We start from the raw sequence: 286137 nt of genomic DNA, 5'->3' as shown, positions 1-286137 counted from the left end.
CCGAGGTCTGCTATTTCTCAATAGCAGACTGTTGCTATGAAGAACAGACAGTTGCTAGGGATGTGGCTCTAATCACACAATCCGGAAGACTAACTGTAATAATATCAGTCCGCCGGAAGAAGTCCGGTAAATTTGACGTCGGCCTGTTTACAGAGGGAAAACTAGAAAAGAGACGAAACAATGGAGAGAAAGCATTAAAGCTGTATGTACAAAACTGAAGACGGCACATGAAAGCAAACAGAACACGGTGTTTAAAGACGGTGGTTGGAAAAGAAAAAGTCAACAGACTCCGACAGTGACGAGACAGAAAACCTGGATCAGGTGCTGCTCTGACTCCTGCACAGCTACACTGTAAAAACATTTGATTTTAAGTAACAGACGTGGCTTTTTTTCAAACTCAACAGCTTTTAGTGGAAATCAACATTCTGAACATTTCACAAGCATGCACATATCCAAAATAATCTTTTAAATTTTGCATTTGGAAATACAGATTACAAAATAGAAACAATAGCAAAGACAATATACAACAGGATTGAAACACCATGCATGTCCACAGCAACAAGCTGCGGTGTTGAAAAATGACATCGGACAGTTTTTTTTCTTTTAAATCAGCGTATTCTGCAAATCAAGACTATGTGCAGAGAAAAATCTGTCTTCCACATTCAATTTAATCGACAATTTTCTTTCATCTTATAAACAAATGGTCACATAAGGAGAATCACATGGCAACAAATAAATAGCTACAGATCTTTTACTACGACTTACAGGACAACAGTGATATAATGCTATTCTCACTATAAGCTAGTGGAACTTAAACTGTTTTTCCAGAGAGAGCTGAAGAGTCGTTTAGAAAACCCCGTGTTATTAAAGGGAGATTTTATTCAGACCTAAAACACTCTGGGAACAAGCAGTAAAGACCGAGCAGCGACTCTTTGCTTTCATCCCGGGACCGAGGATAAAGTTTTAAACACACGACTCCTGTTTGAGCTTCACTCGTCTGCTTGTTAAGTTTAAGACGACATTTAGCCTCATTCTTTTTAGCACACCGGCAACACAGGTTGTGCTAAAAAGTAAAGCGCGAAAATGGTGTCTCAGACTTAAAAAAAAGCAAGCGAGTCAAGACAGAGTAGTTTACAAGATGTAGAAAATATGTTTTGAGGTGATTTGTTCGTCTTCTCTGTTTGTAAATTTGACTTTCAGCTTTTGTTTTCCATATTTCAGTGTCTACGTTCAGCAATTTTGGGTGAAATTAGCGTGGTCTCAAAATGCAAATACACATGTTAGAGATTCTACACGAAATACTGATTTAACTCTACTAGAGAGTTGTTGCTTTTTACCCAAATAACTGCATTTCAAAATAATAATATTAAATAATAATTTCAGATTTTTTGTCTTTGATGCTTCGGCAAAATTGTGCCTGAAATTTTCATGGCAATAAACTTTCGTGGCCCTGAACCTCCTGTGTAAAGGTGTATTAGCTGCCTGAATTGGAACTCAAATCTTAACCTATTTAGTGTCGCTGTTCGCTAACCTGGGACAACTAGATGTTGTCACTTTTCATTTAATTTCTTCAACATATCTAACATCTCTTCTGCAGTACATCACGCTACATCCACCATGTTTTTTGTACTAATTTGGATTTTAAGCAGCCAGAAACTGGAGTAGATAAAACACGGCGCACTGGACGAGTTTGCCATGATTTCATTTAAACGGAATAAACATTTTAAAAACGTGTAATCTGCATTTCAGAGTTCCAGCTAACTTCATGGGGAGAGGACAGTGTTGCAACACGACATAACTCCTGCAGCAGCAGTATTTTGAGTCAAGGTTACGATGCAGACTGCTTCACAGGAGTACTATCGACGCTGCAAATAACTAAGGCCAAACTAGCATCACTGCAAGAACTGTGATTGTGTTTTCATGAGGGGGATAAATAACAAAAAACAAATACATTCGGAGTGCCGTTCCTTTCCAACACGAGAGCGCAAGCTGCACTGGAGTAAGCCCTTTCTGGTTTTGCATCCCCTAAAATCTTCACAGATAAAAAACAAGACAAGCCAAAATATAGTTTACAAAGGAAAATAGAGAATTCATCTTTTTCTTTGACATGAAAATATCTCCGGAGTATACATCTGGAGTGAAACAGTCAGCATTCACATCGGGCAGAACAGTCCCTGCTCAAAAGCCAGGAAGTCACAAATAAAGTGCGAAGCAACTAGTGGACTAAACATTGCACCAAAACAGAAAGAAACAAACAAAAGAGCAGAATTACACGTTACCCAGCCCAAAACCTGACATGATAGGCAACAACAACATAAAACAATCATATCTGATGTCACTTCAGCATAGCTAGATCAAACTCCTGTACATAGCATGGGATAAGAATCAGCTCGATGTGTCTATCATGTCATGCAGTCGACTGCGTAATGCAGAAGTTTCAGAAGATTCAAGTCCACATATGCAAACAATCAGTGCACGTGCTGATCCGCAATCCTCGCGAGACAGAACCTGATTCCATTATCCTCAGAAAGCCAAGAGGTCGTGCTGACGGAGAGGAGGGGGGCGGGTTTCTTTTCCGTACGAAAACCGACTGTGTACACTCGTACGCGGTGAGATGCTACAGTAGAAAGAGAGAAAGAGAGAGAGAGAGAGAGAGAGAGCGGAACAAGCAACAGTCCTCAGAGGAGAAAGAACTGAAGAGCAGAGAGAGGAGAGTCCGGTCCGACTGTGGCGGGACCGAGAGCTCTAAAACAGGTCGTTTTGGCAACAGCGTAAAACTAGGACACTGCTGCAGGAAATACATTCTCTTATCATTTGTGAAGTAGCATTATACAGAGATGGAGGTAACAGAGTCACTTGACAGGAAACTGAGTTAACTGTTGCACAGGAAAAACCCATACATGCATCCCTTTAGACTTTGTGGTAGCGTTATGTTACACAAATCAAACCTGCGCAGCTATAGAAGGCCTTCATTTAGAGGTTTTGACTGTCAGTTTAGTCATGCATTTTGTTTCAGCTATAGCGTATGTACAAGTTCAGTGTGAAGGACTAGTATTCAGCAGGATGACAGGAAGGAAGTGACAGGAAAGCACAAAAATCACCGGCAATGCAACAGTGAATTTTGGCTTCAACACAAGGCTTAGTTATTTTCTCTTTTAGGAATGAAACCTTTGGAGACATGTATGTACAGAATGAGTTCTATACATTTGTTGCAGCGACTTAAAGGAAAAATCCAACCTAAGATGCTTTTCTGGGCCTTTTTTTTTTTTTTTTATTGGTTCGTTTCTTTTTCCTGTGAGTAAATAGCCCGTGACAATCAGCCAGATATTTCCAGCAACTTGGGTAGAATAATTCATTGGCTTCAGTTTTGGCATCAGTTCCTTAAGGATTGGAGACAACAGTCAGTCAAGAGGAGATGTGTGAAGGTGGAGAGGAGGGGGAGAAGACACAGCAGGGTGAGAGGTACAAAAACCTTGTTTAGAAGAAAAGCTGGATTTATGCTTCTGCGTTGATAAAGTTCAGCGTACGATTTCACTCGTTGATTGTCATAGCACCACTCCTGCACTCATCATATACTCAAACTAGACAGTTTATTTTCTAACACAGAGCTTCCCCCTTAAATGACAAACATATTCACCTTATTGGACTTTAGAGGTTTTGCAATAGAGGGCAATAATACGGGCTGTTATGCGGACTGTAAATGGCAATATAAATGTGGCTAGTGTTATTAAGACGGAGAATATTGAGCCTTGGCTGCTTTCTTTTAGCCTCTCCCGTTTCAGAAGATTAAATCCAGCTTGACTTCTGGTACACGATTAAACATCAGAGGTGGATTTTTCCTTTAAGGGTCGTTTTTTTGTTGGTTTGCATAGGAATCACAAATATGTCGAAGCCAAACACAACCTTAGATGGAGGATTACAGCGGACAATAAACACTTCATATAGCTAACTGTAGAGGTGTGCAGTAAACCAAAACGTGATTCCTTTTCAGGGGGTGGGGTGGGGTGGGGGGGTCTTTCCAACAGCGCTTTAGGTGAGTAAATGATTAGCACGTCTGTACATGAACATCACAATATACCAAACATGATCCCACAGACCTACACACAGCTCTCAGGGAAACTCTGACAAAAGGCCAACGCAGAAATCTGAAATTTGACACGATTTGTTCCACACGTTTTTGGCAAAGAGAGATGCAGTAAGAGCTGATATCAATATGTACATTTTCAGATGAAACTCGTGTAAACATTTGTCAGTTAAAAAGTTTGCGTAAACAGTTTTTAGACTCGACTACATCCCTGATTGTTTTTGTGAGCGTTTTTGTTTGTTTGTAACACTGAATGGAACGGGCCGATCTCTGTGCTGTGTGCATACAATACTGAATATATATAAATACACTCTTTCTCTCTGTAGCATGAAGCCTTTAAGTACCTTATCCAGTGTGTTACACAGAGTAAACAGACGTTCTACTATAAGAAATATCCTTATATTCATGAACTCTGATGTGCAAGTTTGTTTCTTAAGAAAACAACCACCTGGAGGCTTCAGACTGTTAGATATCGACCTTCACGTCCTTATACTTTGTATGGTACTTTTGTTATTAGAGACCTGTGTGGCACTGGTCATTGGCGTTTTTGTGAGAGCTTCCCCGTCACGGAGCAAAAAGCCTCCCCATAATTGCACTCCTTCTGGAAATCCTCAAACCAAATCCTTTGATTTGCTTTTTTTAGTTTTTTTTTAGCCCCACTTTAAAAAACATCAACAATTTGGCTATAAACTGTACCGATACAAAATACAGTACATTGATTTGTCAAACCTTACACAACATAACCACAAATATCACCGACCAAAAGTTAAGTTCCTCTCAAATACAAGAAAATGTTACAATAAGTTACGAAAATACGTTTGTCACGCGAGACACTTAAGTAGAACAGTAGAGTACTCATGTAAGGCAAAATCAGGTGATTTCACAGTGACGACTTAAAAAGATTTAAGATTTTAGTGTTTAAAAACAACAGACGACTTCCTTCGCTGAAAAGAAGTTCAGTCTGGAGAGATACTGGCTTTTCATTGGCAGAAAACTAATTTGGACGCGTTTTTCTTGCTTTCTAGTTAAATAGAAATACCTGATGATTTTCTCAGAAAAAGTTAATTCATGTGGCGTAAAAACCAACCCACTTCTGGAGCACGCGTTGTTATCGAGAGCGGCGCTTTAAACTAGGAGATTTTGATTTGACCGTTGGGCTGCAGCATGGCAACGTCTACCACGTCTTACATCAGAGAATGGCACATCTAACACCAAAGAGCAACTATGGGGAGGTTTTGCACTCCTTCATTAACCAAGTAGCTTAACAAACACATATATAAATATGATAGTAATTAATAAATAGACACAAATTACATCAGTGCAATTTTACACTATGCCTACAGAGAGCATTTTGGCATCAAATTTAAATTATGAAATGAAATATAAAATCTGTAACCAAATAAATAAATAAAACGTATAAATACTTAAAGCATCAAAACATACAGTACATGATGAAAATAACATTTGGTTGTCAAAAAATAAAGCTTTGAGTGTGAAATAGAAAGCCGTTACGGCATGATGGGAAACCGATTCATTTGATTGCAGGGTACAAGCAAACCGGCTGATTCCTCTTTTTGTTTGTTTTTTATCAGCCGTTATAAACGGTTTAGCCCAATGTCCTAGCAGCTTCCTGCTACGAGTAAATATCAACAAATATTAAAGTGGATATGAAAAGGAAAAAAAAAAAAAAAAAGAGTCAAATGTGCGTTTTTGGAATATATGTGGCATGTAATGATACACTGTAAACACAGCAGGCTAGCGAAAGCGCTGAGCGACCAATCTCATTCAAAACGACAGCGAGGCCATTCCCTGGCAAGCCACCGGATGTCTTTTTCCCTGTTGTCTTTTGGTGGCGCATCGTTTCAAAGGGCTTCACGGAGTCGAGGGCGAGGTCGGGCAGCTGAACGGCCATGCAACGAGGGAGAGGGTTCATCCTGCCCTGTGTTCGTCTCCATTCACAAGTTAGTGAATGTTTTTTTTTCCTTCTTGTTCTCGGCCACAGTCAGCTTCTCACGTTACAGCCTGTCCATCCTGAACGTGTCCTCTGTGGCCGGGTCGGCGAGCACCATGTCGGGGTCATTGAGCATGTGCAGTCCGTCCAGGGTGAGCGGGTCGATCTTCAGCTCGTCCAGGGGAAACTGAGAGTCTGCGTCAAAGCTGACATCACCGACACCCGCCAGAGAGTTGGTCAGCTCTTTGGAGAGGCTCGGCGGAGACTCGCCTGTGACTGAGAGACGTCAGAGAGACAAGTGAGAGAAGTGACGCCGACATCTGAGAGTCAGCCAGTGCCATGTCATTTTTAAACAGGTTCAAACTACATGTAAAGAATTATTATTACATTTACACAACATTATGAATGAATATTATCATTACTTTCATACTGTGATTGAATTAATACCAAGAAAAAACTCAACAGGAACGCACTATTACAAGCCAGAATGACTCCCCCGTCATTCTCAGTGTCTAAACTTGCAGCATCAAACTTGAAAGAAAACTACAATTCATCACATCTTTTGTAACATCCTGCTACTTTTCCATCAGGTATGATAAATTTGAACTTACCAAAGTAATAGTTGAGATCTTGCAACAGCTTAAAATCACTTAAAATAGATCCCAGAGGGCAATGTGCCTGCCATGACTTTTTAATGCCGTAACTTATCACAGGAAACCTATTTTCCGGTTATGTTTTGTTGTGCGAAAATGCGGCAGGTTAGAGTTTTTCTTTAACCTGCTCAGAAAAGTTTAATAGAAAACAGTTTTTAATGTATTTCTCCTGTTTGTCTTCCAAATAAAACTGACTTACCTGGCATTTTTTTCCATCCTGTGTGATTGTCTGACCACTCGTATCTGGTCGACATATTCTGTAGCCTGCAGATTAATAAACTATCGCTATAGCGGGTACAACGTTATTGTTTGTTATGTTATAAGTTTTTGAGCATGAAAACAACAAGAGAATTTTTGTTTGTTTTGCTTGTGCTTTTTAGTAGAGGCTGAATGCTAACTTCAGACTGAGACACTTGTTAAAATCAAGCGGCAACCTCCGGTGTTAAAAAATGAAGCCAATGCGGAAGTTTAAAAAACTGCAGTTCCTCAAGTGGCCACTAGAGGCTGGCTCCAGAAACCAAGAAATAACATTACAGCAGAAGGGAAAATGTCCATTGTTACAGCGGAAAATAAACATGTTTACAGCCTGGTAAAAAACATTTTTGTTATAAATAGTTTATTTTATTGTTCAAGATAACTGTACGGGGTTATAGCACCCCCATTTTAATTATATTAAGCCTTAAATCATAGGGGCCGGGTCACTTGTGTGACAGGTGGATCCTGCTGGCTGTCTGCTAGACGTCAACACACACACACAGTCACTGAAGTTAACTTCACATGTTTGTGTTGTTGGAGCCTTTTGGGGATTTTTTCATTCAAACTTTGGACACATAACCTGTCTCTGTGTGTGTTGAAGGAACTTTCTGGCCATGCAAGAAGTCTGAGCTCCAGCTTTTTGGTGAGTTAAATGCTATTGTATTAATATATTTTTAGCACTAAATAGCAGGTATACTGTGCTCGTTTTAGCTGGCTTGTTAGCCTGTTCAGTGTTTATCAAACATTTATTTAATCTTCGGCCAGTAAATAGGAGTCAGGAGTCTTTTCCCCGGAGAGATTACAGCGGGCCGTAGTGATGAGAAGATCGGTTATTTTAAGGGCCTTCTTTAGTCTGATAAATGAACACCTGCTGTCAGTCACCACCACAAACAGAATCTCCTAAAGTTAAATTAGCTATAACTTTGCGTTTTTCAACCACTCACTTTTCTGCAGCACCACCCTCATCCAGATTTGGTCACTTCAGGCTCCAGTAAACCAACATGGCGGCGGCCATATTTCGGCTTCATTTATGCAGTCAAGAAACGAATACAGTCTAAGGCCAAAATCAATACTTTATGCCGCTGTTTACTGATTAAATACATCGAACCTGCAAGGTGTAGGATTGGTCAACGTTTATCGGATGGACTCGGGGTGCTCCTACCTGTAAGGATGATGTTGGGGATGTTGCTGTGGCTGCTGTAGCCGAGTTGCTGCGAGTCCTGTAGGGAGCTCCCAGTGAGGCCCATCATGGCCGCCTGTGTGTAGTTGAGGGTGGAGCACTGGTTGTAAAGGCTGGTGGAGCTGATGGGGTTCTCGATCATGTTGAACTGCTCCAGCTGAAAAAGGATGGAACAGTAACCCAGCGTAAAGTCAGGGAGTATTTAAAGGCAACATTTCTGAAACCGCTTTTTGTTCGTGCGTTTTGTGTCACCTGGTGAGAAAGGGCGTTGGTCTGCCTCAATGCCAACTGCTGATCATAGAAGGAGTCGCCAAATATGCTGCCCACCACGGGAATGTGCTGGAAGAAGAGAAGAAAGCCCAGATATCAGGATAAAATATGAAGAAAGCAGCTGCAGTTAAAACACAGAAGCAGAAGGTAAGTTATCTGTCGCCCACAAGCAGACAATTCAGCGATGGAACAACAGATAACACGAGCAAGAACACAAAAACACACAAGTGTCGGACTGAGCGGTGACCAAAGCAAATGGTGTTCATGACGAGGGCTGTGGCGGTTCAGGGTCAAAAAGAGGAAGCGGTGTGGAAAAAATGATGTTCTTGATTTGTTAATAATTAAGATTTAACATAAAGCTAATCTTTTAGCATGATGTAAAAAACAAAACTAAGATTTGGAATGGAGGTATGAACATGACGTGGTGGTTTTTCCATCCCTGTGGAAAAGACACAACAACCGCAGCAGCCCTGTTCACTGTGATACAAATAGATTCACATCTGTTTAAAGGGAAAGTTTGGTATTTCTCAACCTGGGACCTTCTTGAGTTTTTGTTACACTGAACTCATCACCTCTGGGTAGAGATTTAAGAAACATGGTATCTGGAACATGAACTTTTCTTTGAAGGTGGTAGAGCCGTTATGGGTAGGTCAACATGCACGCTAACCTCACTACCTGCTGTATTTGATCTACTCTGTTATTTCACTCTACAAAAGGAATTTCAGTGTTTCCTCGTCCCTTTACAACAGAGGTGGTGAGTAAACTCTCATTTTATAGGTAGTCACAAGAGACGTGGTATGAAAACACGGCTCAGGTTGACAAATACTGGAACTCCCCTGGAAAATTTGCTTGCTATGAGAAAAGTACAAACACTGTGTGACTGGCATTTTAGTGGTGGAGTCCGACGCACCAGAGGCGACTTAATCAGTGCACGACAGCCCAAAATGTTGATATTTATAGTAAAGATGCGTCTTTAAAAGTCTTTCTCACTTTATTATTTCGCTCTAATACATCATCTAATGCAGTCCTCGCTTTAAAGGTTCCCTAGGGTTTTTTTAACATCTAGTATAGCTATGAAGCATAGACTGTATAAAAAGATGGACGACATGACAGCTCAAAAGTGCTGACTGGCTGCAGTATAGGTCATAAAGCCGCCTCCTCCATGTTAACAGACGGGACATGGGTCAAACTATAAAATCAAAATACACTTCAAATACATTTTTCTCAAACATGGTTTCTGTCATTATAGTTAGTTATTATCAAGTGTTTTTCTGACAAGTTTATTAACAATTAGTTTTTTGATTGACAGATCTGACAAATCTGGCTCCTGCAGCCGATCTGTTCTGGATTAGCAGAGTAGAGGAGGAACGGCGAACAATCTCTACAGTCATTGAAGTGTGAACGTCTGCTTCAGACCAACACAGAGAAGCTGCTCTGCTCTTAAATAAGCCGACATGCGGGATCTTTGCTGTTTGTTTTTGGTAACTTAAGTGTGTGTTTTGGTTAGTGGAAGTGGCTATGGCGGCTCGACCTGCCGATCTCTACTGCGCAGCTCTGGCTCCAAATGATGTCACCATCTCAAGATGGCAGCGCCTGTCACGGTGGTGATCTTGGCTTTAATTTTGTTCAATGAGAGCAGATAGAGACGCGTCGTCCATCTATATATACAGTCATTGCTATGAAGTTGTATCTACCACCTGCAGACATGCAGAGGTATGCAGAAACGTGCCCACAAAGACGGTGAAGAAAAAGACTACAAGCTATATGATGTAAAACGTGTGTGTTTAAAAAACTTGAAATTGGCTCTTAACTTTTATGGAGTCAAATCTATTAAACACACTTTAGTTTGTTAACTATTGTTTGTTTACAAGCAAACACCACAGTGTGCCTTTAAGTACATTTTTTGTTTCAATGATAACCTTTTTATTTTAGCTTTTGACGGAGTAACAGCTCAACTAGAGGTGGCCTTTTACCATGATGAGGCCTTGAACCTTGAAAAACACTCAACAGATGAAGTGTATTATTAAAACACATGCAGCCGACTCTGCTGTTCTGCCAAATACTTTCCTGAAGATGGGATGAAGCCCTGATGACTTCATCCCGGTGGAGAGAGGGATATGTTGTGTTTGTGAATGTGAACAGCAGATGTAAACTGAGGCAGAGTTTAGCTCATGACTCACAAAAGGCAGACGGCTTGAAAGTCTGACTGACGATAATGAAGTCACACACAATCCCAAAATACCCGCAGGAATTATTCTGAAATCTGTCAGTTTATGGACCAGAGCATATTACAAATGTGATATAAAACACCAGGATGCTTCATGTTTTAAAGTGCCAGATTCTAATGAATTACACTATGAATATTATCATCTCTTCAATAACAGGAATAAACATCATTATCGGTCTTATCCTACTCCATTAGAGAAAATAATCTAAAACATTTTAAGACTCCATCAACAAACTCTGGCCTTGTTGTCATGCACACAGTGAACAGTGGTGATGAAGACATGAGTTATGCAGCTGTTGACACCATGAGTGATTAACTGCTGATACAGAGAATGCAAAAAAGCCTAATTCATCTACAATTAGCTTTCCCCCAGGCGCAAAGCCCTTCCCCAAACAGCCGCTAGCTCGGTGGGTGGGCCCTTACTTGAGGCGAGCCGCCGGGGGAGAAGCCTTGATTGGAGACTGGGGAGGTTGGAGACTGAGTGGCTGGTGAGCCAGTCTGATTGCGGTACTGTTGGAGGGAAGAGGGTTAGCTAGCACTGGGCTTCATGCCTGTCACACACAAATGTCAGAGGACGGGGTGCGAGAGGCCGTCAAACTTGAATCTTCTGATTATTTTCTAAGCGTATAGGTGGGAAATACTGCCAATCACCACCAGATAAATTGTGGGGCAACTCTGAGGCTAACCAGTTTGTCTAAACGTCTTATTGATTCTGATTCAAGTGAAACAGTAAAATTAAAGTGGTTGATTTTTTACAGAAAATGGTCAATTGCGTATGTTTCTTATAAGCACATTTAGTTGTTTTTAATTATGTAAAGTGACTTTGAGTACCATGAAAAGCGCTATACAAATAAAATGTTTTATTATTATTATTATGTCAACCAATATCCTTCTTTTACATCACAACCAACTACACCTGAAAATGCTTTAACCCACACAAAAACTGACAAATTGCTAAAAACATGCCAAGAGCCAACTGGCGAGAAGCGTATAAGGCCCTGCCAGCATCCTCCTTAGCAGAAATATGAACCCAACAAGTAATAAAATGTTCTGTTTTTAAGGTAAGTGGAGGAAACGAGCATTATCAGAATTACAGGTAAGAGTACAGAAAAGTAAGATATGTCTCTCTTAAAAAGGTGAGTAACTTTACAAAAAGGACAAATCAGAGTCAGAGCGAAGTAGCATAACGATCTAGAAGTACGAAGGGTAACTGAGGAACTCTCTGAGCAAAATGAAAATTGCAAAAGCTAAATAAGAAGCAATATGGTCTCAGTCATTTCATAAAATGAATTGTTATCTCTCGGCTCGACTTCCCGCGTTTCTTACCGAGCTGACGCTGATGCTGGCGGTGGTCTGGCTGTCGGGGGAGGGGCTGCTGGCTGTTCCAGGCGAGGCCAGCATTGGCAAAGTGATGAGCTGGATGCCCTGCGACAGGACCTGCTGCTGCTTCTGCAGGTCACTGAGCAGCTGAGCCTGGGCCTGAGCTGTCAGCTGGTTAAACAGAGGATACTGGGCGAGCTGCTGCTCCAGGGTCAGCGAGTCTGTTGGCACGGCCTGCAGATGGACACATCGACTCTGATCAGGCTAGTCCCCTCAAGATGTGACATAAGCTGAATCTACTGGACTGTTATTTGAATGGATTTTACTGTTTGACTGTTATAAAAACCACTCAAACTTTGTATGACCCTAACCTATATTGTGGAACAGACTAAAGAACTCTCTTTAGTAAGTTGTACCTCAATAACAGTGTTTAAACCAAACCAGAGTACAGCAAACAAAACCAATGCAACGCTTTAGGCTGCTCAGACAGAGGTTGTGTCAACAGAATATTTTCTGTCACTTATGGATTATTCTTTAAACAAAAAATCTGAAAGCTGTCAGAGGGAAATCTAGCAAAGTTATTCACACACAAGACTATCACTAACAAAGCGTAGACCCCCTGTCCTGATGTGGCACCTGCGCATACTAATTAGCTGTTTACTTATCTTGTCTTTGATCTCACTTTCACTGTCTCACATGACAGGCCTTGATGTCGAGCTTCATTTAACCAAGGTATCACAACATGTAAATGCAGCTGCGTGCCTGAAGTGTACTGAAAACAACAATAATTTTGATTTTGACAAACAACTTTAAAAAAGAGAGTAATTGATGTGTTGAAGGATGAAAGATCAAGTGGCAACAATGATTTAAATAAGAGAGTTAAAAAGGTCTCGTGGAGTTCACGTGGCCGAAGGGGCCAGGTGGTGAAATGTTTTGCAAAATCAGCACTGAATGATTTTAAAGTATCAATAAGAGCATAAAAGCTTTAAAGGGCCAGTTCGCCGATTTTTAACCTCAGTCCAATCATGCTATTATGGGGAGCTAATGCCATTATGGTTGGAAAAAAATGCAATTTCGCTCTGTGCCTTAGGAGGACGTTATCTGCTTCTCCAATGGGCCTCGGAAAACCCAGGAAGCTTGCTAAACTACACTTCCGCAATCTAGGACGCCCGCCTCCGATGTCACATCTCATTCAAAATCATCAGGTTTGAAATGTAGCCTGCAGACCTGAAGATTTTTTGGACGATCCACCGGTATGTTCTCGTTTTATTTCAGATTCTGTACCGCTCTGAGCCATTGTCTGCAGCGATCAATGTCCTTGAATAGAAAACAGTAGTATTTCACTCCAGCGTCTCTCGCTGGGGCGTTCCTTTCAGAGGGAGGAATGCAATGCATGCTGGGTGTTGTAGGAACGTAGAATGGCCGAAACCACGAGCTGTTTGTAAAACTTTCTCCACAGCTATGGCGCCAATTTCAAATATTCTGTCGATTACAGAGAACAGCTTTGACTGACGGTGGCTTTATCCAGGGGCTAATTTCTCCTTTAAGTTTGATTGGTCAGTGCCTTTAAAGCACTCATCTGCATTGTGTAGCGCGACATAAAAAGTTATCGCAGTCTGTGTGCTTTTTATTGAAAGAACTAAGTTTGTTATTCTGTTACTGTTACGTTTTTTTGAATGGTAATTGCTTGTAAACAGTCTCATTATTAGTAATACATTAAAATGAACATAACTGTTGATAATAGAGCGTGATAGAATATTTACATCCCTGTCCATTAAAATGATTGACTAGAGACTCTAACCCAACAGCAGCATAGCCTTACCTGTGTGATGTTAATGGGTGAGGAGAGGGTGGGTGAAAGCTGCTGCGGTGACTGCTGGAGGTGGAGGTCAGAGGTGAGGGTTAGCGGCACCACGGGTGGTTGGCGACGCTGTGCCGTCACAGTCATGGTGGGCTGAGCGGAGGTGGTGATCCCTGGCAAGGAAAAACACACATGTATCCCATCAACTCAAGCAAATAGGAGCCACGTTACTCTACTCTGTGGCTTTTTTAATAAGGAACATGTGTTATATCAATCAAAACAAACTATAGTCACATTAAACTGACTTTAAACGACAGTTTTTTGTTGTGTTTTCTATTACCATGGCTGGCAGCACTGATGCCCAGGTGGGTGAGGTTGGTGGTCAGGCTGCCCGTGCTGTTGGACGAGCTGAGGGAGGGGAAGGCCACGTTGTCGTCGGGGTCCAGCGGGGTGGACAGTGGAGGAGGAAACTGGATGTTGGTCAGATCGGGCAGCGAACCACCAGTGTTGTGTGCAGCTGGCAGCAGGGAGGGGTTCAACTCCTGGTCTGGTGACGGGAATATACTAAACAGACACAAGCTTCGATCAGACAGTGAAAAAATACATCAACGTACGACCTCTTTGAATTCTTGGTTTTAGCCGATCAAACCAAGTAAGAACACTGATGCTTTGTGGCAGTATCAATGACAAAGTAGAGAATAAAAGCATTTTGTGTGTTTATGCAATCAAAACTAAAAGTGTGCCTTTGTTTACACATTTTACTGAAACCTTTCACAGCACCAGAGAACATCTAAAAGCTGTAGTTTAGTACCAGTCCTTGAATCTTTAAACTCATTCAACAGAATTAATTGTATCATCTGAAGTAGGCAATGATTTGTAAGTTAAACTGAATAACAGATGGTGGGAACATACAGTATATTCAATCCACATTTTTAATGTTGCTTCAAAGAAGAATCTTAGATGGTGGCTTTCTTTGTTATGATTTTCGCCCAAATAAACAGACATAAAAAACATATTTCATGTCTTGCTGCCTATTTGGCTGTTTCTGTGGGTGTGAAAAATCACATGTGAACTACATTTGGAAAATATTGATGATCTTGAGTATCACAATATTAGCTTTTGTGAAACTGTATCAGTTCTTTAAGACAGTATCAATTTTATTTTTATCAATACAGCAGTGCTTTTCTGATGGCTCTAACAGGGACTGTGATAAAAACAAATGCAGAACTTACTGTTCTGATTGCATGCTTGATTTATATTTTAAAGCCCCCCTCCAGTGAAAATAAAGTGTTTAACCTTGTAAACATCTCCATGTGGTGTTTCTCATGTGCTACAAGACATATCAGGGACAACATCAGCAGTCATCTCCATGGCTGGGCCTGTCTGCTTTTAAACTGCAGTGTACCAAGGACAGGCTGAACAACATGTTTTCACATTGGCAGGTTTGAGACGTCACAAACCTAAGGAGCCAATCCCGTTAATGGACGGGGTGACGCTATGCATATCATTATGTGCAACCCATGGCAACCACTTCAGCGATGTCATAATTTTTGCAAACTCACTACTGACTACTAACGTTAACGTTACTACTACTAATTACTACATTTCAAGCTAGCTAAGTTTCAACAAGTTGCCACTAAATGATGGCAGAGACGTGTTTTGTTTTCACGACGGAGTTGGTGGTTCGAAATGTGCACAGTGGGCGGGGCCTATGCAGATTCAGGATTTTTAATGAAGGAGAAGGAGGAGATGCCTTGGGAGGATTTTTACAAGGTAATTAAAAGTATTTTGCAGAAAAAAACATGTCAGACACAATTTATTATATCAAGCAGAGCATTTTAAATGTCTTAAAACATGACTGGAGCTGCTCTTTAAAAACGGTGCGCAATGTATCACAATAAATAAAGCTGTGAAACTTTAACAGTATAAAAAACGTATCACCAGATTCTTGCCATAACACTGCCCTGCTACATTAACAATATCTGACATCAACCTGATATTACTGGGCTCAAGTAGCCAACACTTTATGTGGCAAGACATAAATAATTCACTTCCCACAGAAGTTTTTATCTGCACGTATACATTTGTAGTTTTTGTTGTTAAGACATCATGAATAAGTCTGGAACCTTAATAACTTAACAGTCTTACCCTGATCAGCCCCCTGTGGCTGTTATATTGGGGTGCTTATTAATTGCAATATTACAACCATGTTGATAAATTACTTTTGCACTAGAGGGTAGTGTTAGGTATAGGTCAACATGTTTAAATGCCTTTCCAGCACGGTTTAAGTGGACCGAGATCTGCTGTCTTGTATTGATGGCCTTATAATGTAACGTATGGCTGTGTGACTGACAGGCTGCTTTAATCCAGTGGTGCTTTACTGTAAAGAATTGAACAATATACTTAGACCACTCACTTGATTCCTGGGACATCACATGTGTTTGATGAATCATCCTAATGAGAAAACATAAAAATGAGCAGCAAATCTGAAGCGGTTTCAATGTATCATAACAAGTGTACACCTCGCAGCTCTTCCCTTTTTCCCCATCAGTACCTTCTTGTCATCCCACAGCTGTTTCTGCCCGTCCTTGTCTGCGTTTGACTCAGAGTCGTCCGTCCCAGGCACTGTTAGCAGCAGTACTAATTAGTGAAACAGTAAGACAGAGTTGCTTGCAATAACAAAATAAATAACAATTCAAATCAGTGCAAGAAATGAGTCATCAATATCCGAGCCAGTCAGGCAGGATATAGTGCTGTGCGGTCTAAAAATAGCAAGGTGACCAGCAGACAGACTGAGTGGATGCCAGCCAATCTGGGATTCATTGTATCAGAGCGTCACACATAAAAAGACATAATCCATGGATAATCAGTGAATTATTGATCCTGGTCTCTAGATCGCCCTGACTCAGAGCTCCTTCTCTACAGCTGGAGGAGAAGTGTACGCAGCACTTCTTTGCCAGGGATCAGTACCCATTTGCTCTATAAATATTTCATTAAGAGTCTCGATCTACTTCTTTGTGACATCAACCCTTTTATGTCATTTAAGGTTTGCTGGCCTGCATTAGTACACCGTGCATTAATAAATTAAAGCGGCTCTGTGTCTTTGTAACTGGATCTTCCAGTACCTCGTTTGGGCTGCAGCTCCTGTGATCCCCCTGCAAACACCTCCTGGGGCTTCGGATTCATGGCGCTCTGGTGTAAGGCAGAATCCGAGTTTGTCCTGTGTGTGTGAGAAAGATGAGAAGTCAGCAAAATTGCTGCCAAATCCCCGATACAGGCAGAGAGCCAATTCTACAGCAACACACCCAAGGATCACATTCTGTCACAGACCTTAAAGCCGTCCCAAACAGTGGTTTGATTCTTTGTGTTGCATGAGTTTGGGGATTTTGTACCAACACTGATGCACAGATTCATGTTACTTAATTGAGCTATGTCTGGTTGGTTTCACTGGTTATCATCTTGGCAAAAAGACAAGGGGAGGTATCTTACCTTCTCCAGCTTGTGTCTGGTGGTGGGGAGAGGTAAACTGAGCTGTAAGGACAGCTGTCAATGTGAACTTAGTTAAGGCAAATAAGGGAGAGGGGATGACCAAGAGCAGCTCAGCTACTCCATAGTTTCATGCCTGGTAGATGCATAATAAATTACCACACACACACACACACACACACACACGCACACACACACACATTATCTAATTACTTTGAAAAAGGCTTCAGTCAGTGTCTTGTTATTGAATGATTAAATATATTTCTAAGAATAATACACTGTGTTGTATTGTTGCACAATGAAGAGTTGTCTTCTAGCTCTATCACCACAGCTGGTGTGCCTCGCTACGTGTTAGGGCTAAATATAATGTTCAGATATCACTGTTTACTAATCAGGGACATTTACACTGCTTTACTAGAGGCTCTCAGTTGTTAATTGTTTTGAATAAATTCTCTAAAACAGATAAACGAATGTGACTTCTTGTTTTTATGAGTGTATTTAGTGTACTAGTTTGTTTTTACTACAGACTATTGATGAAAGATGACGTGTCTCCTGAAGAGCTTTGGCAGTTGTTGCTAAATGATTAGCCCCACCTACCACCATATGGTACATATGCATCTTTGTAGGGCTAACTTTAATGACAAGCCAGAGCTGGAGGGGCCTCTCATTCAATTACAATTTTGGGGTTCCCAATTAAATATAACAACATTGAAGAAGTTAATGATGTAAACTTTGTCGCTCAAACATGCTGACTTATAATTACAAAAACAGACCAAGGTGTAAGTCTGCAAAACACCTGCAACACCACATGCTTCTACAACAGAGAAAGGATATCTGGCGTCCGTGTTTGTCGACTGACAGCGGCCGGCGGTGAGGGGACGTGATACGGTTCCGGTCGCGGTAAACACGCTCCACCAGCCCGTGGTGCCTGGTGGTCCGACTGGTATCCAGCACTGAGTTCTAGAGTGAACACAGCAGGCGAGTGAGGCCAGCAAAACAGCTTTCTTACAACAACAGAACTATGTCTTAGGATAATGTCTTAGGACTAATGGTGCAAATGTGTTCATCTCAAAATGAGTCAAGCCATGGGCCACCCATACTGATGCTTGAGTTGGCAAATGTATTTAAAGATGGAAAGCCATGACAAGCAATGATATAGTTTAAAATTTAGGAACCAAATTACACTGCAGGGAAGAACCTTGTGTTAACCACTTCTGGCTTCACTCCTGAACCATCATAAAAGCCTTACAGTTCTCACCTTTACTGTCATCAAAGCCTGGGCTAAACCTGCAGATTTTCTTTAATCACTTAAAGTACAAGTCTCTGTTTTGATCTTTCACCAATTATACAGATAACTGGAAACCTGTGTATGTCACCAACAGCTAGCAAAGGTGCACTGGTCGAGAACAAACCATAGATTAACCATCTGAGAGAGGCTAAGGGCTCACCTGAAAAGGCAGGTCAATGTTGCCATTTCCAATCTGATTGACATTGGGCAGTGAGCCTCCATAGTACTGTCCACGATTCTGCCCTAGTTGCAAATACTGGGTCTTCTGTAACTGCAACTGTGCAAAGTAAAATTGCATGAAAGCATGAGTGAATGACTGATCTGATTCAGAAAGGAAGTGATTGTAATAATGATGACAGAATGGTGCCTGCCAGTCAGCAGTGGTGAAATGAAAGATGAATGAATGTGTGAATTGACAGATGAAACATGATGATACAGGCAGATCGAAGCACATATCACTCATAGCAAAAGAAAACAACACGTCAGCTGATGTGCATGACACCTGACTGACAGCTGGTGTAATTACAGTCTTTCAGTTCAACACAACTGGTGATAACCACGTGACTCACTGCAGAATCAGTCACAGAAGTAATGTATGTTTTTACAAACTGTGATGGAAGTCCTCTTTTACCAATGATGAGCTGCAGTAAGACTGATGATGGTCTGAACAAATGTAATGTACTGATGTTTGGATGGTAACACAAAGAAATCTGGCAGAGACTGAAAACAGACTACATATTTGTTGTCCTTGAAGTACAGCTCAGGTTTACAGTATAACGCCTGTGGTAAGTGAGTAGGCATCATTTCCAGCTAAAGGACAATTATCTGATTTTTTCCCGGCAACTATATATCCCTAAGTTTCTGGTTAATAAAAGGTCCAGAAATTTGTCGATGAACAGACAACAATTTCAATAATTTACAGTAAATTTTCAAGTTAAATATCCAAACAATGATTATTTCTATTAAAGTTTAATCTTCTGCTTATTTGTCCAATTAATCAACTGTTTAATCTAAGCCAGGATATGCTTACAGTAATGTCATCAAATATATGACATTCATTCATCATTTTACAATCATGTAAATCATATGTAACCAGACAAGACTAAAGAATTAATTGGGATAATAGAAGTAATTTAGATAATACAAATAAATATATCAGTTGCAACTAGGGCAGGGCAATATGACAATATATATCATTAAAACAATCTGAAAATGTCTATCTTATGTGTTTTTCTATATCGTCTCTATTGTGATGTCACAAAGCCAGCAGCTGAACTGCTTTAATTTTTACATCATTTTGACAACGCTTTACGTTCTAATCCTTGCACGTGGAAGTGAACCTGGAGAGAACCATAGAGTAAACATGGACATTAACGTGCAGAAAAGGACTCAGGCTCAGCCCGAGCGAAAGTGGTAACTCCATACTTTGTATTTGTCAAGAATTCAATTCACACAGGATTATCCAAAAATTTGCTTTGCCATGTGGTTAGTTCATATAGACTAATTATTTGTTAAATTACCAGAAAACATGATATATCGTGATGTATATTGTTATCAAGATATGAAAAATCTTATATACATATCTATATATCCAATATTGCCCAGCCTTGGTTACAATGTTGGTGTTTAAAGCAAGAATTCAACGCTGATGCAAGAAAGTTGCCAAAGTTTACTTAACATTAACAAAATTAAACTGCTACAGATTACTAAATCGATGCAAACAGAGGCATGTGGGTTTTATTATAGCTGTTTATATTTTACATAGGTCTGATGTTGCTTGTTATGAAAAATCAACCAGCTGATTTATAAACAAGCTCATGTACTGGATAAAATCAAGCTAATAGAGGATGGCAAACTGAGGGGGGGTCACAGCTGGAAAATCTCGTTCACATCCGATTGGCTGAGTAATGCTAACTAAGCGCATACATAGGTATTTAACCAATTTGGTTGCTTGACGCCGACTTTGTAGCATGTTGTTATTCTGACATTTACATGTCAGACTGTTTGTTTGCTAATGAAATGACAGCAGTGACTGCTCAGACCTGCCACAGACAGGGCACAGGTGCACATTATTCACCAGCAGCCTGGCTAAGCTAGTTAACGCTGCTCACCAGCAGGTTAGCTTGTTGTATCAGAGTAACGGTAGCATGATTTGATCAGGCAGGGCGAAAACATAAATCGGCGGTGTTAAAGTGATGCTGCTCAGGACGTTAAATATTAACTTTAGCTACTTAGCATCCAGACGTCCAGATTTATCTCCGCAGCGTTCGTTACATGCCAAACAGCGATGCAACATAATGTAAACAGGCGGAGTGTGCAGGTCTTACCCGTGCAGCTCTGGTGATGTTTAAGTCTTTCATCACTTCTTCAAACGCAGCGGTTTCCTCCGCCTGTTTCTGATTATGCAAAGCGATTTTTTCGCTAAATTTGCGAGGATTGTTAGAGGACGCCATCTTTCCCTCTTCTTCTCAATGGAATGTTACGTTACACACGACGCTAGGGCCTTCAGGTGTCGTCATCACGCATGGTCAGCGGCAATAAAGTCGTGTGTGTTGCTTATTTATTTTTTGTACCAATCTTATTCTTATTTGTATGTGGCACTATATTTACCTGAAAGTTTTGTACTTATTTGTCATTTTTAATAATAATTAAAAAAGTCGTTTGTGTTGAGTTTGCCTTTTGCTTCGGCTGTTGACAGTAATATGGGGTAGACTATAATATATGATAAAACATCATCCATAAAAATGCTTTATATATAACAGTCTGTTATCTGGTAATTAGTGTTAGGCATGAAAACTGTAAGATGAATTACCTTATGTGCTCTGTTGCTTGACCCTAGAAAATCACCTTAATAAAATACACATAACCCCTATTTAAGAGTTCTTCAGCTATAATTTAAATTTGGGACAGCTAGTTAGCAGTGTAATTCTTTTAAACAACAGCAGGTTATCTTGCTGTTGCAAAAAGTATATAAGACTGCTCGGGAAAATAATGATATAAAAAATGTCACACACCAATAAATGATAAATATTTTCTTTCAGAAAACATATTATAGTAACTGGATGCAATGATGACGACATACTTTATTTAAAGGAGTTAGTGTTATGACACACTGTATAACCTCAAATTAACCCTGTGCTTATTGTTCAGACATGTCTCAGCAACCTACATGTTCCATTATCTTTGCTTTAATATAAACATGTGGATTATGTGGTTATTTTAAATTACTGTACTAACTTGGTTTAATTAAAAAAAATCTTATTTCCTGCAATAAATGTTCATTGTAAAATCCTCTTTGTTAATTGCTCTTTTTTTTGTAGTGAAAATGGCAACCATTAAGTGGTCTTAGGTTTTCAGTTTTGAAGGTTTGATAATTTTCTTTGTAAATTAAAAATATTTTAGTTTATGTTATGTATGTATATTTAAGATATGAATTCTGCTTTTGGGGTTATAAGGGGCTATTACTACTTTCAGGCATTTTTAGGGAGAAGAAAAATCTCAATTATAAGACAGTATTTTCATTATGTGTGTGTGGGAGTGTGTGGATACAAACAGTTAAACCTTACATGGTGAAAAACAGTGCTTCAGTTGGCTTGTTGTGGAAATCGTCACCCTATCAAAATAAAACCATATAAAGCACATGAAGGCTATTTTTAAAATATGACACACCTTTAATAAAGGATGCACATAAAGCTACACAAACGTCTACATTCCCCTTTGACGACAGTATGTCTATTATATTGCACTTCAACAAGTTATCATGTGCTTTTATTGGTACAGATAAAACAATACAAACACACACTAAGGCAAACAGGAGACAGTTTGAAAACGGACACTTCTCACCGTCACATAGATGGTCACTTTTAGCTTGAAGCTTGTATTTTCCGTGCACACACATTAAGTACATCGATTAATTCAGCAGTAGAACACCGCTTTGAAAGTGCAGCAATGCAGTCAAAAAATTAAAACACCAGTTGATATCATACAGGGTGGTGAATTTTTTTTTTTTCTAGGGAAATTAAAATACTACCTACAGTATATTCCCATTGTGTTGGGACAAAAGCATGTGTGGTACACAAGATGTAGCACTTCGAGCAGCACACACTGGCAATCCACCTGACACACACTTAATGATTTATGTAGCTGCCGTAAGAGGTCCGCACTGGTTTGTTATGTTGACTGAGACAACAATTAGTGTGTCAGTGTAATACTCAGCTCAGGAAACACACAGACAGTAGTCATTTAAAAAATAACCCACACACAACTGGCTCTAAGTTAAAACACAACAATATACACTTGTGTTCATTTGTGCAATCATTACTGTGCATTGATATGTGGTTTGGTGATTGGTACATTTTAGGAGCAACACACACAAATAATTAAAATACAATGAACAAATGTAACAACATAAGAATAAGCAAACCAAAATAAAACATTCCCAGCTGTACAATCAAAATGTCTTACATTATAAAATGAGTTTGTTAATACCTTTCCAAACACACACTTTAACTTTCATTCAAAAAGGACATTTCAGAGAAGAATTGTGCTGTTTGTAACTTAAGCCCTTGATTGTTTAAATCATAACACTTTGACAGACTGAATTATGATTATTTTAAAAACAAAAATGTGCCGAAAATGCTTATATTATTACACTTCATTAAAGATATTATCCCAATGAAGGGTTGCCTGTTAATTTAATACATCCTGCCCAAAACAAAGAAGGATAGAATGTTATAGTGCTTCATTACTTTCCAGGTCACTCCTTAAATGAATGAACACACACACACGAACACACACAGATGCACACACACATGCACACAGTAGCTTACATAATGTTCACACCTTGTGTTGACTCTGTGGTGGGCAGAAAGAGCACATGGAATAAAATCTTCACAGTCACAGGTCGGACATTTAGCGTTGCGTGGTGTTTTATGGAATTATGATTGGCGTACAAGCAATGCCAGCAAAGGATTCTGGGAAGTGCAAATCCCTCTCCCACTCATCTGTCTCTGTGTTGTACACCTGCACGATGCTTGTGACATTGTTCAGGTGCCAGTTGTAGCCACCGACGATGTAGATCTTGCTGTCCAGTAAGCAGCAGCCGGCCTCAGACTGCCCGGCTCTCATGGGGCTGACGGTGGTCCACTGGTCGTTTTCGGGAACGTAATACTCGACCGCAAGCACGTCAAAACATCGGTCCACATGGTCCATGCGGCCGCCCAGAGCATACACCCGATTCCTGGTGCTGATCATGGCATGCAACACTCTGGGTTCATTCATGGGAGCTCTGAAGTCCCACTGGTCTGAAACTGGATCGTAACTGTGGAGAGTTTTTTTGTCATCCAGCGAGACCCCATAACCCCCCGAGATATAAAGTTTTTCACCACACGGGGTCCCAGCATGACCCCAAATCCTGCGTTTTAAGGGTTCCACATAAGTCCACTCATTTTTCTTTGGGCAGTAACACTCTACAGATGACAGGCTGCCAGATCGATTGCGCCCCCCGGTGGCATACAGCTGTCCATGCAGCATGTTGAGCTGAAACTGGATCCGAGCCTCCTGCAGGGGTTGGATGCGCAGCCACTGGCTGAGATGTGGGTCGTAGCGATAACAGCTGTCCACTGCCCCCTCACCACTGCGGTACTGCAGGTGCTGTCCCCCAACTACGTACACAAAGTTATCAAGCACAGCGACACAAGCGTGGCTGCAGCCGGCCTCCATCTCTGTCAGCTCCTTGAACTGGCGGGAGGCGATGTCAGGGAGATGATACACTTTGGTGCTCACTGTGCGGTCGTTATCTGTGTAGGGCGTCCCGCCAAAGGTGATGAGAGACATGACGTCAGAGCGTATGAGAGTCCTAGAAGATTGCATCTCATGCTGTCGGAAGGGAAGAATTTGGTAATTGAAGGCCTCAAGGAGATACTGGCGGCACAGCACGTCCTCCACCATGATGTCCACCGTCTGAACACTGTCCACAAGTTCTGAGGAACGCATGAGGGGGAAGCGCACGTGGCAGAGGACGCTGCTTGCTTGAGCCCGACGAGACGCGTCATACCGGAGCCACCTGATGGCAGCGTGGAAGAGGTCGATCTCGCTACAGTTCTTCAGTTTGTTGCTCTGCAGGAAGAAGACGAGGCGCTCCATAGGAATGTGCAAAAAGTCCTCCTCCTCTGCGATTTGGAGGAAATGTCGGAAAGTGAAGGCATCCACCGATTCTTTGAGGGAAGACAGGCTGAATGTGGTGGCCATCTGGCCGATGTGCAGGCAGGTCTCCACGCTCATCGCTGACTTGAGGAACTCCTCGCAGAGCTCCACGACCGGGACCATCTGGAGAAACACAGCTGCCCCAAGGACGTCCTGAATACAGTCCAGGTCTAAAGTGACTTCAGAACTGTAGGCAAAGTCAATAATATGTTTCAGCCCTCGGGCGGACAAACCCTTCAGCTCAATGGTATTTTGATTTGACTCCCTCATGCCTCCGGTAAACATTGCTCTGCAACACAAGAACGAGTCTGTGAATTACATGACTATCTTTTTTGTAACCTATATTTTTTATATTTCTTAATGTAATAATAATAACAAGCACATGTGAGTGCAATGTTTTGCATTTAGTTTTGATTTCATAATTCTCCTTCCTTCACCTTCCTCCTCTCCCCACTTAGTCCCCACTTTAACGCACTCTAGCAGAGCACTCAGCGAAAATGACTGTGGAAAAGAGTATTGGATAAGTGCTTCCAATTTAAAATGTAAATGTGCAGTGAGAAGACTTTTAAATCAGACTAACCTGAAGTAATCACTACAGGAGGCCAGCACAGCTTTGTGGACCTGGAAGCGCTCCTCGTTGACGGCCAGCACCACGTCAAGGAGTTGGCCCTGAGACCGCAAGACGGACAAGCCCTGGAGGAGGGTGGCACTGTGGCTTGGGGCCGAGAATGTACAGCGCAGGGTGCTGTTCTTGTTAGCCATACTGGAAGACAAAATGGCATGGTCACAATTACAGAATCAAGGCATCCTTATTTTCCTTCACACAGACCTCCATTTCTAAAATTCTCAACTCAAATTTTGTTTATTTTGTAATGTATCATCTACTTAAAGAAACTGGAATATTCTAGCGAGTAAACGTGTCTGCAGCAATGCTCTACAATTTACAAGTGCAATTATAATATACATTTTGGTTATGTTGAAAATCAATTATTATAATTAATTTATTTATAAAAATAATATTTTTAAAAAGTCAGTGGGGTGGTCAAATCTGTAGTGTACAGTAGGGGTGGGAATCGCATGGTAACTCACAATACATTATATGTATAATGAAAATATCACAATACAGCGATACTGTGATAATTGATACATTGCAAGACAATGATATAATGATACATCACGATATCTGATTAACTTCTTCACCACATTAATTTCAGTTCTCGTTACCCTCATTCATGTCATAAGCACCACCGCGAGGAGTCATTAAGTAGTTTCTAAATTAAAATATCGATATCAATAATTGTATTGCATGAGTCAGGACAATGATATATTGCCATATTGACATTTTGTCCCACCCCTAGTGTACAGTTTCTTTGCATGCAAACTGGATAAAAGACAACAACTTTGCTTCAACATGAAGTGCTCAGCTCTGTTGAGGCTTTTCATGGCTTCATGTAGAAAATAGAAAGCAAAAGAAATCTGCCAGTAAGAAGCTTGATTATGGTATCAGGTTTAACTATGTCCCTCTATAATTCAAGTGTCCCAGTAAACAAGTTCTAGTGGAATTGAGCTTATTTTAATTTTATCATTCACTCCTGTGAATCCAATTCTGTGCCATGTGGAAAAAAACCCCCAGTAAAAAACAAATAGGATACGCTAGATATTTACACTCTCAAATATCGATATCAGTATCAGCCTATAAAAACGCTATGGTCGGTTGGGCTCTAACATTAGTAAGGACTGACAGGTGAGAGCTGTTATAGCATAAAAACTAACTGCACCAGCATTTCACTTCATCTTGTGTGGTCACAACTTTATTTGAAAAAAATATGAGGAGCATAATTGTTAACGGTAACGTTATAATTAACTTTTAATGAGTTTTATTAGTTTACTGTTACAGTAAAGGTAAGCCTACTGTGACAGGTGCACTGAGAAGAGCTGAGTTATTCTATCAACCACTACCAGACAGCATTTAAAGCAATGGCAAAGTGCTTACTAAATCTTCAACAAAACCTGTTAACGTCCACGTGCTACAACAGCGGACTAAGTTATTCATGTTAACTCCTTCAAATGGACACCGTTACTTTTTTTCCATTGCAGGTTGTCGATACAAAGCACAGGCAAAGATGATGCCCGGAGGCCCTGACAGCTCCACGGTGTTTCCTGAAGTCAAGCAGCGACATCGGGACGCTTCGACCGGGTCCCCCAGCGCTGAAGGCCCGGAGACGTGGAAGCTTCATACAAGTAAACACTGAAGGACGTGCCAGACACCGTGGGCACAACACATCCTCCTCCCGTCTCACTCACCTGTTCTGTGGATACTGCGAAGTAAAATCCCCGCCATCCGACTCCGCCATCTTCTAGCACAAAGCAACGCGCATTGGGCATTTTCAGAAATATAACCATCAGGTCAACGATACGATGGCCTGTTCATGTTGTTTTAAAAGTCTGTGAACGGCCTGTTGTTCAGGCACGGGCGGAGAAAAAGCCGTCTGTCTCGCGTCCTGATGTGGGAACTGTGGTGGTGACCTCTCCCTCTCCAAGCTCCACGTCCTTTCGCTGTGCTGACAGTTTGTGACCGCTGGGAGGCACCATTGTTATATCTGCAGGTGTACTGGTTCCTGTGGATTTGAGACGTTCACCAGTGGATCCAAAACATTGACAACCACTGGTGAAAGAGATATTTAGGCTCAAATTAGCATTCAACCAACTATTGAAGTAAGAAAGTAGGCGAAGTAGGTAAAAGCACTTGCAATTTTTTTTTATTACTGAATCTGAAATGTAGGCCTATAGTTAAAAGTTTGCAGATGAATGTCTTGCTTACCTTCACAGAAATACACAAATTATAGTTGAAAAGTTCATTTCACCTTGGTTAATTTCTTTATTGGCCACAAGAGGAAATTCCAGCAGGTCTTCACCACAGCAGACATGCGGATAGGTTTGACCTTTCTAACTGGAACACTTTTGATGAGAAACAAGCCTGCAGTCTGAATAAAGGCTAAGATGGACAAACTGGGTATGTGCCAGCAGAGATACAAACAGCCTCTCCTCAGACCATCATCAGTCTGGTCCTTCAACATCTACAGGACATTGTGGCTGCAGAGATCCACAGTTTCTGTAGAACAACCTGCTGAGGATCCTTACCTGTGTGTAGGTTATAACTCAAAAATCCCCACAGAGCTGATGACGACAACCAGAAAGAAAGAAGAGAGAGTCATCAAACTCCTTCTTCCAGTCTTGTTAAACCCTCATTGACTGATGTGGAGATAAGGAGGTTCTTTGACGTCATACCTAACTACGTAGAATTAATAAATCTTCTAGCTGATGGTCTCATTTGCTTCGCCCCACAGAGACAACAGTAATGTAGTCTATTTCAAACCAGTTAACACCAACAACTTAAAATAGGCCCTGCACATTATGTCACAGCCTGTAGGGCTCTGTCCTTAAACTTTTCTACTCCGACAAAAGCCAGTGGTGCTGCTTTCAGAGTAGTTCCTTAAAGGACAGCAGGAGATACTGTATTGATGTTGTCAGCCTACATCGCTGTAAATGTGCCTAAAACGTGGCTGAATAAGGAATGTCTCCACAGCAGACATCTTGATGGCCTTTTGGTCAACCTGGTGTCTTTTCCTCACAGTTTTTCTAGAAGAATCACACTAAAGAACATCAAAGAGTCCAGCCTTTCCCATCATGGAAAGGCTGGACTTATGAAAGATTTGAGGAAATTTCAGCACCACTGAAAGGTAAGACGTAAAGATGGAAATGAGACTGACAGTTTCATTATGAGCTGTCATGAACACACCTCCATCTGCTTTAACCCCCTTGTTAGTAGGTAGCCCTGTCAACAACAGTTGCAGAGACTTCACACATTTCCTGTCTGCTTTGTGACGGTTAGTTCATGGAAATGACTATACACAGTCACATTATAAGCCAGGTGATGATCAGTAGTATGATGAACTTTTTGTCATTTCAAAGAACAGACTATGTTTAAGGTAGTTTAAAGGATTAAAAATGGTCAGATTAATCACTTTATAGTAACAGTGAAGGAACAGCCACTCTCCAGCACCCCACTTGTACATGTAACACTACCTACGAGGTCACCGTTACCAACTGAAAATGAAATTGGATTTGGGAGGAAACTGTAAATGGGAAATGGTGAAAACAATGAGGATGTAAGATGAGGAGGAGTTGCGGGTCAGCAAAAGTCTCCAAGACCACAACACAAGCTAGAAGGAGAAGGATATGTGGCTGTTCGATATGACAGTTTAAACAGTTTCAACCTCCTCCAACACGTTCCTCAAAGTGCTTTCCCCCCCAAACATACAGTGTGTCTACAATCGATCATTTCGGCATAGATCATATGCTGTCTGAAGCTTGGTGTGCTTAATCCTGTCTGTTTAAAGGGGGGGTAATATGCTAATTTCAAGCTTCATATTTCACTCTGTGATACCTGTGGATTAGCTTAGCATAATTTACAGTTTAAAAAAACTCACACTGGTGCTCTGTGCAGGCCCTCAAACAGCCTCATACCCCTTTTCCACCAAGGCAGTTTGGCTGAAACGAATCAGTCGGCTCTGTCCCTTTAAGAAACCCCGCTACTACAAGGCCAGCTCTCCGAAGCCTGAGTGCAACGTGTAGAAGAAAACTGTGTGAAACCTTGCGTTCCTCGCAGCCTGCGGACTGAGCTGAGAAGCCTGGGGATTACTCCAACGCACTTTTACCTACAGATTTGAAACTTCACCCACGTCTATATAAGCCAGCATTGTAGCATTATATATTTGTCTTAAAATGTGAAAAACACAGATTTACTGGTGCACATCTCTCAGTTTTGGTTTGAATACTTTTTCAGTAATGGTTCATCATAACTTAGATTTTTAGGATTTTCCCTGGCTTTGCATCTTTTTTTTTAGGTTAGACAAAGGCTTTAGGAAACTGGAGTTTAAGTAGTTAAACAGAAGTTTTCAGTGAATAAATGAACCTTGAACTGTATCAGAAACTAGCATCATTCAGATATATTTTTGATGTCATCAATGCACATAATCAACTAGCAGTTAGTTAGGTTATAGCTTTTCATAAGCTTAAGCTACCTGTCCAACACAAATGTTACGAGAAAATGTTGAATTAAAAGGATAAAATTGGCAGTATTTTGCGTTTTTATTGTCACAGAATCCCATGAAAGGACCAAATGTCCTTTTAAAGAACTTTGTAATGAAGCCTCATATCTTATCACCACAGAGCTCCCTTGTTGTCAAAAACTATTAAAATAAATTAGGGAAATCAGGACGTTGAAAGACAAACTAACCCTTCAAATCATTGGCTGGTGAGGCAAGTCAAACAGGACACAAGCTAAGACAAGGTGTAAAGTGAGAGACACAAAAAGAGCAGACATCAAAAATGTGCAGAGGTTTGAAACTGTCCTTACTGATTCATAAAATTGCTGAAATCTGTACTGTACGTTTTTATTCCCTGCAGCTCAGTGTGTGGGGGACACAGAAAATAGCACACTGACGTAGTTGTTGTAAAAAAAAAAAAAAAAATAGAGAGAGAGAGACATCAGAGAGCCGTCACTTTCAGGATGGCTGTCATGTCTGACTGTCAAAGTGTTGCGAGCAGCCTCCCCCTGCCTCGACACTTGTGGTTTGACGAGGCCTCTCTAACCTGAGTGATATGAAACTTTTGTGACATTTCTGAGAAAGACAGCTGAGTTACATGAAGGCAGGTTGAATACATGGACGCTCACACGCTGAAGAGTGGTCCTTCGACACTTTCCACCTTACCCCATGGAAACTATGAAACGGGTGCTCTCACTACACGGACAAATTGTTGTGTTTATGGTCCTTACATCGATCAGCAAAGGTAAATTCATATAAAAACCGTTCATCTTCTTCTGTTTACTTATCGTATCACCTTATGATATCTTCGACTCTATCTTATCATATCAAAACACTAGGCAGATTATAATCAAGTGAAAGTGACGCCGTAACAGTAAAAGTAAAACACCCGCCACATTATATCGGTTTGCTAATCAGTATCGTGTGGTTTCCACTAACAGAAGACATCCGCTCCGCATTGCTCTGTGAATCCTTGTTAAAGTGGCAGCCTTTATATACGAGACAAACATAATATTTAAATGTTGGCGGGTTCTTTTTATTTAAAAAAATATGATGTTTGTTTCCTCGGTTTTGAGCTTGAGTTTGCTCGTCACAATAAGATGGAGAGCTTTTACGGACTGACTTAACCTCTAACTTTGCCAGACGAAATGTGAAGTGTATTACAAAGTAGAGCTGTTATAAAATGAGAAAATGAGAGGATTATAATCAAGAGGAAACTTAAAAAGTGGACAAATATGAACTAGAATTACAGCCTGGTTTTACACCTCTGCGAGCTTACATCCGTCCCTGTTCCCCACAGATGACAGTGTAACTGATGCCGAGACTGCAGGTATATTTAAATATTAAACATCTTTTAAAAGGAAACATTCCTCAAAAAACAAAAGAAATGTCATTAGTAGGCGTACATTAAACATGAGATCATCTCTCTATCTATGTCTCTGCAGAGCCTGATTGTCATAACACCTTACTACAATGAACAGACACACAAATGGAGATTGTTTACTGCTAGAAGATGTGTCATTCTCCTGCACACATAAAAACAAAAAAATACATATATGTTCTGTTCTCCAGCATCGCAGAGATAAAGCATTCAAGGAAATTGGACGGTAATAATGACAATAAAAGGGTTTCCATGATAAAACGGTGTCATAGTGAAGTTGACCTTTGACATTTCTGATAAAATTGTCACTTCATCACTTTATTGAGACTTATTGTGTCATAACTAGTGTATGATTTCTTGAGTAAAAAGCGCTGTTTGTTGCGCAGCTTTTGCTTTTGCAATGCCGGAACCTAATGTAAAAACACACTTGGGCGGCTTTACGCTGGCGTTGCTTGGTTCAGTGTTAAATGGCAAAGGTGCTGCAACAGCGGAGCTTCGTTACGGTGCTGTGGTGGAATTGCAATGTAAAAAGGGCGACAGTGAGGCTGACCTTTGACTAACATTTTCTGATCCCATGTTTGTGAGAGATGAAACAAAGCTTCCTCATGGTGTTTTTGAAATATCGCGTTTAAGAATGGGAGGGACATGAGGTCACAGTGACCTTGACCTTTGACGACCCAAATGAAATCAGTTCCTAGTTGTGTCCAAGTGAACGAATGCATAAACAAGTTAAATAAAATAACAAATGACACTGCAAACTTTCAGCATTACACAATGAATAATCACCTTGAAATGTGTTTTCCCCAAGGGTTGACATGTGAAGCTCCCTCCAGTCCTGAGTGCTTCCGAAGAGACGCCAATAAGTCCATGTACGAGTGTCAGTGGAGCATGAATACGACGGAGAGCGACGTGACCTTTGACTTTTACTTTGAGTGAGTATTGTTTGGAGTTTAAACTGTAATATTTCAAAATGGTGACTTTATTTTATAAATTTGTGAATGTGTATTGCTGTAACAAACACGAGACACATCGTAGACGGTGTGCACATGAATGAGTAAAGGAGTGTTTGATATGAACCTGTGTCGTTAGGTCATTTAAGACGCACGCTGTCTGTCCAAACTTTATTAAAACTTATAGAGGTGATCGCCATGGCATATCAGGACGCCTTTTACTACATCATGAGTTTTGAAAAAGATCATTCAGTAAAAAAGTTTTACGTGAGAGTAGTTGGGGAATTAAATTGATTTAAAGAGAAAGTCTGACTTGTTATAGTAGCTTTAATGCTTTTGAGCTTAGAGTTGGATTAGTGTATCGATACCTCTTAGCCTGTACTGTTAATATTCTAAATAGTTAGCACTGCTTGGCATAAAAACTTGAATCAAGAGGAAACATCTAGCTTGTTTTATCTGAATGTAACATGAGCAACAAAAAAAAGATTGCACAGATGAGATAAGTGTTATTTGGTCATTCTTTGGACACAGCCAGGCTGGCTGTTTCCTCCAGCAGTATTAAAGCGACTCCAGGGATGACTCAGAGATGTGAGATGTTCCCAGTTTCTGTCCCTTTCAATGCACTCAAAGCTCAATGTGTTTTTTCATAGTGAAGAATACGTTGGTAGCTATAAGCAGACCTCAGCTCTGCTCCATGAGGAACGGCTGTATACTCGTGTTCCTGTGAACATTTGGGTGGAAGCACACGTAGGAAACTCCAGCTGCACGTCAACCAGGAGCTTGGTCGTACTTGGGGACATAGGTAGGAGATAAAAACCTTTTAAAGCACCTTTACAGAGATTATAAATAAGGCATAAGAGTAGATACATTTTCAAAAGAACATCAGATATGAAATATTTTGCTTCTCCTGCACAGTTAAGTATGAAACTCCACCGAACATTACCATGTTCTGGGTAAAAAACGTCCTCAATTTAAGTTGGAAAGCAGCAGAGAGCCATCCGGCTTTAGCTGAGGTCCGGTTTCGTCAACACGAACACCCCACTGAATCATGGGAGAACGTAAGACAACATTTTTAAACCAAATGTTGTAAATCTTAATCAGTGTTTCTACATTAAATTATATATCTTACCTTTTATCTGTTCTGCTTTACAGAGATTAAAAACAACAAACACCACAGATGAGATTTCCATGTGTGAGTAGACTTATATATTCCATATTTGTAGTTCATGCAGCCGTGTTTTATGTTGGGTATATTTGTTTTTTGCCTCTTGGAGATACACAGAATTATTTCTCATACCAGTGGTTTTGTACTTTTTAGCTCCCCAAAGAATGTAATTGGTTTCCTACTTAATTATTAAATTTGAGGTTGTAGGAATTCAGAGAACTATCCTACATCAACCTGTGATCACAGCAGCATCAGATCTTTAATGGGTAATTGTTGCAGCGTTGTCCTACAGTGGGATTTTCTCTGGTAGGGTTCAGCGATCTACGGTGACAGGGGCACTCCAGCGGGGTAGCGTAGGTAGGGACTGGTAGGGATGGTTAGCTGGCCTTAAGGCATCCACTGCTGTGGATCAGTACAAGCCATATCAGTCAGTATCACACAGAAGTGGGTAGATAATTTTTTTACACTGGAAATATTTGTTAATACAATATTAAAGACGGAGGTCAGTCTACCATTGCCTTAATCTTTATAGACAACTTTAAATGTCAAATATTTGAATTTGTATGTAAAGATTTTCTTGTTATCTGTTCAGACCAGCTCAGCCTGTCGAGGAATTCAGCTTACAAGGTTCAAATCAGACAAAAGTCCACTCAGGCCGTTAAGCCGCTGTGGAGCGACTGGAGTCCAGTCTTGGACGTTCCTGCAGGTTAGGTCAAAGATTTTTGGTTTGCACTTTAGACTTAACATCCATTGTTCTGATTGAAATTGAGTCTAATGATTAAATTAATTCAGGCTGGTTGTAAATGTTTAATCATTTCAAAACTGCACGATGCCTTATGCAAAAGTCTGGTTCCACCCTCTCTAAACTGTGGTTTCAGGCATGACTACTGCCCTGAAAGCATCTGTGCACACTGTAAAGAGAAAAATCCAAACTTAAATATTCTGCATTAAGTTAACAGGTGCCTCTTTTGGAGTTTGTAAACCATTAACATATAAAGCTGTACTGTAAAATATCAGCATGATTCCAATCTTTAACAGTTTTCTCTTGTTGTGAAAGTGACCAAAGCTCAAACCCAGTATAAAATGACTCGACATAAACCTAATGTTTCGTTTCTTCCTCAGAACTTACGGAAAAACCTGACGTCTCAATGACAATAAAGCCTGTAAATGGAACTAGAGAGGTGATACTAAATTGGAAGGTAAGCCAGTGAGAGGAAACGACAACCATTCACACTTTTTGGTTTCTGGTTTCCCTGTCGCCCCCCGGCCCCCAGGCGTGGTCTTACCACTTAAAGTTTCAGTTTGCTGTTGTCTGAGGTGATCTCTCTTCTCCCCTTCAGCCGATGCCTCATGCAGCAGCGATCACAGGAGTGACGTACAGCCTAAATAACTCACAGTCTTCTCGTGGATGTCCCTGTGCAAAAAGAGTACATCACATCAATACCAATAAACACACTTTTTATGTCTCCTACTCTGCTGTCAATATCTCTGTCGTTGCCAAAAACGCAGCAGGGTTTTCTCCTCCGGCAGTCCTTCAGTTACCGGGTGAACCTGCTGCAGATTTAAAAGGTAGGATAAAGTGCGAGCTTGACATCATGTGTGTTTGTACTTAAGTAGACCTTAAAGGGAGCTATTTCTTTTTCTCGTGGCAGAATGTGACAAAACGTTGGAGCTGGATAAAAAATTGTATGACGTGACCTGCCTTGAATGGTACGAGCTTCAAGATGGAGATTTGAGGCCAGAAAGTGTCATCACTATACCGGCGAGGAAGAAGGAAAAAGAAAGGAAACAAATAAGAGAGAGTAAGTTTAAAAAGTGACTTTAACCGCACAACTTAATAACCTCTGCTTTCATGCTGACAAAAAACGTGAAAATCTTATGTTAGAATTACAGCCCAGTTTGATTCTCTTCCTGTTTCTGTTACAGACCTGAAGGACTTTGTTCGTTACGTTTACGCTGAACACAAATGTGTTGACAAGAAAAAACCACAGACGGTCAAAATGTGTCTCTTTTATAGTAAAGAACACGGTAAGTGTCTGAATAGTACAGGTTAGTACAAAGAAGGTGCCACCTTTTCTCTTTCCTGGTATCAGCTCTGAACATTAAATCCATGCGTTCTATAAGGAGATCCTCTTTTTAGCCATGCTAGCTACGTAGCTCTATGGATAGCAACTTCCGTCAATCCGTCCCTTTGGTCAGGGAGAAAAATCTCAGCAACTATCGTATAAATAGCCATGGATTGGTCACATACATTCATGGTTATAATATACGTTAATTTGGTGAAAATCTGACTTTTCTGCTTGCTCCACCAAGTAAAATGTCTCTACAACTGTTGTGAAACATTGAACGCACATTCATGTCTCCTCCAAGATGAAGTGAACTAGCTTTGGTGATCTCTTAACTTTCCATGTAGCCCTATCATCAGCTCAAAATATTTATTTTACACTACTCTGATGTCTGAACAAATTCTCTGCCGGCAGAAACACTAATATGCAAAATATGCTTTATAACATGCTCAACTAGGATAAGAACATGACAAACTTCGGTAACGCTTTACAATACAGCCCGCAACTTACCGTGTAAGCATCCGCGACCTATAGTGTAATATCTTCTTGTATCAGTACTTAAATGTAGGTATGGTGGAACAAGGGAGTAACACATAGGAACTTTAGAGACAAGGAGAAAAACGTCACAATGCAAGTATAAGTCTTAATTGGGTACCTACAGTGTAATTTGAAGACATGATTTATACTCATTCTATAAGAGATACTCACAGGTTACATTGGAGTACACTTCCCAATTTAACCAGACATCTACAGTTGGCTCCCTTTGTCATGGTTATAACTCTTGATTTTCCTCGCTATCGGTCGCTTTCCTTTTAAGACTGTTTGCCTTCATCTGAGCGTGAAATGTTCACTTATTTTTGAAGTTGTATCTGTAGTCATCGATCTTTTCTTTGTTTGTTCAGCCATAGTAGATTACTGTTTACTCGCAACACTCACATAGACCGGAAAAGCAGCCGCTTAGCTCCGCCTACTCTCTCTGGCAGACCAACCACTGCTGGGTGATGGAAAACGCGTCACTAACTGGGCGCCGCTTGTGATTTTTTCCGTGAAAGTCTACAAACGCAAAGGCTTTCATCAGAGGGCCATTGGCTCGGTCACCATTGTGTTCATTCAGAGATAGATAGTAACTGAACAGACGTGTTTGCAAGCAATCAAATTAAAAACAACCAAAACCAGGAAGGAACAATGATATATATTTTAAAGGTGTGAGAACTAAGGACAACATAAAAATCAAGTATTTTCTTTTTCTTTCCTCCAGCTCCTCTCACAGCACCTCAGGATTTCAATGCTTTTGGTGAGACACTCACCTCTACAAACCTGTCTTGGAAAGCGATTCCCACTGGGGACCAGCGGGGTTTCCTCAAACACTACAGCCTCTGCAGCGTGAAGATCAGCTCACAGGATGAGTCCGGAGGTGCGAGGTCACTTTTACTCATCTGTAGTTTTGCCAGAAAGACAACGTGTTCTCTTTAATGTGTGGCTCTTTTTTTTTATTGCAAATCCGCAGCCTTTCCCCACCTTTTCAATGACTAATATTATAAACACCTACAGTATGTGAGAGAATGAAACAATAACGCAGCAGCATGTGTTTGACTGTGACGGCGACTTTCTTTAAGCTTCCCAACCTCTCACTTCACCTGAGTGCCAAAACATCTCAGCCTCACTGACGACATACCGTGTAGAAAACTTGTCACCTGCCACGAAATACATCATCAGCCTGGCCGGAGTGACACGAGGGGGGGAAGGACCTAACGCCACATTCACAATCAGCACACTGCCGGAGAAGCCTTTGAATGGTATCAGAGTAAAACACTTGAGATGTTAAAGTTGAATTCAGGTCGGAGGAGTAGTTTTTCCGACTGTGGGTGCTAACGTGTTTTCCCCTTCGTCCTGTTTTCCTGACATCAGTGTGGTGGAGTCTCAGCCTGCTGATTATGTTCTTTTTACTCTCAACGATGTGCACCTTTATTTTAAAGAGGTACGTTACCACCCGGTTGTTAATATTATAGATACTAAATACAGTTTGCATGAGGACTAAAACTTTTCCCCAACATATTCTTACTTTCTTTAAAGCCACTTTTTAGGTTTAAGTTTGTTCGCAGTAGAATGAAACAGTCTCAGTCTGGATGTTGCCTTTAATCACTCTCAACAAATCCTATCAAGCTTTATGGGGTTTGATTGTGCTATTTAATCTGCAATCTTTGAATCAGCTGTATACTGAGATGGATGTTTTTAATGGGGTCTTCTCTATTCTGACAATTAGAATCAAAACCAAGCTCTTCCCTCCTGTGCCGACACCTGTTATTGATTTCACCTCTTACCCAACAGAGAATCAGGTAAGAACATTTAACAGGGATTTGCAGCTGTTAAACACCAACAGTAAAATGGTAAATGGACTGTACGTATATAGCGCTTTTCTAGTCTTCCAACCACTCAAAGCTGCAATCTCCAATCAGATCTATGCCCATTCATACCCGATGGCTCTGCCACCGTGAGCAATTTGGCACTTCGACATGCGACTGTAGCAGTCAGGGATCGAACCCCCAACCCTTAACTTCCTATTGAAACGACACTGTAGGACTTTTGGTTGTTTAAACACTGGGGAAGTTCACTGTAACGTCCCTGTAACATGCTCTTTCCAGACTAAACTACAGTACAAAAGGGAACACATACTCAAGCAAAAAGTACATGTACTCAAGCACCTTAAAAATTAGCAAGAGTCATAGCTTAGCATCGGCATAGGAACTCCGTCACGCTTCTCCAAACAGGGGCCTTGCTGACTGTTATCTACAGTACATAGTAAACTCACTATTTACATAATGCAACTATCCTCAAATCTAAGGTTTAACTTCAAGCTGCCGATACAAATATTTTAGCGCAAAAGTGACTCAAATGTTAAACCTGTTAAATCAGTGTGTGAAAATGCAGACAAGATTTTTACCGCCCTCTGCTAATGTGACATGAAACAGGAGATGCTGGAGAGAAAGGAGGAGGTGCACGAACTGACGCTGCACAAGCTGCTTACAGAGGTCAAGTCCGTCCCCGAGGACTTCGAGGAGACGACCGTCCTGGGAGTAAAGTGGGACGATGGCTCCGACGAGGACGTGGAGACTGAGAGGGGAGATTCAAGTATGTCAGGAGAAATCAGCGACGAAGCTCCCGGTTTGACAGATGAGGCGCTGAGGAGCTCAAAAGACAGAGGAACGACAGATCTGGAGCAGCTGGAAAGCGAGTTCGCCATGTTGATATACAGGAACGGTTTGGTCTTTGATGTGAAGACGGACTCGCCTTAGAATGGACATAACAGAAGGTTTTAACGCCTCACAGCAGAAAATTGCACAAACATATGAGGGCTGACGTATTTGTGGAGTTGTACTAAAGACTGGGAAAGAGTTACAATGTTATAATTTCATGTGTTTTCTAAAGCGAGGTTTTATTTATGTGAAAATATACCGTCTTTTTGTAAGGCTGGATGAAAGAATCATCTTGTTTTGATTTAAATATTTGTTTAAAGGGATAGGGCTGTCTGACTATGATACATAGCTACATGATATAAAACTGTAATGTTTTTGTGTGTGTAGAAATGTATGTAGGACTCTTTTAAGTGGCTAAGTACATGGTGCTCATGACACCATATGCAGCGGTGCTTAGCTTAGCCTCCGTGTAGGAGCTCAGGCCAGCTTCTCCTAACAGGGACTGTGATGACTGTTATGTACTGTACCTAGTTCACTGACTATTAGGGACTTTAAGCAGCGACGGCTGAGGGACGGCTACAGCACCTGTGAAACATTTGAACGGGTTGCCTTGGTGGTAGAAATCTAATGTCACTAAGCAATGATTTGTTCCTGACTGCTAACGGCAACAGACGACATGTCCATAGCAAACAGGAAAAACGGTCAAATTACCGGGCCTCTTTAACAAATACTAATAATCGATACAACTACTAAAGGTAGAATCAGATATATAAAAAATGACAGTGTCAAATATGATAAAAAACCTGCAATTACCTGCTTACACTCTGACATTGTACCGACTATGGTAAACCAGTCTATCTCCCGTAGTCGACAGCTGGGCTACAACGACAGGAAGAGCGCAGGCTTTTTATTTTCCAATGCCGTAGCCGTCCCTTCAACCGTCGCTGCTTAAAGTCCCTATTGATAAGTATCTTTTACAACCCCACTTCAAAAGAACGAACTATCCCTTTAATGTGCTCGTTAACTTAACTTTTTTTTTTTACATTTGTTTTTAAATAAGGTCGGGCGCCTGCAAAGGAAAGCAGGCGGGTTAACTTCTCATCTGCTACTACTTTTCTGTAAACTGTTAATAGCAAATCATCATTCAGACTTTTGCCAGTTCCCAGTATTACAGACAATCTGGTCTGTTGCTGAAGTCTCTCAGCAACTGTTTAATGGTTTGTCATATAATGTTCATACAGACACTCATGGTCCTCAGAGGTTGAATTCTTATGACTTTGGTTAGTCTCTAACTTTTCCTCTTCCACCACCACTTGGTTTACATTTTTGTTCTGGATTAAATGTTTCAACTATTGGACGGATGCAATTAAATTTGCTACGATCATGTTTCCTCAATACTTTTGTTTATGACCTTCAAACATGGCGACCTCCTGCCTTAGCTGCCATTCCCATTTCATGCTGCTTTGCATGTTAGCGAATGTTAGCTTAGGGATGTCAATTCTAATACGCCATTCAGAGAGTTAGTGCTTTAAATCAGTTAAAGCACTGAACACAAGATATTTCTTCAACTGAAAGTAGAACAGAGAGAGAGATAAAGCATTAGAATATGGAAATATACAGTATATTATAATGATATATTAAGTCAGTTTGATACTTTGAAGGCACTGCCAATTGCTGGCCATTAATTCTGTTAGAAAATTCAACGATCAAGTTATGTCATGACACTTAATATATAGAGAGACTGTACTCTTTGTTATATTATTTACAGAGCCCCAACATCAGCCGATCAATGAGAAAGCACTTGGTAACAGTGGAAGAGAAAAACTTCCTTTAATCAGGCAGAAACCTGAAGCAGAACCGGACCCATTGGTGGACAGCCATCAGCCGCAACCAGCTGAGAAAGTGGGACAGAGAGACAGACAGGCAGATACAGGCAGGCAGCAAATAGCATAGCAGTTTAGATTTTCATTTGTGTATAACTTTTTTAAGTATTCAGCTAAGTGTTTATTTCTGCATCAGCTCTGTGCAAATAAAATATAATTTCTTCTCCAAAGGGGCTGGCCCCTAGTAGGCCAGGGTAGAGAGGAAACCCAAGACTGCATACTCAGAACCGGCTGCGAAGAGAACATGTGACAGGAAGTGGTCTCAAAAAACAACGACCTTAAAAAAGGTAGCACATGCAGGGTATAAAGGTAGATTACTCATAACCAAAGATGTTGTGGTGTTTCAAACTAGAACATGTTGCTTTGTAAAATTGATGACAGACTTACAGTGTTTTCCACGACACTGCAGTTTCCAGCAGAAAAAAATCTGCAAGAATGTCACTGTGTTTTTTGTTTTGTTTTTGTTTTACATGTGACAGTTTTAGCTCACCACATCCAGGTATAAATCATCTGTCCTGACCACAGACACAGGCATGCAACATCCGATTAACATGATGAGAAGCAAAGAAAATACTACATACTGATACTGCAGCTTTTTGTCTGGTGTACATTAAATACAGGATATACGGACATGCTGTCTGTTACAAGGCTTGAGACGTACATTTGCTAAAGATGCATCTCAATATAAAACTGTTTGAGAGAATAGTTGTACATTTTGTGAAATTTCTTATTCTCTTAATCACGTATAGTTAGATGAGGAGACACCAGAGATGGTTTTAATAAATAATAATAAATGACAAAACAATTTATAATGTAGGCCTACTGTAAATGAACAAATCCCTAAAGCCTCTCAAATGCAGAGTATTGGTAAGCTAATAAGCCAGTAACATAAACGTTATGTCGTCAGCAATAAACCTGTAACCTAAACTTGCCTTCGGCTGACATTAATAATTAAGTGGCATTTATCTCGATTTAACAACGTTAGCCAGCAGATGGTGGCAGCGAAACGTGGATGAATTTTATAGTCATAGCAAAGCCATTCCAGCACTGGCAAGCTAACACACGTCTTTTTAAGAATATATAAATCAGCCAACGCCAATCTAGACGTTAACCTCCCTCAAAGTAACGTTAGTAGTAAGCCAAAGTTAGCTGATACAGCTGAGCTAAAAAAATCTTTGCTAACTTGACTGACCTATCTGGGTAGGGCGACCATACGTCCCTCAAGCACCGTGTCCCGAGTCCCGACAAATATCTGTAAAACACTAATATGTCTCGGTTTTGAACAGGCCCTGTCCCAGTTTTGACGAATTGAAATAGTAACGAGGCACCATGCTTACTGATTTGTCTGTATATATGTCAATCAATGTCGTTGCCAAGGCTGTTGGTGTTTTAACCAATAGAAAACTTCACTAATGCACCACCAGCCAAAGTTCAATAGTCATTTGTTTGTACATTTGTCAATCAATCGGTGTGCGGCTGTTGCTTCGCTTTTCCATCTTATCATACTGAGAGGACCTGCTGCATAACATCAGGTAGGCTAACTGTCATGCCAATTTTATGTTTTTATATATCTGTTTAAGTTACATTGGCCTCAAGGTATTTTCGGGCCTACCTTGTTTTTGTTAAAAGGACTTCCAGTCAAGACTTCCTTTTCCACGTGCTGCATTGTTTCAGGAAAAAAACGCTTTTCCTGTGATTTACTTTAATTAACAGGTCTTACCTTTACCGAAATTTCAACATCATGAAGTAAAAAGTAAAAATGAAGCTTTGTCAGGTCTGTCCTCAGGAGGAGACGAAAACTACTTGTAAAATGCTCGTTTGTTGAACGGAGGTCGGAGCGATCATCTGATGATGCATTCAAGGAGGTCGGGAAATCTGGCTGATTGGCTTTCGTGACACTGCGTCAACGGAATTTATCTCAAGTTGAATTTTAGATCTAGTACGGATTGTTGAACTTACATACAGACATCTGTTTATAGAGATTAATAAAAAGGTAAATCGTTGTCAGTTGACTCTGATGGAATCTGCTTGCTTTTGCTCTCCACACAGACTGTTTTCCTGCATATGTTGCAGCCTGCTGATATGTGATTGGTCAAAATTACTCAGACTACAAGCGTACTACAAACGGAAACCAGAACACTTGCCATCCCGAAAATCCACATCCCTTTCTACAGATTCTATATTTCTAGAATCTGTAAATAGAAATTACCGATCTGGTAATAAATAAATTCAGATGTTTTGTGTTTACTGGTGTTATATAATTACACTTTTCAAATAGGCCTAAAGTTTCGGTTGATCTTGGGAGAGGTGCCTGATAAAGTTTGATGTGATCGATCCAGCAGCCTTTATCTTCATACCGCAGATTTTGCATTCAGGAATTCGTTTGTTTAGAATTTGACAGTGGCACTGTAGCAGCTGCAAGTGATGTGCTCGCCATGGTGTCATCTGTGGAGTCATCTGTGGCCACTCGCACACCAGATGTGGAAGGTTACACATGCTGGAAGAGAGTGACATTCAGCTTGTAATGTTAATGCACCAAAAATACAAAATAAAAAGATTATGCACAAGATCCAAATCTTGAGTCCGAGTCAAGTCTCAAGTCTCTGAGGGGCAAGTCCAAGTCAAGTCTCAGGTCACATTTGTGTGCGACTCAAGTCGAAGTCTGAAACTCTGAAACTCTAGCCCCCATTTTTAATTGACACCACTCCTGTGTCTGTAGGGTAAATGTGAAGCTACCACAGGCAGCTAGTTAGCTTAGCTTAACAGTTAGCCATGCTAACTTAACTCTGATACCAATACACCCAAGCTAGCTGTTTCCATTCTGTATGCTAACTAAGCTAACTGTCTTCTCATGGTAGGTTAATATTTACTGTGCAGATGGGACAGTACCATAAATGTTCACATTTAACTTTTTATGTCCAAAACTTTTCCTTGAAAATGTATTCAGTATATTTTGTGTCATCGAAACACAGTGTTCAACCTCTGCCCTCTTTTTTGTTCTTCAAACAATCACTAATAATTTCTCTCCCCCTATTTTTGTCAAACAATCGTGAATGTTGCTTTGAGCTCTAATGTACTTTCTACTGTAATACCTCAATGGTTCCCTCTGTCACATGTTGTACCTCAGCTTGTCCAGCAGATGGTGTGATAGATTTTTTCTTTCTTTTTGGTGTCTCGGGCAGAATATTCTGAAAATGGTTTTGGCATAGCAAGCTGAATCATAATAAACAAGACACATATTATTTTGGGTTGTAAATCAAGGTTTTTGATTAAAAATTGTATTGTATTTATTAACGTTGATTTAGATATTTTCTTTCAAAACACTCAAAGGTGTACTCCTTTATTCTCTTTAATAAATGCACTGTTCTCACACTGTCTTTGTATTTATGTTTTGGCTAACACATTCTTAACTGTATAATTCATATCTCTTCAAACCCTGTTGATAAATATGTACTCATTTCTCATTATCATTAAATGCATTAAATACATGGTTTCGCACCTGTGACTCGTGGCCACCAGAGGGCAGCGTCAACTTCATTTTAGGCCAACCAGGGAAGCATGACCGTAAAATGTATTTTATTGCAGGTAGGGGCTACAAGTAATTCAGGAGAGATATGTGTAGAGGAAAAATGTCTGTCTGTAGATATTTCAAATAACATGATTTTAAGTTTAAATCAGCAACAGTAAATTATCAGTCCAGCTGAGTCTATGCAACCAATATATCACAGTCTAAGAGTTTATACACAGAACAAATGTTTTAATGCATTAATTCACTATGAATGCTGCAGGGAACTACAGGGAGTTTTAAGTGCTTGAGGAAAGGGTCGTTTTGGAAAAGATCAAAGTAGAGAACATTTTCTGCCATAAACATGTTTTTCTGGCTTTAAAAAAAAACAGGGTTGTAAAAGGTTTAGATGTGTGAAACCAGACGACCAAGTTGTTAACTCCCCTGCAATATGTAAATATGAAAGGAAAATGTACAATGTGTAAGCCATGACTCATTTTTTGATAACTGCCCAGATAAACACTATAACTATATAACTATTTTTCTGCTGATGTCGGATGGAAAATCAGATCCGTGTCAACCTCACAGCTACATGTTGTCAGCGCTGCAGTGTGTGATCGTTAACACACAATCTGTGTTATTTCCTCAATCATGCTAGTTTCAGCACAAACAGCTTTGAGGGCTTTGAAAAAAAACTAATAATTTTGTTTTGGCTCAGCACGTCTGACATAGAAGTACAAATACCTAGAACATATAGGGAGGGAACAAAAGTTTTATCTGACTGCAAGTTAAATAAAGCTATGTAGGAATCTTGGTTATAAAACCTACACAGCTGTATACATCTTGTCTATTTCCTATTCTAGATGATGGTACAGAGCTATGTGCTGTTTTATGGGTTTGCGTCAGTTTATGGTGACATTGGCTGGGAACCATGTGAGGTGCGGCATAGCCGTGACATGCTGCGACTGTGGAATAGATTAATCAACATGCCGGATAACTGACTAACTAAGCACATCTTCTTCTGTTATCTCTCAAATAACTATCTTTGTGTAAGGGAGCTTTCAAAAACACTTGACAAAGCAGGTCTCCAAGAGATATACAGAAAGAAGTAATCATGTAGTGTCGGTCAAATTGAAACAATACTATTTGATAATTATAAACAGAAATGGTCTGAAGAGGTTTTAACCAAACAGCAAAACCATCCAGAGCTCTAGGTCACCCCGGACCTAATCTTTGTTTAGGAACGTGGATTTTAGGCATGGCAAGTGTTCTGGTTTCTGTTTGTACTGCACTTGCAGTTCGAGTAATATTGACCAATCACGTATCAGCCGGCTGCGGCGTATGCAGGAGAAGGAGTACCAATGCATGCATTCACAGGGAGACACGCAGACTCCACACAGAAAGGCCCACTACATCCGAACTGGGGTTCAAACTAGGAACCTTTCAAGCTGTGAGGCCACAGTGCTAACCACTGCACCACTGTGCAGCCAGCCAGTGACATTTATAGCCTACAAAATGCAGAGTTAGTGGTTAAATAGCCACACAGAACTGCGACTACACTTCATATGGTTTTGCAAATTGAATAAATTATCATTGTTATGTTAAAAATAATGAGTAAAAAACATTTTGAAGGTAATTTCTTTAGCAATAATAGACACAGATTCTGTCAAATGATTGCCATTCTTTATCTCATGAGGCTATTACCTGTTATCTGAAAAAGGTGGATGCTTTTAGAGACTCTGGAATCAAAAGAGATTAAAGTTGCATTTTAAATCACAGTGTATTTTAATAATAGTTCATAACAAAAGGTTGATTTGTTTCTTCACTTCAGGCCTCTGCACATTCTTCTGAAGACACCATGTGAAAAGGACTTAACACCATTGTCCCACTCTGCACTCATTTAAATTTTGCTGATAGAAGATGCAACCGCTCATAACACTAATGAGAAAGTGATGTTTGTTTACGAGAAGCCTCCGTATACAGTAGAGGTGGGTGTTATGTGGTTCAGAGTGCAGACATTTTATTTTCTTGTGACTTATGCAGCAGCAAACCTGCAGATGAGCATGAAAGCCAGCTTCACCTCAGAAGTGTGCAGAAGATCACTTGATTGAGTTGCTGTGTACTTCAGGACAGCAGATATTTTTCTGCACATTGGATAATGTGAGAGAGGTAGGTACTGACCACTGCAGACCGGGAACAGCCCACAGGAGCAGCAGTTTTGAAGATGTTCTGACGCAGTCGCCTATAGCCATCACAATTTGGCCCTTGTCAAAGTCGCTCACATCCTTATACTTGCCCATGTTTCCTGCTTCCAACACATCAACTTTAAGGACAAAAGGTTCACCTGCTGCCCAACATAACCCACCCACTGACAGGTGCCACTGAAGCGAGATGATGTTCACCTGTCAGGGGTCATAATGTTATGGCTGATCGGTGTAAGTGCAGACCAGTCGCACAACAATGGCAGAGAAAAGTAGTTGGTCAGTGATGACAACAGGTTGGTTCCAATCATCTGCATTAGAGGGACAGGCTTCTGCTTTTTCTCATTTGACTATAAAAATGTGGTTTATCTCCAAAGTTACCTACCTCAGTTTTTACTTTTTAAAATTTTCTAAAGATTTTTGTGTGTGGCCTTTTTGGGATAGGACAGTGAAGTATGAAAAGAGAGTGGGGATGACATGCACCAAAGGGCGCCCTCATCTTTTAATTTCTTTACAACTACGACACACTGAAGCATGCACAATGACCTTTCATCTCATTTAAACGCTGCCTTGCACATACACTACGGCCATCAAAACAAACGTATATATGTTATTTAACTCAGATCCAACATTAATAAGCAAATGACATCATTCTCATTTACATTTATAGCTTTATTTTGACAATCATACATTCATGCATTTCAAGTAGGAACAGTTCTTTGTAACTTTGTGGTTTTCAAAATCTACTTTTGCGATTTCACAAACAAGGTTTTCAAAGCAGAGAACAAACTTGCCACTGAGGCCACGTAATTAAAAAAACATTCATTAGTTTGCTGGTTAACTTCCTGCCTGAGTAACGACCAACATCAGGCTGAATGTAACCAGCTTGTCTGGCACTGGTGCAAAGACATGATGGGTGAGTTTAATTCTTTATAATACATGGAAAACCCACATCAACGATATCAATATGTGGCACTGAGAACGTTATTCAAAAATCAAGTCAAAATAAGTAAGCACCTGCTCTGAAGAGAACTTGTGAGTCCATGCGGTGGAAATTGGCAAAGCGATAGTGTGAGACAGTTGTTGTGTGTAGAGATTGTGTAACCGTGTTAAACTGTCACTTTACATCGGAGGGAAAATCACACTTGTAGCTGTGAATGTACAGTACTCGCTTGCTCTACAAACAACATGCCACAATTTCTGAAGACTTTCATTTCTCTAATGGTCATTAGTTTCATTTAAACAGAAAAAAGGAAATGTGAAACTCAAAGAGAGCTTGTAAAGATATCACGCCTTTGTCACTGAAAATAAAAATATTAAGAAACAATAGATTTTACTTTTTGTCTGTTATCACTCCACATCACGAGAAATGTATTTATACATTTAGAGACAGTGTTAGCTACAAGTGCTCAACTGTGCCCTTAGTATTATTCTGATGAAAAGACCAAAAAGTGTCCATCTGTTAATATTTTCTTCTTTCCCATTTTAAGAAAATACATTAAAAGGCTCAATAAACTTCTTAAACAACCGGGGCACAGCGGTCTTTAATATTTGAAACTGAAGGGATAAACTGTGCTTTTTAGGGGACGGGGTTGTAAATGTAACCCCGTAGGTTTTAGTCTTTCTGGGTTATTTGTTTAAGTGGTAATCTTGAAGATCTCAGTTTCGTTCTCTTTGGCGCCACATGTGGTGATAAACGGTAATTGTGGGAGCACACTTCCCAGATATCCCAACAGTGTTGCATGGGTGACTTCCGTGGTTGGCTCTGGTGGTAACACTTGATTATCCTTGCTGACTGTTTGCCTTCATCTGAGCGTCTAATTAGTTTCTTTTTCTTTGGATTTTCACTTATTTCTCTTTTCTTGCAATACTTGCAGAGACCATTAAACAACTGCTTTAAACACTAGTGTGTTTGTTGCGTGAGCTCCGCCTACGCTCTCTGGCGGACCAACCACTGCTGGGTGATGGAAAACGCGTCATTAACTGGGTGCCACTTGTTATTTTTTCCCGTGAAAATCGCCATAGACACACAGTCCATAATACTGCAAATGCAAAGGCTTTCATTTTAACAGAAATGTATTTAAATAAAATCTTCAAGATTATCACATTAAAATTAACAAAATACAGAATCTGGCCTGACTTCCTCTTTAAGCATTTTGTGGTCACATGACCCGGGGACATGTAACGACGTGCACCTGTCTGCACGTCAAGCTCAAGACCACCAATAAGAAAGTGACACATCAGAGAACCTATGTGGATCAGCCGGTCTTCCTCTCTTTTGCTTGTAAATTATTCCAATGAGTAAAAAGGCCAAGAGGATTCATTATTGTTTAAGAAGTATTTCTCAAACTTACTACAAATATATCTTTATGTTTAATCCAAACGTCATCTTGCATACCTTTACTCAAACCAAGAGAGACACACTGGTTTAAATTCAGCTGTGCGTCACACTCATGGAAGATATCTGACAGCAGCGTAATCTGTATCATTTGAATTCATCTCCAAAACCGTTGACGTTCTCTTGGGAAAGTCCAGCACGCTGTAAACCAGTGAGGGTGCAGGCACATGGGTGGATGCCTCAATTGTTTCCTGCAGAGACGATCAATGTCAAGCTGATGGATTTCTGCAGATGTTTTAGATATTTACTTTGACTTTTATATGATTGAGGGTGAGGAAAAGATGAGTGTGTTTCTTACTTGTATAGTTGGATTGGAGGTTTGATATGGTGGTGCTTCTTGTTTGTCTGTATAAGAGGCGAAAAAAGGTGACATTTTGAGTCAGTAAGCTTGATCAAAAAGGCTTGGACTTGGTTGAAGTTCTTGAAGACGTTTCACCTCTCATCTGAAAGTCTTCTTCAGTTCTAACTTGGACAGAGCTAGAAATATAGGCCTCTGTAGGTCAGTATGCTAATAGATGCGTAATACGGGGATGAGTCGTTAGCCTGAGCTGTGAACCCAGCATCACTGGGAGTCATTAGTACCCACTGGTGTTGATGGGTCGTGTCTTATGCAACCACCCTCCCTTAACAGAGGTGTTGGCCTAAGACACCAACTATAACCCACTTACAATGCTGTGATGAATTCTCTGCCCAAACAGCTCAGATCACACTCAGGATCATCTGAGCTTAATGACCCATCAACACCAGAGGATACTAATGACTCAGCTCACTCTAAGCTAGTGGTTTAAGAAAAACATAATCTTTTCTGATCTGGCTATTCAAATTAGCTAGATGCAGGGCATACAGCCACCATCAGCTCCTCTCTCGCTTTATTGCACTATTAACAGCCCTGTTTGAGCAGTGCCAGCAGTCAGCGGTTGAAATCAGATTAGCATGGCATGAAAGAGGACTACACAGTCAGCAAAAGCATTTGTATACAAATACGGGAAATGATCAGCTGTGGTTTTTGAGGTCACAGGGGCTGTCAATACTTCTAAGAGGCATTTTGACTTTGCTAAGTAGGCCAGAGGGGTTTGAAGTGAAAGCAGAACTGGTAAAAGTGAACAAATAATGCAAGCGATTTAATTTCTCTTCCCTCTTTGATAGTAGGCACATTTACATTCTGCATGCACTGAAGGAGGACTTCCTTTCAAAATGCGTGAATCATCACATACATCAAAAGGAAGCGAAACTGCAATCTGGTTTGCATTTTTGAGCATTTAACCACGCAATTGCTATTTTCTTCCACAGAATAACAACTTTACTTGTCACCTTCACTTTGTTTGCTTGAAAAATTAAGAAAGAACTGCTGACGATAGCACTAAACATAACATGTGTCTGGTTTTAATTAAATACCAGCAACAACTTACACTTAATACCGGATTCAAGTTTCCTCTTCTATCAGGGCAGCATTTTATTTTACATTTTTATTTTCAGCTGGCACTTTTTTTGCAGAATCAGATCAGCATTGAAGTATATAATATCACACCCCTATTTTAGCAACATACAAGCAACCGATCGTCAGTGTACAAGTGTAATATACCTTTGGTTCTCGAGAGACACCAGATCAAGCAACAAAGTGCAACAGCTAGCAGCACCACAGGTGAAACTATGAGGACAGCAGTGATGGTGTGAGTGGAGCTGGAGTTTCCACTGTGATCAGGTGTCGGGATGTCAACCGGCATTGGAGATGCTGTAGGAGTTAAACAGGAAATGATAACTCATCTGCTTATTATTTTTTCCATGCCAAATATCTATAAAAAAGGTGTCATAGTGATAATTGTTAAAAACAAATGGAAAACACTGAATCGCAATGGAGATTGTTAGCTGACTATGTTTTTCCTATGTCAATTAGACCGTATCATCATTTATTAAATACAAATTAAACAGCCAATTTAAAAACACAACCACTCTTTTGACTAACCGCTTTAGCTGCTGGCATATGAGCCTTATACCAGAACAGACCCTGAAACACTGTGGAATGCCAAATAGCATCATGGATAAAAGCCCAAGAGAAGGCTTTCACTTCTTTTTGTAAAAGCTAGACAAGCTAGACAAAAGCTAGCGTTGCTGGTGTCCCTCTGTAACTACAATCTGATTTCATTAGCTTACTATTATAACTGCTATGAAATGCTTACAATAATATTGAGCATAACATCTTATTAAATGTAGCATCATGGCTCTGTATATGGAATTATTTATCTACGGAAATATCTTACAAAATAACAAATGTATTCACATGAAATTTGGCACAGATATCTGTTGTGCTAAGAGGATGACTCATACAGACTTTAGTTATTCAAGACATTTTCCTTTAGGGCGACCACAAGGTTGACACTTATTGTTTGACTGAAATGTCTATAACTACTGCATGCAGTGCCATGATATTTGGTTCAGATATTCATGCCCCCCCCCCCCCCCCCCCCCCCCCCAGGATAAATTGTTAAACTTTGGTGACCACATGACTTTTCACCTAGAGTCATTGGGTCAAATTTTAAATTTGTTACATACGTTTGTTTATGACCGAATACCTGCAAAAGTAATATTGCTATGAGCATAAGCAGTACTTGGTGTTTAGTGATAAGTAGCAAGAACGCTAACATGTCGATTAATACGGTGAACCTCCCACCTGCTTTACATCAGCACATTAGCTTAGTCATTAGCCCTTTTTACACTGCACTTCTGCCCCAGCGCCGCAACGAAACCACCGTCATGCAGCTTTTGCCATTTTACATTGAACCAAGCAACACTGGCGTAAAGCTGCCAAATGTGCTGTGTAAGCAGACAGCGCGTGCTTCAAATACACACGGCACTGTTCCGCCCTAGCCTCTGTTACTTCCTCCGATGCCGGCTCAGAGGCGGAAAGACTTTGCCCTGCCATTCGGCCTCCGTGTGTTTTACATAGAAGACGGAACATAACAGAGGCGTAATAATCCCGTCTTGAACTGGCAGTGTATAAGGGGCTATTGTGAGCATGTTAGCATTAGCATTTAAGTAAGCATGTCCAGCATAGCTGTGGACTCTGACTCTTGTTGCAAGTCATATAGGAGTCAACGGTGCCTTTCAAAGACTATTTCAAGCAACTTTAATTTTGTGTCAATTTTGGCCGCCCCTTGGACAATGTGGTACAGCTTATCTCTTTGCTGATATTACCCTGCACTTGCGTGAGTAGTAAACTCTGCCTCGTTTTAACTGACTAATGTACTACATAGAGGTCATAGAGAGGCATCGCTATTAAATCGCGTTTCAAAATCACTTCAAAACTCACAGTACTTTTAAGCTCACGTATAAAAAGCTTTGTTTTTTCATGACCCTACCTGTGCTTCTGTTCTCCTCTCGTACGATCAGCTGCACCCTCTCACTATTGGGGGGTATTTGTCCTGATGGCACGAACAAAGTGGCCCAATAATGTCCACTGTCGTTATAGCTGAGGTTTGATATGTTGCAAAATGCAGAAGCAAATTTAGGGAAGCAAGCGTCAAAAACAACTTCAGTATACGATTCGCCGTTTTTGTACTCCGCAATCTTTCTGTAGTTTTCTGGGCCTAAATAAACTGCAAAATGACTGTTCTCATTGAGGCTGATGTTAAATTTGAACTGAAGAGTGACTTTTGTCCCGAGGATCCCAGTGACCTCCACTCCGCTGCACTCTGTGTGAGACAAAACAAAGGATTAATAAGAGGAGGCAATGACCACTCCGTACTATAAAAGCAAAACGCAGTAACTACAGAACAAAGTTAAAACCCAGCTAGAGAGTTGCCAATGTTGGGTAATTACTGCTCAGTTTGCTGTTACTGCAACACGTTTTTTAATCCGTGGACCCTAAATGCCTTCATCACACAACCAGCCTCTGATTCTGTTACGTCAGGTGAAAGTTAGCTAACGATAGCCACTGCTAACTTAAGCTAAAACGTAAAATGTTCTATGTTGTAAGAAACTTGAATTATTATCTTGGTAATTCACTCTGTTATCTTACATTACCAAATGAAGAAGTAGCTAAATAATGGCCAGTAAAAACCTAGCTAAACTTCTGGTAAAGCTAACATAACTAACGTTAGCTTAGCAGTGTCAGTTACTGCTACTGCATGCTTGAATTTAGAAGAATTAAGGCAATTTTTGTGTCATTAAACTACCTTAAACAAAATTTCAAATGAAAGAAATAATAAATAAATACAACTAATATGTAATATGTATAACAGAAGACACTCAATATAAATCATAGCCTCAACGTAGCCTTCCTAGCCTACTTTAACAAAACTTAAACACTCAGAAATATTAATAATATATAATATAATAATAATACTATGAAATATTTAACTGGTGATAATAAAAATACACTTAATTTTCTTTAACAAAATAGTTTAAAGTGTAAAGAAAGCTGTCAGAATGTTTTAGTCTATGTATTTTTCACTGTATGCAAGAACATGTCATGGATGTGACACATGCGACTCTGACGCCGAATAAAACATTGAGGATATTTTGTGTAACTGTTGCTTAAACTGTGTCTAAGTACTACCCATGTGTCATTGTAACGCACATATGTGCCAGAACTTATTTTACTTAAAAAGGAAGGATTAGGGATATAATGTCAACTCGTGGTCTTTTTTGCACAGGATTTCTAACAAAAAGGTCTATTTATTGTATGTAAATCCACAAGTTACACATTTTCTTTAAGGCAATGCTCAAACGCAGGCATCCAATAGTAATATTAAAAAGATGTAAGCCTTAAAGTAAGAGTGCTCTACATTAATAAAAGAAAGTGTCATAACTAGGCCAAAATGGCTCAACAACATAGCTGTGTGGAACTCCTCAGTACTGCCCAACACATGTAATTCATCAATTTCAGTAGAGAAATTGAGGCATCATTAGTGTGTAACAACCTATGTTAAAAAGGTAAACAGAACAGAAAAAACTTACAAGAAATAAGTTCATGAAATCAATAAAATGAATCTCCAGCAGGTGAACCTCTGATGTCAGAGTGTAGAACATGAACCACTACAAAAAGACAGCTTACCAATGAAGACCATGAGAGCTGTGACGATCAGAAAAAACCCCAGAGGCTTAGCGATGGTGTTGTCAACCATGATAGAAGAACTATGTTGATTGGAGACCTTGTGAGCAGGCCCTTCAGTCCGTGATCTTACTGATTTTCATGAGCTGCCTTTGTGTGTTCAATCCTCTGGTTTGATATTTCTACTGAGGCAGCCTGGGAGGAGGAAACTGTAGGCAGGAACTCAATGAAAAAATGATTTATCTACCTACAGCTTCAGTAGCGCCTCCTGTAACGGAAGGCGTCAAAGTGGTTCGTGGACATGTGGTGCTGACTGTGAGGAACCCAGCTAAAGAGGCAGAGTCACACGATGAGTGTAAATTCAGGAAGGGGTAACAGTTTCCGTCATGTTTGAGGAGAAATCTTGCGAAAGTGTTACTCATAGAAAACAGCCTCAAAGCTTAGCATACAGTGGACTTTGAATTGATTTTTTGCTCGTTTGTTTATGAATTTGTAAATAGCGTGCTTAAAATAGAGTGTTTTTTTTTACCATTGGACAACAGTTTACTCATAATATTATTTTCCCTTAAGGTTTGTTTCACCTGAATTACGAAGAAAAACCCCATGTTTTCCACCTATATATATGTCATGACTTGTAATAGTTTCAGTTTTGGCTGCAAAGGTTTTGAAGTACCAGTTTCAAAGATCTTTGGTGACACACTTGTGCAAAGTGCAAACAGCATTTCCCCCCCTTTTTTGTGTTTACAGCTACTTCAAGTCAGGTTTAACTTTAGCTGACTATTTTCTGCGGCCTGTATTGTTTCATTGATCTTCATTGACTGGCTCAAGTACAGATATTGTGAAATCAGCAAAAAAACAGAACTTTTGGTCTTTATCATTATTTAAGCAAAAAGGAGGCCTTTGCAAATATGAGCATCCGCATTGTCAGTGGGTTAGCGTATGTCCTCTAGGAAAAGCACACACAAAGACTATTTCCTACTTAAGCCCTTAGCGGACATGCATCCATACATTTTATTTACTCCGTTTTCCCGAGTTATTCCTGGTTGTTTTCTCGAGATCTTGACTTATTTTTCTGGTTACCTCGGGAAAACAAAGCTGGTTTTCCCATTACAACGGATTAATTTGGTCCATTATCGCAAGATAACAAAGCTCATGTTCTCGTGATAACGGGATGATTTTCTGGCAGTCTAGAAAACAACAATAGGCTGGTAACTGTGATTTTACAGACCAGGACATGCCATGCTGCCATCGACCACACTAATGAGGTAAGTTACGCCTGTTTGTTTTGTGCATTTACAACTCTGGGGATACAAGTTATGATCATCTGATGTTATGGTGGTGCCGCGTCATTATCTCGTGATAACGTAAAAGTAAGTCAAGGTATCGAGAAAATGAGCAGAAATAACTTATCATGGGAAAATGTATTCATACATGTCTGTTCTGACTAAAAGTATTTTATTGATTGTAATATGTGTGTCATATTTAAGAATTGTTTGTTACCTGTTCCCCCTCTGCCTCACTTAAACACAGGAACTGCTAACCTGATTTGAAGCCTGCCATTGGCGTATAAGGGGGTGTTCCAAGTGGAAGGCGCCAAGTGTGTGGAGGGGTGTTTTAAGGTGCTAAAAAATGCTATTTAAATTGCATTTATTTATCTGTATTTATGCGTTTTGATATATTTTTATAATGCAAATGCATATGTTTGGACTCTTTGTAGACCACATGTTTGTTTCCTGATGATTAATTGAGTACTAATTAATTATTGTCGCTTGGCATCACCCAGCTGCTATATAAGAGGAGGCTGGAGGTCCTGGAGATGTTGGAGTTGAGCCTAAACTTTGAGGGGGCTTGTGTAGAGCTATCGTGTCTTTGTTTTCACCGTTTGGATTTTTATTCATTTATTTTGGCTCGTGTTTTTTTCTCTTCAGTTATTTTCCTTTGTCAGGCCTGCACTGTATATTGCTGCGTGGGGTATTATTTACACTGTATATAAATTCAACTGGGACTGCATATTAGATTTTTGAGCCATCCTTACACGTTTACTGTACAGTAAACTGTTACATGTGTGTGCTGCCTGGGCCTGATCATGTGTATAAATGGTTGTTAGTGTCAGCCCTGTGACAGACAAGTCAGCTGTTAATTGTGAGCTGGAATCAGCTCCAGCCCTGTAATGGATAATAGTATAATAGTATAAATATAGTATAATAGATGGATTCATAGATTTTTGCAAAACCAATAATATCCCATATTGCTATTTTTGGCTTTATTGGTAAGACATATCCACACATACTCACTCACAGATAGTAGGTAACAGGTAACAGTTTAACCACAGCGGGGGAAGTTGGGGGCTTTGAAGACACAATTTGATGACTTTAAGAAAAAACACTCAGCATGTGTGTGTGTGGGGGGGTTTCGAAAGTTGGATGTTGGTTTCTGTGGTTGATGGTCTGGTTTATTTTCTGGCAGCTACTGCTTTCATTCGTCCTAGAATATCAGTCCAAACTCCCTGTGAAGAGGGGAGAAGACTGTGTCTTTAAAAGTGACGACTCAGGTGTGAGGGGCTCAAACATTTAGGGGATGTAATGCACCGCTGTCGATCACAGCAGCATTGGAGGGCTTCAGCTTAATGCGTTATTAAATGTAGCCCACAGCTTCTCTGTCCTAAAAAAAAAGGTTCCCGGTTCGAATCCTGGTTTGGAAGAAGTGGTCCTTTCTGTGGAGTTTGCATTCTCACTGTGCATGCGTTGTTTCCCTCCGGGTACTCCGGCTTCCTCCCACGGTCCGAAGACATGCTTAGACTTAGACTTAGACTCAACTTTATTGATCCCTTTGGGATGACTCCCTCTGGGAAATTCAGTCTCCAGCAGCTTATACAGTACAATACAATAGGAAAGAATCAGCACACAGAGGGTAAAAAATAAAGATCAAAATATATATATCTATCGATATATATATATATATATATAAAAAAGTACAAAATTAGATAACAAAATTAGCTTGTTAGGTGTGAATTTCGGTGTGAATGTGAGCATGAGTGGTTCTCTGTCTCTATGTGCCAATCAGTCCAGGGTGTACCCCACCTCTCGCCCAGTGACAGCCATAAAGAGATGCAAAACAACTATGATAAAGAAGAGATGATAAGAGATCCTGAACAAGTACAAAGAGATGTAAGAACCATAAATGAGAAACAAAATGACTAAAAAACCACAAAGAAACTTAAAATTGAAACAAATGGATGCAAAACTATTACAAAGGGACGCAGAACAAAAACAAAGAGGGAAAAAAATCAATATGAAAAGACACAAAGGGACTGCAAATCTTGCTCTGATGTCGGAGGGGTTGGGGGGCTCGTACATCTGTGCCTGAGGGCCCGTTGACTCATACACAACTTAAACTTTCAATGTTAAAAACTGATTTGACAACAAAAAACAGAAAAATGTCTCAAAAGGCCTTGCTGTCTAGACCGCTTCTAATTGAACAAAACAAGTTAGGTACTGGTAGCTAACCTATGTGACAATGAAGGCTGCGTTTCCTGTTGCTGCTTCACAATAAAAGCATCGAAATTGCTGGTTAAGAGCTTTTCAGATGAAGCGGCACCTGCAGGAAAACTTTGGTTTGTGTTAGCATTAGCATAACAGACAAACACATAGACTCTTAATTTTTCTCCCAAAAAGGAGCACTAAGTCATGAGTCTGTATACTTTTTCTGTAAGCATCTAAAATAAGATCCGGTATTTGATAAGAGTTTTGAGTTTGTTATATACTGTCTAGTAGTGGATTCTCACATTGTGATGCTTAAGAAAAGTTAAAGTAAATGAAGGAGATTTATTTTATGCCAGTTATAACTGTTGTGTTGAGAGTTTTGTTTGGCTGTTATATTTTTCTGTAATGCTTTGTCTTGTTTCCCCGATTTGTTTGGTACACCCAATTAGTCCATATTGTCAAAACTTTTCCATAATATAAAATGTACTCAATATCTCGTTCTTACCAGTTGGTTGATGTTATCATTCCCAGTCTCTCAAGGCAACTTCAACTGCTTTATTTGATGCAATAGTGTCTTATAATTGACACAAATTAATTTAGTGCGTCATAAAATATCGAACTCAAGGCTATTGTATCTAGGTTTTAATAACATTAAGTAAAACAGATGCTCTTCTGAAGGTTTAAACGTTTGTAAGGTGTAGTGTTTTATTTTGAAATTGCAGGCCACAGATTTCTGTGAACATATAAAACATACTGATCTGATTATTCTGCTGAGATTACTGTATTCCTACGCCATCTTGTGGATTGAATAGCACCATGCAAGTCACTTGAAGAGCCGCAGACACGTGTTTACACACACATCTCCCTTTTTTCTCTCTCACACTCACCGACTCACTAACACACACACACACACACACACACACACACACACACACAAGCAAACACGCTCAGACGTAGTGCCACTCACTTCCCCTGTGATGTTATTTCTTCATTTCCTGCATCACAGTTTGTTCATATGACTTCCTTTTGTGAGTCTCACACACAATGCTATTATCAGCAACAAGAGTACAGCTGATATATATATATAGCTCAGTGTGTTTGTCTTTTAATCTTACCACTGTATTCTGGTGCAGCTTCCATTTGTGTATGATTTATGAAACCATGGAGCTCACTTTACTGCATTTGCAGCAAATACACAACAGACTCGGCTTCAGTGGTTTTGTAATAGAGTGAGTATATAAAGTATATAAAGAAATAAATCAAGGCCGCCGGTTATGGGCTTCCAGAGCCTCGGCTGCAGGCAGGAGCCATTATAATGTCATCACGGGAAGCATTTTCAGTTCATTGTTTGTGTATCTGCAGAACGGAGACATTTACTCATGTGGAGACGCTGCTTTTCTAACTGGAAGCTTCGCTTTTATGGCAGTTAAGAGGAAAATCATAGATAAAACATTTGGACTGATTTGTGGACGGAAAGACTGTTTTTATATGTGTGTTACAATTAGATCTGACTGATAATGCTGTCATCACGGCTGCTGGTAATCTACTTTGGTTAGCATTAATCATCTGACATGTGCATGAGTTATAGGTCATGTTCTTAGCATCTATCTCCAGTCTCCTTTTAACCTCTCCTCCCATGCAGCAACACTGACTTTTTAGTGATGGAAGCCTTCTGTATCAGTGGGTGAGATTTTGGATGTGTGAGCTTCAATCTGTAAGCTACTGTTTCACAAAAAGCCCTACTCTGACATACTGTGGAAACATTTTTCAAAGAGGAACTCGCTGTATGCAATTACACAGATTCCTATTAGCATACGACCCTGATACAGTACAATACAATACAAAGTATTACTGTAATAATATCACCAATTTACATTGTAAAAATGTTGCCACTGCTTGGATTTAAAAGCTCAGTTCAGCCAAATTATCTGTCCCCAACCTGACTGTGATGTAATAGGCAACACTCTGAGGTCCATGTTGTTTGCTGACCCACGCTAAGTACTGCATCACTGACTGACCTGCCTCTCACGCGTGGCTGCTGGTAATATTAGAAAGCTGTATCGGCTCTGGTGCACTGACAACATTGTAAATGAATGGGATTTATTCCTCTGCAGCAGAAGTAAACAAGACACAGTGGCCCACCAATAACTATTTTATATTTAGGGCTTGTACTAAAAATAACCTATTGATGCTTAAGACCTAGATTAGAGATAGCTTCATAAAACTGTAATTCTCAATGCTTTTATTTTGCCTAGTTTACTGCCTTAATCATATACCGAAAAATGTCCTGTCTTAATGACAGGGCCTTTTATTTTGAAACCACTCTGGTAAAGAGAGAGAGTTCCGGCCTTTTGCAAAAGTAACTTACCGGTAAGTGAAAAGAAACGGTACAATGAGAATTGTGTGCAAGCAAAAGTGCAATGTCTTATCTTTTTAGCATCCGTGAACAGGTACATCGTTAGTTTCTACTGGAATATTGTTAATTTAGATGTGGTTTGTGTCCTTAACTAGCTTTTGAACTGAAATAACTTGTGCTAACTGGCACTTTGAGTAAGCTAGTTATGATTTAACCAATCTCGGACCCCATCGGCTATAGTCTGAGACTATATAGTCTCTGGGGAAACAGGTGAACGTGCGAGGCGATAAGCGATAATCCATTTCCCGCCAAGACTTCCCTTTCTACGTGCTGCATTGTTACAGAAAGAGAACCCGTTTTCTTGTGATTTACTTGTTATTAATGGGTCTTACCTTTGCCGAACTTTCAACATCATGATGCAGATTTGTAAGAAGTACAAATTCAAGCGTTGTCAGGTCTGTCCTCGAGAGGAGAAGAAAACTTTTAAAATGCTCGTTTGTTGAACGGCGGTCGGATCGATCTGATGCATTCGAGGAAGTTGGGAAATCTGAACGTTGAACGGCTTTTGTGACACAACTTCAAGGGAATTCATTTCAGGTTAAATTTAAGATCTATAACAGATTGTTAGCTGAATTTACATGCAGATGTCTGTTTATAGAGATTAATAAGAAGCGAAATCGTCGTCAGATGACGCTGATGGGAGGCGGGATGTCATTACAGCGGATTACGTTCCGCCTGCTTTTGTTCTCCTTATGGACTGTTTTTCCTGTATACGCTGAAGCCTGCTGACACGTAATTGGTCAATACTACTTGGACTAGAAGCGTAGTTCACTTGCCTTCCCAGAAATCCACGTCCCTGCCTACAGATTCAACATTTCTATGTAGATTCTGTAAATAGAGTTTAAGCCACTGATTAAATAATGTTACTGTTAACAAGGCAGTGGCTGAATGCAGGCTTTATCTGTAGTCTAAAGGGGTATGCAATTTGTGTTCTTCTACTTGAAATATAGCCCAATGTCCCCCCGAAATTTTACTTTCAATTGTCTTATCAGCTGCACATTAATTTAGAAGCACAATTTGTTAGATTCACCAAATCTTTATTTAACACAACATTTTAACAGCTTTTGATCTTCCCATCCTGGACATTATCAGAGTGTGTAATTTCTACATTTGGGAATGGTTGCTCTACAGATTACACTGAAATGTAAAAATATAACTACATGGGTGGTTCAGCCGATAATACAACAAATAATATTAAATGTAAAAAAACAAAAACAACCCAAATATCTGTTTAGCTCCTCTTTTCTCAACATCTCACACAGCAGAGACGGGAGGAAGCGCACGGACTGATAGTGGAAAGAGGAGAGCAGGAAAGCCCTTATCCCCATGGTAACTGAGAACCAGACTCTCCTATGAAATGCTGCTCTAACAAAACAATCGCCAAGCAATCAGGGACGGGAAGCCCCCTCCACACCACCCTACAGCACCCACCACTCATTGACTACCACCAACACCAAACATGCACACACACTCACATACGCACACACACACACGCACACACACATGCACAACAGGCTCTTTTTCTGCTAATTAGGTTCAACGGTTTGGTTAACATAGTGGAACATTTAACTAGCAAGAAAAATATATTTTCCTTCAGAGCTCACAGAGACCTAATTTCTGTTTAGAGGTGTGGGGCAGATTTTGGTATCAAAAGTGTTCTGGTTTTCAGTTGGTGGTGCATTTGAAGTCCGAGTAGGTTCAGCAGGCTTTTGCTGTATACAGGAAAAACAGTCTGTGTGGAGAGAAAAATGGGCGAAACACAATCCACAGTAATGCCACCCCAGCTTCCATCGGCGATCATCTGATGACAGTGTGAATGGTGAAAACGGTGGAGACCAAAAGCAGAGCTAAACAGGGCGAATATTGGACTTGGTGGCCAGAAACTTGACTGAATGAAAGATAATGTTGCCCTGTAATTACTAGATGTGTAACTGCTGCCCCCAAGTGGCCAAAAAAGCAACCATCCCATTTATTTTATATGTTTGGATCAGATCCATGTCAATTACCCTGGAGAAGGACGTGCCTGAATCTTTCATGCTGCTCTGTGTCGAGCTTATGTCCTAGCATCCAGGAAAACCATCACCAGCTCATGAGCAACCAGGAAGACACTGGTGTCATCGCTGTTGCTGGTTGCTGTTGGAGATGTAATTCTATATAAACCAAGCTGAGGTGCAACAAGTGACAATACCACACACACACGCGGGTGCAAACGCACACAAAGGCAATAGGCTGCTCACAAATTGACTTTCAAGTATGCAATTACTGGACATCACACACTCTCACACACCCACCTGCACTATTAGTGCAAGAGAATTGACTATCCAGCATGCACATCCACCAACACACACTCAATCACTTGCACACACATAAACACACTCCTACACAGGTTGGGGAAATCTACTTTCAAGCGCTCTGCAAAAAACGTGTAAAGACCTCATATCCGCACGTGCGCGCACTGACAGACCCGAAGAGCCTGGAAAAAAATACAGATGCTCAGTAATGTGATTTAGATACACGCAGGCACGGTGGCTGTACGCGCGTACACACACACACTTATACACACACCCTCCTTGGGGAAATCGACTCTGTCCATGCAATTAGTGGCTTCCCACATCACTGTCAGAAAATAAAGGCTTGCGAGGCGCGCGCGCGCGCACACACACACACACACACACACACACACACACACACATAGTACGCGGCAGAGGGTGAGAAACGTTTCCTCTGTGGCAGCTGTCACGGTTTAGATGAGGTATTCCCCAGCCTCATCACGACCAGCAGCCTCGTTTTGTTTCAGTGCACACAGGAAGATTGGATTTAAAAATGACGTAGACTCTCATCAAACAATTCGAGTGAAAACTTTTGTTTTGGCGTCTCGTCATTGTGGTTTTACGCGAATAAATATCTATAGCCTAAGGGGAAACATAAATAATTATGAGACATTATGTTCTTTGGATTAATCAAACTCCATTTGTCCCCTTTTTTTCGAAGAATTAATCATGTTTAGGAATTACATCTGAGCTCTTTCACGCCAACTTTCCCTCCATCCTCACCAACCTTGCCTCTATTGACAGTCACCAACCGCCCAAATTGATTTAGCCACCCCCCTCCAATAGACTCCCCCCTTTCCTCCCTCCCTCCCTCCTTTCCCACCAGTCACATGGAGGTTAGCGGTGACCCGTCGCTCCCTCGGTTCTGTGGCAGTCGCTCTACGGTGCGCCTTGGAGACAGACGCGGATCAAAACTGCGCGCAAAACTGTCACAGCGCGTCATTAGTTTTAAATCTAACTGCGTTTTATTGCATCTATGCCAACGGAAAATCTCCCCGGAATCCGCTGAAGTCGCCGGTAAACGATACTCTGTGAACCGGGTTATTTTTAGTCCCCAACCGCAGCGATGAGTGGCTGCAAGCCGGATCTGAGACCGAGTACATGAAGCCCCCGCTTGGTGCTCAGCAAGAATGAAGTCTCGGCGTGATAAACTGAAGATCCCCTCTCTGACTCTTGAGTAAGTTCTGTTTTTATTTACATCTTTTGGCGCAGGTGTGACATCACCAGCTGTTGTCTTTTAAAGTTGTACTTACGGTGAAATACTAGTATTTAGCATGTGTTGATGGTTCCCTATTTAGAGAACTCAGGTGTCAACAACACAGACTTTTTCATGTGGTGTTCAAAGCTGCGAGACCGAAACAGCCGGCAGAGTCTGATGGAAATGCAAATAATCCCTCATGTTTTCTCCCAGGGAGGCGACTTTTGCTGGAGGCTTTCTTGTCTAGTCAACAGCTTCAGTTTACTGTTGTATTTTGTGTTTTGAAGACAGAACTGTACTGAGCAGAGAGAAGTAACAGGTGTCTCATCAGGTCTGTATTTCTCATGAAATACATTATCAGTAAAGTGCATAGGAATCAAAACAGTTTCCTTTCTATTAGTCTTTAAACTAATTTACTCCACTAGTTGTAGAGAAATCGAGCTTCCCAACTTTGAACTGTAACTGTGTTTACACAATACGAACTCCTGAAACAACAAGGGACCTGTTATGATGAAGTTTTTGTCTATATGTTCTTAAAATATCTGTGCAAATTATTGCTTTCAGTTTCTCAACTCTGCTCTTTTCATCCGAACAAATGTTTCATTTAGATTCAGAGGTTCAGCTCATGCTTCAGAGTGAATTCTGTCCTCATGTTTTGTTGTTTTCCCTGCTCTATTGTCTCCTTTTTTTTAATCTCACACGAGTGTTCAGTCCACCATTCCTGCATGAATCACACGCTCCCCCTCGCAGCTCCAAGGCGGCCAAACCGCTTGTTTTAGGGAGAGGAGATTTTTTTTTTATTTCCGTCTAATTGCTAACCTGTGAATCCTGCCTTCATCAAAGGACATGGCTGCAGTCTCATGTACGCCCACTCTTCCTCCAGAGTGAATCTAGCCCCTTTTTTTTTTTTTTCATGGGGAGGCGGGGGTAAGGGGGCTACCTGCTGCCCATTAGATGCCGATCCATCCATAAGGCGTAGGAGCTCCCCGCACACATGCACCATCCTCTGATCCATCCATCTGCCTCCTCCTCCGTGGATCATCTCCGCAGAGCATGTGCTGTTGTTGTTTCATTTTCATTTTTAGGCTCTTACTGTAGCTGCTCCCGCGCAGAGATAGAGGAGGAGGTTTCACAGTGAGCAAGCAGGGAGGGGATCAGTGTTACACTGATTACTGTTGTTGGACAATCAGGCCAGAAAAACATTTGCTTGACACCAATCACTGACAAAGATTTTACCACCAAATGTACAGTAGTAACTTTGTGCTTTTTAGAGATAAAGTTTTCGACGATATTCTGCCTGGTTTGAGCATACTTAGGATAAAGGTCTTCAAGTAAATTTCCAGTTTTTAGATTGAAGTTGTTTTGTTTTGATTTTTTTCTGGATACAAACTTAAATGTTCTTGCCATAATTGTTATTATTGTGGTAAAGAAAACCCTGCTGCTGTCTTGACACTGTAAGCTTATAGCGACTGATGCACTTAATTTCCCTGAGTCTCACTTAACATCTGATCCAATCAGAAACGCAGTCTAAATGTCACCATTGAGTCAGATTCTATCCTCAGTTTACACACTGGGCAGGAGTGCCGACAAAATGGAAATGGGAAATGGAAATTAAGGACGATTACTCAATCAAGCACCGCTGAGGGCTTCGGTTTCGGGATCTGTAGGGGAAAACGTGTGGAGATGAAATACAGCATAATGAGTTTCATGTGTTGTGTAATTATGAACCGACACTACAGGATGAGGAGTCTTTGTGCGAGGAGTTGTTTTTCCTACCATCCTCCCTGCATTACTATGACAACACGTTCATTAGTGCTTTGGTAGCCAGTGCTGTGTTTAGCACTGAGAAGCCTCTGCAGCACTGAGACAATAGTGTGAGCAGTGTGGAGCCCACAAGGCAGAGCTTACATCTGAGCAGGGAAATCAATAGAAATAAGCCTGGATGCTGGGTCAGCATCGTGAGGGATGTAGACCTTAGGAAGGCTGAGCGTGCATATTCTGATGCAAAATAGTGTGTTCAGAGTGAAATGGTGGATGATTTTCAGTTTTAAAAGTGCAGTTCGAGGGTTTTTTGGCTTAAAGGTGCACAGGAACCCAGAGTGCATTGTTCGTGGGGATTTTAAGAACTTGAAATCAAGTACATATTAGAGTTCTGATTAGAGATAGACCGATATGGTTTTTTCAGGGCCGATACCGATACCCATTATTAGTAGTCAAGGAGGCCGATAACCGATATTTGAAGCCGATATTCATTTGCAGTAAAAGTGAAAATATTGGCGTCAAAACTTTGAATAATACAAATTCTAACACTTAATTTGTTTAAATGCCTTTAAGCATATGCATCAGAGCCAAAATAACCCAGTTTTAAATTGATCTCTTATCGGCCGGATTTTTAAAAAAAAGGAAAAAAAGGCTGATGCCGATATGCGTCAAAATGCCGAATATCGGCGCCGATAATCGGTCTATCCCTAGTTCTGATACCTACTATACCAGGAACTTAAAATAAAGTGCCTCTGATATTTCCTAAAATGCAGGATCTGTCTCAGTGAGTATGCCAGTTAATGCTCCGATCAGATCCTAACCTTTAACCCCCCAAATATCAGCAGGTTACTTGTAATCTATCCCATGACAATAACAAGCAACTACATGGTGTTGTCTACTGGCTTACCAATGCTGATAATGGTGTTAGTAGGCTGATACCAATAATGGTATCTGTATCGGCCTCTGATAAAGACTAAAACAAAGTATCCATATCGGCGAGGATGCCAGTCAATTCACAAATCAGATACCATAACCATTTAGCCTCAGGTAAATTATTATGTGACAATAGTAAACGACAACAGTGTGGTGCTAGCGGAGAGTGTAATGTTAGTCAAAGCGAGCAAAATGTCAACAATCAGTGTTCTCCAAAATGATGTATCTCTTTTTAATCGTAATGTATCGGACGAATACTTGTTATCGGTCAGTACTCTAGTCTACATATCGGAATCGGAAAGGAAAAATCAGAAAATCTCTAGTCTATATCAACACCATGTATTGTCTGATGTAAGACATTAGATGTTCAGTAAACCTTTGAAGGATGATGAAACTTCCTTTCTAGTTTGTCGACACCCAGCTGCCAACTTCCTCTTGTGTAAAGCTCAATAAAGAGAATAGAAGTCGGCTAAACGTTTGCGCCCAGTGTCGTATCCCACCACCCTGTATCAAACAAAGCTAACAGCGAGGGAGCAGCGTCACCATGCAGACGGCTGCTGAGTGTCTGTCACAATCGGCTGTTGACGTCAGCCGAGGAGAGGCAGCCATCACCCTCCAACCCTCGACCAAAGCGCTGCTGCTGACTGATTACGAACGCAGACATGCTGCGGTGCTGAGTCAGCGCTCTAATCCATGCCAACATATCTTGCCTTACAGTTTGTCGCCCACTTGCCAGAGCCCCACCCTCCTGAGCCCATGCAGCCCTTGCAGCCCCTGCAGCCCCCTTCAAACCCTTCATCCCTGGAGGTAAGACAGCCGGTTTCCATGCACTGAACATGTCTCTCCTCAGGGAGTCACTTCACCACAAAACCAACATTTAAGTGAGCCACCTAACAAGCCTTATAAAACTAATTCCTTTGTGTTATATAGAGCTCAAACTATTTTGCACTGGACAACAAATCCCTTTATTAACATGACTGGACTTACTGCACCAAATGTGTCTTAATTCACTACAGAAAATAGTCCCTAGGAAATAAGTTCTTTAAAAAACATCACATTCATATACATTCTTGACCCATTTCTACAGATTTTATGTCTTGTCTGACAAGGCCATGACAGAAAATACTAATTGAAAGACAAAATCGCTGCTTTTACTAGCCTCTTTTTACACTGCCAGTTCAAGGTGGGATTATTACGCCTCTGTTACGTTCCGTCTTCTATGTAAAACGTACAGAGGCGGAAATGTGGGGTGAAGTCGCTCCGTCTCTGAGCCGGCAACGGTGGTAGTAACAGAGGAAAAACGGCGTCTGTGTAAACAGCGGAACAGTGCAGGGCGGAACAGTGCTGTGTGTGCGTATTTGAAGCATGCGCTGTTTGTTTACACCTTGCGTACGTTTTCCTTCCAGCTGCTTGGTCGGCATGACGGCGGTGCTTCGTTACAGCGCTGAGGCGGAACCGTAGTGTAAAAAGGTTTCGGTCTTTCAGTGGGATTTTCATGGCAATAACAGAAGCATAGAACATAAATAGCCTTGAGCTTTGACATTATTTATTTCATGGAAGAGCTGGTCTGTGCCAGTGAATGTCCAATACCTACTGCTAAAAGCTGGGAAGATGCGATAAAAAATGTAATGAATTAACTTGGGCCATAAGAATTCGATTTTGCAAAAGATTGAAAATGTATTTCTGACCATTAAAATACAGTCGACAGTTAATCTCAACACAAAGTCCATTTAAACGCTGACCCAGTGCTTTTAATCTTAGTCTTGGTGTCATTGTTTGGTTAACTATTAAAGGACCTGTATTGAAAACAAATAAAGATACAGGAGATTGGTCTGACTTCATGTACATCATACTTCTTCATGTAAGATTGGATCAGTATGACTTACAAGAGCTATTTTCTGAAGGCTGTCCCCCATTTGTAAGCAACCAATAATAATAAAATGAACAGCAGCTTACACATTGGTTTTCTAATTACAGATTTAACACAATAACATCATTAAAAAGTGTGAAATTTACGTAGATTTAGCCTGAAACTCACTAAAATGCAATAACGGTTGTTTTTGTATATCAAGGTGCTTCTGTTTCACTGGTGAAGACCTTTCATTTATTAGTTGTCTCTAAGTCTATGTGGGTTGCTTGGCAACGCTGTTGGGTGCTGTGGAGGAAGGCAAGACTGCAAACAGAGGCGGCAGCATCCAGCGTGTTTCTGGATGTGTGAGCAGTGCCAGCCTGTCACACCACACACTGCAGCGTAATGAATCCCATTTTCTCTGTCGGAAAATGAGCACATTTTTTAGAAGGGAAAAAAATAAATCTCAGACACGGTAAACATGAATGCCTCCTCGCAGAGTGTAGTAATCTGATGTCACCATATGGCTGATTGCACATTGTCAGCTTTTTGCATCAGACCCTGTTTTGTTTCACCCTCCAGAAATATGTTCCCTCTCTTGCATCAGATTCTACTTTTGTATGCAAGTAAATTGTATTCCTACATCAACCTTTGATTCTGATACACTGAATATGTAACGGTTGTATCGATGGCATTGATGCAGAGACGCTTTAAAAACTAATATGTAAAGTGCTGCCTGTTAGCAGGTGCAGGATTCATGTGAAGTGTATGGGAGTGTGCAACATATTTAAACTGTTGTCATTTGGTAATTTTACATAGCAGATGTCTGAAACAGCAAAAAAGTGTTATGAAATGCATTTGAGCAACTTGAAAACACTTTAAATTAGAAAAATTAATCTTTTACAATTTTACAATTTAGCTGCTACAATTAAAATGAGTAAGGTTTGTCGTCTATTAACAATAATCTGATGACAGCACTGGCCTACTGTTGTCGGTTAATGACGGTACCTGACACATATGTATGTAGATGTGAGGAGAATTTTAAAACTAAAGAGCGCCTTACAGTAATCAGAGCAAGATCAAATAAACTGGAGGAATAATTTTCATCTGGGTTTGAAATATAATGACCAATATGTTTTCAAAAGAAGAGTGAATCAATTTTAAAGCTTCCAAAAAAACAAGGCCTGGTCAAAAGTGCCTGAGGATAACGTACTTCCATATATTCTTTAACTATGTGTGTGTTTGAAACAGGAATGAAAGTAAACAGGACACTAAGAGTTAAGCTCTGTTTTGGCAGGATGGCATTATTGTACATTTTTTAAAAAGAGGGATACAGTGAAAAAAGGAGGGGACTATTTAATCATGTTAATGTTGATAAAGGAAACATAGTGAGCTCCACAATATAGGCCTACAAAGCACACAGTTTTCCTCACATTGTAAATAAATCTGCATGAATGTAGAAAACATAATGTTTACTTCTTTAAGGTATTACATTGTTTATATCTCTATACCAACCATCTTAGTCACTTCATCAAAAAAACCTGTGAAATAACTAATTTATAATAGCATTCAGTTAGCTTTAAGTCCTGCATTTTAGATTTATTCACTCTCAATCGGAATATATAAATGCATAAATCAATACTATACACTGAATTATTGGTAAATTCTGAAATAAAATGCAATGTAAATACATACGCATGTACTGAGTTTAAATGGGCTTCATGCAGTATAAACACGAGAGGTTCTATATGCGGTGGAACGTACCATTGTTTAAAAGTTTGGCTTTAACCCACCCTCTACCAGATGCCTCATGGTATAACCCAACAACATCTTACGCTGTGTTCAAGTTCTGTAGGAAATTCTCAGACACACTCAAGAACACACTCAAGTGACCAAAAGGTAAAAGAGTGTTTCCATGGCAATGGTTCTCACTATTATTCATTTTGACAAAATAGTCCACAATAGCTTACGTAAAGTATATGTCACCATACATGCATTTTAAATATATAACATGCTCATGAAACTTTTTTTCTTTTGTCACTTAAGCAAAAATTTACCAAAATAAGTACAAATCATTTGGCAAGGTCTCAAAAACAAGCAACTTCCCATATATTTGGAAAAGTTGTATGTGTTCTTAATAACATGTTATCATTGGCCTATCATATTTGATCATATATTAACATAGGATAAATGAGCATTTCCACTGTATCTTCGCGAAGCCATGGTGTGACCCTGAAGATCTACGACCATCTCCACCACTAAACTGTAGTATACTTATTCATTACTAGTTCACTTCACATTCACTTACTCATCTGGTACAAAAGTGTCTGCAGGTTCACCCTACATTCAAAGTGTTTAAAAAGGAATTTTCTAAATGTTAATGCTTACATTACTGCTTAATTCTTTGGGTACATTAAGCCCAAACTTAAAACAAAATGAAAATATTGCTTGGAGGCAGCACTCCAGAGAACATTTGCTATAATTTTTTTAATCATCATTTTAGAGAACATTTGATTCCAGCTTTTGTAATGGAAAGATTTGCTTTCTTTTTGAGTTTGTAGCATTGAAATTTAATTGTTAGTAATGTATTGGACTGTTGGTCAGGCAAAGCTATCAATCTGAAGTCTTGAATATAACAATATATACACTTTAATTGTAAACTATTTTCTGACTCTTCATAGACGAAATGGTTAATTTAGCAGTTTTTCCAGCAACGACACGTAGAGCTAACGAGCAGCACTTGAACGCAGCATCAGGTTCCAGCTTGCTCACACGGATACACACGCCACCAGCAGCGTCTGTGTTTGGCTAAACTAAAGTGTGCCGCTGCAGTGTGGACTGTAATACGCTGCTGACTGACCGCCATGGAGGTGATGCTTCGGGGACAACAGGCCCGCGGTCAGAGAGCTTACCGGAGGATGTAACGGCAGATCCAGAGCCGTTGGGTCTTCACGAGGCAGACAGAGGCGGTGTGAATACAAAAGGACCCGCCGAGGAGCAGAGACGATGGTGGGGAGAGCAGCAGCAAGAGGAGCGGGTTTCTTCTCGACTTAAGCTTTCGGAATTCAACATTAACTTTGAAACCAGCATGTCGGATCCAAGTCACTGGTCTGCGGTGCCGAGCCAGAACAGGTCTCATTTTGTTCCGGGAGCGCTGCTGAAGCGCTCAAAAAGGTAGTTATCAAGAGTTGTATCAAGTCAAGCGAGTTTAACGGTTTATTTCTTGGGCTTTTATGTAAAAAAAATACTTCAGATGTGATTATATCTGTCGCAGCTGATCTTCGTGCAGTCGCAAACATCTTATTTAATGTAAATGCTTAGAAAGATAAGGTAACATGATGTTAAAACGTCCCCAACATGAGACAGCTTCTCTCAGAAAGCCGAGTCCTAGTTAACGTTAATCCTGTGGTTTCGGTTAAAGTACGAGTATTCACGAATTGATACGAAGCTTTTGTCTGGAAAATAACGACTAAAACTCAACCAACACAGCAGAAATGAATATTCTCAACAGTAAGTCACTCCAATAATTGAAGTATTTTTTATTTGCTGAAATTGATTCACTGGCTGTTGGTGTGATGATTATTGCTGACTGGAGTTCATAGTTAATTATTTATCATGTTTACTGTTAAATACCTGGATATACAACTTTCTGATATAGTCCTGGACACTGAATGAACTGGCTTGTTCATTGTGGACTAATAACTATTCGTATCATTGATTGATTTGTCATATTTTTTGTGATTAATGGTCTAAAAATGTAAGACTTGATTGAATTATGCCCAAAACAATCTTCAAGGGCATTTGCTGATGTATTCAGATAGCTAGTTTTCAAAATAGATTACTTTTGCATTCAATTAAAGCTGAGAAAGCAGCAGATTCTCTCATTGGAAAGCCGGAAACTGCAAATGAATTTTTATGACTGCAGCCCTTATGAAACATCCATCACAATTTAGCAGAGTCTGAGGTCTTAAAATCCAGTTTTTTGTTGAATAAACAGTCTAAAAGATTTCTGAATCGCTATAGTTATTCTCATTTGAGAAACTGGAACTAGACAATCTTTGTCTTTTTAACCCAGAAAATTACAAAAAATTAATTGAATATCAATATACTTGAATTTAACTCATCAGTTAAGCACTATTGTGGACAGCTCACTCTGGTGTCACGGTAAAATCTGCTCACTTGATTGTTATTTGTCAAAGTTTGCCCCTTCTTTTCAGAAACAGAGGATTATTTAGCACTCCCACCCTCCTTTTATTACTGCACCCAACACACACACACACACACACACAGACATCTTGGACATCTGTGGCTCAAGCTGGTCCTGCTGTTGTTGTTAGTGCACACGCTCCTTCCCGCCTGGAGCCTGTTGACAGAAGGTTTCCTCTTTATATTTTGGCTCTCATCAGTTTAGCACTTCATCTGATACGGCCATGCTGGTGTTGCATGCATCTGCCTGCAGATTAGAGTTGTAGTTACATAAACATTTCTCCAGGCAGAGCTGCTCCGAGGGCGGAAATAATCTCATGGGTTGAGTTAAATCTCAGTGGGCAGGGATAAAGACAACTCCGCTTTTCTAGTTAAATATCATGAACCCCATCTGAATTGTAATTTTTGCTTTTGCTTAAATGATATTCAGAATTTTTAGTCCGGCTTCTTGTTGAAGTCATCCTGTACAAAACTCCATCTCAAAGCTCATCATACATCAGGATTTGAATCTGATGAAGTTAAAATTGGACCTTTTTGTTTTTTTGAATTCTGAATGGCCTCCAGAGATAATCTCCTGCATTTGATGTGCATGAAAGACATGCAGACATAACGCAGCGACTCTGACTGACAGGAAGAATTACTCTGAACTTCTTCCTTGTCTGTCTTTTGATGTTGACTGACGGAGACAAGGAATTACAAGTGGAGCAAGCTGATGTCATAAAGTCTAGCACTCAAGTACTATCTAAAAAGACTTGCAGTGTCTTAAACTGAGCAGCGCTGAAATAATAGATTGATTTGTGTTTTGATAAAATTACAAATTTGCAACTATTTTTTTTAAGCAAAGATAGTTATGAATGCTGCACATTCTCTGGGTCTAACTTTTTAAAAGCATTGTTTTCTGCTTCTTGTTTAAATGTAATAGTAAACATAATGTTACTAGTAGAGTTCAACGCATTATTTCCACTGACACAGTTCACATTGTATTGACCAAACCATTCAGAAAAACTATTGTTTAGCTGAAGTCCTATAATTGAGTGGAAAAAACTGATAGTCATGTATGTTGACAAAGGACAATAAAGTCTGCCACTTAGCTCAGCTGGCTTTGCCATGCTTATGCAATTAAGGATCACCGTGCACACCCATGTTTACCTGGTTTGCAACAGCAAAATCTGTCCGTCTGTATGTAAACTGGTTTGCACACTTTTGTCTTCACACTGCATTAGTGCAGGGAAAAGATCAGTGTACTTTCTGTGTTAGCCTCAACAAATTTGAAATAAAATAACCTTTAAAACTTATGAAACTAGTGTGTTTCATAGGAATATGTAAAGATGAAGTTAAGTAATAAAAGCAAGCACTGTTTATACCCAGCCCACTGCATCCAAACACAGATGTGTTTGGGTCTTATTGAGGCTTCTCCAGTATTTAGATTACTTACAGCTTAGTGGATCACCGTCTGCTGCTTTAGAGGTCAAGTGTCTTTTTAATCTGTGTCATAAAGTCTTTTGTGTCCACAAGCCACAGAAACACACTTAAATACAAACACAGGCTAAAGCACTGCATGGGTTTAACAGGAAGTAATAGTCAGATAAACCTGCTTTGAGTCATTTCTTTCTACATTGTTCAGCGTAACTGGTCAGGGATGGAAAAGAAATCGCCCATGGATGCTAACATCGTAGCAGTGCTCCAGGAGACAGTTTCAGGCTCCTAATATCAACTTGGAAATAAGCTAATGAGAACTTGTAACTGAAGTTTGCATAAAATTGATGATGAGAACCAAAGCAATGCTGTGCCGGATGATTGGTCTGGTTGTGATGATGAGTGTAACAGAAACACTGCTACCCATTTGGCAAGAAATGACTGAAATGAAATATGCTAGTATTAGTTACCATGTGACTTATAAAAGCCTGTTTTCATCTTGAAAGAACTGCAAAGTATGTCACCTTAAATGCTTATAAGATAAATCTGTCAGACTGATTGGGTGCTTTTATATTTCATATTTCAAATCAACACATTACTTAATGAATACACTAATTACAAGAAGGGCTCTACTACAACAGATTTCCGTGGCTCACAGGTGATGACAGTCACTCACTATGCAAACCAACGCAGAGACATTTTCATACAGATAGTGATGATGTGTGTCGAGGCTGGCAGTCTGTTCACTCTCCCTCGTCATGTTTTTCTGCTCCAGCTGTCGCAGCAGCAACAGGAAGAGCCTCGGAGTCGGGACGCCATCGCCCACGCTGTCCCGGCCGCTCTCCCCGCTCTCTCTCCACACCGGTAAGATCTAATGTGACGTTTGGTAACCTTTAATCCCAGCAAGTCGCAACAGGCGCACTGCTGAAAAAAAAACATGTTAGTATTGGCTGCACATGGAAAGGCATTGTGCTCATCATCTCATAAGGGTTAAGACAAGTTGCCTAGAAAAAGTCCAAACTGTTGTTTGTTTCCTTGGCATTTAATTAACCTTTAAACTTGACTTTCTGGTTTGTATTTTAGCCATGCCCTGTAGAAACATGTCCTCACCACTGCAGCCCGTTGCATTGTTTACTTCCTGCTTTAGTACTTTCAAACAGAGCAGGATGGACTCATCTGTGCTAGTCTGCATGTCCATACTGTTCAGAACAGATTGAGACGTGGCTACATATGAGCCTCAGTCCGGATCACTCCAAATATGTTGGTGTTTTTGTATTATCTGGTGACACCTGACTTTAAATGGTAATTTCATCTCTTTTTGTCTGTGTTTGATTAATGACATCTTATTAAAGTTGCAAATGAACACACCATTGTTTCTCATGTAGCGTGCTACTAAAGTATCAGCGCCTCTCACGTTACTCTTTGTAAGCTGTAGGGCACCTTGCTGTGCCACATGCTCACTAATACACCATTAAGCTTGTTTAACACCAACTTGTAAGCTGCACTGTGTCCAGTATCAGGTTGCCACTGGAGAAAATGCTTATTGAGATAACCTTGAGCCAAAGTCATTGAATTCATTTTGGCAAAGTCAGGCACTAATGTGTGAATGTGATTGCCCAAAAATGAGGTTGATGTTGTGAATGATGACGTTTTAATGTCATTTCAGGACAGAGCTGTGTTGTGTTAATTGGTCAGGGTTAGAAGAAGCAGTATAATAGAAAAACAGAAAGAGAGGGGAGGTAATAAATCTACTGCAGAGTTGAAATTGTTGTGAATGGAGAAAGTAAAGTAGACTGAGTGATGGGCTACTAGATTTTTTAGGCTGACGCTCGTATAGATAACTGAGAAAACTCTGATTCCGATATATACTGACTGATTTTGTAATCTTTTTTCAAAACTGATTACATAAGCAAACAAGACTGATGTTTAACCGTCAGCTTGTCTGTCCTCCGTGGTGGACTGCTATTTCCTTACTTATAAGCAACACCAAAACCATCAATTTGCAATAAGCTAATATTTGACCAATGTATCGACCTGGCTCTAACTGTGATCATAGCATTAAAAGTAAGCCCTTTAAAGAGGCCCTGGCTCTGGACTGACACATGGGAAGTGCGTCATGTTTCTAGAGGATTGTTTTACGCTGTCATATTTTGACTTGGAGATGTTCACAGTTAATGTCAGATTAACTTTGCGTGCAGAAGGGTGCAAGATGTCTGCGGTATGGCAGTTTTTGGCCACTACAATAAGAGCAGGCATGATATAATTTCCACTACAGGGGAGACTTGATGTTCTCTCTAATTAGGTGGGAAAAAACGTGTCTAATATATCGGTGTCGAAATCGGCAATCGGCAAAAAGGGTTGGAAAATATCAGCATATCGGATATCGGCAAAAAATCCAATATCATGCATCCCTAGCTGGTGTTCCTCTACTCTCTAAAGAAACAACAGTGCAGACTGTGTGCAGCCCCCTAATGCCATGAAGCAGCTGCACTCTATGAAAAGAGTTTCACTCAAGAGCTCCTCATACCAGCAGTATGTGGATGCTCCCTTTTGAACTCAATCACACAGAGGATTATCTAATCACTCAGTGCAGTCAGCTTCTAATTGGGTCTCTCTTTTGTGTCCTAATTGGTACTCAACAACTTGCATGTAAACGAACCACGGTCTCTAGTGTACCCTGACCTCCAGACTCGAGTCTAGCCAAACTGGATGAAGATTGTTTGAAGATGCGATGCTGTAATGTTTGGAAAAACAAGACCAAGATGATACATCGGATCTTTCTGATGTGGTGTTTAAAGCCGCGGGGTTTTGCAATGATTATGGGGTTGCTGCGCAGACATGACGACATCCTTCTTAGAACATTTCCACTTGTTAATGCAACCATGTGGACTTCTGCATTCTATTTTCATGACTTTATTATTGCAGTTGTGACCAGTTCTGGTAGTAACTTTGTCTTTCCTCTTTTAGCTGCTAGCAGCCCTCTGGACAGCCCAAGAAATGTGTCGACCAGTGCCTGCCTCAACTTTCCATTCGCCCGAAGGTATGTCAACTTTGCTCTCCTGGATCCATTCACCTCTGGTGTGAGAAATGTGTTTTAAAACATCTGAAGGATCTCAGTAAAGGATGAAACCTTTTTGAACAGTTTATAAAAAGGTTACTGAACATATTGATAAAGGAATTTCCAAAAACTGCCATACTGTAGACGTCTTGCACCCTTCTTCACGCTTGACGGAAGAGGCGTGGTGCAGGCAGTGCGTGAGCACACTCGTGCCGAGTTAATGTCGTAGCATTACGTCAAACTTTTTTAGGGCATCTTCGAACATTAGGGCAGAATTAAAGGGTTGTTTGTCGGCGGAAAATATCGGCAGAAAAACGCCATATCTGTCGCTTTCAAGCTACAATCTGCAGATACCGATAACGTGCAGATAATATCGTGCACCCCTACTTTTTTTCAAGCTTAGTTCCTAGTGGCAACCATAACATACAGTATATTGTTGCTGTGTAGGCTATGTGGTAGAGGAAACACAGTGAATTTCTGAAGGTAGGGTACTAAGGAATAGTTAATTACAGGAGCGACAGTCATTTTATATTCCTGAGTCTATTTGGCTGCTGTTTACAAACCTGCGTCTGTGTCACTCGCTAATATGAACCTAAGAGGACAAACTACAAATTAATAACTCGGTGATTAAATCAAATCAGATGCGTGATCACACTCTGTGGGTATCCTGTGTGTGTGTGCTATCAGAGGCAGACAGTCTGGAAGCTGTAGAGAAACAGCAGCAAGGTGAACGAGGCTGACTCAGCCTGGAGCGTTCACACCTTCCCCCTCTGCCAGGTCTCCTTACAGCTGACTCCTCCTCAGAGTGCAGTTAGATAGAGGGTCCCCCCCCCCCCCCCCCCCCCCGATGCCCACCCGCACATCATTCAGCCCGGTTCCCATGGCAACACGCTTGTCTCGCTCCAGGCATTTGTAGCCGACAAGTGAGCAGTTCAGGTGCTTCGTTCTTAAATACGATCGAAGCGAGAAACAGTACACGTACGGAGCAAATGAATGCTTTCATCGGTTTAAAGCACATCATACATTAGCTTACCATACATTGAACATATGATACTGTGCTGAGTGAAGTTGTATGAATTCCCACACTGTCACCAAGTTTGTAAACAATGTTTTGTCATGCAATTCCCCAGGCATCCCTCATCTGTTTGTGCAGCAGTAATAAAGACTCAAAGCCATGCAGCACAATCAGTGACCCTGATAATTTCTGCTTGAACCTCTGGTTTTTATTATTTATTTAATGTCAGTTTTAATGAAGCACTTCGGCTGAAAAGTAAACAAACTCACTGAAATGATCAGTAGAAGTTTGTTGTTGAATGTTTCATAGAAACAACTTTTTAAACACTTACTGAGGCCTTGTCTTGTTGAAGTGTTCACATTGTGCTGCCGTGCGGGTCTGTTTTACATCTCTCTTTAAGATGTTTCCTCTTCAGTCAGTCTCTGAATAGATTTAAATCTCAATGTTATGGGGCCGTGGGGGCTTTCAGTTCACTTTTTAGTTTCCTCTGCAATTCTTTGTGTGACGAATTCAACGTTTCCTCTGCTTGTAAACAACATGGCTCATATAATACAGAACCTTCTGTTGGTTTTTAACTTCACTTTAGACGTATTTTGATTGTTTTTCTGTTTTCAAATCCAAATTTGAGACGGGCTCCTTTTCGCTGGCGGTGCTTCGAAGTGAAATTGTTGCTGTTATGTAAACTATATGCTCAAATTAATTCAGTTTGCTAGCTTCTCCATGTGTGAGGAGAAATGAAAACTGGCAAGGAAGGTAACATTGTCAGAACGAATCTCTCATCTGAATGCCAGGGGTCACAGGGTCACTTGCTCAAGATTCCCAAAACTCACTGAAGTTCTTTGCTTTTCTGTTTCTCTTTTCTGCTGTCGCGATCTCAGTCACCTGGCTCGGGCCGACAGGTAGCTTCTTTTCAAATTCTTACAATATGTCTGTTTGCTTTTAAAGCTTGTGCGTTTTATGTTTTTCCTGTCATGATGTGGGAAGGTTGTAGCTTGATTTTTCTTATGCAAAATAGCTGCTGTGAATCAGCGAGGACACAGACCCCTGTTATATAGGATTTGGAGGAAAAAAGACATTAATTTCATGCTCTCATAGTCACAGGACTCCTCTGTTGTTTGTTACGTAAGGACTCTCACATATGAAATGCTAACTAATGCCAGTGCTGAGGCTTATGTAACATGCATGTCCCTTTCTCTCAGAGCGGAGGGTCGGAGATGGTCCCTGGCATCCCTCCCCTCGTCTGGCTATGGAACCAACCCGCCGAGCTCCACTGTCTCGGTAAGTCATCCCAAATCATGGCACAGACGTCCCCGTCCCCTCCCCCCCCCCGTCGATAAGTGGCGGCCAGGCGATTCTAACACCTCGCTCAGCCCAAATAGCGCATTGAGGCTCATGCCAAGCCAGAGATGACAAACCGTTAATTGTTTTCCTCCATCATCTGCTTGGATTAGTCATCTCTCAGTCACTTCAAATCAGTGTTAGAAGTAACACACAGTGTGTGTGTGTGTGCATGTTATAGACCCGATAAATAAAATGTGGGGGGGGTGTATCTGCGCTGTTTGAGTTATTAGATAAAATATTTAAAATCACATTATTTTATGAAAACATTTCAACAAAACCTCACATCACATATTTCTCAACTTAGGACTTGTTTATTGACAGCTGTAGTAAAGCTGCTAACTTGTCTGTGAACTGGTTGGTTTTGTTCCGAGTATTTCCAACCAATATTTTGGGTTTCATTCACTTTCTGTAATCCAATTAGTGCCAGTTAAGGAGGGCATTGACACGGAGAATTTGAGAACTACTACTTAAAATGCTGAATTACTGTTCCAAGTTTTTGGAAGGATAAAAATAATCCAAAAATGCAGGTTGTCTCTGTCAGATCAGAAACTTGAGTGGGGGTGTTGGGTTGAGTCAGTGGTGGAAGTCTGCCATGTGCATCTATTATAGGGAAGTTTATTGGGTAGACCCCGGCACAGGCCCAGAGGTCAGCGGGGACAATAGAGCTCTTCAGCAGCCCTCGCTGCCCTCTTTATACTGAGGCATTAGAAAGACTTCACAGATGCCGTCCCTCTGGCCTCTCTGCTGTTCAGGACACATGGGCCGCATAATTAAACAGATTGCCGGCAACGTACACAGTGTCCTGATCAGTTTGAAAGGAGTTCAATGAGCGCCGTAGTAGGCGGGGAAAATAACTTAACTTGGCCTCATTAGACTTCCACTGTGGCAACTGAGGCTGGATCAGGTTAGTTTGTGAGGTTGGTTTCTTTTGTCCTCCAGTTCATCAGAGAGGTTCTCACAGTCTAACCTTATTGAAGTATACAATATATAAAGGCCCAATATAAGAATTAAAGTGTGTCATTTTTATTATTATCCCATTTTTAGAGATCATCATTCTGTGTAATTATCAAAACAGTTTTTCCGCAAATAATACATTTGGCTTGTGTTTTCCTTAAAATAGTAGCAGATGAGTGTGAAGATTTTAACCTGTTGGCTGATGGATCCATCTCTTTGTGTCCGCAGTCCTCCTCGTCCTCCCAGGAGCGTCTTCACCAGCTTCCCTACCAGCCGACACAAGACGAGCTGCACTTCCTCTTCAAACACTTTCGCAGCACTGACAGCATGGCCGACGAAGACGGGCGGCCCTCGACGGTCATACGACCTCGGTCTCGGAGCCTCAGGTAGCTAATCGAGGGTTGGCAAAATATGTGATTCCTTTTAGAGTCACTACCAAGTAATTACTGCTCATTGCGTCAAATGATAAGATAAAAACATTGAATCAAGTGGTCTTATGAGCGGGATAACCTCATTCCTCTAAGCCAGTAATGATGTAAAAATGCTGCAATAAACATTATTATAGATTAACTTTGGGTAGCAGTTGCTTGTTTGCACCGTCCATGAGGTAGGGTCATTATATACTGACTGTCAGATGTCTGTGCATCAGTATGAACAAGACAAACTCACAAGCACACGCAGCATTTGGCGTCTCGGATTGGTTACACACGGCTGTTGGCCGGCGGGCGGGTGCAGATCTCACTGCAGACCTGCGTGCTTCTGACAACTTTGTCTCTTGGCTCTGCTGTGCGCTGTTTGTGCGATGCCTGCGTGCTCTGTGTTCTGGCACCGTGGTGTGCAGTGCGTGGGCTTGCTAGCTAACGGAGCGCCTCAGGGACCTAGCTGCTGAACTGTAGTTAAGGGTGGGGGTGGTTTGGGGGGGGGGGGGGGGGGGGGGTGCTTGATGCAGAGAGCCAGGGTGAGCTGCAGCAGTGTGTGTTGGGCAGCAGCCATCCGCTCTTACAGAGGCGCCTTTCATGACAAAAACAGGCTTAGGGAGCCTGTTTGCATGTGATAGGTTTTCCCTCCATCTGTTCTGCTTGGAGCTTCATCAAGCAAGGTGTTTTTATAAAAATACACCCGGCTCATCGGCCTAAATGCTGAAGTGGTGTTGCAGTAAATGACTAATTGAGTGATGTTGACTATTCATAATGTTTAGCCAAGAAATATCACTGCTGTCAGAGTAAAAAAACATCTGAATGAGAATCATCAAAACTGCTTTACCCGCTTAAGAGCTTCGAATGTTGGCTGAGCGTGCAATAATGCTTTGGCAGGATGAAATCACATATACGAGTGTAAATGTCGACCTCAAAAATCATCTTTCAGGCAAACTCAACAAAGAGCTTATTATTGATGTGTTTATGTTTGGATTGACTTTTGGTCATCTCTACATAACCATGATGGCCTCGATGACATAACCACTTTCAATGGCAGATCAATAGAATAAATATAATTAGTTAAAGGAGCAATTCTGTCCGCTGGTGTTCTCTGTAATCAATAGAAGCAATAATATTTGAAATTGGCGCCATAGCTGTGGAGAAAGTTGTACAAACAGCTTGTGGTTTCGCCCATTCTACATTCCTACAACACCCAGCGTGCATTGCGCCCCTCCCTCTGGGAGGAACGGCCCAGCGAGAGACGCTGGAGTGAAATACTACCGTTTTCCAGTCAAGACGTTGATCGCTGCAAGCAGTGGCTCAGAGCGGTACAGAATCCGAAATACGATGAATACGTTTCAAACCTGACGACTTTGAACGAGAAACGACATCGGAGGCAGGCGTCCTAGATTGAGGAAGTGTAGTTTAGCTAGCTCCCTGGCTGTTTTCCAGGGCCCATTGGAGAAGCGGATAGCGTCTCTCAAAGGCACAGAGCCACATAGCATTTTTTTCCTACCATAATGTCATTAGCTCCCCATAATAGCATGATAGGACTGAGGTTGAAAATCAGCGAACTGGCCCTTTTAATTATTAAATTGACTTGTGTCAGGGAACATGTACAAAATACATTATCTAAAGCAAAGTCTATCATCTCCACTATATATGGACAAACAGCCGACTGATACCCACACATACTGTATGTATACACGCACGCAATCAGACACACAATCAGTGTTTCTTGTTGATACACTAAACTCTAATGTGTTGTTTTGTTTGTGTTGCAGCCCCGGGCGTTCAAGTGTCTCCTTTGATAATGAGATCGTTATGATGAACCATGTTTACAAAGAACGTTTTCCAAAGGTACGCACTCTCCATTCTTGTAGCTTAGACTCCTTACATCTCTTTTGTGTCTCCTTTGTGTTATTGTTGCACACGTGTTGTCCCACCTGTATAGCTTTTCAGGCTGTAAATCTCACCAGGTGGCTAAGTGACAATGATCAACAACCATATGAATCCACCCACAAACATTCTGGACATTTGGTGATGAGAGGAGTAAAAATCATAACTACAGGTCCTTAAATGATTTAACTGTGTGTTTGTGTGCTCTCCCTTACTTCAGGCCACAGCCCAGATGGAGGAGCGCTTGTTGGAGATTATCACCCACTGCTCTCCAGACAGCTCCCTCCCGCTGGCCGACGGGGTGCTGGGCTTCATCCAACACCAGTTGGTGGAGCTGGTCAGAGACTGTCTGGACAAGTCCCAGAAAGGCCTGGTGACTTCACGCTACTTCGCCGAGCTGCAGGAGAAGCTGGAGAAGCTGCTTCACGAGGTGGGGGTGCCAGCAGGACTCATGTAGACTGAGATATTATGTTGGTCAACAAGGCTTTGATAGTGATGGACAATCAACTTAAAGCTGCAGTATACCATTAAATTAAGTATCAGCTAATGAGCTACCACATGCGAGCTCGCCGTGTGGACAAGAGGATGTGGTGAAGTTATGAAAGGGGATTGATCGAGCCGGGACGCAATCAGGCGCGCCACTCAATAACCGTCTGATAGCTGAAGGCACACACAATAGATCTGGAAACTGTCAGAGATGGTGAACGGTCCTTTTGTAACAGATCCTATCTATGTTGTGATAAAATGTTAGTTTCTATAGCAACCTCCTCCCCCTGTTCCTCTGCATGCTGTCAGACAGAAGGCATGGCCAACTCGCTGTTTCTCCAGCTGAACTGATAAGTCTGTTCCCATACAGTGGAACAAATGGCGTCACATAAACTTAGAGACCCACTTTGTTTAAAAAGTGTAACAATTTAAGTCAACTAAATATTCTGTTATCCTCTCAGGTGTGATCTGATGTATGCAGTGATTCAAATTAGTTTCCGTCTGGAAAAGCTGCAACATTTTTGTCTCTGTTCCCAGGCAAGCGCGACCAGATAATCAAAGGGACAGATTCAGTTTTTTGGGGGGAAGAAGGATGAAAAAAAAACCTCCTGAGCAATGCCTCCTGATCAACTAGCTTTATTGAGGACTATATTTTAACAGCGTAATGAAGCTCTTTATCTTCAACATCTACAAAACCTGTAACCTCATCTTTAAAGTGATAATCTCAAAGATTTTCATTTAAATAAATGTCTGTTAGATCACTATCTATCGATGGCCCACTAATGAATTAATTTGCAGTATATAGTATTGTTACAGACCGGTTGTCTGTGGCGACATTCGCTGAAACAATCACAAGCGGCGCCCAGTAAGTGACGCGTTTTCCATCACCCAGCAGTGGTTGGTCTGCCAGAGAGGGTAGGCGGAGCTAAGCGGCTGCTTTTCCGCTCTCTGCAAGTGTTGCGAGTAAACAGTAATCTACTATGGCTGAACAAACAAAGAGAAGATCGATGACTACAGATACAACTTCAACAATAAGTGAAAATCCAAAGAACAAGAAACAAATTCGACGCTCAGATGAAGGCAAACAGTCTAAAAAGGAAAGTGACCGTCAGCGAGGAAAAACAAGAGTTACAACCATGGACATCCGGTTAAATTGGAAAGTGTACTTTTATCGCCAAAGGTGCCGCTAAAAAGAACGGAAAGATTCGAGATAACGTCTTTAAGTTAGACTAAGCAAGACATGTTTAACATTTTTAAAAACAAAATCATCAAGATAGAAACCCCCCTGAAAGAAGAGGATGATCTGTGGGAATGGTTGCACACACACAATAAAATAGAAGTACTGTATATTCTTACACATCCACATTTTGATATGTTCCATGCATCATGTGTCTGGCATGACCACATGAACTCATGTTTAGCTCACTCAACCCCTGGGAAATTAGCATGAAGACGGTGTTGAGTCTTCATGCTAAGCTAACCACTACTGACTATAGCTTTATATTTGACAGAGAGGACACATGGGAGTAGAATGTATGTTATGGTCCAGGCTGCACATGCAAATGCATGGTATTCCCACAGCCTCTGTTTCTGTAGAACAGACTGCCACTCTGGTTGTTTATAATAAAGGCCGCGGATGACTCATTAAGACTCCTCCCACCTCCCCTTTGTGATTATTCTAATAATTCCTCTTGGTTTAAAGTGATGTCTTCTCTGACGCACTTCTGCCAGGCAGCGTCTGCTTTCATATTTCTCTTAATACTGTCCCCATCTGCTTTGAACAGACTGTGTTCAATATTTCCTATTTCCTGTTTCAGTACTTAACAGTTCCTCTGCCGGAGTATTTTTTTTCAAGGGACAAAGAAGTCATGTTTCTTTACAAAAACACGTCTTATTCACAATTTCATTTGAAGAATTTAGGCTCAATTCATTTCTATACACGTGTTCTGGGGATTTTACCGTATGATTTTAATCTGTGTTGATGTGTTTCGTTTTCTCTCGGGCATTTTGTGACGAGCCAGTTGGATTAGAGTATTGCATAAATAAACTGCTCTCACATGTTTTTCCAGGCCTACGAGCGCTCTGAAAGCGAGGAGGTAACCGTCATCATCCAGCTGGTGAGGAAGATCCTGATCATAATCTCTCGGCCGGCTCGACTCCTGGAGTGCCTGGTAAGCTGAGGAGGAGAAAATCTCTTCCTAATTGAAAATGAGATTACGTCGACTGAAACGAGTCAGAAGTCAGGTCAAGTTTAAAAAGGCCTTTAGTGAGAATCTGACCTTTACTGTTTCTTTGAAAGTGGAAATATGTCACTAGGACATGAAGCCAATCAAATCAATTTTACTGTTTCAGTTCTCTACAGTAGATTATTGTTCCCTCTTGAAACAGCTGTCAGTTAAATTATTATTGAGAGTAATTGAGACTCTGTCAAAACATTTTGTGAAGCCAGAGGATCCCAAATGAAAACCTATTCACTTCTACCATATTGTTGTACAGTAAAAAGGCTCAGTAGCAGATATAATAAAGCTTTAGCAGTTAAAACCCAACTATCTACATGCTTAAACAACCACGAGAGTTAGTTTTAAGAAAAAGAAGAGATACTTCATTAATCTCCGAGGGGAAATTCAATTTTGTCCGGCAGCGTGACGGCTTCACTCAGCCCGCATTAATGAGACTTGATGCTGTTGACAGGAGTTTGACCCAGAAGAGTTCTATCACTTACTCGAGGCCGCAGAGGGTCACGCCAAAGTCGGCCGGGGAATCAAGACGGACATCCCGCGCTACATCATCAGCCAGCTGGGTCTGACACGGGACCTATTAGAAGGTAAATGATACTTCAAGCTTTACACTCAGTTCAATCTGATTCTCTTATTCTGAACAGGTAGCAGGTGAAAAAGACTTTTTATTGCAGTCTGGACCTCATGGCTTTGTGCGGTAACATTGGATCTGAAGACATGCAACTTTCATGTCCTTTCAAATGAAAGTGTGTCGGTATTGCCATGGTAATAAGAGGTCATAACTCAGCCCTGTAGATGAGATGTGTCATCATTCAGAAAAGAGTGGTCACAAGGTATTCAGGCCTGTATAAAGAAGTATACAAGAAATATGTGCTCCTGTACAGCTGTAATACATTTTCAAGACATGACAACCCTCACCATCTCTGTGTGAAGTAAGGAAGAGGAGGATGAGTTGAAAGTGGGGGTTGAATATATTTTGGAGCAATATGAAACAATGTCTCTCTCCCTCTCTCTGTTTCTGTAGACATGGTGCAGCTTGAACAGTATGATGCCAGTCCTTCAGTGTCAGTGGAAACAGATTCTCATGTGGAGGTAAACTTCCACTTTCATTGTGACTGACTACCCGTGTGTGTGTGTGTGTGTGTGTGTGTGTGTGTGTGTGTGTGTGTGTGTGTGTGTGTGTGTGTGTGTGTGTGTGTGTGTGTGTGTGTGTGTGTGTGTGTGTGTGTGTGTGTGTGTGTTTGCACAGAATTTCATATGGAAGACAGTAATAAGAATTATAACCATTGCGGATTCTTAACAAAATAAGAGTCTCTCCAGGGGATAAGGACATGTATGTCTTTGCGGTTGCCAGTGACCCATTTAAGTATGAAACGGTAATGAAAGATAAACTTAGAATTACTTTTAAATTTATGACTGCAGACTTTTACCAGCCTGCATCATGATGTACTAACGGTTATCATAATGGTTATTTTCGACCAATTTATTTATACGTATCGAAATCTGTCCAGACTGCTGCAATGACACAATGGCGTTTTCTGCTGCGTCAGGAAAACCAATACTCACAGGTTGTTTTTAACACAAATGAACCTGTGTCAAACTGGTGCGAGTAACACAAGGTGAAAATTAGCTTTTGGTATGAACGCAGCAGAACAATAAGTTTTCTATTGTGTTTTATTTATTTCTTTTATTTTGAAAAGCCATTGGCTTAATATTTCTGCTCCCTCCCTACAGAACAAGGCCCCGCAGACCCTGACTCCAACTCGAAGGAAACCTTTTGAGAGTGATTTTGAAACGATCAAACTCATCAGTAATGGAGCTTACGGGTAAGAGGATTGTTTTAGCTATTTTTACTTCAACCACCCGTCTCTGCACTCGTTTTTAATGAGAATATTTCTTTTCTTGAAGTCTGTTATTTAATGCTAAGAGTGGCGATAGTAAGGCTTAACGTGGCTCATGTGGTTCTTGACAGGGCCGTGTATCTGGTCCGCCACAAGGAGACCCGCCAACGGTTTGCCATGAAAAAGATCAATCGTCAGAACCTGGTCCTGAGGAACCAGATCCAGCAGGCTTTTGTGGAGCGAGACATCCTAACGTTTGCTGAGAACCCCTTTGTTGTCTCCATGTTCTGCTCTTTTGAGACGCGACGTCACCTCTGCATGGTCATGGAGTATGTGGAAGGTAGATAAGAGAACGACTGCTGTGAATGATCCATACAATTTAAGCTTTTGGCTACATTTACAGTAAGCGGTTATGTAGAGCTAGAATAAAAGAGAATTAGAATCCGTCCAGGCGACAAAAAAATGTTTTTCTGTTTCTTCGAGGTGGAGACTGTGCCAACCTGCTGAAGAACATGGGCCCGCTGCCTGTGGAAATGACACGGTTGTACTTTGCTGAAACAGTCCTGGCCCTGGAGTACCTTCACAACTATGGCATCGTGCATCGGGATCTCAAACCTGACAAGTGAGGAAAAAAAACGACTCCCACTTCAATTCTGTTCGAGATTTTTTGCGGAAGACCAGTAATGTCTGACCCAGATTGATGTTATGTAGGAATTAATACATTAAAGGCAGTATGAGAAGCAGTCTTTGTTGCTGTTTGTAAACACACCAATCAGGGTTAACCCACTTATTTTGAAAGGTTGCCGCTCATTCTGCCTTTTAAACTTCCCTAAATGACAGACTGGTTGAAGCACATTGGGAATTCAGACTTCTTTTTATATTTCAATCTGGTTACTTCAAAGTTTTATCCATGGAAAAATAAATTACACCTTAGTGGAAAAGTTCTTATTTTATCTCTCCCTTTTTGTCCTTTTTTCCTTCCAACAGTCTGTTGATTACGTCCATGGGCCACATCAAGCTGACGGACTTTGGCCTGTCTAAAATTGGCCTGATGAACATGACCACCAACCTGTACGAGGAACACATGGAGAAAGACACAAGAGAGTTCATTGACAAACAGGTGACACTTTCTCACAGACAAAACACGTTTGCATACCAGACAAATTGCACGTCTTTGTATCGGCAGCTGTTTCTTCTCTCTATAACTCACCTGTGTTGGTTTGCTTGTGCAGGTGTGCGGCACGCCAGAGTACATCGCCCCTGAAGTGATCCTCAGACAGGGCTATGGGAAGCCGGTAGACTGGTGGGCGATGGGGGTCATCCTATATGAATTCCTGGTCGGCTGTGTTCCCTTCTTTGGAGACACGCCTGAGGAGCTTTTTGGACAAGTTGTCAGTGGTGAGTCCAGCATGAGAGTCCATTAGAAAACATGATATTGTATAAAAAAACCCAGAATTTTTTAAAGGTTTATTTGAAGGTTTTATTTGTGATTCTAAGTCTGGCTTGTTTTTCATCTGCAGATGATATCATCTGGCCAGAAGGAGACGATGCCTTACCGGCAGAAGCCCAGGATCTCATCACCCGCTTCCTCAGACAGAGTCCTTTAGACCGACTAGGAACAGGTACTGCTCAGTTAAATACACATGCTGTTTGATGCAGACTGGCACTGAAAAATTAGGCTGATCGTTTCTCTCAAGCCTAAAATCCTGTACAAGAAGTTTTTGTAGTAGTTAAGATTTAAGAAGACTTTCGCTTCAACATAGTTATGTTAATAAAGTAATAAAGTACCTTTTATCACAATGCTTTTAAAACTTAATCCTGTATTTGATCGGCTGTGAAAACTGTGTGGTTGTAGGCGGAGCCTCAGAGGTGAGACAGCACCCCTTCTTCCTGGGTTTGGACTGGAATGGTCTCCTGAGGCAGAAAGCTGAATTCATCCCTCAGCTGGAGGCGGAGGACGACACCAGCTACTTTGATAGTAGGTTACAGTTCAGATTATATAAAGCTTCTTATTAGTGTCACATCCTGACCTCAGGCTTAGAGAGAATGTGGGTTTTCATTACACTGGCTCTACTGGAGCGACAGCTATGAACAGCATTTGCGGAGGGCGTAGATGACCTCTCTTGCTTTATTTTCAAATATATAACAATTTAAAAATTCTGGTACAAATTAGTTGTGTAAATTTCTCTGAAGTAAAGATTGTGTTCTCCTGTTCCTGTGTTCAGCTCGTTCAGAGCGTTACCATCATTTAGCGTCTGACGAGGACGAGGAAACCAACGATGAAGAGTCTTCCTTGGAAATCAGACAGTTTGCTTCCTGGTCGCATCGATTCAGTAAGGTAAAGGCAACTAAAGAAAATGAGGTTCTGATTATGTTGCAGAATTTAGTAAAAGATAACCATTGCCAGGTGGTCCCTCTGTGTTATCCTGTAAATTAACTCCAGTTTCAACAGCCAGTCAGAGTCCAAGAGTCAGACTGACACAACAGAAAAGAACCACGTCTGTTCAGTGCTGTTTACATAACAAAGCCATGTGTTTACAGAGTGGATGGCCTCTAGTGTTGCTGCTGCGCATCATTCAAAAGCTCTTCAGAACTCTTCTCCGTTCCACACCAACTCTCCTCTTTAATGTTTCAGGTTTACAGCAGCACAGAACATCTGGCAACGCCATCCAACCTGAGCTTCTCCTCTGACCGCAGCCACAGCGAGGACAAGGAGGACCGCTGTGACATGGGAGGACCCAGTCTCTCCCCGGGCCCAGCAGAGGGCGGTGTGGATCGCAGACATGCGGGACGCATGGCCAGGTAGGAACAGGTTTCATATGTGTCAAACAGCATACCATTAACTGTTTTCACCCTGTTGTTACTTTTTGATGCGCTTTAAGGCCTTTTTTTGTTATGATTTGGGCTATTAGCATTCTCATGTGTCAGAACACAGCAAACGGTCAAACACACAGGCTTAGTGCAGGGTTGTGTGATCGCTTCGAGTCTTGTGCCAGTTGATTTACCTGTCCAACTGGTCTTTGGCTGTTTCTTAGCCTTCGCCCTCGGGCCTCCTCCAGCTCCTCCCAGTCTGAGAGGAGCACCAGTCCTCTGGTGATGAGCAGCACGCACAGCCTGGAGACAATGCCCCGCTTTGCCCTCTCCACGGACGATGAAGGTAAATCCAGAGTGCTGTGTTTCTGAAATATCTGAACACCTATCAGTGATTCTTTTAGAAGCATATTTACCTATTGTTTACCTTTTGTGTTACCTGCAGCTGAGGTGGTTGTGTCAAACCTTCGGAGGATCAGGATTCGCAGCAACAGCACCGGGGCCAAACACTCGTCCCCTAAAGAACCGGCCTGCCCTCGACGTTTCGGTAACCAGCTGGAGACGCCGGATAGACAGAGGCTTCCCTGCGGAGGCAAGGTTCCCAAGTCAGCCTCTGTCTCAGCCCTGTCACTCATCATCACTACAGGTACGGAAGGTCATTTTTTTATAGCACAACAGTTTTTCTATGAAGAGCGGTTTCTGAGGCAGAAAGCTGTTGATGTCTGGTTAAAAATATATAGAAAGAAAAACGGTTCTTTGTTTTAGATGACTCGCCCGGCGGCCTCCAGCCCAGCCCCATCTCCCCGCGCTCTCTGTCCTCCAATCCTTCGTCCCGTGACTCCTCCCCCAGCCGGGACCTGTCGCTCAGCCCGGGCAGCCTCCGGCCTCCCATCGTCATCCACACCTCAGGGAAGAAGTACGGCTTCACCCTGCAGGCCATCCGGGTCTACATGGGTGACAGCGATGTCTACACGGTGCATCACATGGTGTCGGTGAGTGTCACAAGACTTAAATCTGGGTCTTCTAAGCTAGATACACAGCCTTCAGTAGTACTTGTATGTTTTGAATGTCATGCGTCCATGTGGAGCTTCATTCTGCTGACAGCAGACCAGAAGTAATAGGTATTAAATCTGGGTTATGTAATGCTCAAATGAAACTCCTCTTCTCACACTCACTGTGCTGCTGCTTTAACAGAGTGTGGAGGAGGGCAGCCCAGCTTACCAGGCAGGTCTCAGAACTGGAGACCTCATCACCCACGTGAACGGAGAGTCCGTCCAAGGCCTGGTCCACCCTGAGGTCTTAGAACTGCTCCTAAAGGTACACAGCTCAGTCTGACTCCTGTGACATGCTGTCACTTAGCCTTGTGTTCTATTTAAGTGCAATTTAGTCCTTGACACAGATTAATTGTTCTATGCTTTCTATGCAATGTGCAGAGCGGCAGCAAGGTGGCGCTACAGACTATAGCACTTGAGAACACGTCAATTAAAGTGGGTCCGGCTCGGAAGACCAAACACAAAGGCAAGATGGCTCGTCGCAGCAAGAAGAGCAAGAGGAGAGATAATTACGACAGGTGAGAGTCCGAGGTTTGGTTTGCATCGCAGTCTCTGCTGCTCTGCTGCTCTGCTGCTCTGCGGCGTTACTCATCTTTTGTTTACTTCTAGAAGTTGGCAACATGTGAATATCATCACAAAAACAAACCTGCAAACTCAGTGCTCTGTCTCCCTCTAGTGTAGACACTAGGAAAAAAAGCAGTTTAAAAACTCAGGATCCATGTTGATGATAGTAACAGAATCTTTGCAGGGCCATCAGAACAAAGAATAGCCCTAAAGTTGTATCACATATCCGACTATCCTCCTTCTTCCAGGCGACGAAGCATCTTGAAGAAACTCTCCAAGCAGAGCACGGTGATGCACAGCAGCCGCAGCTTCTCCTCAGGTCTCCACCACTCGGTTTCCTCCAGCGAGAGTCTTCCAGGCTCCCCGACACACAGCCTCTCCCCCGGCCCCTCCACGCCCTGCAGGAGCCCCGCACCTGACCATCAGGCCTTTGGTGAGCACAGTTTGTCTTAGCAGATGTAGGATTTTGCTTCAGTAAAAGGTGTTATAGTTGCATTAACATCTAAGGGTGGTGGCCTTTTTCTACATCTTGTAATGTGCAATATTTGATGCTTTCCAGAAAATAACTCTCCTCAGAGCACGTCTCCTTGCTCAAGTTCTCCCAGTTCCCCCGCTGCACACATCCGGCCCAGCTCTCTGCACGGCCTTGGCTCCAAACTCAGCACGCAGCGCTACACCAAGGTGGGCCGCCGGAAGTCGACCAGCAACATCCCCCCCTCGCCCCTGGCCTGCAACTCGTCCTCCACCCAGCCTCTTTCCCCACAGCGTTCTCCCTCTCCTCTCTCAGGATTTGCCAAAAACCTCCACACCTTCCACGGCAAAACCCTGTCCCCACCCACCATCGTCAGACACATTGTGCGGCCCCGCAGCGCAGAGCCGCCTCGATCTCCTCTGCTGAAGAGGGTGCAGTCTGCTGAGAAGCTTTCCGGTGTTTACCATGCTGATAAGAAGTCGTACGCTCCCCGCAGGCATACGTTGGAAGTGCCGTTTTACGGTGAGGCAGACCTGCTGGGAGACTCTGAGGCAGAGGGTGCCTGTGGAGGCTCTTACATCGGGGCGGATCACAGCAGGCTGGGGGGATACATCGGCAGCCAGAGGATTGAACGGTCCGAGCAGCTGGTCGTGATGCGAAAGCTTAACCTCTCAGAGCGGCGAGACTCCTTTAAGAAACAGGAGGCGGTGCAGGAGGTGAGCTTCGACGAACCAGAGGAGAAAACCAGCACCACAGTGACCGTGACAACCACGGCTCCAGGAGCCCAAACACAACATCAGCAGCAGCAGCACAGGATGGCCTGGGTGCTGACCGGACCCCAAACCAGTGAGGACGTGGAGCTGGAAGTGCCGGTGGTGAGGAGGTTCACACTGGTGCCTCAGATCGCCGTGCAGGGCTCCACGGAGAGCGAGGAGCAGGACGAGTGGGAGCCGTGTTCAGATGGAGAGGAGAGCATCGACAAGCCCGAGGTGGAGGTGAGCGTCACTTCCTTTCAGCCTCAACAGGCGGGACGCCTGAACGCTGAGAGCAGCTGCAGTCAGGCAGCAGGCACGTCCTCTACCGGTCCTCAGGTCGGACCGGCATCAGATTGCAGAGAGAAAATGAACAGAAAGGCCATCTGAGAAAGTGACATCTCACCTCATCCTGCATTTCAACTGCTCATATCTTTGCTTTCAAGTCTTTCTAAAAGCTGCGGACTTGCTTACAAACTCGTCTTGCCGAGAGAGAAAGAGCGGAGGAAGTTTTTACTTGAATTTTGTAATTGTAAATATTTGCCTGGAGGCATTGCAGACGTTCTGTTCCTATTTATTACATTTGTAAACTACGATGAGTTATTCAAGGGAAGGAGGTAAGTTCTCATTGGTTGTAAAGCCAGGGCTCAACATTTTTGTATCCACGCTGTAAAAATGTGTTTTTATGTCTTTTGAATGGATCGGGATTTTTTTTATGAATGTCTATTTTTTAAATAAATTGCTGCAGTACAGAGTAGTTTGATAATGCTGGGAGAAATTGTCGAAGGACCAAAAGGTACGAGAAGTCTTTTCAGAGGCTGAAGTTACGTTTTTTTTCCTCTCATTGTCAGTGCAGCTTCCAATGGTGTAATACTGCGATTATTTAGATCTCCATAAACCTAAGAATGACCTTTGGTTCACACTGTGAGCAACATGATTTATGTGTCATTTTCTGATCACCTGTCAGACTGTAATATACAACTACAATCCTAATTATCAGCTGCTTTGCATCGGCCTTTAACAGCACTCCATCCTACAAGAAAACATTGAAGCTTCCAGGCACTAATTAGCATGCTCGTTAAACAATCATATTAGCAGGGGATGCTACAAATGGCATGAAAAGATGAGGGTGGCCAATGTGAGAATGAAAAGTACTTCCACTGACTTGTTGATCATGTTCCTTGCAGTGTGGATTCATGGTCACAGCAGCAGTAGAGAGTAGAATCTGTTATGAACACTCGATGAAGCCGACTCAAAAAGGGTATCATGTGCCATGCTGTCAGTGCAGTGTCCTCTAAGCCATATCTTTGAGAACGGAGATGTCAGTTGAAATCACTTGTATTGTTTGTGATCTCAGAATGAACACGATTCTAATGTTTTTAATATCGCAATCTTGACAACATGTAAAAACAATGAAGTTCTGGATGATGCAGAACATAACACTCTGCTTTGTGGCTACTCTAAAGTGATGCCACGTAAAAGTTAAGCATGCAATTTGCAGGGAAAACATTGAGCGGTAAAATCAAAGTCTTTGTCGTCTTCTGAGCTTCAAGGGAATATCTTTTTGTTTTTGGTATTTATTTTTCTGGTCTTTCCTTACTTATAAGATATTTTGTACCTGGACATGTGTTGGATCCTCGTGTATTTTTGGAGTATTTTTCCTGAAACTGTAGCGTTTGTTTTGTTTTTCTCACGTGCATGCAAGAGAGGACATGCATAAGAGACCTTATCCTACTTACTTTACGGTGTAGTGATGTTTACATCAAGGGGAAAAGTGCACTAATGTATTTTGACATGATTTTTGTAGGTGAATGTTGAAAGTTAACAGAAACTAGCAGAGGGAAACCCTTACATTGAATCCAAACCCAGGGCTTCTTTGAACAAATGTTTGATGTCTTTGTATCGTACAGATATTGATGTATTTTTTGATAACAAGTTGTGTGTTTAATTCCTGATGTGTTGAAGGAGATAATATGCACAATGACAATTGAGGCTCAAGGATTTTGGGAAGTTTGGCTAAACTGAAACAGTATTTCACATTCAGTACAAACCGGATGCACTTCACTTTTTTCCACTACAGAGAGTTTTGAGGTTTATCGTCTTCTTTGTTGGTTGCTGTTTCTGGATTTTGTACCATTTTTCTCTCAAGTCATCTGTTTATGAAGCAACAGAATTAAAGTCCTCCTTCAAAAAAACACCCTACATCTCATGCTGACGACCTTACGGATGCTGTGATGTCAGTCAGCTGCCCACATGATCGGAGAGGTTATTTTTTCAGTCTGACAGAATTGTTTACACTGAACAAACATGCTATGTACTGTACAGGCATTTTATATCCTATGGCTGTATGTGATGAAACTCCTCTTTGATACAATGGAAGAATACAACACTCAAAGAAGTAACATATCTGTTTTTGTTTTGTTCTTTGAAAGCGTTCATTTAGAGTAATTGAGCACCAAGCTGAGAAGCTTTAGTGTTTTACATGCAATTAAAGGTATAATAAGTAGGATTTTTCCTTGCATTTAGTCAACAACACATTCAAACTGGGCCCCTCCTCCTGGGCTCTTCGTCACCAGAAGCTCACTCTCACTCTCTCGTGCGAGAACATGCCCACCCCGCCGAGCTATCATCGATAGCATCAAGGTTACCTTTGCGCTAGCATGCTAACCGCCGGTTACCTTTGCGCTAGCATGCTAACCGGCGGTTAGCTTGTCTTTCCCGATTTGAAGCGCCTACCTGCCCAAAAGAAAGAAGGCCCACTCTGCATCGCTGTGATTGGCTCAGGGAACCACAACAGCGTACCCCCTGAAAAAGTCCCTTGCAGAGCCAAACAACAGAATAGATGCAGAGGGAAGGGTCTCACAAGGGTCTGCATGTATAGAGGCCCAAAGGTGATGATTTATATTATCTTATATTTGTAAGTCTATATTTTATTTTTCTAGGAAAATCCTACTTATTATACCTTGAAAGTACCTGCTTTTGTAGATGTCATTCAAAGGAGAAACACAGTTTTGGGCTAAGGGATGAAATGAGACTTGGATATAAAAACTACATTTCCACTGGAGACAACAGATTTGCTGTTCTGTATATAAGCATTTTAAAAAGATGTCCTACAGGGATGTAATGCTGCAGAGGGATGATTTAAACAACTACTGTAGGTGTGTTTGTTTATAAGATCACAGGATAAAAGTCAAACTTCAACAATGATTTCAACACTATTTGCACAGTAAGGGAAAACCTGTACTTTTAGAAGGCTTTATAGTGAAAGAATACATCACTAAAACAGAAAATATGCCAGTCTTGCTTCCAAAATGATACAGGAGAATATTAATATACCTGGTTTCTTATTTGGATGTACATGTAGTCAATGCTTGAATGATTTCTACTGGTTGACAGTCTGTTTTTCCTCTGTAATGACACGTAACAGTGATGTGACTGTTGTAAGGTATAAAAACTTCAACCACTGGAGCCCAGAAAAGATTCTCAGCTGGTGTTAAACTCACTCTAAAAGAACAAGCTGGCAGGTCAAACTGTTGTACATGTGCACGTGTTCTCCCGTGAACTCCTCTGTTCAGTGCATGCTGCATGAAGACAAGCACACATCTGTAATACTTGATGCATGGTATACTGGCGTTGTCGCCCTGTACTGTGTTTTCTTGTGCAACAAATAAAATTTGTATTTCTCTTTGACTCATCCTTTGTCTGACTCATGCTGTTGCTTAATTCTTATGTAATTCATCATTGTTTACCAAAGAGTCCGCATTCAGAGCTCTTACACGGCTCTGGTGAGGGAGAATAAGGTAACATGTAGGCTGTAACAAGAACTTTAGATGCAATCATTGGATATCTTTATCATGGTGGCTAATATCTGTATCTTCTTATAAATACCTTGGATTCTTAATTGATCATTTCCTCCCTTTAAGCTTCATATACAGCAACTCGTAAAGAAGTTGCAGCTGGGCTTCTATTTTAATAAATATGTCATATTTTTCTTTTGCTGCAAAAAGAAAACTTGTTGCTGTTACTTTTATGCCCCTGATTGACTACAGTGATGTTATATAGTATGTGCATGCACCTTTTCAATGCCTTCACTCTCTGGATACTGTAAACCCTGGAGCATTGAGGTTTATTACAAATCTTAAGGCACTCACTCATCATTGCTCCCTGTATGCTCGAGTTGGTTGGCCTGCATTGTCCGACCGTAAACTTAATCACTGGCATGTCCTTATGTATGAGGCAATTCTTGACTTATGTAATTTTATTAATCTGAAAAATGCTAGAAGCTACAGTCTCCGCTCTGTGACCCACCCACAAGACTTAATTGTGCTATCTGTTCCGAATGCCAAATTCTCCTGCTGCAGGAGTATCTGGGGGACCTGATCTCTTTAAATCTTTTTAAGTAGATTGAAGGCATTGGAGGAAGATGCATCAGGTTGTAGATGCTTTCTGCTATGTGACCCAGAATATGCTAACTTGTTTTTGTAATTGTTATGTGTTGTATGTCTGAAACTTGTAAAAGAGATGTTTATTCTCAATGAGGCTTTTCCTGGTTAAATAAAATTTAAATAAATAAAAATAATACAAAAATTAAAATATGATATATGTTGAATACATTTCATATTCAATTCAAAACATGTAATGTAAAACTTTCAGTCATTAGTTCTAATATGAGAAAGGCTGTATTTTTTTTACACATACAAGGAATTTGTTTTGGTGATTTTGGTGCAGAACAATTAACACAGAGCTAGAATAAAATTAAGTAAAATACTTAAATAGAATAAGATAAAAAAAATAGGAATAAGAATAAAAATATAAAAAGCAATACGTATAATACAAATAGTACAAAATATGTACAACAGGTGTGATTAAAAACTGTACAGGTGTGCAGGATATGGAACAGTTTAAAGAGTTTACAGTATTAATTTAAAAATAGTGCAGCGTATAGACAAAATAAGTCCAGTGTGCGTTAATGTAACGCATAGTCTGAATTACAGTCTTAACACTCCTTAAGCGTTAAGTGACCGAGGGGCTGGATGAGAGTCGGGGCCTTGTTGACGAGGCTGGCAGCAGGTTGACTTGGCTGGCAGCAGACAATACCTGTCACATTACTACATAATTCACCTTATTATTTATTAGCATGTTTTTTAACTGAGGTTGGAAACAGAAAGCATCACTTCTCAGGGATCTTTGAACAATGTATATGTAATTAAAATAAATCTTATAATTCTCGTAAATTAAACCCGCCTCCTTTAAGCTCCTGTGAGGAACTTTCGGTTTGTGTTGATTTTGGCACCCCCTGTGGACCGTCCCTCTTATCTCTTAGTCGATTTTGTCCTGTACATACTTCAGTGGTGGTTTTTAACAAAAAAATTCACCCTGCTTTCTCCAACAGTCATATGTATCACTCACTTTAGAAATTCTTCCCTGGAAAATGTAAACAAAGGCAGCGTGCAGTTAATCGCTTCGTCTGACACCTACCCCCCCACCAGCAGTTACAGGCATTAAAAATAACAATCTAGAAATAATCAGTCTTGTTGCTGATAGTCTGGTTTGCTTTTGTAGGTCATACAGAGACATCATAATAAATTTCATTCTGTTTCATAACCATCAAAAACTCCTCACAGGGGCTGTAAGGTGTGATTGAGCTATTGTCAGCAGATTTGCCTTAAAATAAATGTTTTTTTTGGGGACTTTTTACCTTGATTAACAATGGCGTAAAAGCCCTGGTAATACCGTAAATTCAGTCACATTTCACAGTTACCCTCAAAGCTGCTGCCACCTGTGGGCATCGATTTGTAAAGCAGCACTTTTCTTTCCTGACCGCCAGGTGGCAGTAAAGAGGCGCGAGACCTTTTTTACATATGACAGAAGAAGAAGCCCCGTGTCCTTCACAACAGCAAACATGGCTACTGCTACAAGAATCATTCAGAGGCTTCGGAATTTTTTATCTGGGGTAATAAACACATTTACAGACAACCTTTACATCCGAGACGAGACGTTCTGTGGAAATAATATGAGCTTATCTCGGGATTTCTTATAACACTCGTGCTAACTTAACGCTAAAGCTAACTTAGCTCGGACAGTTTAGCCTGCTGGAGGAGAGCTGACTGCGCCTGAAGGAAGAACAAAATGAGCTGATCTGAACGTGTTGCTTACTACCAGCAATAGTAGGGGTAGTTAATCTGATTGTGTTTCTTTTTCAGCACGACCTGCAAGCCAAACTGCAGCTGAGATATGAGGAGGTCGCAAAGAGGTAAGACTTGGTGCACCAGCGTTAACGTTACCCCAACAAACTATTACGTTAGCTGGTATATCTCAGCCTCCCTTAAGTGCTGTTACACACTTATCTTTAGACGATTTATTGTCAACACTGTTGTGAAAATTGTCGAATTACCTAGAGGTTGAGAGCAGGAACTGGCACCACCAGGCTAGACATCCAATTTTGACCTGCATTGTAAAGTTTGAGTACAGGTGAACGACGGGCAGGTAAACTTCAAATGTCAGCCTGTCAAAGTACAGCAAACACTACTGTGCCGATGGAGGCAGGTCTACCACATGATTTTCTACTTTCCACCTACAGCCTGACCATCCTGTGTTTGCAATTGCCAGTCAGTCAATTGCTTAAGGCATTATGAAATGTTTCCACATTCATTAAGTGGATGTAAAAATTAAACTAACTATAATTTATCCGATTTTAACATCCTACCAAGAAATAATATATCCCAACAGATGCCAAAAATTAGCTTGAAAGTACCAGTAAAGGAGCAGAATCTATACCTTGCTCAAAAATATTTGCGCTGTGAAAACGTTGGCCCTTCAATTGTTATTGGGTGATTATTCCTTGAAGACAGCTTATGGTAGACCTTTTCCCAAGAGAGACAAACAGGTAAATTCTGTTTACAATGTTTTTTACTCTAGGACACAGCCTCCACCAAAACTACCCGTAGGACCGAGCCACAAGTATGCTGGCAACTACTACTTCACCAGAGATGGACGCAGAGAGTCGGTGCCTGCCACAGTCGTCATGTCTTCACAGAAGGCTCTCAGCGCTGGCAGGTAAATTACTTGATCAATACACTTTAGTTCTGATTGTTACATTACTCTTACTACTGTTATTATTATTTTTTTTTTAAACATTTATACAAAGCTTAATTAAGGTATTACATAGATCAAGCCAACTTGGTGATCCATTTAGCTAAATAAGCACCTGTAGCTCCAAATCTAGGAAACCTATTACTTGTTTAAAAATGTGAAAATAATGAAAAATGTCCAGTTGTCGATTTAAATCAAACTGACCTTCCTGTGGAAAATTATATTATAATTCAGGGTCGGTTTTCTTTGCTTGAAGTTTACTCTGAAAAACCTGCATAGGAAGTTTGTATTTTTGTGAAAGAGATCAGACCCTTGTAAATAATCACAATCAGATAACATTAATGCTGTTATGTTCATAGCTGAAGTAAGTGTAGCTTCTGTAACAAATGTGGAAAACTCAAATATTAGCCATGTTTTAAGGGGATTTTTAAATGGATGTGCATCAGAGATTCTTGCACATGCTTAAAGCACAATATTCCTGCTATTTGATCACACCTGCAAAAGATGCTCTGGTGTATTGATTTAGTGTCTTAATGTGAGCAGTAACCTCATGCGGCTGAAGTGTGAAGTTAATTAAACTACTACATTACATGCCATCCGTTTACCACCTGTTAACTGGAATATTCTAGTTGCAGTGACTGATTGAAAAACCTGTGATTTATCTTCACTCTTTTGATTTCTTTTAGCCAAGCTGTTGAAGCCCAGAAGCCTCCAGTGACCCCTGGCGCTGTATATAAGGAACCTTCTCTCTCCACAGACCAGCCGTACCTCTGAGCAGCAGGACTAACCCCCATCAGCATCAACAACCTCATCTCTCCATCCAAACCTGCTGTAGAGGCCTGACCACTGCGTGTGTTGATGTTATCCTGTACAATAGAAAGTGTGAATAAAATGTCTTCTATTTAACTTTGTAAAACTGGTTATTCTGGTCACATAATGAACTGAGCAAAAAGTGAAAAGGATTTTGAATCATCAGTGTTTGAATTGACTTGCTGCTGTGTGAAAGAGATTGGAAATACTGCATGAAAGGTGAGCAGAATAGCTGGTAGGACTCTTGAGAGGTGAGTGAATTTGTTGTGTTCAGATAATCCACGTTGGAGAACATCAATTTCATCGCCAGGAAAATGCCCTTCATTTGCTTATAATGTGAAAACTCCCATTACACAAGATAGAAAATCAAAGATATCTTAAGCATTATTCTTCAGCATTCCTTGTATTTGGTATATTTAGTGTCTGTGTTATTTAAATAAGATAAGAGGTATGGCTTTGTCCACAGGGGGCGCCAAAATAAACGCAAACCGAAAGTACCTCACAGGAACTTTAAGCGGAAGACTTGTGAAGTGCCGGTCAAATCAGCAAACGTGATTGGACACACCTGTGTGGGTGTGTAGACATTTAAATACACTGAAATCTACTGTAATATACTGTAACTTTGGTAATAGCAGTAACTGAAAGGTAAGATGTTCTTGGAAGTTAGTTTTGTATAGTTTCGTTGTAAGTTGGGTACACTCAGCAGGATGTATATTGAGTACCAGATTAGAAGAAGCACGTTTATATTTCAAGGTCATTATGCCGCATATTTGTTTGTTTTTATGGATATTTGCAATGGCTAACTTGAAGACGTATGGGTTACGTTTATGAATGTAGTTATTGGTTCCGTTTTAAAAAGAAACGGGTAACGTTACCAACATAAGTCATGTCATTTATTTTAAAAAAGTAAAAAAAATAATTTCAAAACGTACTTCAGGACAGCGTAATGTTCTACGACAAAAAGCTAAAGACTGAGGCTATTTTAATTTAATTTTCCTATTGTATTGCCATTGAAAAGCAAGCTGGCTTCGGCCGTTACGTTAACAACCGTCTATTTACTAACCTGCAGTTTGACAGGCTCAACGCTTGCGTCATATTTCTGCGACGCATGGGATGCAACTGTGGAGGACATCGAGCATGGGACACCTTGGCAGTTTATTTCTGCTGATCGCATTTCTAACCGGCTCTCATGTTCATATTTGGGGTAAGTTGCTGGATTTGCATGTGCTTTTGTCAAATGAAAAAGTCGCTTGTTTTAAGCGTTTAAGCTGGAGAGGAAGACAGAGTTATGTCAAGCAGACCGACAGTCAGTCTGGATGGAGTCTATTTACAATGCAGTTAACTTGGTTTTTGCATCCAATTATTTCCTAGTTTCACTGTTGCTTGAAAAAAATCCAAGTTGCAGGAGGCCAACTTGTAACAGTCTGAACATTAGAATAGTAGCAGATAATTTTCATGTTTGGACGACGTATCAGCCAAAGAGCTTGAACGATAAAAGCAAAGGATTTCATCTGCTCCTTTCCTTGCAGTGCATGCAAAATATTCGTATTTGCAAGCATTAAAAGTGAACGTAATATTTTTGCAAAGGAGAGTATGATACACACATAATTAAAACATTTAATTTAATACAAACAAAAACCAACAGACTTTTGTAAGTATAACTTTGCAAGGGCTTCACATTTGACGCCGTTTACCGTTTGTCTACACACACAAAAATCTTTTGCTGTTTTTGGATCTATAACATAAAAATGTGATGACAGACAAGTGAAGAGTGCAAAACTACACAAAAATGAATTTGTCATTTTTGAATTAACTTCAGTCTTAGAGTTTATGTCACAACATGACATTTTCAGATTTATGAAACTGCAGTATTTGCCAACTTTTTAAATGTCATTTTTGTTGTTCTTTTGTTCTTTGAAGATGATATGATTTGATAAAACATAACTTATTAGACATAACATAAGTTGCCATGACTTTTCAGACCGTTCCTCTTCCCTGTTATGTAATTCTTTGTTTGTCCTCTGTGATTTCTGTGACTGGTTATCTTACTTACACTCATCACAGTGACAGTAAACTGTGTCTGCACGTGTCTCAGGCACTTCAGGTCACTCTCTGCCCTCCTGCCACGAACAGCTGGAGTTCAGGTGTAGCGATGGCTTGTGCATCCCCAGGTTGAGTGTGTGTGACGGACGCAAACACTGTGCAGATGGATCAGATGAGCACCACTGTGGTGAGTACACTATTGACAAAGTAATCCTATCCCTAACTACACACACACACACACACACACACACACACACACACACACACACACACACACACTGGGTTAGTTTTCACAGGTTTTTTTTTGTTTTGATAGAGTAACACAAAAAACAGGTATTTCGTAACAGTTAAAGGAAATAATCTTGTAATTTGAGGCAAGGAAAATACAATTTCAATGACTTCTGTCTTTTATTCCTTCTCTGCACGTCAAAAACACTTAAATGTAGGAATTTAAGCACATTGCGAGATATGAATAAAGGGCAGTGGCAAACAGAAAAGTCTATACTCACCCAAACTTACACTGTCCAGTCCACACTGGCTGGAGGTGATTATCGAGGATTTCCCCAGTTTCTACTATGGTATCAAAGTCTAACATGCTTAGACAATCAGCATGTGTGGTTTTTTTGTGTTTGACAGTGTGTAACCTTTTACCTACACTCGATGTCCTTCAGTTTACAGTGTTGTGTAAAAGAGATTTTAATGAGTTTATAACCGGCCATAAAGTAAAGCTTTGTTTAGCCTGCTGGTCTGTTTTAGGACTGTTTGTTTAGCCATAATCGTCCCCTAAAATCTATGAGTTTATACTTAATAAAGCTTGCTTAACAGCAACTTTCCTTCTAGATATCATCTCATTTTCCTGGACTATGTAAGCAGAATACCATTGCAGATTTATGTCTTTAATCCAGTTAAAGTCATTAGAGACTTGGAAATTGAATTCCAGGGGGATTTGATATTCAGCCTGAACTTCAACCTGTGCAGCGCCTAGCACAAAAAAACCTGTTAGGAGTTAGAACTATTGAGGATTTAATGTTGCTGCAGACATTAGACATAAACATTGTTGATGTGAGTGATGCCAAGTTGGAATGCCAACCAGTAAGATGTAGAGAGGGATCGAGGTTCTCTTTCTGTCAATCAGAAGCGCATGACTCAGCCGCAGCAGCAGTCTGTGGTTTTACTTGGAGACAGTGAAATGAATCATCAGAAATGATCACATAAGCTACATCACAAGAGAGGGAGTGATGTTGTACTGAATATCAGCACTGATGTGATTCGGTCATCGGGACAAGGCTGCAGGCTGATATTCAGTTCAACATCACAACCTCCAGTGTCATATTGCTTTTACACAAAAGTTATATAAGCGGCAAATAGCAGTAAAAAGTAATAACAAACAACAGTTTATTTTTTGCTCCACCAACTGAACTAGGTCCACAACTTAACTGAAACTTTTTAGCAAACCAGCTATTTGTATGATGTACATTCATTTGCATGTTTAATTTATCATCAACCAATGAAATAAGAGTCTGCTGTGTGATTCAGAGGTACCAGTCTGATTAATGTAGACATACACCGTCTGCTGTGATGTTAATTAGCAGTATTCAGAAGACCTGGCTGAGGCGTACTGAAATGCCTCAGATTACTCGCTCAGAATTTACTGTTGTATAACTGAAATACAAAGTGATCTGTCACGTTTGAAATTTGCAAGGATTCATTTTTTTAATAAGATAGTTACACTATGTAGTACACAGTATACCCCCTGATGGAGTTCAGACACTGAAGGTATTGCACTAAAAATAAAATTAAATTGAAGAATTAATTATATGACATTATTTTTTAAATCTGTTTGAAAAGTGGTATCTATGGCATCAGTTATTCTGGATAAAAGAGACATTTTTTCCAATGTTGCAAGACAAGATGCTCCAGTGTGACGACTAATTAAGCAAATCACCACCTGACATAGCAGAGAACTTCATCATATAGAAAATCCTGTTTGGTTATTTTTCAAGAAAAATCTGATTATATAATACATTTGCTGAGCCTTCCCACATCCCACAATAAACAATTTTATATTCTTCTTTCAAACTTTTCACTCTGGTGTCACAAAATATTTGTTTCTGTTGCTTACTTGAGCTGCTATGATGTATAGAGATTCATCATAACCTGTATCACTGAACAGAGATCACACTGATAAAAAAACCTTATTTTTTCTAAATGTTTAAGAGGTATACAAGCGTGTTTATTGATGCAACTTTGTGACTCTCACTCTTCACAGCTCCCCCGAGGCCTCGCCCACAGTCTCCTCCCACATGTGCAGCGTCGCAGTTTCAGTGTGGAGACGGGAAGTGCGTCCTACAGTCCTGGAGGTGTGATGGCTCACCTGACTGCTCGGATGGCAGTGACGAGGAGAGATGTGGTGAGTAACGCTCCCTCACACCCTTAAAAACTGAAATTGCAAGTAACTCAAATGCCTCTGTTAATATTGAGTATGAAAATATGAATGGAAAAACCCTCTGTGCAGTATAAAAAAAAAATGGTTTTCCCAGCTTATGCAGGTTAGCAACATTTTCCCACACTGGAGTCCTGATCTCAACCCCATTCAACACATGTGGGATGATGTGGCACACTGACTGAGAGCCAGGCCTTAAACACAACATCAGTGCCCGGCCTTGGCGCAGGCGTCCTTGAAGCACAAAGCCGGCGTCAGATCACATCTGAAGGCAAAAGTGTGTACAGCTGCTCTGAGCATGGAGGGGTGTAAAGCCCTGCTGCCGCAGAGAGTGACAAGACAAAGTGGTTCAATAAGGATTACAGAGCACACTCAGCACAGTAACTCCACTAAAAGTGACCGAATTGATTGTACGCATCAACTTCATCAAATAAGCTGACCTGCTTCAGGTGCTACAATCCTTTCAGCCAGGTTCCAACATCATTCAAAGGCTTTTTCCACAAGAGTGAAGCTCTTACGGCAGCACATTCATGCCTGACTGGTTAGGATGAGGTATTAAGCAGCCAGCAGAGGGCAGTATAGCACTGCTCCTTACTGCAGTGTGGCTTCTTTTTTGCTTCTTTCTTTCTTTCTTTTTCATCATTCTCTCTTCCTTCCTTCCTTCCTTTCTTTCCTTACTATTTTTCATCTTTATTACTTTCTTTGCTTTTCTCATCTCTTCCTTCTTTCTTTGTCTTCTTTCTCTCTCTCTTTCTTTTTTCCTTTCTTTCTGTCTTTCTTTCTCTCTCATCTGTACTTGCCTCTTCATCTGTTCCTTCTTTCTGTCCCTGACTCTGTTTTTCTTACTCATTTCTTTCTTTCTTTTTCATCATCTTTCCTTCATTCCCTCGTCCTTCCTTCCTTCCTTCCTCTTTCTTTCCATATTTGATTCTTCTTCTTTCTTCCTTTCATTATCATCTTTACTTCCCTCTTCATTCGTTCCTTTTTTCTGTCCTTGAGTGTGTTTTTCTTCTTATTTCTTTCCTTCCTTCTTTGCTTCATTCTATCTTTCCCTCTGTTCTTCCTTTTTTGCTTTCTTTTAACATCTTTCCTTCATTCTCTTTCTTTTTTTCTTCCAGTCTCTTTCTTTCTAACTTACTTTCTCCCACTCCTCGTCTCTCTCTCTTTCTTTCTTTCTTTTCCTATTTTTCTCCTTTCTTTCTTTCAATCTGCCTGCCTACAAATTCCCAGTTCCAACATAAAGGGAAGAGAGGAAATCCTGACACTAATTAGGAGGTCTCTCCCAGAGGACTGCACATATTAACATCCTAACCAGTGTTAACCCTTTCATGTCAAAGCATGAGCTCATCAGAGGGACAATTTAGGGGCATTTGCTAACCGGCGGAGTCGACCCAATACCTTAATCATCTTTGCCGAATGAACCGCAGCTTTTGCCCGAAACAATCGTTACAACATCAGGACATCTCAAACTCATAAACGGACACACTGAACGGACCACATATTCTTTCATCATACAACTCTTTATTAAAAAGTGCTGCTGTAATAACAACCAGAAATGTGACTGTGGCCTTCCATGGCCGCTTTATTATCATGAGACTCTTCAGGAATGTGAAAATAACAGCAGCAATAATTTATGGACCCAATAACAAACCGCTTGGTTTTCATTATTAAATAGCAGCGTTCCTCCATGTTTGAAACCACTGATGATTAAAGGCTTGTTTTTGCAGATCAGAACGAGTGTAAGGTCAATAATGGAGGCTGCTCTCATCTGTGTGTGGACCATTCGATGGGTTTCATCTGCGACTGCCCTGACAACATGAAGCTGGTCGGGCACAGCCAGTGTGAGGGTGAGCAGCAGCCTGATGGATCCAATAGCTAACAGATACCTGCTAAAAATTTTGTTTTACTGCTGCAAAGATTTCTCCAGAGATGTTATACGGTATTATTATAATATTATATTCTGGATTTCCTTCTGCATTCTTCTCCTCTTTGTTCTTTCATCCAGAGGTTAACATGTGCCTGGAGAGAGATGTGTGTGATCAGCTCTGTGTTCACATGAATGGCAGCCTCACCTGCGACTGCCACAAGGACTACCAAATGAACCTAACAACCAGAGAGTGCACGGCCAAAGGTGAGGAACTAATGATTAATGCTCCTGGTAACGGCTCCCTCATTATGCAACGTTTCTCTTACCACAGTTTCTCCTGTCTGCACTTCCTGTTCATTTGTAGGCTGTAAATCAGCCGCCCTATTTGACAGGGATACAAGTCAACCCTTGCCTTCAATGGAAACTTCTGATGCCCATTTTGACAGCCCTCTGTCAGACCGGTAAAACCAGCAATGAGTTTGTCCTCACACATCCCTACTCGACTGTTTCTGTCTGAGCTCTTAGTCTCAACATCTTAGCTGAAGCAGACGGATCTTTACACATTTTGGTGGTTTTAGTCTGACGGCAATTTAGCCTCTGGGAGTGACAGTGAATTTTAGCCAGCATTAAACAGTAAGGACGTCCAGCCAAGACTTCTTTTCCCGCATGCTGTAGTGTTTACAGTCCAGTTAGACACTTGAGAAGCGACCATGTGTTCATTTCAAAAGTGGAGTGAATTTTGCCTCTCCAGATGGGTCTGCAAAATAAACGCCATGATTCCTTGGTTCATTAAGTGCCCGTTTATCTGTTTCTGGTGAGTCTGTTTCACTGTAAATCGTCAGTTACCCAGAGGCTGCACTCTGGCGAACTACTGCGGTATGAACCTGAGATTTATTTGTGATTTACTTCCAATTAACAGGTCCTAAGTTTGCTGATGTTACAACATCATGATGCAGATTTGTATAAAGTAGAAATGCTAATTTTGTCAGGTGTGTCCTCAAGAGGAGAAGAAAACGTTTAAAATGCTCGTCTGTTGAACGGAGGTCGGATCGATCATTTCTGATGCATTCAAAAGAGTCGGGAAATATAAATGCTCAATGGTTTTTGTGACACAGCGTCACGCAAATATGTCTCAAGTTGATATTTTTTATCTAGAGCAGATTGTTAGCTGCTCACATGCAGACGTCTGTTTATAGAGATTAATAAGAAGCTAAATCATCCTCAGGTGACCGCTGATGGGAGACAGGACAGCATTACAGTGGATTATTTTCTGCCTGCTTTTGCTCTCCACACGGACTGTTTTTCCGGCACACGCCGCAGCCTGCTGATACGTGATTGGTCAATATTACTCAGACTACAAGCGAAGTACAAACAGAAACCAGAAAACTTCCCGTACTAAAAATCCCCGCCCCAGCCTACAGACTCTACATTTTTATGTATGTAAATAGAGATTAGTCAATCAATGACTATTTAAACAATTGCATCACTCGATAGAAAGGTGGCTTTGCTGTGCAATGTTAAGAAGGCTGAGAATGAGTGTTTTCCACAATCCCAAGATGACTTTCTCACATATGTTATTATTTATTAAAACCAGTTTGTATTTGTATCCGTTCTCATGTGATCCCGGGTAATGCCTAGGCGAGAATTAGATGTTTCTAAATCCATTTATTCTCTAAATAAATCCACTAGTAATTTTCGTTACATTTGAACATCACTTTCAGAAAAAAACTGGAAGTATAAGTGATGATGTTAGTGGAAAATGTCACAATGGCATTGGGCAACAACTCTCTCATATTTCATTGTGCTCTTGCAAAACCCTTCAACAATGAGGCAGCATGTTTTAGTTCTCTAACACATTTGTTAAAAGCAATGAGGCAGCATGACTTGTCTTATCTTGCGTCAGAGCTGTAATGAAGTCTGCATGTTTTTCAGACTGCAGCCTGGACTGTTTAATCACAGGACTCGTGCATTAAGTCTAAGCTGCAGACTTCGTGATCTGACCACTCTTTGCATGTCCCAAACTAACTTTTGAGACCTGAATCTTTCCCCACGCTCGCACGATGCGTCGTCTAGTTTGAGCAGTTCTGGAATGCATGTTGATCGTGCTTCGAGTTTTCTCAGATGCTTCGACTCTTATAAACATGTTAGTTCCATCGAGATGTGAGATGGAAGTACAGTTCAGTGAGAGTGCAACAGGAAGCAACAGCCATTATCTGTGTTTCTTGAACTGCACTGAATCTTTCGCCATCATTTGGCGTGTGTTACACAAAACATCAACAACAGCTATTTATAGATTAGAAAGTATCGCCTGCACTGTCTTTAAAGTAACACTTTTACATTAACGTGATATTTAAAGTCTCTCATTTCTACATGGCTGAACTTATATTAATATTGTCAACGACAGATCAAATGTCTTTGCTCTGTCTCCTCTCCTCTTTGGAGCATTTCAGCGTATATAAACCCACTAAACCACCGACTTTCTTGCTGTGAACCACATCCCTCGATTAAGTTACACCACTCCACGTACTGTCCATATGCTAAATGAGTACACAGCAATACTTTAAAGTCATGCAATTACTGTGTTTGCATAAGAACCCACTGAAATACTTGTTTGCACCCAATTTTTGATTGTTATCAGCAGCATGTAGAAGGTGTGTCCACTTAAACAGGAAATAGCTCTGGTTCCACCTTAATATACTTTGAGTCATGTTACTGTTAAGGCTGTTTAACATGTTGGCTAACTTCCATCTGTTCACAGGAGACGTTCCTGTATGTGCCGTCCTTTTTAGTGTATCAGCAAATAATGACAACCAGAAAATACTAAACAAACCTTTCCCAACCATTTGAGTGCTGATATGATCGCTGACTCTTGCTACAGGTACCAAACCATGACCCTGATACTTAAAATAAAAAATATACTTAACAATAAAAAAATAAAAATAAACTTGTCAGAAAAGTGAACACTTGGACGTAAATCAGCATGATAAGAACTAACTATAATGACAGAAACCATGTTTGAGAAACATTTATTTGGCGTGTATTTCAATTTTATAATTTGACTCATGTCCCATCTGTTAACATGGAGGAGGCGGCTTTATGACCTATACTGCAGCCAGTCAGCAGGGGGTGATAAAGATGTTTTGGCTTCACTTTTAGGGAGCGGTCACATCGTCCATCTTTTATACAGTCTGTGGTTGCTAAACACTGATATGGCTGGAGTAGCAACTGGACGCTGCCCCAAAAAGCGAGTGAATCAACATGAGGTTCTAGTGATATTAAAATGCCCCACTTTTATAGCTCTTTAGTTAACGTTAAGGTTTAAAGTTAGCTGGTAGCTTGAGGCTTCAAAAAGGCAGTCGTCAAACCAGTGGGTAATGTCACGGTGGCTATGTGATTATTTATACAGTCTATGGTAAATCATGTGCCTCATTGCTTCTTGTCATGGATAATGTCAGCTTGAGAAGTAGCATAGAGGAAAATGGCACTTAACCACAACAAACAAGACTTGAATTTCATCAGGTTTAACATAGCTGTTACCGTTACTTACAATGTGCCCTCACTGCTTTCATCTGCTTTCACTTAAGTCTCAGCAGCTCTAAATAACACAGTAACATGTGTGCTTATGTTTGTGTGGTTCCAGGAGGGGAGGCTCAGCTGGTTTTCACCTCGTCTAAAGGAATACGACGGATAAGCATTAACGGCACTGAGCCCAGAGAACCAGCTGCACACGTATTGGGACCGGGGCCAGTGGTGGCCTTGGTCTCTAACCAGACACTGTACTGGGCCCGGCAGGGACAAGGCTCAGTCTACAGGTAAGAGTTTATACTGCTGCAACTATCACACACAAACACACCACTATTTTACCTTACAAAATCTATGTAGTGCAACAGTGGCATCTCCGGTTCAATGTGAAGAAATGAATAATCCAACGGATTGTCATCAACTGGGATGTCAAGTGACAGCACATTCAAAGAATGCTCTGAAACATGGACTGTATAAACAGATGGACGACGTGACAGCTCCCTAAAAGTGAAGCCAAAACATTTTGAGCGCCCCCTGCTGACTGGCTGCAGTATAGGTCATAAAGCCCGCCTCCTCCATGTTAACAGATGGGACATGAGTCGAACTATAAAATCAAAATACACGCCCAATAAATGTTTCTCAAACATGGTTTCTGTCATTATAGTCAGTTCTTATCATGCTGATTTACATCCAAGAGTTAATTATTTGATGCTGTAAAAATGATGATTGACAGCTCTGACAAATCCGGCTCCTGCAGCCGATCTGTTCCAGATTATAATAATACATTTTATTTATAAGCGCCTTTCAGGACACTCAAGGTCGCTGTACCAAACACTCTAAAAACTACCGGTGAGCAGCGGCAGCCAGTCGTGCCAGCGTTCACTCAACCGGAAGGAGATTAGCAGAGTGGCGAGAGGAGACGTAACTAAAACAATCACTACAGTCACTGAAGTATATATATCTGTGAACGTCTGCTTCAGACCAACACAAAGAAGCTGTTCAGCTGTTAAATATGCTGATGTGTGGGATCCTTGCTGTTTTTTTCCGGTAATTTAAGTGTGTGTTTTGGTTAGCGGAAGTGGCAACAGCGGCTACACCCACCGATCTCTACTGCGCAGCTCTGGCTCCAAATGACGTCACCATCGCAAGATGGCAGCGCCCGTCACGAGGGCTATTTTGGCTTCAATTTCATTCAATGAGAGCAGATGGGGACGTGTCCTCCATCTATATATACACAGTCATTGGTGTAAATATATTGAATAAATTAAGAGCAAACATATTACTTCTTCATCATATAGCTACTGCTGTATACAAAACATCAGATAAGGTGTCTATGGAATCCTCTTTGAACACCTTCTTCTTTGTGCGTTTTTATAGTTCATCAATAATTTAATATTTAATCCTGCTAAAGTAGTTTCTTTGTGTGGTTTTGTGTACATAAAAACATACAACGAAACAGACAATATGAACAGGTTATCACCAAAGTTGTGACAGTCCATCCTGAGAACTACATGAATATGTGAACCAACTTCGGTACCAATTATAGTCCTAGTTAATGAGACATGTCATGATCATGCTCACGTAGAAGCTTGAGAAAAGTCAGGGGATCATCCTCTGAGGACCATGAATGTCTGTATTAAATGTTCTTACAAGGCGAGATAATAGAATCTGGACTTAAGTGTTGGACTGATTGTTCAGTATCGCCATTTGGAGATTTTAGTTCTTCTTAATAAATATTCCAAAGCTTTCTGAGTCAACATTTGTAATGGGAGGGGATGGTTCAACCTATAAAGGATGTAGCCATGCACATCCTGCAGGATTTGGATTAACAAAACAATGTTTGTTTTATCTTCTCCCGGGATATTTGTCAGGATCTCCCTGAATGGAAAGCAGCAGCAGCCAGTGACGGTGCTGAAAGTTCAAGGTTCAATCTCAGGCCTCGCTGTGGACTGGATCCACCAGCTCCTCTACTGGACCAGTATGGAGAGCGGCTCTGTTAATGTTGGCCTGCTGGACGGCTCGGCAAAGCATCAGCTTATCACAGGACTGGATAAACCTTCTGCAGTGGCTGTGCATCCTCTCCAAGGGTAGGAAGAACCAGGCCTTCGCTATGTTTTAGATTGATGGCTTTATTATCACCTGCTTTATTGTACTCACGTCAGCAGGTCACCATTGAAGGCCTTAGTGGTGCTGACATATTGTTGCACAATGACATTAGCACGGGTAAGGTTTGTTTTAGATGCTTTCCCCGAACGCCATTTAAAGTACGAGGACGTTAATCACATGACTCTTTTATTCATGTGTTTACACAGGGAGAGGCGGTGCATACATTAACAGCTGCACAATATAGAGGGCTAGTTAATGTTGGGAGAGCTGCACACTTTGTTCAGAACGTGTACATTTATGTCAAACAAACCACTTGTGTACTTGCTGTTTGCTGTTTGTTTCAAGTAAAAAACCCACCCTAAATAACTTTCCAATAATTTCCCTGTAGGCTCTCAAAGCAATCACCTTCTGCTGTCTTTCAGTGATTAAAACATTTGTGTTTTTTTTGCCTCTGTTTTCTCAGGCTGCTCTTCTGGGCTCAGTGTGGCAGCTCCCCAAAGATCGAGAGGTCGAGCTTGGACGGTCGGGACAGAACGGATCTGGTCACCAGCTCAATACGCAACCCTGTCGCTCTCTCTCTGGGTATGTTCTGAAATGGTACAAAGATTAATTTGCAGTCAGTTTTGAACTTTTCACACGTTCCTGATTCGAATCTGTGTTTAGAGAAGTATCAAGCTTCCTCTTTAGTACTGGAACAATGTGTGTGTGTGTGTGAACCTGGTGGCCTTCCAGCATGTGATGTACAGGGTTGCAGCTGATGGTGCAGGTAATGTGGCGTGGTTTTTATCCTAGATATGCCTCGCCAGCTGCTGTACTGGGCTGACCAGGGGATGAGAAGCATCTCCAGGGTGAATCTAGAGGGCCGTCACCGTAAAACAGTGGTGGAGTCTAACGGTTACCTGGACCGGCCCTTCGGACTGGCTGTGTTTGAGGTAAAACAACCAAATGATGGAATTCAGACTGGTTTAGGAATCACCCAAAGCATCTGGATATTCACATTTACTGTATAAAACTATTGAATATTATAGAATAAAAGTAAGAAAAGCCTCACGAAGCATAAGAGAAAGTTTGCACTACTGAAAATATCATGTCTGACTTGATACACAGTGGTTGCCTTCATCTGCAGCCGCTCCCGCGATGTGCTCTAGGTCAGGGGCAGCCCTAAAACCATCACTGATGGCCAGCTGGAGCGTGTGACCAAATTGGTGACCGACTCCCAGTATTGCCATGTGAAGCTTTTTTTGCCGCTATCAGCCATGGTTTCACTTAATGACTGTATATATAGATGGATGACGCGTCTCCATCTGCTCACACTGTACGAAAGTGATGTCAAAGTAGCCCCCGTGATAGGCGCTGCCGTCTTGCGATGGTGACGTCATTTGGAGCCAGAGACTGCGCAGTAGAGATCTGAAGCAGATGTTCACAGATATGGAAAATTCAATGATTGTAGTGATTTTTTTTTGTTACGTCTCCTCTCGCCATTCGTCCACTCTGCTACTCAGGAACAGATCGACTGCAGGAGCCGTATTTGTTAACAGAGCTGTCAATCATCATTTTGACAGCATCAAATAACTAATTAAAACTAAAGTTATCAGAAAAATGAACAATTGGACATAAATCAGCCTGATAAGAACTAACTATAATTACAGAAACCATGTTTGAGAAACATTTATTTGCGGTGTATTTTGATTTTATAGTTTGACTCATGTCCCATCTGTTAACATGGAGGAGGCGGGCTTTATGACCTATACCGTCAGCGGGGGGTGCTCAAAATGTTTTGGCTTCACTTTCAGGGAGCGGTCACATCGTCCATCTTTTTATACAGTCTACGGTTTCACCAGTAGCTTTTAGCTAAGTCTTGACAGGATTCTTTAACTACAGCCGGCTGCTTGCGGTTCCTATGCCATCGTTGAATTTTCAGCGTTGCCATGGGGATTATTTTTAAAATACCGAAAGCAACAAGCATGATAGCTTTTTAAAGAACACCTAGGCCTACATGACACAGGGAACTTACTGGGATAAAATGTAGAAAAAATCTCAGACTACAAAACGATTTTTTGTAACCGATAATGATTTAGTTAGCGAGTACTTGTTTGAACCCCTAAACCAGAAGATATTCTACTCAGATCATTCATCATTAATTTTACTCTATAAGCACGTAAAGGAGAGGTTGATCTGCTGACACACTTGTGTAGTGCAAGTCATAAAAACATTTTAAATGGACAGATGAAAGACTGGAAAAATCTCATCTGCTGCAGTTTTTTATGGTAAAATCTGATGTTTTGCAAATTGGCTTTTAGGTCCTATTAGTGAAGTATATGGTTTCAAGACGTTTGTCAGGCCTAAAGGACAGAGAACGAACAATAATGAAACTGTCTGTCTGTTCTGCTTCAGGGTTTTGTTTATTGGAGTGAACAAGTGACAAACTCCATCTGCAGAGCCAGCAAACACAACGGCAGCAACCTCCGAGTTCTGCTGTCAAACGCCACCTCACCGGGTGGAGTGGTCCTCGTTCAGCCTGCTCTGCAACCAGACGGTATGGCCAGTAAATGTAACGTACATAAAAGAGCCTGCTTGTACAGCACAAACAGGCGCCCAACACAACTGTCTTTTGTTAGTTCATGGTCACAAGCTTGTCAGTTCCTTAACCTGCGTCCACATTTCGTAAGTAGCAAATGTGTTCACAATCACTTACGCACTCATGGGCTTGTTTGTTTTCAAATTAGGTGGGGTCAGGCTCATTGTTGACACATTGCTAGATTGTGGCAGCAGAAAAAGATTGACGTCAGACCAAATTTTTGTTGGTCAGTGGTGCAATGTTGAGGGAATTTTGCTGACGTTATAGGGTGCACAATTTGGACAGTAAGATGCGCCTTCATGGGCGGTTTTATTACGCACTTACACTCCACTTGTTACACACATTTGATACACAAATATCAGTTGTTTTGCTTGTATGCAATCAAATGCAGATGTTAAGGGGACAGGGCTTAGGAGGCAAACCTATGTTTCCCCTGTCTCCTGACATTAAAGTACCACATTAAGATCCTTCATATCAATACAGATGCGCCGTGTGCACCTTCGCCAAAACCGTACCCATGATAAATTATGAAACATGCACATCTTTAATGCTCTATAGAGACATTAAACAGGGCCCAAAGTGTGCAAGATGTCGAGGGTCCACTGCCCTCAGGAATGTTTGAGACAGTTCGACTTCCTGCTTGTGACCTCGCACAGTAATGCAACCTTGCAGTCAATGTAGCAGCTACGACCAGATCAGACGGAACGCGTTTTAGCAGCCGGCTTTTTTGCACTTGTTTTCTATGTTTTCTGAGCACTGTTTTTGTGTTGCTCGCGTTTTTCCGCTCTGAGCGCCTTGAGTTGAAAAAACATCAACTCAAAGCAGAAAAGCAGCCAACGTCATTGGGGTTTTTTCTCATTGTCCAATCGGATGAATGGAGAGGCGGGCCTTCTACCAGTTTACTACTACTTTTCCTTAATTACTTGCCTTAACAACAGAAAAACCGTAGGCTTCAACAAAAAAGGCAGTGCGGTGCGCCTCGCGTTTTACAGCCTGCAAAACATGCTCTGTCTGATCAGGGACTAAGATGGTACAATGCCGCTTCTTCAAGCGTAAGTTGGCCTTAACTGTGACGCTTATAGTTCCAAAAGTAAGTCCAGATACCTTTTTATTAATCAGAAGACGATCAAAAATACTGAAACAAAAATAACTTGAAAACCACGATAACTCAACTATGATGATGACAGTCAACAGACGACACCTAACCCACTGACCGTCTTTGTCTGCTTCCTGCTACCCAGCAGAACAGATACAAGTAATGAGAAGCCCCGCCCAAGTGTGCATTACCAAAATAAATAATTAACCCATAAAAGGAGTGAAACGTAACAAATAACCAACACAGGTAAAACACACATTATGGCTCCTGCTGTCAACTTATTGTACATTTGTCTTCTTCTCAGGGCCCTCTGCGTGTGGACACACGGGGGTGGTGTGCCAGCATGAGTGTGTTGTCGACCTGCTGTCTGAGAGTCTCACGTTCAGCTGCACTCCTCCAGAAACGAGACAAAACAAATCTCTTGACCTTCCAGGCATTTCTCGCACAGTTCCTGCATCATCTTTATCTGATCCCACATTCGCTGGAATTCTCTCTGTTATCAGTAAGAAACTGTTTTTCCACCACATGGCTAGAGAAACTTCCTGTGCTTATCTTTCCTTAGTATCGGCTCACAATTGTTAAAAATAGCCACTTTCCTGTAACTGGAGCGGGTCAACACAAGTCTGCCAATGGTACAGCAAAACTGTACCATTAAGCAACTCTAAGATAAATATTGATTGTACGGGTAAACACTGGTGTAAATGTGTCCCCACATTCCCTTTAGATACAGTTTCCCAGCTGCTCTTTCTTCTGCGACTCTGAGGATATAAATGTAATGTCACCGCTCACAGACGTCCACATGGTCACTCCCCACTGAGTCATACACTTTCAACAGACGGCATCTGTCACTGTGCATTCACACTGCCAAGGAGCTTTTCAGCAACCGATTCCACATACAGATTTATTAAGAGTTCAGGCGTGTGTTTACGCAGACGACGAAGAAAGGGAGGAAGTGATTTCTGTGTTGCCGACTTTAACAGTCTGATAAACAGAACATGAAATGAAATGTAAATATTATTACAAGCCAGTCCACAGACAAAGTTCTCCTGGGTTTTAAGCTTCATAAATATACTTTTGTACCTAGCTTTTTCCAGTCATAGCAGCGACCTGTTGTTTTAACTTATGAGGTGAGAGCGCTTCAAGTCGACGTCATCTTCTTAACCTCCCCTCCGTCATGTCTGCAAAGGTTCCAGAAAGTGATTTCATTCTTGTGTGTGTTCCCAGTGTTTCTCAGCGTGCTGCTGGTGGGAATGGCTCTGTGGTGGTGCAGAGAGGAGGTCAGGCCGTCTCTCCACGAGCAGAGCTTCTCCCTCAAAGAGTCCCAGGACCCGCTCATCATCCAGGAGCCACCCACGGGTCCGCACACGCGCCTCGTAAAGGCAAGACAAGTTCGTGAACACACTGGCACCTACATACACCTTCAGGGAGGAGATAGCATTCATTCAGAAGCATGTGTGCGCTCGAGATATATATAACTGTTTGAAAGTAGTGTTTATTTTCCACTTCATGGTTATTTTGGAGGCTGCGTTTATGATGTGGCAAACGGGGAAAACAAGCACAGTCAGTGATGAGAGAAGAAGACGTCTTTGGTTTTGAATATATTTATTTACAGTTTTGGTTATTTCACATGAGCAATGTCTGTGTCTCTGTTTTTGTTTGGGCTCTTGTCACAACTGTGTGATGTCGGCTTCATTCAGCTGCCAAAAAGTGAAATGTTTGCACCAGCATGTTTTTGGCTACAGTTGAATCAAAATCTGATGACAGTGTGGGTGTTATTTGGCTGCACTGTTCAAATCTGATCAAACCACAGCTACGCAGCTCCGATGAGGGAGATGAGCTGAGTGTTTGCGTTCTTGCAGTTCTCACAGTGAAACAGACGTTAACGCTTCTTTTATTTGGTAATGAGATGTACAGTGTAGGGTTGTCACTATACCAGGATTTCAAACTTCCATACTATACTGCTCTTAATCTGTATTTTATCATTTATACATTTCTGGGTGTCAGTAACTGTGCAGTGGTGTTTAGCTCTGTTTAAGTCTGCGTGTCGGGACTAAATGAAAACGTAGAGACCAGGTGCTGCTCTCTGTCTGTCTATAACAGACGCTAATGTAGCTTGTGCATCTTTATGAGATGTGAAAAGGACAACACGTTCCTAATTTGCGGTCCGCTGTGTCGCTGTATGAGAGCTTCAGGTGTGACGGAGGGCGGAGCAGACAGACACACACACAGCGGGCAGGAAGAAGCGCGACTCTGGCCTTTTTAAAAACAAAATCCTGTACCTTCCTGTGGGGTTACGCAGAGGTGTAGGCGTGTTAGTTTGTTGTTTAGGGTGAACCCGCTGTCTTATTGTTTTATTGTCTTATTCTTCCGCTTCACTGCTTTGTTTTCAACGGCCCTCGCTCTCTTACCTTCCTGTCTGTCACTCGACCACCTCTCGCTCGCTCTCTCGCGGCAAACAAAAATAACGACAGTACTGTTTTGCACGTAGTATCAAAGTATTTTTGACAACCATAGTACAGTGGGGTCCAGAAGTTTGAGACAACTAGCACACTTGCATTTGTTTCCACAGTAATTCCATTTTTTACATATGCAAGGGGAAACATGACATATTAGAAATGCAGAGGAGTCAAAAAGCATGAGACCACATCAAAAATCTCTGAGTGAAACAGAATACGAGGACATGGTTTACTTGACATTTAAATCAAATCCTCTACATGTGATCGGGTTGAGCTTGATCCAGAGCTGTGGAGCGATATGGACCTTCAGAGGAGCATCTGCATGAACTTCATCCTACATTCCTGTGGGAGGGTTGAGAGATGCTACTCTCCCTGGTGCTGAGAGCTTCTCTGCTTATCTCTTTAAATAAATATGTAGTTACGCAAGCTTTCTAGGATCTGCAGGAGGTTTGTGTGTGCCTGAGTATACCTACTATCTGCTCCTAGGTAATGTGTCTTTTGATTAAAATCTGTACATACAGGTGGCAATATACTTCTGTATATACCACAATTTCCTACAACACATGCAGCAGGAGATAAAGTCATAATAAACCACACTGGTACACGGGAGACGTACTTTGAACATATTTTTACTGTTTTAAAACTCTAAAAATACCTTATTATATTGATTTTGCACTGAAATGTTTGTTGAGGATTATGTAGGGCTTAAAAACAAGTTTTCAGAGGCCTAAATACTTTCTGAGAGACACAAAATTAATGTCATAAAAGAGGACACTTTATAGCTTTAGAACCTCAGCAAAAACTATGTTTATTTTAACAAATAATGTTACTTTGAAGTGTATCTTGGGAAATCCTGAACGGTTATCAGGACCTGATGGCAGTCTAGCCTTTGTTTCTACCCCAGTACTGAAGAAAAGCGGCTGTTCCTGAAGACAAAGGAATCCACAGGTGTTTCCTCCTCAGGAAGACTTTTTCTGAGGTTTGGGCTAACTTCCTTGTGACCATGCAATGACATATTTCCCAGAGCCTATTAAACATGACAGGGGGGTGACACTTAACTGCCGAACCAAGACTGAAAGGGCTTTTTGAAGTGGGGTTGTATATAGTAGTCAGTGTACTATGCACAGGAGATAACTGTTAGGAGAAGCTGGCCGGAGTTCCTGCACAGAAGCTAATTCAAAGCACCGCTGCAGACGGGGTCAATAGCACTACTTACTTACCGAAATATAATCAAACATTTTTAGTTTTTTGTCACCACTTGACGTCAGACAGCCATTTCCCTCGGCATTATGTCTTACTCTGCACAATGTCCCTGTAAACCTACACATGCAGCGCACGGGTCAGCGGTTTGTAGAGGAGACAAGTAAAAAACAATATTATGGAAACGATAAAGTGCCGTTCACAGTGGGGACTAATGCCGTATATCGATCTATATGCCGTGTATTATACCGTATGTCAGCTGTTTGGGTCAGAAAGTGCCGCGACTATCACTGATTGAAATCAAACTTCACTTTCCGAAGATATCACAGAGTTAGTGCTTGTTTTTTTTTCCGGACAGTTTAAACAGAGATCGTCCTGGTTACCTTATAGATAACAGAGTTCTGTTGAGTGATAATGGTGTTAGATAGCGGTGGCTAGCTCCGCTTAATGTAAACACCAACACTCCACACGCAACACAGAGACAGCGCCACGTCTGCACCGATCACATTTGTGCAAAACCACCGCTGAATAATCCAGCTGGACTCTGATAAGTACCTCATACAACCCCACTTCTGAACTATCACTTTAGTCAGTGCTGCAGTCGGTGCTGTTGTTTTATTTGCTGCTTGATAATATCACAAGCTGTAAAAAAACATGGACGTTTGTGACATCACCAGTTGTTCTGTGAAGACATTTTCATGATGAAATTTCACATCTTTTGTCACTTTCTCAAGCCACAAACCCCAAATTCAGCAAACGGTTTGAATCCTGTAGTTCAGCAAACATCAACCACACCTGCGGAGTCGAGTACGACCCTGAACACCTGTTGTTAAATACTCCCACAATCATCAAGTTTGTTTAAGCTAGATATCCTCGGTTTTTATCAACATGGAAAACCACAGAGAAGCTCCACCACCCTCCGCCCAGTGAGATACCAATGGGAAAGCTTGTTTGCTCAATCAATACATCTGAGGCCTAATACCAGCACTACATTAATTTTGGCAGCTCAGTTTGTTTACCATCCAGTTCATTCCAAAATCCACCCTGTACACAGATATCCTTTGCTTTCCTTTTTTACCCTTGATAATTCCCAAAATTGTAATCCAACCAACAATCAGTTGCCTTCTGGAACGCGCTTATTAGTGTATTGACCTCTCGATCACACATGAAAGCCACCTAGAAGAAAGCAGTGTTCATAGATAGATGGATTACGCAAGACCATAACTACAGCTGCCATCAAGCTACACATTTACAATTTCAAGTTTAAGGGACTTAACCTATTTCACACTGTAAATATAGGCTCAGTATAAATCAGTATTGGGTTTTGGGGTAATGTATTACTTTTACTCAACTACATCTGAAACACAAATATCGTACTTTTTGACTTTTCTATGAATGTTCTCTTACCTACTTTTGCTCTGAAGAACGCTGATGAATTTTATTCCCTTTCCTGAAATCCCAAAGACAATAAACTGTGTTCGTGTAGTCGTGTAGTTGCTGCGTGTGGTTTGTCTAAGTGGTGTTGCCGTACCTGTACCTCGCACGTCTCCATGGTTGAACCAAAGACTGTATACAGTCATTGGGTTGAACGCGGAGCAAACGTCACTCAGATCAAGCAGTTCATTTAGTGCTGGTAATGATTAGAGATTTATTAAAAAAGCACTTTGAATACTTAATAATAATTTAATATGTAATGTAATAATTTGACTGAGCAACTTTAACTTGTATTGGAGTAATATTTGACCAGGAGTATCAATACTCTTGAGTCAAGTAATGAACTTGTGTAATTTGTCCACCGCTGCCGAACAGTGTTAAGACAAATGCACAAATATCTGCACACATTAATCACATATGGGTTGGGCTTAAGAGGTGCAAACCTCACAACACTTTGCCCTTCATCACATGTGGTTAAAATGTACATCTGCTATGAGTCTGACACACAAGTTTGCCAAAATGGCTCCATAGCACCCCCTATAAGTTTTCCACAATTCAGCCACCGCAGTAAGCTTCACCTACATGTACCTGATTTGGTAGGCATACACACCATTCATCATGTCAAGACCTACATATGTTTTTCACTTTTCCTTCACATTTTGATGAGTTGCAGTCTGCAGGGGTCATACTTTATCATTTGGTTTAATGTATTAGAGGTCAATTTAAAGCTTTCTAGGCTGCAACCTTTGATGTTAAAACGAGCTGATACATTTGCTGTCAGTGTTCACATATCTTTCTCACTAATAACAGTAATGTACTAACCTCAGATATCCTGTATCCTGTATTGTGATTGAATTGTGTCTCAGTTTTTCTTAGAAAGCACTTTGGGAGCTTCACTGATAAACACACCTTGACCCGCTCCCATCACGTTATAGGCTTATGGTGTGCAGTATGTCGACTAAGCTTCGTGTCTCTCTGCCGCCAGGAAACTCTGCTTAAGCTGGACTTGGACGGAGAATGAAGGCGGCGTGACAGACGCGGTCAGCTGACCAGGCTTCCCCTGGTGCCGTCTTAACCTCGTTGTGACCTCAGGGCCGAGGAGATGACGGGACAACAAACCATCTGAAACTACCCAAGAAACGACTCGGTGGTAAATATCAGATGGCAATAAGGCCTCCAGATTCAGAGACGCCTTACTCTCAGCTCTTGTAGCTCCATAGTTCTCTTTTGGTGTTGAAGATGTTTGCTTGTTCACTGCTGCTCTCAGCTTTCACAGTGAATACACACAAACGTCTATCAACACAGATGAAAGCCTTATTTTTCAAACCCATGTTTGAAGCGTTTTCCTCAACAGGTTAGTAGTTTTGTTACGACTGAAGGTCAAAGCGTGATCCGTTTAGATGGAGCAATTAATTTATTAATCACTTAGTTCATTAACAGATTAAATCAGCAGCTGTTTGATGATTAAGTCAAAGCACTTTCTGGTTTAATCTTTTTGAAATTAGAGGTTTCTGCTTTTCTTCTAGGACACTAAACTGAAAGAAAGTTAGACAAAAAAAGCAAAGATTTCACAGAAAACTCAATGTGATGAAAACTTTGTTAGTTGCAGACCTGGTGTGGATCTGTCTTCTGCTGGTTAGTTGCACTTTCGCTCTCAGTTTTCCGAATGTTATTTAATTTGACCGCTATTCCAAATGCTTTACGTGTGCAGTGTTATGGATGGTTGTTACTTTCAAACATCAAACAGATTTATCATGAATTGTTTGACTCCACTGGTCTGTTCTTGGCCTTCAGGGTTTTTCCTGCTCTTGTTTGTCAGTTTGGGACTGTGGTCAGTGCGAGCGAAGCATGAATGCATTGTGAATGTGTGCTGACCTTTTCTCAATAATCAGATTATGTGTTGAAGGGAAAATGTGTTCAAACACTGGTTTAAAGGAATAGTTAGATATATTCGTATTTAATTTCCTGCAGAGAGTAAGGTAACACTCTTGTATCTGTACATTAAATGTGAAGCTGCTGCCATCTTTGTCTCCGGACTCTCGAGACTCCAGGAAGTCACTGCTCTGGTTTTATAAATAGTCCAGAAAACAAACCACAACATTTTATTTTTAAACTTCTAAATATGTTGTGTTTATAAGTGCGCTTATGCTCGGGCCCCACACGTTATCTCATGCTACTGCCAGAGTTAACCTTCGAAATATAACCTTCTACAGTTTAGACACTTACTGAAAAGATATGGACATCGAAACTGTAGTACCGGTGTAATACTGCTGGCATGATTAATATGATCACTTTCACTGTCTATCGTCACTTGGACAAAAAAAATGTGCAAGATGTTGAAACTCTGCATAATGTGCGAGTGCGAGAGGCTGCTCTTACCTGTTTGTTTGGCAGCTTGAGGTTGCTTGTAAGACTTTTGTTACTTGAGCCGCCTGGCCAGCTGCTTCCCGCTCCTTTATGCTAAGCTAAGCTAACCAGCTGCGAGCTCCTATTTCTTATTTACTGTACAGGTATGAGCGGTGTGTTCTTGTCCAACTCTCTGTAAGGAAGCAAATAAGTGCTTTTCCCCGAATATCTCCCTGTTCCTTTAAATAGAGATATGCAGGGGGGAGTCCTACTACTGCTAGAAAACAAAAGTGTACTTTGTCAAATGACAATAATATAATCTGTTAAATTAAAATCAGTAAGAGGCAAAGAAGATGTCTTTGGTTGCTGGTTAAGTGTTGACTTCGGAGAACTGGTGCTACAATGGGAACAATATGTGTCTTATTTTGTTAGATGTCCTCTGTTTGTACGGTTTGTTTTCGCTCTGCTGCACACACTCTGTTTAGTGTTGGAGTGAATGTTTGGTTGCTGGACCTGCCTTGTTTTCATTCAGTCTTTTTGTGTTATTGCTGTGATCATCTCAAAAGAAATGTATTTAAATCGATCGGGATAATTGTGAGATAATTCTGTCGGTGTGCTCAAACTGCTGAGATGTGTGGTTGGTATTTATTTTTAAGAAAGGGTTTTATTTATTTTCGAGCAGCAGTGCGGTTATTGTAGTACTGAATTTGTAATGATAAATGGTTAGATGCTGTAAATGAATCAAATAAAGTATTTGTGTCCATATTTAATAGTCGCATGTTTGTTGTCTTTTCTTTGAGACATTTCAGTGACAAACGGTGACAAGCCTGCTGCTGATTAACCACTGTGTAAATGTTACTGTATTTTCTCAAAGGGTAAACAAAATGGATCTTTATTATTTTAAAGTCCTCATTTCTAGTGCTTAATAACTGATTATGTTCTGGTACACTGACCACTGCTGCTACAGCGTTGACCTACTTTAAAGGTACATTAATTAAACATTTTCTTTCCTGTTTCACAGGCGAGTGCTTAAAATATGCCTCAGCTGATTCACCAAACACACATAAACTTTAAAATATATATATTTTCCAGCCTATAATCTGTGTTCAAAGTGACCCCTGAGCTGCACTGGCTGCACATTCACCTGCGTCAGTTCACACGGGAGATTAAAGACGAGCAGTCTGCTGCCACTACACTTCCTCCTTTCTTATTAGGTTACTGAGAGCCTGACCCAGTGCCTTGTACGGATAATTATGTTATCAGATTACCTATGCATTCTTTTTTTCACTTCTTGTGAAGTAAAGCTTTTACAAACAATTTTGCATTCAAAAAAACAATGCTTATGTTACAAATGTTAGGGATAAAACCAAACGTAGAATTGTCTCAGCACTTTCCTTAAAGTCCCCCTAATAAGCATCTACTAATCTCTATTTACAGATTCTACAAAGTAGAATAGTCTACATAGTAGAATCTGTAGGCAGGGACGTGGATTACCAGGAAGGTAAGTGTTCTAGTGTCCGTTTGAACTATGTTTGTCGTCCGAGTAATATTGACCAATCAGCAAGCTGCAGCGTATGCAGGAAAAACTGTCCGTGAGGAGAGCAAAAGCAGGCGGAACGTAATCTGCCGTAATGACATCCCGTAATGAGATTTAAAATTCAACTTGAGATGAATTCCCTTGACGCTGTGTCACGAAAGCCGTTCAGCATTGAGATTTCCCGACTTCCTCGAATGCATCAGTCGATCCGACCTCCGTTCAACAAACAAGCATTTTAAACGTTTTCTTCTCCTCTTGAGGACAGACCTGACAAAGTTTGAATTTGTACTTCTTACAAATCTGCATCATGATGATGAAATTTTTGCAAAGCTAAGACCCATTAATAACAAGTAAATCACAAGAAAACGGTTTCTCTTTCTGTAACAATGCAGCATGCGGAAAAGGAAGTCTTGGCGGGAAGTTGATTATGGCTTATCGCCAGGCATGTTCACCAGTGTCCCCAGAGGCGATATTGTCTCAGACTATAGCCGAAACTGAGCATCTACATGAGTATAGAAAACATTTAATAAATGGTTTATGATGCATTATAATGTTAAAAGAGTGAATTCATATAAAAATGTCAGACAAATATTGTACATTAATAGAAAAAACATTTTTTCTGCACTAAACGCAATATTTCATTAATCAATCAGTTTGTTAGAAACTGCCTACCAAATGTTTATATACCGCTGATAAGGACTTAATAGGGGCTTAAAGTAAATGCAAATCCACTGACTTGCCTGTCTTAAAAAGACAAAGGGCAGCTGTTGAGAACAGAGATGCCAGAAGATTCACAGGTAGGTGGACATAAACCAAAGTATTTGACAAATTAAACTTTTGGCCTGATGATGGCATCAAAGGATACGTCTGGGGAGCACTCATTTTTATTACAATGCATCTTGAAGGATACATTGACATATGTAGTTTATGTTCTTGCAGTCCATACAGAAGCCGTTGAAATGATTTAGTTAGAAGTCTTAAGTGTGAACCTGTTGGTGGGGCTACAGGGAGAATCATCTCGTACTTATCTACTGACCAAACAAGAAGATGAATAAACCCCAACAGCGTAGATACAAGATGAGCTCAGAGAAGAGCCATCGTAGTTCTTATTGTTCACCTGACAACACATTAAACTCCATGTTATGTGGCATTTTAGCTTGACTTTTTTTTATATCATTGTTACCACAAGCCGCTTAATACAGGTGGGATATGTAGTCAATGTAAGTAACATCTGCACATTGTAAAAAGTAATGTAAAGATCATCAGAGAATTTAACAAAGGAACATCTTTATCATAGTGGCACATGAATGCCTTTTAATCTTCCGACAGACAGAAAGATGGCAGCCTCTTTGGACAGCTGTCAAATACTACAAATGTTAAAACACCTCTACAGGTTTTACATCACATCTTTTCAGTCCCTCTGTCCCTGTGAGGTTTAATCTGATGATGAGGTGTGAGGTGCGTCAAGATGTTTAGATGGAGAAGATCAGACAGTCGATTAGGGTGCAAGGACTCACCTTCAATTTGTACCCGTCCATCACGAAACATCGGTCAAGATCATCGGGAAAAACTTCTTTTTGTGGTTGAATAAAGTATAAATTTGATGTTTTTAAAAAAGTACTATAGACTGATCGAGTTTGTCATGTTTTACCTTCAGTAGTTTTACATGTGTTTTCATAAATCTGCAGTAATAAACAGTAGAGATACGGGCTCATGTAAATCCCTCCCTCATCTCATAATAATCAGTTGGAATCAGTGCTTGGTATATTTGTCTTTCTGCTCAACCTAAAGCCCAACTTGCTTGAGTCAGAGTTTCAAGCAGCATAAAAGAATGCTGTCTCCGGCAAGTAATATTACATCCGACCGCTCTCATGTTTTATTTGAAGCTTCTGCCGTCAAACAGAAGATTTAGAGTCCCACAGTTAGACTAAAAAAAACACTGAGGAACTCTTTTGTCCCTCAGTTTGTCAAGCTATTAAATCAGCATTTGGACTCTAAGTAGGCCGCAGGGTTCATGTATGGACTGAGCACGGGGTGTTGAACGTGATGCACTATAGCCCCTAATGTCTGATGTAATATATGTTGTAGTATTTGCCTTTGTTTAAATGTTATGTTTTGTTATTTATGCTTGTCATCTATGTGTAACTCTGGACGTCATGAGACGCAAGACAAATTTCAGAAAACTCTGACAAAGCATCAGCCTGCTCTTTGTTGTGTTTAGACTATTAGCGTACTTAGCATGCTAAGTTTGAACAGGGCAGGGCATTCCTGCTAAGCATTAGCATGTTAGCATTGTCATTGTTAGCATGCTAATGTTAATGGGTTAATGAGTTATACAGTAAATAAGCTGTTAGCAATCAGTTAGCACTTCTGCATCACATCTGTCAAGTACAGAAAATATTAAGCGCATGTAAAGCTACGCTGGCCGCTAATTTAACATCGCTGGAAAAATATGGCCCTTGGTTAAAACCTGATTGCTAAGACATCCTTGATGTTGATTTTACTTTCAAAATGAATTCCACATCACGGATTTCATACCAGATTAACAGGCAATGCAAGTATGCAATGTCTTCTCTTGGCATCTGTGAGCAGTTTAAACTTCCCTTTTTACTCAAACTGCTTTAAAATCATTTTTTCAAAGTTAAGAAAGTCGTATGGGGAAGTGACAGAGGAAATACTCCTTAAAAATGTAATTCAAAAGAGGAACAAGAAAAAACCTCAACATATGGGCCTCAGTTGGACCTTTGTCTCCTCACTTCAAAATCCTTAAATCAACTTTGTTTCCTAATCCCGCCTCCCCCTATATTTACAACTGCTTAAGGAAACTTGGAAAGGCACCAATGAGATTAAAAGGATGACATCCCTGCTGCTCGTCCTTGATCTAGTCTGGCTAGTCAAATGAATCAAATGCCTGCATGTTGTCTTCACAGTAACAGTGAGAGAGGGGAATCTTTTCCTCTCTGGACCACAATCTTAGCTGCAGATGAGTTAGAAAAACAGGAAGAGCTGCTATTAACTGGCATATCAGTTCCTGCAGGACCAGAGACGGTGTTACTGAGGATTCAGCCACATAACGGGTGTTGCTAGAATCATCATCCTGTTTCCTGTTATGCTTTTTTCTCTTTTTCCTCCCTTTTACTGATTTCCTGCCTTGGTCCACAGTTGATATGGCATCAGCGAATGTTCAGCTGCAGAAATGTTTGCAAAACCGTCGCTCGACTATCAACTGTCTGTCAAAGGGTGTAGAGGACATCAAAACATTCCCGTTTTCTCAGGAGAAAGCAGTCAAAGCGTGGACATCTCTGGAGAATCTTGACAGTCCGGGCATCAAACCAGAGAGCCCCAAAGCAGAGGAAAGACCGGAGCGGCAACAGGTCATCATCGTTAATGTTGGGGGGAAGGTGTTTCATATCCCTAAACAGTACGCCGCTAAGTATCCTCAGACCAGGATAGGCTCATTGGCCCTGTGCAGTGACCGAGCAAAGCTGCTAACGCTGTGTGACGACTACTCCGTACGCAAAAATGAGTTCTTCTTTGACCGGGACCCTGCGTTCTTCCACCACGTCTGCCATTTCTACACAAGCGGAGTTCTGTGGGTCATACGGGAAATGTGCCCAATCAACTTTGAGGAAGAGATCGCATACTGGGGCCTGAGCCTGAGGGACACCCAGCTCTGCTGCTGGATGGTGTTCCAGGAGAAGGTGGAGGATGTGAAGGAGAACCTTAAAGTGGACCGAGAGCTGATGGCCGAGATCGAAGTGAAGTATGACGATGAGTGTTTCAAGAATATGGTCTTTGGGGATTTGCGGAAGACTCTGTGGAACCTCGTGGAGAATCCGTACTCTTCGACTCCAGCCAAGGCGTTCACAGTTATCTCCAACCTTCTTGTGCTGTTCTCCATCCTTGCAATGACTCTCAACACCGTGGAGGAGCTTCACATGTATAAAATCAAAGGCAAAACGCACATGGAGTGGGTGGAGATCATCACCATTGTGTTCTTCACCTTCGAATACTTAATTCGCCTTTTCACCACTCCGAACATTGTAATCTTTTTGAAGAGTGGACTCAACTTTGTGGACATGGTGGCAGTCATGCCTTATTTCTTCCAGATCGTCTGCGAAGTCTTTTCTGACCAGGAGGACGTAAACGCACAGGAAGACCTCAAGGCCATGGCTCGGGTCAGCAAACTCAGCCAGGTACTCAAAGTCATCAAGCTAATGAGGATCTTTCGGATTTTAAAGCTGGCTCGACACTCCACAGGCATGAGGGCGTTTGGGTTCACCTTGCGGCAGTGTTACCAGCAGGCCAGCTGCATTCTCCTGTTCATTGCAATGGGAATCTTCACTTTCTCTGCTCTCCTTCATTCAGCCGAGAGAGAGACGGAGGGAACTCCAATCAGCAGTATCCCACATGCCTGGTGGTGGGCTGCAGTGAGTATCAGTAGCTGTGTTACCTTCTTTTATCTTAATCTAGACACATCTGCCCCTTACCTGATCTAGTAAGCATTCTAACACCTTGCATAGGTATGGCTAGACCTCAAAGGGGAGTAAAGCATCTGCTGTCGCCTCTAGAGAGAATAAATAGAACAACTAAGTTCCTGTTTGCGCACAGCCTTCCAAGCTGAACAGATGTATTAACATTCAAATATGCAGTCTCTACTGTCCCTCCCTTATGGTTTCCTGCTGCTTACCTGTTGCATCAGGCAGATGCACATGGTGACGAGGACGTGCGATAGAAAAGGAACTACTTTGCAGACTTAGTTGGTTTTTGCATTTGGGCTTATTGCCTCGTCAGATCCAGACCAGAACAGTACATTTCTGATCCATTACTTTTTCTCACGCTAGTAAATTCTTTGTCTGAGATTTAATTATATTTAATCTGCCTCTTTAGGATTTTCTCTTTGATCACACGTTTGCAAGCAACACCCGAGCAAGACAAATGTGTGTGTTTTGTCACTGATACTTCGGTATGTTCCTTGTCCCCGTAGTGAAGCAATTCGTCACTAAGGATAGATTACACCAGCAACCTGGAAATGTAATCTCTGGTCTAAACAAAGACTAAGTTTCCATCCTCCATTACCCTGTCCTCTACTGGACAATGAAAGGAACCAAACACGATCATTTAGCATACCCCCAACCAGTTTGTTGTTGTTGTTTGTTCTAAGTCCTAACCGGTAGCTCACTGGTAAATCCTGCTGTTTGTTCTGAAAAACTCATTTTTAAACTACAATAATCCACATTAACCCTGAAAATCCTGTGTCTCAACAGCTCTGAATTGGTCAACGCCAAAGACAAACACGATCAGTCATTTTAAACTAAAGCTGCATGACACCACCAATTTCTGAATACTTGTTTTGTGGTTTTGTGGATGATGACTTGCAAAAGTTCTTGTCATTGAGTCTTTTCACTTTGGTAATTCCCCTTACTTAACACATTTAATCAAAGATCTTTCATTCAGCAATATTTCATTTTTGAAGACGTCAAAGAAACTTAAATTGCATTTGATTTGCTCGACCCACTGAGCATTAGATAAATGCTTCCAGTTTTACCTGTTCAGCTGCAAAGTGTCCACTCAGGAGATTTCTTTTAATTAGTTGGCAGAGTCTCTCTTCTTGGCCAACAAGGCCTTGTATCACCTTATGCTAGTAATTAACTTTCATCTCATTTTCTTTATTCTGTAGTGAAGAAAATTCTAATAAAAACTGAATCATTTGTAACTTTTCTCTCTTAGGTCAGCATTTCCACTGTGGGCTACGGTGACGTGGTTCCTGTAACCATCCTGGGCCGCTTTGTGGCCTTTGGCTGCATCTCATTTGGTATCATCCTCAACGGCATGCCGATCTCTTTCCTCTTTAACAAGTTCTCTGATTACTATTCTAAGCTAAAAGCACAGGAGTACAACACCATCTTAGTGCAGCGGCGATTTCACCTAAAGAAGCGCCTCCGACGAAAAATGGACATGTGTTTTCATCCCACAGAAGAGGAAGAAAGTACTGCAGATACGGTTTCCCATTGCGAGTGCCCACACTAAGTGAATCTGAAACTGATGTGATGATTTTTGGGTGTCTTCAGCTTGGTAAACTTGAAAATGAGTCTTCATGCATTACATTGTCCATGTTAGGCATGGAGAAAGAAAAGCAGATTTTGAACACCAGTGCAAGGAGTATGTGGGTGAGATGAAAAAGCAGGAAGAGGATGTGGACTGTGTTTTGCACAGGTATTGTATCACCAGTAGTCCTTTGCTTTGATCAGCCACTTAAACATCCACATAACCAGAACCACAGAAGGAAGACTTGTACGCCCTGAGGGTTTGAGGCCAATTTATTTGCTTTTTTTTCTCGTTATGGTTCTGTAAAATGATTAGTGAGTGTCAGGACTAGGGACAAAACCTTGTGATCTAAGATGAAGTTGCACAAAAGTTGCATCCTCGAGACTAAGCGGACTTAAACTGAAGACTTTTGAATTGTAAACGAGAGTGCCTGTGAACGAATAAAATCACAATGAAACTAAAAGAAGGCTTCATAAGCATACACTCATTTTTCCTGTCAATACTGTCAGCATCTCTTGTGGGTAATTAAATGCTCTTTGTTACACAGACAATTAGCAATACAGATTTCAATAGATGAAAGGTTTCTATCAAAATAAAAGTCAACAATCTGAAAGTGGAAAAACTTTAATAGAAGATAACATGGACACAAGGAACTACTTTTTTCACTGCTCTCAGTTGCATAGTTTAGGGTTTTAACATGCATTTTTTGTGTGTTGTCTTGTTGATATTCTTTTGTATGAATATTTTGTCAAATCTTTACAGGATAAGATAAATTAAGTAAAATTGTACCTGCACACTTGACATTTACTGTTGACATTTGAAGGCTAGTTTGTCATGATGCTAGGAAACCCATGCTCGTTTGTGGTTTCCTTTGTGACTATGAAAATCACTTCCTTTAATCTGACATCAGGGTGCTAACTTCCTGTCTGCTCTTTTCTAGCTAAAAACACAAGACAATTTGAAATGTAATGTAAAGTACTGATAATCTGGTGGTGCAACATGACATTATTTACTGTAGTGTGTACACATATCCCACTCTCGTATTGATCCGTTTAGCATGAAGCTACAAGCAGCATGTGGTTAGCTGAGCTAGCTCTAGTATCTCCCTGTACCCAGTCATTGTGCTAAGCTAATTTCTAACCTAACCTTTAAACTATCTACCAACAAAGTTAATTTGTGTTATCTTTACAAAATGTCAAACTTTTGCTGAAATGATTTCATGTTTAGGTGCTAAACAATTTTCTTTTGGCTATTTGGGTGCTTCTCAAAAAGCTGTAACAATTCTTATTTAATCACCCAGCAGACACAGAAGTGGTGTTTTTTTCCATCTGAAAAAATAATTGAGTCCAATATTTACTCTCCTTTCTCTCTTGTTGTCTTCCACAGGTGAAAGTATTTGCCTCTTTAGCCGCTAGGTAAGCGAGGGATTCCAATAAGCTAGTTGCTAACTTTGCCCTACCTAGCCATTTGGTGCTTAGCGTGTTTTTGCTGAAGAGAGCAGTGAGATTAAATTAAAACAATAAAGTTGTATGAAACCAAAAACAAACTGAAAGACAGTGTAAAGCTCTGAACAGCTGGCGGGACCTGTAGTTTCATGTGATAATTCTCTGTCGGTTACATCCAATATGTGACCCCTTTTACATTTACAGTCTTTTCGTCCATTTTTCATTGATACCAGTCGATTTTAGCAGTTTTGATAAACCAATAACTTGCTTTTTTTGAACAAAGATACAAAATGTATTTATGTTTCATCTATGGGGCACTTAATGTGATTAAAAGAAGCAGCAGTGACCCTTTGTGCCCTTTATGGAAGCATTTGCGTTCAGGTTTTTTCCACGTTATTTAATTTGTCACAGCTTGGATCATTATTTTTGGCTCTGGATCGACGGCTTTCATCCTCCTGCTTCTTTATGAGAATCTTTTTGCAAGGGACTTAAATTTACCTGAGTCAAGTGAAGTTCCTCCGTGTAAATTCCTGATCAAATATAAAACATGTCAAGCTTTACTGGCTCAAAGCAAGGACATAAATCAGAACAATTCGATCTGTCTTTACAAACGTATGGCTTGGCTACACCTACTTTTTCAAGATCGTTTTTCTGGTCCATTTTTGGCTTCATTGAAAGGACAGCTAAAGAGAGACAGGAGATATTGGGAGAGGAGAGTGGGGAATGACATGTAGCAAAGGGTGCGACCTCTGACTGTAAGTCCTCTCTTACTCTAACACGTTTGATAATTGTGAGTCATTGTCACCTACAGTATCTCAATGTAGGACAAAGGTATTTCAGCAGTTTTAAAAAAACAACACCTTAATGTTGGGGATTTTTTTTCATGAACTGAAACTTGTAGCAGCTTTTATGTGTGAGTTAAGCGGTACTATGTTTGGTTGTTCGACTGCCGGCATTAGTTATGATCTGCACATATTTAAAACAAATTTACATACATATTTATTTTAAATTATGCAATGACTCATTCATCGCCACTCTATCACATACAAAACAATACACGCAAAATAATTAATAATTATAATAACCCAAAACCAGTCCGCTTTATTAACTTCCTTTTTTGTACTTTGTATTTATAGTATATGATGTTCAGTGAGCCATGATGTGCTCACTCGGCTATCAAACGTCTCAGAGGTGTTTGAGTTATCTCAGCCTCCATCAGTAACACAAGATGTCTGTTTGCAACAGCAGGGCAGAGGACGACATTGGTTGTGTTATATCATAGGGAATAGGACTTCACTATCCTTCAAATTCAGACCATCAAATAGGATTAAGGGTTTTTTTTATTCAAAAGCGTAAGACCAGTACATGTAAAAAGATCCTTCAATCAAAATCCTCTTATGTACAGAAAGCTAGGCCGCCAGACTTGAGTCCTTGCAAAAGAACACATTGTACCCATGAAGTTTACTTCCTCATGCTCACATTTTCATTATTTTCCCTGGCGCCTCGCTCTACTTTTGTGGCTTTTGTTCAGCAACACAGAGAAATTATACTTTCACCTACCTACTAGGGTTGCCCATTTGACCAGAAGAAAGCCATGAGCTCAAAATGTGAATGAACTGAGAAACTCGTTAGTTTACTTTAGTAGAAAGTAATACACATTTCCCTCTTTTCTGTTAATTTTCAGTTCATAGATAAAAATGTTTCCTCCTATTTGTGTGTTGTCAGCAGCTAATGGCTCAACTTCCATTATTTCACCTCACATTAAGCAAGATAAGATGTGTGTTTCTCTGTTTGTTCAGCGTGTACATACACAAGTGGAATTAGTTTTCACTGGAGATCAAAGAACAACACTTCATTTGCACTTTGTATCTTGTGCCTGACTTAGCTGTTCTTTTACAAATTCTGCAGCAAAGTCTAAAAGTCTGAGGATAAATACATAAAGCCAGTTCAGATTGTAACAGTAGCAAAATGATGTTTTTCCTTTTTCTTTCTGCATCAGGTATTTTGTGACACAATAATGCGATCATTATAATAATGTTCACAATAATAAAGGACAAAGAAGAAGTGAGGAACAACTGACCTCGGTGCTAAAGCCTGTTACTAATATAGGTGAAGTCAGAGCAGGCAGTGGTGGATGTAGAACTGAGATAATTTGTGAAAGTAAAAACAGTAACCAAACCACAGTGGTTACAAATACCATACAAAGACAGAACTATTCATATAAAAGAGGAAAAGAGGAATTACCAGTAAATGTACCTCAAATATAAAAGTATAAGTCATTATAAAGGCAGAATACCCCTCTCCTGTATATATGATACGATTTTCATTAAGTTTTAATTTTTTCCCTACTTTATAATAGTGCAGCATAGATAGATAGATAGTTAGATAGCTAGATGACGCTCCCCTGACGCATATGGCGCCGCCCAGCCAGCAGCCTGCTCAGCAGATCACAGTACGGAGTCATGCTGCTGCTGCTGCTGCTGCTCTTCACTGGCACTCTACTGACACTCACGGGAGGAGGAACTGCGTCCTTTTATCCTTGTAACGGTAAGTTCACTTTACAAGTTATAAAAGCCTATTGAATATAAAGCTGTCCATCCGGGTAGCCCTCTTGTTTTCGGAAGTTTAAATACTGGTGTTAGTTTCCGTTTGAAAGTAACGGTCAATATAACAGATAACATTTTAAGATTGTTACTTTCGTCGAGGTTTAATTAATTGGACCTCTTGACTCAAGGTACTACGTGACACATAAATGATAGAGACAGAAAATTGAGAAAAAAGAACCTTATTTTAAGTATTTATTTCTACAAACGCGTTTACTTCTTTGATTTTGTCTCAGCCCTCTCTGCAGGGACCAGTCGACCGTACAGTTCCTCGTCATGCTCAGTCCGTTATGTGAGTTATATATAAATGCTGCCTGACCCTTCACATTACACTTCCTTTAGCTCAGCAGCAAGCTCTGTACGTCTCTGTTGTCAAGCAACCTGGGACTACAGACCAACGGGCAATATCCTGACATATAATATGAAATAATTAGATTTAACTTACATCCTGTATTATTATCAGGAGAAAACGGAGGCCTCGTGTGACTTGTTGCTTTAGCAATCGTTGTAGTGTTGATGAAATGAAACTAAGATCCATACAACAGTAATTTAAATAAAATATACTTTTAACTTGCCTGTTATTTTATACTTGACCATATGAGTTATTTTTGTGTCCTGTAGCAAAATTGAATAGGCTAGTTAGTTTATCCTCCAGCAGCTTTATGCTTTTATTTTGTAGCTTTATGGAGTCAAAGTAGTATACGTTTCCATACTTCTCTATAATTAAGAGTTCATTAACCCATTCTTTAAAATAGTCCACCGAACTAAATTCCTAACAATGTTAGTTCTGCTGTTTAAAACCCCCTTGACTGATTTAGGGGAAACCGGGGAGCGTTGTAACACTGGGTCAGTTTTTACACTGCCAGTTTGACCAGTCAGAAAAGAGCTTCAATGTCATACACTCTTCCTTTTTGAGCTACCAGGAGAAGTAGTGTGTTTTTATCAAGATTAATTTTTTGCCTAGCATTCATTGTATTGTAGATACAATAGGTTGACTTTCAGTACATAACCTGAAGTAGCAGTTTCTCTCGTATAATTTTATGCATAGCATTCATGCTAACTTCAAACCCACTTGCTAAAACAGTTGGCTCTGTAATTGCTGCTTGGGATGGGGATAGTTAACAGTCCATTTGCCACAACTGTGACAGTGATTAAACCCATATGTGAAATATACACATTCAAGAATATAGTCGACACATCCACATGTACACAGGTCCACATGTCCACACGCAGAAATACGTGTTTAGTAGAAGTTCCAGTGAGTTTTATTTGTAGTAGATAAATATGTGTTCGATGTATTAAAGTTTGAGAGATCTTGCACAAACAACCACTGAGTTAAAGATGCTCAAACAAAAAGTGTTACTTCCATCCCCGGTCTCCCCTGTTGTTGCGTCATCATTTCTGTTAATACTTCTTGTTGTTCCTGATAGTTTGATCTATTTTATATTCAGTTTGGTAGTATGGTCCAGTGGTTTACAACTCAGGGGTTTGGCCCCTCTGAAGATTTACAAGGTGAATTAGAGGTGTTGTGAAATATTTAATGGTGGAGATAATAAGTTAGAAAGGAAAGAAGAAACGTTTTTTTCACAATTTTGCTTGTTTTTTAAATATTAAATTATTTTGTGGGATTCAAATGAAAGCATGTTTAAAGGTATCTTTGGTGAGAACTCAAAGATGTCTGAAATGTGAAAAGTGGCCTCACACTGATGCAATAGTGTTTAGTTAATCTTAAACACTGTGTTTAATAACCATTAACAGGCTTATCAGGGCTAAGAAAGGGCTTTTTCACGACCTTTGATAAATGACTGAGAGGCTGTTATCTGCTTCCATTCTGATGTATGTGCGACGTACAGACTGTGAGCACAACTTTTTACTACACTGTGTTACCAGATATTTCATCATAAAAAACAGAAGTACAGCAGACGTTATTACACAGGACTGCATGTCTTCATATGTTTTTACAAATCACACTTTCTATCTCCAGGCGATTCAGAAATTTGCTAATAAGGACAGGGAAACATTTTAGTAGCTAGTTTAAACTATTTTGAATAAAGAGAGACAGAAATAAAGACACCTCTAAATAGCGTTTAGCAAGGTTAGCTGACAGTGGTTTCCCCTTTGTAGAGGTCTGGTGCTTTATTCAAGTACAAATTTACTTTAAGAACCCTTTGTAGAAAATGCATTCGTATTATTGGAGACATATATCTAAAGTATCAATTATTATGCAGCGGAATTAGTGTTTAATATCATCATAAAACTAGATTATTAATACTGATGGAAGGTCATGCAAGCAACATTTAGATGTTGTAGCTGATCAAGATACAGATTGTTTTAACGACTTTAAGTGTTAGCAAAACCCATATTAATGCTATAGGTTAATGTTATTTTATAAATCATCATTTTAGTATTTATGAAATGTAGAGGTGTGGAAGTACAAAGTAGCAGAAGAACTTGTTTAGTTACTGAGTAGTGTGATTGGTAAAGTTGCCTGTTTGTTTGTAGATAATATTTCGGTTTATGTAGTTGTGGAAAAACTACAGAAACACTTCTGTCACTACTGTTGTCCCGCGATAAAAAAAAAGGTTTATTCTCAAAATGTTTAATTTTTCTCGTGACTGTCAGTTGGGTGGTAAAGTTTCAGGCTGTACAAAGTCCTGCTTTGTGTCTTTCAGCAGGTGTAGCCGAGATTAGTCTGTTTGAAGAAACTTAATATGATCTGCTAATGATTTGCTAAGGAAATATTTCACTAGCTGAACTATTGTAGTTTAAATATACAGTGAATAGAAAAGGCACTAACAGACTAATAAAAGACTTCAATAGAAGCAGTCACTTGTGTGATTTCCTCATGCTGAGTTTCAGACTGATGCTAGTCTAGGCGGGCCATTTTTCATTCATTTCACTGTACAGTGTTTCCACTGTCTGTCTAATGATGCGATATTGGTACAACCAATAGATTTGCTAACAATAAAACTAATAAGAATTTTTTTTTTCAATAATCATTTGATGAGCACAGCGTCGACCTCTAAATAGCGTTTAGCGAGGTTAGCTGACAGTGGTTTCCCCTTTGTAGAGGTCTGGTGCTTTATTCAAGTACAAATTTACTTTAAGAACCCTTTGTAGAAAATGCATTCGTATTATTGGAAACATATATCTAAAGTATCAATTATTATGCAGCGGAATTAGTGTTTAATATCATCATAAAACTAGATTATTAATACTGATGGAAGGTCATGCAAGCAACATTTAGATGTTGTAGCTGATCAAGATACAGATTGTTTTAATGACTTTATATGTGTTAGCAAAACCCATAACCCGTAATGCTATAGGTTGATGTTATTTTATACATCATCATTTTAGTATTTAAATTCAGCCAATGAAATGTAGAGGTGTGGAAGTACAAAGTAGCAGAAGAACTTGTTTAGTTACTGAGTTAGTGTGATTGGTAAAGTTGCCTGTTTGTAGATAATATAATATTATTGTTGCTGCTAAAGCTAATAGTAGACCTGTTGACTTCAACTGTTAAAATTACGATTACCTCAGCCTTTATCATTACTCTGCTTCTCTCGCTAATTTATTTATTTATTTACTTTGCTAATCTTCACCCTAGTCTACCACTACTATTGGCATTGTAACCATAAGTATGTGTCTGTTGTTGTTCATGTAACAAGAACTGTTGTTGCTCTCTTTGCCTGTTTCTATCCTGCATCTCCTTCTATCCCATTTTCGGCCCATTCAGTCGAGGCAGATGGCTGTTCAACATGAGTCTGGTTCTGCTCGAGGTTTCTGCCTGTTAAAAGGAAGTTTTTCCTCGCCAATGTGCCGAATATTGCTAAGTGCTACTCATGGTGATTCATGTTGGGCCTCTCTTTAAATAACATAACAAAGAGTCGGTCTAGACCTGCTCATTCTGTAAAGTGTCTCGAGATAACTCTGGTTATGATTTGGCGCTATACAAATAAAATTTGATTTGATTTGATTTGAATATTTCGGTTTATGTAGTTGTGGAAAAACTACAGAAACACTTCTGTCACTACTGTTGTCCCGCGATAAAAAAAAAGGTTTATTCTCAAAATGTTTAATTTTTCTCGTGACTGTCAGTTGGGTGGTAAAGTTTCAGGCTGTACAAAGTCCTGCTTTGTGTCTTTCAGCAGGTGTAGCCGAGATTAGTCTGTTTGAAGAAACTTAATATGATCTGCTAATGATTTGCTAAGGAAATATTCCACTAGCTGAACTATTGTAGTTTAAATATACAGTGAATAGAAAAGGCACTCACAGACTAATAAAAGACTTCAATAGAAGCAGTCATTTCCTCATGCTGAGTTTGAGTTGAGTTTCAGAATGATGCTAGTCTAGGCGGGCCATTTTTCAGTCATTTCACTTTCACTGTTCAGTTTAGAGCTTCCCTTCTTTTTACTTTCATTAAATGAGCATATAGTTTGTTCTAATGACTTAATGTCTGACATCATCTATGTAACATATTCCACCCATTTTGAGGAGACATGACAGCGTTTGGGCTCTTGCCGCCCCACGCCCCATGTAACACCACCACATGTGAGGACTCCGCAGGCGGATGCCAAAGCCACCTCATGTCTGCTCTGAAGCTCAGTCAGCTCACACTTGTTGTCGTCTGCTCGCAGCTCAGAGCAGTGAGTCGAACCATGGGAGAGCTTTGTTTATTGGCATCGTTGTATGTAACTCATTAGTCGAGAAAAACTCCCCAGTGTTTTTGGCACAGAAAAGCCTCTTCCTTGTATTCTTTAAACACAATCTAGTGTGTGTGTGTGTGTGTGTGTGTGTGTGTGTGTGTGTGCTTACTTTAATGTTTGTGTTTAAGCTTCTGCTGCTGGTGTTGCTTTCTAAAGTTAGTTGTGGAGTTTGACATTTGATACAGCAGCAAGTGCCAGGAGATTCCTGATGTCGGGGGAGTGGATCATCTCTTCCTGGCAGCACACAGATTTAAAATACACTCTGAGCCTGGACTAAATATTCATTGTTTATTTGCATTCACAGATTTAAAACTTTCCGTTTTACATTCCTCCCGCTGACACCCGGCTTTTTTTGCTTAGTGGGAAAGGTTACAGTCGGCATTCAGACCAGGGACTAATGACTCTGCAGTAGACCCGGGTAATTATCGCCTCGGCTCGCCTCCGTCAATGATGGGAACACAAAACCTGTGTCGACAAGCTAATCCTTACCCCCTTTCGGGCGCGATGCTATGCTCCGTCGGTAACTACTGCTCCTTGTCATCTCAGCTACAAATTCCACCCGTCTCTGTCCGAGCAGCGCTCGAACATCGTTCCAAATTTGTCTGCACCGGGTTTAATAAATAGACTGAATGAGTAATAGATACAATAAAGACCTAACCACCATAACATCTTCACTGTTTACTAACCCTGTTTTCGGCACGTTTGTGACATCAGATGGTGACGCAGCAGAAAAGAGACATGTATTAGCGGGTCTTCCCGGGTCTGAAAAACCTGCGTCAATGTGCTCATTTTGGTGGGAAAGGGGTATAAGACTGACAATAGTGTGTCAATGTATGCAGGTCTAATATCCTTAACCATATTTATCTGAACGTTATCAGTTGTTCTGTCTTGTACTAAAGTGTATTAATATGAAATGTGTTGTTTTATCATTGCAGCGTCTCAAGGATGAGACACATCAGGGTGAAGACCGTCCTGCTGGCAGGAACTCTTAGTCTTTTGGTCCTTCATCTCTGTAAAGATTTTATCGACCACAAAGCCATCCGCCCCCATGAAGAAGTGCGAGAGGGTGACAGTCAAAGACGGAAACTCAATAGCAAGAACTCCTACGTATACTCCTGGCCAAGATGCGAACAGAATAAGTCTGCGGCCAACGTCACAGGCTTCAGCTCTCTTCCTGTTGCCATTCAAGACTTTCTCTACCATCGACACTGTCGCCATTTCCCCATGCTGCTGGACCTTCCTGACAAATGTGGAGGAGTGGACAAATCAGCAGATGTTTTTCTCCTCTTGGTTATCAAAAGCTCTCCTGGGAACTATGACCGCAGAGAGGTGCTGCGCAAAACCTGGGCTAAAGAGCGTACACATAAGGGTGCCAGGATTCAAAGGATCTTCATCTCAGGAACGACGGCTTCGGGTTTCGAGAAGGAGAGACTGAACAAAGTCCTCGAGCTGGAGCAGCGCGAGTACAACGACATCCTGCAGTGGGACTTCAGTGACACATTCTACAACCTCACCTTGAAGCAGATACTCTTCCTGGAGTGGATGGAAAGAAGCTGTCCAAACGCTCGCTTCCTGCTAAATGGTGATGACGATGTTTTTGCCCACACAGACAACATGGTCGAGTATCTCCAAAGCCTGAAGGACAATGATGGAGGGAAACACCTCTTTATTGGCCATCTGATCCAGAATGTGGGACCCATTAGATCATCAGGGAGCAAATATTATATCCCAGTTCAAGTACAAGAGTCAAACTCATATCCACCCTACTGTGGTGGTGGGGGCTTCCTATTGTCTGGCTATACAGCTATGGTCATATACAATATGTCTAAGTCCATTTCCATTCTTCCCATTGACGATGTTTACATGGGGATGTGTCTGGCCAAAGCGGGACTCAGTCCTGCTTCCCATATGGGTGTGAAGACAGCAGGACTCCACATTCCCTCCAGCACACTGGATGGATACCATCCTTGCTTTTATAAAGATGTGTTACTGGTACACAGATTCCTTTCAGCTCAGATGTATCTTATGTGGCACAGAGTACAGGACCCCAATGTGGACTGTGGTCCCTCCAAGACAAAACTTTAGCAGCACCAAAGTGTGACTTCCAGCTGTAAGAGAACTTATGGAGACTTTGGTTCCTGCAGGTTTGATCTTCAGTCTGTCATGTAGTAGTCACTATGTTGCTGCAGGGTCGGGCACACTCCAATAGCACTGAACGTCATCAGTGTGGAGGAGCAGAAAGCCAGACACAAATAGGCAAGGAAGACAGGAGTGACAGAGCAATATTTATTCACATACTGTATGGATAATTATCACTGTTTTGTTGACAAAAATGGGGGTTGCAAACCTGTATGTCATTGACAAATATCGGCTCTACCACAGGTACATCAACAAACATGATTTATTCATTTGTTATTTTAAGGCTAATTTGTTAGCCATCCTGATAAATGTCAAATTTCACTGGCCTTTAACTTTACTCGACTTCATGAACTGTTGAGAAAAAAATAGTTCTAGCGTTCCAAATGCTTCTCTCTTTTTTTAATTATTTCACAAACAAGTTAAAATTAATGTAGCTTTTAGCTGGTGGAGTCAAAAAATCTATGCGCAAATCATGCAACTACTTAAAAAGCCTTCGGTTGACAGTGTGCTAGCCTTTAAAGGAAATATCTACCCCAAACCACATTTACACAATTACAGAAATGAAGCCCACCCTTGAGTAGCTTGCCAGCGCCAGTGCTGTCATGATTTGGATTTCTTCCCACATGGAGCCGGAGTACAAGGGGTTGTATTAAGACTCATTCTTAAAAGATTGGAGGTTGGTGTTCTTCCCTTTTTGATGCAAAAATACAAGAGCATAGGTGTCTGTTTAACCATGAACTGCAGATATTAGCATGTCCAGCTAACTTGCTAGCTTAAAAAAGTAGTCATTTAACCTAGCGTCATTGATTTTGAACAATATATCATGTATGTTGCCATCAACTGTGCACTTAGGGCTCTTTTTCTGGGTTCTCTTATTAAAAAATCCACTTCTAATAGGATTTTCAACCAGCTCATGGAGCTAACATTAGCTTAATTATCTAGCTAACTACAACTGACAGCCAAATATCTGTCAGCTAGAGATGAGATGCCTTCTCTTGTCTACCTCTTTCTAAATTGAAGGACCCATTTCAACGTTTAAAAAATTAATTTAAGTGGTCACTGTGTCACTATTATCACTGAAAAGGTAAAATGTGCTGTGCACGAACAGCTAGCTTAACAGGCGTAGCAACGGTAATTAAGGGGATTTAGCGAACTGTAACAGTTTGTAAAGCAACCAGTAATTTTCATTATCAACTTCTAGCCTTTTAAGGGAATATTTTTTTAAAGATTGGATTGATTTAGATGTAGCTTGTTTCCTGTAGGAGGTTAGGCGGGGAACATACTCTGCTGTAATCTCAAAAATGATGTTGGGCACAGTAGTAGTAGTGCAAGGTCCTGAAACACCTCACTGTGCTATCAAGAATGTGAAGGTTAGGTTATCACCAATGGGGCCTTAAGGTTGTTTGTTTTCTGTAGACAAATGGCCTATCCTGTCAGATCTGAGGGTGGACTTTGCCTTTAAAAATGTGTATTACTTAGGCTATCTGCATAATGGCTCTTAGAGAAGGGCTGGGTATTGATCCAAGATACATCCTGATCGTAAACTGAATCATCCCCGTAGCACATAGATGCTCCATAAACATTATACTACCAAAATTAAGCACCAAATTCTTCTTAATCTTGTGTTTTTATTGTTTGTTTTAATACTTCCTGTTGTAAATCAAAATGTTCATATTATTTTTTATAAAAATATTTATACTGCAAGAATAACAGCAAGAATAACAGCCTGCTATCAAAACCAAAACAATACCCAGCCCTAGTTTTTAATCATATGTGGTTATAAGGTCGGACCTTGGCTGTGACACACTGTGTCCACAGTCTTACAAAGATATCATTCAAAAAAAATCCTCAGGGTTTCTTAAGAATATTGATGTTTGTTTAATTTAAGTTGTTTTTACTTTATGCTGTATATTTGTGTTAAACAATGTGTTCAGAAAGAGAATAATGATTGTATTAGTGCCTTACATGAGTGCTTCTCAACCAGAAACCACTGTGAGAAGATGTTTCTGAGGACTAAGGCTGGGTTGCACCAACAAGAGTTTTTATTTTATTTTAAGATTAGTTCTAATCAGAGTTTAGCAAAACTAGGTTTAAAATGAGTGAATCCAGATTTAAAATGAAGCAGAGCTCTGTTGCACAATCAAAAACTAATCTCCGTTTAGTAAATCCAAGTTTATTGACGTAAACCGAAATTAAGTTTAATCATGCTGCTTACCAAATTAAGATTAATAGATAATAGGGCCGAGTAAGTATAAAAGGGGGGGACTTTCGGCTGCTCTGTATTCCTTAACATTATAACAACTAGATGCTAAATTGTTTGGCTAACATTAACGTTAGCTAAAAAGTTAATTCATGAAGGCTCGGCAGAGAAGCTCTAATTTCTCCTCCTTTGAGAAAATCTTGTTGGCTGAAATAATGGAGCAATATGTCCAAATGATTGAAGACTAAAAAAAACGGTATCTTGATTGAAATTCAGCAGCATCGTAAAACGAGTCGAGTCTGTCTTCATTATTTTCCTCAATCCACCTCAGAAAAGCAGCCATTTTTCAAAGTTAAGCCTCCTCAAGTGTAAGTTTAAAGTTAATACTGAATCACATTATAAATTGGAGTTTAAAGGTTTTGTGCAACAGAATTAAAGTTAATCTAGGTTCAGAGTAAAAACTAAACTGAGGTTTAATCTCTCTTCATTTTAATCTAGTTTGGTGCTGCATAATTTAAAGTTAAACCATAATTTAATCAGGTTTACAAAATGAATCCTTGTCGGTGCTACCCAGCCTAAGTGATGCACTATCAAATACTCAGATTTGTATCAAAGCAGTCACAATCAGGCGCATGTTGTTTGCTTCAGGACTTTGTAAGTTTAAAGTGGAAGATAGTTGCCTTTTTTTTTATGCAATATAAAAATGTCCAAATCTTTTTTATTTCTGTGCTGCTAAGAGGAAACTGTTTATTGTTTTATTTTTATAATGATGGCTTTGAGATTAAATGATGTACTGCATATTAAAAAAAACAGTATGTTTTATAAAAACCCAAACTGCTGTCCATATCATGTTCTTACCTATTTCAGGGCCCATACAATGGGAAACATGTTGAAGGCATTTTTTTCCTCTCAAAATCCGTTTCAGCTGTCAGAGCCGAATCAGAAACGCACAAACAGATCAACACACAAGTACAAGAGCTATCTGCGATTGAGTGATTCAGGTCTACTTGTCTATATGTATCCCTACTGTATGTATTTACACGTATGTGTGATAGCCCTGTGCACAGCTGTATACATTCCAACACCAATAAGTTAGTTTTTACAAGCGACCTCAAATGAAGGAAAATGAGTGGGCAGCACAGGTTAAGAACACGGGGCCTCTTTGCCATAACACTGCTGACCTGTATGACATGAAACGTGTTGGAGCTGAATGCAGTCAGCAAGTCACCAAGCTGCTTAATCATAAGCCAAATGTTTCTCCCTCCTCTGTTTCAGTGCAATGACATCCACCATGTCATTGAATCCAGCGCTCTGAAAAGGTCATTAGACGTACGCTGCTAATGATGCTTTGATGTTTTCCCTGTGAGATGCTAAATGTTCTTGTACAAGTTCTACGTCTTCAGTTATTCGGTTTTGTTTTTCTAATGATGAAAAGATGAAGCAACTCTTGTTTTGTGCCTTCAAGTTGCTGACAGAATCAATCCAGGACACACGGAGAGATTAACATAAAACAACTTCCATGTGCAGTTAAACATTCATAGAAGAAGAAAAGGTTTTTTACCTAATGCGGAAATGTTTGCCATCACAAGAAGAGTGATGCTAAACCCCCTCCTGCTAAACACTGTGCAGGAACACATTTGCTGTTTGGATGAGGAAAATTGACAATATGAGGAAATATTTCAACTGCATTGGTTCGTTAAAATCTGAAAGTATAAAGTGAAGGGCGTCTGACAGCCACTATTCAACCTCTTATTAATCAGTTGAATGTAAGACATATGTACTTTCTTAAGAAATAGATGGGTATATGGGACACTGTACTGCAGCTTATTGGAGGTTGCAAGGTGAAACATGTTATCACTTGTCTTGATTTTGATAACCTCTTACTGTCCCTTTAAAATGCTAGGTTTGATGTAGGTTAACCTGCATCTCAGGACTTCTTACCAGGACAAGGAAGCAGCAGACTGGTCAGCAGACCCAAATCCAAATTAAAACATGATTCATTGGAGATACATCGCATTTACAGCAGGATAAGTATAATAGTAAGTATCTGCTTCTGCAGTTTTTGTAACTGTGGAAAACATGTGCTTTGAATTACCAATCCCTGAGATATTAGTGAATCCTCCCACAGGGAATTCACATGCTCGGGGACCATTGGACAAGTATACTTCACCTTTTACTTTTATAACTGATGAATATGTAACTGTAGTTACAGGGAATGGGAGCAGGGAGATGGGGAGCCATCTTCTGGACAAACTGCAGACTGCAGACTGTAAGGACCACATGGAAAACATACAGGAAATAGAACAAATACAAGTGAACTGAGGCTATTTTGTTTTCTTTATAAAGAATCCCTCTTTGAAATGTCACATTCAAGGTTCAGCTTTATTTTAATTATGCAATACAAGATTGGCACAGAGTCGGTAAGGATGTTGGTTTATTTGTGTGTTACAGGTGTCCATGTGTTTTATCCTTACTCTTCATTTATCTCATCATTCTCAATCAGCACCATTGTAGCCTGTTGTGTATATAACACATACGTTTTTTTAAACATTTGTTTTTGTCTCATCACAGCTCACCTTTTCCTCCCGCCTTACTCCAACTCCTCCACCAGGTGTCCTCGGACTCTCACTCCTTTCCTCATCTTCACACCTGTTCATTTGTTATCAGTCCTGCCTCCTCTCTCCGCTTCCATCAACAGCCTCACTCCATATACCAGACCAGTTCATTCTACTGAGTACGTGCGTCTAGCATCTTTGTTCTTGTTTTCTTTGTGTTTTCGGATTTTCTGTCATCCTGAACCTGCTGACCTGCCTGCCAGTCACCTGCGTGTCTGCAATCTTATTCACCATAAATCATTGATCTGCTCTAGTCTTCCCAGCCTGCACTCCTAACCTTGACATATCCAGGCCGATACATTCTCAATACATTTTACAGCCTTGTAATTTTTACACAATTTATGGTAATGACCTTAGAAAACACAGGTCAAATAATCAAACAATTTAATCAAGTACATATGCGGATTTCAGATGAGACATTATAAAAAGCAGTCCACTTCCGTGGTTTGGTACGGTTAGCTTTTACACCTTAACGTTCCCGAGTACACATGAACCGTACTCAAGACCACCTTTTCAAATGGACCCGGGCACGGATCAACAAACCATGCCCGAGCAAGTTACACAGTGTTCACACTAAGCAAACGAACCAGACTTTGGGGTCAAGTGTACTCGGATCCAGGCCCGGGTCTCTAATGTGAAAGCCCAATTAAAATGTTGAGAGGCACACCCCTGTCTGTCTTTCTATTCCAAAACCCAGACATACTGACATTCAAAGAAAACATATTAATCCAAATGCAATTTTGTTTGGGGTAGGTTAGGTAAGGGTAATCTTGTTCTTCATGTGAGAAATTGAAAGTGTTACAACTATCCCGTGTTACAACCGTCCCCGGTCTCCCCTACACCAGTAAATGCACACGTAGAATTCTCCTTCTTTTTGACCCTGTAACGTACCGCTCACTGTGAAACTTTGCAGAGAGATAACCATGTCCGACGCTGACCTTTTGTTAACGTGACAAATGGGTTCAATCAGTCATCATCAGTGAACATATTTTAGCCATGTACTGTGACAGAAAATGCCTACATAGTTGTGTCTTTTAATTGTTGCACTTCCTTGACACTGCAGCGTCTCAAGGATGAGACACATCAGGGTGAAGACCGTCCTGCTGGCAGGAACTCTTAGTCTTTTGGTCCCTCATCTCTGTAAAGATTTTACCGACCGAAGAAATGTTTCTCCCTCCTCTGTTTCAGTGCAATAACATCCACCATGTCATTGAATCCAGCGCTCTGAAAAGGCCATTAGACGTACGCTGCTAATGATGCTTTGATGTTTTCCCTGTGAGATGCTAAATGTTCTTGTACAAGTTCTACGTCTTCAGTTATTCGGTTTTGTTTTTCTAATGATGAAAAGATGAAGCAACTCTTGTTTTGTGCCTTCGAGTTGCTGACAGAATCAGTCCAGGACACACGGAGAGATTAACATAAAACAACTTCCATGTGCAGTTAAACATTCATAGAAGAAGAAAAGGTTTTTTACCTAATGCGGAAATGTTTGCCATCACAAGAAGAGTGATGCTAAACCCCCTCCTGCTAAACACTGTGCAGGAACACATTTGCTGTTTGGATGAGGAAAATTGACAATATGAGGACATATTTCAACTGCATTGGTTCGTTAAAATCTGAAAGTATAAAGTGAAGGGCGTCTGACAGGCACTATTCAACCTCTTATTAATCAGTTGAATGTAAGACATATGTACTTTCTTAAGAAATAGATGGGTATATGGGGCACTGTACTGCAGCTTATTGGAGGTTGCCAGGTGAAACATGTTATCACTTGTCTTGATTTTGATAACCTCTTACTGTCCCTTTAAAATGCTAGGTTTGATGTAGGTTAACCTGTATCTCAGGACTTCTTACCAGGACAAGGAAGCAGCAGACTGGTCAGCAGACCCAAATCCAAATTAAAACATGATTCATTGGAGATACATCGCATTTACAGCAGGATAAGTATAATAGTAAGTATCTGCTTCTGCAGTTTTTGTAACTGTGGAAAACATGTGCTTTGAATTGCCAATCCCTGAGATATTAGTGAATCCTCCCACAGGGAATTCACATGCTCGGGGACCATTGGACAAGTATACTTCACCTTTTACTTTTATAACTGATGAATATGTAACTGTAGTTACAGGGAATGGGAGCAGGGAGATGGGGAGCCATCTTCTGGACAAACTGCAGACTGCAGACTGTAAGGACCACATGGAAAACATACAGGAAATAGAACAAATACAAGTGAACTGAGGCTATTTTGTTTTCTTTATAAAGAATCCCTCTTTGAAATGTCACATTCAAGGTTCAGCTTTATTTTAATTATGCAATACAAGATTGGCACAGAGTCGGTAAGGATGTTGGTTTATTTGTGTGTTACAGGTGTCCATGTGTTTTATCCTTACTCTTCATTTATCTCATCATTCTCAATCAGCACCATTGTAGCCTGTTGTGTATATAACACATACGTTTTTTTAAACATTTGTTTTTGTCTCTCACAGCTCACCTTTTCCTCCCGCCTTACTCCAACTCCTCCACCAGGTGTCCTCGGACTCTCACGCCTTTCCTCATCTTCACACCTGTTCATTTGTTATCAGTCCTGCCTCCTCTCTCCGCTTCCATCAACAGCCTCACTCCATATACCAGACCAGTTCGTTCTACCGAGTATGTGCGTCTAGCATCTTTGTTCTTGTTTTCTTTGTGTTTTCGGATTTTCTGTCATCCTTAACCTGCTGACCTGCCTGCCTGTCACCTGCGTGTCTGCAATCTTATTCACCATAAATCATTGATCTGCTCCAGTCTTCCCAGCCTGCACTCCTAACCTTGACATATCCAGGCCGATATATCAATACATTTAACAGCCTTGTAATTTTTACACAATTTAGGGTAATGACCTCAGAAACCACAGGTCAAATAATCAAACAATTTAATCAAACAGTAACTAACACAACTTTACCGTCGTCAAGACAATCACAAAGGAGAGCCACAGGTAGTGTAGGGAGGACAGGGCAATGGCTGCAAGGAGCAGAGCTGCGTCTTTGGGTTGAAAGAAATGCTCCTTTTGGTGACATTTTGCAAGTAAATAACTTTAATTTAAGATTTTTTTTTTTTTTGCATCTGTCAAAGAATTTCTACCGAATTTCTAATCTGTTACAGGCCAAGTTTGTGCTGTATTATACATTAACAACAAAAACAAACAAACATAAAAAACCCCATGAGAATAAAAACATTTGTTCAATAATGGTGGTCATGACATAACTAAGAAAATGCCAACACACGATCCTCAATCCGTATATGATAGACACCGACATGGAAGTTTCTAAGTCGAGCAAGACATACCTGCACAGATGCAGGAGGGATTATACTGTATATCCCATCTGACCTGGGAATGCCCCAGGATCCCCCAGAAGGAGCTGGAAAACGTTGCAAGGGAGAGTAATTAAAGAAACTATGTGGAACATTTGGTTGTGAGGATTTAGCGCCCCCTCTGGACAAAGTGGTGAATCTCATCTCTTTGCTGATCCTGTTGTAGGGGAGACCGGGGATGGTTGTAACATTTTGGGCATTTCTGTCTGTATCTTGGAGCTCTTTTAAACAAGTGCATTCTAAAATGTAATCCAAACTAGGTGAACGTGTCTGATATTACAGAGAGTAGCTGTTATCTCTGTAACACAAACAGAAATTGTACACTTGCAGTATGACTCCGAAGCAGAAAGTGGCGGTAATGCATCTCAAAAACAAGGAGAAGAAGAAGAGTATCATCAACTACGGAGCATTGTTTATGTTGTCATTCCAGTGTAGAAAAGCGTTTGAATTGCAAGATCCCAAGCCCATACAATGGAGCCGACCTTCGCACTATGCCTACTGTTATTCATATTTTGAAGAAATTCTCAAGAACGACCCTCTAACCTACATTCCTACGGTATCAGCCATGGCCGTGCAGTTCAGAGGATGAGATTGGCGTTGCTTCGTGCATAAGCGGATTTCAGATGAGACATTATAAAAAGCAGTCCACTTCTGTGGTTTGGTACGGTTGGCTTTCACATCTGATGCGTACCGTACCCGAGTACACATGAACCGTACTCGAGACCGCCTTTTCAAATGGACCCGGGCACGGATCAACAAACCATGCCCGAGCAAGTTACACAGTGTTCACACTAAGCAAACGAACCAGACTTTGGGGTCAAGTGTACTCGGATCCAGGCCCGGGTCTCTAATGTGAAAGCCCAATTAAAATGTTGAGAGGCACACCCCTGTCTGTCTTTCTATTCCAAAAGCCAGACATACTGACATTCAAAGAAAACATATTAATCCAAATGCAATTTTGTTTGGGGTAGGTTAGGTAAGGGTAATCTTGTTCTTCATGTGAGAAATTGAAAGTGTTACAACTATCCCGTGTTACAACCGTCCCCGGTCTCCCCTACACCAGTAAATGCACACGTAGAATTCTCTTTCTTTTTGACCCTGTAACGTACCGCTCACTGTGAAACTTTGCAGAGAGATAACCATGTCCGACACTGACCTTTTGTTAACGTGACAAATGGGTTTTTCCTTTGCTGTTTTGAATTCACACCAAAACAAACAGACAAACCTCAAACAGCTTCAGTTTCAATTCCAAGAATGGAGGCTGACTTGATTTCCTGTCAAATCTGATTGGCAGTTGAGGACGCGCAGCACAGAAACAATAATGAGTCATCATCAGTGAACATATTTTAGCCATGTACTGTGACAGAAAACGCCCACATAGTGTCTTTTAATTGTTGCACTTCCTTGACAGCACATTACAGTCGAACAATGGACACTCTGTGTCAATGTATTACACGAACACATCTCAAATCAAATTTTGTCAATGAACTAAACGTTTGAACGTGAAAAGTGGTGAATGGTTTGTCGGTGTCATTATAAATCGTGGAGGGGCATCAGGGTGGGACACACAGGGAAGCAGAGGCAAGCTGCTGCACACGGGAGATTTTTAGCTGCTAAACGAAACTTAATTCACACATGTGACAAAAGCTGTCAAGCATCCATTTCCTCTTGAAACTTTTTGGGCGTATGCTCTGCACAGACGAGAGGTTCAGTTCAGTGAATAGCTGTGTTGATGTTAGCAGGCAGCCAGCAGTATCCACCTGTCACTCAAAGCAACCACCACATTATCATGTGCCACCATGATGCTTAATAGCATTCACAAAGCTGAGTAATATAAAAATCATCCCCCCGTACAGTTGTCATAAAAAGAAGAATTTGCTATTGAGTCCAAACCCTTTCATTGAACTAGGCTTTAAATAAGTTATATATTAATATAGGGGTCTTTTTTGGGCGGCCAGTACCATGTTGACACTTGATCTGCAGTTTTTGCCACCTTGGCATTTGCTTCATGTCTCTTTGCTGTTTGGACCACACAAATAATCCAGGATTAAAGTGACCAGGTTTATTTAAAGGAGAAGTTCGGTATTTTGAAACCTGGGCTCTATTTTTACAAATTTGGGCGTCAAAATGACTCATGGGAACATAAACGTTTGGAATCTGCCCAGCGGATGGCCTTCGCTGTGGCCGCGATACACCCGCAACGGCTGCAACATAATCCCCTGGGGCAATTGCAACCAGAAACAGAAGTCTCGCTCAAGGAGAAGTCTCGCTCTGAAATCTCACGGGTGGTGAGATGTTACCTGAACTGCTCGATGGAAACGTGAGTTTTCGATATACCAGTCCATCTACGTTCCAACCATCACCTATGATGGGCTCAGCCTTAGAGATAGGGTCAGGAGCACAGACATCCGGAGGGAGGTCGGAGTAGAGCCGCTACTTGAGGTGGTTTCAGGATTAAGATGCCTCCTTGGCGCCTCTCTTTGGAGGTTTTCCGGGCACTTCCAACAGGGAGGAGACCCAGGGGTAGACCCAGAGCTTACTGGATGGATTATATATCCCATCTGGCCTGGGAATGCCCTGGGATCCTCCAGAAGGAGCTGGAAAACATTGCACCTTGCTTAGACTGCTGCCACCTCGGAAGAAAACAGACGGGCGGATGGATGGATGGATGGACATCATAATATTTGACAGCTAGAAACCTGGTGAGTTGAAATATTCTATTTTCATAAATTAAATTCAAGTAATTCTTCAAATAAACTTTATTAAAAACACTGGGAATCTGTACAATCACTTTTACACTGAAAAGAAGAAAGGTATTTTTACACGTAAAGACAAAAGACATTTAAAATAACAAGTTAACTCAATTTGCGGAAAAGTTTCACAGACAATTATTACACAAGAGTTGTCTTTGTATAAAATCAGACTGGAAACACGGAACACTTAAAGTCAGCTTTACTTGAAGGAGCCTGAAGGAGACTTGTGCTCAACACTGCAGGAAGTCTATTATCACTCTGAGCATGCCTACATTACTGTGTGTTTTCCTCAGCTGTGAGTGAGATACCATTGTGAACTGAAATGTCATCATTTCATGGTGTTGCTCTCAAGCAGAAGATCAGCTGAGGGGTGCAGCAAGGCGCCATGTCAGCCTTTAGGACTCTCCCTCTCGTCTTGCATGATGGTTTCAATTTGGTCTCCCAGGCTGGAGAAACACGGCCGATCTTCAGAGTCGTACGCCCAGCAGTGCCTCATCAGACTGTACACCTGGTGTTACAACAACAAGTATAAGAAATATGTTTCCACTTGGAGAGCAGGAGTCTTCCCAAAAGTTTCCTGTATTTACAGTTTTACAACACCAACATACCTTGGCCGGGCAGTTTGGCGGAGCCGGCAACCTCCACTCGTTCTTCAGAATATTTGCCAGATGCATTGAAATGGTCGGACCCTGCACGTTGTACCCAATCTCCTGCATACAAAGCTAAAAGGGGGAAACCACAATGACGTTGCAGTTTGATTAAACAGCTGATTAGACATGAATGGATCGTAAACCTGCTTACTCTTTTTGGGTTGGAGTTCATGTCGCAGTAGGAGAAGAGCTCGTGTAGAACGACTCCAAAACTCCAGACATCTGACTTTTGGGAGAACTTGAACTCATTGATCGCCTCTGGAGCGTACCTGCATTAGATGAGCAGTCTATGGTCAGGTAGAGCCCCAGCAACTGAACAAAAATCATTTAATGGATTGCTGTGGAGCATAACTACACGATGATCTGTTACGTCTGAGCTGTTGAGAAGGATCAGAACATTTGTTTGACAACATGTCGAATGTTTGTTTTCTGCTGCAGAGGAAGATTAGAAGATCGATATCATATCGGAACATCTCTAGCTTCTGCACAACCTCCAGCAACAATCTCGCCATCATTGCTGTGTAGCAGCTCAGGCCGAACAATTGTAGCAAGTTTTGTACTTCAAACTTTAACCATTTTTTCCACTTTGAATTAAAGAGTAAAAGATACCAGAAGATGGGGCTCTCTCCAGGCTGCTTGACACGGTAGTACTCCTTGTCAAAAGGAATGATCTTTGTCAGCCCGAAGTCTGCAATCTTCACCAGCGACTCGCTGGCCACAAGAATATTTCTGGCTGCCAGGTCTCGGTGCACATAGCGCAGGCTCTGCAGGTACTCCATTCCCTGGGACAATTAAAAAGAGCAGAACAGGAGAAAATTCGATATCACCATGGACCTTGGGTGGTATCATATAGTTCAAATAAAGTTAAGTTATTAAGCAACAAGATAGGATATAAGCTACTTCCAGGAGCTGTTGTAAACATCCTTGTTTGTAGCATGCATTCTTTGTGGCTTTGACACTATTTCCAGTTGGCTTTAATGCCATCTCTAATGCTTGTAAAACAGTTTTTTTCCGACCTCAGTGGTTCAGGTTTCTTTCTGCAGGGATTTCAAAAGCAATCTTAAGTTCCCCAAGTCTTCAGTTTCAGTTCCTGCTGGATTTCTTCCAAACAAACATTTGTTATTATATCCTGCATGAATGTGCGCCCCAATGTTCACTGGGAGGTGGCCTTTACTTTATTTCTGAAGGTTTACTGTGGGACACTCTTAACAGATATGTAAATACAGTCTATTTAACCTAGCTTCTGTTGCAATGATTTAATGACAACCATTTGTAGTAGTTTAAACCGTATACCTGACTCTTACCTTACAGATCTGAGAAGCAAAGAGCAGCATCCGCCTGGTGTTGACCATGTGTCGGTTACTCTCCAAATAGCCAATAAGGCTGCCATAGGGCAGGTACTCCATCACCAAACTCATGCTGAGACGACCTTTGAAGTGGCAAACATTAAACAATGGAATCAATACGCAGAGGAAAACTTTCCACAGCTTGAATTAACTCTTAATCCGGGACTCAGTCATGAGCAACTCTGGACAACAGTGTCAGCTTAAGTGTGAATTACAACATAATCCAGGATCACACGGCGAGGCATAAGGGACAGTGACGTCATGAGGACAAAACAATAAGGTATTATTGAGGGACAAAGCTGCCTTAGAATTATGACTTCATTTAACTAGTGCTGAAGACTTTGTTGAGTCTGTTCATCAGTTGTTTTGATCTAAATTATCAGATTGGGTCAAAGGTGAAAACGATCACGACTGGCTTAAAAAACCCAAGATGACATCAGCCAAAATGTTCAGCATCAGGCTTCAGAACAGAAAGGGAATGGGTGTCATCACAGAGGCATCATTCACTCCTTTCATACAGTGTTGTTGTTGGCTAGTGGCTAAAAGCAATTCGACTCACACACCTAACTAGTAAAAAAACCTGTTCGGCTGGACATCTTCACATAGAAGAACAAGGACTAAACACTATTTGCTCAGTTGGTTTTATTACCCGTGCTGTAGCAGACTCCCCTGTACTTGACGATGTAGTTGTTTTGGAAAACGCTGAGGATGTTGACCTCCTTCTTGAAGTCCTCCATGGTCGACTGCTTGTTGGGCTGCAGCTTCTTCACAGCGACCAGCTCGCCCGTGTTATCTCCCAGCGGGTCGTAACGGCAAAGTTCAACACTGCCAAAGTTTCCCTGTGAAAGGTTTCAGTCGTTATATTGGTTACAGACCCCCCCAAAAACCCCACTATACATGTGACAGCTGAGGATAAACAGTCTCTACCAGAAGAGTCCCGGCAGCGATGTTAGGTGGAACACAGCAGTGATCTGCTATTCAGAAAAAACAGGCCGTATACTGCTGTGATTAACCAATCACAATTTTTGTCCAACTATCCTGTTATTGCTACTGTTTGGGACTTTTTAGAGTAAATGCAATAGGAAATAAATGAGGTGTGTTGGCTTACCGTTTAACATTCAAACTAACATTACTGCCGTAATAGGTAGGTTGAAAATGATTAACTTAAACTGGTTGGAATTAAACCGAGGTCAGAAGGAGTCAGTTATTATTAACAAGGTGAGCGCTCTGCCAGGAGAGCTAAGTGGGTGGGATACTTTGCAGGGTTCAAATTAAAATAGTTTTATACAACTGTAATGTTATAACTGTAAAAAAATAGTAAATGAGTACTACAGAATGGGGAAATTTGGCAGAGGCCTGGCAGAGGAGTGAATTGATCCCAGGCTTTCAGGAGGAAATTGCGATTAATAGGGAAGTGCTCGAGCAGGTGAGCTAATCAGGTACCGCTCTTTTTGGGAATTGTTTTCAGTTAGTCAAAGTACGGCATTAATGATTAATGAAAAGTGATTTTTGCAGAGGAAAATGAATGAACTGGTATGGAGCCAAAGCTAATTGGGTGCCTCTTTTTTGAGAATGACCAGAGCTTTTGCAATATTGTTGTCGTGAGTTATTCTAGTTTAGTTGTGTTTTTTGTATTTCGGGGTTCGGATATTGTTTCCTGTTTTACCTTCTCACTTTGTCCCTTGTTGTCATGAGTTCTCATTGTTTAGTTTTGTATTTAGTTTATTCCGTGTTCTTGTCACGTTTTAGTCTTGTGTCGTTAGTATTTCATTTGTGTTTCATTGCTTGGATTATTTCCTGTTTTACTTTGCAGCCCTGTCAGTCCTGCGTTTGGTTTCTAGCGTTTCCTGTTTTATTTTGTAGTTCTTGCCCCTTGTATGCCATGTCTTGTTTTACTCCCGTTCCTTTGTTCTGTTTCCCGCCTTTCAGATTGTGTTTCCTGCCCTCATTGTGTTCACCTGTGTTAATTAGTCTCACCTGTCCCTGATTACCCTGTGTGTATTTAGTCTCCGTGTTCCTACCCTTCTGTGCCAGTTCATGTCCGTGACCTGTTGGCCTTCCCCCTGTGAATTTGTTCCTCGTGTTTCTACACTGGATTATCTTCGCGCCTCCCCTGAGTAAGTGTTTTGGAGTTTGCCTTTTTGTTTGTAATTCACTTGTTTTTTCCTTTGTTTTATTTATTGAATCATTAAGACTGCACCTGGGTCCTCCCCCTTTCTGCTTAACCTCAAATCCTAACAATTGTAAAGTAATTGCAAACGGAAATGAATGAGCTGCTTTCAATTCCTTGTTTGCCTGGCCAAAGTATGGAACTCTTCTATTAATGATGTGACCACTCGATGAGGTCAGGTAAAACCCAAAACTTAAGATCATCAAATGGGCTTACTTTTCCCAGGCTGGAGATGTAGCGTAGGTGTCTCTCCTCAAACAATGTCTGGTCTTGTTGATCCGGGCTCATGACTCTCCACACAGGGTTCTGTGTGACGGGCTCAGTGGCATGGAGAATCACGTAGTCTGCCATGAAACAAGATATATATCAGTCTTTTTTGTTTTCTTATGTTGCTGAATTATATGATTCAAAACAGAAGCTGTTTAAAAAAAGAGTACAAGATCAAATGAGTGAAGAAAAATGTGCAAATCTGGGTCATCTGACTGATTCCATAGAAACTTCAAGAATACAAAAACAACTGTTGAAAGGTTTCATCAGGGTCAATTTATAAAATAAAATGTTCAACCTTTTTATCTGTCAGTCTCACTATCAGCTACGCAGTGATTCACATCTTTACCTGAGGTGATCAGGCTGTTGAGCTGACGGATAATGCCGCGACAGGAAGGTCTGAAGGCAGCCTGGTAGTCCATACACTGAGTGATCAGGTCAGCCAGCTCTGTCCACTGAGAGGGCGGCAGCTGCTGGTGGCTCTCGTAAAACTGACGCTTCTGCACAAAACAAACAATAACGTTCACTTACTCTTACACTTAATGTCCTGCACTTTGAGTTTAAGTATGTTTGTGTTAATTTGCCTTCTCCTAGAAACAATGACATTTATTCAAGTTATGGCTTAAAAGCTTCTAAGTACACTCAGGCACTCAAATGTTATGTCATACAACGTTTGTCAGCTGTTCCTATCGTATATATTGCTTAATGCATACAGTAAATGCTTTGTAATGTCCTCACCATAACCCTGAACAAGGCGTGCTGTTTTCCATCATCTCAAACATGGTAACTAATGAAACCTTTTGTTGAGGACTTTGAGTTTGGTTTCATTAATCTGGCAATCTCTTCTATCCAATAGGATTTTAGCACCCCTAAACTATAGCAGGAAAGTTTTAGCACATATGAAAGTCATTTGGATGACTATACTATACTATGACAACCTGTTACCCTGCCACATCAGTGTTCGATGTACAGTCAATGATCTGTGAAAGTGGGAGTACCAGGTTTAAGTCCCAGCCTCGCAGCGGATTGTTCCCACCGTTGAAGATTTCCCACACAGTGGCACCAAAGCTCCATTTATCACTCTCCAGAGTCAGGTTGTCTGGAGCCTCCAGCACCTCAGGGGCCACCCAGGGGATCCTGTCCAGGATCACTAAAGCAGCGCACACAGAAACGCATATTCTCACATAATGCTCCGAGATAAGTGAAAAACAGGTGTTGGAGAATATAAATCAAATTGTTATCTATCATCTCTATTTTAAGTCACAGGACATCGTTCAGTTATCTCTCCTGCTCTGTCCAGCCTGTAATATTCAGTATGTTCTACAAATGGACCTGTTGGTATTGAACCATTTTACCTTCTCTGCCCAGCATGGCCACGCTGATGCCTGGGTCGCTGAGCTTGATGAAAGGAGGACTTCCCTGGGACGGGTCACCTTCTCTGGCCAGCAGCAGGTTTTTGGCACAGATGTTCCCATGAACAATATTTTTCTCTTCCTGCAAGAGAGTTTAATATTAAAGTTAACTCATTACAGTCGGCCACATTAGGCTCCTTTTTTAGACCATAACTGAGCATACATGTGTCGTTATGGAGATGATTTCAACAAATCAACAACCACTTTTATTTTGCCGTTAGTGATGCAACTGGGGTAGGTAACAGTTCATATTTAATTTTATGGTTTTATGTCACACACACACACACACAGGGAACAAATACACTTGGCATTTAAAGCGCATTGACTTTTTTTTTTTAGATCTGGTATCTCAAAGTTGATCTTACCAGGAAGTTTAGGACAGACGCAAGTTGCTTTGCTACGTCAAGTTTCCAGCTCACTGACACAGATCTCCCTCTCTTCAAGTAGAGGTCAAGAGCCCCGTACTCGACAAACTCCTGCACCATGATGTCTGTAAGGCACAGCAAGGATTGTTTCTACAGCTGAACTTCAAATGAACACAGAGTCAAAAACTCTCAACCACAGTCAACAGACAGAGTCGGGGTCACATGAGGATTTAATCTGAATTATTATGAGGAAAATGTTTTGTAAGAATGAGTTCACTGGTTCATTAGTTTTGTTTGCCGTTGTTAGCTTTGAAATGCTTTGTACACATTAGCCTCGTGAAACTGAACTCACTTTTTGCTCCATGAACACTAACACCGTACACATGGAGGAGGTGTTTGTGTGCAATCTGGCTCATTAAGCTGGCAGCTTCAAAGAATGACTGAGAAGTGGAAAAGAGAAGGAAACAACGTTTGATAGATTAATAAATAATCTCCAATAATGATAAAAAATTCAATGTTTTTTAAAGTGAAGACACCGACCTCCCAGCAGTTTCTGTGAATGGCATCAAGCTCTTTGAGGAAAACATCTGTCTCGTGTTTCTCCCCATCACGGATGTCAGTTTTGCAGCCCTTGAAAATTCGGGTGAAGGATCCCTGTCCGAGGCTGTCACCCTGCCAGGAAATTCAGAAACAACATTAAAGTTTCCTCATTATAAGAAACATTTTGCCCCTGAAATACTTTGACTATCATAGTGGTAGCGGTTAGCATCATTTATAGCATAAAAGTTGTGGTAGGATCAGTTGCAGCAACAGTAGTTCATGGTAAAGAAGATCTAGAAACCTTTACTGATCTTTACTCATGAAATTCAGGAGTGTGAATGTGAGTCGTGTTTACGTACGCACCCATTTCAAGTCTTCATACTTGATCATGTGAAACTGGATGTGACTGAATTTGTTCCTTTCAAGTGTCGGGGACCCTTGAGCCTCGACAGCACTGCTGCTGCGTATGATGATCAGATTTGTGAGCTCTGTAAGAACAGCAGGAAACACGGGCAATGTTAAAGAGTCTGTGAAAGCTGCAAGTTTGAAGGCACATATCTCAGTTCAAGTAAAAAATGAAGGTGTTTAATCAATACAGGATTATAAGTGAGTGACAGGGAAAATTGTAAGAATTGGTTATTAGTTATAGGTTATACAACAGTTAGTTCTGACCAAGTAATCTGATTGGACAAGAGCCATTCCATGAGTGGTGATATAGAGACAACATCAGTGGGAATTTTCACTGTGTATCACTCCGCCTCAGCCAGGTGTTCTGAACACAGCAGACTCTTGTTTCACTGGTTGCTTTATAAATTAAATCAAACAGATGAATTTACGTGATGGAAAAACAGCATCTGTGGTAACATGTAGACACAGTGCAGGAGAATGTTTGGGTTGCTTGGCAACAAAAATCCAGTTTCAGTTAAGTTGTGGAACTAGTTCAGTTGGTGGAACAAAAAACAATCTGTTGTTGTGCCGTTTTATGATAATGGAACATGCAGTTTATACAAATACACAAATAGACAGTCGGTTGACGAGAGGAAAAAAACAACAAAGCAGCCTCAACAGCTTCAATGCACCTTGAGATTGATTCTATACATCTCTGAAACTCATCAAACCATTCAGTGAGCCCTCGGGCCCGATGGATGGGGGCTTTGTAGTCCTGAACCCTCCCAGAAGGATAGAAATGTTTCATCTTAACAACTTTGTAAGTTTTACAGTGACTCTTTCCCCTGTCAAGGACCCAAACTATGCTTTTAGAAGGCCCCCCAAAGCATAACAGAGCCCCTCACTTTAGGGGTCAAACAGTCAGTGGCAACCATAGACTGTATAAAAAGATGGACGACATGACAGCTCTCCAAAAGTGAAGCCAAAACATCGTTATCGCCCCCTGCTGGCTGGCTGCAGTTTAGGTCATATAGCCCGCCTCCTCCATGTTAACAGATTGGACATGAGTCAAACTATAAAATCAAAATACACATCAAATAAATGTTTCTCAAACATGGTTTCTGTCATTATAGTTAGTTCTTATCATGCTGATTTATGTCCAAGTGTTCATTTTTCTGACAAGTTTATTTTTAATTAGTTATTTGATGCTGTAAAAAGGATGATTGACAGCTCTGTTGACAAATACGACTCTGTTCCGGATTAGCAGAGTAGAGGAGGAACGACGAGAGGAGACGTAAGTAAAACAATCACTACAGTCATTGAAGTTTACACATCTGTGAACGTCTGCTTCAGACCAACACAAAGAAGCTGCTCTGCTGTTAAATACGCCACGAGCAGGATCCTTGCTGTTTTTTCCAGTAATTTAGGTGTGTGCTTTGGTTAGCAGAAGTGGCTATGGCGGCTCCACCCAACAATCTCTATTTTGGTGCTATTTTGGCTTCAATGTCACACAATGAGAGCAGATGGAGACGCGTCGTCCGTCTATATATACAGTCATTGGTGGCAACTAGTTTGTGTGTTCAGAGCTTTTGTTTTGTACAACAATGAGAATTTTAAAAATGAGAATACAAAGGCCAAAGCCTGTTTTTAAAGTTACATTCAAGCCTTAGGGGCTGCTGTGGCTCAGTGGTAGAGTTGACTGCTGCAGTCACATGTCCAACTGTCTTTGGGCAAGCGATGAACCCCAAATTGCTCCTGCAGGCATAGCCATCAGCTATGAATGTCCATAGACACTGATTGGAGATTGGCAGTTAGGCCTTTGTCCATCAGTGTGTGAATGTGACATGCAGTGTAAAAGCGCTTTGAGTGGTCAGCAGAGTAGAAAAGCACTATATAAGTACAGTCCATTTACCTTGATATTTACTATGGTGTATATTTAGGATAGGATTTAGTATCATATGCATGACTTGGGCAACAAACCTTTAGGTCGAGGTGGACAGCAGCGAGTCAACTTGACAGGTACGTCGGCCAGTAGCAGCTTGTTGTGTTGGTAATAGCTGGTGAGCTCTCTCAAGCTGGAAAATGATTTCTGGACCCCAGGAAGACTAAAGTGCTCATTCTCAATAATAAGACAGTCTTTGTAGTCAAGTCCAAGTGGAGTCTGCAAAAATAAAAATGTGCATCAATTTTTTACAACACTCTTGAGATTGTTGAAACAGCATTCTTGAGTAAACTTCATGAAATAGATTCCACACACTTTTTATTTGTGCAAAAATTTTAGCGACAAGCAAGTGTTCAATGTTCAGAAAAACCAGTGCATCATCTGCATAGAGATACACTTTTATGACTACGAATGACAGAGACATGTGGTTTCCTTGTAATCACAAGAAAGTACATAACATACATAACATAAATACATAAATAGCAACGTTTACCTGAACACAAACAGTCAGGAAGTAGTTGTGAAAGATCTCGGGACTCTGCCGAAGAAGGAACGCACCACCCTTAAACCCTGACTTCTTCAGCTTGTGGACCGCCACCTCTGACCTGATCAAAGAAGGTGAGACAGAAATATTTAAAATGGTACATGGGGATGGTGGGATTTGATCCGTGTCAACATTAATCCAAACGACTCACGTGACTGGGCCGTGACAATAGTCTTTGATCCTCTCAAGAATACTTGGAGGAGCAATGTCCTGACAGAAGTAGTGGCTAGAGTCCGTGGTCAGTCTGAAGTAGCCGTCAACAAGTGACACAAAAGAGAGAGCTTCTTTGAGACTCTGAAATGTGGTTTCCTGTAGTGCAAAACAATAATATAGATTATCAACTTAAAACAGTAAAATCTGAAAATAAAGACTTTGCCATTTAAGGTAAATATTGCTTACATCCAATTATATTCTTACCAAACATCTGTCATCTTTGCGTGTAATTGTCACCATCCTGTTGTCTTGGGGGACTTGCTCATGGCTTAACCTCGTTATACTGATGTCGATGATTTCTTTGAAATCACAAAAGGTCTGCCACTGAAAACAAAAAGAGGGGCTGATTATTCATCTTATCTCAGCATTGGACCATATAAGCACTTTGGCCTGCCGGGGTATATTTTTATACTTTGGAATGGCCTGCATAAAGGCACTGAACAAAGGACTACCTGGATCGAATAAATGAAGACTAAATCTTCAAAAACTGCAACCCCATTTTACAAGTTCTTACCACAGCAGAATCAGGGGGACAACTTCCACTGGTTTCAATTCCACTTTCCCCTGTGACCCGCACGAGAGAGGAATTTGACTTTGAATTGGAGAAAGAAGAATTAATCTGGAAGGTTTCGCTGCCCAAAGAAGGCTCGATGTCGGCAAGTTCAATGAGGTACTTGAGCTTCAAGCTGCACTCGTCGACCGAGCAGCAGCCGATCTTCCTTAAGTAATGCTTGAGGGTGTTTCGGATTCGATAACGATCCAGCCGGTTTCGTTTCTGGATGTCCTGGCGATGCAGCTTGGGAAGGCATGATTTGTAGCTGAAACACAAACAGTATAATAATAGTTGTTATGACTGCAAGCTGCATGTCATAAATGACAAATAGTTTAAAGGGGGGGTATTATGCTAATTTCAAGCTTCATTTTTCACTCTGTGATACCTGTGGAGTAGCTTAGCATCATTTACAGTTTAAAAAACTCCTCATTGTTCTCACACTGGTGCTCTGTGCAGGCCCTCATACAGCCTCTGCCTGAAACGACTCAGTGTCAGCTCTGTCCCTTTAAGAAACCCCGCCCCAATTAGCCCACTTTCTTCTGATTGGCCAGCTCTCCAAATCCTGCTGAGGCAGCATGTAGAAAAAACTGTGTGAAACCTGGCTTTCACAGCAGCCTGCAGACTGAGCTGAGAAGCCTGTGGGTTTACTCCAACATACTTTTACCTACAGATCTGAAACTTCACCCACGTTTAGTCTGAACATCCAACATCGTAACATTATATATATGGCTTAAAATGTGAAACAGCATATTACCCCCTCTTTAAGAACAAATGTAAGAATCTATGTCATATTCTAGAGAGTTTTTCGTTGCTTAAACTCTGAACTAACTGCTGATTTTGGTTGGATGATTTCTGGTTTGGGAGATAGGAAACATTTGAAATACCTCACAGTCTTGCAGAGCTCTCTTACACTCTGATGACGCTCTTTAGCTATTCTCCATAAGTCCAGCACTGCAAGGCCAAGGCATTCCTCTTGGGCGCTCAAAGGTGGAGAGACTCCAGCCTCACTGGCAATAAAGTCACTTCGCATCTATATGTAATAAGTGATATGTAATCAGTGATGGACAAGTACATTTAGAATATGGTCAATGCATGTAACTATTTCAGGCATCAGAGTGTGTGCTAATTCCGTATTCAAATTAAGTTAACATTTTGAAGCATAGACATTTGAGACATTACTGACACTTGCAAAAAAATATGCACAGTATACGATGAAATTATCAATCTTATTAAGTCAACAAACTTCCATTTTGTAAACATTTTATACTACCTGAGCAAAGAGATAATCAATGACGCTGTAGTCAAGCACTGGACTGACTCTGTCTCTGGTCAGACTGTAGCGGTACGATGCTCTTGGTCCTTGTCCAAACCAGTTTCCAAAGAAAAACCTGCATACCAAAAATAAGCGCATTATCACCATAGCATGATATTATCAAAGAGTTAACTTCTCGCAAGCATGACGACAACTAGCACCGCCAAAGCGTTTATATCTTTCAGAGAAGATGATTCAAATGCACGTTCAGCTGTGCATGCATCTTAGCATAATCAGATATTGAGTGTATCACTTGTGCAATGAAATTTCCTTTCTATCTTTCACAGGTTGAACCCCTATTGTATTGGGTATAATTTCCTCTACCACCATCATGTCAAAATATGAAGCATACACACGATATTCACATGTAATATTCATATTCAGGAATTACATTTTTCCTACATGCTCCCAGGGAAATAAACTTTTATTTGAATGACCCCATCAAGGGAGTGAAGGAAGCGGGTGCAAAGGGTAATGACGTCTATACTTTATACTGCTCGCCTCACTTCCCACAATTATGCTTTCAAAATTACTTCCTTCTGTGAAAGAGTGAATGATTGACAGCTGATTTTTCACTCACCTGACTCTAAACTGCACTTGTAAGCTTTCTTCTATGTTGAACATGTGTGATGGAGGATACCAAAATGAGAGATCAGCCGATGCCAACCCAAAAAGGCTCTGATACACTGGTAAGACTCCTGGAGAAAGAGATCACGTACACCATTAGGGCATGACAAGGCAGGTGAAGGTATAATGACTTCGACAGCATTAACCCTTTTGCACACTGATACCCTGTTCCCACCAAAATTAACGTGTTGATTGAGGTTTTTCAGACCCGGGAAGACCCGCTAATAAATGCAGATTGTCTCTCTTCCCATTGCCAGTGAAGTATCCTCCTGTCGGTCTCTTTTCTGCTGCGTCACCGTTTGACGTCACAAAAGTGTCCGAAACAGGGTTATTACACAGTGAAGATGATACGGTGGTTAGGTCTTTATTGTATCTATAACTCGTTCAGCCTGTGTATCAAACTTGGCGCGGACAAATTTGGAACGATGTTTGAGCGCAGCTCGGAGGGAGACGGGCGGAATTTGTAGCTGAGATGACAAGGAGTCGCCGAAGTTACCGACGGAGCATAGCATCGCGCCGGAAAGGTGGCGGAGATTAGCGTGTCGACACGGGTTTTGTGTTCCCATCAATGCCGATCGGAGCCGAGGCGATAATGACCCGGGTCTGAATGCCGACTGTAACCTTTCCCACTAAGCAAAAAAGCCGGGTGTTAGCTGATTTTTTGACCAGTGGGAAAGCAGCTCTATACATTTACAAGAACATAATGTAGTACAGATTTGATGACTCATCAATCGCCGGAGAAATCTTACCACATTTCTTGCACGCTTGGATGCAGACATTTTCAGCAGAGATTTGGCCAGATGAAATGTGTATTGTTGTTTCGTCCTTTGTGGCTGGGAAGAAGTAGAGGTGCACTTGTAAACTGGGACCAGTGCTGGAGCTGGACCTCTGACTGCCTCCACGGTCTCTGATGACCAGAGGGGCAGACTCCTCCTCACTGAGATCCATGGGGAAATCTGAGGACCAAACCAACAGATTTTAAATCTTTTTCAGGAAACTTCTAGATTTGGATAACAATATCACAATCTATTGCTTGACAGTGGAAACAGTGTTGAGAACATTTTCTCAAATTCAGCGAAACTTAACAGAAAAGTCTAAAAGCAAAGATTCTGTTACTGTTCATGATATGTTTTATCACGTAGATAGATGTCATGTCATTTAAGCTTAGAAATGCCTTTGTAGACCACATGTGAGGAGAATTCCCACCATGACTCTAAATGATTCAAAACGTCAAATTCAGACTTGGGGGGGATTCCCGTTATATTATAATAAATGCTCCCCACGTTCTGTGTAAATGAATCAGGAACACAGTTAAATGCAGAATGGTGGCTGACGTAACGGCAAATCAGTTTTTCACCAAGTGTTTTCAGTTACTTCATTTACCTTAATAACAACACAGATCTGGTTACTTTCACCTGGTAAAAGATCATTTAAATCAGTACAATCATTTTATTTGGTCACAATGAATAACTAACCCTTTATTAAACGGTTGGTGAACATCCATTCTTTGTCAAAGCCAGAAGAAGCTGAATAAAGGTTGAAAAGTAGCTTGAAGGAGCCGAAACATGGCTAAACACATTGTGAGGTCAGTATAAAGTAAAAATTCTGACAATTCTCAACACAGCACAGAGACTTCATTCCTACAAACTTGTACAATATCATAAATAATTGAATGAATTTGTTGGAGTTTTACCTTTACACGAAAACGGCAGAAATCCTCATCACAATTATTCCGTCAGGTCTTCTTTGACTTTACTGCCTTCACACTGTGTGTCGTGTTGTGTTGTGTCGTGTCGTGTGTGTAGTGACAGGAAGTAGGATTTCCTGATTTAGAGAAGCAGATGCGACACGATCAACAGTTTTTTGTCCTCCCTTTCAAACTGTTCTCATTTAGCTGACCGAGCTGAAACAGGTACTAATGCAAGTAAAGTGAAGTCTGTTGAAGCAGGACAGCCTTGTTGTAAAATGTTGCACAGTGACTTTGAGAACGTGTTACTTCTCTTGCTAAACATTTTACTGGACATGTGACATGAAAGATGCTTGAATTTTTTTTCAAATTAATTCCTTCAAATACTAAGATGAAGCAGATATCGCACAGTTGTGTCAGTTGTGCAATGAAATGTACTTACATTTCATAAACAGTGGATAAGAGCAAGCTAACACATGGCTAAGGAACACAGACAAAACTACCAATGAACAGGTGTGCTCAGTACTGTGTAATAAATCTTCCAGTGGTAGTCCTCCTTGGAACAATCTTGGGGAACAGCCACACGTCCCTGGGAAATGGGAGGACGAATAACAGGCTGAGCACAGTGCGCTGAGATATGTGATGAGACCGGCTGGCCTTCACTGCCTCCCAGGCAGAGCGCCTATTCAACCCCGGTTGTCGGCGGGTGGACAGCTGCGAAAGGCAGGGTTAGCAACAAACCTCCCCAACAACAGAGTGTGGAAGTGCACAACAGATTTGCGCCACTGTTGCCGGACCCTGGATCTTCATCTGATGACCTAGATAACCTCCATCCTCAGGCAGCAGGGTAAGGACTGTAAGCATGTGAAAAAGTAAAAGGCTTCCCGGGAAAGCTAAGGCCTGGGCCTCAGACTCTGATTGTTGGCGACGCTGCTGTGAGAGATACAAAGAATGTGCAGTAAAAACACCAAAGTACTCTGTTTTCCCAAGGATATGGTCTCTGACATGGCAGAAAGAATCCTGCATATTGTTGCTGCACATCCCACTAGGAAAAATATCATGCTGCACATACAGGGTCAAATGATATTGCAAAGACCTACATGCTCTCAGGGAGATAAACTTTAATTTGAATTGACCCCATCAAGGCCGCGAAGGAAGTGAGTGTAATGGGCAATGACGTTCGTGTTAAGCTGAGTTTCACTTCTTTATACTCTATACTGCTCGCCTCAGTTGCCACAATGATGTTTTCTATTATTGTGCATGTTGTAGTGATACAGAAGACTTCCCCTCTCTCTGCACGCTCTACCCAGGCACCCTCCCTCATCTAAAACAAACTAAGTATTTGTCCACATCCAACACTACTAATCCCCTGCTGTGTGAGAAAGTCCAGAAAATGTCACGACCGAAATGTCCTGAAATTGTTTGGAAATTGTTCATGTGTGAACGGGGCTTCACATCTTTATGATCCTTAAAGTTTTTCCTCCATTGAAGGCAATTCAGTTCTGTGCGGAAATCGATACTACAGGAAAAGAGCCGAAGCTCAAGCTGAGCTCTGTGGTTTCCCTACTTAGCATAGAGGTTAGCTGCTTCCTGTTAAAGCTGCTACAAAACTGCAAAAAGCTGACAGTACTTAAAGTTATACTATAGAAAAGTACAAGTAAGCTGATTACTTTTGCAGGAGTACTCTGATTACAAGTAATCCGACACTCTTATTGGAGTACTCAAAAGAACATTATCAAAGACAGTACACACCCACAACACAGTCTCTTCACACTTCTGCCCTCAGGCAGGCGCTACAGGAGTGTGAAATCTAGGACAACAAGACAGACAAACAGCGTCTACTCACAGGCCATCAGACAGCTGCCCCCCTCTCCCTCCCATCCAATCCCATCTTTGTTTTTACTGTTGCGTGAAGGGAGACTGACAAAGTAAGAGTTTCATTGTATGGTGTAACCGCTGTGTTTTTACCGTGCATATGACAATAAACTTCTTGACGCTAGAAGGCTCTTGGTTCTGTTTCCTGGCTGGAGCCTTTTTTTAAAAATTAATATTTGGCATCCATTTAGCTCAATGGATGAAGCACCCGTCCCTGCACCAAAGATTACATTCACACACTGGTGCAACTCCCACCCCTGCAAGGCGGTCTAAAATATTTCCCTCTCAAGTGCAGTCATTTAACCTTACAAGTTCTGCAAAACCATAAGGATAAATAAAACATTTGAACAATCCCCCTCAAGAGGAGCATCCACTTAGCTCAGTGGATAAAGCAGCTGTCCCGTGTAGCGATGAAGAGATACTCACGTTGGTTCGATTCCAACCATCATTAATATTTCCCTGTCAGTGCAGTCATTTAACCTTAAAAATGTGCAAAATGACAGAAACTTCATAATTCTAAATGTTTCACATCAGATCCCCCCTACTAGTGCTGTAATTTAAGTTAAAGTTATTCAGCACTATAAGGATTTGAAAACTCTGAATGAACACCTTAACGAAGGGTATCCACTTAACTATTTGAATTAGAGCACCTGCCCCATGTCTGAAAGCAAACATATGCACCCTGGTTAAAATCCAAAGGCAGGCCAATCAGACAGCTCAATGGATAGAGTACCCGATCTGTGTATCAAAGGGTCCGTTCAGACCCTGATTACCATTAATCCGATTACTTTCTCCGGCGGACTCTGATTACAATTAATCTGATTACTTTCTCCAGAGTACTGTGAACTCCAAATGAACCCATTAAGTTAGGGCAGTCAGATAGCTCTCGGGATAGAGTACCCGACCCTCGAATTAAAGGGTACGTTCAGACCCTGGTTCATATCCCACCTCTGCCAACATTTCCAATTCCTCCACAGTCATTTAACAATACAATTATGCACAACTGAAATTATCTCAAAACTCCAAATGAACCCTATAAAGCAAAGCTCTCAGATAGCTCAATAGATAAAGTTACTCGACCCTTGAATAGAAGGGTATGTTCAAATGGTACAAGTCAATCCATCCATGCCCAGGAGGCAGGAGGCATCCTAACCAGATGCCCGAACCACCTCAACTGGCTCCTTTTGATGCGAAGGAGAAGCGTCTCTACTCCGAACTCCCCCCGGATCTTCGAGCTCCTGACCATATCTCTAAGGCTGAGCCGAGACACCTTTCGAAGGAAACTCATTTCGACCGCTTGTACTCGCGATCTCATTCTTTCGGTCACTACCCAAAGCTCGTGACCATAGGTAAGGGTTGGAACGTAGATCGACTGGTAAATCGAAAGCTTTGCCTTCAGACTCAGCTCCCTCTTCACCACAATGGTCCGGTACAACACCCACATTACTGCTGATGCTGCACCGATCCGCCTGTCCATCTCACGATCCATTTTACGCTCACTCGTGAACAAGACCCCGAGATACTTAAAATCCTTCACTTGAGACAAAGACTCCAATCCACCTGCCCGGCGCCTCTCACCCTGGGAAACTCCGGAAAAGGCGAGAGTCCAACCCCTCTCTAGGATATTGGTTCCAGAACCGGAAGCTGTGCGTGTATGTGAGCCCAATTATATCTAGTTGGTAATGCTCCACCTCCCGCACCAGCTCCGGCTCCTTCCCCACCAGAGAGGTGACATTCCATGTACCAAAAACCAGTCTATGCTGCCTTTGTCTGCTGCACGGTTTACAATGCACCCGACCCCTATGCCTATCCTTGCAGGTGGTGGGCCCACAAGGCGGCGGCTCCACATTGCTCAATTGGGCTGAGCTTGGCCAGGCCCCATGGACAAAAACCCGGCCACCAGACGCTCGCCCCAGCATTCCCCCCAGTTCTGGCTCCAGGGGGTAGCTCCGGTCTCCCTGGTCCGGGCGAGGTAGCTGTCCCACGTTCTTGCCTCTTCATAGGGGATTTTTGGGCAATTGTCCTAATGCTGCACTTTCAACCTTTCAACCTGTGGAGGAGTCGTGCATGAGACAGCCATCACTCTGTCTGTCTCTGCAAACAAGTACTCCTGTCTACAGTTCACAGGAGCCGAGTGCAAAATAATATGTGATACAACCTTATGTTGCACTTTCAACCTTTCAACCGGCGGAGGAGTCATGCATGAGACAGCCATCACTCTGTCTGTCTGTCACTGTAAACAAGTACTCCCATCTACAGTTCACAGGCGCAGAGTGCAGGAGCCGAGTGCAGGAGCCGAGTGCAGGAGCCGAGTCGTGCATGAGACAATTTTATTTAAGTCTCATCTAAGTCTAATTGGTGCACAGGGCGTAATTTAAAGTCTGTAGTAACTTTCAGGTCAAAGTCGGATGTAACGTTACACCCAGGAGTACGCCCAGCGTGTGCCCTCTGCCTCATGCTGTCTGCATGCACTCTCTCTCTCTCTGTGTGAGTGCAGTTCGTTATACATACTAATATTTATGAATATATATGAATAGGGATAGCATATATTCTACTGAAATCCCTGATGAGGACTTCGCAGGCCGTGGATAAATTCCCGCCTCTATAGCCGCGGAACTCTGGCATCACAGCGCTGGCATCTTGTGCGCTTGTGGCATCAAAGACAGGAGCTGTGGCTGGTGCTGCTGACGCGGATGGCTGGTTTAGCATATTCCCAAAGCACTGAGGGGACGGAGTTATCATGAATCAGTGACATTTTTTTTGTTGAAAATATATAATTGTCATGTTTCATGTCGGACTTCACCAGATATTACCAGTAAAAAAACATCAATTACTAGATAACGGAAACCCCGGTATTATTTTGGGCCGCCAGTTGATGATCACTGCCATAACTCTGTTAAATCTGCTGATACCAATGCAACGGTAAGGTATCAGCAAAACCTCCATACTTGACGTGCATTTCTTTTAACCATTTTTAAACTCTGTATGGGTGACTTATCCCCTTGTAGTTCACATAGATTGAAGATTGGGCTTTCAGGTTCACCCATTATCTGAGACAGCAGAATTAACAAAAATACATTCAGTTCATGCACTCTGCCTCAGCCACAAAAGATGTGGAAACACTCACCTTTGTAGCCATCCAGAGGATCACCTTTGCTCAATTTTAGAAACAGTAATTATGAAAACAATAATGGTGGAAATGGTTATGATGATAAAGTTATGGTTAATATTTTCCATTTGTTAGCTTTTTTCCTTCCCTCTCATTTGAAATATATTTCTAAGTTTGTAGAAAAAATAATAATTCTGCTATAAATTGCGTTTATTATTAGATTTTACCAGTGATGCTTCTTTTTTTAGGCGATTTATTTAGTTGCTCTTGCATCAAAGTGTCTGCTGAGCATTGCATTGCAGCCTTCCTTTCCTTCCTCTCCCTCCTCCAGTAAGCCACTCGACCATCCTTTTACTTTGGGTCAAGTACTTTGGACTTCCGACTAAACGATCCACCTTACCCCTACAGCTCGCTTTCTAGCAAGTACCAAAGCTCTGTCATGCCACTCGGCGAATCATAAAGATGCATCCCGGTAGGCCACCCTCTGGCGTTTGCTCGAAACGCCAGCTACTTTTAATTGGGTGCGCGGAAGATTACGTACGCTCACTCATGTTTCATTAAAGAAGGTGTAGGCTATGGACGTGAAGGCAGCAGCTGAAAACTGAAAGGACATTCCTTCCTGACTGAGTGGAAGCTCCTGGGCTGAATTGAGGACGTCGTAAGTCTTTTTAAATTTCTATGAATATTTTTCATTAAAAAATTGCATATTATCTTCAGCAGCAGGTAGCTGCGCTCCGTCATCACAGTGTGTAAACGCTATTAGCTGATTTCTTACAAATTGCGTTGCTTTTTACTTTACATCCAAAAAGCGTCAAACCCTGACGTCTAACTTATCACACTTTAGCTGCGGGACAACTTTGCAAAGTTTCTTCACACAGCTTTCTCATAAATGTAGAGCTTTATATTCCTTTTTTAAATTCTTTTTTAAATAATAATCCGAAGGAATAATATTACACTTTTAACATATTTCTAGCAATAGGATGACAAAAACATCCAAAACTAAATGAATAGATAAAGTGCAAACAGGGAATAAATAGGCGATTTAAACTAATAATAATAATAATCATTTAAATGTTTTAATTTTAAATTTAATGATATAGTGTCAAACTACAGTAAATGAGCATATTATTAAAAGCATTCTTTATGATCAATGCATTAAAACCCTTGTGGACCATTCATAATGAATAGACTTGCAGCATATTTCACCTGCTATCATGAGCATCTTGCTGGTCAGCTTCCACTATGATATGATGAAGACACACCAGTTAATAGGGATCAATTAAAAGCTTAAATTGTGATTGTTGTGGCATTGTTTAAGGACTAATTGTTTAATCCGTGAAATGATTGATAAAAACAAAGCACTTTTGTTCCCTATGATTGTGGGTTGGAGAGACGCAAAGGCTGACCTTCAGTGTCAGAGTAAGATGTACATTCATCAGTTTACTCTAAGCTTATCAACTCTTTTAAATGTTATTGTAAGTAGGTCAGGGTACATTGTGTCCTGCTTGTGAAAAGGGTCATTGACTTAAACTTTTGATCAAGCAAAAAGAAATGCTGTTGTTTTACCATGAAAAGATTAAACCTAAAAGAATGTCTTTTGTGACATCATTGTGAGTTAATGATGTAAAGTAAAGAGATATTTGACCTTTCTTTCAATTTTAAATAATTAACTGTTTATTGGAAAAAAAAAAACTTAAGGGTATTTCTTATGAGAGGCTACTCTGAGTATAAACCTAAAAGTTTTTGACCACTAGTAACACTAATAAGCAATATATTTAAGAGCAGGTCCGCTTTGTGTTTTATTGCACAGTAGGGAAGAAGAAAATGAGAGAAGGTTGTAAAATATTATAATATAGAATCGTAAAAGTACAAGTCCGATTTGCACTGTAAACATAACTTTGTTTACATGAAAGTCTCCAGGGCACTTTAACATCTACCCTGTGGATGTTTTGACGATCCGTCAAAGGCAGCAGTGAAGAAGAAGACGCCCAAAAGTTACAAACAAACATATTCAAATAGAAACGTAAAAGATTACTAGGATACATACAATGTAGTACAACATTTCTCAATGTAAACATAACAAGAAAACTTCACAGGGTGAAATGAAAAATGTCATATTTATCCTTTTAGATCACATCCCCGGTAATATTGTGCATCTATTTGACAATATAGGCCAAAAAAAATACAGAAAATCAATTTCTTCGTATTCTTATATCAAAATCGGATCATTTTTTCTTCTGGTAAAAGTAAATTTCATGCGTGCTTACGTAAGTTAGCACCAAACAATTTCAACCAATCAATCTGCAACATTTAGCCGCAGGGCACCAAGAACGCTCGGTCAGTTAGCTAGCTACTGCGCTGTGGAGAACGTCTGTCTACGCCCACTTCTCAACGATCAAATCAAATCCCTCTAATGAGATGTCCCGCCTGCAAAAAATACGTCATGATGCGAAAGCTAGATACTCTCGAAATGCCGTTTCAGCTCGACTTTAAAGGTACAATCTCGAAGATTTCCATGTAAATAAATGTCTGTTAAGTCACTCTGTATCGCTGAATGAGGTAACACAATGGTGACTGAGCCTATGGCCCGCTGATGAAAGCCTTTCTATTTGCAGTATAATATATTACGGACTGGGTGTCTGTGGCGATATTCGCGGAAAAAATCACAGTAATATTACACTTTTAACATATTTCTAGCAATAGGATGACAAAAACATCCCAAACTAAATTAATAGATAAAGTGCAAACAGGGAATAAATAGGCGATTTAAACTAATAATAATAATAATCATTTAAATGTTTTAATTTTAAATTTAATGATATAGTGTCAAACTACAGTAAATGAGCATATTATTAAAAGCATTCTTTATGATCAATGCATTAAAACCCTTGTGGACCATTCATAATGAATAGACTTGCAGCATATTTCACCTGCTATCATGAGCATCATGCTGGTCAGCTTCCACTATGATATGATGAAGACACACCAGTTAAAAGGGATCAATTAAAAGCTTAAATTGTGATTGTTGTGGCATTGTTTAAGGACTAATTGTTTAATCTGTGAAATGATTGATAAAAACAAAGCACTTTTGTTCCCTGTGATTGTGGGTTGGAGAGACGCAAAGGCTGACCTTCAGTGTCAGAGTAAGATGTACATTCATCAGTTTGCTCTAAGCTTATCAACTCTTTTAAATGTTATTGTAAGTAGGTCAGGGTACATTGTGTCCTGCTTGTGAAAAGGGTCATTGACTTAAACTTTTGATCAAGCAAAAAGAAATGCTGTTGTTTTACCATGAAAAGATAAAACCTAAAAGAATGTCTTTTGTGACATCATTGTGAGTTAATGATGTAAAGTAAAGAGATATTTGACCTTTCTTTCAATTTTAAATAATTAACTGTTTATTGGAAAAAAAAAACTTAAGGGTATTTCTTATGAGAGGCTACTCTGAGGATAAACCTAAAAGTTTTTGACCTCAGTAACACTAATAAGCAATATATTTAAGAGCAGGTCCGCTTTGTGTTTTATTGCACAGTAGGGAAGAAGAAAATGAGAGAAGGTTGTAAAATATTATAATATAGAATCGTAAAAGTACAAGTCCGATTTGCACTGTAAACATAACTTTGTTTACATGAAAGTCTCCAGGGCACTTTAACATCTACCCTGTGGATGTTTTGACGATCCGTCAAAGGCAGCAGTGAAGAAGAAGACGCCCAAAAGTTACAAACAAACATATTCAAATAGAAATGTAAAAGATTACTAGGATACATACAATGTTGTACAACATTTCTCAATGTAAACATAACAAGAAAACTTCACAGGGTGAAATGAAAAATGTCATATTTATCCTTTTAGATCACATCCCGGTAATATTGTGCATCTATTTGACAATATAGGCCAAAAAAATACAGAAAATCAATTTCTTCGTATTCTTATATCAAAATCGGATCATTTTTTCTTCCGGTAAAAGTAAATTGCACGCGTGCTTACGTAAGTTAGCACCAAACAATTTCAACCAATCAATCTGCAACATTTAGCCGCAGAGCACCAAGAACGCTCGGTCAGTTAGCTAGCTACTGCGCTGTGGAGAACGTCTGTCTACGCCCACTTCTCAACGATCAAATCAAATCCCTCTAATGAGATGTCCCGCCTGCAAAAAATACGTCATGATGCGAAAGCTAGATACTCTCGAAATGCCGTTTCAGCTCGACTTTAAAGGTACAATCTGGAAGATTTTCATGTAAATAAATGTCTGTTAAGTCACTCTGTATCGCTGAATGAGGTAACACAATGGTGACTGAGCCTATGGCCCACTGATGAAAGCCTTTATATTTGCAGTATAATATTATTACGGACCGGGTGTCTGTGGCGATATTCGCGGAAAAAATCACAGTAATATTACACTTTTAACATATTTCTAGCAATAGGATGACAAAAACATCCCAAACTAAATTAATAGATAAAGTGCAAACAGGGAATAAATAGGCGATTTAAACTAATAATAATAATAATCATTTAAATGTTTTATTTTTAAATTTAATGATATGGTGTCAAACTACAGTAAATGAGCATATTATTAAAAGCATTCTTTATGATCAATGCATTAAAACCCTTGTGGACCATTCATAATGAATAGACTTGCAGCATATTTCACCTGCTATCATGAGCATCATGCTGGTCAGCTTCCACTATGATATGATGAAGACACACCAGTTAATAGGGATCAATTAAAAGCTTAAATTGTGATTGTTGTGGCATTGTTTAAGGACTAATTGTTTAATCCGTGAAATGATTGATAAAAACAAAGCACTTTTGTTCCCTGTGATTGTGGGTTGGAGAGACGCAAATGCTGACCTTCAGTGTCAGAGTAAGATGTACATTCATCAGTTTACTCTAAGCTTATCAACTCTTTTAAATGTTATTGTAAGTAGGTCAGGGTACATTGTGTCCTGCTTGTGAAAAGGGTCATTGACTTAAACTTTTGATCAAGCAAAAAGAAATGCTGTTGTTTTACCATGAAAAGATAAAACCTAAAAGAATGTCTTTTGTGACATCATTGTGAGTTAGTGATGTAAAGTAAAGAGATATTTGACCTTTCTTTCAATTTTAAATAATTAACTGTTTATTGGAAAAAAAAAAACTTAAGGGTATTTCTTATGAGAGGCTACTCTGAGGATAAACCTAAAAGTTTTTGACCACTAGTAACACTAATAAGCAATATATTTAAGAGCAGGTCCGCTTTGTGTTTTATTGCACAGTAGGGAAGAAGAAAATGAGAGAAGGTTGTAAAATATTATAATATAGAATCGTAAAAGTACAAGTCTGATTTGCACTGTAAACATAACTTTGTTTACATGAAAGTCTCCAGGGCACTTTAACATCTACCCTGTGGATGTTTTGACCATCCGCCAAAGGCAGCAGTGAAGAAGAAGACGCCCAAAAGTTACAAACAAACATATTCAAATAGAAACGTAAAAGATTACTAGGATACATACAATGTTGTACAACATTTCTCAATGTAAACATAACAAGAAAACTTCACAGGGTGACTTTAAAGTCGAGGTGAAACGAAAAATGTCATATTTATCCTTTTAGATCACATCCCCAGTAATATTGTGGATCTATTTGACAATATAGGCCAAAAAAAATACAGAAAATCAATTTCTTCATATTATTATATCAAAATCTGATCATTTTTTCTTCCGGTAAAAGTAAATTTCACGCTTGCTTACGTAAGTTAGCACCAAACAATTTCAACCAATCAATCTGCAACATTTAGCCACAGGGCACCAAGAACGCTCGGTCAGTTAGCTAGCTACTGCGCTGTGGAGAACGTCTGTCTACGCCCACTTCTCAACGATCAAATCAAATCCCTCTAATGAGATGTCCCGCCTGCAAAAAATACGTCATGATACGAAAGCTAGATACTCTCGAAATTAAAAGGTACAATCTGGAAGATTTTCATGTAAATAAATGTCTGTTAAGTCACTCTGTATCGCTGAATGAGGTAACACAATGGTGACTGAGCCTATGGCCCACTGATGAAAGCCTTTATATTTGCAGTATAATATATTACGGACTGGGTGTCTGTGGCGATATTCGCGGAAAAAATCACAAGCAGCGCCCAGTTAGTGACGCGTTTTCTATCACCAAGCAGTGGTTGGTCTGCCAGAGAGGGTAGGCGGAGCTAAGCGGCTGCTTTTCCGGTCTCTGCAAGCGTTGCGAGTAAACAGTAATCTACTATGGCTGAACAAACAAAGAAAAGATCGATGACTACAGATACAACTTCAACAATAAGTGAAAATCCAAATGAAAAAGAAACTAATTTGACGCTCAGATGAAGGCAAACAGTCTAAAAAGGAAAGCGACCGTCAGCGAGGAAAAACAAGAGCTGTGGGCGTCTGGTTAAATTGGGGAGTGTCCTCCCACAGATACCATTTATCACTGCTAGAGGCGCCAAAGAGAACGAAAATGAAATCTTAAAGATTGAATCTTAAGTATAAGTGTCTTTAATGACAAATGGTTGTGTCCAAGGACTTCATATAGTGCTTTTTTCCTATTGCTGTTATCACTGTCAGGATGTAGACAGTATCTTTTGTCCAAGTTACCACATTTTAAGTTTATAAATCCTAAAGCTATCACCAAGAGTAGAAAACATGTACGTATAGTGTCTCCATCAGTTGAGCTATGGTCACTGACTGTCTAATTTATTAACTCAGACAGATTTACCAAACGTCTGGATCAACCGAGCCACAAGGCAGAGGGCATCAAAGTAAAACAATGGAGGAGCAGACTGTCAGTGAACCATCCTCTTCAAGCTTCGTCCTGGCCGACTACGCAGTCTTTGCCAGCATGCTGTTGGTTTCCATGGCCATCGGACTCTTCCAGGCCCTGAAGAAGAGCTCTAGGGAAGCCAGCGCTGATGACTTCTTCACCGGGGGTCGGAACCTGCCGGCGGTGCCTGTCGGACTGTCGCTGTGTGCCAGCTTCATGTCAGCAGTCCAGGTTCTGGGTGTTCCCGCTGAAGCTTCTCGCTACGGCTTTAAATTCCTCTACATGTGCCTCGGACAGAGCATCAACTCCCTGCTGACAGCTTACCTCTTCCTGCCAGTTTTCTTTCGCCTGGGCATCACCAGCACAAATCAGGTAATAATGAGCTTTCATACTACACCAGTTGTTAACAATTTGGAGACGTAAAAAAGGTAAGTTTCAGTTTCTCCTGAAAAGATATCAATTTGTTTTGTTTAGAAATAATACATGCTCAAAGAATTATCAAAGGAGCTAGAGCATTTTTTAGGACTACTGATTTATAGAAACTACAAATAGAATATTTAAACATTAGAATAGCTTAAGTAAGTTATTCTAATCATTCATAGTCAAAATACGAGGTCTGGATTTCACCAACCTAGAGCTGACATACACCTGTGGGTTATTGAATATGTTGAATATAAGAGGTGAGGAAGGATGTGTTCTAACTCCAGCCGTCTGCCTGTCACAGTATCTGAAGATGAGATTTGGCAGAGGGATGCAGCTGCTGGGGAGTCTCCAGTTTCTTGTTGCGACGGTAAGACAGGTGTTTTCTTATATTCTGCACAGGTTGAAGACAACATGCTCTTAAAGAGGATGTCACAGTTCACAGCTTTTCACAAGTTAATATTTGCTCTGGCTCAGACTCAGACGAAGTTTGCCGAAGGGAATTTTGCTCGAGGCAGTTCTTTAGTTTGCAAAATGACATGATGTCTCACTTTAACCCCATTCATTTCCACTGTGTCTGATAATCTCCTTCTTCTTCTCAGCTGCTTTACACAGGGATCGTCATCTATGCACCTGCCTTGATTCTCAACCAAGGTAGGAGAGAACACCTGATGTCTTTGTGCATTAGTTTTCATTCTTTTCACATTTTGGTCAAATCACCACAACTCTTTGATATTTGCTCCACCAATCACGAAGAATAAATGACTTTCTCAAACATTAGTCCTTGTGTATCTGAGCTTTCTAGCAAGCTACTCTTTTCCTCCTAAGGTTAAGCCTAGGTGAACGCGTAATTACAGCTGTATCCCGATTTGACCAAGACGTGTAAACTAAACTTGAAGTGAAGCATTCTATTTACATATTAAACTGTAAAAAGGATATGAAAACACTCACACCTATGACACCTATTAAACAATGACACGTTACATAAGCAAGACTGAAGTTCATTATGACTTGTTCTCCTGGTGTTCTCGTGTGTAACGACATCGTTATGTGTTTGCTTTAGTGTCCGGTATTAAAACATGGCACACCAGCAGTTTGATGTGCTGTAACTAATTGTACAAATGCACTTGTGTTTGCATAGTCTTAATGATAGATTTAATATAATTGCATAGGGTGTATGTACACTGAACATAAATATAAACGCAACACTTTTGTTTCACAATGCCACAGAGGTCGCAGGTTTTGAGGGCGCGTGCAATTGGCATGCTGACTGCAGGAATGTCCACCAGAGCTGTTGCCCCATGAATTGAATGTTCATTTCTCTACCATAAGCCGTCTCCAAAGGCGTTTCAGAGAATTTGACAGTACATCTAACTGGCCTCACAACCGCAGACCACGTGTAACCACACCAGGACCTTCACATCCAGCATCTCCACCTCCAAGATCGTCTGAGACCAGCCACCCAGACAGCTGCTGCAACAGTTGGTTTGCATAAGCAAAGAATTTCTGCACAAACTGTCAGAAACCGCCTCAGGGAAGCTCATCTGCATGCTCGTCGTCTTCATCGGGGTCTCGACCTGACCGCAGTTCGTCGTCGTAACCGACTTCAGTGGGCAAATGCTCACATTCGATGGCATCTGGCAATTTGGAGAGGTATTCTCTTCACGGATGAATCCCGGTTTTCACTGCACAGGGCAGATGGCAGACAGCGTGTATGGCGTTGTGTGGGTGAGCAGTTTGCTGATGACGTTGTGAATCGAGTGGCCCATGGTGGCGGTGGGGATATGGTATAGGCAGGCATATGTTATGTTATGGCCAACGAACACAGTCCATTTTATTGATGGCATTTTGAATGCACAGAGAAACCGTGACGAGATCCTGAGGCCCATTGTTGTGCCATTCATCCATGACCATCACCTCACGTTGCAGCATGATAATGCACGGCCCCATGTTGCAAGGATCTGTACACAATTCCTGGAAGCTGAAAACATCCCAGTTCTTGCATGGCCAGAATTCACCGGACATGTCCCCCATTGAGCATGTTTGGGATGCTCTGGATCGGCATATACGATAGCGTGTTCCAGTTCCTGCCAATATCCAGCAGCTTCGCAGCCATCGAAGAGGAGCGGACCAACATTCAACAGGCCATAATCAACAACCGGATCAACTCTATGCGAAGGAGATGTGTTGCACTGCGTGAGGCAAATGGTGGTCACACCAGATACTGACTGGTTTTCTGACCCCCCCGACCCCCCCAATACAGTAAAACTGCACATTTTAGAGTGGCCTTTTATTGTGGCCAGCCTAAGGCACACCTGTGCAATAATCATGCTGCCTAATCAGCATCTTGATATGCCACACCTGTGAGGTGGATGGCTAATCTCGGCAAAGGAGAAGTGCTCACTAACACAGATTTAGACAAATTTGTGAACAATATTTGAGAGAAAAAGGCCTTTTGTATACATAGAAAAAGTCTTAGATCTTTGAGTTCAGCCCATGAAAAATGGGAGCAAAAACAAAAGTGTTGCGTTTATATTTTTGTTCAGTGTATATAGAAATAAAAACACCAAACCCTTACCTGTTACTGTGATGCAAACACAAATTTTAAAATGATCCTCACAATATAAAAAGCAACCTATAGAATCTACTCCATAAAATTGAGGTAAAAATTTGCACTTTATTTGATTGAGTAAATTTGACCCTATCTTTTGAGTGAATTTAACAACTATGACACACTAAAATAGATTAGGTAGATTCTAATTAACATTCCTCATTAGATTACAAAACAAATTCCTTAATAAAAATGTGTAATATAAACTCTTGACACATAGAGACAGACAACTTTTTACGCTCACACTCACAGGCTATTTCGACTCGCCAATGAACCTAACGAGCATGTCTTTGGACTGTGGGAGGAAGCCGGAGTACTCGGGGAGAACATGCAAGCTCCACACAGAAAGGCCCACTTTGTCCAAACCGGGATTCAAACCAGTAACCTTCTAGCTGTGAGGTGACAGAGCTAACCCCTGCTTGTGCTCAAATAAAAATAAATTATAATCAGCAACATTAGCCTGCTCGTGTTAATTTACTTACTAATATTCAGGAAAGTTAGCCAGTGTATCCGCCAAGCGAGGGCTACAGATTTAAAGTTGTTGTCATAATCAGACACGCCGACTACAAAACGTCTATCTAACTAATAAATATATAAACACTTTCATTCATTCTATGATACACAGCAAAATGTTTAACAGGAATCTAAACTTCAACCCCAGTGGCACAATGACACTGGCGATACTCGCACCAATTAACCCAACCCTGGTCCGCAGCCAAGAAGGAACATTGCACTCTTTGCAGGACCGGCCCGATATCTTTGGGTAGATTTCGTTATGTTATTTTGGGTTGCATTTGTTACTGTTAAAAATTAGGTAACGCAGGTAAGCGTCACTCATTTCAATTTATTCATATGCTGACTTACAGTATGTACTTTTAGTATAATCCACACAATTTGCATGGATTACACTACCCTCAAAAATCCTTTTTTACAGTGCATAAGTACAAACTATACATACTTTATATTCTAGTAAAGCTTTTCAGCAAACAACCACACCAGAGCAAAGTTCAACCTCATTACTGCTTCTTCTCAATTATGAGCTTATGGAATAATCAAGGTTTACATAACAAGCTGCTGCAGGGAGGATAAAGCTTTGTGTTTGCCAAACCAGTCAAGTCTTTCGTCACCCCACATTTTGAGTTTGAGGAAAACTTTTTAAGCCTTTATTGACTACTCTTTTTATGATTTAAAGACCAGCTCTAGTCAAGTTTTAAGACATATAAAATGCTCTGCTTGAAATAATAAATTGTGTTTGTGTATGTGATATGTTTTTTTCTTCTGTAAAATCAGTTTAATTACCTTGTAAACATGCTCCCAAGGCATCTACTCCTCCTTCATTAAAAACTCCTGACTCTGCATAGTCCCCGCCCACTTTGTACTACATTTCTCCTTTCCTAAAATGATAGTACGTCTCTGCCATCGTTTAGTGGCAACTTGTTGAAACGTAGCTAGCTTGAAATGTAGTAGTAATGTTAACGTTAGTAGTCAGTAGTGAGTTTGCAAAAATTACGAATGATATGCATAGCGTCACCCCGTCCATTAACGGGATTGGCTCCTTAGGTTTGTGACATCTTAGGTTTGTGTGCCTGTGTGGCTCAGGTTATCCAGGGGTTCTTTCAGATGTTTAAGATCTAAAGGTGGGTTATCCAATTCTGGAGAAAGATTGTTGATAATTAAACTCGCAATCCCAACAAATACACCCCCCTTCAGTGCTCCTTCATCAGCCTCCCCAGATTTATAGAGGCAGATTTCCGAGAAAACAACAACAAATAACAAGTTATAAAGCTTAACCTGGAGGATCTGCTGCCAAGGTTAAGTAAGCCTTAAGCTCCACTCATGTTTTAAGACATATAAAATGCTCTGCTTGAAATAATAAATTGTGTCTGATGTTTTTTTTTCTGCTAAATACATTTAATTACCTTGTAAGAATCCTCCAAAGCATCTCCTCCGTCTCCCTCATTAAAAATTCTGAATCTGCATAGTCCCCGCCCACTATGCACATTTCCAATCGCCCCCTCCATCAAGAAAACAAAACACGTCACTGCCATCATTTAGCGGCAACTTGTTGAAACTTAGCTAGCTTGAAATGTAGTAAGTAGTAGTAGTAACGTTGGCGTTAGTTGTCAGTAGTGAGTTTGCAAAAATGACGATGACGGTTACAGCTGGCTCGCGCATCGCCGAAGTGGTTGCCATAGGTCGCACATAATGATATGCATAGCGTCACCCCGTCCATTAGCGGGATTGGCTCCTTAGGTTTGTGACGTCACAAACCTGCCAATCTGAAAACGTGTTGTTCAGCCTGTCCTTGGTACACTGCAGTTTAAAAGCAGACAGGCCCAGCCATGGAGATGACTGCTGATGTTGTCCCTGATATGTCTTGTAGCACATGAAGAACACCACATGGAGATGTTTACAAGGTTAAACACTTGATTTTCACTGGAGGGGGTCTTTAAGCATGATGGTGTAAATTAAAGGGTTATTCCACACGTTAATGTAAGAACGCCTGTTTTTTTTATATTTCAGCTACTGGACTCAATATGTGGGTGTCTCTGTTTTCTACTGGGATCATTTGCACCCTGTACACCACACTGGTAAGGAACTAGTTTTACATCTCATGTAACAAGCATGAAACTTTGGTGTTCTTAAGAAGGACTACTTTCTGTTCAGACCCACAAAGGCATATTATGCAGGGCTCAACACCTCTGGCAGGAGTCCCATCCTTTTTAATCGCAACATATTTGCAAGGAATTTTGTCACTCTGGCCAACCAGGATTTAGCATTGTTACCATTAGAAATGCCACACCTGTGCCTGACAATGAGTGGCACTTTGCAAAACAATGCAAAAACTAAGCCAGCAACCTCAGAGTCATGTTTCAATGTTTATTTTCTTAAAACCTGTGCCAGGCTTCCATTTGGATACTGAAACTACACAAATACGTCTTGCACTCACTTTTATTTTCTAAAGGTCTCAGATGTCACAGTTTGCTTCCCAACCCGTCTCTTTCATCATCTTCCTGTTACAGGGTGGCATGAAAGCTGTGATCTGGACCGACGTGTTCCAGATTATCGTCATGTTGTCGGGCTTTGTGGCCATTTTCATCCATGGCACGGTTCTGGTTGGTGGTCCCGCACGGGTACTGGAGATCGCCAACAATGCATCACGCGTTAACTTTGATGAGTAAGTCTGCATCTGGATTTAATCTTGACTTGTTCAATAAGATGTTCACATACGATCCTATCAGAATCTTAGAACAGCTCCTTTGCAGTAGCATCAGGTACATTTTGATAATAGTGCATCTATTTAATATGATTTCAGGCTGGTAATTGTCTTTCATTCATTACTTTTTCTTAAAAGTTTTTACATCTGAGGATAAAAGTTGCTCAGACGTCATGGCCTGTTCTCATCCCCAGGTTGTCAAATGCTGATGCGTTGTCACATTCCTTTGCGTTTGATACAGACGCAGAGGAATGTATCCTTCAACCAGGCTCTGAACTAACGGCAATGAACACCCATCTGCACTTATATTAGATGCTGTGTGGAACACCTGTAAGTCATGTAGTACAATGACATTGCAGTTTTATTGCCTTGACCTAACAGAACAGGCTGTGTTACATTTTTTTGTCACTGTCTAAGTGACAGGACAGACGCCACCTTGTGCGTCTGAATGTGATGCCAAAGAAGTGATTAAAAGCTAAAGTATTTGGCAACCTGGCAATGTCGTCAGCATTGGACTTAGGTATAAAACTTCTGTCATATAATATATTGTGGTAGGAAACAGGGAAAGTTTCCAACCTGCAGCTGATCAAAGATGAGAGAATCCAGAAATGCTTGTAAAAAGTGTAGGAAAAAAACTAGTAGGTGAACCAAAGATTAGGAACACGTTTAGATGTACTGCATGTCACATGCTTAAACCACTTGATTAATAGAACTGGTCCTGGACTGGTTTTAAAAAATCTGTCTTTAAAGATATAATCTTGAAGATTTCAGTTTCGTTCTCTTTGGCTGCACCGAATGGTGATAAATGGTAAGCATGGGCGCACACTTCCCACATAGCTAGTCATGCACGACTGGCTCCCTTTGTTACGGTTGTAACTCTTTTCTTTGTCTGTTCAGCCATAGTAGATTATTGTTTCCTCGCAACACTTGGAGAAGAACCGGAGAAGCAGCCGCTTAGCTCATTAACTGGGCACCGCTTGTGATTTTTTCCACGAAAGTCGCACCAGACAGCCAGTCTGTAATTCTGCAAATGCAAAGGCTTTCATCAGTGGGCCATAGGCTCAATCACCATTGTGTTACCTCATTCAGCGACATTTATTTCAGTGAAAATCTTCAGGAATATCACTTTAAGCTCAATGTATATGATGGAAAGAAGCTGCAAATTGTCACTGATATGTTTGATCATCTTTTCCACCAGTTTTAGCATTGACCCGCGGCAGCGTTATACCTTCTGGAGCCTGACTGTCGGGGGCGCAATGGTCTGGCTGTCAATGTATGGAGTAAACCAAGCTCAGGTCCAGCGCTACATCTCCTGCAGAACAGAAAAAGATGCCCAGTGGTGAGTGAATACCTGTATTTCATTCATAATAGGCCCTTGCTCTTAAAGATTTACTCGATGTTTAGAGCAGGTTTTTGGAGAAAAGTTTTATGGTTGGGTGTTTAGCTCATCCCAAGTGAAACAGCTGCTGCACCTTAGCACGAGATAAGATAAGATAAGATAACATCCAGGGGGATTTTTTAATGTTGCTGCATCAAGTTGATTGCTCAATAGAAAAAAAGAAAGCTTAGTCATGATGGTCATGCAGAAAAACATCGCTGTGGAGGTCAAAAGAGGCAGAACACATCATCGGAATTTTAATCCCAGAATGCATCAGCTATTATCTGACATTCATTTAGAAATTTCATAATCTCTTTTAACAGAAATGTGTATTTAACTGCAGCTAACAATGGGAATGTAGAAGTCGTCTTTCAACTCCAACTCCATTCTTGCACCTCAAGTTGCTGGTTGGACTTTAACAACGAGAATCCCGTGGAAAAGGATGTCTTAACTGAATAACTGCTGGCTGCATTAGAAGCCCTGTAAAATCATCCAGTGGTTAACTTGGCACCAGTGTACAAAACTGTGCGCCAGTTCTCTGCACTCCCTTTTGTCCCGATCTGTTACGATGCCAACAATTGCATGCTTGAGTTTTTCAGTTGGCAGTCGGCTGAGTTGTACAACAGGCCAAGACAGTTCTTGATCAAACACGCAGAGCCCAAAACAAACCCTTAAATCAGCTGTAACATCCTCTCATAACTCCATAGACAACCACCAGACTCCATAGACAACCACCAGACGAAAAGTGACTGAAGGACGAGTATTTTATGTTGTGTCTGTTGTATGTTGTTTCCCAATTTCAAGGCCTCCTCTGGCGCACCTTCTCGATTCTAAACGTTAAATCCAGCTCTCTTTTCCCACGTCTCCTTGTTCTTGATTTCAGTACAGAGGCAGTTAAGTTCTTACTAAACATAAAGCATTCCCATGTGCCTTCGCTGAACTTGTTAGGCAAATGCCAGCGTGATTACACGCCAAAGTAAGATGCGGAACTCGGCAAACATCCGCTTTTTGCAGACATGTGACACATGTCTCGATGACACCAATGCTCCCTAGCAATAAAAGACACGTTCTTCTCCTTATGAGTACAGTATGTTTGGATTAAAGGTGGTTGATAGCAATAGTTTCAGAGCAGTTTCAATATTTACACTGCATGGAAGAGTCATTATTGATTTTAGTTCACATAATTATGTCACGTTTCTTGATAATCTGCTTTGGATTCACTGAAAATTCAGACACAGAGTCCAATGTTCTGGACATCCCTCCTGACATTTTAATGATGTTATTTCCGTGTAAGATTTTTCATGTACAGGCTCACAAACATGTTGACTTTTGATTGCAGGGCACTGTTTGTGAACCAAATAGGCCTGTGCCTCATTGTGAGCAGTGCAGGAACCTGCGGCATCGTCATGTTTGCTTACTACATCAACTGTGATCCACTCAAGTCCGGGAAGATTTCTGCCCCTGATCAGGTACGAAACACTCTATGACTAGGACTTACTTTTCTCTGCTTCTCTACTTCATCCATCATTTATCATTTGAACTTACACCGGTTACATAATGTGCTACCCTACCCCTCAAATGTTTACTCAAACTGTTTACCACACCTGTGCCGTGATGACTTACATAAACTGAAAGTGTTTTTTATTGACGTCTGACGTCTGTGAGAAAATGCTTTAGTCATTTGATCTTTTCCAATGAAGAAGAAGTGACAACATTTTATATTTGCTTTCTCACCGTTTCTCTCTGCTGTGATGTAGTATATGCCGTACTTCGTGTTGGACATATTCAGAAATCACCCTGGATTTCCAGGACTTTTCCTTGCCTGTGCTTACAGCGGGACTCTGAGGTATTTTAATTTGAGTTTTTCTCAACTTAAGTTTTGATGGATTTACTAAAGATAGTAAACTACTAGTTGACAGTAATTAAGATCACTCAAGTAAAATATGAAGTACCTGTATTTATCTGTAGTATTTCATTTTTCTGCTACTGTTACTCCACTGCATTTATTATATATATATTCATTTTAACATTTGATATTAAGATGAACCAATCTGGAACTTTGAGAGTAATACTTTTAATATACTTAGTGTTCAAGATGGTAGCAAATCTTAAGCCCTTTTTACAAAGCGCCGACGTCATGCAGCCTTCGTCATTTCACATTGGACCAAGCGTTGCGGAATCAAAACGTGCACGAGGTGTAAACAAACACCGCGTGCTTCAAATATACACACACCGTGCTGTTCCACCCTGCTTGCTCTGCTGTTTACACAGACGCTGTTACGCCTCTGTTACTATCTGACAACAGCGGCACCACTATTCCGGACGGAACGTAACAGAGGCGTAATAATCCCACCTTGACCTGGCAGTGTAAAAAGGGCTTTAGTAACACACATTTTAGCATTCTGTCTTTGTTATTGGATTTAGTAAAGGTCACAGAAGTTACTTAAAAAGAAAGAATATTAATAGTGTATAAACCTTGTATATACAGTGTACAAAAAAATATGGTGTCAACATGGAAATGAGCTTCTGATTACATGTGTCTTTTTCACAGCACAGCCTCCACGAGCATCAATGCAATGGCTGCTGTAACGATGGAGGACCTGCTGCAACCTCACCTGCGCCACATGTCCCAGAAGAAACTGATCCTCATTTCCAAAGGACTCTGTAGGTTGATTCTCCCTGGAGATAAGCACTACATTAACTACAAATGCTACTAGTATTGCCCTTAAAGTGATAATCCTGAAAATGTTCATTGAAATAAATGTCTGTTAAGTTACTATCTATCGCCAAATGAGGTAACACAATGGTGAGTGAGCCTATGGCCCTCTGATGAAAGCCTTTGCAGTATTACAGACTGGGTGTCTGTGGCGACTTTAAAAAAAATCACAAGTGGCACCCAGCAGTGGTTGGTCTGCTAGAGAGAGTAAGCGGCTGCTTTTCCCGTCTCTGCAAATGTTGCGAGTAAACAGTAATCTACTATGGCTGACCAAACAAAGATCTATGCCTACAGATACAACTTCAAAAATACGTGAAAATCCAAAGAAAAAGAAACAAATTTGACGCTCAGATGAAGGCAAACAGTCTAAAAAGGAAAGCGACCGTCAGTGAGGAAAGTCAAGAGTTACAACCGGAGCCAACCGTGGACGTCTGGTTATCCGGTGTGTTCTCCCGCAATTACCGTTTATCGCCATCAGGTGCCGCCAAAACGAAACTGAGATCCTCGAGATTACCACTTTAAACAACAAGAGACGATGATGATACAAAGCGAAAGAAAATAATTTCACTTAGTTTTATATGTCAGCATGTCCTGTCGTTTTGTTTTGGAACATTTCTCATCTTCATGTGTACTTTTTGTCTCAGCGTTCCTGTATGGAGTTGGTTGTATCACCGTAGCTGCTCTCTCTTCCCTGCTTGATTGGGGAGTTCTTCAGGTTTGATTTCCTCAATATTTCCATTGTTACTGTGTATTACATCATATTTAATTCATTGTGCAACCTGTACATTTGTAGCATTTTTGGAGCAAGTAACTTATTAAGTAATCAATTATTCAACAAATATGATGAAGTTTGTTTAAGTTGGCTATTACATTTAGGCACGTGTCTGACAAACAATAGTGATTATTATTTTCAATTTCTTTTCAAACTATTACTTTACATTTGCTTTTTTGAAGTTGAATTTTATTGTTCATGGTTTAGTAAATGTATAAAAATGACTCAAACTGTTTCATTCTTGTGCAACAATATAAACCAACCAAGCAAGAAACAGTTTAAGACTCTGGAACTAAAAGGGCTCAAAGGCTTTGGTTCAGACTGAAATCAGATTTACTTACACTTTTCCAAAACTGTCTTTGTCTTTCTTCTATAGGGATCGTTCACTGTCATGGGCGTGGTCAGCGGTCCACTACTGGGCATATTCATCTTGGGAATGTTTGTCCCAGCGGCAAACAAGATCGTGAGTGGCTCGATTTGTCCTGTGTCGTACACTTTAGTTTGATGTGTAGCAAAATGCACAAGAGCAGGGAAACAGTAACCAGGGAGGTAGGCAGACAGATGCAATAATACGAGAGATATTTAATGGTAACACAGAAAGACTTATAGAATCCGGGTATGACAGGGAGGCAGGAGAATGATACAGGTCCAAGGATAAAATGAGAACTAACAGCATATAAAACACACACTAAAGAAAGCGGCTGGCAAGATGCTGCTGAGCTGTGAGGGCAATCAAACTAGGCAGGAAGTAAAACAAGACATGAAACATTTGGGAACTTACAAAATAAAACAGGAAACACTGAAACAAAACTCGGGACCATGACAGTTGATTCTCTTATTTAGGAAATTCCAGAGGAAATGTTGATAATGAAGCGCTTCAAATGTGTAAAAGTTTGTTTCTATATCCCAGGCACACGCTCTGTTGTTTAGGTTTTCACAGAATATGAAGAATAAATCATGTGAGACATGAAAACATGTCTATCTTTTGGTAGCTCTCAGACACATAGTTTGATCTGTTTTATCCTGGATCTTTAGAGCTGCAGCCTTAAATCCATAAAATTGTTGAAAAGTTCTTCTTGCTCTTTCAGGGGGCGTTCTTGGGTATATTTGCGGGCTTCGGTGTCTCTCTGTGGCTGGCTATTGGTTCAACCCTTTACCCACCCAGTGAGCAGACCATGGGTGTGCTGCCCAGCTATGCAGACCAGTGTGAAGCAACCAACGTCACCGCGAGCATCATCCCTGACCAACCCTCCATCTTCACACTGCTTCACCCAGACGACCTGGGGTCAGTGTAACTGTTTTCTGTGTTCTACATTCATAAGTTAAGAGATATGACGGATCAATTTCTCAACGTGTAACTTCATAAACTGATCGGATAAAATAAGTCTTGACATAGAATAAGATACATGTTGTGCCACTAGAACTGAAATATATATTAATAAACCCTCTCTTTTCTAAAACCAGGGGTCTGCTCAACTTCTACTCCATGTCCTACCTGTACTTCGGTGCAATGGCAACTAGTTCAGTTGTGATAGTGGGGCTGATTGCGAGCTATCTGACAGGTAAGAGGATGAAAAAAGAAATGTGACATCATTATTCATGATGATTAAATGCATTACAGTCCAATGAAAGCTGAACAAATGTCATTATTTCTCTCTTTACTCAGGGCCAACAAAGAGGAGTCAAATAAAAGAGGGTTTATTGTGGTGGGATCTGAATAAAATGCAAGTAAAAGTCCCATCAGAGCGCAGAGTAAGTACTTTATCAAGACGTTTTAACTTTAATACCCTTTTTTCGTGACATATGGATACCAGAAACATAATGAAGAATGAGAACAGCATGTACTGGATGAACCAAACATAATTAAAGAGGATTAACTGTATATTTAATCTCCGGCTGGGTAACACGGTAAAAGTTCATGTTTGCATTCTGTTATTGTCACCTGACTGTGTGTTTATTTATCTCAGGTGCACCTGAGACTAATGGCTTTATTTAATGTTACACATCGATTTTTTAATTGTGGAACAAAATGTCCCATTTAAAGGAGTGATTCACCCCTGGAAAAAGCCGCTGTCAGTCAAAGCTGGTGTTCTCTGTAATCGATAGAAGCAATAATATTTGATATTGGCGCCATAGCTTTGGAGAAAGTTGTACAAACAGCTTGTGGTTTTGCCCATTCTACATTCCTACAACACCCAGCGTGCATTGCGCCCATCCATCTGAAAGGAACGGCCCAGTGAGAGACGCTGGAGTGAAATACTACTGTTTTCCAGTCAAGGACCACTTAAGGCAACGGCTCAGAGCGGTACAGAATCTGAAATAAGACGAGAATTTACCGGTGGATCGCCTACAAAATCTTCTTGTCTGCAGTCTAAATTTCAAACCTGACGATTTTGAACGAGACATGACATCGGAGGCGGGCGTCCTAGATTGAGGAAGTGTAGTTGAGAAAGCTCCCTGGCCTCCGCCAGATGATGCGTTTTACGTAGTCTGGCGGAGGTTTTCCAGGGCCCATTGGAGAAGCAGATAGCGTCCTCCAAAGACACAGCCAAATTGTATTTTTTTTCCTACCATAATGGCGTTAGCTCCCCATTATAGCATGATAGGACTGAGGTTGAAAATCGGTGAACTGGCCCTTTAAGACTCATACCCCTTTATCAGGTTTATAGTTCATTTTATAGCAGACTTTCAAAGACAGTGTATGCATCAATAAGAATTTGTTGGTTTGTGTTTGTTTTTAGAATGGAACCAAGAGGTGTCCCTGCCCTCTCTGGAATACATGCTGGGATACTGGCAAGGTAAGGAAATAATGAATAATGATCATCTTTTGTTACTTAAAAAACACCTTACACACTTAGGCAGTTCACGCTTCCTTTAAAATCTGAATCTCTGTCTTTCTTGCAGGGAGACAGTCCGACGAGAGATAAACCACAGCTCGTGCCTTTGAAGGACCTGGCTAAAAAAGACAGAAATGAAAAACAAGAAGATGTTGAAAATATACAATCACCCCTCAGAGTTTAGGTGTTGGGCAGCTCGAAGTTTTATCGGTAACACTGTGACACTAAAGACAGCAGCATTAATACAATACAAGTCTTTTTCCTCTGTTCAATTCCACTTGTAATTCCAAAAGTTTTTGTCTCTTTGTAGGTCAAAGTCTGACCCGTATTTGGAGCTCCGTTTAGGTCAAACAAAAGACTTTTCAAAGCATCTGTTCCTCAAGTGTAATAAGATGATGAAGGAATGATGAATTGTGTCAGGGAATGTAAAAACTTTAATGAAATACTTTCAGGTGTTATTAGAATTCAGTCACAGGTGAATGGCTCTGTCATCAGGACATTCATTCTGGCATGACCTGTATCTGTAGCAATGCACACCTGCACTTCACACAGTCAGGATGGACTTGGGAGCGGCAATATGAAGTAAACGTAATCAACAGTAATTGTTTCAGTCTTGTTTGACTCGTTCTCCTCTGTGATTCATGTTTTTATATTTGGTTGCTAACACTTCCTCTTAAGTGGACGCTACAGGGAGAATGACTCTGGTAGTTATGTTTGATTGTTGAATTCCAAATGAATAAATGTGACATCTCCTTCTGGTTTTTCTCGTATGAAGAACAGTGGATACATTGTCTAGCCATCGGAAGCTTTTTAAACCATGACAGGTCATGCGAAACTAGCTCATGGGTCTTTGCTCATCCACTACACTCCTGTCACACAAATATTAGCAGTAGGTTAATAGACTCAACGCCCCATAAATAGCAATGTTATTTGTGTTTCAACTGTATGCTTACAGCAAAGTAGTTTATATGAAGTGCATCTTTTGTTGTAAATAGTTTATTAATGAATTAAAATGTTTCCTTACGCTTGATCATTTTTATTATGGTAAATATCTTATGTGAAAGTTTGACAATAAAAACGAATAAAATATATACTCCACAATGCAGGTGTTTCTGTCTGTGACTGCATGAATCGTTTATTATAGCATTTACTGGGTCATAAAACGTTTCCTGTGAGTGTGTCAGGTAGGCTTTGCTAGTAGGAAGATAGTGGATAGTAATGGACACTTAGATATTGATGGCTTAGTTGAAACTTCACCTCTGCAGGCAGACAGGTCATTATAACCCCGATAAAAGTTGTTTCAGGATTTTAATCACACGTTAGGATCATGTTTTATGAATTTGTATAAGTTGTCACAATACAACACCATGTCCTGTCTTAAGGCCCTGTCTTGTTTTAATGACAAGATCATCGTTTTAAATCTTAATTCCAGAGCTTGTTCACAAAGAGGAGTAAGTTTATATAGATCAATTTATATCTGAAGTAACACCGTATCTGACAATTGCATCATAGTAGCTTCTGCATCATTCACATTGCAGTTTTAAATGAAGAATATATGTGTGGAGGTTTTTAGTGTCCTTTTACATGTGACACATAACAGATTGTAGCATTTTTTAAATCTAAATGACCAAAAATACATTTTATATTGGATACATTAAATAAAGAATACTATTGCAAATATAGGTAAAACATAATATTTTTTAACTTTTAAATTGTATTTGTTATATGCTTAATACGATTGTGTTATATATTAAGATAATTAAAATACTACTACTTGAGTAAGACACTGCCCACAATTACATATTAATTTATACTGCCATTAATAAGGGTATGTCAAGCTGTAAAACCTTATATATATATATATATATAGGTGTACACTGACACCTGCTGATGATTGAATGTCACTTCAAAATTCAGATAAATACACACATGGTTGCCACAGATCCATCATGGCTGCCAGATACATGAAACCACTGAGTACAAAAGCATTTCATATCACATGATGGTCATTTATTGCATTTTTTTAATCTTTCACCCATTCTGACAATACAAAAGTAAGCATAACATATCCAGACACGTTATCACCCAGAATAAATTGGTAGGCCAAGCTGATGGTCTGTCTTTTAAATGTTGTGGGATTGCACTACCGTGCACATAGGTCCCTCCACCACCTCCATGTTGCTGCAGTGTCTTAACCCGCTGCTTCACCACTCATCTGCGGCCCTGTTTGAGTCCTCGTCCGCTACAGCACAGTCCAGGCGCTGCACACCGGGAAGCGCCAGGTCCCTTTCGTTTAGCTTCTCCAGAAACGAGGAGAGCAGTCGTTTGTTTAAATGGTCCGTCAGGGTCCTTTCCTCTTCGACCCGCTCCTTGACGACATTCTCTCCCGACTCCACTTCTTCCGCGTCGGTGTCCGCGCTGAGCTGCGGAGGGGCCGACCGGTGGTTCAAGGACAAGCCGTTCGACTGCTCGCCCTCCCCGGACTGGTGCTCCGTCCTGCTCCCGGCGTCCGCCCCAGATTCCGTCTCCATTTGTGATATTAATGTGGTTTGCAAGGCGGCATTCTCTAGTTCCTTTAGGCGTTTACTGTGGAGGCCGCAGGCGGGAGGTTCATTTTCAGTCGGGTTGTTGTTATTGTGAGGTGGCTCACCAGTTTGCTCCATCATGTTCTGCGTCAGGAGTGCAGCCCATAGATGAGAAAGATTTCTGTGGCGCAGACTGAGAGGTGTCGCCTCCTCGTGGCCACAGATATTATTGCATCATGCACCAGTGGAAGAAAGTTATCCGTGTTCGTTTATTTAGTTAATAGAAGCAATACAACAATTTCAAACAAGTACATTACAGGTAAAACTCACCAAAATGAAAGTACAGAAGCATAGCAGCAAAATACGTTTAACACTTAAAGTTCAAAAATAAAAGTACTCATTATAGAGGACTAACAAAATAAGCAACAATAAAAAGGAGGAGCTTCGAATTAATCCTCCACGTCAAATAAAGTCTACCCATGAATTATTATAAACAAATCATAATCCGGTTTAAATTGCAGATGGTGCGCCTAATGCCACTTTGTTAAAGAGATTCTTACCAATCTTTTTGGCTGGGTTGAGCTTCCGTACAACATGAATCGGTTTCCATAGAGACAATCCATGTTAGAGGAGAACGAACACCTAGCTTCGATAAAACAACGAAAGGTAAAACACCATTATCAGACCAGTAAACACGATATGCATAATTTTTCGAACCGCAAAAGTGACAATATTTTCTGGTAGTGTGCTTATTTGCCGCATACAATCTGCACCCCCATCGTTAGCTTATTGCTAATTTGTATTTAGCCTCAAGCTAGCTAGCCTCTGTAACGTATGTGAAAACTCTGGTTAAGTAGTTTCACTGAAGTTATCTGCTCCCACATGATTGGTAGTTTAACATACACCGATACTCTGATATCCCAGATGGCGTTAAATCACTGAGGAATCTTTTATATCTAGCCAATGACTTCTTTTTTAGCTTCCACTGCCCTAAAATGACGATGTGTAGATCATCATAGACCATAACTACAACGCCCCCGGAGTTTATCTTCGACCGACTCTCTAAGACAAATTAATGCTCAATCTCTTCCGTGGTTGTCTTATATATAATATTACTTTATACATCCTCGTTCCTTTGCTGCCAGAAGAGGAACCAGCGCAGGTGTAGCTGTACAGTGCTCACAAGTCGAAATGTCCTTCAGAGACTTAAGAAGTAAGTGTTGCTCGCTGTCTACTCTCTAATATATGTAAGAAACATGATATCACCTAATTAAAAATCTTTCTGGTCCATATATGTTGTCAATTGGTTTTGCATGTTATTTGACAGATTTCACAGAAATGATGAGGGCCCTGGGCTACCCTCGGTTGATATCTATGGAAAACTTCAGAACACCAAACTTCACCTTAGTGGCGGAAATCCTGGTATGGCTTGTAAAGAGGTATGCTTGAGCTTCACACATTCTTCTAGTTTAAAAACAAAACACACGATCTGAAAAGCTGTGATGGGTTCTTGGTTTGAAATCTTTTCATTAAGAAAAAAAACTTTTTATTAAGACATTTATTACAAGGATAAACCCCTTGAGATGCACCATCTCGTTTTCAAGGGGGTCCTCAACACAAATAAAGAAATGATACAGTACATGAGGCAAGACAACACAAGTACACTCACACATACACATACAAAAGCTCTCCTAGGCCACTCCCACACCCACTGACCTGTTCCAATCAGATGATGCTTAAATTTTGAAAGCCCAATTTCATTGTAAATTCTAGGGACGAAGAAAAAGGATATTCAATATGCCTTAGCCTGTATGATGTCCTATGTGGGATAACATATTATAATATATGTAATCTGTACGTTTTTGCTCACCTTTTTGTGGTGATTAAACTAAAGTTGTACTTCACAATATGTGGAACTTCCCTGGAAGTACATCCAATAACTCTGGAAGCAAATCTCAGAACATCATTTACTTTCAATACATACTTTGTTTAATGCCTGCCCTCAGCTTTGAATGAAAAGTCTATTTACTTAGATCATCCAGAGTTTTGTATAGACACCATGTATATATACTGTAGGATAATGTTATTTGTTTTCTGTTCGCCATATGCTCCCCTTCCCTCTCTTTCTCCACTACATGAAGATATGAGCCTCAGATGGATATCCCCACTGATGTAGACACAGAGTCAGACAGAATATTCTTCATCAAGGCCGTGGCCCAGTTTATGGTAACATCTATCCTTAAGTTTATATCGAATGGGTAAATAACTGAGCTTTTGAAAGCCTGCTGCTGGTCAGTCTGTCTTAATCAAGTCTGTCATGGTTGCAGGCAACTAAGGCTCACATCAAGCTGAACACAAAGCGTCTCTACCAGGCTGATGGCTACGCAGTAAAAGAGATGCTGAAAATCACCTCGGTGTTGTACAGCGCTATGAAGACCAAGCAGATGGCTCTGGGAGATCAAATTGAGGAGGACAACAGCAAGTTCAAGTTCGACCTTGGTTCACGCGTGAGATGCAATTTTTTACATGTTGTTGACTATGATGTGTTTCTAAGTTCTACACTATCAGCTCTAAGGAGTTAGAGCACGAAAAATGACGATAAAGGACATTTAGGTCGAGTCAATGTTGTAAGTTACATCAGATAACATGGAACAAACATGTATGGTTCAATCTAGTCGATTTGAATGTGTTAGTTTGCTTATTGCTAGTTGGGTATCACTCTGTCTTTCCTTTAGATTTCAGATCTTAAAGCAGCTCGCCAGCTAGCATCAGAGGTCACATCTAAAGGAGCATCTCTGTACGATTTACTGGGAAAAGAAGTGGAACTAAGGGTAAGATGAATCCTTGTTTCCATTTTCCTTTGTAATGATCACTTATTAAAGAGCATTGTTTTATAACCCTAAACTATTCCAATGTAGGTGCTGGTGATTCTGCTGTTTTTTTGCAATGCAGATTATTGAAAAGATGTTTGTGACAGTAATGCAGGAGATTACGTGTCTTTTTTTCCATTGCCCTCTTAGGAAATGAGAACCGCAGCCATTGCCAGACCTCTGGAGATCAATGAAACTGAAAAGGCCCTGAGAGCTGCCATCAAAGAGGTTTTGGTATGTATTTATTCTGACAACACACCGTTTTTAAATTAACATCTGACCTGTTTTTATCTATGAAACGGTGCTGAATCTGCTTCCGTGCCTTTGTGTGAATTATAAAGGAAAGTGTGGAGAAGACCAAAGACATGCTGAGTAATGTTGTTTCTGATGAAACCAGTCTGGACGCTAAGATCGAAAAGAAGAAGCAGGAGCTGGAGAGGAATCGAAAGAGGCTACAGGCACTGCAGAGTGTCAGGTTAGTTTACAACCTGACTGTTAGCAGAAAGGCAAAACGATGAGAATGACTTCCCAGTTTATAGTTTAAAAGCAGCCATCTTTAAACAAAACCTAGACTGAGAATATGTCTGTACGTATGTCTGTGTCTTAATGTTTTAGGCCGGCCTTCATGGATGAATATGAGAAGATAGAGGAAGATCTGCAGAAACAATATGACACCTATGTGGAGAAGTTTAGGAACCTCTGCTTCTTGGAGTCTCAGCTGGATGAATACCACAGACTGGAGCAGGAGAGGTTTGAGGTGTGTGTGTGTATGATAACTGTCCTTCCTTCTTTCTTTTATTCATTTTATAGCGTAGTCTGCGATAATGACGAACATGACAATAATATTAAAACAAAATGGGATTTCTGTGTCCCTTTCTACTTCCTGCAGGAGGCCGAGAACACAATGAGGATGATGCAGCACAAACTGAGGGAGGAGGAGAGGGATCAGATGAAGAGTTCCTGTGAGACAACCGATGAAACACTGTGCAAGCAAAGCAATAATGACATACTCTCAACCCCTAGTGATTGCACACACTTATTTCATGAAACCTGTTTTCTGCAGTGAAAGATGAGGATTCTGACATGGACGTACCGGAGGACGAGGGTTCAGACAGCGACATGGAAGAGAATCGACCTTCTAAGCCACGGCCCACACGAAACGGCATCATGGCAGGTACACAGGCCAAGTTCTTGTTATGTTCAACTATTAGTTGAGTTGAAACAAATTATCTCAATTATGTTTTGATTTCTATGAATTTTTTATTTGCAGTTAATCATAAGCTTTCACAACATCCTTACCTGTGAGTGTTGCCTCTGTTTGCACCTTAGGAAGAGGAGCTCGATTCATTGGGAACATGCAGGGTGGCGATAGCGATGAGGTAAGTACTGTCATAGCAACATCAAGACAGGTTTTCTTCCCTTTTCTTTTAATGTAAAGTCTTATTAAGAAAGCATTTTATTTATCTTGCTCCCAGTGGGCCTGGACTGCATTCTCTGTCCTGTCTTTCTCCCAACAGAATTAAACACTATTAACACTTTTATTTTTCACCAAGTAGCCCATGAACCGATCAGTTTCACATTTCACCTTTAAGTTTCCATCTTGCATCTGTTCCGTATCTTACCTTTCTCTGTCATTCACTTTTATTTTAAAAGTCCTGTTTAGCTGTTTCCAGACGGTCAATCCCTCATGCCAAAAAACAACGGAAAGGAAAGGTTTGTTCGGGACAAATCTAGATTCCTCATTCTTTGTTCATCCTTTTATTGAAAGGAAAATATCCATTCTCAAATTATTTGACACAGAAGGGGTTGTACACAGAAGACAAAGAAAAACAAATCCCCATCATTTGCATGGCGTTGCCTGTGTCCCAATAATTGATCATACAGGTAATAAGGTGGAGCAGAAGTACACTGAGAGCTTGCTGTAGTGCTGCAATGCTTTTAGCACTTTTCTACTCTTCGCTCCATTCTGCTCCACTGATGCATCTATGGGTGTAGAAGTAGTTATTTCTGTCTCTTCCACAATGCATTTTGGCCTGTAAAGTTTAAGAAAGTCGGTACACATAAACAGTGTCTAAGTGTTTGGAATGGATTTCTCCTTAAAATCAGGTAAATGGTTGAACTGGTCACTGTAGTTAACTGGTCTCAGGTTGACATGTCCCAGTTTAGTGATTTACTGTTAAATCAGGTCTCGACTGGGCTTGTTTTCATCACAGCCACAGAGATGATTCAGCAATTAGATCGTCCTCTCTGACATTATTGAGGCATTAGAGGTTGTTTAGTTAGAATGAAAACATGTCCATCCCTGTCATAGTTCCACATTGTGTGTGAAATAATCCCCTTTGATAGTAAACGTGACCTATTTTAATCATTTGACTGGACTCTGAAATTTGGTCCCCTCTTGCTGCCTGCTGTTTCAGACTGAAGACAGCGAGATCGATGTGGACGAGGATGATGAGGAAGATGAGGAGGGTGAGGAGGAAGAAGAGGAGAGCAAGGATTTGGAGGATGACAGTCTGGAGGGCCCAATGTCAAGGGGTACTCGCCCCTCCAGGGGCGGCTTGGGACCGCCTCTGCTGGAGGAGAGCGACAATGACTTCTGAGTGAAGAACACACACATACAGATGAGCCCCAGCTGATCCTGTACTCAAGCTTAGATAAGACCTTCTCATTACGTCTCAGAAGTATGCATTAAATTAAGAACTATTTTTAAATATTTGTGTAAGCTGTTTACCTTAATAAAATATTAGCTATTTATTACCTTTTCTGTGTCCCTTGCTTCGTGTCTGACTTGAACATTTACATATTTTGTCATATAATTCAATCCATCAAATATAGAGCTGTTTTTTTAACTTGTATTTAAATAACATGCACATATTCTTTGACACTAAATTAACCAATGCTATATGACCAAATATTATATCTATAGGTAATAAAAAAAACAAAGTATAAAAGCTTGAGTTATTTTACTATGGCAGTGATGATGACTGGCAGAAACAAAGTTACAATGAGGACATGTGTCCACCAAAGAGATATATTAAGAAGTTCTTTCTCATGAATACATTGAATCTTTTTGATATTTAGATACAATAGTGACAGAATAAAACGAAGTAGTCTCTTTCTCAAAGCTACAGCCAAGTTAAAAGCACAACGCTTTGCTGTAAAATGTTGTGGAGGATGAGCGCAACCATCATCTTTGGTGGAAGTACCTACGTCATCAGTGTGCGCGCTGGTTGCAGAGAGGAGGTGGCAGATGCCTCTTCGAAACAACACTGAACTGTCGTCTACATACGACCCGTTTTTCCTCTCATACTGGTAAGAAAATTTTTTAAAACGTGAATAAGTGTGAACTGGGATTACTGTATTCTTTCTTTAATTCCTGAAACATTAGAATTAATTGTCGGTCCACAAGCAAACCAGTGTTGTTTATCATGCTTACATCAGCTAGCTTTAGCTAACAAGCGACTCTGACCAGCAAAAACTGCAGTCGTTTGTATATTTGAGAGAATTCTCCTTTGGCTTATTTATTCTCTTCTTTGCAAGTTTGTCAACTTGCATGTTTGCTATCCCACATTTTTAACCCGATGCTTTGTTATGGTATTCATTTAGGAAAATATATTCACTTGCATTACTTAATTCACACGTTATACGAAATTCATTTAGGTAGATTGCTACCTACACGTGTATCTCAAAACAGCTGCGGCACATAACCCATAATATTAACACTGCATATGTAAAAGCCAATTTATTTCAATATATTGGCAATTAAGATTGAAAGATGAATATGTTTTGTCTTGAGTGAATTCAGTGACATCAGAAGTGGTTATATCATTATTGGGGTCAGCGTTGAAAAATCACTTTAAGTCAAACTCTTCTGATTGCTGGTCTCTCATCTTTCCTGGTCTCTCAGCTGAAGAGCAGCTGTTGGGATGCCAAAGAAGTTCCAGGGCGAGAACTCCAAGGCGGCCACAGCCAGAGCCCGCAAGGCCGAGGCCAAGGCAGTGGCAGATGCTCGCAAGAAGCAGCAGGAAGAGGATGCTCTGTGGCAGGAAACTGACAAACATGTACTCAAAAAAGAGCAGAGAAAGGTAAACTCTCTCTTTCGCGCACGCTCTCTCTCTCTCTCTCTCTCTCTCTCTCTCTCTCTCTCTCTCCCTGTGGTGTTATACTATATAGTTTTGCTGCTGTTATGTGGACAAGTCCCTGCATGTGGCCTCTTGTTCACACACACACACACACACACAAACACAGGTCTAAAGTCCCGATGGGCTTAACTGTTAATTATCCCCAATAGAACATTGTGGTGTTGTGTAAGTATATCAAAAATAAGATATACTTGAGATATGCTCTTTTACGCTTTCACTAGAGCTGCATGTTTTAAGTAAACTTTAGTGTTATTATGAATATCGTGTGCAACATAACAGCTGCAAGTAGGGCTGGGCAATATGATAATATACATTGTTAAAACAATGTGAAAATGAGTTTCTATATCGTCTCTATCGTGATCGTCATAGGAACCAGCGCCAGGTGTCAGTTTGACAATGCTTTACATTCTAATCCTTGCAATCCAGTCGAGAAAAGGACTCAGTACTTTTTATTTCTCTAATATTTAATTTACACAGGATTATCCAAAAATAGCTTTACCATGTGGTTATTACATATAACATAATTATTAATTAATTTAAAATCCTATATTGTGATTTTGGCCATATCGCCCAGCCCTAACTGCAAGCAATTTGTAATGTATTTATGCTTGCTTCTGAGAGAGGAGCAAGGTATTTAGCTAACTGCTTTACTTACTGTGCTGGTCTAACTCTAGATATCACTTTCTTAAACACTCCCCAGTTTGAGCTTGACCTGAATCTACATTTTATCAGTAACATGCAGACATGAAATGACTACAGTTGACAGTCTTCTCTGGAGTCAACAAGGGATTTATTTTTAAACTTTATATTAAGTTATTATTGTTATTATTTGTTACAGAATTATTTAACTGATTTGCTGCACAATTGTGTATTCTTAGGGACGAAAAGGGAATGTTAGCTTGGCTTGCCAAACCACATTAAAACAACAAACTTTTTTAAGCACAAAATTCTGAATAGGTAGCTCTCTGCTGTTGCAGGATGACAAGGAGAAGAAGAGGGTCGACCTCCTGGAGAGAAAAAAGGAGAACCAGCGACTTCTGGATGAGGAGAATGCTAGGCTGAAAGGCAGATCCCAGAAGGAGGCTGCAGCTGGAGGAAAGTTGACTCGTGCCCAGATTGAGGAGGGGCTTCTGAATGAGCAACTTCAACTGGAGCAGGATCAGCTCAAACCAACAGGTACAATGCAGGTTGAAGTTTATGACAAAGGAAGCTGGTTAGAATAAAGACACAACATTATTGGAGATCAGTTACTATCCAGCAGCATTAGCACATCAGCAAATTGCAAACATTTCTTTCAACAGAAAAGAGCCACCTGGAGACTCCACTGGAGGAGAACGTGAACAGAGTTATTCCTGAAGAAGGAACTGTGGAAGCCAGAACAATAGAAGATGCCATCTCAGTGCTCAGGTACTGTGTGTGACAGCCAATTATCCTTGTAAATTCTTTAATGCCGATTTAAATCACGTTTCCTCTCCTAATAGAATAGCAACACTTACTTGTGAATGTTAGCAAACCATCCTTACATCCTTTGTTTCTTTTACTAGCACGGGGCCTGAGGACCTGGACCACCACCCAGAGCGGAGGATGAAAGCAGCATTTGCTGCCTATGAGGAGGCCAACATGCCTCGCCTAAAGAACGAGAATCCCAACATGAGGTTGTCACAGCTGAAGCAACAACTGAAGAAGGAGTGGATGAAGTCGCCAGAGAACCCCCTGAACCAACGCTTTGCCACCTACAACTCAAAGTGAACGTCGCACTCCTTCCCGCCATAACTCCATTGGAAAACTCGCTGCCTATGCACATTTCAGACTTACATTGAAAAAGTCAATAATTCCATTGAAAAATGAGCGTTGGTGATGAGAGCTTCACCACCAATTGCCCAGAAACAATCTCTTCAATACCTGAGGACTCTGCTTTGTTTTTCAACTCACTAGCAGGGAGAAGCTAATTTTCCCCAATCAAGGTTACAACTGTCTGCCATGCACGTGGCCTCTAATGAAGCGATTCAACATCTAATACATTTAATTACATTTTTTTTCTAGCACTTCTGGGGAGGTGGGAAGCCAGATGTTTTGAGAGTAACTTATTAAAGTTCACCACTCGATCATCAATTTCTCTTGTTGCTTTTAAATGCCAGACATTTGCTTTGTTGATAGGAAGCGCATACATCAAGTCACAAAGTGAAGACCATCCTTTTTTTGTGCAAATTGCAGCCGCTGTGCAGGAAGTGACTTCAGCATAATGTCGTCATCAGGTTTACAAAACAATTATGGCTCTTAACAGACAACCAACACTTCCCTTGTTGTTCCCTTTCTTTGCCATCTTCAGACCTCCAACTGTGGCTGAAGCTGGCCGCCCTTATCTTCTCTAGCAGACCCTTTAGCCAGCTATCTTCAATTTCCTTTTATCTTCACAGTTTAGTGGGCTGGTGAAATGAAAGTAGTTGGTTACTTCTAATATTTGGGGACTCCCAATTATGATCCAAACACTCAGAGATCTTTTGGTGCTGTGTTTAAATACGAGCTCATGCTCAGGTGTGCATGGATGCAATTTTCCTTTTGTCACTGCTCAGACCTGTTCATTAAAAAAGTGCAGAACTGGTGCTAACATTTCCAGAATTATTGTGTAGGATTTAAATGCACACTGCCATGGTAGGAGCTGTTGCCTTTGAATTAGGTTGGCATTCATTTATATGTCTAGCAACAGTGTCCAGTGCTGCGGTTGTCCACAAAGGTTTTCTCCAGCGCAGCAACATTTATATACTGAGCTGCTGAGGCAGCAGACTGTAGGCTTATTGTGTGAAACCAGATGGAGAGACAGAAAGCAGGAATAAAACTGAGCTCTACTTTTCTAAACGTAAGAACATAGAGGTAAAACAAGATCAACCATTCAACTAAAATATCGGCACATACAGCACAAAAAACAAAGATGTCATTTATGTACCACATGCACTCTAATGACCAAAATAACACTGCACAGTTTTAGTAATTCACATAAAGAAAACCAATGAAGTCTAACTTTAATGGTAGATCTGGTGTGCCTTTGTGAAAGTGTGTTCCTTTAATTTACTTTGAGTAGTATGAAGTTCTCCTAACTCTTTCAAACGTGTTATTTTAATATATTTTTTATAAAACTATTAAAAATGTATATTTGTCTTACATTTGTTAGGTCATGAAGGGCACATCTGAGGAGGCCTTGTACTCACTGTCCAGATTCATTCAGAACCACATTTAAAAATGGCCGCCTTTGTCCAGCGGGCTCTTGTGGCGGAGGAGATAAGAGACAGTGCGAAGGCCTTTGAACAACAAAGCCTCAATGACAAGTTCAACTGACCTTTTATTTTCCTTTTTGCATTGAAAGCAACCATTTCCTTTTCTTTCCCCTAGCAACCCAATCAGTCCGCTCCCATTTTAGAGGGATTTCTTTGTGCTTGTGCGTGTGATGTCCCGACTTAACACTGTGGTCTGATGTTACAGGTTTTTGTTTTTCCGCATCCTAACCTGTTGCAGCACCCTCCCACTCCCTGCCATTTGCATGGCAACCCTTTAGCAGGCCAGCTGCTGCTGCCCTTTTCTTTCTTCATGTTGAATTCTAATCATTACTTTCAAAGGAAAGCGTCTCCTAAGCTCCTTTATCAAGTGTTCGTACTTAGGAGGCAAGCCGCTGTCCAGCACCCACTCAGGCTGCTCTTCTGCTTAAACCAGGAACATTTCCTATGAGTAACCTGCTTTTTCAAGTTTGGAGAAAAAGAACACATGGAAGAAGGTAAGGATAACAACAATGATAAGAATTGAGATGTTAAACTGCAGTTAAAGGGTTAAAGTCCAAAACAGGAGAATAGATTGAGAATAATTAGGTGTGCATTTTTGGGAAATGATTAAAGTTAATCAGGAAATGCTGTTGTCTTTGATTAATGATATTTACTTTGATTATGTTAGATTTAACACTCTCACAGCTTGTGTGTTCATACATTTGCAGGATGAAATTTTAGCCATCTTTGTACGTACGATACGTTTGTAGATTTTTAGTGACTAGAGGTCCTAGTTAATGGTCCTCTTTCAATCGGATTTGTGACAGTAAAATTTATTTTAAAAAGTAGATATACAGGATGAAAATCCTCCTCCTTAAAATCTATGTATGGCAACACTTCAGAACTAATCTAAATTATAAATTACTTGCATCCAAAATAGTAAAATAATGTCTTGTGTGAAGACTACTTTCAAGAAATTATCTTGTGATTTCCATGCCCAGTAGAAAAACATCAGAGGGAGGGGGTCCCATCTGATTTTGACAGAATGCTTCACATTCACAACATGCTGAACACACAGCGTGAGACTAAACAAGCTGATGTTTTTATTACCACAGCGATGATTTGTCCTTGAACATACACTCCATGTGTAAGCAGAGGGGCATGTACCATTATCAACATTTTAAGGAGGAAGTTCTTTAAATGAAATCAATGACAGAAATCTGACATGATGCTTTAAATACTCTCGAGCATAATATTAGTTTTTATGTTTCTTGTGTTGCCTTTGAATAAAAGGTTTCAGAGTTAAGAGAACGTGGCTGCACTTTTCGATGTTTCTATTCTACTGGGGTCATTAGAGGATTCTTATGCAGCCCTTACGCTCTTTTATAGATGGTATTTATGGCTACCATTTGATCATTATTTAACACAAACATTATGTGTTCATTGTTACTCTGGATGTGTGTGGCATGTCTCCTCTCCTCCTGGGGGTAACTGAATTTCTGATGGGTGTGTGCGGTCTTATTTCAGACCTGCAGTGATGCCATGAGGTTGATTCTAGTTAAACCCACCAATGCAACAAGACGTCTCGACTCAACGGGTGAAGTCTTCCGTGACGGAGACCATGAGCATTGTACCTCAGGAGGTCCATCACCTCCAGCAAAAACCCCAGACGGGCTGCTTGATCGGTACTCAGGTGCCTCTGTGGAATCCTCCTCTTCCCCACAAGAAACGAGTCTGTGCCGTGTTTCATCTTCACCCCACGAAAAGTCTAATGGTATCAGTCCAACAAGGGTTCCAGCCCAGATGTCTCCACTGAAAACCCAAAACCTGACCTTATCACAGCTCAGTGATCAGGACTGGCTGCTGCTTTGTGGCCAGGTTAGCAGCGTAGGAGGTGGTTCCCCCTCTGCAGAGAGAGCCGGGACCAGTGTGGGACATCCAAACCACAATGACAGATGTGGTTGTTCTTGTCCTGATGCGCACCAGGCTTCTACTTTTCATCTACAGTCGAAACATGGCACAGTCCAAGACTGCCTCTCCAGGGTTTCAAAGAAGATAAACTCTTGCCAGGTTTTACCACAGCAAACAAACCCAAAGGATCTTTTGAAACCTGCAACAAACCATCCACAGGATAATTTCATGCTCCAGGGCAGTGACCAAGAAGCACGGAGGGAGCTGTTACAGCAACAGCCTTGCAATCATTTTAAACTCAAAGACAGCAGCCATTCAAATGTATTCAACATACCTCTGAACTCCATCGAGTATGCTGAGGCAAATCCAAAGCTTCACCAACATCCTCAGCCTGCTGTTGCTGCAGACCTCAACTGGAGAGAGCTTTTTGGTAAAGAACCACTGTTAGTCCAGCAATGTCAAAAGCAAGACTCTCACTGTCCGAGCGGCGATCAAACCTGCAAGTCGTCTCGAGATCCCTCCATCATCCTGAAGTGCCGGCATCTCCCTTACGACCCTTTGACTAACACAAGCAAGCGGGTTAAAAGGACGTCGACTCCAGCCAGTAACAAAAGTGTCCAGTCCTTTTCTGCCAGCCAGTATAGCTCACTGGAGAACCAGGATTTGGTGGAGGAAAGAGCTACACAACAAAAAAGTCAGGTACACGAATATTCCTTAAATGCTGTTTGGTTTGGAAGGTCATTTTTTAGAGGGCAGTCCATGATATGTTTGTGTTAAATTTCAACACAAGTTGCTTATAAAACTGAATCTATACAGACATCATGAAAGAAAATGTGAAAGTTTAACAAACGCCAACAAGATTACATTCTGGAAAGACGTTAGCATGTGAAGACTATTCCAAGCCTAATCCAAAGGGCAACTGGACTTGGTTGAAGTTCTTGACTTGTTCAAGAACTTCAACCAAGTCCAGTTGAAATGACCATGACCTGGGTGACTGAGAACCATTACAGACATGTGAAGACAATCTTACTTTCTTTAGCAGACAACCTCTCACCACCTCAGTGGATCAAAACTGTCCCTCCCTAAACACACTCCTCCATGTTCTGAAACCAGTGAGTTGGTCAACGGGGATGCAGTGCATCCACTGAGCAGCCATGGCACTATAAGATCCAGTCTGTCAGACCTCCACTCTGGCCAGCAGCCTCTTCAGCTTCTTCACAGCACCATCCTGGAGGACGCCTTCTCCAAAGTCATCAGAGAAGATTCCAGCAAGGCCAACAGTGAGAACCTGACCAGGGAGGAAGGCAACGTACCGCAGAAGAAGTCCAAGGACATAAGCTACCGGCTGGGTCAGAGAAGAGCGCTCTTTGGGAAGCGCAAGCAGTTGAGCGACTACGCGTTAGTCTGTGGGATGTTTGGCATCATCGTTATGGTGATTGAGACTGAGCTTTCAAGGGGATATTACAGCAAGGTACTTATTTTCAGATGCACTTTATTCATTTAGTATAACAAATGTTCTGTAAGTTTCATAGATCATAGGTGCTCATAAATGTGACCGTAGCAGCCTATTCTTGAGAAATAAAAGAGCCTTGCGTTAGCTTCTGCTTGATTTGGTCTGATTTGCCTGGTTGGTCAGTCAGTATGCTTTTACAATAGTGTTCACATTTTTGACTTCCTTATTTACAGGAATCCATATATTCCTATGTACTGAAAGGCCTGATCAGCCTCTCTACTGCTCTTCTTCTTGGACTCATTGTGATGTACCATGCGAGGGAAATCCAGGTGTGTGGATGAAATAAGAGAACTCCTTGTGTACCTATGGTTCTTGGTTCTCTTGGTAAACCTTATCACATTTCTTCTCTTCTCTCTGCAGCTCTTCATGGTGGACAATGGAGCAGACGATTGGAGGATAGCTATGACCCTTGAGCGGATTCTCTTTGTTGTGTTGGAACTCTTTATCTGTGCCATCCATCCCATCCCTGGCCAGTATGTATTCACCTGGACTGCTAGGTTGGCCTTCAGCTACACAGCATCGGTAGCGGACGCTGATGTCGACATCATCCTCTCTGTGCCCATGTTCCTGCGCCTCTACCTGATTGGCCGGGTCATGCTGCTCCACAGCAAGCTCTTTACGGACGCTTCCTCCCGCAGCATCGGGGCACTCAACAAGATCAGCTTTGACACTCGTTTTGTCATGAAGACTCTGATGACCATCTGCCCCGGCACAGTCCTGCTGGTCTTCAGCGTGACCTGTTGGATCATTGCAGCGTGGACTGTACGCGTATGTGAGAGGTATCAGCTTCTGAACATGTCACTTTTCCCTCTCTTCCTTAAGCAAACAATCACATTACTTAAGTACCATAGATCTATGTATGTTCCATATTATTCAAATGGTGATACATCAAACTTTATGCAGCTCAACAAAGCTGTATACTTACATCGCCTGATGTAACAGCCAGGTGACATGTCTCTACAGGTATCACGATGCACAGGAAGTGACTAGTACCTTCCTTGGAGCAATGTGGCTGATTTCCATCACCTTCTTGTCTATCGGCTACGGTGACATGGTCCCTCACACCTACTGTGGGAAGGGAGTTTGCTTGCTGACAGGAATCATGGTAAGACATAATACAACCAGATATGTAGATGTACCAGATGTCCCTCCTTCTCTAAAACTGTACGCCACAGTGTGTCTTACCACTGCTCTCCTCCTCAGGGAGCGGGCTGCACAGCCTTAGTGGTCGCCGTTGTTGCGAGGAAGTCAGAACTCACCCGAGCTGAGAAGCACGTCCATAACTTCATGATGGATACACAGCTCTACAAAAAGGTGTCCAAACACTCTTTTATATCAGCTGTAAAAGTCCAGTATGAATTTTTTTTTTTGCTTATTGGACCACTTCTGATCAAGAGCTTGACATCAGAAACCAAATTAACAATCAGCCTACAAAAGATGCCGTAGAGATGCAAAATAGTTTATGTCAACAGATCAGGATCAGGACACAAACATAGCTGTAAATGCTCTTGGAAACTTGCATTACATTTCTAATCTGCTCTTTCATCTGCATGACTTTCTGTCTTCCACAGATTAAAAACACAGCAGCTAACGTCCTGAGGGAGACGTGGCTCATCTACAAAAACACCAAGCTGGTCAAAAAGATTGACCGCGCCAGAGTGCGCCACCATCAGCGGAAATTTCTGCAAGCCATCCACCAGTGGGTATTAATAAGTCGTCACCAGGGGGGAGTGAAGACATTTATTCACCTCCCACCATTACAGTTTCAATAACATGTAGAGAGATAGGCACATTTTGCTGACATGTTTATCCAATACTAATGTGGGTCTCGTCTTCAATTACTATCCCTATTACTTGTAAATGCACAAAAGTGACTTCTGCTTTTCAACTTTAGACTGCGAACAGTCAAAATGGAGCAAAGGAAATTGACTGATCAGGCCAATACAATTGCTGACCTCGCTAAGGTTTGTATAAGCAGTATCTTTCACTCATTTTAAAACTGGGAAGGGAAAGAGAACACCCTCTTCCAATCAAAAAAATGTATTTCTCTCTTTGTTAACTCACTTCCTCATGACATACATTATTAATTTGAGTGGTTTTTGCCCTGACAAAATGCTGTACACTCAGATGTCTGACTGCTCCTCCCCGGTGTTTTCCAGACTCAGAACATGATGTATGATCTTGTGTTGGAGCTGCAGCATCGTAGCGAGGAGCTGGACAGGAGGATTGTAGCTCTGGAAGACAAACTGGACTCCATCCTTCTCAGTGTGCAGTCGCTGCCCGCCGTGCTCTCTCAAGCAATAACAAAGCTACAAAAGGATTTCCTGGACGACTTGGCCTGTCGTGTCCACTTCCTGTCATCCTCCCTGAGCTCTGAGTGCTGTTCAGTCCCTGCCAGGCAGCTCTGTCCAGGATCCACCACACCAGAGACACCATACAGCTCCTAGGACATACTCAGAGCTTTTCCACTTAGTCTATATTCTTTTTTTCATCCTGGGAAGGATTTTCTCAACATGCACACTCTCGTTTTTGTAGCGCTCTGCTACACTAACTTACAGTTACACACATTCACCCCTGAGAGTTACAGCTATACAGTCTCATACTGAGCAGCTCCAATGAGGAGGGAAGTGGCTCAGTAAGGGGATTGTAGCGGAAGGAGAGAACATTATTCATTCATTTCCTCTGCTCAAAGTTTCCCTGTTAGTCTGGCGAGTGACAAACACACACACACATTAGTCCATAGAGCCTCCTTTGATCTCACCCCAGAGATCTGTGTAGGCAGATGATTTGTAAACTATGGCTTCATGGAGGATTCCTAAGCAGAAAAAGGTAATGTAAAATAATACATCTTACAGGATTTCATTCATAAAATCTTACAAGGTGGAAAAGGCACTTGAATTATTCTTCTTCTTCCTATTATCAATCACTTAGACTTTAGATCATGTGTCTGAAGGTAACTGTGCAACTTGTTTCATGAAATCTCTATTTATTTTGTTTTCTTTGGGCACAGTCGAGACCACATTTCTGTTTTGTGATTCTGTACTGTGACTTTAATTTACTTGTGGAGGCCTTGGATCTGTTTTTTTTTTAAGTTGTCCTTTGTGTTTCCCTGGCCTTGAACTACTCAGCATCAAGATGTGGGTCTTAGTGTAAAGCTGTTAAAAATAAGAGACATGATGTGGTGTCTCACAGGTGACGTATACTTTGCGATATTTAAAAACTTTTTAAGTAGTAGTATTTTAGACCTCTTTTGACACTGATAATAAAGTAATTTTCCTTTCTAGAACTCCATTCCATTGTTGTTCTTCTCACTCAATGAATAAAACATGTCGACTTCATCCGTAGGTGTCTTTATTTTTGCCTTAGCAGGACTTTTCTTACACAAAATTAAAGCAAATTGTATAACCAAGAGACAGGAATAGGTTGTAAGAAATGAATTTATGTTTATTGGGTAAAAAACTGAACAAGAATAGGAAGGCTGGTATGAGTAAATCAGTATGACAATCCTGGATCAGGAGATGGATAGATGGATGGATGGAACGATGGATGGACGGACGGACAGACAGACAGCGTTACAGCAGCAGGTTATCAAAGCGACTACAGGAGAGCAAATTGACATGATCATTTTGAGGCAGTGTATATAGCAAACACGCACAATGTTTTATATGTCCCCAAATACAGTTCATCCTCTCACTTAAAAATCAACTTCCTATTTTCTGTGCTCAAACTGAGTTTCACTTTCAGCTCCCGCTAAAATAAAGGGGAGGTAATTACAAACCATTAATTAAACAGAAGTCTTTCGTCAATCGGATGGGTCCACAAGTTTAACATAAGTAGATGATTAGTTTGAAGAAGGGAACCCACTATGAAACCAATTGACTAAGCAGTCATACCTCAGACATCTCTACCAGTGAGGTTGTTTACCAGAACCACCATCTGTTTCACTTGGTTACCGGTGTTTACTGGGCGCTACGTAATCTCGCGATAAACGACAGGAGGCGAGCTGCACCCACGAGAATGTCCTTTCGCGCGCTGAGGCTAAGCTCCAGTCACATTTCAGACTGACAGCTCTACTGCCCAATGAACTCGTTTTGTGTAGTGGAGCTCGGCCAATGGTGAAGCTGGACTTATAGAGCAGGCGGGATATCAAAGTCTTGAAGAATAACTCATTGATCAATCTCCAACAAGGCAGAGAGTTGGTCGTGCAAACCTTCCATAGAAGTTATTTGGGGAAAACGTGCGCGTAATTTCTAAAACGTTAATTTCTTGTTTTCACTTGGACGAACAAACAGGTAAAACAGTGTTTTTTCTTATGTTATAATAACTTTTAGAATTGTATTCATTGATATATTCATTCAGTAGCTAGCTTACTAAGGTTAGCTAACTTGACAAAGTCCTGCCTCGTTTCTGTTTGGCTTGACGGACTACATCAAGCTCCCTTGCCAGCCAAATATATAAAATTTAAACATTTCCTAAATGTTAGCTCAACGAGACACTTTTCCTGCAGTTAAATGTACTCTTATTTGTTATTGGCAATATACCAGCTGAAAGCTCTAAAACAATAAGTTGTAACGTGGTTTGTAGCTCAGCTTTGATGAGTGGGTGATGAACTTGTCAACGGTGAGCTGTTATCTTGTGTTGTTTTTCTGAGGTATAATAATGGTGAAAACATGGTGAAATTTCAACTAGCCAAGTCACTTTGCTGCTTCATATAAAGCAAAACAAATACGCTAACCTTAATTGGATTGCTTATTTTCCTGTTTTTATGCAATGGCTTGAGGTGAATTAGCCCATGTTTACGTCTGCATTTTAAATAATTGTGTGATGTCAGAGAAAAATTGCATTTTATGGCTGCGGAAATAGTTTATTTCCGATGTTTTTACTATTGTTTTGTTCGCTGGTGTTTTATTTCTAGCCAGCAGAGCGAGCACGACCTCAGCTGAGAGCGCAAAACTACGACTCTCTGATATTACAGCAATATTATAGACGGTGTTTGCGATCATCTGACCGTTTTCGTGTTGTAATAATCGAGTCTAAACTACAAATAACACATTATTTCAGTGTGTTTTATTGTCACAGAGCGGAGGCACATTGTTTGCTAGCGCTCCCTCCCGTCCGGATGTGCTCGCTTTTAAAAGAGCTGGGAGTGGCTTACAGCTCAGTTTCCCGCACTGTATTTAAATCAGCCTGTTCCCTCCCTTTCTAATGTCTGTTCAAGTGACAGCCCAGTGCTGACAGCAGGACAATACACGGACCACAAACAATAATATTGTGTTGATATTCCTCCAATAATAATCACAAAAAGAAGAGAAAAGCAAAACGTGTTTTATGAGAAACAAAAAACAATGTTGAGAAAAGATCAAATATAAAAATAAGCCAAAAATGTTATCAATGCACATTGCAAATCTTCAGCCTTATATGACAAGGCCATAAAATGCTATTTATTATGCTTGATCTCTACTTTGAATTAACATTTTACTTTAAAGTAATAATCTTGAAAATTTTCATTTAAATAAAAGTCTGTTAAGTCACTATCTATCGCTGAATGAGGTAACACAATGGTAATTGAGCCTATGGCCCACAGATGAAATCCTTTGCAATTTGCAGTATATAGTATTACAGACTGGGTGTCTATGGTGACATTTGTGTAAAAAATCACAAGCGGCATCCAGTTAGTGACGCGTTTTCCATCACCCAGCAGTGGTTGGTCTGCCAGAGAGGGTAAGCGGAGCTAAGCGGCTGCTTTTCCGGTCTCGGCAAGAGTAAACAGTAATCTACTGTGGCTGAACAAACAAAGAAAAGATCGATGACTACAGATACAACTTCAAAATAAGTGAAAATCCAAAGAAAAAGAAACAAATTCAATGCTCAGATGAAGGCAAACAGTCTGAAAAGGAAAGCGACTGTCAGCGAGGGAAATCAAGAGGTAAAACCGGAGCCAACCGTGGACGTCTGGATATGTAGGAAGTGTACCCCCGCAATTACAGTTTATCACCATAAGGTGCCGCTAAAGAGAACAAAACAGATCTTCAAGATTATCATTTTAATTGCCAACTTTTAGTGTAAACAAAACTTGCTTGCGTCTAAGCACTGCAGTAGTTTAAGATGCTTGATATTTTTAGCAAGGCGACTACACTCATTACTTAAAGTAAGGGCAATTACTCTAATCACTTACAGTATCTAGTAAAACAATTGCAAGGCTTATTGTGCCTATAATGGGTCATTTGTTTGTTGACACAGGGCAGCTGCAATGTGGATTCAAGTGCGCACAATGGATGGGAAGGAGACCCACCGGGTGGATTCCCTTTCCAAACTCACCAAGGTGGATGAGCTGCGTGTTAAAATCATGGAGCTCTTCAAGGTGGAGCCGGAGAGGCAGAGGCTGTTTTACCGCGGCAAGCAGGTGAGGCTGCATTGTTATAATCTTTTCACAGATGTGTCTTTGATGCTGTACGCACGGCTGTATATGTTTCCAAGTAAATTTAAGTCGTATAACTTCTCAATTTTAATAGCATTTAAAATTTTCCACTGCGTTAATAAGAAGTAATGTGTGTGTTCAAGCTCAGGTAGTCTTATAGTTTCAGAATGAGAGGGTTATGAGTAATGTGCATGCCTTTCTTGAAAGTGCTGCCTTTCTTGATTTAACCACGTCTTATGTTCTTTGTCATTTATTAGATGGAGGACGGCCATACCATATTTGACTACAACGTGGGCCTAAATGACATAGTGCAGCTGCTTGTTAGACAGAAGATGACCCCTGTTGCTGTGGTCAAAAGCAAGGACAAAGAAGCTGAGCTCTCTGACTCCGATTCTGGTTGTGGGTCAACCCAGAGCGAGTCTGACAAAAGCTCAACTCACGGCGAGGTAGAAGGTCAGACGGCCGGCACCTCCACCCAAACAAACACCCCAGAGCTCATTGATCCGGGGTTTGGATTTTATAAGGTGAGTTATAAATTCTGCTGGTTGGTATTAAATTCTGTTTTACTTTTAGTGGTTATAGTTAACTTTTGATCTGTGGGGAAGGGAGAAATCTAATATTTCAGTTTTTAGTCTGTAGTATGTGACCTGTGTTTAGCACAGGATGAGAGAAGTTAATGACAGGTGCTGGTCCAATTCGATCAACAACCAGTTTGGATTTAAGAAACTAGACTGCTATTTTTTTATGTTTCGGGCACTGACTGCAATAGCTGGAATTTTGCGCTGGTTGGAGAACACATCCAATGAAAACCTTCTCTTTTGTGCATAAACCTAGTAAATAAAGCGATTATAATGAATTCAGTCATTTGATTTTTGCCAACATTTTCCAGACAGTGTAAGGAAATAGTGTTTGGTCTGTATGACTACAACAGTATTTGAAGTTTTGATGCATACATGAGTCTGTGGAATCTAGTCGTTTGGCACCTCTGCAGAGTCGGACTCGCTGTTTGATGTCTCCATCGTCCATGCCAAGCCCAACTTAAGGGATTAAAATGGCTGTTCATTTGCCAAACAATTTGCATAAGTGCATAGATCGACTTTATTTGTTTAAGAGGGGTGACGTGTTTATTTCAACTTCTCCCAACTTTTTTTATAGACATTGTGAATATGTCTGATGTATATTAGGATGAAGGCCTGACAAGAGATGTTCACATGAGCCGTTTTCTAATAAAAGTGAAACCTTTTTTTATTTTTTTATTTTATGGGGGGGAACATTCACACAGCTATTTATGAACATATGCATTAAAAAAAAAGGATGGATCTTTAAAATGCATCTGACTGTTTCATCTGTGTCTTTTGAAGATTAATGAGCTGGTGGATGCGAGAGACCTGAACATGGGGGCGTGGTTTGAGGCCCAGATCGTAAATGTTACCAAGACAGCAAAGACGCCCAAAGAAGAGGGCGCTGAGGAGGAGGAATTACTGTACCACGTTAAATTTGAAGAGTAAGGATCCTTTTTCTTTTTTACTCAGTTATTTTCTTTCCAATAATTTCCCCAACATTCATATTTGTTTATATTTTTGTGCAGATCTGAGAAATAAAAAAACAAGATCCAGGAAGTCAAGGGAGGGCTAACATACATTCTTTTCTTGAGCAATTTAGAAGTCATCATAAACTTTAAATAACAGAAATAAACTCATTTTCCTGATATTTGTTATATTGGCAATGTAAAATATAGTTGGGTTGAAAGTCCAATATAGAAGAGAAATTGAAATATGACTGACCTTTTACCCGTTAGTCTAAACCTAGGACCGTAGTTTTAGATGCATGATGCGTCTCCATCTGCTTTCATTGTAGGAAATTGATGCCAAAATAGCCCCCGTGATAGGCGCTGCCATCTTGCAATGTGACATTTGGTGCAAAAGTTGCACAGCAGAGCTCGGTGGGTGGAGCCGCTGTGGCCACTTCGCTCACCAAAACGCACACTTAAATAACCCAATAAAATGGCAAAGATCCCGCACGTCTGCGTATTTAACAGCAGAACAGCTTCCTGTGTTTGTCTGAAGCAGACGTTCACAGATAAGGAAACTTCAATGACTGTAGTGATTGTTTTAGTTACGTCTCCTCTAGCCGTTCCTCCTCTACTCTGCTAATCTGGAACAGATCGGATGCAGGAGCTGTATTTGTCAACATAGCTGTCAATCATCGTTTCAATGAATGAATAAGCTACTGTCAATCTATTCCCAATGTAAAACAATTGCGTCCTGCTGCAGATTAACATAGTGTATTGTTTCATGAGTGCGTACTGCATTGTCCAAACAGTTTAAGCTTTTGTGTTTTGCAGTGTCTGGTTTCACCCTCACTGGGGCGCTCTTGTATTGCTTGAGCTTCTAAATGTGTTAGTGATGGAGGAACATTCATTAATTTGAGTGGCTGAGTTGTTCAGTCCTGCTGCTGCACCCACAGTTGATCCTCACCATTCAAACATACTTGTCAACATTTGGCTACACTCCCAGACTGCACTGTGTAAGAAGCACCCGTGCTTGTGTGTGGCTGCAACGTTATATGGTTTCAATTTCACCATCACAGCTACCCAGAGAACGGGGTGATTCAGCTGCTGTCCAAGGATGTTCGACCACGGGCCCGCACAGTGTACCAGTGGCACCAGCTGGAGCCGGGGATGATCATTATGGTCAACTACAACCCAGACGACCCCAAGGAGCGCGGCTACTGGTACGACGCGGAGATCCAGAAGAAAAGGGAGACGCGCACCCTGCGAGAGGTCTATGCCAAGATTCTCCTCGGGTAAGGGCTTTATTGCACGTAGGGGCAACTGCCAAAAGTCAAATGTCTGAGTAGATAGCTGCTGATCCTTCTGCAGAGGTAGGTGATCATCTTGTGGCTGCATTTTTCTCTATATCAAAGTTTGTTGGGTTTTTGGAAGCCACAGTAGCAGGTGGGAAGAGGTACATTTCCTGCTGTTAACACTGTGTGCTGCAGATTAGGGTGCTACGTAATGGAAATGTTTTGAGCCGGAAAGATGGCATTTAAAAGCTTTTTATATATTCAGCGTATACTACAGTGTTTCTCTGGGTGCAGTTTTGAGAGCCCTGCTTAGGTATAGTATTGCAATCAGGAGACTTTACTGCTATATTGCTAATGTTCAGGACAAATTGACTGATTGTTTCTTTGTTTGCAGTGATGCTGGGGACTCTCTTAATGACTGCCGGATCATGTTCTTGACTGAAATCTACAAAATCGAGGAGCCTGGCTCTCTGGCTGACGCCCCAGCTGGATCTGAGAGTCCACTGAAAAGTATGTTCATGGATGAAATGTTTAAAATTGTAAAGATGTGTGTTAATAGCTGTTTACATTGTAGGAATCTGTCTTATGCTCAATGGAAATCCTGCGTTACCCAATCCTTTTTGTAAATGCTGTACAGTGGAATAGAATATCTAACAAGGTGTCTTTTTTTTTTCTCTACAGGATCAAATGGACCTGAGTGCAAGCTCTGTAAGGATGATCCCAAGAAAAACTGTCAGTCGTGTAACTGCCATATCTGTGGCATCAAGCAGGATCCTGACAAACAGCTGCTGTGTGACGAATGCGACATGGCCTATCACATTTACTGCCTGAACCCTCCGCTCACCACCATCCCAGAAGACGAGGACTGGTCAGTAGGATTAGATGCCAAACACAACAATTCATTAAATACACTCAGTTATCCTGGAGTTTGTTTGAACATAACCAGTCAAATGTGAAAATATAAGAACAATTATGACCTTAACTTTACCTCTCTGACTGTATCAGGTATTGCCCAAGTTGTCGCAACGACGCCAGTGAAGTTGTGTTGGCTGGTGAAAAGCTGAAGGAGAGCAAGAAGAAATCCAAGATGGCTTCTGCCAGCTCCTCCAGCCAGAGGGACTGGGGCAAGGTGAGTGCTGACACAGAAAGAAGATAATATTATTCATTGGCACTTGACAACATCTATTTTGTTGCTAAAAGTTGGCATAGAGCTAACTTTCTCAACGTAACAGCAATGTTTTAAAATGTAAACTCTGAATCCTCCTCCTCCAGGGAATGGCCTGTGTCGGTAGAACCAAGCAGTGCACTATCGTCCCGTCCAACCACTACGGCCCAATCCCTGGCATCCCCGTCGGTTCCCTGTGGAAGTTCAGAGTGCAGGTCAGCTCACACAACTGGAGATTGTTGCGAATTAATGCTGTTGAAGAAACTGTTGCAACATGCGTAGTGCAAAACAAAAATCTCACAATGCCCTTGCTTTTCTAGGTCAGTGAATCTGGCGTCCACAGGCCACATGTGGCTGGGATTCACGGCAGGAGCAATGATGGCGCCTTCTCTCTGGTCCTGGCAGGAGGCTATGAGGATGATGTGGTATGCTGATCCTTCTTAACTAATTTTTTAAACTTCAACATAAAAGGTAGTGAGATGAATTGTTAAGATTATTCAGATAAAATTGACTCGATTTTAACCTCATTAAGTGCCTCAACAGGCTTAACATTCAGCTCAGAATGACTTCCTCTACCCTAAGACCCTCGATTCTAGGAATATAAAGCCCCCTGAAAATCCCCTCAACGGAGAATAAGTGGAAGAAGGCTCAGGAAGGGAAACATAGGAGGGGTCCATCTTGCAGGACAAGGCGCATGCATTAGATCTAGGTGAACAGAATGGACTATGTAGCAAAATTAAGCCCTGGAAATGGGATAACTACACAAGCACGCATGAGGCAAAGCTCAAGCACACGATTCACGCAGATGAAAGAAGGGAAAAGGGCACACAGAGGGAGGGACAGGTGCAAAAGCTTGGAGGATGAAGATCCAGATAAAATAACTGGAATAAGACGCTGATAACCAGGAAACCGGCAGATGATACAGAGGAGGCTGACTAAAAGTCACTGCTGAACGGCTGTTTTCACAGTATCACATTAAATGTGCACAAAAAAGTCTCAAGCCAAAATACTTAAGCAATATGCGTTTTGATATTGATTATATACTGTATATATCATGCTATGTAAAACACGTTTTATGTAAATCTGCAGCCAAATTGTCTCTGTAATCTTTCATCTGTCTCTTTAATCTGTGTAATATTTTATTGTGTCTTACATTGTAGGATGATGGCAATGAGTTTACTTACACTGGCTCTGGAGGCCGAGATCTCTCTGGCAACAAGAGGACTGCTGAGCAATCATGTGATCAGACACTTACACACATGAACCGGTATGATGGCAAAGTGCACAATTACATATGCCGTTTTAAGGAACAGGACTTCTGGATTGTCGCTTCTTATTTGACTTTAAATTGCATATATGAATTGTTTGTTTGCACCAGGGCCGTGGCTCTCAACTGCAACGTCCCTGTGAACGACAAAAACGGAGCGGAGGCCAAGAACTGGAAGGAAGGCAAGCCGGTCAGAGTTGTGCGCAGCTGCAAAGGTCGGAAGCACAGCAAATATTCCCCTGAGGAAGGCAACAGATACGATGGCATTTATAAGGTATGAAGGAACACTTCACAGGTTACTGTGTGTGATTTTTAAAGACCATCTATTCAATTTTGTGTCACTGACTGCCCTCAGGTGGTGAAGTACTGGCCAGCCAAGGGCAAGTCTGGCTTCCTGGTGTGGCGGTATCTGCTGAGGCGTGATGATGATGAGCCGGCACCATGGACCAGAGATGGAAAGGATCGCATCAAGAAGCTCGGCCTCACCATGCAGGTAAAGACCACCAGTCAGAACTTTCAGTGGTGATCAAGTTAGACTTTTACAAATCCACGTCAGCCTGCTAAAGCACATGGACGAATAAACATGCTGTGCTTTGAGATGATTACTTACAACTTCAATTAAATGTGCTCCCTCCTGTTGCAGTATCCTGCTGGTTATCAGAAGGAGAAAGAGAACAAAAATGAAGTGGAGGAAGAGGAGGCGGCAGCGGCGGCGACACCCAGCAAAGCTAAGAGGAAGAGAAAGTCTCAGGGCACCGGTAAGTTCTGTGTGTTTGCCTTGTTGCTGTGGGAAATATCACCAGTGGCATCCAGACAGTGGTTTTTCTGTTAGGCTGGATCGTTATCTCCAGGTGCAGGTGGCACATTGAATCTCTGTGTAGAAACACTTGCATCATCAGGTCCCTTTATTCTCCAGAACTCCTTAGTTAATTTAAAACGTGTTTCTCTCTCTCTTCCAGATTCCTCAAAGACCTCGCCAGGCAAGACTCCTAAGAAAATAAAGGTAGAAGTGTACAAGCTAACCAAGGAGCAGAAAGGCTTCATCAAGAACGATGAGCCAAACAGGAAGCTGTGGGACGAAGCCATGGAGTCACTGTCACTCGGACCGGTGAGGATGGCTGTGTGTTTGTCACCTGCAGGGTTTCTATATGCTTAAAGGGCCGGTTCGCCGATTTTCAATCTCAGTCCTATCATGCTATTATGGGCAGCTAATGCCATTATGTTAGGGGAAAAAAAGCAATTTGGCTCTGTGCCTTTGGAGGACGCTATCCGCTTCTCCAATGGGCCCTGGAAAACCTCAGATTACGCAAAATGCACCATCTGGCGGAGGCCAGGGAGCTTGCGAAACTGCACTTCCTCAATTTAGGACGCCCGCCTCCGATGTCATGTCTCGTTCAAAATCGTCAGGTTTGAAATGTAGACTGCAGACCTGAAGATTTTTTTAGATGATCCACCGGTATATTCCAGTCGTATTTCTGATTCTGTATGGCTCTGAGCCGTTGACTGCAGCGATCAATTTCCTTGACTGGAAAACGGTAGAATTTCACTCCAGTGTCTCTCGCTGAGCCGTTCCTTTCAGAGGGAGGGGCGCAATGCATGCTGGGTGTTGTAGGAATGTAGAATGGGTGAAACCACGAGCTGTTTGTACAACTTTCTCCACAGCTATGGCGCCAATTTCAAATATTATTGCTTCTATTGATTACAGAGAACACCAGGTTTGACTGACAGTGGCTTTTTCCAGATTTAATGCAAGCGCCTAATAAATCATATTTGCATAATTTCAAGTGAAAAGGCCCAAAATGTCCTAAACTTTCATATCTTGAAAATGATTTATATACAAGTGCATGATCATAGCTATTACTTATCACAGCACTGCTCATTCAAACGTTGATTACAGTGGATTTACAGCCAAACTAAAAATGGCCTGTATGAATGAACCTCTTTAATTGCTTGATAAAGGTTTGTTACTGAATTTTTAAACTACGATGTCAACTAGTGCGCAGGTAATCTCTCAAACTTGATTAAAAAATATCAACAAGCAGAAGAATGTCTTTCAGTAAAAGCTACAGAACTCTAAAATACCGTGAGTTTCTTTTAATCTCCTGCTCTCCTTTTCTTTTTGTTTCTGCAGAAATTCTTAAACAAAGTCGAAGAAGTTTTCCTCTGCATTTGCTGCCAAGAAGTGGTCTATCAGCCCATCACCACAGAGTGCCAACACAATGTCTGCAGGGTAAGAAACTATTTTGTCATGGCAACAAAAATCACAGATTGATATTTAAAGATACAAAACAAAGCCGTGGCATAGTAGAGCGTCTGAGAACTAAAGGCTGTTTCTTTTTACTCCAGGAATGCCTGCAGCGGTCCTTCAAAGCAGAGGTGTACACCTGCCCGGCCTGCAGGCACGACCTGGGAAAAAACTACTCCATGGCCGTCAACAAACCCCTGCAAGACATTCTCATTCAGTTTTTCCCAGGCTACAGCAGTGGGCGATGATCATTGGTTCTGTCTACTCAGCCCTCGAGGAAATGCGATGTAAACTGTAAGGGGAATTTTCAGTAGAGGCAACAAAGAATCAGTTTCTCTTAATATATTTTTATGATTTATAAAACTACAATTTTTGAGGACTTCAATGCCACCATTTTTCACCTTGGATCTGCCATGTTTTGTAGTTAATGATAAATTTAAATTTCCTTTTGTAACTGTACTGTTTCTCCGTTAACACCAACAACCGAGATTTTACTCCCAGTGTTTCGTACTGTTCCATTTACTAACCCGAATGTTATCCACATTATTAAATGCTTCTTACTTTGAACTAAATCCCTCCATGTTTAGCACATCTTAAGAGATCGTTACGTCGACAGTGATTTAGCTGTTTGCCCAGCATGTTTCTTTTGTAAATGGCTTTTAGAATCTGGATCGTATGTGGTCTGCCGTTAGTTAGGCTGTGGTCGGTCATCATTTTGGAGCAATTTTTTAAAAATCTGATCATGCGATTGGTCTACATAAAAAAGTTGTCTGGAAGGCTCTGTTGTGTGTCATCTGCAGCAATGTGATTTTGTCTTTACAGACACGATGCAGCTCGATTTCTGACAAACTAGAAACGCCATCCATATGTGACACTGTCCTGGCAAGATCAGATGGTTGAAATTGCACTAACATGACTAGTGAACAAAGCCCTTCAAATAGGCCTTCTGAGGCTAAAGCTGCTTCATAACGCGTAGAGGAGACCTAACATACCGGCGTAAACTGAACCAGTTGAAGTTTTATTTTTTGTTTTTCTGCTCTTCAGCAGTCTGAGGGAAAGTGTCTTATCCTGGAGCAATGTCATTAAAACGAGGTTGGATTTTTCTAACTTGTTATTGGTCCCTACAGTTTTCTATATTTGTATATTACTTTGTGGAAGTTTGTTCAAGTTACTATGATTTTTGATAAAACATTTAAATCTTAACATGATATTCTTAAAGCCATTATATATTTTGGAATAGATTCGGATTTCCCCTGTTTTTAAAAGTTTCCCTAAAGTCCAAAGACACAAAAGTGCTTAACCAAGAGTGTTATGTAGAACCCCCATATATCTAGCTCTTTAGACCCCCGACACTCAAACCTAATTGAGTCTAGAAAATCTTTTTGTATTTTTTCTACAACTAAAATTTGTACTTTTTCATCTTTTATAATCTATTACTGCCATCTATTTGTGTGGGGGCGGGTGTTCAGTCAGATTTTTGTGTCTCCTGTGGTCACTCGTTATACCTGACCTCTTTTGAAAAATGGAAAATGCTTGCATTAAGTTTAAACTTTACGGAAATTCCACACACTGCTTCTGAAATTTGACATTTAATCAACTAAATTATCTGAATTTGTTGTGTATTACTTTTTCCGTTGCTCTCGTCTTTTATGAATACTTAGTGTTGAATTTCAGCAGCAGTGTGTGACAATGTCCATCCTCATGCCAGCATGCCAAGTTTTTACGGAGAGACAAAGATTTGCATAGACTGGTAAATGTATATTTTCAGAAATTGTATAATTTTTAGTCCATTTTAGTTTTGATATGTAGTTTTAGAATTGCTTGCACATGTTTGGTGCAAAAATTTGTCAATACATTTTAAGTGTCATTCATTAAAGTGAAAATGAGATATTTTGTTATGTTTTATTGGGGGGACTGTGTGTTGATTGAAATTGAATTTCGGTGAGTATTGATACTCCACACCTGTCTTGAGGTTTTAGTCATCACCTTCAAATAAATTATGAAGTAGTTGTGCCTTTATTGTAATTTTTAAGGTTTAACTTTCTTAATATTATAAAAATGGAAAAGGAACTCAGTTTTATAACGTACTCGTACAAGCATAATGAGAATACTCCTATAAAGGTGTTTGCCTCCACTCAGGGTATTGTATTTTTGTCGTGGTCAGCGGTGCATTACAGCCTTAAGTGTATCCGGCAGTGTCTACGTGCTCGGCGTGCACGTCTGCTTAGTACAAGCACCGACTAAGAGTTGTAAAAGACGTCAAGTAATATTGGTAGATTTTTATGTCCATAAGCGAATAAACCAATCACATCATCGGATTCATGACCACGAATTTCATCATCCGGGTTTCCCAGCCAATCGCAATGCCTGGTTTCTGATGTAGGCGTGAATTCGCTTAACCTCGGCGAGCTAATGCTAGAGGAAAATCGATCCTGGGATTTTTCTCAAAACGAAACAAAATCTATTGAACGAAACAGGGAGAGGACAACACTTCGCTGCAGGAGGTAATATTTCCTTAACGGGATTTAGGGTTAGGATTTTCATTAACTCATTTAGAACGTATTCTCGGTGATGTGTGTGCTGTCTGTCGTCGCGGTGTTTTGTTTTTTCTAAATGCAGATATGGAAGTAGCTTGCTAGGAGCTAGTTAGCGTTAGCTTAGAACACTATACCTTCGCGGTGAAGTGTAGCTCTGCTGCAATATAAAGGGCGGTTTGCGTAAATATTTCTTAAATCTTTTGGTATTCTCAGTTGGATGCTCATGTGAGTAGCACATTTCAATAATTTTGTTGCGCTTTAGCTACAGGTTTTGTTCGCTGTCATCCTAGATAAAATGCTAACAGTTGCTGCTGGTTGTGCAGAACCACCGTCGCCCTTAGCAGGCGCCTGTTAACTCGAGCAGCTACGTTTTACTATTACAAAGCCAGAGATGTGCATGAGCAACAACTGGGACAAATGCAGTCGGTTAGATTCAGCATATCAGTACTAAGGAGGGAACAGTGCTGCAATATAGAAGCAAGTTTCAGGCCCAGATGGAGTTAAAGGGGCTACGTAGGCCCCTTTTTGTTGTGGTTAAGACAGCTGGGGGTCATGTGGCCTTCCATCATCTGAACAGGTCCGTCCCGGGTAGAAAGAGGGTGCATGTGAAATAATATTAATTTTTATTTTTGGAAGAGTGGCTATTAACTGTGAAGTGTGAACTAATTATACTTGTTAGTTGGATCGATTTATGATCAGCCATTTATTTTTGGAAAGCCTTTTAGTAACTTATAGCAGAAAACACTGGGATTTATTTACAAATATCCTATTTTACTGAGAAAAATATACCCCACTCCTCTCTTTTCGGCTTGATATACCTGACCTTGTAGTTTTAAGATCAGAGCATGTTTCCTGCACTGTGGAGTGTTAAAGCTTGATGCAAATTACTTGTGGGATTGTTGCCATTTGCATTGCCCCCTAGCAGGAACTCACAGCACAAATAGGAAACATCAGAATTACAGCTAGTTTAACAATGTGTGTGGTGGATTTGTGTGAAGTTGAATGCAATGTAGGCATCGTGTATTAGTGTTGCTGAGCAAATACAGATGTGAAATGGGGTCATATTGATCTACGTTTACCTTCAAGCTGATAAATGATGTGACCTGTGTGATTGAAAGAACAACAGCCTTATTCTCTCTGCTTAAGTAAACATAATGGCTATCTGCTAATTCATCTTATAACATTTGTTCAATCAGCCCTACTCAGTGTTGTCACAGTGGTACACATCATAGAGTTGGGTGATATCCTTTAATTGTTAAATTATATAGGGGACTGCTTTTCTGAGATATATCAAAATATATTCTGACTTTCCCCTCTGGGGATCAATAAAGGCTTATTTTATCGTATCTTATAAATTGGAGAATCTGGATTGTGCTATGCTTGAAAACAATGACTTCAACTATTAATATTGTTAAAATAATTGCTGATTAATTATTTTCATCAGCTAATATATTGATCAACTCTCTGTTCAGGGTCCACAGTATGTCCTCAAAAAGTCTGTGCTTTAGATGTTGTTCTTTCAGTGTGTGTTTGAGCTATCAGGATGCATTTTGCTCTACTTAGCGTCGCTGCATAATCAAACACAAGACTCAGCTGCTACAATTTATGTACAATTTTCCATTCACACAGTAAGAAAGGACTTGTTGTCAGCAGTATCAGGACCAAGGGGTGGAAATGTCCTGTAAAATAAAGTTAAGGAATAGCCGTCCTGAGTCGTCTTAAACCAATGAGAGAGAGAGAGAGCAGCAGTTTGTCATGACTGGAGAGAAATTAAACATAATTTATTCTTTGTTTGTTTAATAGCAAAAACAAACAACCATAAAACGGATCCTTGAACTTCAAAGCAAACCTTAAAGTCACACAGCAATTAACTACAACGTAGCACACTTTGTCCTCGTTCTTTTCAACTGTTACAGTTCAATGTGGCCAACTTCAAGGATGTAGTTGTTGACGTTTAGTTTGCACCTTTCCTAATACCAACACCTCCCATAATCTGGCAAGGGCAGAAATTAAATTAGGCAACACTAACCTAATAAACATGCAGTAGCACTAACAATAGTATGCATGAGTGAAAGTTATAGCTTAGAGCATGTGTTTTCCCTTATTCAACATAGGACTAGAATTGGCTTGAATTGAGCTGCAACAACTTGCCAAACAAACAGAAATTAATTAGGCTAACTTTATTTGGGAATAAACTATTAATAGTTTCAATTTTTTCCAAGTAAATATATTAAACATGTGCTGGTTCCAGGGCAGCAGCTTTAATGCTTGCTGCTTTTCTTTGTCTTTTACGATGGTAAGAGTCTTTGCATTGTGGGCTGCTGGTTGGACAGAAGAGGAAGTCACTTTTGGCACTGTTGACGTTGTATAAACCGAAAGATTCATTGTGTAAACAGGCAGACCCATCTTTAATGGAAATGTTTGTTTGTTGCAGCCCCAGTCTTGAGGTATTTAGACAGTGCTGTTTCTGGTAAGCACAACCGGCATTTGTTGTTGTTGTTTGATGATGTGGTCAGGTGTGATTGGTGAGGACCACATTGTAAGCAAGACTATGAGCATCGGTGTAGCTACTGATGAAAGCACAGGTGAAAACTTCTCCCACTGTATTCTTATTTGTTCGAGAAATATTTAGAACTGTTCTTTTATTTATTTATTTATTTGAAATTTCAGTTTAATTCCCCACATGTAACTATAGCTGTGCAGGGAACTGTAGGCTGTTAATACATTCTTTGACATGTGTGATGTAAATAATATCGAGCTGCATGTTATGATTGTTTTCGTAATCAGCTTGTCTGCCTCTTGATTAATATTTTGCTTAATAAAATACCAGAAATGATAATAAATAATTCAAAATAAGTAAAATACGAATAGTAGCTGCCTTGTCTTCAAGGTTTATTGTTTCAGCTCGACAGTAAAGGTCACGATTTGCATTTTGTTTCCATGAACACTTGTAACAAGAATTACTGTTGCAATATTTAGCACAAAGTAAAACAGACTGATCAGTGTACCTGCTTCTCCTGTTGTATGTTCTATGTTCAGACTTAACTTTAGTGAATCATTGCACTGTAAGTTAATTCTCCTACACTTCACTTTGTTAGCTTGGTTAGCTTTCTCAAAAGCCCCCCGTGTCTTGTGTTCATGTCAGGAAAAGTTGGATTCTTTCAAGATAAGAAAGCACATGTTGCACTCCTTAAAAGTTTGACACTCCTGTTCCTGAGGTCAAACATGGAGCTGTTCACAAAGTTGGTTTTCAAAAGGTCCTGGCAGTGTGAAATAAGCTGAATATGCTCTGACTGACTGACCCTGACTGCCCATGCTCTACCCTCCAGGTTTACCTGCAACCTTTAAAGACCCGATGTCTACCGACACTCCCATGGACACGGTGCCGGCTCCTCACCCTGCCCCTGCCTCGCCCGCGGACACCGCCCCAGCCTCCCCTCCTGCCCTCGGCTCCGGTGCTGCTCAAGATCAGATTCCCACCCAGGAGCCAGCAATAGCTGAAACCCCCGACACAGCTGTGACCTCAGAACACGATGCTGCTCCAGATCTCTCCCTGGCTCAGCCTGCAGGCCCAGACCTGGGCCCGGGCCTTGTTCCAGGTTCTGAGCTGCCCCCACCCCCTCTGCCTCCACCACTGCCACCGGTCAGCGCCAAGAACCCCAGCTGCAAGATCATGACCTTCCGACCCACAATGGAGGAGTTCAAAGACTTCGCCAAATACATTGTCTACATGGAGAGTCAAGGAGCTCACCGTGCTGGCCTGGCAAAGGTGAGGAAAACATACATAACGTGCAGGTTTTATGCAGCCGTTTACAGTCATGTTATGGTAAGGGTCTAACTTTTATGTTGCATTTACAGTCCCATCAGCAGACACAGTCCATTCCTTGAATGTTAAGTCACACAAGTAGTGACTGGTTTTGTGAGTTTGTCTTTTCCAATGTTTACACAGTGAAATTAAATAGGATTAATGCAGAGTGTAAAGATTTAGCTGCATGTTGCTCAAATGTCCTTTAACTGAATGCAAATATTCATGCTACGCAGGTGATTCCCCCGGAGGGATGGAAGCCGCGGAAATGCTACGACACCATCGAGGACATGGTGATTCCAGCTCCCATCACGCAGGTGGTGACCGGACAGTCGGGCCTGTTCACTCAGTACAACATCCAGAAGAAGTCAATGACCGTCAGCGAGTACCGCAAAATGGCCAACAGCAAAAAGTAAGTTGTTCCCCCCGACAGAGGCCTCTTTTCTAAATGTATTTGCTCTTTCATGTTTGCCGACGTTGTTGACCATGTATGTAGAAGGGATTGAGACAGACGAGGATTGGCTTCTATGTTGTTTTGCCTGTAGTCCTGGTTGTATAGAGTCCTGATGGTGCAATTATTCGTCTTGCAAAAACATTAAGAGTTATTACTCCTTCAGATATAAACATAATGTTGAAGGACGATGCATTTAAAAAGTAAGATATTCTACCACTCCTGGTGAGAACAAGGTCGATAGCTAAGAGTTATTCCAAAAATGTATACCTACTTTGCAAAGTTGTATTTTTACTTGTCTTTTTCAATTGATCCCAAACATGTTCATTTGATTCCAGTAGGAAAGAAGGGGTTGGATACTTTCTTTAGCCTCTGATTGCAGCGTTGGGGCTGTACATTTGTTTAAGAGTGTTTTTTCTGCCCTCTAGTGGTACAATATCTTAGTGAAATTAAATAATGATAATCATAACATCATATTATATTTATTGTGGATATTGTGGAGGGAAGGGCATGTGAAATATGGGTTGTAAGAGGCAGGATAATAATGTTTATATGATGCAAATAAAGACAGTGAAATTGATCTTATCCTATTTCCTCTGATAAAGAGTTAAAGGTATTAAGAAAAAAACATTTGTCTAATTTAAGAGTTAATTTCTTGTATGTGGATCCTATGCCCTGTATGCTGTTCACCTAAACTAGCGAACAAGCTAGTGATTGAAAACAGTTGGTTGAACTGCTCATAACACTGGATGCTTGTTAACATGTGGGTGTAGTTAAGAGGCCATCTATCTGATCACTGCTGACAGTATAAATGATCCTGTTCTATTCTCAGGTACTGCACACCCCGGCACAAAGACTTCGACGACCTGGAGAGGAAGTACTGGAAGAACCTGACATTTGTGTCACCCATATATGGTGCTGATGTTAGCGGCTCCATCTATGATGAGGTGAGGGTTACTGATAAGTGTTTATGTTCTCATTGGTTAGAGCTTATTTTGTATTTAATCAATCAAAATAGATTGTTCATAAATATTTTTGAATTACTTGGGAAATATGCATATTTCAAATATAATTGATTATATATATTAACTGTGAAAGTATGTCCTTCATATAAGAAGCTTATTTAAAGATTGTTTTTTAATGCATACTGTCTGCCCCAAATGGTGTTTACATTAAGACCTTGAACCATGATTAAGAGGCTGTAATTGGATCAAAGATCAGAGCCAGCGCGAACATTTGTTTGACTACAGCACCATCTGGTGGTCACTCAGAGACTTTGAGGGGCTCTTTAAATACAGTATGCAGACTTATGCTGTTCATGCTAATCGTTAAAAAATGCCTGTTGTCTCCGTGCAGGACGTTCACGAGTGGAACATCGGCCACCTCAACACACTGCTGGACATGGTGGAGCAGGAGTGTGGCATTGTCATCGAGGGCGTCAACACTCCCTACCTCTACTTTGGCATGTGGAAGACCACGTTTGCCTGGCACACCGAGGACATGGACCTCTACAGCATCAACTACCTGCACTTTGGGCAGTCCAAGTCCTGGTCAGTCCTTTCACTTATAATTTAAGCTTGTGAACTGTTTAAAACTTAATGGTGCACAGCTGTTGTGTGTGTAAACTGTAGCTATTTATGATGTAAAACAAAGGAGCCTTTACTTGATATACTTTAGCAGGAGCATCCTGCTGCCCTTCATTCTCCATAGATAACTCAGCGGAGGTTTCATGATATCCAAGGTCACTTTTTGGTTTTACTCTGATTACACTTCCAAGGTTTTTTTCTTTTCTCTGATATATAGAATCACTGATTTTGTGGGCCAAGGGCATGTGGCACATTTTCCCTTTTACCTCTACAGTCAGTATCTTCATACTGCTTACCATGCGTCATTGAATTATAACAGATGATAAAATGTGCAAAGCAAATATACGTATCTTTCACATGTGTGATAAAACTGCCAAAGAGGAGACAATATCGCTGTCCCCTATGTTATTTATTTATCTGGCCTTGACAACAGTAATAGCTTTCCTATTTTCCAACTAGTTTTGTTAATACAAAAAATGAATAGTTGTACCCCACTTTGTTTTTGTGTTTACTTCCCGACACTTATGTTTCACATATTGCAGCTTTCTCTCAGCTTTCGGTATAAAGAAGATCCCTATTGAAAATTGTACTCAGTTGGAACTTAGTTGTAGAGGTACTGGTGTACTAAAACAGACCAGCAGACCCACTTGCACACAATATCAGTTGTGACTTCACGGCACAAATAAGTTGATGAGAGGCTGAGGTCGGACCTAGTACTTATCTGATGCGCTTAACAAAAAAAAAAAAATATGTTTAACGTTTTGTCAGCTCACTATAACATGCACAAACTCCTAATCAAAGTAATCACAGTGATCAAAGAAAAAAGCAATCAATAAAAACCACAGCTCACCCCGTTTCTCCTACTGAGCACAGAAGTTAAACAAGTATATCAGTTCAACATCACTGTGACCTGCCACCTCCCCACCTTGTATGACCACACAACAAATGATGCCATAAACAAAAACCAGTACAACAAAAATTACGACTAAATATACTTTGCTCATTCATTCATGGCTCCTACAATGACAGTGGCACAGATGCACACATACACACACACACGTACACACGGCCACTTAAAGTGACCGTCGGAGCACAACTAGTCAATACAGCAGCTGCAAGTAGATCCTGTGGCGTGTGTTTTTTTAAATGATTGTTTTATTCCTGTTGTTCATCTGCTCTGTATTGTACATAAGGGCCCTCAGCCCACCCATCTCTGGGTACAAGTCCAAATCACCCATGACAGACCAGAGGTAGGTGATGGGAGGTTACTATTGAGTATTAAACATCACTACTTTACGTCGTTCACAGTTCTGATTGTTACGGGCTTGTCCAGAGGATACTTTACTCAGATGTTGTTTGGGAGTCTCTTTGGCTGCTAAGGAGGGAATTAATCTAGTGTTGACTGATTGTGAAGACTATATAGAAGGAAATGAATTAGAGGTATCTTTGGAATCATCTTGGATTCAAGCAAGATCACGTGTTACAAAGGCACTGTGTGAAACATGATAACCAGCTGAAACACAAAGGGACTATAAAGTTATACTTATATGCACAATACAACATGCGTTGATTCATCACAAGTGATGATGTCATTGCAATGATGTTATTGCACATTGCGGATCGTGCAGGCCAATTGTGCACTTTATTTGTGCTGCTTTTGAGCATGCTGTGTGGCACTCACAGTACCGAGGTTATCCTCGTTGGTCACATCTGAGGTTGTCTTATTCGGCGTAATGATAGTAATCGTGCTTGACTTTCTTTAGTTTCAGAGTCGTGTTTTGACCTTTTAGATAAATGAATAATGTAAAAAGTCAGTTTTGCCATTTCCTTTTGTTGTGTTTAAGTACTGTTTGAAGATGTTTTCCTCTTTTTGTTTTCTCCTCCTGTCACTTTGGTTCATCCTCAGACTCGGTCATGAAGTTGCAGTTTGTACAGTACATCTCTGGCGAACGTTGAGCAGAACAAAAAGAGTAAATCGTGACTTGATGTTATGAGATTTGGTAACGTCACTCTTGTGAATACCCAAAAAGTTAGCAGAAACCACTTTCGGCAGCTGTTGTAAAGGTATTGATAGTGATCGGAGAGGTTATGTTCCTGCTCACTTTCTGTTCTGTGCATCATTATTACTTCTCTGTCTGTTTTCATCACTCCCCCCTGGAGGTCTGTGGTACCTGCGGAAAGATGCACTTTTCTTTTTCTTTTCTGCTCCTTGTTTTATTTGTGTCTGTGTGTGTGTGTGTGTGTGTGTGTGCGTGTGTGTGTGTGTGTGTGTGTGTGTGTGTGTGTGTCTGTGTGTGTGTGTGTGTGTGTGTGTCTGTGTCTGTGTCTGTGTGGGGATGTTCTCTCCCGTCTTCTTGTTCACGTTGTTTTCCATCCGTAGCGCTGCAGGTGGTGAGCAGAGTCAACCAAGTCTTGAAGAATTCAGAAATACAGTATTACCTGACTGTGTGTGTGTGTGTGTGTGTGTGTGTGTGTGTGTGTGTGTGTGTGTGTGTGTGTGTGTGTTCGTTTCTCCATTTGCTCTCTCACCTGTCTACCCTTTTGTCACAGTATGCTTTCCCTCCACCTTTCTCCCTCTCCTGTCTGCCTCCTGGAGTGGTGTACGGCGTGTGTGGGCGTATGTGTGTGTGTGTGTGTGTGGGTGTGGGTGTACGTGTGTGTGCGCGCTTCTGTTACCAGTTCCTCCTCTCTGTGATGTGATCTCATTAAAATCATCTACCTGTCTCGTTTTCACACCTCTCACTAGGAGCGGGAAGGTATCATTACAACTTAAGGCCCGTGTGTGTGTGTGTGTGTGTGTGTGTGTGTGTGTGTGTGTGTGTGTGTGTGAGCGCTTACATAAAAACGACACTCATCAAGCTGTGATTTTCAGCCTTGTGTTGGGCAGGCTGAGCCCAGTGTTGGCAGCGCCATGCTTCTAAATCTTAGTGCAGGTTTGTGCCTGATTCTTTCTCCTCAGCTGGCACCGAACCCCGACGTGGGTGAGTGTTTAACTGACGCACTGTTCTATTGGTAGGCAGGGTGTTTTTGTCTTGATCAGGGACACTTCAGCAAGACACACGGTCATTGATGTGATTCAATCAATGAAGAAAAACTAGAAGACAAAAGGAAGAGAAGGTTGCAGAAACAATCGTGAAGGATTCGTCTTTTTTTTGCTTTTGTCGAAGCTTCCTTGACAATTTCCATTTAATCCCCATTTAAGGTGAAATTTTCCTCTTGGGCTTTATAAATAATCTAACAGCAGCTGATTGACGACAGCGAGTGTAATCTGCAACTCGTCTGTCAAACTACTTTACCACTTTACTTTTTCCATTCTATTTGTTCAAGGCAACACTTCCATTATCGTGTCATTTCACGCACGTTAGCACGCACCAGACAGAAGAAGCAGTCAGTGGGTGCAATCGATGTACAACCACTGTGATGCAGTTTTCTGAATCATTTGTGTCTGTGTTTATTTCGGCAGCTATTTAGATTTAGTCGAATCCACACCGACGCTGCGGCGTCAGATGAACGTGCGTGACACGTAAGCGTCACTGCAGCATCTATTTTGCAATCTACACCACCTGCGACTATATCAAAGATGAGTCTCAAAGTTAGCCACTGGTAGTTGCGATTCCTGGCCGTAAATAGGGGCGACAGTGACGCCAAAAAGTGTGCCGTCTGCTGGAAACAGTAGAAGAATACAACTTTGCAACCGACTTGTAGACTCATTTCTTAATCATGCATAAATTCTGTATTTAATCAAAAACTTCAGTAGGTTGAATAGATCACATCGTCCTTGGTTGTGGGCATATATATACAAAGCAGTAAACGGCTTTCTACACTTCACTGACCCACAGTAGCGGGGAAAAATAGACTTGGTGCGTAAAACGAACGGAGCAGCAGAAAATTACCCGCCTATTACGCCCGCCTCCTGCGCAGTGTACGCGGCTGGTGGATTGCAGCATTGAATGACATTGAAGGTGTTCTGTCCCGACACGCGTGTGAAAAAAAAATACACTTCAAATACGTCACCTGTGTAGATTCCCCGTTAGTCTTAAGATGAAAATGCTCTCTAGTTTAAATCACGTTTTAGTCATTCTACGCATTATAGTTTCAGTCGACAAAAACTCAAAACATTTTAGTCCAGTTTTAGTCAATATGAAGTAATTACATTTTAGTCATTACCTTTATTCCAAACGTTTTCTCTCTCTCTCCCTCTTCTAGTTTTAACCTGTTTGCTTCACGTGAAATCATCACTTTAAATTCCAGCAGATCATCCACACAGTAATGAGCGATGAGGGCACAGCATCCGAAGACACTGGATGACGTTTTTATGCTTGGTCCTAACTTTTCATCGCTTCTCATTTAAACAGTCTGACTCAGACAGCCGATGATCCTTATTGTGTGGAAGAAGCGTTGAATGACGCTGACGTTAACAGTCCCCCTTTTTACACTGCGGTTCCGCCACAGCACCGTAAGGAAGCTCCGCTGTCATGCAGCGTTTGCTATCTTACATTGGACAAAGCAACGCCGTGTGTGTTTCTACATAGCGTTCCGGCGTTGCAGAAGCAAAACGTGCGAGAGATGTAAACAAGCAGCGCATGCTTCAAACACACACACACACGGCACTGTTATGCCTCTGTTACTACCCCCAATGCCGGCTCAGAGGCTGAACGACTTTGCCCCACCATTCTGTCTCTGTGCATTTTACATAGAAGACGAAACGTAACAGAGAGGTAATAATCCCGCCTTGAACTGGCAGTGTAAAAAGGGGCTAGAGACAGTTCATAGCCACCTTCGTGATACCCGTTATCTCTAACTGGTGCTTGAGGCTTTAAAAGATAATGGAACTTGAATGTCCGACAGCCCTCCTCTAACATTTTAGTCCCGTCTCGCCTCGTTAACGAAAACAAACCGGAGTGTTATTATCAACGATCTATTTGTAGCTCGTCAACGTCTCGTCTTAGTCACAGAAGAAAGGTTGTTTATGAACATCATAATTTGTCATAATTTTTCTATAATTAACACTGATTTGTGTGTTGGACAGTAGCATCTTCTGGAGCATCAACTGATAATGTGCGTTTTAAAGACGCCATCACAGCGTTGTATGTCACAGGAAATGACAGGAGCAGTTGTTCTGACCTGCTGCATCGGCTGACGCTGCCCCTGCTGAATCTGCAGTTTGCAAACACATAAACGTGTAAAAACTTTCTTGCCTCTGAACTTGCTTAATACCCCTTTTCACTTCCACTTTTTCTGCCCATACCGTCTTCCCTGTCATTTGTAAAGACTAATTTACCCTCGCTGGAAGGATGCACACCATTCATTCCTTTTGTTACACATGCTTTTTTTCTTTTCTCCTCGTTTTATTGCTTTTCTTTTAATTCTCACGCTTGGTTTTCTTCTCTGTCTCCGTGCTCACCAAGCCTTCGCACCTCCATTTTTCTGAAATTGAATCATTTTCACTTTCACACTTGTGTGTGTGCTGGGGTAATTACAGGCTGTTAAACAGAGCATGCCCCCTTAAAACCACACACATTCTCTCTGACTCTCCTCTCATAGTGCAGCCGTATGTGAAATTAAGTCCATTCCCCCTGCAACTCTGCTCCCATCAAAGTCAGACCCCACCGTAAAGACTACTACTGCTACACACACACACACACACACACACACACACACACTGGCGGATGTGTAACAGATCTCAACCTTAGCAGTCTGTCACTTTCTCCCCGCCTTCATCCCTCCATCAGTCTTTTACTCTTTATTTTTATTACTGAAACCCCCTCCGCCCCAAAACACAGCGGCAGATCTGCTGTCAGATAAAAGATTAGCCTCAGAACATGTGAGGGGCAGGTGGGGAACGGCTGACAAAAGTGAAGTGAAAGGGATATTTTAAAGTCTACCCAAGCTGCAACTTCCCAGTGAGGGAGGAGATTATTATGAACCCATCAGTCCTCGACCAAAAGGTTTCGGTTTTCTCATTGACAGTGTTGTTTTTGTCACAAAGGAGAGAAATGTAGAGCCGAAGATCTGCATATAGCATTTCTTGGTTGATAACGGCAGTTTGGATGTGGGGTGTGCTCGTCTGGCCTTAAAAATCCTATAGTTTTTGCCTTTGATAGGTTTCAAGCAGTGTCCAAGAGAGTCTTAAAGGGCCAGTTCGCTGATTTTCAATCTCAGTCCTGTCATGCTACTATGGGGAGCTAATGCCATTATTGTAGAAAAAAAATGCAATTTCATTCTGTGCATTTGGAGGACCCTATCCGGTTCTCCAATAAGCCCTGGAAAACCTCCGCCAGACTATGTAAAAGGCGTTATCTGGCGGAGGCCAGGGAGCTCGCTAAACTACACTTCCTCAATCGAGGATGCCCGCCTCAGATGTCATGTCTCGTTCAAAATCGTCAGGTTTGAAATGTAGACTGCAGACCCAAACATTTGTTCGACGATCCACCGGTATATTCTCGTCGTATTTCAGATTCTGTGGCGTCATTATTATTGCTTCTATTGATTACAGAGGACACCAGCTTTAACTGACAGTGCTTTTTACAGGGGTCAGCTCCTCCTTTAAATCTGTTCTTGATTGTTGAGTCTTCTGGTCAAAAAGTGGGTCATAAAAGTCGAGTCATTACAGGAAGTGAACCTTTGCATAATGCTAAAACTCTATTTGCATTGAGGATAGTCAGGGCAACGGTCATTCAAACCGAAGCTACAGACAGGAGTGTAAGAGAAACAATGTTTCCGTCAGTCTCCAAGTTGTAATTTGGATTCTTTGATATTCTTGTTGTCACCAGGTCAGTGGAAACATTGCTGCAAAGCCACCATTGCTGTGAGCTACATTAAGATTAAATCCAATATCACTCTAATACAATGAATTCAGCTGATTTTAACTTTATTTACAAACCGCTCTAAATACATCACACAGCACCTGCACTGTCACAAGTTAGATTAACGGGAAGTTTTCCTCTTCTTCCTTATTCCCTGATATTGTTTGAATACAATATAATGTACACTGAGGGGTCACAGTTCAATTTGATAAATGAAGTACATGATAAGACCAAACACTCTTTTAAAGTCTCCCAGCTTCTGCAGCAGCGGAGGATCACAGTGTGCCATCTGACCTGCGAAGCATTAAAACAAAGCATCTTTAATATGTCATCTGGCTGACGTGTGTGTCTGTAGAGACAGCTGCGACCTAAATGCAGTCGTCTTAATAAATCTTATATTAAGCAAGAGCATCTCCTGCTTGTCACCATCTTTGCAGCGTTAGTGTTCCCTTTCATACATGAGGCCATGACCCTTAAATCGCTACATTAGAATAACGCATACATACAGTATGTAGCCTGTCTGTGGTGGTGTTAAACACACACGCTGTGCCACTTCTCATGCTGTCACCACAGCTTAAATCCACCTGCCAGGTAACGCCTTCCCACCACAGAGAAATCAAACTCTTCCTCAGAGAGGTGGAAAAGTTCAGGCCTCCATTTGCCGTGTGTTGTTTTATTTGTGTGTTTCTCTCTCCTGCTGCCGGAGTGACAGACGTGTTGCTGTCATGGCAACTGTGGCCGTAGGAGGGAGGGAACAGGAGGAGACACACCGAAACGGCTGATTTGTTTAGTTTGATGCTGGGATGGAGGGGATCATCTGAGGGAGGTTCTCCGGTGCGGGCAGCTCTGATGTGTGTGTGTGTGTGTGTGTGTGTGTGTGTGTTCGTGTTCGTGTGTGTGTGTGTGCACTCGCAGAGAAAACACCTTCAAAGGAATACATTTTAGGAAATCTGATGAGAAGATCAATATTAATTTCATCATGAGAAAGGAGGTATATCCCTGATGTGTTTAGCCGAGCCAAGCACAAACCCTGTAACACACATAACCACACACCCCCCTTAGGGAAATGTCATCCCCCTGGTAGGGCTGAATACCAACATAACCTCCACCTGATAGCACAACAATAGGTCAAATAGGACTTAATAGAATCTAAAATGTGTTTTAACACAGAGGTGCTTTTTTTTAATAGTTTCTGCATATTATCTGACATTGACCCTCCCCTCCGGCAAGAGGCTGCGTTCCATCAGGACCAAAACCTCCCGCCACAGGAACAGTTTGTAACCCCTCTGCTGCCAGCCTCATCAACAAGGCCCCGGCCCCACCCCACCACATGACACGGACTCTCATCCTCACTTAGCATCACGCTAATGTTAAGTCTTTAATTCAGATTATGTGCTACATTAACCCACACTGGACTACATACTGTCTGTTTACATTGCACTGTTTTTAATTTTATACATTTGCATCTTCTTGCACAAACCTGCACATTTGAACAGCTCTTTAATTACACATGGTGCACATATTTTGTATTATATTGCTTTTTTATGTCTTATTATAATTGTCTATTTTTTTTATCTTATTCGACTCAAAGATATAATAAGTAGGATTTTTCCCTGCATTTTGTCAACAACACATTCAAACTGGGCCCCTCCGTCTGGGCTCTTCGTCACCAGAAGCTCACTCTCTTGTGCGAGAACACGCCCACCCTGCCGAGCTAACACACAAGTCCACTGACAGTAGGAGTCCTACTGTTAAATAGCCTTTTACTTATGTTTTTTTAAAGATCATTTTTGCATTTTGCCTTTATTATACAGGACAGCTCAAGAGAGACAGGAAATGTAGGGAGTAGAGAGTGGGGGAAGACATGCAGACCGGGAGTCGAACCTGCGATCAGTGCACTGTAGCCTCTATACATGGGGCGCCTGCTCTACCAACTGAGCTAAACCAGCGCCCCGTTTTCACTTATTTTTATTCTACTTCTGTGTTAATTATTCCTCACCTAAACACCAAGTCAAATGCCTTGTATGTGTGAACCTACGAGGCAATAAACTTGATTCTGATTAGAAAAACAATGACACAGGACCGTTTGTGAGGTCACATTTGGCACTCACAGTAATGCTTGTTGCTCTGCGATATAATCAGAAAACAAAACTAACAGCAGGATTTAAGTTAATGCAAAGCTGTGATGTCACCAAAAAGAGCAAACTGCATGAATGCAAAAATAGTTTCAAGTTAGATGATTGTTATGGGTCGTATATGATCTAAAACCAAAGCGAAGGTAAGGATGGAGGATTGTTAACAGCATATTTCCTCACTAAAAGAGGCCAGTTACGACTCTTGAGATAGTGACCTGTCTTTTCTTCATTAATGTCACATCCTGGCTCCAAAATGGCATAAAGAACTCTGGTCTCGATCCTCATATGTTTGGTACTCGTGTGAACCCTTGCTGGAATGATAAAGTTGCAGGAGGCTGCGGCTCTGTGAAGCTATAAGCTTCCGTCCACAGGTGGCAGTGTGGCACCGCGTCTTGGCACCCCTCGCTGAAATTGTCTTTTACTTTCTTTGTGTGTTTTTTCTCTCTCTCTCTCTGTCTTGCCCTCTTCTTCATCCTTCTTTTGTCTCCTCTTGTGTTGCTGCCTCTCACTTTCCCTCCATCTTTCTTTTTCATTTTCACTTGTCTCTCTCCCTTCATGTCATATATTCATTTGGCCGTCGAGGCTACAGGGAGAGATGAAGGGTTTTTTCTTCCCTCACCTATAGATCAGTACCCTCGGTCTTTGGAGATTTAAGAAACTGAAAGGAAAGTGTTGCGCTAATGAAGAGCATTGTATAACTTCACAAACGAGCGCATCAGATTCGAGCGTTGCCGGTTGCCTCCCACTCTGTTTTACAAATAAACTCGCCTTCTAAATGTAGCGTCTGACATTTGGTGTAATGGTACAGACTTGACAGTGCCTACCTCATGTGAACTGAACACTGAACCACCGCCACAGGGCTTCTGTGGTTGTATCATACTAAAACAAAGGCAAAAAGAAACATGCACAAAGAAGAGCAGAAATTGACAAAGACAATCTAAAGCAGATCAAAACAGATCGGAGCAGCATTTAACATCAACATCCTTCAAATGCTGAAAAGATAATGATTGGTTTGTGTGATGTGTTCATGTGTAAAAGAGGGACGGGAGGAGGGAGGGTGGGGGTTGAGCCGGACATCATGGGTAATTTCATTTGTTAAAATGTTGAGTGCTGAGGGCGGTGAAATAACCCAGCACTCCCAAAACAGTCATTTCTCCTTGTCCTGCCCTTCATCGGTCATTTAATCTTCTGCACCAGCCTCCCGTTTCTCCTTCTTCTCCCCTTCAAATGAGAACTTTTTAAATATCCACACTGTGCTGTTATGTAGGGCAGCCTGTAGTGATTGACATTATTGTGTCAGCTTGAATTCAGATGACATTAAGAGTTAACTCAATCCTAATTGTCTCTTATTTTGCATAGATTTGATCGTTGGAGTGTTTCTGCAGGGTGTTTTTTTTTTTGTTTACCTTCCCTCAAATAGCCAAAGTAATGATTGATAAAAAAATAACTATCAACTGCTGTTTTTCTTTCTTATTTACACAGAAAACTCTTTCCAATCTATTTTACTGGCATAATTCTCTGATCAAAAAGATTTTAAAGCTCCCATGAGGAACTTTCAGTTTGTGTTGATTTTGGCGCCCCCTGTGGACAAAACCGTACCTCTTATCTCTTTTCTGATTTTTGTTCTGTACATGCTTAAAGGAGCAACTCCCTGGAAAAAGCCGCTGTCAGTCAGAGCTGGTGTTCTCTGTAATCAATAGAAGCAATAATATTTGAAATTGGCGCCATAGCTGTGGAGAAAGTTGTACAAACAGGTCATGGTTTCGCCCATTCTACATTCCTACAACACCCAGCGTGCATTGCGCCCCTCCCTCTGAAAGGAACGGCGTGTAAACGAGTTAAATACTACTGTTTTCACTGCAGGCAATGGCTCAGAGTGGTACAGAATCCGAAATAGGACGAGAATATACCGGTACATTGTCTAAAAAATCTTCATGTCTGCAGTCTACATTTCAAACCTGACGATTTTGAACGAGACATGACATCAGAGGCGGGCGTCCTAGATGGAGAAAGTGTAGTTTAGCGAGCTCCCTGGCCTCCGCCAGATGACGCGTTTTATGTAGTTTGGCGGAGGTTTTCCAGGGCCCATTGGAGAAGCGGATAGCGTCCTCCAAAGGCACAGAGGACATTTTTTCCTACCATAATGAAATTAGCTCCCCATAACAGCATGATAGGACTGAGGTTGAAAATCGGCGGACTGGCCCTTTAATAGAATGATATTTGAGGGAGGTTTTTTTATTTTATTTACAAGAATATTGGAGCAAGTGGAAGAGAGAGAGTAAGACAAAGGACCTAAACAGAGTCCAGAACTTGTTTTTATGTTGCTGCAGAAGTCAAACATGTGTCCTGCCTGTAGTAAGACACCCTACCTTAACAATAGGCTAACCTTTCTCCTCCATTGTTTCTCTTCTGTCTGCAGGTATGCCATCCCACCTGAGCACGGCAAGAGACTGGAGAGGCTGGCACAAGGTGAGGCTCCGATGATGCTTTCAATTAAAATCTTTGTATTTATGCCCGTTTTACCCTTCAGACAACACACATATATTATATATTATACACATGCTAACCTCAACAAATACACCTGCACACTTGCTTGTTCACCCTTGTTCAGGAGATTAGACGGTAAAGTTGTCCTCAGCTTCACCCTGCCTCATTTAACCCTCACACTAAACAACCTATCTGCAGTTCCCCGTCAAGCTGTGACAGTACGCCTGACGATCAACATTGTGGTATACTCTGTTGCGTGTACTCACTGGTGACTATTCCACTTTCCCACCACATATAAAAGACATACATTTCTTTTTCACCTTGCAAATGTTTGAGAAGGACGAGCAGCTTGCAGCACTTAGTGTGTGCAGTCGATTGTACTAAGGAGATCAGGAGGGCTGAGGTACAACCTGTCCAGATTGTGTGTTGATGGATTGTTCTAGTACCGATTGCAGATCCCGACTTCCCCAAATACATGTGTGCATTACATGTATGGCATACGTTAGAACCTGCTCTGCTGAATGTCGTAGCCAGAGTTGGCTCTGACATTTCTTCAACCATCCACAGCTCTCCCTGACATTTCTCCTTGCACCTCTCCATTTTAGTTTCACCAATCATGTCCTCCCCTCCTCCTCCTCCTCCTCCTATTCCCCTGTTTTTTGATCAATAAAGGATTAACTTGTGTATTGCATTTCGCTCACACTGAGGTATAAAATGCGGGGATGATGACGGAGGGTTGCCCGGTCCATACTACATTAAATAGACACACCGTTTGTCCTTGTTGTTGTGAAGAGGGGAGAACAGATCAATAATCACCAATGCATAGCCTCTGTCACTTGCTGTCCTCCTCCTGTGCGAGTGGCTCAAATGTGTTATACACAATGTGTGACAAAAAAGCAACATCTGCCCTTCACTTTACAGGTTATATTCAACTTATTATTAACACTGAAAATGATGTTTAAACTCACTGTTTGGAAAATCAAAGATGTAGCTTAAATGTTTGTCTAACCAAGACTATGGCTTGATTCATGTAACTCAATGAACAAACAAAGGCTTCATTTCATGTTGATTTGTTGCCCCTTAAAAAAATAGTTATTATTTCTCATGTTATTAGTTATGTAATTTCTGCTTTCTATTTATTGGTTCAGTTCCACAGCGTCCTTGTTTTTCATGTGGACTAACTCGCCCTCCTGAATGTAATGGAGCCACACTTGGTGTTATTACTGCTGCCTGTGCTTTACAGATGTCTGCTGTGAGAACGGCAGAGTATATTGACATCTTAAAGTAATAATCTCGAAAGATGTCTGTCTGTTAAGTCACTATCACCGAATGAGCTAACACAATAGCGATTGAGCCTATGGCCCACTGATGAAAGCCTTTGCATTTGCAGTGTTACAGACTGAGTGTCTGGTGCGACTTTCGCAGAAAAAATCACAAGCGACTCCCAGTTAGTGACGTGTTTTCCATAAGCCAGCAGTGGTTGGTCTGCCAGAGAGGGTAGGCGGAGCTAAGCGGCTGCTTTTCTGGTCCAAGTGTTGCGAGTAAACAATAATCTACTATGGCTGAACAAACAAAGAAAAGATGGATGACTACAGATACAACTTCAACAATAAGTGAAAATCCAAAGAAAAAGAAACAAATTTGACGCTCAGATGAAGGAAAAAAGTCTGAAAAGGAAAGCGACCGTCAGCGAGGAAAATCAAGAGTTACAAGCAGAGCCAACCGTGGACGTCACACATGCAACACTGTCTGGATATCTGGGACGTGTGCTCCCGTAATTACAGTTTATCGCCATGGTGACGCCAAAGAGAACGAAACTGAGATCTTTGAGATGATCACTTTAAAGTGTTTTATCTGTTAAATGTTGTAGGAATTGCAATTTAGTTTGTCAGAGAGGGTGGTTAGTCTTCACTAGCTGACTGGAACAAGCATTATTTTCAGCTTATCAACTAAATATTCATGTTATCATGTTTTCAAATACTAATGGAGATTTTAAATGTGAGTGTTAAACTAAATAGGTTTGATAACTCAAATTCAAAAAGGTTCAGATTAGATAGCGGCTTCATTATTTGATGAAATGCTATCCAGCCCCAGAGTCAGAATAAACACTGTGGACGTTTCTTATCACTCTCCATGTTGGCGTTGAGCTTTCAGTCACAGTCACATTGCTGCCTTCCTCTCTCCTCTTATCAAGGCAGCTGGCAGTGGGAGGAAAGCAATGCCAACGTTACTTAACAAGCACCCGCTGACCTATCAAAGCCGTCGTCGGCACAGGTAGCCAACTGTTTAAGAGGTCCTAAAACGACAGTTATGGGCGTAGCAGGGACACGTAATGGGGCCGGGACAATGGTCTTGTTACTTGAAAACTCCTCTCCAAACATTTGGCGCAGAGACAGCCGTCGCTCTTATCGCTCCTCATCTCTACATTATTTTAGCCATGGCTGCAGACTTATTGGGTGGCGGGGGCCGGGATGGGAGTGGAGGGTGCTCGGTCGGAGGCAGGAACTTAATTTTCAAACTCAAAAGGACAGAATGAAGCCTTTAAGTTAATATTACCCCGCGGAGAGCTCAGAGAGCCAGCTGCATTTTAATGGGGATTAATACCCGGGCTCTGTCGGCACATTATTCACCTTTATCAGCTCCAACAAGCAGGCAGGCGATGAGAGAATAGAGGCCCTCTATCCCTCTCTTGCTTTGTAGGGTGGAACAGAGGCTGAAACAATGCAGAGAAAATGAAGGATGAAATGGGCGCCGATTATACTGTCAGTCACATTAAAGTTTAACTGGGTGGAGGCTTGGATGGACCCCCCTTTGAGGCACCGGCGGGCGCAGACAGCAAAGAGTGGGAGAGAAAGCGATGGAAGAGAAATTCTTGCTTTTGATTATGCCGAGGCCGTCTGAGCTTCTCTGTCTCCAAGAGCAGAAGTGAGCCTTTGTTTTAGGGAGAGAGTTTGAGCTTTGAAAGCCCAGAATGTCAGAGGGGTGTATTTTGATCTCAAAGCAGTTTGTGTTTTTTAGGAAGGTGGGCTGGTTGTTTTATAACGAAGGTTCAGCTGCTGTGCAAGTGCACTTTCATTCGTCAAACACAGATTTGCACAGAATACAATTTGAGTTTTTCTAAGGTCAGTGTCTGCAGATGTTGTTCTTACAAGTAACCCTGAGGGCCTACACATCAATTATTAAAGCTCACTAGTTTAAGGCATCATTTTATTTTGGAGGGAGTTAATTATGACACATTAAATAATTAAGACCACGCTTGAAACAATTGTTGCTCCTGTCTTCCACTCTTTGTTGTGCTGCTGCTTCTTTAAAAGAAGTCGTGCAATATCTCTACAAACATCTTCAGGCAAAGGTTTTCTCTTTGCTTGTGCCGAACAGGATAAAGATTTTTTTGTTTGGGAAGTGACGGGAACCGTTTGTGCTTTTTCTTTGTTCCACAACACGATCCAGCAGATACTTCCTGAAATCCCACCTGGAGGCACACAAACAATACATGTACATGCGCCGTGGTAACGGGATTATGCCACACTTCCGGCGAAAAAAATTAAATCACGCCCATGTCAACGAGTAAATGGATTTCCTTTTTTCCAGGTTGTGGGATTAACAATAAAATAGTAAACACTCTACAGAGCTGCATTACTGCTGGAGAAATGTGTTTAATTGGTTATGCTTATTTAGCATTTTTTAAATACTTACCTGCCAAAAACACTCTCTTAAAGCAGAACCCCAGCTCTGAACAGGTTTCTAATACATTTGAGACATTAGGAAGATTACAGAAGCATGCCAACCACACACAAGTCTACATAATGTTTGTTGTCATAGAGCCCACAGTATTTGTTTCTCCGGGTTGTAAGTGAAATATCTTCACCGTCCGGTGTTTGCTTTCACCCTCTGCAGGCTTCTTCCCCGGAAGCTCCCAAGGCTGCGACGCCTTCCTCCGCCACAAGATGACGCTGATATCTCCGTCCATCCTGAAGAAATATGGCATTCCCTTTGACAGGGTGAGTAACATAACAAGACATATTACCAGTCACTGTGATAAAATAATGTGTTTTTTGGTGTTAATTATTACGGTGTTACTGTTTGAAGCTTCGATATATTTACTTCAGTCAGTTCTGGATAACGGTCACGATGCTTTGATAAAGGTACATCCACTTGCCGACCACTTTTAATATGGTTTAACATTAGGGCTATACCCATCAGATTTGACTGTTCATTATGATGCTCTGACTGTTCAACATCGTGTCACACTATATTAGCCTTCATGAGTCTCTCTGTAAGATGCACCTTTATCAGAGTTTGGTTTGAGCGCTGAACGTTGGTCGTACGGCACGTCATTGAAACATTCCAGCTTACTTCCTTTTTAGTGTTTCAATTAATGTCACCATATTATGTTACCTGTTGAAGTATTTTAGTCAGCTAGTGAAGTAAAGTTAGCAGCCAACAGTTAATGAATGAAGCCCGGGTGAAGGGCACTGAAGAGACACTGCTCTTGAACGTGAAACCACTTTATTCAGTGATTTTACTGGTTTTAATCACCAGCAGTGATTGCACCAGCTGGGCTCACGCCCGGGTGTAAGGTTACATCCGACTTAAAGCTGAAAGTTACGACAGACTTTACATTACGCCCTGTGCACCAGTTAGACTGAAGTCCTGTTTGTGTTGCACCTGGGTGTATCTTTTTTTAACGCCTAGGATGGAGCAGGCGACAGTTAGAAAGTCAGACTTCAATCAAAGGTAAAACAAACGGTGAAAGTAACGCTCACAATACTTTAAAGAAAAACACTGTGGCAGTGCGTCTTGTTTACAGGCTGATTAATGAAAGGGCAGTAAAACAAGAGAGAGTCATCCGTGATCGGACGGCGAGCTGATCGATTCGTTTTGACGAGTCCTGTTTGAATTAATTAAAGAGCTCTCCCCTCAGCTGCAGCGCTGTCCCTGCCCTGCAGGTGCTGATTGCACTCAGATTTTATACCAGTGTGGCCTTTCAGAAGACAGAGGGAGACATGATAAATGTTCATCGGACAACAGCATGCTTGATTATTACTATTTATTGCAGCACTGATCAATTTCCTTCTCGAAAATGTCCTGCTCTGCAAATAATTCAGCTCCCAGTAAAACTCATTCAATGATCCTTTTCTACAAACAAGCTCGCGGCAGCTCAGCTTGCAGCCCCTCATAATGTTCTGTCCATCAAAGAAACACTGATTTCTGACATACAGGTGCTTTAACCAGCGTTTAATCACAGAGTCTGTTTGCTGTAGGATGAGAACACCTCTGCAGATAATTCCGTTCCCAGTAAAAACAATGACATTTGAGCCTCTGTTTTTAAAGTCTACAGCCTGTCGTACTCTGTGTACAATGACGCAAAGGCAAAACAACAACTCCTGTGCAGTTCAACTCGGGGTCTTCTCCACTGATGATTCAATCCATTAAGGCAGGAAGCCTTAGTTCACACAAAATCATTTGTCATTCAACGTGCAGTCATCTGCAGTGTTAAAGCTTCAAAGTTTATAATGTCCTACTCAAAGACTCTAAAGCCGCTTTCCCACTTGCTAACCTGCCGTGTTTGTCACCTGCTAACACACGGCTTTTTTGCTTCATGGGAAATGTTCCAACCGGCATTCAGACCCGGGTTGGCAGTAGACCCGGGTAATTATCGCCTCGGCTCCGATTGACATTGATGGGAACACAAAAAGCGTATCGCCACGCTAATCTCCGCCCCCTTTCCGCCGCGATGATATGCTCCGTCGGTAACGTCTGCGACTCCTCGTCATCTCAGCTGCAAATTCTGCCCGTCTCCGTCCGAGCAGCGCTCGATCATCATTCCAAATTTGTGGCCGCCGAGTTTGATAAACAGACTGAACGAGTCATAGATACAATAAAGACCTAACCACCCTAACATTAGTAACGTAGCGCCTGTTTCCAGCGCGTTTGTGACGTCAGACGCAGCCGAAAAGAGATCGAAAGGAGTATACTTTACTGGCAATGGGAAAAGAGACAATCAGCATCTATAAACGGGTCTTCCTGGGTCTGAAAAACCCACATTAACGTGCTAATTTCGGTGGGAAAATGGTGTAATATATCCCTAGCATGTCAAGTGACTTAAATCTAACGTGGCTAACAGCTTCAACATTTATCTGTGAAGAATCGTCCCCCATCATCATACCCCCTTAAATCATCCTGATACTGTCTGATATGAGCCCATGTACACGACATCACCACACACATCCTCTGCTGCGTACACGTAGCTGCGATATTACAACATTAAAGGAGCCTAAAATATAAAATGTTAGACTTTTGAAGATTGAAGATTTGAATTCCTCGCTGCCTCCTGTCTGATAACATTAGTGGGTGTTGTGTAAATAGAAGAGGGTGGGCTTATTTTGAATGACAAACGCCAGCACAGGGGAGGTTAGTGCCTCGGCTTTGATGCAAACATCACAACTGCTACAGGCTGTAGTAACGATACAGTATGAGTAATGATCCTCTGTTGCGTCTGTCATGGGAAATTAATTGGCTTTTTTTTTTCCACCTTTCTGCTTTTGTTCTAGTCAGTAGGCAATATAAATCTGCACCGTGCAAAAATTAATGGAAGATTGAAGGAGAAAAAAGTGGCACAGAGCAGGCACGCAAAGTTCCCCACTGTCAGCAGAGGGTTACCCCCCCATCCCACCCCATTTATCTCTGCACTCCCCCCCTCAGGACGTCATTATCACAGCCAACATATTACTTGTTACACACCTACAGTACAACGCTTGTTTCATGTGTAAAAATAAAACCGCCTTCTCGCGCTCTTGCAAGAGCAAAAAGGGACGTTTGATATCTGCACCACTGCCTTTAGTTGAGGAAGTTTGTCTCCCGCTCTCAGCCTCCACTCCTGTTTCTCCCTTCATGCCTGTCACCTTATCTGGCTTGATGTGTCTCTTGATTGCCTGGATCCAGGCTTCACAAAGAAGTTGAGATCCTCAGCCAGGCATGTAGGGCTTAAGTTTTGGGGCATCGCATTAAAAAAGAATGTGCTTAACTTGTCCTCACATTTTTAAACACTCTCAGAATAACACCGAGCTCATGGGACGACGCTCAACACTCGGAGCAGCAGTCATGACTCATGTTATGCTGAATTAATTTTGCTCGCAAGTCAGAAAAAGTTTCGAGAGAAGTTGTTCCTGAGGAGTTGAACTACTAAAACCTCAATGGCAATTTTTTAGGGTAGAATATATTTTAGAATTAAATCAGATATGATTTGAACATGTGGAAATTAGTCACAGCTGCACGCAATGATCGGGTAAATCCAAAGTAATACATTATGAATAAGAAAAAGCAATGTGGGTGGCCTACACATCGAGAACTGATGAGTGGAGCATCCAACTTTGCAAGATTAAAATAAGTTAATAAAAGGGAAAAGCCTTAATACCAACATTAAAAGGGATATATGCAAAATGTTCACTGGAAGAATAGTGAAAACAGATCCATCCATCCATCCATTATCTACACTGCTTATCCTGCTCAGGGTTGCAGGGGGGCTGGAGCCTATCCCAGCTGTCATTGGGTGAGAGGCGGGGTACACCCTGAACTGATTGCCAGTCAATCACAGGGCCGACACATAGAGACACACAACCTTTTAGTCACCAATGAACTTAATGTGCATGTGTTGTGAGTAAGCCGGAGTACCTGTAGAGAACCCACTTCACACAGAACATACGTCCAAACAGGGATTGAAACCAGGAACCATCTAGCTGTGAGACGACAGCGCTAACCACTGCACCACTGTGCAGTCCAAAAAAGTAAAACGTAACAAAAAAATCTCTGGAAATGTTTTTCGATAGAAACGATAGAAAATTGTCTTTTTTTGTCTTAAAATAAAAGTCAATCACTTATTGAAAAGAACTTTGAAAGTTGATGAGAGACCGGTGAAATCGGGAATATACGTTTTTGGGGATATTCCAGAGGGAAAAAGGTTTTCTATGGCTATTATTTCAAAACTATTACAAATTACAGCCTGCCATCTGTTGATCCATCTACCGGTGCTGTAGTTAGCGGTAGCTGGCAGCCTACGGTTATGTAAATTGTTGTGAGGGTGGCGCCTGCGATGGCGATCATGACAGTGCATGTCCGTCACGAAGCGCTGGCAACAATCAAGTTAGTTTTCCTCGCTTAGGAAAGGAGGTGAGGAAAACAGCACTGTGGCATATTGTAAATAGGAGATGTTGTAGCAGATTGGACCCGGAAACAGTTTAATGCGAAGATGTGGAGTCACCACTTAACAACCAGATAGCGCCATCCTCTGGGTAAAATACTGTAATACAATAACATTCCTCTCTTTGCGTTTTAACCTGTTATATTGGTCGCACTGGTATAGGACCCAACCCACTTTTTAGGTGAAGTAAATGTGTTAAAAGTGCATCTTATATGGTAAATTTGATTCAGGTTCACAGAATAGAGCTGACAATTTAAGCACCCATACACACACACACAAACAGTTACAACTTGGACTCGTAAATTTGTAACTGTTTTCCTGTTTCTTCTCTCTCTGCGAACAGATAACTCAGAACGAAGGGGAGTTCATGATCACCTTTCCTTACGGCTACCATGCTGGCTTCAACCATGGCTTCAACTGTGCGGAGTCCACCAACTTTGCCACGCTGCGCTGGGTGGACTACGGCAAGATGGCCACCCAGGTAAGATGAGACGGACTTAGGAGGTTTTTAACGTTCAGTCCTGTAACAACGAGGAGATGGATGTTTAACAGAGACACTTGTATAAAAAGAAATGATGGGGTTAACGTACATTTTTGGGTCTTGAAATGTTTAGGAATAACCTGCAAAAATACAGAGGGAGAGCTGCCTGAAGGATGTTTAATGGATTAAAGAAATATTCTTGGCTCTGCATATGTGGTTTTTGGGATGCAGCTTAATATTCATTTTAAAGTGGTATGAGCAGGTCACAGGTTAGGGTTAGTAATTTAGACGTGAAAGAACAACATGTGAAAACCTTCACTTGCAGCTAATTATCAGCATACAAACAGCCAAATGACACTCTACTTGATCTGAAAGCAGCTTTGCAGCCTTCCTGCTCCGCCTGTTTGCTTCTCTGTAAAAGGATGAAGTAATAGATCATATCGAAATATAAAAGCAGAGTCTGCCTGTCTGCCGCACACCATCTGTTACCGACACTAACCGTACCCTCACATCCTTCCATTGACGCAAACCGCCGCTTTGCCTGTGGGCTGCTGAGCATGAAATTGACGGGGCACGGGGTTGGTTGTGGACGGCAGCACAACTACAATGTCCTCTGAAGGAACACCCCCCCTTGTCTTTCTTCTGTAAATTCAACATTAGTTTCATGTTCGCTTCCCTCCCTCTCTTCCCTTGTGTGCAAGTGTTCACAAATATGTGTATAGATGTGTGTATGTGTGTTCCTCTGTTTCCTGCTGCCTCTCTACTTGGCTGCGTGTCAGATTTATGAAGTGCCAGTTTGCAGAAGTACACCCCCACCCCGTCCCTCCCTCTTTCTAATTTTTCGACCTTCCCGCTCTCCCCATGTGGCCACTTGTAATTTAAGAACCAGTAATCCAGGCTCCAGCAGTCTCCCTTCCACCCAGCCTCGTGCTCAAGGGAGCATCTCCTCTACACTTGTCTCAGTCTGATAAAGAGGAGTGGTCCATACTAATCCGAGTGGACAAATTGTCAGAGCAGCACCACACGCAGTCAATGTGAAAGAGAACAGCTCGACCAGTGAGACCGGCTCTTTCTGCCAGTTCATTTCTTCCTCCCTCTTTCCCTTTGTGTTCTCATAGTCTTTGGGTTGTGTGGTAGCGTTGTGGTTACAAACAGGGTCCCTTAACTGATCTGTTTTTTCTGCAAAATACATTTAATTACTTTGTAAAAATCCACCCAAGGCATCTCCTCCTTCTGCCTCATTACAAATTCCTGAGTCTGCATAGTCCCCGCCCACTCTGCACATTTCCATCCGCCCCCTCCGTCGCGAAAAACAAAACGCGTCTCTGCCATCGTTTAGTGGCAAGTTGTTGAAACTAGCTAGCTTGAAATGTAGTAATTAGCAGTAGTAACGTTAACGTTCGTAGTCAGTCATGAGTTTGCAAAAATTGCGATGGCGGTTACAGCTGGCTCGCACATCGCCCAAGTGGTTGCCATAGGCTGCAAATTATGATATACACAGCATCACCCCGTCCATTAACGGGATTGGTTCCTCAGGTTTGTGACGTCTCAAACCTGCCAATCTGAACACGTGTTGTTCAGCCTGTCCTTGGTACACTGCAGTTTAAAAGCAGACAGGCCCAGCCATGGAGATGACTGCTGATGATGTCCCTGATATGTCTTGTAGCACATGAAGAACACCACATGGAGATGTTTACAAGGTTAAACACTTGATCTTCACTGCAGGGGGCCTTTAAGAGGGACACATTACTAGAGACATCTACATAGAGAGAACATACGGGGCGCTGGTTTAGTGCAGTTGGTAGAGTAGGCGCCCCATATACAGAGGCTACAGTCGTCGACTCAGAGGCCGCATGTTCGACTCCCGCCCCTTGGCCTTTTGCTGCATGGCATCCCCAGCTCTCTTCTCACTGTAATTCCTGTCTCTCTTCAGCTGTTCTATCAATAAAGGCAAAACAGCCAAAAATGTGTACATTATTTACACCTTTCACTTGTAGGTATGTTGATTTGTGGGACATGTCGATTCATTTCCTGGAATTGGCTAACTTTATTAGATTTTTAGTGCCTGCAGATCCTGAAAACATAAATTGGATCGCCTGTAGTTAAAGCCAAAACATCTGCTGCAACAGCCTGACTTGGTCTGATAAGACGAGTAGTTTATCCTGAATCATGTTTCTGTTTTAACGTTAACGCTAACCCTTGATATGTTTGTTGTGTAACTGATGAGACGCTTTAGGACCTTTCTTAACTTTTGCACGTCTTACTCCATGTCAAGCGGTGAGCAATATTCTGTTAAAGTAACTTTTGATGGTCACAGTGAGACATATTATTCCCACTCAATTCTATCGGAGTAAATTGTGTTAAACAGTAGTTTAAGGAAGCCACCTGATCAGCAACAATGAAGTCTCTCATTCACCCTTACTCTTTAACTTAACTCCCTCCGTCTTCCTCTTTCCGTCTCTGGCTCGGGCGCTCATCTGTTAACTCGTTTGGCCGCCTCCCCTCCCTCTCTCCCGCCCTCCCCCACACCGAGCTTTATTCTGTCAGCACCAAACAGGACAGTGAAGGATGGGGCTCGGGATCGAATTTGTCACTGTTCAGGGGCTGCCAGCCCTCGACAGAGAGGAGGAGAGAGCGAGCGAGCTTGGGCGTGCTTTATGTCTCAGTCTTCTTAAATACAAGCTCCCCAACTGCTGACCCATCTGTCTGACCAACTAAGCGAACACATTGGTGCGGTCAGTGCAGGCCTACTGTCAGCAGTCCTCGTGTGCTGCGTGGGAATGTACTTCCACATTTTTTCTGACTTTGCAGGCTTAATTAACCTTCTCCGCAACCTTTCTGACGATGCGTGAGCTACAAGCCGTTGAATTTTAGTCTTTCAGGGGTTCAACATGTCACTCTTATTACTTCAGACTGACTGTCATTGACTGTGGTAGGGATCTAATAGTCACACATGTACTGTAGATGGAATTTTATTTGGCATAAAACAGCTCAGCAATGCGCCCACTTAAACACTGTCCATGGCAAAGGGATCTCGCAGATTATTCTGGAAATATCTGCTGCAGCAGTATCATTTCTAGATGTTCCTTTGTCACTCAAAGCGTCTCTCTCTGCGTTCGGTGCTCAGTCACACTTGGCTGCTGCTCCTGCAGGCGTCCATGTTTCTGTCTGGGAGAGGAGTAGAGATCATCCTCCCAGTCGTCAGACTAAATCACATCAGTTCTTCTACCTGAAACAGAATTGCAGAGGAATCACTCGTCTCGTCATGTTTTGGCAACTCGAGCATGCTGTGATTAAACATACTGAATTGTTAGTAGAATTACCTCAACGATACCCAATAAACAAAAGCATTCTTGTATATCTGTGGTGGGCTTAGTGCATTATTAAACAGATAAAAGACTTTTTCCTTCAGTAAACACTGCCTACAGCTCAAGATAGTCTTGTACACCGTAAATGTATTTTCTTCAGCAAACTATTATTTTTTTCTAATCGGAGTGTGAAAAGAGGATTTATTTACTTCGACTTTAATTATCACATCAGAGACCTGTGATTTCACACTGTACGTGTCTAAGATGTGAGACTGCCCAAAGGCATCATTTTCCACATTGAAAGTCACAGATAAAAGTTTGAATATTCAAAACTGACAATTTCAAATTAAAAATTGCACTCTGAAAACACCCAATGAAGTTAGTTGCATATATCAAGTCAGCACAATGACATGGAAACCACGGATTTAAATATGTTTATGTTGCTACACCAGAAGGGGCAATTGCAACATTTTTGATTTATAGTTCATTTACATCTCATGTCATTGCCTCTTGAGTTTATTGGAAAGATTAACACATCCAGTCCCTTCAGATACAAGGACAGTCTTTAGTTAGGAGAAAGGTAGACCAGAGAGTTCTGGCCTAACAGTGAGATTAGTAGGTCCTGTTTCACCTCAGTTAAAGTATTGCTTACATTAAAGTTATAACCTCAAAGATCTCAGTTTCGTTCTCTTTGGCGGCACCTATGGCGGTAAACTGTAATTGCGGGAGCACACTTCCCAGATATCCAGACAGTGTTGCATCAGTGACGTCCACGGTTGGCTCTGGTTGTAACTCTTGGTCGGACTGTTTGCCTTCATCTGAGCGTTGAATTTGTTTCTCTTTCTTTCTCTAGTCATCGATCTTTTCTTTGTTTGTTCAGCCATAGTAGATTACTGTTTACTCACAACACTTGCAGAGACTGGAAAAACAGCTGCTTAGCTCCGCCTACCCTCTCTGGCAGACCAACCACTGCTGGGTGATGGAAAACGCGTCACTAACTGGGCGCCGCTTGTGATTTTTTTCCACGAAAGTCGCCACAGACAGCCAGTCTGTAGTTCTGCAAATGCAAAGGCTTTCATCAGTGGGCCAAAGGCTCAATCACCATTGCGTTACCGCATTCGGCGATAGATAGGGATTTAATAAACATTTATTTACATGAACTTCAAAGAAGTTGGTGCAACATAAACTAGACCGATGCAGCCATGCGGTGTTGTGTTTACTGCTTGTTATGCACACACTGAGGTCGACAGTTGTGAAAGTTAAACACCAGTCACCACTTCTGTTAATCTACTTCCCCTTTCTTTTGCATATTAAGCAGCTGTTGTTTAATTTTGGGTGCACAGTAGAAGATAAAGAAAGGATGGTAATGAGAGGGAGCGTGAGAAAAATGAGAGCAATTTAGCGTTTAGTCTCGGACATCATTTTCTCTACAGCATTAAAATCTTTAGAAACATTTTCGGAGCAGACAAAAGCAAACGAGGCTTCAGATAAGTTTTAGTCTCACTGCACAGTTTCACAGCACGAGCAGCTGGATGATATACAGCCCTGCTGTGCCGTATAGAGTGTGCTTTGCACGTCTACAGTTTTTAATTACCTCCCCGATCTTTCTTCATGCTTCTACTATCTTACTGGTTATTTCTGTCCTCATCAGCCACAGTGTGATCAAAGCAAGCGTAAAGAATATCGGATGATCGATATTCGGTGGGGTCAGGCAGGCCAGACTGAAACCTTGTGTTATTATTAGTATTTGTTACATCCTCTGAGTCCACAGAGCCACCGAGAGGCCCCAGGCTCTGGCTTCTCTGCGGCTCCAACAATTTAGCTTCATTAGCAGCCTGGGTATACTTCAGGGCTCATTGACTATCTGCCTCGGGGTGAGTTTTGTTTTCCCAGATCTTGTGCATCTGCAAATCTGTTTCCCTCCTCTAATTAAGTTTTCATATGATAATAAAGTGTAACTTGTCCTGACCCTCGAGGATGGCAGCAATCTCCACAACCTCTTAATAGTTTTGGTAGAAATAAAACGAGCCTTTAAATCATTTTAATAAATGAAAATACATTTTCCCAGGTGCGATCAGTAACGGAGCAGTATTTATCTTTGTGCGTTTGTAGTTTTCTGGCTTGTTTCAGTTCCTATTGAAGGTTTCATGATGGTAACAATCAGCTGCACGCCACGCTCACTCACCCCCCCTCTGCTCTCTAACCCCCCTCCCCCCCATCATATTTTAATGTTTCCGTCTGTCAAGTGGTGTCTAGATGAGTTGTAGACTGGATATTGTTTTCCCGGGTAGCGATAGCTGCTGTGTTTCCAGTAATTGAACACAAGGCTTTCTGCAAAGCTCAGGAAATAATAGGGCCAGAGTGAAATACAGCAAGCACGGCACAAAGGAAATATTTCCATCTCCCGTCTCTCTCCTCCCCCATCTTTGTTTGTTTCTTTTGTTCCCTTCATCCTCAAACTTCTTTTCGCTGTATCTGTCATTTCTCCTAACTTACATTCAGCACTTTGGTTTCATTTCACGGCTCTGACACTGACACTCTACATATTCCCTCTTCTCTAGTCAGCACAATGATTCATTGACTTGTAAAGTCTTTATGGAGTGCTCTTAAGGTGTGAGTGTTATAGGATCCAGCTCTGAGCTCTGCCTATTACCACATTTACCAAAGTCCCATTACCTTTCACATTGTACTTTCACATCATACTTCAGGGGGTATTGGCTGAATTCAAATTTACGTTGACTTTATGGCAACAGGTGTTGTCTACGAGTAGATAACAAACCTTATGATTGATTTGTTCATTTAAAAAGTGCAAATATGTAAACAATAACGTCACCCGTTATTCATATACGCAGTTTTATGGGCGGCTTAAATAAATGTAGCAATGACGATGTCTCTCCCACCATACTTGGGAAATAATTAGGGTGAAGTCAAGTACTGTAAGGTGTCAATTAATAGTATTTCAAAGGCAGAATCTGAGCATATTAAAGTGATAATCTCAATGATTTTCATTTAAATAAATGTCTATTAAGTCACAATTTATCGCCGAATGAGGTAACACGATGGTGATTTAGCCTATGGCCCACTGATGAAAGCCTTTGCATTTGCAGTATTACAGACTGGGTGTCTTTGGCGACATTCACAGAAAAAATCACAAGCGGCGCCCAGTTAGTGACGCATTTTCCATCACCCAGCAGTGGTCGGTCTGCCAGAGAGGGTAGGCGGAGCTAAGCGGCTGCTTTTCCGGTCTCTGCAAGTGTTACAAGTAAACAGTAATCTACTATGGCTGAACAAACAAAGAAAAGATGGATGACTACAGATACAACTTCAACAATAAGTGAAAATCCAAAGAAAAAGAAACAAATTGGACGCTCACATGAAGGCAAACAGTCTAAACAGGAAAGCGACCGTCAGCGAGGAAAATCAAGAGTTACAAGCAGAGCCAACCGTGGACGTCACACATGCAACAGTGTTTGGATATCTGGGAAGTGTGCTCCCGCAATTTATCGCCATAGGTGCCGCCAAAGAGAACCAAACTGAGATCTTCGAGATTACAACTTTCAGGATGCTTACTTCTTTAATTACAGAGCCCAGCTTCTTCATCACAGAGAATAAAGACCAGTTCCTGGCACGGTGCAAAACACACGTCATAGATAAGAATCTAATGATAGATTTATTATAAAACTCTCCTTTAATGAATTCCTAAAACTTGAAGAAAAGTCTCTCTGTGAAGTCTCTGCTGCTCCAATCAGCTGTCCTCAACCAGCCCCGTCCATGCTGTTTTCTTAGTCTGTCTGCCACAGACTGTTACCTTCTCGGTTGATCACTCACTGCTGCGTTTTCAGTCAAAATCTGTGAAGTGTTGCTAAAAGTGTCATGTAGCATCTGCTCCATATGTAGACATACAGCAGCTTTACAGCTTGTCTGTCGACTGTGTAAATGAGAGTCTGCGTCATGCCCTACCTGCAGCTCACCAGCCATCTCTTCTCTCTCTGCTTGTGTTCCTCCAGTGTTCCTGTCGTAAGGACATGGTGAAGATCTCCATGGATGTGTTTGTGCGCTGCCTGCAGCCGGATCGCTATGAGCTGTGGAAGCAGGGCAAAGACACTGCGGTGTTAGACCACCTTAAGGCCACGGAGCTCAGCAGCCCCGAACTAGAGCGCTGGAGGCAGGATCGTGTAACCCAACGTGCAAACCTCCTGCGAAGGTGAGAAAAACCACATGCATTGTGTAGTTGAGGTTGTTACACATTTTACTCACATATAATACATATCCAAATTTGCAAATTCCTGTGTATATTATATGAAGTTGATAATTCACCGGTCCTTGTACCCCACCCTCAGGGCCATGCAAAAAATGAAGCAGTTTCGTCGCCTGAAGCTGGAGGAGGTGAAGGTGCTGGCTGAAGACGGCATCGAGCTGAATGCGGCCGAGTACCAGCGTCAGGTGGAGGAGAGGGAGGCCCAGCGAAGGAAGGAGAGAGAGGAGCGTCTCGCCAGGGAGGCCATGTTGACCTTGGAGGCCATGGAGCGGGAGGAGCAGGAGGCTGCCGAGGCCGCAGCTAAAGCAGCAGAGACTCCATTTGTAGAGGGTAGGGACCATATGAGCTTGTTTATGCGTGTTAACACAGATTCTCTCGAGCAGCACGAAATATAAAGAATCATATTTTTAATCTTTTCTACCATTGAAACAGAAAGCCCGTTATGTCTCTTAAGGGCGAGATGACACCAGATGTTCTGTTGTCGTCCTCTTCGCTCTGTTTGATCATTGCACGCGTGTAAAGGTGGGGGATCAGAGAGCAGCAGTCTTCACCTGGCAACAGTTGTCATGCAGTTGATATGCAAATGTGATGCCTTTACACTGACATACGGCGAGGCGTGTGATCCTCAGACACGTAGAGGAGCCTAACACTTCTGTAGGCTTTTATTATTTACATGTAATCATCACAGTTTCACAGCCGTCCCTCTGTGGTTTTACTTCTTTATGTTTTGGCAGCTGCAGGCACAGCCCATCAGAGTTTGTGATAAGCCATTACTACAGTCCTAAATATTTTTTCCACCCTTTTCTCTTCGCCAGAACAAGAACCCGAGACCAAGCCGCAGCACTTGGCCGAGGACGTGGAGAAAAAGAAGCAGAAGAAGACAAAGAAAGTGTCAAATGTCCCCAACGCCATGAGCGGGTTCCAGGAGGCGTTTGAGCAGTTTGCTACATCCGGCATCAAGCATTCAAAGAACACAGTGGTCGCTCATCAGGAGGAGGTGAACATCCCGGCAGACGTCAAGCCGGATGTGAGCGCCTACCAGGTTATTTGATTTGTCATTTGAGTGCTATCATTGTGTCCAACAGGGAAGCTCACCTTTGTTGTAGCCACAGTTGTAGCTGTCGTAGCTGTTATTTAACATGTAGCTGATCTGAAAATAGAGTTGAACCTCTAAATTTTAATTGGTTTTCTGCCAGTTTCAGGTGAGGTAGATTAATTTAGCACAGCAACAGTTGTTGTACAAATACATCCTCAAAAGGAATCTGAATGTTTCACCGATGATTAATGTTGCTTGCATAACAAATGAGCCTACACATGGAATAAAAAGCAGTGGAAACATACAGCTATACTAATTATTTGCCCACAACAGAGCTGCATATTCAAATGTTAAAACATCCAAAGATGATGATTGTAAAAACTCTTTTTTTTTTGTTTTTTATCAGGCATGTTACTCCAAGATGAAGATGCCAACAGAGGTGAAGAAGAGTCGCCGTCACCCCCTCAGCAAGCCACCCATGCGCTCCCCTCTGTCCCTGGTGAAGAAAGAACCAACAGGCGACAAAGGTTTGTTTCCTTCAACAGACATTTATTACATCTTTTGAGTATTTTTTTGTGCTGTCAGGTGATTAAAAATGTATCTAATTAATTACAGGCTTAGTAATTAAAGGAGCACTTGGCCCCTGGAAAAAGCCACTGTCAGTCAAAGCTGGTGTTCTCTGTAATCAATAATAGCAATAATATTTCAAATTGGCGCCGTAGCTGTGGAGACAGTTGTACAAACAGCTTTTGGTTTCACCCATTCTACATTCCTACAACACCCAGCATGCATTGCAGAGATGCTGGAGTGAAATACTACCGTACTACCATCCAGTCAAGGATCACTGCAGCCAATGGCTCAGAGCTATAAATACGACAAGAATATACCAGTGGATCATCTAAAAAATCTTCTTGTCTGCAGTCTACATTTCAAACCTGACGATTTTGAACGAGACATGACATCGGAGGCGGGCGTCCGAGATTGAGGAAGTGTAGTTTAACGAGCTCCCTGGCCTCCGCCAGACGACGTGTTTTACGTCGTCTGGTGGAGGTTTTCCAAGGCGGATAGCGTCCTCCAAAGCCACAGAACGAAACAGCATTTTTTTCTACCATAATGGCGTTAGCTCCCCATAATAGCATGACTGGACTGAGGTTGAAAATCGGCGAACTGGCCCTTTAAGAACAGTGGATGTCAGTTGATAGATAAATCATGAGATGGTGTGAATGCTGTAAAATATCTCCTTACATGAATAAAAACTCCCTGACCATTATTGATCCTCAGCCGCCGTTATTTCCCCTCTGTTCCCTCGGTTATTCAGCCCGCTCTGTGTCCTCTCTGTCACCATACCTAAAATGAAGAGGAGAGTATTTTTTGTTTTGATTATCGATCTTGAGACAGAAAAACAAGCCGGACTAAAGCTCCCCGTGGGAATAATGAAATCAACACAGCGAGGCCTCTTTTTCTTTTCATTTTCTGACTGACACGTATTGATCCGGGGATCATGACTTCCAATTATCTCCTCTCAAAGTCACTTAAAGTCGGGACTAGGTGCCCGGACTCAAGGTCCTTCCTTCAGAAGGGAGGGACAGGGGACGAGGAAAGAGAGAGGGATGGTGGAGAAAGAGTTAAATGGCAAGCGTGTGAGCGGCTCCTTCTGCCTTCTGTCCAGGTTTAACAAACAGTCTGGATCAGTCGCTTCAGGGGCTTCACTGCAAAATTGATTCCAGAGCCACAACAGCAAGTTGTTGATGCCTGTGCTATTTGTGCTCATCAGCCAATTATATCAGGAGTGGTGTTGTTATTGTCTGGAATACAATGTGCTATTTCTGTCTCTTGGCAAGGGCTCCCTTATTAAAAAGATCCCTGTGCTTTTCCCAAAAATGCCTCTCATGCATTTCAGAGAAAAAGACCAATAATGAATCCTCCAACATCTCTTCTTTATGCCTCACTTACTTCAGTTCTCCTTTAAAGCAGAACATCTGTAACAGCTTGTATTTTTCTACCCGCAGAGCTCCCCTCCCCCATGCCGCTGGACAGCGACATGAAGAAACAGGAGCACCTGTGGCAGAATCGCTCCTCCAACTTCCTGGCTGAGAAGGCTTTCAATAATGCAGTGGCAGCTCTTCAACCGCACTGTTCTATCTGCTCCCTCTTCTGTCCCTACACGAAGGTACGGCCACGCACTGCAGCACAAATGATGTCAGTGAAGCAGTAATCGCAGTGATAGCCTTTTCAGAACCTGCTGTTTTGGCAGCGTTTTAGTGATGTCTGTCAGTGCTTTTATTAGCATAAATTGAGTTGGGGCTGTAATAATGAGAAGACTGGCTGTATCATCTTCTTTCTTATGTTCCTTGTCAGCCACAGAAAGACATCACCAGTCCAAGTGACTCCCAGCGCACCTCCATTCCCCATCACGGCAGCCGCACACGTCCACTGGTCTCGGAGATGTGCTTCAGCGTGGGTGCAGGCAACACCGAGCCTTCACCCACCAACTATCACACCGGAGAGGATGGAACCAGTCCTCTGCTCTGCTGCTCATCCTGCCAAATGCAGGTTCATGCCAGTAAGTATAAAACCCTCGATCCAGCAGGAAGGATGCTGTCTGTATGCGAGGAACACTGGTTAAAACGTAGCGTGTCAAACCGTGTTTGCAATCCAGCGACAACACCTGGGGACAGCACTAATGTGGGCGTTTCCCAGCATTTCTTAATGTTGGTGTTTTTTTAAGACGCTCAGTAAAAATACATCTGAGCACATCACAGTGTTTATATGCTGTTTATGAAAAGTCAACACTCGCGCAGCTGCAGGAAACTTTCCAGCAAAGAGAATTTAATTACAGCCTTTACATTGAAGCTGCTCCAGTCACTGAGAGCAGCCTGCAGTTTATTTAAGGTTGTTAGAAGATGGTCTAAATCTGCCTTTTTATATTTTTGTTACGTATTTGTTTAAACTTTTATAAAGTATTAATAAATGTTTGAAATATTGAGCGATAAGCAGCTTCAAAGGGAGGGCTGTGTGAATCTCTAAGAGCTTTTTATTTAACTTTTTTGCTTAAACATGCATTGTGGAATTAAAGAAACTATTTTTTATGTTTATTCAGTTTGATTCTGTTCACCTTTGAGAGCAGCAGCTGTGTGCACATTGCAGCCTACACACAGCCTCACACGCTTTACACAGAGTCTCGACTGCATCCCGCTACCCTTCTCTGTTCACATTGTGTTTTTTTTTCGTCCCTGGACCCCTGAGAATAGTGCTGGAAAAATAGGCAGCACAGATGATGAGACTCTGCTACAACAGTGCAACAGCCTGCCTGTTGGAATCCCCCTGTCGCTGCTCTCAGTGAAGCTTCGTAGTTTAACCGTTTTAGACTCAGGTTAAACTAAATAAGCGGGTGCTCGAGCGCGACGCAAAGGCCCCTCTGAAGCAGCTGTACACTTCCTCCGCTCTTATTTGCCCTGCTAGCTGCACTAAACATGACGAAAGACACATTTTTAAGGGGTGTATGGATTCTGTGTCAAAGAAAAAATCAGCTAAATAACTTAAATAAAAATAAAATATCTGTTTATTTAAGTGCTTTACAATAAGTATCGATCAATATACCTGCTTTTTGAAGTGTCCGCTCGTTGGGATGTTTTGTGGCAGTTGGCTCATACGACCAGACAAAGTACAGCAGGGATATGTACACGTGTTCAGTTAGTGACACACATACACACACTAACATACACACACTAACCCTCCTGGGCTCTTATTATCCCCGAAGCTGGAGTGCACCTTCAAAAAGGCCAGTTCATTAGTCATCCAGGGATGAGCCGGGCTCAGCTGGAGAAGCGGCTATTGATAAGACGACATGAAGCAGAAACACCCGCTCCGCCCCTCTGCTCGTCATGGTTACAGAGTGGTTGTTCGACTAAAAATCATTCAGTATTTAGGTGTAGGTGTAACAAGAATTAATCAAGGAGTTGCTTTGGGAACATCGAACACAAAATGTTAAAGGAAAAACGTCTAAAGCTTTTAATCTCTCCTCTCTCATAGGTTGTTACGGTGTGAAGCCAGAGTGCGTCAGTGATCCCTGGATGTGCTCCAGGTGTGCAGCAGGAGCCTGGACTGTGGTGAGAAGCAGCTTTATCTTCTGCAGAGATGAAAAGCCAACAACTTCTAGTCTGGAAAAACATGCTCGTCATCCCCTAGAGTGTATTTCTTCATCTATAGTAAAATCTGCTGTTGTACAGATGGATTGATTATGCTCCCAAGCAGCTATCACAATACCATACCAAGATACTGACAAGATACTGACTGATATGAGAGCTCAGAAGATGTACAGTATGTCAGTGTGTCTTCTGTTCCCCTCACTGCCTAAACTTGATCCTCATTTGCTTTGTGTTTTTTTCAGGAGTGTTGTCTCTGTAACCTGCGAGGAGGAGCTTTGAAGACGACAACTGACAACCGGTTAGTTGGTTTTTATTGTAGCATTTTATTATCAAGTGCGACATTTTCTAAGAACAGAAAATAACCATGGTTGGGAGGGTTACTTTAAAAATGTATTCTGATACAGTTACTAATTACCTGTTAAAGAATGTAATCAGTAACCTGATCCAAGTACCACCATTTTAAAGTAACTGATTACTTTCAGTCACTTTTCGAGTACTTCAATACTAAATCTGCGAATAAAGACAAAAGAAAAGAAATGTCAATACTTTTGTAAAGCGCGAATGCTCGTGTAAATTAATAGCGATTATTATGCACATTTAAATGTACTTTGTTAAGAATGCTGTTCACACTACTTCACACTCAAACTTCACGTAAATTGCCATAAACGTATTCCAGTCTGGGGCTTGTGTTTTTACCCACACCATCCCGGCCACGGCCAGCACCTGAGTTACACACTATTTTTCAGTAGTAGAAGAAGAAGACGACAGGTTAGCTAACATTTGTAACTGGAATTCTGAACGTTAGCGGTTGGTCTTGCCTGTAAATGTTTCTTTAAATCCTCGGATAATGACCGCCTGAAGGCAGAACTTGGACTGTACTGCGATGTTGCTCCTGGCAACTTTTGAGGAGCGGTGCTGTGAGACTTGTGTGTCGTGAAGTGTCGTAACGTGTGCGTGCAGGCGCACGGTATTATCAGAGATGGTCAGACGGACGGTTTAGAAATGAGACGCCAGATGTTGCAGAGCATCTTTGGTCTTATTTTCATTCTTCATTTTAAAATTGTAATCCTGCCAGTAATCCCCATTTTTAATTAATGCAGCTGTAATCTAATTACCTCTTTTTCAGTTGCCTTTTTTTGTATCCTCATTACGTAGCGTCGTTACTGAAAATCACTTCTTGCTAATCAAACATTAATTTACAATATCAAATTTGGTATCATAGCAGAAGTTGCTGAAGTAGAAGATAATGAAATTATACAAAATTATAAGTTCTGCAGATTCCTGTCAGAACACTGTTTGTAAACCAAGCACTGACAATGCCGTACACACAGTTATTGACCTCAGTAGTCGTGTAGTTACTAGCTCTGTATGTGTAGTAGTGCTACCTCTGCTGGATCTTCAAAAGCCTGTCTAAGTATTTACGGTGTTTCTCTCCCTCTCTGTTAACAGGTGGGTCCATGTCATCTGTGCCATTGCTGTAGCCGAAGCTCGCTTCGTCAACGCCATCGAGAGGGAGCCGGTGGACATCAGCGCCGTTCCAGAGTCGAGGAAGAATCTGGTGAGTTCTGGCAGAGGCAAAGTAAAGGTTGAGTGTGAATCAGAGAGGCAGGGGTCAAGATTTAAACCCAAGCAAGACCATCTTTTACTCACATCTTCCTCCTCTCTCTCTGAAGACAGCAACTAAACTCACCTGTACAGCATGTTCTCATCTCATCATTAGTCTCGGTCTCCTCCTCCCTGATCTCCTTCTCCTCCTCCTAAATGTAAGCCCTACCTGTCTTTCCAGCTTACATCTTCTGTATCTTTCACTCTCTCGCTTGCCCCCCATCCTTCCCTGTTGGATTGATAGGTCGTCCTCTTTTAGAGCTGTGGAGGACATGGGGTAAAACATATGTGCCGAGCGGAGTAGCTGAATAATCAGCCATCATTTCTCACTGTGCCAAATGAAGTGCATCGATCCCGTGGTCGGGAGGCAATTTCCCCATTGCTTCCACGTCTTTGAACACAACACGACCCCTCCCTTTCTTCTTTCTCTCATCCCCTTTTCCTCGTCTCTACTTACCCTTCCATTCACCTGATCCCACTTCACAGGTAACGGCAGTGCTGCTTGTGCATTATTACAAATCTACCAATGCTGTCACCTCTCTCCCTCTGCCTCTCTCTGAATAATCTATCAAAGACAAGCTGGGTGACATTTGCATCTGAGTGCTGGCAAAGCAGGTTTCCTTCATCTTTTCTTTAAAGGCCATGAGAAGAAGCTCTGCGGTCTAATGATTCAGAAGACCGGGCTGATCAACGGTGAACACGCACCCTTGAAACTGTATATTGCAGCGTGTTCAGCAATCTGCGTTTCTTTTTCTCCTCCATCTTTGAGCATTTGGGTCTCAGGGACGAAGAGATTTCACACAAGCTGCTTTTGTCTTGGTTGTTTTAGAATTTCTCAGGCGCAGTAACGCTGCACAAAAGACGTACCTTTCCCAGAGGTAGTGTCTTGCACCTTAAAGTTCTTGTCTTTTTTTCCCTTTGAGAAAACAGCCTCCAGCTTGGAGGAGCAAGCTGCTTCAATAAATCATCATTCAACCTTTAAAATGGTTTTTCACCTCTTGTTCGGGTCTATTCACCTGTAACCTGCAACAACACACAAAACAATGATTTAAAAAAATATATATTTTCATTGCACATTACACTTGGACACAGTCCACATTGAGTAATGAAAGCAATCTTAAGTTTTTTCTTCCAACTAAAAAAAGTAATAATCTCGAAGATCAGTTTCGTTCTCTTTGGCGTCACCGTGGCGATAAACGGTAATTGCGGGAGCACACTTCCCAGATATCCAAACACTGTTGCATGTGTGACGTCCACGGTTGGCTCCGGTTGTAACTCTTGATTTTCCTCGCTGACGGTCGCTTTCCTTTTCAGACTGTTTGCCTTCATCTGAGCGTCGAATTAGTTTCTTTTTCTTTGGATTTTCACTTATTTTTGAAGTTGTATCTGTAGTCATCGATCTTTTCTTTGTTTGTTCAGCCATAGTAGATTACTGTTTACTCGCAACACTTGCAGAGACTGGAAAAGCAGCCGCTTAGCTCCGCCTGCCCTCTCTGGCAGACCAACCACTGCTAGGGGAAACACTTGTGATTTTTTTCCTCGAAAAACTATACTATACTATATACCAGTGGTTCTCAAAGTGGGGTCTTAGGACCCCTGGGGGTCTGCGAACCATAGCTTGGGGGTCCGTGAAATAATTTAAATAGATTTATAATAAATTATAGAATTGTGTTGTATCATTAAAAACTGCGTGTCTACAGATGACGATCATTTGCGCCAATGAAACAAGCATATTGTGTCCATTACTCCCGCCCATGTTAGCTGTGGACCAATAGAAACTGATGTGATTGTGACACATCACGTCAATCTGTCATGAATCACTCGACTCACTCGGGTCGCAGCAGACCGTTCCTGCGCCTGTCTTACTCCTGTTAACTTCCTAAAAGCTTTTGAGATCAATGACTTGAAAAGTATAAATGCTGTCAAGTTGAGACCACAAGCAATTTGAATAAATGAGCCCCTGTTTTAAAGTAAGCGGTATTAATGTGATTCACATTGAAATGTTTCTCTGTTTATCACAGTGAAACAGGTCTGAAGTATTCAGGTTGAGAAGTTTTACAAAAAGTTCCAATGGCATCAAGAGTGCAAATGGTAGTGAGCGTATGCTTTAACGGTGTTACGATTATAAAGGGGTCCTTGGAAAGTGTTCTCCTCTGTAAGGGGTCCCTGGCCCCAAAAAGTTGTATTGTTATAGAGCAGATGTCAAACCAATGGGTGAGGTAGGTAAAAAGCAACACTTATGGGGCGCTGGTTTAGCTCAGCTGGTAGAGCAGCATATATTGAAGCGACAGCTCTCGTCGCACTGATCGCAGGTTTGACTCCCAGTCTGCCGATCATTTGGTGCATGTCGTCCCCCACTCTCTCCTCCCAATCAATCAATCAATTAAAGACAAAAAGCCCCCCCCATCAAAAACAACACTCATGTTAAAAAATGAAATTAAATAACAGTTTTCAAAGCGACTTGAAGTAAACACTCTCCTGCTGTTTTGAATCTAAGCTTCTCCAAATGGAGTATTCAAAACAATGACTTTATCAGTTACTGAAGTTACTACTGTTCTAACTCTGAAGATTTTTACCCTAGATATGGATGAAGTGTGATTTGGCGTGCAGTGCTTTTTTATTTAAAAATCCTTAAAAATTGAGGCTTAAAAAGCATCAAAAGGTGAAATTTAGAAGTTTTTGTCTTGTTTCTTTAAAAATGTTAACAATTTTTAGAATAAAAAAATGAAATGTCGGTATGCCACATGGACACACAACTAATGTTTCTTGGTGCTAATGTTTTTTCCCATGCTGCTCTGGTGCCATGTCACCGCCTGCCTGTGATTTCAGCAGTGGAAAAGTGCACCAGCTGGCCAAAACACTGTAAACCACACCAGCTGGTGAAATATCGCACAGCTCTGTCGAGAGCTGTTGTACATTTTTTTCCCCACACCGTTACAAAAATGAACTATTGGCACTTTGATAAAGAATTTATATTTTTTATTGATCGGCCGTGCGCCGCGCTGCAGCTGCTCAGTGTGATTTGTCAATAGAAGGATGATGGAGAACGAGGGAGAGAGAGAGCGAGGGAGTGTGCGATGATAGATAATCACAATAAAACAAGTGCACAGAAAGACACCAGTCAGAAGATGAGATAGCTGTCAGAGCTGCTGTTAGATCGAAGCATGTCGTCGTGAGCTGAACATATAATTCCTCCCTTTTCTTATCAAGCGGCAGGTGAGTTCTTAATAGATAAATGTTTTCATCAGTGTCTGAAAGGGAGATCATGTTTTTCCAAACACACATACCGCAGTGGATTGAGGAGATAACTCAATTTGACAGATCAAATTCCCTCACATGCTGTTATTCTCTGTCCTCGCTCCATCCCCGCTTTTAGTCTGTGTCTCCCTCCTTCATTCTGTTTAACTAAATCTAGGGATGGGGAAGGAGAGTGTAAAGACAGAAGGGAGGCAGACATATGAAGGTAGAGGATTAGAGGGGAAAATCATGAATGAAGGTCACCAAGGTTTCGTATGCGGGGTTGTACGTGTCAAAATGTCTCGGTGGAGAGTCGACTAGGATCAAAGATTTGGAGGGCTGGTGGTAATTTCACACTCGGGATGTGAGGATGGAGTAAAAGGGAATGGAAAAGGGGAAAAAAAGAACAAAGGAAGGGAAGGAAAGTCCTCGTTTGATTGTGAAAAATAGATGCAACACACTAAAAAGGATTCAGGGGGAAACACTAAGATAATGTTTTGAATGTGACGGTTCAGACTGCTGTTATTAACACTTCTATAGGTGCGTTGATGAAGAAACATCACATTTACAGTGAATGCTGGTGGAGAATCTCACCACACTACTGACACTGATGGCAGCAGTAACATACAAGTGCTGTTTGAGCGGGGAGAAGAGGGCTACACTCCTGAGAACTGACAGCGAGTACAACATGTGATCGTGTTAGACTTTTGTGTGAACAGCAAGTTCACTGAGTGAGATGTGCTTTAGAGGAGGATCTGTGATTGTGAACACCAGTGTTTGCCCGATTATCCCTGATCTGTGCCGACTGTGAAATAAACAGAACTTTTCCGCACGCTGGCATTGAAAGAAATCATTCATTGCTTTTAATCAACCAGGTTTGAACCAAAGGACCTTAAAGGGGCCATGGATGTTCTCATATTGTCATGGGTTTCAGATGTTTGGGTGTTCACAGTGAAAAAGTGAAAACTGCATAATTCCGTGTTTTTTCAGTTGCATGTTTAAAAAGGTCGCCTCTGAAATGGGCCGTTCAGAACAGCTGTCATTCGCCTCAGGCTGCCATCTCGCACTAGCTTGTAGTCAAGTCGTTGTCAAGATCTCTACTTACCATTTTGATGCTGATTCTGCCTCGTACATATATACTCCATGTTTTGGAGTAACAGTGCAGCGTGGTCGCTCCCTCACGTGGGATCGCACACGTGGGGGAGGGGCTACGCGGTCACTCCAAATAGTGTCAGCCAATCGTGGCTAAGGTCTGACCATTGAATGGCAAAACAGCTTGTTTGTTTTAGGAGACAGGAGAAGCTCTGAAGAATAATTAAAATATCTGTACAATTTTTAAAACGAAACAAACTTTACCAACATGACTCAAAAACACATTAGAACAATAGAAAATTGACTGCACAGCTACAATATGTCTCCTTTAAATAACATTCTTATGATCACTGAATGTCCATGAATTTGTTTCCAACCTGAATAACCAACCCGCGTCTTTGTCTTCCGTTGTCATTGTAGAAGTGCGTCTTCTGCCACACCAAGAATGCCAGTCAGAACCACGGCGCCTGCATCCAGTGCTCATACGGGAACTGCGCCACCTCCTTTCACGTCACCTGTGCACAGATCGCCGGAGTCGTCATGAAACCCGCCGACTGGCCCTATGTGGTGTCCGTCACCTGCCACAGGCATAAAAGAACTAACCCTCCCAAGGTAAGAGCCAATCATGAGGAACAACTGGAGAGTGAGGACGTTCGTGAGAGTTCATGTTAGTGTCTTACCTTTTCTGTCTAAACCTCAAATGCTCTGTCCTGTGTTTTCCTCCCTCCAGCCTCGGCCTGCACCCAAAGGCCCACAGGGTCTGAACCTGGGCCAGAGGGTGATTGGCCGTAACGTCGACAGCTGGTACTACCACTGTGACATCATCGGCATTGCAACGCAGACGTTCTATGAGGTCAACTTTGACGACGGCTCATACTGTGATAACCTGCACCCAGAAAACATATTAGTGAGTCTTCTGCCACCTACATCTACTTATAGTATGGAGATGACTTCAACTGATATAGTTCCTGTTGTTAAAGCCAGGAGGATTCAAATATCACCATTACTTTCATATTAAAGTGACAAGTAGCCCCGCCCAACAACTCTTTATTTCCCCTAATTCTTAATTCAAAGTTACGCACGCAGATCTCTGAACTGTCGTCTCCTCTCTCCATCTTCCTCTCCGTCTACATCCTGTTTCTCTTCCTCCTACCTCCTCCTCCTCCTCCTCCAGAGTCATGACTGCCTGCGTAGCGGCCCTCCTGAAGTAGGAGAGTTGATTTTGGTCAGCACGCCTGACGGTCAGGTCCTCAACGCTTCCTTCATCAGACAGCACACCCATAAGTTCTACCAGGTAAGGGGGGATATGTTCCTCACTCCTTTGCTGTGTGACCTGTTCAAATTAATGTTTGTTAAAATAAGAGGTTAAGAATCAGATTTGGGGCTGGAAAGTCCACACTTTTGCTCTCTGAATCTCTGAACAGACTGGAGAGATCTCTCAAGGGAAAATGAATAGTTATAAAAATGACTAAGATTGATTACAAGGGCAATCGTGCTGCAACGGCCAATCGATTTCCATTATAAGAAACGGACTGCAAATTCAGAAATGATGGTAAATTCAAAAACACATGCAAACGTCCAAAAGAAATGCAACGACAGAAACGCGCTGCAAATGAGAATACGTGCTGCAAAAGCCAAAACAGGCGTCCTGCAAATGCAGAAGCGATGCAAACCCAGAAAACGCATGCAAAAGAAAAAGTGCTCCAGGCCTGTAGTGGGCACTCGGTGTAACAGGTTTATTATTGACGGGATTGAAAGAGGGAGATGAGGCCGTGAATTTATTACTCATCAGACTTTTGTAACTCGGGCTGTGTATCGATAAGGATTTCTCCTTTCGATTCACAGGGTCCCGATTCGATGTCCAATCGGATTCAATCTCGATTTTTGTTTAGGGGTGTTTTAGTGACAATATTAATGCACCTCTAACCTGGTGCATTATCAACATTTTTAATGTTTACAAAAAGAATTGACCCCAAAGAAGTTACATCATGTACTTTTTATTTAACATGACAAACACAGCAGTTAACGCAATATTAACAATTCTATGAATTTGACAGCTTATTAACTTTTTTTCCAGTTTCAGATTTTTAGTCTGAACATCTGGCTTGTGGCTTTGATGAAACGAACTGGGCTTCAACTTGCGCGAGATTTGGCCACGAGATCTCATAGCGCGAAGAACAAAATCACACGAGACTAAGACTTGTGGGGAAAGGCATACTGTACAACAACATGCCGAAAATACACTCGCAGCCAAAGCCGACGCTAACGGAGAGTAACATGAACATCAGTGCAAAACTAACTTACTTATTCATGGACGCACACATGATAAAAAGAGTCCATAGTAGCTGCAGTAATCAAGTCCGGGCATGTCTCCCTCACTGCCGTGTTTCGGGGGGATGCGATGAGTTGTGCTGCGTTCAGGAGCGCTCAGAAACATGAGTGATCAGACACGTTTCTACACATATTTTTAAAGATAGATGTCAGGATTTATCAATCAATGTTGCGTCATTCAAATGAGAATCGATTCGAATCGGGAAAATGGAGCTGGAGCGGATTGCCTCTGTTAGTCATGTACCACTGACTGCTGTGCAAAAACACAACTTTAAAACATGAGCAAAGAAATCGGCTTCCGATAAAGAGAGAGCTTTGCCTGGACTTTTGTGTGTGTTTTTGAATTTACTATCGTTTCTGAATTTGCAGTTTCCTCTAATGGAAACCGCTCACACTCCTGAGCAACTGCTCCCCCAAAGTCTTTGAGCAGCGTTTGTGCTTCTCTGCTGCTGCGAGTGCAAATGAAGCTGTATTTTAGACATGCAGAAACACACACGAACGAGCACTTCATGAGCTACGGCACCATCTACATTTCATCTGCTGCTCTTCTGCAGAGGGCCTCGCAGTGATTAAACTTTGTAACGGGGTCCTCTGTCTAATGGCTCTGCTACCCTCTGGTTCGGTTCCAGCTTTGGTATTTATCAACATGCGAGAAGCTTGGCTGCCCTCGTAGATTACGGCGTAGCATTTTGATGCAGCGTAGCATTAAAAACATAAAGTGGAGAGATTTAGCATCGCTGGTGCATGCTGGGGAGTTTATGAGGCAGATATGCAGAGCGCTTACCAAGTGGAGAATGCAGAATTGAAGTAGAGGATTCTGCGGGACTGTTGTCGGGGGAGGCCATCTCGAAAGTCATAGATACAGGCTTTCGCTCGCAGACGGGGGTAAGTGAGGCTGTTATCTTAGATTTTGTCAGGGCATCGGTTTTGTGAGCACAACTGTAAGTGTTTTTATAAAGCATACACACACGAACACACAAATTCAAATCATAACAAATATCAGCTGCTGAACAAGCTCTGAAACGCACCTGCTTCCTGTGACTGCATATCTGTTAATGCACCACAAGCTTGTGTTTCTGCTACGAGTTCTTCTTCAGGAGGTAAATGGTTGTCTTTGCCCCCCTCGTGTCCCCGTGTAGCCTGCGGTCCTGACTCCTGTTCGAGACGTGGAGCTCTGTTCCGATGAATATAAAACAAACCCCCAGCTGGTCACTGTGTCAGGGCCACTACTCTGACCTTGTCCTTTTTTTTTTTTAGCCTTTAAAACTCTTAGCTGAGGCTCTCATCCAGTCAGTGAGCAGCTTTGGGGTTCAGTGCGATGGTCAAGGGCGTTTTGACAGAACACATGGTTGTGGAGACTCTTCTGTGACTTTCTGGGTAAAAGTTTGTATTTCTGCTCACTAAGCCACCCGGCTACTCTTCTCCTCACTACCCACGGTTGGATGTAGTTTCCTGCTGATGTAGCCTTCGGGAATTGTTTGCTCTTTACTCGCCGGACACAAACCACTACTTGATAGCTGATTAATCCAAACTTTTGATTTTGTGTCCAGGTTGAGTTTCAGGACCAGAGTCAGCAGATGTTGAAACACTCAGAGATCCATCAGCTGGACCAAGAACTGCCCAAAAGGGTCCGAGCCAGACTGGTGAGTATTTGCCGCTCTCCTCCGCTGTGCTCACACACTGTACTGTCAGTTATGTAATAACACATAAAAGGAAGGCACTTTAGGCACTTTGTAGATTTCAGAATTGGCTGCAGAGGCAAATGATAAGAGAGGGCAGCACAACAATAGCTTGTATTATTCAATAAAAGGACACTGAAGTAGTTTGCAGATGAAATAAATATTATTCAAGCAAACAACCGACGCACTGCAGCCCACAGAGGATAAAGGCCTGCGTGGAGGACAGAGTGTGTAGGCTGCTGGTTTTTGATGAATATCTGGTAAGAAAAGTGAGTTGATTTTCTTCTGAAATGCCAGAGAAGCTTTTCATGAAAGAAGTCTGGGTCGACTTTAAAAATCTCTATCAATTTTCATAGAAAAACTTTGCACACAAAAGATTTGACTGATCGTATCTGTTAATCTTCCTACACTGGATCACAAACTCTAATCCTGCAGGTCTTCATGCAATCTGATCAAAATCTGATATGCACATTATTCAGCAGCTCTGAGGCTGACATGAAGCTCCACGAGGAAACAAACTCTGATCACACAGAATAAGTTGTGGTGTAGTGTTTATGTAAACGTTTGGCAATGCAAACATTTTCACATTGAAATTCAGACGTTTGATAAGCTGGCGGACAGTTAATAGTGTATTCTAGAGTGAATAATGGGGCTGACCCGAATGCTTCCAAGCTTCAATCGTTGCCATGGTAATCGACAGCAAAAATCAGTATTCAAATAAACCCGTCCAAAGAGCTAGCTTATTGAAATAATAACCCAACATGAATCATTGCCGTGACTTTTAAACAAACCAGTATATCTAAATAACCACCGAGGTGTGGACGGGGGAACAAGTGTCGGAAGGGTGTTCTGTGATCCATTTATTCACCTTTCTTTGTCGGCATTCAAACGAGTTCATCAAGGCAGATTTCAGTGTCCGTTATATTGCAGCGATGTTTCCATTCATCAGACATATAAAGCAAGCAGAACCGACTGGGCTACACTGACGTTAACAAGAGACGCGGTGAAAAAAAAAGTTTGCCTCCGCGTTCACACACCTGCTCCTCAGCACCGGGGGATTACCTATAAGCACTCCTATACCTCTTTCCCACCGAAATTTAGTGCGTTGACGCTGGTTTTTCAGACCCGGGAAGACCCGCTTATATATGCTGATTGTCTCTTTTCCATTTGCCAGTGGAGTATCCTCCTGTCGGTCGCTTTTGTGCTGCGTCACCGTTTGACGTCACAACGCGCCGGAAACGGGGTTAGTAAACAGTGAAGATGTTATTGTTGATTAGTGCGTCGAAAAGGTTTTGTGTTCCCATCAATGCATTCGAGTCATTTGACCAGGGTCTGAATGCCGATTGTAACCTTTCCCATGAAGCAAAAAAGCCGGGTAGTAGCGGGTTTTTTGACCAGTGGGAAAGGGGCTCTAAACATGATGCTCCACCTGGTGTTCGATATCGGAACAGCATGATGATACACTGTCACTGTAACAGGTCAAAAAGCAGATTCCCTTCCTTTAGAGTGGTGGAGATGAAATGCAGACCGTTATCCGCAGCTGGCAACTGTAGCCAGGCGCTTGCTTTGTATCCCTGCCACTTCAACTCCTTCGAAGAGCATTTTTTTTAAAGCTGAATTTTAGTGCAAGTTAATGGAGAAATCCCACCCCACACCAATCAATGGATTTATTACTGCCGAAGGTTCGATGTCCAAAAAGAGGTGTTAGGGACAGCCCTAGTAGATCATTGTAATCGTTGTCTCCTCAGACTTCAGACTAACCCTGTACTCTCTCTCTTCAGGCCATCCCGGCACCACAAGAGGAGCTCTCTTCAGCAGATGAAGCCCAGGCAGCCAAACGCCCACGCCTGCCCTCCAACTCAGCCCCGTCTGCTAACACTCCCAAGGACACACCCAAGAATCCCACCTGCCCTTCAACTACGTTAGCAGCACCAGCAGCAGCACATCCCAGTATTAGTACACCGCTGACCTCACAGCCCTTGTCCCAGCCCACCAAGACCCCGCAGCTAGCCCCCGCCCCAACCGACGGTACTCAGATGCGCGCTGAGACCCCGATGGACACGAGCCTCACCCTCACCGACGCTTTAACGGAGTCGACCCTGTCATCGGACCCCACGCTGACTCCGCACTCGGCTCCCTTTCAGTCGACGTTGAACTCTGACCCCCTCCTGTCCGCATCGTCCCCTCCCCTGCCGCCCCATCACATGTCCGACAGCTACATGCCGAGCAGCGGCTACGTCTCCTACATGGAGACCCTCCTCAATTCACATTTCCCTCAGGACAATGGCCCCGGGCCCCTGTATTAAACCCGACTCCACTTAACTATCACCGGGCCACTGGAGGGAGGCTGAGCCAATAGGAAGTAAGCTAATGGAGATGGATTCTGACGAGTGCTGTATTAATGAGCAGAAACATTTCCTCCACCACCGGCTCTGAGAGCTCAGGGCGGAGCAGGAAGACACACAGACACATGAGCGCTCTTTTAATGCATGTAAACGTTCTATTTTTTGAGTTAATGTATTTGCAGTGAAGCTAAAGGACATTGTTTTTTATTTTAACATTATTATTATTATTATTATTATTATTTGTTGTTTTCTAGGCCTTTTTGCTTTTTCTTTGGTCAGCTGCTGTGCTTTTCTCCTCCATCTAATTATGAATGGGTGGTATCAACTCCATACCTCGTTGCATTAATTCAATAACAGCACACTCCCGTTTTCTTTGTACAGGAAGCTAATTACTGTCTGCCTCTCAGCACGGAGGCCACGGTGGACTTCTTTTTTTTTTCTTTTCTAAATCAAAGAACCAGCAAAAAAAATATCTATTTTTCAATCCAGCCTTTCGTGGCTTTGAAACCGGTGGAACTCAAGTGTCAGATGTCCATGTTCGGGATGTTTTCACAGAGGTGTTTTTTTGTCATATTGCAAGAGGTAAACATAGGAATGGGGTTAAAAAAATGTATTGTAGGGGGGTGTCAGTATTTAAATGTCTTAGTCATATATTGAAAGAATTATTTGTAATAGAAGAAACATGTTGAATGCAAACACTATTAGATTTGTCTGCAGGATGGAATTTTTTGTGAAGATGTGTCACAGTAGTTAACAGACCTTTTATGTATTGACGTCATTCAAATGGTCTTTTGGCGGCTCCACTTTTCACACCCAAAAACCGTCTCAGGGTTCCTACATGTGGGAAAAAAAATTATGTTTAAACATCCAAGTCTTCACACAGTTTAGCAAATACAGAACAACCCAGAATACTGCCTCACAATGCTCCTCAGTCATAATTGGGACATGGATAATTGTTGCTGATCATGCCATATCCCCTCCTGTTAGCAGTTAGTACGTTATGCTGAGCGATATGTTTGTCTATTAGCACATAAACTGGCCAAAATCATGAAGTCAATTTAATGGATGAAAGTCTGAAAATGTATGATATTTGGAAAAAGAAAAATATGTAGGAACCCTTAAATCTGGAACGATTTTGTACCATTATTGGTTTAAATGTATAAATCAATATTGTATATTAATTAATGTTGTCTGTTTTTTCTATCGCTGTATCCTTTCTATGTTCATTTTCTCAAGTGAATTCACAAACTTGGCCGATCCAAAATGTAATTTTTGTTCTTTTTAAACAGATTTTCACAGGAATATTTCCCAGTTTGTATAAATACATCTTTCTTTTCCTGGACACGGCCATTTTTTTTTTTTTTTTTTGCTATCGAGGTGCTAGAAAGACATTTAAACTACTGATAAACTTTGTTTCCCAACACTGTCACCTTGTACATACTGCAGGCCTTGTGTATTTCTGTCATCAGATTTGAAATGTTGGGACGCATATGTGTTCCTGTATCCAAATGATATCCATCAAGAAAATCTTATTTCATAGGGATTAAAGTGGGTTGCTAGTCGCCAGCTCTTCTGTTTTGTGTCTTCAGTGTCCCGGAGATTCAAGGAAGTCATGTTTGGGTCTAAATCTTTGGGTAAACTATTGAAATGTGGTGGATAACTTTACTTGAAAATGTTCACCAGATTTATATAAATTTTCTGGAAACTGGATTCTGTGTTCTTGTTAGAACGGCTGTGGATCAGTGGTTGAGTCGTGCGTCTCTTAATCGGAAGGTTGGGGGTTCGATCCCTGACTGCATAGCCATCGGGTATGAATGTGCATAGATTGATTGGAGACTGGCACTTAGGCCTTTGCCATCAGTGTGTGAATGTGAGTGTGAAAGGGTGAATGTGACCTTCTAGTGTGAAAGCGCTTTGCATGGTTGGAAGACTAGAAAAGCGCTATATAAGTACAGACCATTTAGCATTTGAACTGACAGGAACTTCCTGTTTTGGTTAATCAACTGAATTAAATCACTGAGAAGATTTTGATAAAACCCTTCTCTATTTAAAGGTAATATTTTGTTCGGTTAAGGGCCTGTGTCCACTAACCTTTTTTTTTGCGTTGGCAGCGCCTGTTTTCTATACAAAACTAACGCAGTACAGCGTTTTCAGCACTCGGCATCCTCTGCGTAAAAACACCCTTGGTGGTCAGTTGAAAATAGTTCAACTTTGAGAACGCTGCCGCGCTCGTCAATGTCACTTCTCCCTCACCAAACAATCAAAATCAAGAAAGGGCGGGACCAATACAAACACGATGGTAGAGGAGGAGCTAATCTTGGACGACATTTATCCAATCACCCGACTCGTTTTTTTTAGGGTACAATTTCCAGGTGTAGAGCTGCTAGCTGCTAGCGCCAGGACAAGATTCCTTTACATTGTTTTAACGTTTTATTTGAAACATTTTCCTTGAATTATAGCAAATATTAAGCATACAGAGCAATTTAAAACAGACTTAGGGCCCGATCAGACAGGGCGCGTTTTAGCAGCTGGAGGCGGCCTTTTTGTCATTGTTTTCAATGAGAGGGACGCTTTTTGCACGCTGCTTTTGCTTTGCGGAGCGCCTCGCTTTTTTCCGCTCAGTGCGCCTCTCGTTTTTGAGGAAACGCTCCGAGCGCCTCAAGTTGAAAAAACTTCAACTCAAGGCAGAAAAGCGCCCGACGTCATGGGCGTTTTTTCTCATTTTCCAATCGGATGAAAGGAGAGGCTGGCCTTCTGTCAGTTTACAATGTAACGGTTAGGTTAATGAGTGTGGTTGCCTTAACAACAGTAGGGGGAAAAAGCTGCCCCCAGCTGCTAAAACGCGCTCTGTCTGATTGGGTGTTTACTTTCACAAAAAGGCAGTGCGGTGCGCCTCGCGTTTTATGCCGGCAAAACGCGCTCTGTCTGATCGGGCCCTTAATGATCACTACCAAAGGAAGCGAAAGTGCCGTGATAGAACTTTCGTATCCTAGCAACAATAAGCGCCGGTGAGAGGCGCTCTGAAATTGAGGTCATGGGCGCTGCCAGCGCATAAAATACCATTAGTGGACACAGGCCCTAATAACCATGGAATTTTTACAGGGTTTTGCAGATTGACCCATGAATATATTTTTTCTGAAAGGAGTCAGGCTAGCTGTTTTCAGTCTTTATGCTAAGCTATCTGTCTCCTGTCTGTATTGGCATATTCAGCTGAAAAATATGACAGGGGTTTATGTTATGTTAAATGTGAACACTCTTTGGAATAAGTACAAATGTTTGTCTGTACTGGAGCGCATCAGCAGACCTGCATAAATATGTAGCAGGACTTTATGAGGGAAAGTTCAAGATGAGGTGGAAGTCTTAGATAAAGTCCTGTTTTCAAAGTTGAGTCGTGAGCTTACATATCTGGAAAGTATAAATAAATAAAGAAGTTCTCATAAGTGTAACTTTAACTTTTACCATCCAAACCCTTACCCTGTCAGTTTAATATTTCAATAGAAATATTCTGGTTTATACCTAACATAATGACCCCTTTTAATATTTCATCTTACAGCTAAACTCAGCCTTCTGGTTTGGAGAGCCAACAGCTGTGACTGTAATCCATCATTTTACATCTTAAAGAAAATACTACCATATTCAGCATAACACTTACTTTACATTGCTGACTTGTTTTTTCCTTTCGTTTTTTTGTTATATTTATTCATTTAGTAATGGTAAGATTTAATTAAGACTACCAGGTGTGCTGCAGGTATGAGGTGTGTAATCATCTTTGTAAGACCTGATCCTCTGCCTCCTCCTCAGACGAAGATATGCAAGTATATATTTCCAATAATTGGCAGTGCAAACAGCAGCACTGCTGTGCATTCCTCTCCGCTGCTTCTCATTGGCAGGAATTCTGGATTTGCACATTAAGCACACAAGAGGGGAAGTGATGTTTTTTTTTAATTTGTCACCATAGTTATTTTTAGATGGTGTAAGTAGCACCATCCAGATCAGCTAAGGCTCCCTCCAATTAAATCCTACATGTCATATTTATGGAAACTCAACTAATTACTCTGTGAAGGAACCATATTTATATTTTCATGTGACTTAGGATGTTAATGTAGTAAGGTTGACCTAGATTTGGGAAAGTGCTCTCCTGTTTGTTTGGCATGTTATTATGCATGTCTGCCTCACAATGACTCACTATGATCGGTTTGTAACAGCATTCAGTTGGTTAATTTTCTTTTTCTGCTTCGTATTACATATCCACACACAAATGAAGGTCAAAGGTCGCCCTCACATATGTAGACAACAAGTTAACAGATGCTAACATGCTCAGAAGAGCTGTGAAAAAGCAGGTCTCATCACACGTGATCGCTTCATGTGAACCATTGCTAATGTAGAAAATGACTACAGCAGCATTAAAGGGTGTTATAGTATTACTGTGTCGGTTGGGGGCTCTGTTTCATAAAAGCACACTGTTGGCACTGCATACCAAGGAGCCCATATTGCAATATATATCAATTTAGCTCCAACCAAGCAATCTGATTGGACAAGATGCATTCCATTAGAGCTGATATAGAGTACAACAGCATAGGGACTTTGAACTATGTGTATCACTCGGGCCTCGGTGTTCTGAATAACGTCTATTACAGTGGACCGACTTTGTCTAGATTGATCTAGATGAAACGTCAGAATCACGCATGCCAACAAAGCAACTGTCAACAGTCTTATTTCAGTGGTTGCATAGATAAATGTCTGTGTTGCCCTTTAGGCATAACGTTGGTTTGACTATTATTTTGATAAGACTACTTTTATTTTGAAGTTCGTTTGTCATGCTTGAAGACTTCCTGTGCTCTCCACACTGTAAATGCCAAAAAAGTAATTAAATGACTTATTTCATGGTTGCACTTAAAATTTAAGGTTAACAAAATTCAGCTAAATTGTGACAGGTTGTATTGTCTGTTACATTTTTCTCTCTGTCTGTATGAAGACATAAAGAGCCACAGTAAACGGCGAGTAAAAGGGAACCACAGCTCGAGTCTTCTTTGTGCCACAAAGAGTTTAGCTGGTTGGATAGCCGCAGCTCCCACGCTGTAGTGAAGACAACATAATGTCCATGATACAAAGTAGCTGGTTCATGAAAACATGTAGATACAGACAAAGTCGCAAAAGTGCAGTTACTGTTTATCAATAAATGCTGCTTGTAGAACTTTTTACAAGCAATATCACACTCTGCATTATGCTTTATACTGAATATCAGCACAGCTGTGATTGTCTTATGCACAAGGCCGCAGCCGTGCTGATACTCGGTACAGCGGCACTCCCTCTTTTGTGATATAACTTATCTTTCAAACTCCTTGGGAAAAAAAGTGACATCATACTGTCCCTGTTTGCCACAGGACAAAAATACACCTCTAACCAACTCAACGGGATCATCTCCAGGAGCTGTTTTTAACAGCATCAGTGTTTTCCTCCTTCATGTCCTCAGACTAACAGGATTCACTTTGACTCCCCAGTGTTAAGAGCTTCCAAATTTGGAAGAGGCCCAACAAGAGGGGGATAGAAGAGGAGAGAGAGAAGGTCACTGAGAGAACAAGAAATCTGTGTCTTATGGACAAATCGTTAATGTGGGCATGGTCTCTCTTTCTCTCTCTCTCTCTCTCTCTCTTGCACACACACGCACACACACACACACACACACTATTAGCCGTGCATATGCCAAGCCTGCATTGCCCTCCGTGGATCAGGGTGGCCATTAACATTCTGAAGTGCCCGCTGTGTCTTTGCGGAGGAACTGGGGATGTGCCAGCTTGGCAATTACTTTAACAACTTCAGAGTTTGATTTCTTTATTCTGTTGAACCCAGCCAGGGGTAAAACTAAGGAGAAACGTGAAAAAGAGGACTCAAAGGCAAAAGTTTAGGCGGACTGTACTGTAGTTTACTTGGGAAAGGAAGAGGAAACTTTAGAGACTAGAAAGAGAGTATCACAACAAACAATATTTGTCCTTGTGGCTGCTGAGACCACACACATCTAAGAGTTCAAAGTTCGTAACACACAGTGATAGTTTGTCTCCCCCATAGTGTCCTTGAGGACGACGGTGAAACCTCTAACCTGCTGTAGACCATCAGACAGCTGAATGGCTCACGTGGAAATGGAAATCAGTGAATGTGTTAAGATCTAATTGCAGATGGAAGTGGCAATTATGTTGACAAGCTGGTTGATATGACAGGCTCCATTATAGCCTTAAGCTTTTATTACATTTCTGCCCAGTAAATCACATCACTGGAGCGGTATTACCATAATGACTTAGTGGAGCTCTGTCTGTCAACCCTGTCCCCTGTTTTCAAGGAGACTGGACTGAGAAGTTGGAGGTGTCTGATCTTTAGGAACTCGGCCTTTGCAGTGACGTAAGCGTGCATTTATTAAGATTCTCTGGAGGCCATATTGGATACCAGCAAAACGACAACTGTAGTTAATCCGCCTGCTGTTTATGTCCAGTTAGCTCTGTTGTAGACACAGCTGGTTTGTTTGTTTGTTACATTAGAAGGACATTTATTTTTCACATCTGCTGGGAACAACACAAGCCACTAACAGTGTGTTGGGGAGGTGATGGCATCTTTAGTGACCTCCTGCAGTGAACATTTCCAGGAGACAGGGCCTGTTAGCTTTCAGTGTAATGTACAGTTGTGTAATACTCGTGTGTTAGCAAAACAAGCTCCAGTCTCTGATAAATAATAGAAGTACTTAACTAAAAGGATGAATGAATTCATGCCTATAAATGATCTTAATCCAGATATCTACATTACGTGAGCGGAACTTTTTTTTTTTTTTAACAAGAAACAAAGTTTAATCTGCATTTATAGTTTTTTGGCCACTCACTTCCTGTCTTCAGCAACCGCTTACTTCTCCCAGTAAATCCTCCCCATCCTCCACCTCTACACCAGATGCCCTCAGACTTTCCCCCCTTTTCCCCATCCACACACCTGCTCAGTGTTACATTCAGCCCTGGACTTGACCTTCCACCTGCTCACATGTCTCCACTTCACTTAATAGCCTCCATATATACCAGACTATTTCATTAGTTTAGTTGTCAGTTTGCACTTGTTACTGTGAGCTTTCTGCTGTCTTGATTTGTGTTGGTCCTTTTGGTATTACTTTGTCCTCAACCTGCCTTTGTGCCTCTTTACCTGCTTGTTACCAGTTTGCCTGCCTTCCGACCTGCTAAAATCTGTCAGCTTTCATGGGGATATAAATCATTAACACCAGTCTGCTTGACAACGTGTGCTTTTGGGAGCTTTCCTCCTACCTGTTCTCCCATTCTTGATAACATGATGTCGTCCACCCTGGGTAGATCTGGATGGTAAAGTTCCAGCTTTCCATTTTCATTTTATCAGCTAACTTTAAAACACAGTAAACAAACCTTTCATTTGTTCAGCATAGCCAAGTTACAGCCAGCTGGCTAACCTCAGCTAGCTAGCTGTAGCACTTTAGTTAGCTAGCAGGTGAAACCATAGCTAGCTAGCTAGCTAACGTTATCTCAGGCAAAATACTATGCGAGTGATAAGTATGTTGTTTAGCTTGCCAAATTAGCTAAAGTAATCCTTATACTTACTGTTATCCAACAAAAAAATGATGTAACTACAGAGAAATGAGCTGTGTCTCAGTTCAGAGGCTGCATTCTTTAAAGGACGCGGTCTATGAAGCCCGAACTGAAATGAGACGGTCTAGTCTTCAGAGGATTTCCTGTTTGTGTCACCAGCTGTCCCTGCCCTTACCGTTGTGTCACAAAGTGCCGCTCAGGTCGCCTAGCAACAGGTAGCTAGCTGGCTAACTAGCTAACGTAACTAATGTCACGTAACTTAACCTATTATTTTAAAGATAATGTATCAAGGCCCCTTTTGTGTTTAAATATTTGTATCGCTGGCTTTTGGATTGAGTTAAAACCAAAAACATTTTAATATGTATTCCTCTGCCGCTTGAGAGTCCACCATCTCATTTGAATTGACGCATTTGTCGGCCGCATATGAAGGCGCTTTTGAAATGGGACAGCCTTCGACATGCCGCTGTGACGCAATCGGCCTTCAAACACGGCCTTCGAAGGACACAGCCCCTGAATTGTAACACGAACATGGTGTTTAACAAATGTGATGCTGGTCAATCAAGTTCAGGCGAGTGTATGTCACTTACTGGCCGGTGGTGTCATTAATAACGACGGCTTTCTGTAATATCTTAAAGTTGTTGACTTTGAAACAATCTCAACAGAAATGATAGGCCTACGTTTTTTCTCATTTCCTAACACCTCTATTTTGTTCAACACCTGACGGTTTTAGTGTCTCAGGAGGAGTAAATGTGTTTGGAAGTGTGATGTTTTTTAAGGCAATGTTTTTTTACAGATGCCTGTAAAGATATCTCCTCACTCCATATTCTTTATGCTGTTTTTTCAGCTACTGTTTGCTCTTGCGTCTTTGTTTTATAACTGTGTACTTGCTGGTGATAGAGCTGTAAACAGAGATTGTGATGGATTGTAATGGATAGTTAGGCTTTTAACAGGAAGTGCATCATAAATTGTTGCTGAAATGAAGTGAGCAGGGATTCTCTGCTCAAAGTGATCTAAATGCAAGTGGCTATCGCTCCCACGTTGTCTGTTCATATGTTCACTTTTTAAATGTGGAGGGTTTCCTTTGTTTTGGAAAGGGAACTTTTATGTCGTGAATGTCTTGATTTGGCGATGCAGCTCTTTAGCTCTGCAGCTGTTTTTCTGTCTCACAAGTCTCCATTTGTTTTCTCTTGCTCAAGACACAATTAACTGAAGAGGAAAGAGAGGGAGAGAGGGGGGAAAAAAAACAATGTTGGTAAGTGCCGGGCCTTATTAATGAAGTGAATCTTCATCCAGTCACACACAACAAATAAATGGCCGCCCCCTTGAAGCTCTTAATCGGCCCATTAGTCTTCGAGCGACCGCAGCCTCCTCTTTTTTTTCACCCTCTTTGCCTCGTTCCCTTTAGACCAGACCAGATTCATCCATCACGCTGTATTTGCATGCAGACCACACGCGCTGACAGAGCTGAGTGCACAGCTGGAGATGCTACATCATATTTAGACCTTTACTTGTGCAATAAACACTGTTCTCCTCATCTCGGGCCCGTCTCCTTTCCCTCCCTCCATCATTTAAACACACACATCGCTGCTTTTTTTTAAAATCTGACGTAACCTGGAGACTCGTCTGTTCGAGAAGCTCTATTACATCCTCTGCTTGCATGTAAATACTCTTGTCTCTCGTTGTTCGACTTCTTTTCTTTGCACTTCTTTGCACCACAGACTCATTTTCGGGAAGATTTCGCTCCATCTGTTGTCACTTTTATTCGCTGATGTATGAATTCAATCTGATTCTGTGACTCATTGTAAACTACTCTGCAGAGAAGAGTGTCTAAATGACTTTAATGGAAAATGAATATGCTAAGTAATGACAGGGTGTGCTCTTCTTAGTCAGTGTAATATTTCACCAGACGGCGTCCTGTGCCGTTTATAAAGCTGCACAAACACACAGTCCCACTCTCAGGGAGCTGGCGCGCTTATCTGTTTGTGACCCGTGCTTATTTTCCTCCCATTTCTCCCGCACCCTCTGCTAATTCAGCCGCTTAAAATCTCATTTCCGACACAATTAGCCTTTAGCCTATCCAAGTGCAGTCGCCTCTGGTGTTTTTTTTCCCCTCCCTTCCATCCTTTTTGAGCATTACCTCTTCCACTCCTCGATAAAGATCATTACTGAGGAAGAAGTTTTGATCATTTACAGGAGAAAACATATTAAAGGGCCTTTTAGCCGGCCCATTAGGAGACTTTTAAGACCCTCGCTTGTTGGCACGCCAGGGTTATCAATGCTACTGGGAGCCTTTAATTCATTCCTTTGCCACAAGTTTTTTAATTACATTTGAAGGGAGAGATTTCACTGCGGCACAGCTCGGGCCCGGGCTGCTGTTATTTATTTTTTGGGTGAAACTCTTTAACTGCGGAGCTTGCAGAACGAGGACGCTCATCATTTTCACTTTGCAGGCGAGTCACGCCGTAATTTGACTGCGTCTGCTCTGCAGCTGCCTCTAAATGGGTTTATTTTTCAGATGCACATTTGGGTAATTTTTGTTTGGATAAGTGTGCAAAAGTGTGTTTGTGTTAAAGACTTGTCTGAAGTTTGAGTAAAGTCGTTCAGCTACCTGATTTTGGTCACTTAAATTCTCAGCATCCGAAGCTTTTGATGTGGGCTGGATAATGAGGTAACGTGACTACAGTCTGTCCTTAAA

General features: G+C 41.3%; 15 protein-coding genes and 1 pseudogene across 15 annotated transcripts; 12 read left to right on the top strand and 4 right to left on the bottom strand.

Moving 5' to 3' along the window:
• Nucleotides 1–5542: 5542 nt before the first annotated feature.
• crtc1b (CREB regulated transcription coactivator 1b) lies at nucleotides 5543–20971 on the bottom strand. The gene is made up of 14 exons (XM_069680049.1): nucleotides 20843–20971; nucleotides 18676–18792; nucleotides 18062–18187; nucleotides 17231–17292; nucleotides 16867–16961; nucleotides 16296–16366; nucleotides 16158–16195; nucleotides 14082–14305; nucleotides 13763–13914; nucleotides 11947–12174; nucleotides 11044–11130; nucleotides 8376–8462; nucleotides 8106–8280; nucleotides 5543–6311 (listed from the first exon to the last, which is right to left on the bottom strand). Exons 1-14 carry the CDS (start codon nucleotides 20966–20968, stop codon nucleotides 6100–6102), a joined length of 1800 nt encoding a protein of 599 aa, XP_069536150.1. The 5' UTR covers nucleotides 20969–20971; the 3' UTR covers nucleotides 5543–6099.
• A 1216-nt stretch (nucleotides 20972–22187) lies between these two features.
• On the bottom strand, nucleotides 22188–27239 carry klhl26 (kelch-like family member 26). The gene is made up of 3 exons (XM_069679915.1): nucleotides 27024–27239; nucleotides 25300–25482; nucleotides 22188–25008 (listed from the first exon to the last, which is right to left on the bottom strand). The coding sequence occupies exons 1-3, from the start codon at nucleotides 27071–27073 to the stop codon at nucleotides 23445–23447; spliced, it is 1797 nt and encodes a 598-aa protein (XP_069536016.1). The 5' UTR covers nucleotides 27074–27239; the 3' UTR covers nucleotides 22188–23444.
• A 3197-nt stretch (nucleotides 27240–30436) lies between these two features.
• Nucleotides 30437–39937, top strand: il12rb1 (interleukin 12 receptor subunit beta 1). The gene is made up of 15 exons (XM_069680267.1): nucleotides 30437–30572; nucleotides 32017–32140; nucleotides 32809–32960; nucleotides 33074–33216; nucleotides 33311–33350; nucleotides 33916–34029; nucleotides 34446–34522; nucleotides 34664–34892; nucleotides 34976–35125; nucleotides 35250–35351; nucleotides 36648–36803; nucleotides 37006–37185; nucleotides 37298–37367; nucleotides 37653–37725; nucleotides 38359–39937. The coding sequence occupies exons 1-15, from the start codon at nucleotides 30497–30499 to the stop codon at nucleotides 38680–38682; spliced, it is 2010 nt and encodes a 669-aa protein (XP_069536368.1). The 5' UTR covers nucleotides 30437–30496; the 3' UTR covers nucleotides 38683–39937.
• An 8686-nt stretch (nucleotides 39938–48623) lies between these two features.
• LOC138607995 (uncharacterized) lies at nucleotides 48624–53740 on the bottom strand. Its single transcript, XM_069680655.1, has 5 exons — nucleotides 53624–53740; nucleotides 51927–52259; nucleotides 50153–50302; nucleotides 48869–48915; nucleotides 48624–48761 (listed from the first exon to the last, which is right to left on the bottom strand). Exons 1-5 carry the CDS (start codon nucleotides 53691–53693, stop codon nucleotides 48624–48626), a joined length of 738 nt encoding a protein of 245 aa, XP_069536756.1. The 5' UTR covers nucleotides 53694–53740.
• A 16714-nt stretch (nucleotides 53741–70454) lies between these two features.
• On the top strand, nucleotides 70455–95799 carry mast3b (microtubule associated serine/threonine kinase 3b). The gene is made up of 27 exons (XM_069679340.1): nucleotides 70455–70763; nucleotides 73987–74075; nucleotides 76179–76251; nucleotides 78163–78183; nucleotides 78484–78562; nucleotides 79808–79965; nucleotides 81780–81855; nucleotides 82115–82324; nucleotides 84450–84551; nucleotides 85072–85204; nucleotides 85642–85709; nucleotides 86352–86443; nucleotides 86590–86798; nucleotides 86942–87080; nucleotides 87446–87578; nucleotides 87691–87856; nucleotides 87979–88080; nucleotides 88314–88436; nucleotides 88684–88796; nucleotides 89094–89260; nucleotides 89494–89615; nucleotides 89715–89915; nucleotides 90035–90261; nucleotides 90464–90586; nucleotides 90703–90839; nucleotides 91134–91318; nucleotides 91445–95799. The coding sequence occupies exons 1-27, from the start codon at nucleotides 70678–70680 to the stop codon at nucleotides 92497–92499; spliced, it is 4389 nt and encodes a 1462-aa protein (XP_069535441.1). The 5' UTR covers nucleotides 70455–70677; the 3' UTR covers nucleotides 92500–95799.
• Nucleotides 95800–97981: 2182 nt separating this feature from the next.
• ndufa7 (NADH:ubiquinone oxidoreductase subunit A7) lies at nucleotides 97982–100107 on the top strand. Its single transcript, XM_069680438.1, has 4 exons — nucleotides 97982–98062; nucleotides 98313–98362; nucleotides 99028–99165; nucleotides 99888–100107. The coding sequence occupies exons 1-4, from the start codon at nucleotides 98012–98014 to the stop codon at nucleotides 99973–99975; spliced, it is 327 nt and encodes a 108-aa protein (XP_069536539.1). The 5' UTR covers nucleotides 97982–98011; the 3' UTR covers nucleotides 99976–100107.
• Nucleotides 100108–101148: 1041 nt separating this feature from the next.
• On the top strand, nucleotides 101149–123867 carry LOC138607661 (low-density lipoprotein receptor-related protein 8-like). The gene is made up of 13 exons (XM_069680303.1): nucleotides 101149–101215; nucleotides 102107–102241; nucleotides 104324–104464; nucleotides 106225–106344; nucleotides 106503–106628; nucleotides 110005–110176; nucleotides 111758–111973; nucleotides 112456–112574; nucleotides 112785–112924; nucleotides 114387–114528; nucleotides 115971–116168; nucleotides 116891–117045; nucleotides 121742–123867. Exons 1-13 carry the CDS (start codon nucleotides 101149–101151, stop codon nucleotides 121775–121777), a joined length of 1767 nt encoding a protein of 588 aa, XP_069536404.1. The 3' UTR covers nucleotides 121778–123867.
• Nucleotides 123868–127806: 3939 nt separating this feature from the next.
• Nucleotides 127807–131121, top strand: LOC138607605 (potassium voltage-gated channel subfamily V member 2-like). The gene is made up of 2 exons (XM_069680239.1): nucleotides 127807–129069; nucleotides 130370–131121. Exons 1-2 carry the CDS (start codon nucleotides 127807–127809, stop codon nucleotides 130667–130669), a joined length of 1563 nt encoding a protein of 520 aa, XP_069536340.1. The 3' UTR covers nucleotides 130670–131121.
• A 3507-nt stretch (nucleotides 131122–134628) lies between these two features.
• Nucleotides 134629–144597, top strand: LOC138607248 (N-acetyllactosaminide beta-1,3-N-acetylglucosaminyltransferase 3 pseudogene; annotated as a pseudogene).
• Nucleotides 144598–152520: 7923 nt separating this feature from the next.
• jak3 (Janus kinase 3 (a protein tyrosine kinase, leukocyte)) lies at nucleotides 152521–166597 on the bottom strand. The gene is made up of 24 exons (XM_069679704.1): nucleotides 166518–166597; nucleotides 165574–165780; nucleotides 164778–164895; nucleotides 164156–164273; nucleotides 163770–163915; nucleotides 162847–163150; nucleotides 162537–162656; nucleotides 162271–162428; nucleotides 162069–162180; nucleotides 161614–161794; nucleotides 159610–159734; nucleotides 159247–159378; nucleotides 159059–159146; nucleotides 158707–158831; nucleotides 158285–158423; nucleotides 157928–158079; nucleotides 157279–157429; nucleotides 156879–157006; nucleotides 155142–155331; nucleotides 154451–154575; nucleotides 153756–153928; nucleotides 153298–153415; nucleotides 153105–153218; nucleotides 152521–153004 (listed from the first exon to the last, which is right to left on the bottom strand). Exons 2-24 carry the CDS (start codon nucleotides 165770–165772, stop codon nucleotides 152885–152887), a joined length of 3336 nt encoding a protein of 1111 aa, XP_069535805.1. The 5' UTR covers nucleotides 165773–165780; nucleotides 166518–166597; the 3' UTR covers nucleotides 152521–152884.
• Nucleotides 166598–172128: 5531 nt separating this feature from the next.
• On the top strand, nucleotides 172129–193284 carry slc5a5 (solute carrier family 5 member 5). The gene is made up of 17 exons (XM_069679897.1): nucleotides 172129–172153; nucleotides 178212–178638; nucleotides 178991–179056; nucleotides 179289–179340; nucleotides 183821–183888; nucleotides 184321–184475; nucleotides 185713–185853; nucleotides 187232–187361; nucleotides 187650–187738; nucleotides 188444–188556; nucleotides 189253–189323; nucleotides 189757–189843; nucleotides 190469–190665; nucleotides 190845–190942; nucleotides 191047–191132; nucleotides 192122–192178; nucleotides 192285–193284. The coding sequence occupies exons 2-17, from the start codon at nucleotides 178273–178275 to the stop codon at nucleotides 192399–192401; spliced, it is 1893 nt and encodes a 630-aa protein (XP_069535998.1). The 5' UTR covers nucleotides 172129–172153; nucleotides 178212–178272; the 3' UTR covers nucleotides 192402–193284.
• Nucleotides 193285–195319: 2035 nt separating this feature from the next.
• cluap1 (clusterin associated protein 1) lies at nucleotides 195320–200305 on the top strand. The gene is made up of 13 exons (XM_069680084.1): nucleotides 195320–195408; nucleotides 195888–195955; nucleotides 196070–196181; nucleotides 196884–196968; nucleotides 197070–197249; nucleotides 197478–197573; nucleotides 197763–197846; nucleotides 197954–198087; nucleotides 198228–198369; nucleotides 198502–198574; nucleotides 198676–198786; nucleotides 198942–198991; nucleotides 200030–200305. The coding sequence occupies exons 2-13, from the start codon at nucleotides 195934–195936 to the stop codon at nucleotides 200210–200212; spliced, it is 1272 nt and encodes a 423-aa protein (XP_069536185.1). The 5' UTR covers nucleotides 195320–195408; nucleotides 195888–195933; the 3' UTR covers nucleotides 200213–200305.
• A 532-nt stretch (nucleotides 200306–200837) lies between these two features.
• ccdc124 (coiled-coil domain containing 124) lies at nucleotides 200838–204350 on the top strand. The gene is made up of 5 exons (XM_069680121.1): nucleotides 200838–200924; nucleotides 201520–201697; nucleotides 202732–202930; nucleotides 203056–203161; nucleotides 203299–204350. The coding sequence occupies exons 2-5, from the start codon at nucleotides 201539–201541 to the stop codon at nucleotides 203501–203503; spliced, it is 669 nt and encodes a 222-aa protein (XP_069536222.1). The 5' UTR covers nucleotides 200838–200924; nucleotides 201520–201538; the 3' UTR covers nucleotides 203504–204350.
• Nucleotides 204351–206547: 2197 nt separating this feature from the next.
• Nucleotides 206548–210876, top strand: kcnn1b (potassium intermediate/small conductance calcium-activated channel, subfamily N, member 1b). The gene is made up of 9 exons (XM_069680654.1): nucleotides 206548–207644; nucleotides 207979–208387; nucleotides 208603–208698; nucleotides 208790–209208; nucleotides 209393–209534; nucleotides 209633–209743; nucleotides 210001–210128; nucleotides 210324–210393; nucleotides 210589–210876. Exons 1-9 carry the CDS (start codon nucleotides 206548–206550, stop codon nucleotides 210874–210876), a joined length of 2760 nt encoding a protein of 919 aa, XP_069536755.1.
• A 1780-nt stretch (nucleotides 210877–212656) lies between these two features.
• On the top strand, nucleotides 212657–224217 carry uhrf1 (ubiquitin-like with PHD and ring finger domains 1). Its single transcript, XM_069679966.1, has 17 exons — nucleotides 212657–212721; nucleotides 214670–214832; nucleotides 215105–215371; nucleotides 216209–216351; nucleotides 217437–217652; nucleotides 218047–218162; nucleotides 218334–218520; nucleotides 218658–218781; nucleotides 218925–219032; nucleotides 219138–219242; nucleotides 219978–220084; nucleotides 220196–220358; nucleotides 220440–220577; nucleotides 220728–220842; nucleotides 221044–221192; nucleotides 222216–222314; nucleotides 222431–224217. Exons 2-17 carry the CDS (start codon nucleotides 214680–214682, stop codon nucleotides 222575–222577), a joined length of 2337 nt encoding a protein of 778 aa, XP_069536067.1. The 5' UTR covers nucleotides 212657–212721; nucleotides 214670–214679; the 3' UTR covers nucleotides 222578–224217.
• A 524-nt stretch (nucleotides 224218–224741) lies between these two features.
• Nucleotides 224742–277418, top strand: kdm4b (lysine (K)-specific demethylase 4B). Its single transcript, XM_069679993.1, is given in 23 exon segments — nucleotides 224742–224813; nucleotides 224815–224833; nucleotides 228196–228635; nucleotides 228908–229083; nucleotides 229955–230069; nucleotides 230479–230672; nucleotides 242069–242118; nucleotides 246034–246137; nucleotides 250680–250817; nucleotides 258133–258329; nucleotides 258466–258713; nucleotides 259199–259425; nucleotides 259826–259946; nucleotides 261429–261589; nucleotides 261778–261982; nucleotides 263452–263528; nucleotides 263810–263865; nucleotides 265017–265125; nucleotides 269922–270113; nucleotides 270232–270408; nucleotides 270676–270795; nucleotides 273383–273475; nucleotides 275293–277418. Coding segments are annotated over 23 exon segments (3816 nt in total). The 3' UTR covers nucleotides 275818–277418.
• Nucleotides 277419–286137: the final 8719 nt, after the last annotated feature.

This window comes from Semicossyphus pulcher, unplaced genomic scaffold (genome assembly GCF_022749685.1).
Source record: "Semicossyphus pulcher isolate SPU_LCO1_2020_fin unplaced genomic scaffold, fSemPul1.0.p SCAF_4, whole genome shotgun sequence".
NCBI lineage: Eukaryota > Metazoa > Chordata > Actinopteri > Labriformes > Labridae > Semicossyphus > Semicossyphus pulcher.
This window is presented reverse-complemented; position numbering and strand designations above follow the sequence as displayed.

Excerpts from the sequence above, each read along its gene's own strand:
- il12rb1 (XM_069680267.1), top strand. The coding sequence starts at position 30,497 with ATGGAAACTATGAAACGGGTGCTCTCACTACACGGACAAATTGTTGTG. Across the intron at positions 33,217-33,310 it reads CCACTGAATCATGGGAGAAC|AGATTAAAAACAACAAACAC; the intron begins GTAAGACAACAT and ends TCTGCTTTACAG. Across the intron at positions 37,368-37,652 it reads TGCACCTTTATTTTAAAGAG|AATCAAAACCAAGCTCTTCC; the intron begins GTACGTTACCAC and ends TCTGACAATTAG.
- LOC138607605 (XM_069680239.1), top strand. The coding sequence starts at position 127,807 with ATGGCATCAGCGAATGTTCAGCTGCAGAAATGTTTGCAAAACCGTCGC. Across the intron at positions 129,070-130,369 it reads ATGCCTGGTGGTGGGCTGCA|GTCAGCATTTCCACTGTGGG; the intron begins GTGAGTATCAGT and ends TTTCTCTCTTAG.
- klhl26 (XM_069679915.1), bottom strand. The coding sequence starts at position 27,073 with ATGGCGGAGTCGGATGGCGGGGATTTTACTTCGCAGTATCCACAGAAC. Across the intron at positions 25,483-27,023 it reads TCGCAGTATCCACAGAACAG|TATGGCTAACAAGAACAGCA; the intron begins GTGAGTGAGACG and ends TTTGTCTTCCAG. Across the intron at positions 25,009-25,299 it reads TCCTGTAGTGATTACTTCAG|AGCAATGTTTACCGGAGGCA; the intron begins GTTAGTCTGATT and ends CTTGTGTTGCAG.
- ccdc124 (XM_069680121.1), top strand. The coding sequence starts at position 201,539 with ATGCCAAAGAAGTTCCAGGGCGAGAACTCCAAGGCGGCCACAGCCAGA. Across the intron at positions 202,931-203,055 it reads GGATCAGCTCAAACCAACAG|AAAAGAGCCACCTGGAGACT; the intron begins GTACAATGCAGG and ends TTCTTTCAACAG. Across the intron at positions 203,162-203,298 it reads GATGCCATCTCAGTGCTCAG|CACGGGGCCTGAGGACCTGG; the intron begins GTACTGTGTGTG and ends TTCTTTTACTAG.
- kcnn1b (XM_069680654.1), top strand. The coding sequence starts at position 206,548 with ATGAGGTTGATTCTAGTTAAACCCACCAATGCAACAAGACGTCTCGAC. Across the intron at positions 209,744-210,000 it reads ATACACAGCTCTACAAAAAG|ATTAAAAACACAGCAGCTAA; the intron begins GTGTCCAAACAC and ends TGTCTTCCACAG. Across the intron at positions 210,129-210,323 it reads TTTCTGCAAGCCATCCACCA|ACTGCGAACAGTCAAAATGG; the intron begins GTGGGTATTAAT and ends TTTCAACTTTAG.
- crtc1b (XM_069680049.1), bottom strand. The coding sequence starts at position 20,968 with ATGGCGTCCTCTAACAATCCTCGCAAATTTAGCGAAAAAATCGCTTTG. Across the intron at positions 17,293-18,061 it reads TCGACAAACACGGACGCCAG|ATTGACAGCTGTCCTTACAG; the intron begins ATATCCTTTCTC and ends AACTAAGTTCAC. Across the intron at positions 16,196-16,295 it reads AGCTGTGGGATGACAAGAAG|GATGATTCATCAAACACATG; the intron begins GTACTGATGGGG and ends TTTTCTCATTAG.
- slc5a5 (XM_069679897.1), top strand. The coding sequence starts at position 178,273 with ATGGAGGAGCAGACTGTCAGTGAACCATCCTCTTCAAGCTTCGTCCTG. Across the intron at positions 188,557-189,252 it reads CCTCATTTCCAAAGGACTCT|CGTTCCTGTATGGAGTTGGT; the intron begins GTAGGTTGATTC and ends TTTTTGTCTCAG. Across the intron at positions 190,666-190,844 it reads CTTCACCCAGACGACCTGGG|GGGTCTGCTCAACTTCTACT; the intron begins GTCAGTGTAACT and ends TTCTAAAACCAG.
- LOC138607661 (XM_069680303.1), top strand. The coding sequence starts at position 101,149 with ATGGGACACCTTGGCAGTTTATTTCTGCTGATCGCATTTCTAACCGGC. Across the intron at positions 101,216-102,106 it reads CTCTCATGTTCATATTTGGG|GCACTTCAGGTCACTCTCTG; the intron begins GTAAGTTGCTGG and ends CACGTGTCTCAG. Across the intron at positions 111,974-112,455 it reads GCTGTGCATCCTCTCCAAGG|GCTGCTCTTCTGGGCTCAGT; the intron begins GTAGGAAGAACC and ends CTGTTTTCTCAG.
- LOC138607995 (XM_069680655.1), bottom strand. The coding sequence starts at position 53,693 with ATGGTTGACAACACCATCGCTAAGCCTCTGGGGTTTTTTCTGATCGTC. Across the intron at positions 52,260-53,623 it reads AGCTCTCATGGTCTTCATTG|AGTGCAGCGGAGTGGAGGTC; the intron begins GTAAGCTGTCTT and ends TGTCTCACACAG. Across the intron at positions 48,762-48,868 it reads CCTCCAATCCAACTATACAA|GAAACAATTGAGGCATCCAC; the intron begins GTAAGAAACACA and ends TCGTCTCTGCAG.
- cluap1 (XM_069680084.1), top strand. The coding sequence starts at position 195,934 with ATGTCCTTCAGAGACTTAAGAA. Across the intron at positions 198,787-198,941 it reads ACGAAACGGCATCATGGCAG|GAAGAGGAGCTCGATTCATT; the intron begins GTACACAGGCCA and ends TTTGCACCTTAG. Across the intron at positions 198,992-200,029 it reads AGGGTGGCGATAGCGATGAG|ACTGAAGACAGCGAGATCGA; the intron begins GTAAGTACTGTC and ends CTGCTGTTTCAG.
- mast3b (XM_069679340.1), top strand. The coding sequence starts at position 70,678 with ATGTCGGATCCAAGTCACTGGTCTGCGGTGCCGAGCCAGAACAGGTCT. Across the intron at positions 70,764-73,986 it reads CTGCTGAAGCGCTCAAAAAG|CTGTCGCAGCAGCAACAGGA; the intron begins GTAGTTATCAAG and ends TTTCTGCTCCAG. Across the intron at positions 84,552-85,071 it reads CTCGACTCCTGGAGTGCCTG|GAGTTTGACCCAGAAGAGTT; the intron begins GTAAGCTGAGGA and ends TGCTGTTGACAG.
- uhrf1 (XM_069679966.1), top strand. The coding sequence starts at position 214,680 with ATGTGGATTCAAGTGCGCACAATGGATGGGAAGGAGACCCACCGGGTG. Across the intron at positions 218,521-218,657 it reads ATCCCAGAAGACGAGGACTG|GTATTGCCCAAGTTGTCGCA; the intron begins GTCAGTAGGATT and ends TGACTGTATCAG. Across the intron at positions 220,843-221,043 it reads GAGAAAGTCTCAGGGCACCG|ATTCCTCAAAGACCTCGCCA; the intron begins GTAAGTTCTGTG and ends TCTCTCTTCCAG.
- ndufa7 (XM_069680438.1), top strand. The coding sequence starts at position 98,012 with ATGGCTACTGCTACAAGAATCATTCAGAGGCTTCGGAATTTTTTATCT. Across the intron at positions 98,063-98,312 it reads TTCGGAATTTTTTATCTGGG|CACGACCTGCAAGCCAAACT; the intron begins GTAATAAACACA and ends TTTCTTTTTCAG. Across the intron at positions 98,363-99,027 it reads TATGAGGAGGTCGCAAAGAG|GACACAGCCTCCACCAAAAC; the intron begins GTAAGACTTGGT and ends TTTTTACTCTAG.
- jak3 (XM_069679704.1), bottom strand. The coding sequence starts at position 165,772 with ATGGATCTCAGTGAGGAGGAGTCTGCCCCTCTGGTCATCAGAGACCGT. Across the intron at positions 163,916-164,155 it reads TTGATTATCTCTTTGCTCAG|ATGCGAAGTGACTTTATTGC; the intron begins GTAGTATAAAAT and ends TATTACATATAG. Across the intron at positions 154,576-155,141 it reads GGGAGTCTGCTACAGCACGG|GTCGTCTCAGCATGAGTTTG; the intron begins GTAATAAAACCA and ends GCCACTTCAAAG.